At 43.3% G+C, this 281,357-nt stretch overlaps 5 protein-coding genes and 1 long non-coding RNA gene across 18 annotated transcripts; 2 read left to right on the top strand and 4 right to left on the bottom strand.

The window, feature by feature from the left end:
- The first annotated feature begins 132,883 nt into the window (after nt 1–132,883).
- LOC110537849 (heart- and neural crest derivatives-expressed protein 1) lies at nt 132,884–134,591 on the top strand. The gene is made up of 2 exons (XM_021624274.2): nt 132,884–133,695; nt 134,307–134,591. Exons 1-2 carry the CDS (start codon nt 133,225–133,227, stop codon nt 134,400–134,402), a joined length of 567 nt encoding a protein of 188 aa, XP_021479949.1. The 5' UTR covers nt 132,884–133,224; the 3' UTR covers nt 134,403–134,591.
- Nucleotides 134,592–136,925: 2,334 nt separating this feature from the next.
- On the bottom strand, nt 136,926–149,536 carry LOC110537848 (histone deacetylase complex subunit SAP30L). The gene is made up of 4 exons (XM_021624273.2): nt 148,880–149,536; nt 147,434–147,556; nt 147,069–147,167; nt 136,926–138,831 (listed from the first exon to the last, which is right to left on the bottom strand). The coding sequence occupies exons 1-4, from the start codon at nt 149,063–149,065 to the stop codon at nt 138,703–138,705; spliced, it is 537 nt and encodes a 178-aa protein (XP_021479948.1). The 5' UTR covers nt 149,066–149,536; the 3' UTR covers nt 136,926–138,702.
- A 1,231-nt stretch (nt 149,537–150,767) lies between these two features.
- Nucleotides 150,768–197,767, bottom strand: LOC110537846 (gametogenetin-binding protein 2). 9 transcript variants are annotated; one of them, XM_036937887.1, is made up of 15 exons: nt 197,495–197,767; nt 196,483–196,612; nt 195,824–195,904; nt 188,366–188,619; nt 181,265–181,363; nt 179,229–179,345; nt 179,007–179,120; nt 178,683–178,892; nt 170,983–171,169; nt 166,871–167,047; nt 164,118–164,271; nt 152,445–152,567; nt 152,115–152,269; nt 151,670–151,781; nt 150,768–151,499 (listed from the first exon to the last, which is right to left on the bottom strand). In XM_036937887.1, coding segments are annotated over exons 1-15 (1,920 nt in total). In that variant the 5' UTR covers nt 197,497–197,767; the 3' UTR covers nt 150,768–151,494. The 9 variants fall into 9 exon arrangements, with proteins under 9 accessions (XP_036793782.1, XP_036793773.1, XP_036793778.1 ...); XM_036937878.1 differs by having other exon boundaries at nt 151,670–151,903; nt 197,495–197,723; XM_036937883.1 differs by having other exon boundaries at nt 150,871–151,499; nt 151,670–151,903; nt 197,504–197,722.
- Nucleotides 197,768–201,338: 3,571 nt separating this feature from the next.
- LOC118937686 lies at nt 201,339–207,412 on the bottom strand. 5 transcript variants are annotated; one of them, XR_005035046.1, is made up of 5 exons: nt 207,129–207,412; nt 203,661–203,795; nt 203,341–203,435; nt 202,623–202,731; nt 201,339–202,370 (listed from the first exon to the last, which is right to left on the bottom strand). It is a non-coding gene; the product is annotated as an uncharacterized LOC118937686 (long non-coding RNA). The 5 variants fall into 5 exon arrangements; XR_005035047.1 differs by lacking the exon at nt 207,129–207,412 and adding an exon at nt 205,553–205,688; XR_005035045.1 differs by lacking the exon at nt 207,129–207,412 and adding an exon at nt 205,389–205,534.
- On the top strand, nt 205,585–224,166 carry LOC110537845 (vitamin K epoxide reductase complex, subunit 1-like 1). The gene is made up of 3 exons (XM_021624271.2): nt 205,585–205,845; nt 213,424–213,533; nt 220,857–224,166. The coding sequence occupies exons 1-3, from the start codon at nt 205,655–205,657 to the stop codon at nt 221,081–221,083; spliced, it is 528 nt and encodes a 175-aa protein (XP_021479946.2). The 5' UTR covers nt 205,585–205,654; the 3' UTR covers nt 221,084–224,166.
- Nucleotides 224,167–239,104: 14,938 nt separating this feature from the next.
- LOC110537844 (beta-glucuronidase) lies at nt 239,105–263,596 on the bottom strand. The gene is made up of 12 exons (XM_021624270.2): nt 263,306–263,596; nt 254,756–254,938; nt 254,367–254,548; nt 253,882–254,024; nt 253,464–253,651; nt 251,466–251,618; nt 250,994–251,172; nt 250,482–250,628; nt 242,420–242,504; nt 241,571–241,747; nt 241,095–241,230; nt 239,105–239,748 (listed from the first exon to the last, which is right to left on the bottom strand). The coding sequence occupies exons 1-12, from the start codon at nt 263,516–263,518 to the stop codon at nt 239,606–239,608; spliced, it is 1,929 nt and encodes a 642-aa protein (XP_021479945.1). The 5' UTR covers nt 263,519–263,596; the 3' UTR covers nt 239,105–239,605.
- Between the last annotated feature and the right edge of the window lie 17,761 nt (nt 263,597–281,357).

The following is a 281,357-nucleotide window of genomic DNA, read 5'->3' as shown; positions in this document are numbered from 1 at the left end:
TCCTTGTACAGTAGCCCTATTATAAATAATAGAAACAGTCCTGACCAAATACTGAACAAAAATGGAAAAGAGTTAGTACATCTCTGTCGAGCCTTAGGCCTGTACATGCTTAATGGTAGAATCAGAGGGGACTCTTTAGGTCAGTTTACTTACTGCTCAGCTCTTGGGACAAGTGTAGTCGATTATGCCATCACTGACATTGACCCCTCCTCCATTAGTGCATTCACTGTCAGACCACAGACACCATTGTCAGATCACAGTCAGATCAACGTGTTTCTGAAGAAATTAACCGGCAATATTCATTCAAAAAAACAGCCCAATAAACTTTACAACATAAACCAATCGTTCAGATGGGCTCCAAACAGTGCAGAGACATTCATTGAAACATTGAACTCAAATGAAATGTTGAACTCTATACAGTTTTTCAATAACTCACAGTACCAAAACAATAAAGATGGTGTCAATTTGGCTACCCAAAACATCAACTGCATATTCCAAAAAGCAGCATCGAAAGCAAATTTGAGAAAACCAAAGCAATGCAACATCAGAAGCAAAAATCTAAATGTTTCTGACAAATGGTTTGATAATGAATGTAAAACAATTAGAAAACACCTAAGACAAATGTCAAACAAAAAACATAAGCAGCAAAACAACCCAGAGCTACGATATGAATACTTTGAAACTCTGAAACAGTATAAACAAACACTGAAATGCAAGAAATTGAATTATACCAACAAGACACTTGATGAAATTGAAAACGCAATTGACCAAAATCAGTTCTGGGACATGTGGAACAATTTAAGCACAACAAAGCCGCAAGAATTAGCCATACACGATGTAGGAATTTGGAAAACTTACTTTGATAATCTATACAAAAACATCCCACAAAAAGACTTACAACAGAACCAATTAGAAATTAAAGAAAAATTGAACATCCTTGAATCAGTCATTAAAAACAACCAAAATCCATTAGATTACCCAATAACCCAACAAGAACTAAATGAAAAGCTAAAATCTATTAAATCAAAAAAGGCTTGTGGTGTAGACAACATCAGAAATGAAATGCTGAAAAACAGCACACCTGAGTTGCAAAATGCTGTGCTTAAATTGTTCAACATGGTTTTAACTTCTGGGTGCTTCCCTGATGTCTGGAACCAGGGGCTTATCTCCCCTATCCACAAAAGTGGAGACAAATCAGACCCCAATAATTACAGGGGAATTTGCGTCAACAGTAACTTGGGAAAGATTTTCTGTAGCATTTTGAATTCAAGAATTCAAACCTTTCTTCAAGAAAAAAATGTAATAAGTAAATGTCAAATTGGCTTTCTCCCTAACCATCGCACTACTGACCATATATACACCTTACACACACTAATTAATAAACACGTCCACCAAAAAAAAGAGGGCAAAATCTTTGCTTGCTTTATTGACTTTAAAAAAGCATTTGATTCGATTTGGCACGAAGGGCTATTCTACAAAATTTTACAAAGTGGGCTTGGTGGTAAGGTGTATGACTTAATAAAATGTATGTACACAGAAAACAAGTGTGCAATAAAAATCAAAAACCAAAGAACAGAATTTTTTTCACAATGTCGAGGTGAGACAAGGCTGCAATTTGAGTCCAAATCTTTTCAACATTTATATCAATGAATTAGCAGACATGTTGGACCAATCTCCAGCCCCAGGACTCACACTATTTGACACAGAGGTGAAATACCTGCTATATGCTGATGACTTGGTACTTCTATCACCAACCAAAGAAGGTCTTCAACAAAACATTAATATTCTGGAGCAATATTGCCATAATTGGGCCCTGGCAGTACATTTCCAAAAAACTAAAATCATGATTTTCCAAAAACAAACCAGATGTCAGAAACACAAATGTAAATTCACCCTGAACAACACCTTAATTGAACACACAAAAAATTACACCTACCTTGGTCTGACCATATCTGCATCGGGAAACTTTAATATGGCAGTGAATGCACTCAAAGAAAAAGCCCGCAGAGCAATGTATGCAATAAAAATGAAATTATTCAAAATCAACATCCCAATTAGAATTTGGACTAAAATATTTGACAGTGTAATCCTACCAATAGCACTTTATGGAAGTGAGGTTTGGGGGCCACTCAATAAACTGGATTTTAAAATGTGGGACAAACATCCAATTGAAGCCCTACATGCAGAATTCTGTCGGAAAATTCTACAAGTCCAGAGAAATACACCAACTAATGCATGTAGGGCAGAATTGGGCCGTTTTCCAGTAATAATGAAAATACAGAAAAGATCATTAAAATTTTGGCTACATCTAAATTCAAGTCCAAATTCGAGTCTGCAATTTAAAGCACTTCAAGCCCAAGAGCTGAGCCCAGAAACGAGCCCTCTCAGTCAGCTGGTGTTGGACCTCACCAACCAAGCTGACACCAGCACTGCTTCAAAAGAAAGAATTCCAATAAGCAAAATCATGAACCAATCAAAGGAATCATATTTACAATACTGGAAAAACAAAACAAAATCCCAAAGCCGACTAAATTGCTATCTGACCCTAAACAGAGAATATGAATTGGCTGATTATCTCTACTCTGTCAGAGATACGAAGCAGAGACAGATCCTTACCAAGTACAGGCTGAGTGACCACCGATTGGCAATAGAAACCGGCTGACATAAAAAGACATGGCTACCCAAAGAGGAGCGTGTATGTGGTCACTGCATGACAGGGGAGGTAGAGACAGAGATGCACTTTCTCCTTTACTGTGATAAATATTCCTCACAAAGAGATTCATTATTCACAGAAATGACTACATATATTCCAAATTTTTACAAATTGAACCCAGAGGAAAAACTAAGAATACTCATGGGCGAAGGAGCAATGGCTCCTCTAGCAGCCAAATATGTATTTTCCTGCCATAGCCTGAGGGACACTGAATAATAACATCTGCATAGTAAACAGTAACTTACTTATTATTATTATTACTATTATTACTATAATTATTAATGTTTATCATCCCAAATATGGGTGGTAATGGTAGTGATAACAGTTTAGTGATGGTAGTAGTAGTCGTAGTAATGATGATTGTAGTTGTAGTACTGATATAAAGAAGAAAATGACCGTTATTTAGTTATAAGTTAGTTATAGTTTCATTTTCCATAATTTGATTTTATATTTATTACATTTCTACTATTGACTGTTACCATTTTATTGTATTTATTTTTGTATTTAATTTTGTATTATTATTTAGGGTAGAGAGAGAGAGAGTGTGAGGGTAGAGAGAGACAGAGAGTGAGGGTAGAGAGAGAGAGAGAGTGAGGGTAGAGAGAGAGAAAGAGAGAGGGTAGAGAGAAAGAGAGAGGGTAGAGAGAAAGAGAGAGGGTAGAGAGAAAGAGAGAGGGTAGAGAGAAAGAGAGAGGGTAGAGAGAAAGAGAGAGGGTAGAGAGAAAGAGAGAGGGTATAGCGAAAGAGAGAGGGTATAGCGAAAGAGAGAGGGTAGAGATAGAGAGAGAGGGTAGAGATAGAGGGTAGAGATAGAGAGAAAGAGAGAGGGTAGAGAGAAAGAGAGAGGGTAGAGAGAAAGAGAGAGGGTAGAGAGAAAGAGGGTAGGTAGAGAGAGAGAGAGGGTAGAGAGAGAGAGAGGGTAGAGAGAGAGATGGTAGAGGGAGAGGGTAGAGAGAGAGTAGAGAGAGAGTAGAGAGAGAGAGTGAGGGTAGAGAGTGAGGGTAGAGATAGAGAGAGAGGGTAGAGAGAGAGAGAGGGTAGAGAGAAAGAGAGGTTAGAGAGAAAGAGAGACGGTAGAGAGAAAGAGAGAGGGTAGAGAGAGAGAGTGAGGGTAGAGAGAGAGAGTGAGGGTAGAGAGAGAGAGTGAGGGTAGAAAGAGAGAGAGTGAGGGTAGAGGGAGAGAGAGTGAGAGTGAGGGTAGAGGGAGAGAGGGTAGAGAGAGAGAGGGTAGAGAGTGAGGGTATAGAGAGGGTAGAGGGAGAGAGGGTAGAGAGAGAGGGTAGAGAGAGAGGGTAGAGAGAGACAGTGGGGGTAGAGAGAGAGAGTGAGGGTAGAGAGAGAGAGTAGAGAGAGAGAGTGAGGGTAGAGAGAGAGAGTGAGGGTAGAGAGAGAGAGAGAGAGAGGGTAGAGATAGAAAGAGAGGGTAGAGAAAGAGAGGGTAGAGAGAGAGGGTAGAGAGAGAGAGAGGGTAGAGAGAGAGAGAGGGTATAGATAGAGAGTGAGGGTAGAGAGAGAAGAGAGAGAGAGAAAGGGGGTAGCGAGAGAGAGAGAGGGTAGAGAGAGCGTGAGGGTAGAGAGAGCGAGTGAGGGTAGAGAGAGAGAGTGAGGGTAGAGAGAGAGTGAGGGTAGAGAGAGAGAGTGAGGGTAGAGAGAGAGAGTGAGGGTAGAGAGAGAGAGAGTGAGGGTAGAGAGAGAGAGTGAGGGTAGAGAGAGAGAGAGAGTGAGGGTAGAGAGAGAGAGTGAGGGTAGAGAGAGAGAGAGAGAGGGTAGAGAGAAAGAGGGTAGAGAGAAAGAGAGAGGGTAGAGAGAAAGGTAGAGGGTAGAGAGAAAGAGAGAGGGTAGAGAGAAAGAGAGAGGGTAGAGAGAAAGAGAGAGGGTAGAGAGAAAGAGAGACGGTAGAGAGAAAGAGAGAGGGTAGAGATAGAGAGTGAGGGTAGAGAGAAGAGAGAGAGAGGGGGTAGCGAGAGAGAGGGGGGGGGGTAGCGACAGAGAGAGAGAGAGTAGAGAGAGCGTGAGGGTAGAGAGAGCGAGTGAGGGTAAAGAGAGAGAGTGAGGGTAGAGAGTGAGGGTAGAGATAGAGAGACAGGGTAGAGAGAGAGAGAGAGTGAGAGGCCGAGACTCAGGTGGAATCATCATTTGGCATAAGCAGGACTTAGCACTGAATGAAATGAAAAAAGGTACCACTCACATTTGGCTAAAACTTAACAAAGGTACAATCTATTGTGACAATGATGTATACATATGTGCAGCTTATGCTCCTCCTTCAGATTCATCATATTATGATGATCAGTTTTTTGACAATCTCCAGACAGAAATCATTACATTTCAGGCGCAGGGTAAAGTACTTCTTTGTGGAGATTTCAATGCAAGAACAGGTTCTGAGCCTGACTACACTGATGCGGGAGGTAACCACCACATATTTGGACACCCCTCCTTGTACAGTAGCCCTATTATAAATAATAGAAACAGTCCTGACCAAATACTGAACAAAAATGGAAAAGAGTTAGTACATCTCTGTCGAGCCTTAGGCCTGTACATGCTTAATGGTAGAATCAGAGGGGACTCTTTAGGTCAGTTTACTTACTGCTCAGCTCTTGGGACAAGTGTAGTCGATTATGCCATCACTGACATTGACCCCTCCTCCATTAGTGCATTCACTGTCAGACCACAGACACCATTGTCAGATCACAGTCAGATCAACGTGTTTCTGAAGAAATTAACCGGCAATATTCATTCAAAAAAACAGCCCAATAAACTTTACAACATAAACCAATCGTTCAGATGGGCTCCAAACAGTGCAGAGACATTCATTGAAACATTGAACTCAAATGAAATGTTGAACTCTATACAGTTTTTCAATAACTCACAGTACCAAAACAATAAAGATGGTGTCAATTTGGCTACCCAAAACATCAACTGCATATTCCAAAAAGCAGCATCGAAAGCAAATTTGAGAAAACCAAAGCAATGCAACATCAGAAGCAAAAATCTAAATGTTTCTGACAAATGGTTTGATAATGAATGTAAAACAATTAGAAAACACCTAAGACAAATGTCAAACAAAAAACATAAGCAGCAAAACAACCCAGAGCTACGATATGAATACTTTGAAACTCTGAAACAGTATAAACAAACACTGAAATGCAAGAAATTGAATTATACCAACAAGACACTTGATGAAATTGAAAACGCAATTGACCAAAATCAGTTCTGGGACATGTGGAACAATTTAAGCACAACAAAGCCGCAAGAATTAGCCATACACGATGTAGGAATTTGGAAAACTTACTTTGATAATCTATACAAAAACATCCCACAAAAAGACTTACAACAGAACCAATTAGAAATTAAAGAAAAATTGAACATCCTTGAATCAGTCATTAAAAACAACCAAAATCCATTAGATTACCCAATAACCCAACAAGAACTAAATGAAAAGCTAAAATCTATTAAATCAAAAAAGGCTTGTGGTGTAGACAACATCAGAAATGAAATGCTGAAAAACAGCACACCTGAGTTGCAAAATGCTGTGCTTAAATTGTTCAACATGGTTTTAACTTCTGGGTGCTTCCCTGATGTCTGGAACCAGGGGCTTATCTCCCCTATCCACAAAAGTGGAGACAAATCAGACCCCAATAATTACAGGGGAATTTGCGTCAACAGTAACTTGGGAAAGATTTTCTGTAGCATTTTGAATTCAAGAATTCAAACCTTTCTTCAAGAAAAAAATGTAATAAGTAAATGTCAAATTGGCTTTCTCCCTAACCATCGCACTACTGACCATATATACACCTTACACACACTAATTAATAAACACGTCCACCAAAAAAAAGAGGGCAAAATCTTTGCTTGCTTTATTGACTTTAAAAAAGCATTTGATTCGATTTGGCACGAAGGGCTATTCTACAAAATTTTACAAAGTGGGCTTGGTGGTAAGGTGTATGACTTAATAAAATGTATGTACACAGAAAACAAGTGTGCAATAAAAATCAAAAACCAAAGAACAGAATTTTTTTCACAATGTCGAGGTGAGACAAGGCTGCAATTTGAGTCCAAATCTTTTCAACATTTATATCAATGAATTAGCAGACATGTTGGACCAATCTCCAGCCCCAGGACTCACACTATTTGACACAGAGGTGAAATACCTGCTATATGCTGATGACTTGGTACTTCTATCACCAACCAAAGAAGGTCTTCAACAAAACATTAATATTCTGGAGCAATATTGCCATAATTGGGCCCTGGCAGTACATTTCCAAAAAACTAAAATCATGATTTTCCAAAAACAAACCAGATGTCAGAAACACAAATGTAAATTCACCCTGAACAACACCTTAATTGAACACACAAAAAATTACACCTACCTTGGTCTGACCATATCTGCATCGGGAAACTTTAATATGGCAGTGAATGCACTCAAAGAAAAAGCCCGCAGAGCAATGTATGCAATAAAAATGAAATTATTCAAAATCAACATCCCAATTAGAATTTGGACTAAAATATTTGACAGTGTAATCCTACCAATAGCACTTTATGGAAGTGAGGTTTGGGGGCCACTCAATAAACTGGATTTTAAAATGTGGGACAAACATCCAATTGAAGCCCTACATGCAGAATTCTGTCGGAAAATTCTACAAGTCCAGAGAAATACACCAACTAATGCATGTAGGGCAGAATTGGGCCGTTTTCCAGTAATAATGAAAATACAGAAAAGATCATTAAAATTTTGGCTACATCTAAATTCAAGTCCAAATTCGAGTCTGCAATTTAAAGCACTTCAAGCCCAAGAGCTGAGCCCAGAAACGAGCCCTCTCAGTCAGCTGGTGTTGGACCTCACCAACCAAGCTGACACCAGCACTGCTTCAAAAGAAAGAATTCCAATAAGCAAAATCATGAACCAATCAAAGGAATCATATTTACAATACTGGAAAAACAAAACAAAATCCCAAAGCCGACTAAATTGCTATCTGACCCTAAACAGAGAATATGAATTGGCTGATTATCTCTACTCTGTCAGAGATACGAAGCAGAGACAGATCCTTACCAAGTACAGGCTGAGTGACCACCGATTGGCAATAGAAACCGGCAGACATAAAAAGACATGGCTACCCAAAGAGGAGCGTGTATGTGGTCACTGCATGACAGGGGAGGTAGAGACAGAGATGCACTTTCTCCTTTACTGTGATAAATATTCCTCACAAAGAGATTCATTATTCACAGAAATGACTACATATATTCCAAATTTTTACAAATTGAACCCAGAGGAAAAACTAAGAATACTCATGGGCGAAGGAGCAATGGCTCCTCTAGCAGCCAAATATGTATTTTCCTGCCATAGCCTGAGGGACACTGAATAATAACATCTGCATAGTAAACAGTAACTTACTTATTATTATTATTACTATTATTACTATAATTATTAATGTTTATCATCCCAAATATGGGTGGTAATGGTAGTGATAACAGTTTAGTGATGGTAGTAGTAGTCGTAGTAATGATGATTGTAGTTGTAGTACTGATATAAAGAAGAAAATGACCGTTATTTAGTTATAAGTTAGTTATAGTTTCATTTTCCATAATTTGATTTTATATTTATTACATTTCTACTATTGACTGTTACCATTTTATTGTATTTATTTTTGTATTTAATTTTGTATTATTATTTAGGGTAGAGAGAGAGAGAGAGTGAGGGTAGAGAGAGACAGAGAGTGAGGGTAGAGAGAGAGAGAGAGTGAGGGTAGAGAGAGAGAAAGAGAGAGGGTAGAGAGAAAGAGAGAGGGTAGAGAGAAAGAGAGAGGGTAGAGAGAAAGAGAGAGGGTAGAGAGAAAGAGAGAGGGTAGAGAGAAAGAGAGAGGGTATAGCGAAAGAGAGAGGGTATAGCGAAAGAGAGAGGGTAGAGATAGAGAGAGAGGGTAGAGATAGAGGGTAGAGATAGAGAGAAAGAGAGAGGGTAGAGAGAAAGAGAGAGGGTAGAGAGAAAGAGAGAGGGTAGAGAGAAAGAGGGTAGGTAGAGAGAGAGAGGGTAGAGAGAGAGAGAGGGTAGAGAGAGAGATGGTAGAGGGAGAGGGTAGAGAGAGAGTAGAGAGAGAGTAGAGAGAGAGAGTGAGGGTAGAGAGTGAGGGTAGAGATAGAGAGAGAGGGTAGAGAGAGAGGGGGTAGAGAGAGAGTGAGGGTAGAGATCTGGCAGAGAGAGAGAGAGAGAGAGGGGATAGAGAAAGAGAGAGAGAGAGAGGGTAGATAGAGAGAGTGAGGGTAGAGAGTGAGGGTAGAGATAGAGAGAGAGGGTAGAGAGAGAGAGAGGGTAGAGAGAAAGAGAGGTTAGAGAGAAAGAGAGACGGTAGAGAGAAAGAGAGAGGGTAGAGAGAGAGAGTGAGGGTAGAGAGAGAGAGTGAGGGTAGAGAGAGAGAGAGAGTGAGGGTAGAGGGAGAGAGAGTGAGAGTGAGGGTAGAGGGAGAGAGGGTAGAGAGAGAGAGGGTAGAGAGTGAGGGTATAGAGAGGGTAGAGGGAGAGAGGGTAGAGAGAGAGGGTAGAGAGAGAGGGTAGAGAGAGACAGTGGGGGTAGAGAGAGAGAGAGAGAGACGGTAGAGAAAGAGGGGGGGTAGAGAAAGAGAGAGAGGGTAGAGAGAGAGGGGGTAGAGAGAGAGTGAGGGTAGAGATCTGGCAGAGAGAGAGAGAGAGAGAGGGGATAGAGAAAGAGAGAGAGAGAGAGGGTAGATAGAGAGAGTGAAGGTAGATAGAGAGAGAGGGTAGAGATAGAGAGAGAGGGTAGAGAGAGAGGGTAGAGATTGAGAGAGGGTAGAGATAGAGAGAGGGTAGAGATAGAGAGTGGGTATAGATAGAGAGTGGGTAGAGATAGAGAGTGAGGGTATAGATAGAGAGTGAGGGTAGAGAGAGAATAGAGAGAGAGAGAGGGGGTAGCGAGAGAGAGAGAGGGGGTAGCGAGAGAGAGAGGGGGTAGCGAGAGAGAGAGAGAGAGAGAGAGAAGAGAGAGCGTGAGGGTAGAGAGAGAGAGTGAGGGTAGAGAGAGAGAGTGAGGGTAGAGAGAGAGTAGAGAAAGAGAGAGGGTAGAGAGAGTTTGCAGAGAGAGAGTGAGGGGAGAGAGAGGGTAGAGAAAGAGAGATGGCAGAGAGAGAAAGAGAGAGGGGATAGAGAAAGAGAGAGAGAGTAGAGAGAGGGGATAGAGAAAGAGAGAGAGAGTAGAGAGCGGGTAGAGAGAGAGGGTAGAGAGAAAGAGAGAGCGTAGAAATAGAGAGAGAGGGTAGAGATAGAGAGAGGGTAGAGAGCAAGAGAGAGGGTAGCAAGAGAGAGAGAGGGTAGAGAGAGAGAGTGGGTAGAGAGAGAGAGTGTGTAGAGAGAGAGTGAGGGTAGAGAGAGAGAGTGAGGGTAGAGAGAGAGTAGAGAGAGAGATTGAGGGTAGAGAGTGAGGGTAGAGAGAGAGAGTACAGAGAGAGAGTGAGGGTAGAGAGAGAGTAGAGAGAGAGAGAGAGGGTAGAGAGAGAGAGAGGGTAGAGAGAGAGAGAAGGTAGAGAGAGAGAGAGAGAGAGAGGGGGTAGAGAGAGAGAGGGTAGAGAGAGAGAGGGTAGAGAGAGAGAGGGTAGAGAGAGAGGGTAGAGAGAGAGAGGGGGTAGAGATAGAGGGTAGAGATAGAGAGAGTGAGGGTAGAAAGAGAGTAGAGAGAGAGAGTGAGGGTAGAGAGTGAGGGTAGAGAGTGAGGGTAGAGAGTGAGGGTAGAGATAGAGAGAGTGAGGGTAGAGAGGGAGAGTAGAGAGAGAGTAGAGAGAGAGAGTGAGGGTAGAGAGAGAGTAGAGAGAGAGAGTGAGGGTAGAGAGAGAGTAGAGAGAGAGTGAGGGTAGAGAGAGAGAGTGAGGGTAGAGAGAGAGAGTAAAGAGAGAGAGTGTGGAGAGTGTAGAGAGAGCGAGTGAGGGTAGAGAGAGAGAGAGTGAGGGTAGAGAGAGAGAGAGAGAGGGTAGAGAGAGAAAGAGAGAGAGGGTAGAGAGAGAGAGAGAGGGTAGAGAGAGAGAGTGAGGGTAGAAAGAGAGTAGAGAGAGAGAGTGAGGGTAGAGAGTGAGGGTAGAGAGAGAGAGTAGAGAGAGAGAGTGAGGGTAGAGAGAGAGAGTAGAGAGAGAGAGAGAGTAGAGAGAGTGGGGGTAGAGAGAGAGAGAGGGTAGAGAGAGAGAGAGAGAGAGGGTAGAGAGAGAGAGAGAGAGAGGGTAGAGATAGAAAGAGAGGATAGAGAGAGAGGGTAGAGAGAGAGAGGGTAGAGAGAGAGAGAGGGTAGAGAGAGAGAGAAGGTAGAGAGAGTGGGGGTAGAGAGAGAGAGAGGGTAGAGAGAGAGAGAGAGAGAGGGTAGAGAGAGAGAGAGAGAGAGAGAGGGTAGAGATAGAAAGAGAGGGTAGAGAGAGAGGGTAGAGAGAGAGAGAGGGTAGAGAGAGAGAGAGGGTAGAGAGAGAGAGAGGGTATAGATAGAGAGTGAGGGTAGAGAGAGAGAGAGTGAGGGTAGAGAGAGAGAGTGAGGGTAGAGAGAGAGAGAGTGAGGGTATAGAGAGAAAGAGAGTGAGGGTAGAGAGAGAGAGAGAGTGAGGGTAGAGAGAGAGAGAGGGTAGAGAGAGAGAGTGAGGGTAGAGAGAAAGAGAGAGGTTAGAGAGAAAGAGAGAGGGTAGAGAGAAAGAGAGAGGGTAGAGAGAAAGAGAGAGGGTAGAGAGAAAGAGTGAGGGTAGAGAGAGAGAGAGGGTAGAGAGAGAGAGAGAGAGGGTAGAGAGAGAGAGAGGGTAGAGGGAGAGTGTAGAGAGAGAGTAGAGAGAGAGTAGAGAGAGAGAGTGAGGGTAGAGAGTGAGGGTAGAGATAGAGAGAAGGTAGAGATCGAGAGAGAGGGTAGAGATCGAGAGAGGGTAGAGATAGAGAGAGGGTAGAGATAGAGAGTGGGTATAGATAGAGAGGGTAGAGATAGAGAGAGGGTAGAGATAGAGAGTGAGGGTATAGATAGAGAGTGAGGGTAGAGAGAGAATAGAGAGAGAGGGGGTAGCGAGAGAGAGAGAGGGGGTAGCGAGAGAGAGAGAGGGGGTAGCGAGAGAGAGAGAGAGAAGAGAGAGCGTGAGGGTAGAGAGAGAGAGTGAGGGTAGAGAGAGAGAGTGAGGGTAGAGAGAGAGGGTAGAGAAAGAGAGAGGGTAGAGAGAGTTTGCAGAGAGAGAGTGAGGGGAGAGAGAGGGTAGAGAAAGAGAGATGGCAGAGAGAGAAAGAGAGAGGGGATAGAGAAAGAGAGAGAGTAGAGAGAGGGGATAGAGAAAGAGAGAGAGAGTAGAGAGCGGGTAGAGAGAGAGGGTAGAGAGAAAGAGGGAGGGTAGAAATAGAGAGAGAGGGTAGAGATAGAGAGAGGGTAGAGAGAAAGAGAGAGGGTAGCAAGAGAGAGAGAGGGTAGAGAGAGAAAGAGGGTAGAGAGAAAGAGTGGTTAGAGAGAGAGAGTGGGTAGAGAGAGAGAGTGGGTAGAGAGAGAGAGTGAGGGTAGAGAGAGAGAGTGAGGGTAGAGAGAGAGTAGAGAGAGAGATTGAGGGTAGAGAGTGAGGGTAGAGAGAGTAGAGAGATAGAGTGAGGGTAGAGAGAGTGAGTAGAGAGTGTGAGAGGGTAGAGAGAGAGAGAGAGGGTAGAGAGAGAGAGAAGGTAGAGAGAGAGAGAGAGAGGGTAGAGAGAGAGAGGGTAGAGATAGAGGATAGAGAGAGAGAGGGTAGAGATAGAGGGTAGAGATAGAGGGTAGAGATAGAGAGAGTGAGGGTAGAAAGAGAGTAGAGAGAGTGAGGGTAGAGAGTGAGGGTAGAGAGTGAGGGTAGAGAGAGAGTAGAGAGAGAGTGAGGGTAGAGAGAGAGTAGAGAGAGAGAGTGAGGGTAGAGAGAGTAGAGAGAGAGTGAGGGTAAAGAGAGAGAGTGAGGGTAGAGAGTGAGTGTAGAGAAAGAGAGAGGGTAAAGAGAGAGAGTGAGGGTAGGGAGTGAGGGTAGAGATAGAGAGAGTGAGGGTAGAGAGGGAGAGTAGAGAGAGAGTAGAGAGAGAGTGAGGGTAGAGAGAGAGTAGAGAGAGAGAGTGAGGGTAGAGAGAGTAGAGAGAGAGTGAGGGTAAAGAGAGAGAGTGAGGGTAGAGAGTGAGGGTAGAGAAAGAGAGAGGGTAAAGAGAGAGAGTGAGGGTAGGGAGTGAGGGTATAGAAAGAGAGAGGGTAGAGAAAGAGAGAAGGTAGAGAGAGTGAGGGTAGAGAGAGAGAGAGGGTAGAGAGAGAGAGGGTAGAGAGAGAGATAGAGAGAGAGGGTAGAGATAGAGAGAGGGTAGAGATAGAGAGAGAGGGAAGAGATAGAGAGAGAGGGTAGAGATAGAGAGAGAGGGTAGAGATAGAGAGAGGGTAGAGATAGAGAGAGGGTAGAGATAGAGAGAGAGGGTAGAGATAGAGAGAGGGTAGAGATAGAGAGAGGGTAGAGATAGAGAGAGAGGGTAGAGATAGAGAGAGAGGGTAGAGATAGAGAGTAGAGAGAGAGAGTGTGGAGAGTGTAGAGAGAGCGAGTGAGGGTAGAGAGAGAGAGCGTGAGGGTAGAGAGAGAGAGAGAGAGGGTAGAGAGAGAGAGAGAGAGAGGGTAGAGAGAGAGAGAGAGAGAGGGTAGAGAGAGAGAGTGAGGGTAGAAAGAGAGTAGAGAGAGAGAGTGAGGGTAGAGAGTGAGGGTAGAGATAGAGAGAGAGAGTAGAGAGAGAGAGTGAGGGTAGAGAGAGAGAGTAGAGAGAGAGAGTGAGGGTAGAGAGAGAGAGTGAGGGTAGAGGGAGAGGGTAGAGAAAGAGAGAAGGTAGAGAGAGTGGGGGTAGAGAGAGAGAGAGGGTAGAGAGAGAGAGAGAGAGGGTAGAGAGAGAGAGAGAGGGTATAGATAGAGAGTGAGGGTAGAGAGAGAAGAGAGAGAGAGAGAGGGGTAGCGAGAGAGAGAGAGGGGGTAGAGAGAGAGAGAGAGAGAGAGAGTAGAGAGAGCGTGAGGGTAGAGAGAGCGAGTGAGGGTAGAGAGAGAGGGTAGAGAGAGAGAGTGAGGGTAGAGAGAGAGAGTGAGGGTAGAGAGAGAGTGAGGGTAGAGAGAGAGAGAGTGAGGGTAGAGAGAGAGAGAGTTAGGGTAGAGAGAGAGAGTGAGGGTAGAGAGAGAGAGTGAGGGTAGAGAGAGAGAGTGAGGGTAGAGAGAGAGAGAATGAGGGTAGAGAGAGAGAGTGAGGGTAGAGAGAGAGAGAGAGAGTGAGGGTAGAGAGAGAGAGAGAGAGGGTAGAGAGAGAGAGGGTAGAGAGAAAGAGAGAGGGTAGAGAGAAAGAGAGAGGGTAGAGAGAAAGAGAGAGGGTAGAGAGAAAGAGAGAGGGTAGAGAGAAAGAGAGAGGGTAGAGATAGAGAGTGAGGGTAGAGAGAGAAGAGAGAGAGAGGGGGTAGCGAGAGAGAGAGAGGGGGTAGCGACAGAGAGAGAGGGGGTAGAGAGAGAGTGAGGGTAGAGAGAGCGATTGAGGGTAAAGAGAGAGAGTGAGGGTAGAGAGTGAGGGTAGAGATAGAGAGAGAGGGTAGAGAGAGAGAGAGAGAGAGTGAGGGTAGAGAGAGAGAGAGTGAGGGTAGAGAGAGAGAGAGTGAGGGTAGAGAGAGAGAGAGTGAGGGTAGAGAGAGAGAGTGAGGGTAGAGAGAGAGAGTGAGGGTAGAGAGAGAGAGTGAGGGTAGAGAGAGAGACTGAGGGTAGAGAGAGAGAGAGAGTGAGGGTAGAGAGAGAGAGAGAGTGAGGGTAGAGAGAGAGAGAGAAAGAGGGTAGAGAGAAAGAGAGAGGGTAGAGAGAAAGAGAGAGGGTAGAGAGAAAGAGAGAGGGTAGAGAGAAAGAGAGAGGGTAGAGAGAAAGAGAGAGGGTAGAGAGAAAGAGAGAGGGTATAGCGAAAGAGAGAGGGTAGAGATAGAGAGAGAGGGTAGAGATAGAGGGTAGAGATAGAGAGAAAGAGAGGGTAGAGACAAAGAGAGAGGGTAGAGAGAAAGAGAGAGGGTAGAGAGAAAGAGTGAGGGTAGAGAGAGAGAGAGGGTAGAGAGAGAGAGAGGGTAGAGAGAGAGAGAGGGTAGAGGGAGAGTGTAGAGAGAGAGTAGAGAGAGAGTAGAGAGAGAGAGTGAGGGTAGAGAGTGAGGGTAGAGATAGAAAGAAGGTAGAGATCGAGAGAGAGGTAAGAGATATAGAGAGGGTAGAGATAGAGAGAGGGTAGAGATAGAGAGTGGGTATAGATAGCGAGGGTAGAGATAGAGAGAGGGTAGAGATAGAGAGTGAGGGTATAGATAGAGAGTGAGGGTAGAGAGAGAATAGAGAGAGAGAGGGGGTAGCGAGAGAGAGAGAGGGGGTAGCGAGAGAGAGAGAGGGGGTAGCGAGAGAGAGAGAGAGAAGAGAGAGCGTGAGGGTAGAGAGAGAGAGTGAGGGTAGAGAGAGAGAGTGAGGGTAGAGAGAGAGGGTAGAGAAAGAGAGAGGGTAGAGAGAGTTTGCAGAGAGAGAGTGAGGGGAGAGAGAGGGTAGAGAAAGAGAGATGGCAGAGAGAGAAAGAGAGAGGGGATAGAGAAAGAGAGAGAGTAGAGAGAGGGGATAGAGAAAGAGAGAGAGAGTAGAGAGCGGGTAGAGAGAGAGGGTAGAGAGAAAGAGGGAGGGTAGAAATAGAGAGAGAGGGTAGAGATGTAGAGAGAAAGGGAGAGGGTAGCAAGAGAGAGAGAGGGTAGAGAGAGAAAGAGGGTAGAGAGAGAGAGTGGGTAGAGAGAGAGAGTGGGTAGAGAGAGAGAGTGGGTAGAGAGAGAGAGTGAGGGTAGATAGAGAGTGAGGGTAGAGAGAGAGTAGAGAGAGAGATTGAGGGTAGAGAGTGAGGGTAGAGAGAGAGTAGAGAGATAGAGTGAGGGTAGAGAGAGAGAGAGAGGGTAGACAGAGAGAGAAGGTAGAGAGAGAGAGAGAGAGGGTAGAGAGAGAGAGGGTAGAGATAGAGGGTAGAGAGAGAGAGGGTAGAGATAGAGGGTAGAGATAGAGGGTAGAGATAGAGAGAGTGAGGGTAGAAAGAGAGTAGAGAGAGTGAGGGTAGAGAGTGAGGGTAGAGAGTGAGGGTAGAGAGTGAGGGTAGAGAGTGAGGGTAGAGATAGAGAGAGTGAGGGTAGAGAGGGAGAGTAGAGAGAGAGTAGAGAGAGAGTGAGGGTAGAGAGAGAGTAGAGAGAGAGAGTGAGGGTAGAGAGAGTAGAGAGAGAGTGATGGTAAAGAGAGAGAGTGAGGGTAGAGAGTGAGGGTAGAGAAAGAGAGAGGGTAAAGAGAGAGAGTGAGGGTAGGGGGTGAGGGTATAGAAAGAGAGAGGGTAGAGAAAGAGAGAAGGTAGAGAGAGTGAGGGTAGAGAGAGAGAGAGAGAGAGAGGGTAGAGAGAGAGAGGGTAGAGAGAGAGATAGAGAGAGAGGGTAGAGATAGAGAGAGGGTAGAGATAGAGAGAGAGGGAAGAGATAGAGAGAGAGGGTAGAGATAGAGAGAGAGGGTAGAGATAGAGAGAGGGTAGAGATAGAGAGAGGGTAGAGATAGAGAGAGAGGGTAGAGATAGAGAGAGGGTAGAGATAGAGAGAGGGTAGAGATAGAGAGAGAGGGTAGAGATAGAGAGAGAGGGTAGAGATAGAGAGTAGAGAGAGAGAGTGTGGAGAGTGTAGAGAGAGCGAGTGAGGGTAGAGAGAGAGTGAGGGTAGAGAGAGAGAGAGTGAGGGTAGAGAGAGAGAGAGGGTAGAGAGAGAGAGAGAGAGAGGGTAGAGAGAGAGAGAGAGAGAGGGTAGAGAGAGAGAGTGAGGGTAGAAAGAGAGTAGAGAGAGAGAGTGAGGGTAGAGAGTGAGGGTAGAGATAGAGAGAGAGAGTAGAGAGAGAGAGTGAGGGTAGAGAGAGAGAGTAGAGAGAGAGAGTGAGGGCAGAGAGAGAGAGTAGAGAGAGAGAGTGAGGGTAGAGAGAGAGAGTGAGGGTAGAGGGAGAGGGTAGAGAAAGAGAGAAGGTAGAGAGAGTGGGGGTAGAGAGAGAGAGAGGGTAGAGAGAGAGAGAGAGAGGGTAGAGAGAGAGAGAGGGTATAGATAGAGAGTGAGGGTAGAGAGAGAAGAGAGAGAGAGAGAGGGGTAGCGAGAGAGAGAGAGGGGGTAGAGAGAGAGAGAGAGAGAGAGAGTAGAGAGAGCGTGAGGGTAGAGAGAGCGAGTGAGGGTAGAGAGAGAGGGTAGAGAGAGAGAGTGAGGGTAGAGAGAGAGAGAGAGGGTAGAGAGAAAGAGAGAGGGTAGAGAGAAAGAGAGAGGGTAGAGAGAAAGAGAGAGGGTAGAGAGAAAGAGAGAGGGTAGAGAGAAAGAGAGAGGGTAGAGAGAAAGAGACAGGGTAGAGAGAAAGAGAGAGGGTAGAGAGAAAGAGAGAGGTTAGAGAGAAAGAGAGAGGGTAGAGAGAAAGAGAGAGGGTAGAGAGAAAGAGAGAGGGTAGAGAGAAAGAGAGAGGGTAGAGAGAAAGAGAGAGGGTATAGCGAAAGAGAGAGGGTAGAGATAGAGAGAGAGGGTAGAGAGAGAGGGTAGAGATAGAGAGAAAGAGAGAGGGTAGAGAGAAAGAGAGAGGGTAGAGAGAAAGAGAGAGGGTAGAGAGAAAGAGTGAGGGTAGAGAGAGAGGGTAGAGAGAGAGAGAGGGTAGAGAGAGAGAGAGGGTAGAGAGAGAGAGATGGTAGAGGGAGAGGGTAGAGAGAGAGTAGAGAGAGAGTAGAGAGAGAGAGTGAGGGTAGAGAGTGAGGGTAGAGATAGAGAGTGAGAGTAGAGAGAGAGGGTAGAGAGAGAGAGAGGGTAGAGAGAAAGAGAGGGTAGAGAGAAAGAGAGACGTTAGAGAGAAAGAGTGAGGGTAGAGAGAGAGTGAGGGTAGAGAGAGAGAGTGAGGGTAGAGAGAGAGAGAGTGAGGGTAGAGGGAGAGAGGGTAGAGGGAGAGAGGGTAGAGAGAGAGGGCAGAGAGAGAGGGTAGAGAGAGACAGTGGGGGTAGAGAGAGAGAGAGAGAGAGAGAGACGGTAGAGAAAGAGGGGGGGTAGAGAAAGAGAGAGAGGGTAGAGAGAGAGGGGGTAGAGAGAGAGTGAGGGTAGAGATCTGGCAGAGAGAGAGAGAGAGAGGGGATAGAGAAAGAGAGAGAGAGAGAGGGTAGAGAGAGAGAGTGAAGGTAGAGAGAAAGAATATATAGAGAGAGTGAGGGTAGAGAGAGAGAGATGGCAGAGAGAGAGAGGGGGTAGAGAGATAGAGAGAGGGTAGAGATAGAGAGAGAGGGTAGAGAGAGAGGGTAGAGATAGAGAGAGAGGGTAGAGATAGAGAGAGAGTAGAGATAGAAAGAGAGGGTAGAGATAGAGAGAGAGGGTCGAGAGAAAGAGAGAGGGTAGCAAGAGAGAGAGGGTAGAGAGAGAGAGTGGGTAGAGAGAGTGAGGGTAGAGAGAGAGAGTGAGTGTAGACAGAGAGAGTGAGTGTAGAGAGAGAGTAGAGAGAGATTGAGGGTAGAGAGTGAGGGTAGAGAGAGAGAGTAGAGAGAGAGAGAGGGTAGAGAGAGAGAGTGAGGGTAGAGAGAGAGAGAGAAGGTAGAGAGAGAGAGAGAGAGAGAGGGTAGAGAGAGAGAATGAGGATAGAGAGAGAGTGAGGGTAGAGAGAGAGAGTGAGGGTAGAGAGAGAGAGAGAGTGAGGGTAGAGAGAGAGAGTGAGGGTAGAGAGAGAGAGCGAGGGTAGAGAGAGAGAGTAGAGAGAGAGAGTGAGGGTAGAAAGAGAGTAGAGAGAGAGAGTGAGGGTAGAGAGTGAGGGTAGAGATAGAGAGAGAGAGTAGAGAGAGAGTGAGGGTAGAGAGAGAGGGTAGAGAGAGAGGGTAGAGAGAGAGGGTAGAGAGAGAGGGTAGAGAAAGAGAGAAGGTAGAGAGAGAGAGAGGGTAGAGATAGAGAGAGAGAGGGTAGAGATAGAGAGAGAGAGGGAAGAGATAGAGAGAGGGTAGAGATAGAGAGAGAGGGTAGAGAGAGAGGGTAGAGATAGAGAGAGAGGGTAGAGATAGAGAGAGAGGGTAGAGATAGAGAGAGAGGGTATAGATAGAGAGTGAGGGTAGAGAGAGAATAGAGAGAGGGGGTAGCGAGAGAGAGAGAGGGGGTAGCGAGAGAGAGAGAGAGAGAGAGAGAGAGAGAGAGAGAGAGAGAGAGAGTAGAGAGAGCGTGAGGGTAGAGAGAGAGAGAGTGAGGGTAGAGAGAGAGAGTGAGGGTAGAGAGAGAGAGTGAGGGTAGAGAGAGAGAGAGTGAGGGTAGAGAGAGAAAGAGAGTGAGGGTAGAGAGAGAGAGAGAGTGAGGGTAGAGAGAGAGAGGGTAGAGAGAGAGAGAGAGAGAGGGTAGAGAGAAAGAGAGAGGTTAGAGAGAAAGAGAGAGGGTAGAGAGAAAGAGAGAGGGTAGAGAGAAAGAGAGAGGGTAGAGAGAAAGAGAGAGGGTAGAGATAGAGAGTGAGGGTAGAGAGAAAGAGAGAGTGAGGGTAGAGAGAGAGAGAGAGAGAGGGTAGAGAGAGAGAGTGAGGGTAGAGAGAGAGAGAGTGTGAGGGTAGAGAGAGAGAGAGAGTGAGGGTAGAGAGAGAGAGAGAGTGAGGGTAGAGAGAGAGAGAGTGAGGGTAGAGAGAGAGAGTGAGGGTAGAGAGCGAGACTGAGGGTAGAGAGAGAGAGAGAGTGAGGGTAGAGAGAGAGAGAGAGTGAGGGTAGAGAGAGAGAGAGAAAGAGGGTAGAGAGAAAGAGAGAGGGTAGAGAGAAAGAGAGAGGGTAGAGAGAAAGAGAGAGGGTAGAGAGAAAGAGAGAGGGTAGAGAGAAAGAGAGAGGGTAGAGAGAAAGAGAGAGGGTAGAGAGAAAGAGAGAGGGTATAGCGAAAGTGAGAGGGTATAGCGAAAGAGAGAGGGTATAGCGAAAGAGAGAGGGTAGAGATAGAGAGAGAGGGTAGAGATAGAGAGAGGGTAGAGATAGAGAGAGAGGGTAGAGATAGAGAGAGAGGGTAGAGAGAGAATAGAGAGAGAGAGGGGGTAGAGAGAGAGAGAGGGGGTAGCGAGAGAGAGAGAGAGAGAGAGAGAGTAGAAAGAGAGTGAGGGTAGAGAGAGAGTGAGGGTAGAGAGAGAGAGTGAGGGTAGAGAGAGAGAGTGAGGGTAGAGAGAGAGAGAGTGAGGGTAGAGAGAGAGCGTGAGGGTAGAGAGAGAGAGAGAGAGAGTGAGGGTAGAGAGAGAGAGAGAGAGGGTAGAGAGAGAGAGGGTAGAGAGAAAGAGAGAGGGTAGAGAGAAAGAGAGAGGGTAGAGAGAAAGAGAGAGGGTAGAGAGAAAGAGAGAGGGTAGAGAGAAAGAGAGAGGATAGAGAGAAAGAGAGAGGGTAGAGATAGAGAGTGAGGGTAGAGAGAGAAGAGAGAGAGAGGGGGTAGCGAGAGAGAGAGAGGGGGTAGCGACAGAGAGAGAGGGGGTAGAGAGAGCGTGAGGGTAGAGAGAGAGTGAGGGTAGAGAGAGAGAGTGAGGGTAGAGAGAGAGAGTGAGGGTAGAGAGAGAGAGAGTGAGGGTAGAGAGAGAGCGTGAGGGTAGAGAGAGAGAGAGAGAGAGTGAGGGTAGAGAGAGAGAGAGAGAGGGTAGAGAGAGAGAGGGTAGAGAGAAAGAGAGAGGGTAGAGAGAAAGAGAGAGGGTAGAGAGAAAGAGAGAGGGTAGAGAGAAAGAGAGAGGGTAGAGAGAAAGAGAGAGGGTAGAGAGAAAGAGAGAGGATAGAGAGAAAGAGAGGGTAGAGATAGAGAGTGAGGGTAGAGAGAGAAGAGAGAGAGAGGGGGTAGCGAGAGAGAGAGAGGGGGTAGCGACAGAGAGAGAGAGGGGGTAGAGAGAGCGTGAGGGTAGAGAGAGCGAGTGAGGGTAAAGAGATAGAGTGAGGGTAGAGAGTGAGGGTAGAGATAGAGAGAGAGGGTAGAGAGAGAGAGAGTGAGGGTAGAGAGAGAGAGAGTGAGGGTAGAGAGAGAGAGAGTGAGGGTAGAGAGAGAGAGAGTGAGGGTAGAGAGAGAGAGTGAGGGTAGAGAGAGAGAGTGAGGGTAGAGAGAGAGACTGAGGGTAGAGAGAGAGACTGAGGGTAGAGAGAGAGAGAGAGTGAGGGTAGAGAGAGAGAGAGAGTGAGGGTAGAGAGAGAGAGAGAAAGAGGGTAGAGAGAAAGAGAGAGGGTAGAGAGAAAGAGAGAGGGTAGAGAGAAAGAGAGAGGGTAGAGAGAAAGAGAGAGGGTAGAGAGAAAGAGAGAGGGTAGAGAGAAAGAGAGAGGGTATAGCGAAAGAGAGAGGGTAGAGATAGAGAGAGAGGGTAGAGATAGAGGGTAGAGATAGAGAGAAAGAGAGAGGGTAGAGAGAAAGAGAGAGGGTAGAGAGAAAGAGAGAGGGTAGAGAGAAAGAGTGAGGGTAGAGAGAAAGAGTGAGGGTAGAGAGAGAGAGAGGGTAGAGAGAGAGAGAGGGTAGAGGGAGAGTGTAGAGAGAGAGTAGAGAGAGAGTAGAGAGAGAGAGTGAGGGTAGAGAGTGAGGGTAGAGATAGAGAGTGAGGGTAGAGAGAGAGGGTAGAGAGAAAGAGAGGGTAGAGAGAAAGAGAGGGTAGAGAGAAAGAGAGACGGTAGAGAGAAAGAGAGAGGGTAGAGAGAGAGAGTGAGGGTAGAGAGAGAGAGTGAGGGTAGAGAGAGAGTGAGGGTAGAGGGAGAGAGGGTAGAGGGAGAGAGGGTAGAGAGAGAGGGTAGAGAGAGAGGGTAGAGAGAGAGGGTAGAGGGAGAGAGGGTAGAGAGAGAGGGTAGAGAGATAGGGTAGAGAGAGACAGTGGGGGTAGAGAGAGAGAGAGAGAGAGAGAGACGGTAGAGAAAGAGGGGGGGTAGAGAGAGAGTGAGGGTAGAGATCTGGCAGAGAGAGAGAGAGAGAGGGGATAGAGAAAGAGAGAGAGAGAGGGTAGAGAGAGAGAGAGTGAAGGTAGAGAGAGAGAGAATATATAGAGAGAGTGAGGGTAGAGAGAGAGAGATGGCAGAGAGAGAGAGAGGGTAGAGAAAGAGAGAGGGTAGAGAAAGGGTAGAGAGAGGGTAGAGAGGGTAGAAAGAGAGAGTGGAGAAAGAGTGAGGGTAGAGAAAGAGAGTGAGGGTAGAGAGATGGCAGAGTGAGAGAGTGGGGAAAGAGTGAGGGTAAGAGAGAGCGAGTGAGAGTAGAAAGAGAGAGAGAGGGTAGAGAGAGAGAGCGAGTGAGAGTAGAAAGAGAGAGAGAGTGAGGGTAGAGAGAGAGGTTAGAGAAAGAGAGAGGGTAGAAAGAGAAAGAGAGAGGGGATAGAGAAAGAGAGAGAGAGAGTAGAGAGAGAGAGTGAGGGTAGAGAGTGAGGGTAGAGATAGAGAGTGAGGGTAGAGAGAGAGGGTAGAGAGAAAGAGAGGGTAAAGAGAAAGAGAGGGTAGAGAGAAAGAGAGACGGTAGAGAGAAAGAGAGAGGGTAGAGAGAGAGAGTGAGGGTAGAGAGAGAGAGTGAGGGTAGAGAGAGAGTGAGGGTAGAGGGAGAGAGGGTAGAGGGAGAGAGGGTAGAGAGAGAGGGTAGAGAGAGAGGGTAGAGAGAGAGGGTAGAGGGAGAGAGGGTAGAGAGAGAGGGTAGAGAGAGAGGGTAGAGAGAGACAGTGGGGGTAGAGAGAGAGAGAGAGAGAGACGGTAGAGAAAGAGGGGGGGTAGAGAGAGAGTGAGGGTAGAGATCTGGCAGAGAGAGAGAGAGAGAGGGGATAGAGAAAGAGAGAGAGAGAGGGTAGAGAGAGAGAGAGTGAAGGTAGAGAGAGAGAGAATATATAGAGAGAGTGAGGGTAGAGAGAGAGAGATGGCAGAGAGAGAGAGAGGGTAGAGAAAGAGAGAGGGTAGAGAAAGGGTAGAGAGAGGGTAGAGAGGGTAGAAAGAGAGAGTGGAGAAAGAGTGAGGGTAGAGAAAGAGAGTGAGGGTAGAGAGATGGCAGAGTGAGAGAGTGGGGAAAGAGTGAGGGTAGAGAGAGAGAGCGAGTGAGAGTAGAAAGAGAGAGAGAGGGTAGAGAGAGAGAGCGAGTGAGAGTAGAAAGAGAGAGAGAGTGAGGGTAGAGAGAGAGGTTAGAGAAAGAGAGAGGGTAGAAAGAGAAAGAGAGAGGGGATAGAGAAAGAGAGAGAGAGAGTAGAGAGATGGGATAGAGAAAGAGAGAGAGGGTAGAGATAGAGAGAGAGGGTAGAGATAGAGAGAGGGTAGAGATAGAGAGAGGGGGTAGAGATAGAGAGAGAGGGTAGAGATAGAGAGAGAGGGTAGAGATAGAGAGAGAGGGTAGAGATAGAGAGAGAGGGTAGAGATAGAGAGAGGGTAGAGATAGAGAGAGGGTAGAGAGAAAGAGAGAGGGTAGAGAGAAAGAGAGAGGGTAGCAAGAGAGAGAGAGGGTAGCAAGAGAGAGAGAGGGTAGCAAGAGAGAGAGTGGGTAGAGAGAGAGAGTGAGGGTAGAGAGAGAGAGTGAGGGTAGAGAGTGAAGGTAGAGAGAGAGAGTGAGGGTAGAGAGAGAGTAGAGAGAGAGAGTGAGGGTAGAGAGTGAGGGTAGAGAGTGAGGGTAGAGAGAGAGTAGAGAGAGAGTAGAGAGAGAGAGTGAGGGTAGAAAGAGAGTAGAGAGAGAGAGTGAGGGTAGAGAGTGAGGGTAGAGAGAGAGAGAGGGTAGAGATAGAGAGTGAGGTTAGAGAGTGAGGGTAGAGATAGAGAGAGAGGGTAGAGAGAGAGAGTGAGGGTAGAGAGAGAGAGTGAGGGTAGAGAGAGAGAGTAGAGAGAGAGTGAGGGTAGAGATAGAGAGAGAGGGTAGAGAGAGAGAGTGAGGGTAGAGAGAGAGAGTGAGGGTAGAGAGAGGGAGTAGAGAGAGAGTGAGGGTAGAGAGAGTAGAGAGAGAGTGAGGGTAGAGAGAGAGTAGAGAGAGAGAGTGAGGGTAGAGAGAGAGTAGAGAGAGAGAGAGAGGGTAGACAGAGAGAGAGTGAGGGTAGAGAGAGAGGGTAGAGAAAGAGAGAGGGTAGAGAGAGTTTGCAGAGAGAGAGTGAGGGGAGAGAGAGAGAGGGTAGAGAAAGAGAGAGAGAGAGTTCCGGAGTTCCAAATTGATCAGCTGCTGAAAAATGAGCTCCTGTATATATTGAGATTTAAATGTTTTTTTAGAGTGAAGTACATCGAAAAAATCAAAAGAAAACTGCAAGACTCAATAGAAGACAAAACAAACAACAAACCAAAAAGACAGGCTTTTGAAAAAGTAACTATTTTTCATAAAATTGTACAGTTATCTTAGCTAGCTGAATTGCTAGCTGAATTGTTTACATGTTGCTAAGCAGTTGCTAGGGACTCTCCTGGAAGAAGCTAGCTAGCTTACAAAGAATAACAACAACAAAAAAGATCTAGTTAACAGAAGGAAGAAAGGAAGGCAAAATAAGGACAGAAGAAAAAAGGAAAAGAAAACAGGACAACAAAGTGAAACAGTCCTCTGAAGAAACAAGAGACCATAATACAAGAAACAGCACTTCTATTGCAACATTGTAGCCAACATCACCAGCGTTGCTATGGAAATTGTTTACCCACCAGACATCCAAACAGAGAAAGCTGAGAAAAGTTTCAAAGGTTTGTTGATGGGACAGAACCATGAATGCCTGTTTGCAGATCTTACCAGTTACAAAACAAGAGCAAATTTAATCTTTAATACCAATCGAGGGAACATATGGAAAAAGGTTATTTGCAACCATTTCCCTTTCTCAAAAAAGAGGGGCATCAGCCAAGGATGTCAGATCAGCATTTTTGAAGAAGATGACCAGAGCAACACATATCAAACAGTAAACTTATATAATAATGGAACTGTATTGATACAAGGCAATGATTCAAGCCTCCAGGCTTTTGAGAATAGGTTTGCTACCCTAAAAGCAGACGCTGACATCATCTCAGAAAATGAGGAAAAAGTCAAGGAGGGAGATGGAGAAAAGCAGAACCCAATAGTCTCTGTGACCCAGCAGGAAGCCCTCAATGTCCCTTTACCTACCTCACCTGCAGCAGACAGAGTCAAGGACATGTCAATTTCAATAAGAACACCTGCTATGCAACGTTTCCACAACACCCTCTCTCTAGTCGAAGCAGAGGTCATAGAACTCAGAGAGAACAAGCTTCAAGAGGAGGACACTGTCCAGAAACTCAAAGAAGAGATGAAACAGTTCAGGGAGGAGAGCAGAACATCTATAGCTAAATTAGAAAGCAGAATGGACAAGCTGAGTCAGACAAATGATGACCTCAGAGACCATCTGAGCACAACAAGAAAGGAGCTTGAACAAAAAGAGAGGTACATTGACACCCTCAACCGGCAGAGAGTCATTGTGTCCTCTGCATCTAGAGAACATGTCCACCAGCTTGGTACAACACAAGCAGAACCTGAGACCAGCATGGCCTCCACTACACAGCCGGATGACACTGCACCAGCCTACCAGTCTGCTCCAGCCCAGGTCAACCTACCAGCCTCTCAGTCTGCTCCAGCCCAGGTCAACCTACCAGCCTCCCAGTCTGCTCCAGCCCAGGTCAGAATACCAGCCTCCCAGTCTGCTCCAGCCCAGGTTAACCTACCAGCCTCCCAGTCTGCTCCAGCCCAGGTCAGAATACCAGCCTCCCAGTCTGCTCCACCCAGACAATCACCCACAACTGCAATCCTAATTGATTCAAATGGGAAGTTCTTAGTCCAGGAAAGATTATTCCCTAGACACCAGGTGTATAAGTTCTGGTGTCCTACAACTGAGAGTGCAATGCAGCTACTCAGTCAGACCAGGATAGACACCCCTGACAACATCATCATCCACACTGGCACAAACGACCTTCATGCCAAAGGTGAGTAGAGAGAGAGAGGGGGTAGAGAGCGAGAGAGTGAGGGTAGAGAGAGAGAGTGAGAGTAGAGAGAGAGTAAGGGAATACCCCCCTGAATTGGACAAAAATGAATGTCAACTTATTGGCATTGGACAAACCATCTACACAATGTCCAATACCACCCAATTTGGCATTGATTCATGCAAAGTATATTGCAAATGCCATATGGCAATTGCCAGTTGTAACACTTCAAAAATCCAACAGGGGGCGAGTGCGCTCCACCGGGGTTTTTCATATTGGAAATGCAACCCAAGTCAACATCCAAAAGCAAAATTTTGAAAAAATGATTTTTTTGTCAAAAACTTATCACCCCTTAAAAAAGTGCTTTCTGGACCGTTTTTCGAAATTCTTTCGATTTTTTTGTCAATTACACATGTGTAAGAACTGTATGAATATGCTTTTGTCCAATTTTGTTATCATAATTGTTTTTTTTTAATTACATGCGCATAAGGCATATGTTTTCTCCATTTGGAATATGATTTCATAGGAAGTCAAAAGTCAAAAGTCAAAAATGTCAAAATTTTGTAAAAAACTTCACACATCCTTAAAAAAGTGCTTTCTGGACCGTTTTTCAAAATTCTTTCGATTTTTGTGTCAATTACACATGTATAAGAACTTTATCAACATACTTTAGTCATACTTTATTATCATTTTTTTTTTTTTTTTACTTGTGCATAAGGCATATGTTTTCTCCATTTGGAATATGATTTCATAGGAAGTCAAAAGTCAAAGTCAAAAGTAATGATTTTCCTCCGTGCAACTGGTGATCTGAAATGTGCAACTGGTAACCCGAAAATTAAAATACTGTTTTAAATACATTTACCGGGACTCCTGTCATCCATGCCCGCTATGGGAGTAGCCTACTACTGCCCTCTATCCATGGGGGCCGTCGCAGATTGTGATTTTCCTCCGTGCAACTGGTGATCTGAAATGTGCAACTGGTGATCTGAAATGTGCAACTGGTAACCCCCCCCCCCAAAAAAATGATTTTTTTTGTTTATGTTTCCTTACTTTTTCAAAGTCACTGTGCATTTGCAATATGTTTTAATGGGCAGGTACCATCACGAATTTGTCATGCTCAAAATTCAAACTATACTTTGCTCAAACTATACCTTTGTCAACTTGTATTATCATAATTTATTTTTGTTTTACTTGTGCATAAGGCATATGTTTTGTCCATTTGCAATATGATGTCATAGGAAGTCAAAAGTCAAAGTCAAAAGTAACGATTTTCCTCCGTGCAACTGGTGATCTGAAATGTGCAACTGGTGATCTGAAATGTGCAACTGGTGATCTGAAATGTGCAACTGGTAACCCCCCCCCCCCAAAAATGATTTTTTTTGTTTATGTTTCCTTACTTTTTCAAAGTCACTGTGCATTTGCAATATGTTTTAATGGGCAGGTACCATCACGAATTTGTCATGCTCAAAATTCAAACTATACTTTGCTCAAACTATACCTTTGTCAACTTGTATTATCATAATTTTTTTTGTTTTACTTGTGCATAAGGCATATGTTTTGTCCATTTGCAATATGATGTCATAGGAAGTCAAAAGTCAAAGTCAAAAGTAATGATTTTCCTCCGTGCAACTGGTGATCTGAAATGTGCAACTGGTGATCTGAAATGTGCAACTGGTGATCTGAAATGTGCAACTGGTAACCCCCCCCCCCCAAAAAATGATTTTTTTGTTTATGTTTCCTTACTTTTTCAAAGTCACTGTGCATTTGCAATATGTTTTAATGGGCAGGTACCATCACGAATTTGTCATGCTATAAAAATCCTGCAGGAATGTGAAATTGACTGGCCCGATGAACTCGGGATGGCTTTGCAGTGATTCTGGTTCATCTCAATCGTTCGTTAGGGTTGATTTCAGAATGTGACTTTGGTGATGTTTTTTCACTATAGAATCATATTGCAAATGCACGTGCAACTGGTCACCCAAAAATAAAAAAATGTTGATTTCATTATGTCCATTTGTTTATGTTTCCTTACTTTTTCAAAGTCACTGTGCATTTGCAATATGTTTCAATGGGCAGGTACCATCACGAATTTGTCATGCTATAAAAATCCTGCAGGAATGTGAAATTGACTGGCCCGATGAACTTGGGATGGCTTTGCAGTGATTCTGGTTCATCTCAATCGCTCGTTAGGGTAGATTTCAGAATGTCACTTTTGGTGATGTTACCTCACTGTTTAAACATATTGCAAATGTACAAGAGTCAAGTGGACAAGAGTCCATCAGTCAATTAGATATCATTCTGACACCAAACTGATACAAACTGACACCAAACCCACTTTTTCCAACTCGTTTAGTAGCCAACTATTACATACTTCAGAGCTGGCCCAAAATTCACAATGCCTTCGGTTCAAACCATAAAAAAACCATAAAACACGTAGTTACGTTCTAGCTGCGGGTCCATTTCTTATGTTATGTGTTGGCCTAGCTGAGGCGACCCCGAATCCCAAGTTTCGGCTCGATAGGTAATTTGGTGTCCGAGAAAAACCCTAATTGGTGCTGAAAATCCACTATTTTCCATGACTTGCTACGGGGTCCTTGAATGAGCTATCGGACAGAAACGTTGGGGTCTGTCTATATGGGCCGAGATGTTCGCAATGCACCTAGTCTTGCGACTCTGGGACATTTCTAAATGTCGTCATTTTCGTGATGCAAAAATGAATTGAAAGTATTGCAAATGTACGAGAACCTTCTAGAGCCATGCACCATCGACGGGAGGTCTAGAACAGGTTTCTAAAGTTTCGGAACTCTAGGTCTGACGGTTCTTTTTTAGCTCGAACAAAGCTAACTATTGCAGCCACTGTCTGTCTCTATGCACCCCAATACGTCCCTCCTTCCAAGTTGTGTTTTAGTGTGATTTTTTTTCCCTTTGAATTTATTTGGGAAAAATGACTGATTTACAGTTCATGGGGGTTGCCTAATCACACATATGAAGTTTTGGAAAGATCAGACTTTTTTAACCCCTCGAAACAGCCCCTGAGACACCAATTATGGCACATCCGGTTGGCACAGGAAGCTATAAATCAACACATATCCTCATTGGGGTATGCTGTTACAGAATCCTGAGTTAAGTCCTTACGTTAAGAACTGACTGATTTACACAGGGTTGAATGCACTATGTCTATCAAACTGCAGGCAGGGTATGGGTAAACACTTTTAGGGTGATTTTAACCACTTCCGGTTGGTCCAGGAAGCTTAGAATCAACACAGGTAGACCTCATAGTGGCCTGATGGACTGGTACCGAAGACAGGTTAATACGGCATTCATAACCCATATAGACTTCAGGTTGAAATTAGGGGTGCAGGCAATGTATTCCTATGGGAAGAGAAGTCAATGCAAACTGTTTGATGTAAACACCTTCTTTAAACTATTAAGGGTTAATGCCACACGGTCAAGGTTAGGCTTGCACGGATCGGGAGGACCTCAGGAACATTCCTGTGGTGGAATTTTTCTTCTCACCCTAACGGTTCTCTCACTGTCACCCAAAATCAAATGACATTGTGGGGCAGGCTTCATTTTGGGCCTACTATTCTAATGGTCGCTGCGCCTAGACCGAGCGAGCTACGGTCAAGCGGGATATCTCGTTGAACTCGGCACGGCCTAGGGATTATGGTAATGCCATTGCCTGCTCTCTGTGTCTTTAAGCACCACGCTTTGTCACTCCATCCTTGCTGTGTGTGTGTGTGTGTGTGTGTCACGAACCGGCTCAAAGCCCGTAACAAAGGGAGACAACGTGGAGATAAGGAGTAACAAAATATATTTATTAACTAAAGCAACTAAGGAAAATATACAATGATGTGTGTAATCAGTAGCGTAAGTGAGTGTTTTGCATGCATGAATGTGATAATGCAGGGTGTTGAAAGGTGCCAAAGCAAACAAACAAAAAGTCAACAAGAACCACAACACAATCTACAAATGTCTGCATGGAGAGAGTCTCCTCCATGAATGGGGAAGGGGTGTATTTATCCTGGGAAACACCTGGGCCCAGGTGTTTCCCATGTAGCTGACGACCCTCTCAACTCCGCCCACCGGCATCCTAATAAGGAAGGAAACAAGAACAAAGACAAAATACGGCAGACAGAGTGGGAGGGTCATCACATTCCCCCCCATAAAACCGGGGACCAACAAGGACCCCGGAACAACCTACAAGCCCCTGCAGTCCCAAATTGGTGAGGGGTTATGTGTTCACACTTACAATTTGCCCCAGCCAACCTCCTCCCCAAACCTCAGCAACCTTCGCACAGGAAGCAACATTTAAGAGGAACGAAGAAAACAAGACCAGGAGGGAGCAGACAGGACAGAGAGAACATGACAATAGGAAGCAATGGTCAGTCCCGTAAACATTTAGGAGCAGGGTGCACGAGAGAGCGCATCAGCAATCACGTTTTCAGATCCCCTGATGTGCCGCACATCGAGATGGAATGATTGTAAAAATAAACACCATCGCATTATCCTCTGGTTTGGACACATCATGGACCTCAAAAAAGTGAGGGTGACAACGGTGTGAGAGCTTTTCTTTGACATCTGTCGGGAGAAATGACTGACTTACAGTTTATGGGGGTTGCCTAATTTTTGAAAAGATCTGACCTTTTTAACCCTTGGAAACAGCCACTATGACACCATTTAAGGCACTTCTGGTTGGCACAGGAAGCTATAAATAAACTCATATCCTGATTGGGGTACGCCTTTACATAATCCCGAGTTTTAAGTCTTTACGTTAAGAACTGAGTTATTGTGTTATTTCAGAAAATCATAGAAAATCACAGAAATGTCGCAGAGCTACGCAGCACACTTTAAAAATATTTGTATGAACACCCTGCAACTGGATCTGTAACCGTTGAAGAAAAAAACGCCTATTTGTGAACATCACCAATTTGTCATTGTTCCGTTTCTCTTAAATGACGATAGATAAATGGCTAGTTCTTTTTTTATTGACACCGGAGGCTCCTTGACTTTGACCTGAAGTGGAAAAATAATTTCTCTATTTCCATTTTGGACCTTTAATCCCAGAAAAATGGCCATAACTCAAAAACCTTTGAGGCCTAGACGCCATCCCGTTCGGGGCCAACTGCCCATTATGCCAAACCTACGCTCACCAAGTTTCGGCTTCAAAATATTTTCAGTTTTCGAGATAAGGCCCCGTCGTGATTCGTGATGTTTTGCCAAATTGCCATATGATTCCTTATGCCCTCTTGTGGGAATTTCCGGGATGGCGGAAAAATGGTCCAAAACTTGTTTATTTTATAAAACGGAAACCGAATGTCCGACAAAGTTCATTCGATGACTTCCCGGTAGGTCCGGCCCTACCGCACGGCCCGACGCCGACCGCGAATTTTACAAACGTTTTCGGACGTCTAGTAAGGGACCGTACATTTGCAATATGGAGGTACATTGACACCCTTTCTCACTAATCATACACGAAATGCCGAAATGTTCCCTTATGTATGTGAGGGTAGAGAGAGATAGAGGTTAGAGAAAGAGAAAGGGTAGAGAGAGGGTAGAGAGAGAGATGGCAGAGAGAGAGATAGTGAAGGTAGAGCGAGAGAGAGTATATAGAGAGAGTGAGGGTAGAGAGAGAGAGGGTAGAGAGAGAGTGAGGGTAGAGAGAGGGTAGAGAGAGAGTGAGGGTAGAGAGAGGGTAGAGAGAGGGATGGCAGAGAGAGAGGGGGTAGAGAAAGAGAGAGAGTGAGAGTAGAAAGAGAGAGAGAGAGAGAGAGAGTAGAAAGAGAGAGAGAGTGAGGGTAGAGAGAGAGAGAGTAGAGAAAGAGAGAGGGAAGAGAGAGTGAGGGTAGAGAGAGAGAGAGTGAGGGTAGAGAGAGATGGCACAGAGAGAGTGAGGGTAGAGAGAGAGAGTGAGGGTAGAGAGGGGGTAGAGAGAGAGATGGGAGAGAGAGAGAGTGAAGTTAGAGAGAGAGGGTAGAGAGAGTGAGGGTAGAGAGAGTGAGGGTAGAGAGAGAGAGGGTAGAGAGAGAGAGGGTAGAGAGATAGAGGGTAGAGAGAGAGAGGGTAGAGAGTGAGGGTAGAGAGAGAGAGGGTAGAGAGAGAGAGGGTATATAGAGTAAGGGTAGAGAGAGAGAGGGTAAAGAGGAGGTAAAGAGAGAGGGTGAAGTGAGAGAGAGAGGGTAGAGAAAGAGAGTGAGGGTAGAGAGAGAGAGAGAGATGGTAGAGAAAGAGAGTGAGGGAAGAAAGAGAGGGTAGAGTGAGAGAGAGAGGGTAGAGAAAGAGAGTGAGGGTAGATAGAGAGAGAGTGAGGGTAGAGAGGGAGAGAGAGAGAGAGGGTAGAGATAGAGAGAGGGTAGAGACAGAGAGTGAGGGTAGAGATAGAGAGAAGGTAGAGAGAGAGAGAGTGAGGGTAGAGAGGGAGAGAGAGAGACAGAGTGGGTAGAGAAAGAGAGAGGCTAGAGGGAGAGAGAGAGAGAAGATAGCGAGAGAGAATAGAGGGAGAGTTTATAGAGAGAGAGAGAGTTTAAAGAGAGAATAAAGAGACAGTTTAGAGAGAGAGAATAGAGAGACAGTTTAGAGAGAGAATACAGAGAGAGAATAGAGAGAGAGAATAGAGAGAGAGAGAGGGGGGGGTAGAGAGAGAGAATAGAGACAGAGAAAGTTTAGAGAGAGGGAGAGAGAGAGAGAGAGAGAGGGGGGGGGGAGAGAGAGAGCGAGAGAGAGAGGGTAGAGAGAGTGAGAGAGTGTAGAGAGAGTAAAAGAGAGATAAAGAGAAAGAGAAATAGAGAGAGAGAGAGATGGTAGAGAGAGAGTGTAGAGCGAGAAAGAGAGTGCAGAGAGAGAGAGGGTAGGGAGAGAGAGAGAGAGGGTAGAGAGAGTGAGGGTATAGAGAGAGGGTATATAGAGAGAGGGTAGAGAAAGAGGGTAGAGAGAGAGAGAGGAGGTAGAGAGAGGGTAGAGTGAGAGAGAGAGAGAGAGAGAGAGAGGAGGTAGAGAGAGGGTAGAGTGAGAGAGAGAGAGAGAGAGAGAGAGAGGAGGTAGAGAGAGTGTAGAGAGAGCGAGAGAGACGGTAGAGAAAGAGAGAGAGAGAGAGGGTAGAGAAAGAAGTGAGGGTAGATAGAGAGAAAGGAGATATAGAGAGGATAGAGTGAGAGAGAGAGAGAGAGTGGGTGGAGAAAGAGATTGCAGGTAGATAGAGAGAGAGGAGGTAGAGAGAATGGTAGAGTGAGAGAGAGAGGAGTGAGAAAGAGAGGGGGTAGAGAGAGAGAGGGTAGAGAAAGAGATTGCAGGTAGATAGAGAGAGGAAGTAGAGTGAGAGAGAGAGAGAGAGAGAGAGAGAGAGGAGAGAGAGGGTAGAGAGAGAGTGAGGGTAGAAAGAGAGGGTAGAGTGAGAGAGAGGGTAGAGAAAGAGAGTGAGGGTAGATAGAGAGAAGGTAGAGAGAGAGAGTGAGGGTAGAGAGGGAGAGAGAGAGAGAGAGAGAGGGGGTAGAGAAAGAGAGAGGGTAGAGAGAAAGTGAGGGTAGATAGAGAGAGGGTAGAGACAGAGAGTGAGGGTAGAGATAGAGAGAAGGTAGAGAGAGAGAGAGACAGAGTGGGTAGAGAAAGAGAGAGGCTAGAGGGAGAGAGAGAGAGGGGGGTAGAGAGATCGAGAGAGTGGGTATAGAGAGAGGGTAGAGAGAGAAAGGGGGGGTAGAGAGATCGAGAGAGTGGGTAGAGAGAGAGGGTAGAGAGAGAGAGAGTGAGAGAGGGTAGAGAGAGTGAGAGAGTGTAGAGAGAGTAAAAGAGAGAGAGAGAGTGAGAGAGAGAGAGAGAGAGAGAAAGCGAGAGAGAGAGAGAGAGAGAGAGAGAGAAGGTAGCGAGAGAGAATAGAGGGAGACTTTATAGAGAGAATTTAGAGAGAGAGTTTAGAGAGAGAGAATAGAGAGACAGTTTAGAGAGAATACAGAGAGAGAATAGAGAGAGAGAGAGGGGGGGTAGAGAGAGAGAATAGAGACAGAAAGTTTAGAGAGAGGGAGAGAGAGAGAGAGAGAGAGAGAGAGAGAGAGAGGGGGGGGGGGAGAGAGCGAGAGAGGGTAGAGAGAGTGAGAGAGAGTGTAGAGAGAGTAAAAGAGAGAGAAAGAGAAAGAGAAAGAGAGAGAGAGAGAAGGTAGCGAGAGAGAATAGAGGGAGAGTTTATAGAGAGAATTTAGAGAGAGAGTTTAAAGAGAGAGAATAAAGAGACAGTTTAGAGAGAGAGAATAGAGAGACAGTTTAGAGAGAGAATACAGAGAGAGAATAGAGAGAGAGAATAGAGAGAGAGAGAGGGGGGGTAGAGAGAGAGAATAGAGACAGAGAAAGTTTAGAGAGAGGGAGAGAGAGAGAGAGAGAGAGGGTAGAGCGAGAGTGTAGAGAGTGAGTGTAGAGAGAGAGAGTGTAGAGAGAGAGGGTGGAGAAGAAGATTGCAAGTAGATAGAGAGAGAGGAGGTAGAGAGAGAGGGTAGAGAGAGAGAGAGTGACAGAGGGTAGAGAGAGTGAGAGAGTGTAGAGAGAGAGTAAAAGAGAGAGAGAGAGAGAGAGAGAGAGAGAGAAGGTAGCGAGAGAGAATAGAGGGAGAGTTTATAGAGAGAATTTAGAGAGAGAGTTTAAAGAGAGAGAATAAAGAGACAGTTTAGAGAGAGAGAATAGAGAGACAGTTTAGAGAGAGAATACAGAGAGAGAATAGAGAGAGAGAATAGAGAGAGAGAGAGGGGGGGTAGAGAGAGAGAATAGAGACAGAGAAAGTTTAGAGAGAGGGAGAGAGAGAGAGAGAGAGGGGGGGGGGGGGGGAGAGAGAGAGCGAGAGAGGGTAGAGAGAGTGAGAGAGAGTGTAGAGAGAGTAAAAGAGAGAGAAAGAGAAAGAGAAAGAGAGAGAGAGAGAGAGATGGTAGAGAGAGAGGGTAGAGCGAGAGTGTAGAGCGAGAGTGTAGAGAGAGAGAGAGAGAGAGTTGCTAGGGACTCTCCTGGAAGAAGCTAGCTAGCTTACAAAGAATAACAAAAAAAAAGATCTAGTTAACAGAAGGAAGAAAGGAAGGCAAAATAAGGACAGAAGAAAAAAGGGAAAGAAAACAGGACAACAAAGTGAAACAGTCCTCTGAAGAAACAAGAGAGCATTATACAAGAAACAGCACTTCTATTGCAACATTGTAGCCAACATCACCAGCGTTGCTATGGAAATTGTTTACCCACCAGACATCCAAACAGAGAAAGCTAAGAAAAGTTTCAAAGGTTTGAAAGAGAGAGAGAGGGAGAGAGAGAGAGGAGGTAGAGAGAGGGTAGAGTGAGAGAGAGAGAGAGAGAGAGAGAGAGAGAGAGAGAGGAGGTAGAGAGAGTGTAGAGAGAGCGAGAGAGACGGTAGAGATAGAGAGAGAGAGGGTAGAGAAAGAAGTGAGGGTAGATAGAGAGAAAGGAGATATAGAGAGGGTAGAGTGAGAGAGAGAGAGAGGGTGGAGAAAGAGATTGCAGGTAGATAGAGAGAGAGGAGGTAGAGAGAGAGGGTAGAGTGAGAGAGAGAGGAGTGAGAAAGAGAGGGGGTAGAGAGAGAGAGGGTAGAGAAAGAGATTGCAGGTAGATAGAGAGAGGAGGTAGAGAGAGAGGGTAGAGTGAGAGAGAGAGAGAGAGGAGAGAGAGGGTAGAGAGAGAGTGAGGGTAGAAAGAGAGAAGGTAGAGAGAGAGAGAGAAAGGGTAGAGAAAGAGAGAGGCTAGAGAGAGATTGAGGGTAGAGAGAAAGTGAGGGTAGATAGAGAGAGGGTAGAGACAGAGAGTGAGGGTAGAGATAGAGAGAAGGTAGAGAGAGAGAGTGAGGGTAGAGAGGGAGAGAGAGACAGAGTGGGTAGAGAAAGAGAGAGGCTAGAGGGAGAGAGAGAGAGGGGGGTAGAGAGATCGAGAGAGTGGGTATAGAGAGAGGGTAGAGAGAGAGAAAGGGGGGGTAGAGAGATCGAGAGAGTGGGTAGAGAGAGAGGGTAGAGAGAGAGAGAGTGAGAGAGGGTAGAGAGAGTGAGAGAGTGTAGAGAGAGTAAAAGAGAGAGAGAGTGAGAGAGAGAAAGAGAGAGAGAGAGAGAGAGAGAGAGAAGGTAGCGAGAGAGAATAGAGGGAGAGTTTATAGAGAGAATTTAGAGAGAGAGTTTAGAGAGAGAGAATAGAGAGACAGTTTAGAGAGAGAATACAGAGAGAGAATAGAGAGAGAGAATAGAGAGAGAGAGAGGGGGGGTAGAGAGAGAGAATAGAGACAGAGAAAGTTTAGAGAGAGGGAGAGAGAGAGAGAGAGAGGAGAGGGGGGGGGGAGAGAGAGAGCGAGAGAGGGTAGAGAGAGAGAGAGAGTGTAGAGAGAGTAAAAGAGAGAGAAAGAGAAAGAGAGAGAGAGAGATGGTAGAGAGAGAGGGTAGAGCGAGATTGTAGAGAGAGAGTGTAGAGATAGAGAGAGAGAGTGTGTAGAGAGAGAGAGAGTGCAGAGAGAGAGAGAGAGTGCAGAGAGAGAGAGGTTAGAGAGGGTGTAGAGAGAGGGTAAAGGGAGAGAGGGTAGAGAGAGAAAGAGTGTAGAGAGAGGATGGAGAGAGGATAGAGAGAGAGAGGGTGTAGAGAGAGAGAGGGTAGAGAGAGAGAAAGAGAGGGTAGAGATAGAGGATAGAGAGAGAGGGTAGAGAGAGAAAGCGAGGGTAGAGAGAGAGGATAGAGAGAGAGGGTAGAGAGAGAAAGAGAGGGTAGAGAGAGAAAGAGAGTGTAGAGAGAGAGGATAGAGAGAGAGGGTAGAGAGAGAAAGAGAGTGTAGAGAGAGAGGATAGAGAGAGAGGGTAGATAGAGGGTGTAGATAGAGGGTAGAGAGAGAGGGAAGAGAGAGAGAGAGACAGAGAGAGGGTAGAGAGTAGCTTGAGAGAGAGTGTGTAGAGAGAGAGAAGGTAGAGCGAGAGAGAGAGTGTAGAGAGAGGATAGAGAGAGAGAGGATAGAGAGAGAGGGTAGAGCGAGAGAGAGCACACAAAAAACTATACATACCTTGGCCTAAACATCAGCGCCACAGGTAACTTCCACAAAGCTGTGAACGATCTGAGAGACAAGGCAAGAAGGGCATTCTATGCCATCAAAAGGAACATAAATTTCAACATACCAATTAGGATTTGTCTAAAAATACTTGTATCAGTCATAGAGCCCATTGCCCTTTATGTATGTGAGGTCTGGGGTCCGCTCACCAACCAAGACTTCACAAAATGGTACAAACACCAAATTGAGACTCTGCACGCAGAATTCTGCAAAAATATCCTCCGTGTACAACGTAGAACACCAAATAATGCATGCAGAGCAGAATTAGGCCGATACCCACTAATTATCAAAATCCAGAAAAGAGCCGTTAAATTCTATAACCACCTAAAAGGAAGCGATTCCCAAACCTTCCACAACAAAGCCATCACCTACAGAGAGATGAACCTGGAGAAGAGTCCCCTAAGCAAGCTGGTCCTGGGACTCTGTTCACAAACACAAACACGCCCCACAGAGCCCCAGGACAGCAGCACAATTAGACCCAACCAAATCATGAGAAAACAAAAAGAGAATTACTTGACACATTGGAAAGAATTAACAAAATAACAGAGCAAACTAGAATGCTATTTGGCCCTACACAGAGAGTACACAGCGGCAGAATACCTGACCACTGTGACTGACCCAAAATTAAGGAAAGCTTTGACTATGTACAGACTCAGTGAGCATAGCCTTGCTATTGAGAAAGGCCGCCGTAGGCAGACATGGCTCTCAAGAGAAGACAGGCTATGTGCACACTGCCCACAAAATGAGGTGGAAACTGAGCTGCACTTCCTAACCTCCTGCCCAATGTATGACCATATTAGAGAAACATATTTCCCTCAGATTACACAGATACACAAAGAATTCGAAAACAAATCACATTTTGAAAAACTCCCATATCTACTGGGTGAAATTCCACAGTGTGCCATCACAGCAGCAAGATTTGTGACCTGTTGCCACGAGAAAAGGGCAACCAGTGAAGAACACACACCATTGTAAATACAACCCATATTTATGCTTATTTATTTTATCTTGTGTCCTTCACCATTTGTACATTGTTAAAACACTGTATTTATAATATGACATTTGTAATGTCTTTATTGTTTTGAAACTTCTGTAAATTTACTGTTAATTTTTATTGTTTATTTCACTTTATATATTCACTTTATATTTTATCTACCTCACTTGCTTTGGCAAAAGATCGGTCACAAGGAAGAAAAGAATGACCAGAGACCATGAACTTCTGCTCAACTTGGGTAAAGTAACCCATAGAGACAAGCATCGACATCAGATTGAGCATCCGCCAGTTGTTATTCTGCCCACAGCATTTGTCACTGAAGATTATCAACTTGCGCACCTCTGGTTTGGTGAGTGGCGTGAATTTTGTCTTCACCCACTTCAATATGCAGCTTGCCACCTCAATGGACCCTCGGTGTGCAATCCCCTCATGCCAAACACACATGAATGCAGAATCATCTTTTCAAAGTTCCAGGATGCAAAGGTTCAAATGTGACAGCAGCTGCTGGTAGTAGACATTGGAGTGGGTCAGATTAGGGGTGTACATCATCCCCTGTAGATCCACAGAAATGACATGGCAGTCAGCATTGGCTTTAGCCCACTCAGTGTCACTTTGAAGCTGTGTGTAGGCCTTTTCAGCTTTTCGATGGTGCAGCTCACTTTCAACTGCAATCTTCCTCTTCTCCTCTTCAGATGTTGCTGCTGACATCTTAGTGAAGAATGCGTCACATTTGCCACAGGTGTCACTCCTGGTTTGGCCGAAATTGAGAATCTGCTGTTTGAAAATCTCCCTATAAACCCTGAATTTTGCAGATGATGTGGTATTCTTCTCTTTGGAGAGTCGGCACATTCGCAACAAATTCAGATCAGGGCTGAGGTATTCTCTGTGTACATCCCCCTTCATCCGAGAGTAGTGGTTCTGGGTTCTTGGGAAAGATAGAATGTGCTCCTTGATGCCCTCTTTCACTGTAGCATGTATCCGATGTGGCCTGTAAGGAGACAACAAGATGTTAAACTTGTATTCTCTCAATGGTCTAGGGACCTGCCTCAGAGTGCAACTGTGTCGCTATAACCGGGGTACAAATCCCGGTCACGCCATTTCCGTTTGTGGCCGGGGGGTCCTGTAGGGCAGCGAGAATTAGGCCAGTGCCGTCCAGTGGGAGGAGGAAGGTAATCGGCACTCAGTCCTCAGTGCTCAGGTTGTAGTTGGACAGCTTAGTTACCATCCTTTTGTTTAAAAGTAATAAACCTTTTTATATTTTTGTTTCAGAATTCGCTATTCATCCATTCGATGAAGATTGTTTAGAGTACTGCTATAGTGAAATAATCCAGGCTGGAATCCATAGCGCATTACCTATTGCTATGCTTCCCTCTTCCATCTTCTAAAGGAGACCTAGCCTCAGTAGCCTGATCTGGATCCTCACCTGCCTCAGCTTGAACTCCTAACTGTTCCTGAACAACCTTACCAAAACAATTACATTTCAATTAGCAGGTTTTTAAAAACTAGCACAGAGAATACAATATGTTTGTAATTGATATTCATATAGACATTAATTAATATTTTCACTTGCCTGAAGACAGCTGTTGGTTAGCTGGAACACAGACATGAAAGTGACCTTGCACACATTCAATCTCTGGCCTGCTTGCTGTACATGGTATTTGAAGGTTTGTTTCCGTCGTTTGTTCTCCTTTGTATCCTCAAGGTTTACGTCTCCGTTTCACCTCATGCTGCAATACAAATTGACAATGATAAATTCAGAATTGAATATACTGTAGCACATTCAGGGTATTGCTCGATCAGGACCTCCATCTTTCACACACTCCCAACCTATACACAGAATGAGTTTGCATTGCACCATTGTGTAACACTGCACTTTTAGAGTTAACGTTAATGTACGTATCATTACTGTCAAAGTTAAACTATGCACGTGTTCAATATAGCTATTATAATAATAGGCGTTTTGTGTTATTTCTAACCTGTTCTAAGCCGGAGAGAATCAACGCTTGTTGTTTCTCGTATGGGACAGTGTAGAAACTGTTGAACAGATGAAGTTTGCGCTCATCAGTCAACTTTCCACAATCCTGTCTGCACGTCGTGGAACACGCTCTTCCCTGCAGGATACAGTGTAACGTTACATATAACTATTTAGCATGTCGAATCATCCGGTGGATGAGACAAAGTAGCTAGCTATATTTCTTCTATAATCTAGCAATAACATTTTGTAACGATGATGTATAAGTTAGTAGCCAACGAACTTTAACTAATATGTTCTCTCTATAGTTACAAATTAGACAACCCAGAACATACGTGTTAGTTACTGTACTCTATAGCTAGCTAGCTTGATTGTTTGATATACGGTTCTTCCACATACCTCTTTTGGACAGCTTTTCCTAGTTTTTCTTGACCCTTACGATTTGTATAGGGTTTTCTTGATCCTTATGATTTGTATAGGGTTTTCCCGCATCCCGTAAGATCTTCCTTTGCCTGTCTTTCCATTCTTTTAGTTTTGTTTTACATTTCTTTCCCACTTTTTGGCGATTTTCATCAGCAACAGAAACGTTGTGCGCTTAAACGGTTATTCCACGAGAGCCTATCTTTAAGTTTGAAATTATTGTTAAAACCTGTTAAGGATATGGCAGACATATGCCCCCTTTGGAGAGATTGGGTACCCCTAGTAAACTGAAAAAAGAATCTGTCAAAAATTGGTAATATATGCATATAAAAATTATTATTGGATAGAAAACACTCTAAAGATTCTAAAACCGTTGGAATTATGTCTGTAAGTATAGCAGAACTCACAGGGCAGGCATTCTTCCAAACTAGTTTTTGTGGTCATGAAAGTTGGAGCAACTTTGACGTCATCGCCCCCACCCTTCCCAACCAGTTATGATTCTGGGGAGACTTTCTATCTCTTCCGCTAGATGTCCTCTTTCAGTAGAGCTTTGAATCGTTCAAATCCCGCGAGAATTGACCCTATGGGAGTGACATTAGTGCGTGCCACGAGAAAATAGGCTGTGCGTAGTGGCGCGAATTGGTCCCAGCCATTCCTTTGTTCCAGCACTCAAGAGAAGGGCAGACGATGGCCGATTGAATTGAAGTTTGTTTTGTGTGTCTAAAACATCATAAAGCTTGCTTCTGCACTTAGTTTGACCTGTTTAGTCGACATATAATATGTAATTTTAGGCTACCCCTGGGGCGGCAGGGTAGCCTAGTGGTTAGAGCGTTGGACTAGTAACCGAAAGGTTGCAAATTCAAACCCCCTGAGCTGACAAGGTACAAATCTGTCGTTCTGCCCTTGAACAGGCAGTTAACCCACTAGGCTGTAATTGAAAATAAGAATTTGTTCTTAACTGACTTGCCTAGTTAAATAAAGGTAAAAAAAAAAAGTTTTGATGCGCAACTTTTCCGGACCAGAGGACGTTTTGGGTGCATTTCAGCTGATGTTATTAGCAGTAGCTAATACAAAGACGCAAGACTTGAAACCAAACGATGTATTGGGTAAGTATGAAGCCTTCCAGAACATTCTGAACTAAGACCATCGAAGGTAAGGGAATATTTATGCTGAAATCTGTGTTTCTGTTGACTCCAACATTACGTAGAAATGTAGCTTGTATCTGAGCGCCGTCTCAGCATATTGAATAGTGTGCGATTTCTGTAACGTTAAAAATAAATCTAACAAAGCGGTTGCATAAAGAAGCAGTGTATCTTTCTAACTATATGTAGAACATGTATATTTAGTCAAAGTTTATGATGTCTATTTACGTTATCTTGCCGCGCTACCTAGATTTCCTGCGGGCATTTTTGAGTAATTTCTGAACGTGAACTCACTGTAAATGGACATTTATGGATATAAATGGCATATTATTGAAAAAAAAAGAATGTACTGTGTAACATGTCCTATTACTGTCATCTGATGAAGACTTTCAAAAAGTTAGTGAACGATTTATTTTTTAATCCTGCGTTTGTTGATTGCATGTTTTGGCTATTCAAATGAGCTGTGTCTGGTGGTGGTTTGACATATATATGTGCTATGTTTTCGCCGTAAAACATTTTAGAAATCTGACTTGCTGGCTAGATGAACAAGGTGTTTATCTTTCATTTGAGCTATTGGACTTGTTAATGTGTGGAGGTTAAATATTTTTAAGAATATTTTTGCGTTCCATGCGCCACCGTTTCAGCTGAACGTGGGAGGGTTGATTCCCAATTGGGAACCAATATCTTAGACAGGTTAATTAGCGTGTGGAAAGCTTGTGAGACCGGTTCACTATAGAAAAAGGGTGTCCAATAATGATTTTTCATGTATAGCTCTTCTTTTTTAAAATTTTAATCATAGGTACACTTCAACTGTGAGAGACGGAATCTAAAACAAAAATCCAGAAAATCACATGGTATGATTTTAAGTAATTAATTTGCATTTTATTGCGTGACATAAGTATTTGATCACCTACCAACCAGTAAGAATTCCGGCTCTCACAGACCTGTTAGTTTTTCTTTAAGAAGCCCGCCTGTTCTCCACTCATTATCTGTATTAACTGCACCTGTTTGAACTTATTACCTGTATAAAAGACACCTGTCCTACATTCAAATCAAACAACTCCAACCTCTCCACAATGGCCAAGACCAGACAGCTGTGTAAGGATATCAGGGGTAAAATTGTAGACCTGCACAAGGCTGGGATGGGCTACAGGGCAATAGGCAAGCAGCTTGGTGAGAAGGCAACAACTGTTGGCTCAATTATTAGAAAATGGAAGAAGTTCAAGATGACGGTCAATTACCCTCAGTCTGGGGCTCCATGCAAGATCTCACCTCATGGGGCGTCAATGATCATGAGGAATGTGACGGATCAGCCCAGAACTACACGGCAGGACCTGGTCAATGACCTGAAGAGAGCTGGGACCACAGTCTCAAAGAAAACCATTAGTAACACAATATGCCGTCATGGATTAAAATCCTACAGCGCACGCAAGGTCCCCCTGCTCAAGCCAGCGCATGTCCAGGCCCGTCTGAAGTTTGCCAATAACCATCTGGATGATCCAGAGGAGGAATGGGAGAAGATCGTGTGGTCTGATGAGACAAAAATAGAGCTTTTTGGTCTAAACTCCACTCGCTGTGTTTGGGGGAAGAAGAAGAATGAATACAACCCCAAGAACACCATCCCAACCGTGAAGCATGGAGGTGGAAACATCATTCTTTGGGGATGCTTTTCTGCAAAGGGGACAGGACGACTGCACCGTATTGAGGGGAGGATGGATGGGGCCATGTATCGCGAGATCTTGGCCAACAAACTCCTTCCCTCAGTAAGAGCATTGAAGATGGGTCGTGGCTGGGTCTTCCAGCATGACAACGACCCGAAACACACAGCCAGGGCAACTAAGAAGCATCTCAAGGTCCTGGAGTAGCCTAGCCAGTCTCCAGACCTGAACCCAATAGAAAATCTTTGGAGGGAGCTGAAAGTCCATATTGCCCAGCGACAGCCCCGAAACCTGATGGATCTGGAGAAGGTCTGTATGGAGGAGTGAGCCACAATCCCTGCTGCAGTGTGTGCAAACCTGGTCAAGAACTACAGGAAACGTATGATCTCTGTAATTGCAAACAAAGGTTTCTATACCAAATATTAAGTTCTGCTTTTCTGATGTATCAAATACAATAAAATGCAAATTAATTACTTACAAATCATACAATGTGATTTTCTGGATTTTTGTTTTAGATTCCGTCTCTCACAGTTAACGTGTACCTATGATAAAAAATTACAGACCTCTACATGCTTTGTAAGTAGGAAAACCTGCAAAATCAGCAGTGTATCAAATACTTGTTCTCCCCACTGTATATGGTTCTTCGTCTGTAGGATTCAATTATTTGTCCCGTTTTCGAGAAGAGCCTCTCAGAGGGAACGGACGCTCCTCCACTGCTGGTGCTTCTGCTCCATCTGATCCCTCTTCTTCCTGTTGCCCTGGTGCCTGAGCCAGCTGACTGCTGGGGTTATTCTTTGAAGAGTCTCATCAATCGCTCTGGCATCACCGAAGGCTAACTTCTTATACCTGGGGTCAAGTGCAGCGGTTTCTGATAGCACGTGACTATATTCCATTCTGTGGAACTTTCAGTCCATTGATGAACATAGGGTGTCCATCCACTCTGTCACATGTCCTGTGGTTACATTTGCTTCTCTGGCGGCTGGCTGTGATTCGCTGCAGACCCTTACACAGGAGTATCATTATTGAGGCTGAAAAGAGAGAACAGTAGTTCAGGTTCATGTTTTGTCTACTGATACTACATTCTCATCTACATCCTGTCTCAGCCTCCAGTATTTATGCTGCAGTAGTTTATGTGTTGGGGGGCTAGGGCCAGTCTGTTATATCTGGAGTACTTCTCCTGTCTTATCCGGTGTCCTGTGTGAATTTAAGTAGGCTCTCTCTAACTCTCTTTCTTTCCTTCTTTGTCTCTTTCTTTCTTCTCTCTCGGAGAACCTGAGCCCTAGAACCATGCCTCAGGACTACCTGGCCTGGTGACTCCTTGCTGTCCCCAGTCCACCTGGCCGTGCTGCTGCTCCAGTTTCAACTGTTCTGCCTGCGGCTATAGAACCCTGACCAGTTCACCGGACGTGCTACCTGTCCCAGACCTGCTGTTTTCAACTCTCTAGAGACAACAGGAGCAGTAAAGATACTCTGAATGATAGTCTATGAAAAGTAATCTGACATTTACTCCTGCTGACTTGTTGCACACTCGACAACCACTGTGATTACTATTATTTGACCATGCTGGTCATATATGAACATTTGAACATCTTGGCCATGTTCTTTTATAATCTCCACCCGGCACAGCCAGAGGAGGACTGGCCACCCTTTATAGCCTGGTTCCTCTCTAGGTTTCTTCCTAGGTTCTGGAAGTTTTTCCTAGCCACCGTGCTTCTACACCTGCATTGCTTGCTGTTGGGGTTTTAGGCTGGGTTTCTGTACAGCACTTTGAGATATCAGCTGATGTAAGAAAGGCTTTATAAATACATTTGATTTGATGATTTGATGTACTGCTCATCTACATATATAATACTGCATTAAATAATGATGTAGTAATAACTGCTTACTGTACCTCTCCACTGATCTCCACAGTGACCTGCTCAAAGGGTTCCAGGACTCCACACCTCCTCTGCCACCTCCCATTCCTCTTGGGTCAGAGCATCAATAGGTGCATTGACATTGGCCAAGATAGAGATGATGGCATCCTTTGACTCAAGAAACCACTTAAACATATATGTTGAATTCCACCTTGTAGTGCAGTCTTGTTTAAGCCTCAGCTCAGGCATCCCCATCTGGCGTTGTGTATACTTTAGTTTTTCTGCATCTACTGTGCTCCTGTGGAAGTATTCCACAGCTGCTTTCACTTTGTCCACAGTGGGCTTCATCCCCTTCAGAGCATCTCTTACAATCAGGTTGATTGTGTGGGCAAGACATGTATGATGGGTCCATTTAAAAAAAAAATCATGGCTTTGGTTATGTTCGCTGCATTGTTGCTAACACAACAGACCACTTTTCCATCTACTTGCCATTCTTTGGCCACTCTCAACAGTTCCTCTGCCAAGTTCTCTGAGGGGTCTGTCACTGAACTCAAAGCAGTCCAGAAGACATCTAGACATCGAAAAATCTTCAATGAAGTGACATGTAACCGATATGTAAGAAGTGGTTACCCATGATGTCCTGCAGTCAGTGGTAAGGCAAACTGCAGTAGCTTTTTGGACTCTTTCCCGCAATGAAGCCTGTGTGCTCTCGTACAGTTGTGGAATAAGTGATTTTGAAAGGGTTTTCCTGCTTCGAATGGTGTACATTGGCTTTAGACTATTGCTATAATTTCTAAAAACCTCTGTTCTCCACGATCGAAATTGTCTGGAAATCGGTGGCAATCGTTTTAGCCTTGTTTTGCTACAGACAGACGTTTGGCATAAACTAGTCCATAGAAGACTGCGTTGCTGTGGGTCGCGGAGTAGGCCTACTTGACTGAGTGGATACATCTCCACGTGTGGAGGTGCTGGCTCCACCACTATCACTAGCAGGCCCGCCAGTTTCTCGAAGCTCTGCTACAGCTAGCTTCACAGTTGGGGGCACAGTTCGCATCTAGGTTGTGCGTAGAACCGGCTTTTTATGAGATTTTGCTTTGGTAAATTCTACACTGTGCTCTGAAATTGTCTACATTATTAAAATGCTACTGTGCTTCTGACTCATATTCCAGCTGTCATTTTCACAGCTGTCCTTCCTCTCTCTCCTTGGCTGCTAAGTGTGTGACTGTGTGATTTGGCTCGAACCTCCCTCATGCATCTTTGGTTCATTGGTTGACACTGCGTGTCTGATTGACAGGAACAACAGGTGAGGCTGTTAGTCTGACCAGACAGTCAGAAGGAATGTGTTCGCTTGAGCATTCAGGCCTATATTGTTTTTGTTTTTTTCCGTTCTTTGAATTAGATCATTCTATTCATTTAAATCTTTTGATTATTCATATCTTAATTTTTTTTTTTTAAATAGATACAGCTCTTCTGATATGTGAGCCGGCTTCTAACGTTCACCTACGAGAGCCGGCTCTTAGAGCTCTTAGAGCCATTTGATTAATTGTTCAGCAGTCTTATGGCTTGGGGGCAGAAGCTGTTGAGGAGCCTTTTGGTCCTAGACTTGGTGCTCTGGTACTGCATGCCGTGCGGTAGCAGAGAAAAAAGTATATAACTTGGGTGACTGGAATCTCTGACAATTTTATGGGCTTTCCTCTGACACCGCCTATTATATAGGTCCTGGATGGCAGGAAGCTTGGCCCCAGTGATGTACTGGGCTGTACACACAACCCTATGTAGCGCCTCACGGTGCAGCTGTAGAACTTTATGAGGATCTGGGAACCTATGCTAAATCTTTTCCGTCTCCTGAGGGGGAAAAGGTTGTCGTACCCTCTTCACAACCGTCTTGGTGTGTTTGGACCATGATAGTTTGTTGGTGATGTGGACACCAAGGAACTTGAAATTCTTGACCCGCTCCACTACAGCCCCGTCGATGTTAATGGGGGCTGTTCGGCCCGCCTTATCCTGTAGTCAACGATCAGCTCCATTGTCTTGCTCACATTGAGGGAGAGGTTATTACCCTGGCACCACACTGCCACTTTTCTGACCTCCTCCATATAGGCGATCTCATCATTGTTGGTGATAAGGGCGACCACTGTTGTGTCGTCAGCAAACTTAATGATGGTGTTGGAGTCGTGTTTGGCCATGCAGTTGTGGTTGAACAGGGAGTACAGGAGGGGATTAAGTACACACCCCTGAGGGGCCCCCGTGTTGAGGATCAGTGTGGCAGATGTGTTGTTGCCTACCCTTACCACCTGGGGGCAGCCCGCCAGGAAGTCCAGCATCCAGTTGCAGAGGGGGGTGTTTAGTCCCAGTGTCCTTAACTTAGTGATTAGCTTCGTGGGCACTATGTGAGAATTCTGTCAATGAACAGCATTCTCACATGTGTTCATTTTGTCCAATTGGGAAAGGGCAGTGTGGAGATGTGAGCGATGACCAGCCTTTCAAAGCACTTCAAGGCTACCGACGTGAGTGCCATGGGGCACTTGAAACATGTAGGTATTACAGACTCGGTCAGGGAGAGGTTGAAAATGTCAGTGAAGACACTTGCCAGTTGGTCCACACGTGCTTTGAGTACACCTCCTGGTAATCCGTCTGGCCCTGCAGCTTTGTGAATGCTAACCTGTTTAAAGGTCTTGCTCACATCGGCTACCGAGAGCGTTATCACACAGTCATCCAGAACAGCTGGTGCTCTCCTGCATGCTTCAGTGTTGCTTGCCTCGAAGCGAGCATAGAAGGCATTTTGGATTAGCGTCCCGCTCCTTGAAAGCGGCAGCTCTAGCCTTTAGCTCGATGCAGATGTTACCTGTAATCCATGGCTTCTGGTTGGGATATGCATGTACATTCACTGTGGGGACGAAGTCGTCGATGCACTTATCGATGAAGCCGATGACTGAGGTGGTGTATTCCTCAATGCCGTTGGATGAATCCCGGAGCATATTCCAGTCTGTGCTAAAAAAACAGTCCAGAGGCGTAGCATCCATGTCATCTGACCACTATATACTCTATATATAATTAAACGTCTCATTAAAGTTAGTGTCAGCATAGGTGTGGACATGAGCGGCTGTAGCCAATACACATAGGCTATCACCTACACTTTGACATGTAGGCTAATTATATATGTACATTTACAAACACATGTTTTTCTTCACAGGATTACATTTTGGGGTTTTTCAAATAAATGTAATTGGCTATTTTGGTTAATGGCATTGGTCCCATAGCAGATAGCCTTGTGCCCTGGCAGATTTGGGCACCTCTTCAAGGCCAAACGGCCTTGCCCCTGAAATGACAAAAACGCGACACTAACATTCATCATAAATATTCATTGTTGATATTTACAACTATTGTATCTGTGTGTTTACAGGTCTATATTTCCAACATGCACTAATATACCCTAATGTTGTTTGTCTGTGTATGTAGGGCAGACAGTTGACTACTTGTATTCCAAATTTGAGCAAAATCAGAGCCAGCCAGGCATTATTCTGCACCGTTTGATTTAAGCAGGTGTGTCACAATGTCTATCAATTTAACCACTTTTGCAGTAAACTATTTTTATACAACCATCCATTTTATGTATGGGAGACAAAGCACGACCATGTTTTTCCCTATCTCTAAAGATAGGGAAAAACATGTTCGTGCTTTGTTATACCTTGGGTAGGGTTATGTCAAAAACAAAAGCACTTTTTGAGGATTGGCCACGACCTAAAATGACAAGATCTCTCCCATTCAGTTAAGTTGTGTAAATACAATCAATGACCAAAAGGTGTCACTATTCAGCTAAATTTTGCACTTAACCTTGGCTTGAGAAACCCTTGATGATACTGAATGATTTTATAAATGTGTCTTATGCTGTCTACTTTAATTGCTCTGTACATTTTGTAGAAATAATATTTGTTTTAAACTATTTCATCTGTCTTGTGTCTTTACTTTTAGAAATTAGGGGTTAAGCCACATCTATGTTCAGTGTTTCGTATCAAATGGCACCCAATTCACATATTGCACTGCTTTTGAGCTGGTCAAAAGTAGTGGACTATAAAGAGAATAGGGTGCCATTTGGGACACAGCCTGTGTTCAGTGGTAGCACGCTGCATATGAGACCTAGCTGTAATTAGCTGATACAGGGTAAGGAAGGTGATGAAACTGGTTTCACGCTGAGCGGGTCACCCTGGATTTATGAGAAAGGGGTGTTACTCTTGAGTCTGCTGAGGTATCACAGTCACCCAGCCTGCATGCCCCCTCAACACACACACAATCACAAGTACACACACATACACGCTTGGCCCCAACTAACCCACCCGCTCTGCAATCCCCCCAGGATGACGTGTAGGATATGATTAAGTTCCCTCAGAAGGAGTTGACCTCAGTAGACTTCTGACATGTTGGTGTGCATCTCTGCTCTAATAGGACCCTAATTCCCTTTATAGGGCCCTGGTCAATGTAGTGGGAGGTGAACTTGGTCTCTTTATAGGCATATAGGATGACATGCGTAGCTGTATTACGCTGTAGCTGTATAAAATGTACACCTCTCAAGGGAAGCATTATGCAGTAGACAAAATGTTATTCTATGAATTTAAGCGCTAAATATGCATTTTGTTTTCCTGCATGGCCTTTGCATTAAGTCCTGCTGTTGATTAGTTGGGCCACAGTATATCCACTGCTTTATGTCACTTTCTCTGGGAGACACCCTGGTGTGTAGGCTACTCCAGTACAACCTTTGGCTGACAGTGTTTCTTGATGCCAGCTGCCTTGCCCTTTGGTCAATCTTCAATGTTGTAAATCCCTGAATGTGAGCTCAAGCCAGGCCAACAGGTTGAACCAATCACAGAGGGATTTGATGGCTTAATAATGATGCTGTTGGAGCGATGGCCATTTCAGAAATGGTGTGTGTTTCATTAAAGGACAACCTGCTCTCTCAGACCTGTCCTGAATTTCAGGAAAATACTGGTCTGCATCTCAAATGGGACCCTATTCCCTACATAGTGTACTACTATTGACCAGAGCCCTATGGGAGCAATTTTGACCACACAGCCTTGGAGAACCCAGGTACAAAGAAAGAACCAGGGGATCAAAGCAGGAGTGGTGTCATATTAGCCGAATTACTCACAATATACTTCCTTATTTGTTTTTTTTTTAACAGCCTGGCAGGTTTGGCCCGGTGTACACTGTACATTTCTCGGTGGGTTGTTTTTAATGAGATTATAATGACTTTTATGGTTACAAGAATTGATGTTTGTGACTTTTATGAGGTGCGAGTGAAGGGGTGGGCCGAGCCCAGGTCATAAAGGCAGGAGGAATGTTCATTGGGGGAGAGGCTGGCTCCCTGTAGTCCTCTTTGTTCTGGAACCTCAGTCCTCAGAACACTCACACTGAGCCGATGTTGTGGCCGTTAAAGGCCAGGGAACTGATTTAAAATCTGTGACTTTCTTTACACCCCCCCCCTCCCCCCTTATGTGCAAAGAGTCATTGCTCATGTGCAAAGAGTCATTTCCCCTCATTAACAAATCCCCCAAAGTATGTTTGTTCATTTTCAACCATTGAGTTTTAGTTCCAGGATATCCAAAAGGTGATGCCCAAAGCTCAGTGTAAAGCTGAAAACTCAAAATAAGATGAAAAAGAGAATATGAGGATAGGATTGAATAGTCCTAGAAGAGAACAGCTGTTTTATTTAAAGTAGAAGAAAATCAGCCATCAATCAACCATTTATATGACAGAGCAACATCACATGGGCCTCACAAGGCCTCAGTCTTACAAATAACTCAAAGGCCAATACACCCCCAAACATTACAAGCAAGAAACAATGTCCATTTATTGAGAACGTCGGCCGGATCCCAAACGGCACCCTATTCCCTCTATAGTACCCATGGACCCTGGTCAAAGTTGTGTCATTTGGAATGCGGCCAGGGTTAGATGCTGATTGAAAGCTGTCAGGTGTCTCTGATGACTATTAATAGGCGTGTGTGGGACAGAGAGCCAGACGGGTATGGGGTTAGGCCTGCTGATTAAGATGAGATGGAAATGACGTCTGACAAACCCTGGCATTTTTTTTATCTCCCATACTACCTCCTGTCAGTCTGCTAATCTTCAAATCCTGATCACTTTGCCTTGACCTTCAATCAGTGTCTAGAGAAGCTATTTCATTCTCCACCATTTACCAAATGGCCCTCATGCCAACCTAACATCCCCGTGTCCCCTGTACCCATTCCTGGCTCCATTCCAGCCCCCCTCTGCCCCCTGCTCCATTGTCAACCCCACCTGGAAGAATGGCGCTGGAGGGGATGGCTGCTGTTTTACGGGATCTTAACCAATTGTGCGAAAAAACACAAAATAGCATTGTTTGTAACTTATTTTGTACAAAATGTTGATGCTACCGTCTCTTATGACCGAAAAGAGCTCCTGGATATCAGAACGGCGATTACTCACCTTGAACTAGCCAAAGATTTTTTCTTTAATGAGTCTGACATGAAGGATATAATGTTGCTCCCGGACAAGGCCCAAATCCCCGTCATTCGCATGAAGAAGGAAATACAGGGGTCGCAGATCAGTGTGCCTTGTGAGAATTCGTCGGTGAATGGGTAACCTGCCTCTACCATCCGTTCTATTGGCCAACGTGCAATAACTGGAGAATAAACTGGATGAGCTCAGTTCGAGACTATCCTACCAACGGGACAGTAAAAACTGTAATATTATGTTTTCCATGCATCGGCAGGACAGAACAGCTATGTCCAGTAAGACGAGGGGTGGGGGTGTCTATTGGAGGAGAGGAGAGATGGAGGAGGGCAGAGGAGGAGAGGGAGGGCAGAGGAGGAGAGATGGAGGAGGGCAGAGGAGGAGAGGGAGTGACACGGGGAGAGATGGAGGAGGGCAGAGGAGGAGAGGGAGTGACACGGGGAGAGATGGAGGAGGGCAGAGGAGGAGAGGGAGTGACACGGGGAGAGATGGAGGAGGGCAGAGGAGGAGAGGGAGTGACACGGGGAGAGATGGAGGAGGGCAGAGGAGGAGAGGGAGTGACACGGGGAGAGATGGAGGAGGGCAGAGGAGGAGAGGGAGTGACACGGGGAGAGATGGAGGAGGGCAGAGGAGGAGAGGGAGTGACACGGGGAGAGATGGAGGAGGGCAGAGGAGGAGAGGGAGTGACACGGGGAGAGATGGAGGAGGGCAGAGGAGGAGAGGGAGTGACACGGGGAGAGATGGAGGAGGGCAGAGGAGGAGAGGGAGTGACACGGGGAGAGATGGAGGAGGGCAGAGGAGGAGAGGGAGTGACACGGGGAGAGATGGAGGAGGGCAGAGGAGGAGAGGGAGTGACACGGGGAGAGATGGAGGGCAGAGGAGGGGAGGGAGTGACACGGAGAGAGATGGAGGAGGGCAGAGGAGGAGAGATGGAGGAGGGCAGAGGAGGAGAGATGGACGAGGGCAGAGGAGGAGATGGAGTGACACGGGGAGAGATGGAGGAGGGCAGAGGGGAGGGAGTACACGGGGGAGGGAATGGTGATTACTTACAAAAACTTCCCAACAATGCAGAGTTAAAAATAAGAAATTAAAATAATAACGAGGAATAAAATACCCCAAAATGCAGCTACAGTGCCTTCAGAAAGTATTCACAGTATTGACACCCCTTGACTTTTTCAAAATGTTGTCGTGTTACAGGTTAAATTTATAATTGATTAAATTGAGATTTTGTGTCACTAATCTACCATTTGTAAAAGTGGAATATAATATTTTAAGAAATGTATACAGATTCATTAAAAATTAAAGGCTGAAATGTCTTGAATCAATAAGTATTTAACCCCTTTGTTATGGTAAGCCTAAATAAGTTCAGGAGTAACAATGTGCTTAACAAGTCACACAATAAGTTGCATGGACTCTGAATGACTACCCCATTTCTGTACCTCTCACATACTGTCAGGTCCCTCAGTCGAGTAGTGCATTTCAAGTACAGATTCAACCACAAAGACCAGGGAGGTTTTCCAATGCCTTGCATATGGGTAAAAAATAAATGTAAAATGTTTTTAAAAATTATAAAGTAGACACTGAATATCCCTTTGAGCATGGAGAAGTTATTAATTACACTTTGGATGGTGTATCAATACACCCAGTCACTTTAAAGATACAGGCGTCCTTCCTAACTCAGTTGCCAGAGAGGAACGGAAACTGCTCATGGCAAGGAGTTTAGGGAGTTTTAGGATAAAAATAAATGGAATGGAGCGAAGCACAGGAAAAATCCTACAGGAAAACCTGGTTCAGTCTGCTTTCCACCAGACACAGAGATGAATTCACCTTTCAGTAGGACAATAAACCTAAAACACAATGCGTTGCTTATCAAGATGACAGTGAATGTTCCTGAGTGGCCGTGTTACACTTTTGAGTTAAATCTGCTGAGAAATCCATGGCAAGACCTGAAATGGTTGTCAAGCAATGATCAATAACCAATTTGAGAGAGCTAGAATCATTTTGAAAAGAATAATGGGAAAATATTGCACAATCCAGGTGTGGAAAGCTCTTAGAGACTTACCCAGAAAGACATGTACTGACTCAGGGGGTTGAATACTTATCTAATCAAGATACACTGAGTATACATAACATTAAGAACACCTGCTCTTTCCATGACATAGACTGACCAGGTGAATCCAGCTTAAAGATATGATCCCTTATTGATGTCACTAGTTAAATTATCTTTAATCTGTGTAGATGAAGGGGAGGAGGCAGGTTAAAGAATGATTTTTAAGGCTTGAAACAACTGAGGTATGGATTGTGTATGCGTGCCATTCAGAGGGTGAATGGGCAATGTAAGTGTCTTTGAACGGGGTATGGTAGTATTTATATATTTATTATGTAAGATAAAAAATTAATTTAAAAGATTTAAAAGAATAGAAATAAAAGTTGTCCAGTAGGCATCTCCAGAGGAGCTAAGAGCTGTGTTGTCAGTCATTTCCCAGCAACTTCAGTTTCTGAGCCTGGACTTGAACCCGATCGATCTGTGGAGAGACCTGAAAATAGCTGTGCAGCGACACCCTCAAACCAACCTGACAGAATTTGAGAGGATCTGTGGAGAAGAATGGGAGAAACTCCCCAAATACAGTTGTGCCAAGCTTGTAGCGTCAAACCCAAAAGAAGACTCGAGGCTGTAATCGCTTCCAAAGGTGCTTCAACAAAGTACTGAGTAAAGGGTCTGAATACTTATGTAAAGGTGATATTTCAGTTTTTTAATTTGTATAAATGTGCAAAAATTTCTAAACCTGATTTTGCTTTGTCATTACGGGGTATTGTGTTTAGATTGACGAGGGGAAAAAAACAATTGAATCCATTTTAGAATAAGGCTGTACCACAACAAAACAAAAGGCTGTACCACAAAAGGGGTCTAAATACTTTCCGAATGCACTGTACTTAATAAAAATGAATGCTAAAAATTTGTTAATTTCATTTGACCAAAAAAAGTTAAGAATAAATCCAACACAATATGACGCTGCTTAAACATTTTTGTATTTTTTTATGAGGATAAGCAAATCGAGAGAACATGTATTTCATTTACTCTTTTTTATTTTATGTTCTTGCAACAACTTGCCACGTGGCTCTATTTTTAGAGGATTGTGGATAATTCAACATTTGTAGACTTCATGATTATTTTGATTTCTCCCACCGAAGCGGCATCTGTTGTCAAACTGGGAAAGATGTTCTGACTTGTTGCTGTACTGAGCAGAGGAAGGCTGTGTATGTTTTGATTCTACAAAGCTATGTCCATCGATAACGTTCAATAATCAATTGATTGTGTTCATTCTAGCACCATGCAATCATTTATCAGTTCTAAACATGTATTTTCCTTCACTATACTACTTTGAATATTATCTAAACGATCCACCTGGAAAGATAAGTTAGAAACTTTTAACTTCTTAAAATTAATTAAATTGAATGAGACCGATATCCAATTAGTGTAGATCAGTGTAGATTGGCTGGATATCAGAAGAGTAACCACTTGTTAGCACTGTGGGACAACGATGGACCTCAATGGAATATATCTATATTTTTTTGTTGATTCTGTACCACCAGATTATGATGGAAAAGTTGAAATTGTCTCATTTGTAGAAAACCAATCAATTTGGATATTATTTAAAAGATCCACCTGGAAAAAGTAAGTCTGGCAAGTTTAACTTGAGTTAAAATTGAATGAGACCGATATCCAATCAGTTTAAATTGGTTAGTTAAGATACAGTGTACCCCTTTTCAATAGACGTGAGCATATGGCCGATGTCACATAATAATTAGTTCTATTTTTTAAATATTACTGGAGATTCTTCACCACCAGGGGTCACTGACCGCAGAAAGCCGAACTCAAACTAGAGTCCAAAGGAGGCGGGCATAGGGTGTCGACCTATGAACAAAGGACAAAATGGCTGCTTTCTCTGTTAGCTTAGCATCTAGCTTAGCATAAGCTAAGATGTTAGTTTAGCATCTTAGCATCTCAATTCTCTATGTGTAATTATTATTACGTGATTAAACTAATAATGTAAACTTTCATTAACTAGGAAGTCAGGGCACAACGGGGAAATGTTTGTAGAGTTCCCATTTCCCGAATCGACTCTTGCGATATTTTCATATCTTATTGAGTACAGTCTTGTATTGAGGTATTATTATTACCGCATCAGTTCTCATTACTGAATGTCGCAAACCCTTGGATATAGTTTCCATAACGAATCAGCGATATTCAAATTGAATTAATTATTTATTTACTAACTAACTAAACAAATCACAGAAATGCATAAACAAACAAATATAGTTATTGGTTACTAACACATTGCATCGATAAGTCCCTAAAGGGCTAAACTGGTATGACAGCTTGGTAGACAAGGAAAGGGTTGGGGACAGAGTAAAAGCGGGAAAGACAAAATGGATTCACTACACACAGTTCATAATTACATTAATTTATATACTGATCCTTTGCACATGAACGGCCGCTCAATCGAAAATAATTGCAATGTATATATTTACCCCCATATGTCGTTGTTGTCTTCTCTGTTGGAAACGCTGGTCCGTCTGCTGCAGAGTCAGTTCATCAGAGAGTCTCTGGTTAACTTCCCCAGAAGTCACAATGTCTTTCGTAGTTCTCCCCTTTTCAGGCGGCTCTGGATAGTGTCTGTTGTTATGGATACGTCAGGCGTACAGAGGATCGTTGCATAGAATAGATGCTTCCGCGGTTGTCGGAAGTCTCGTACTAGATTTACGTCATTTCCAGCTGCAGACTAGGAAGTATACGTCTAGGACTTTCTCTTATTCTGTAGTGATGGATAGTCTCAGAGTTGAACCATTTCCAGCCGTGTAGCCAACACTACATGGTCTCCTGGGCCTATAGAGTTGTAGTTCTTAACCATTTCAACATGAAGCGTCGGCTCCAGATTTTCTGGTCTAATGTAAATTTGGTCAGGAGCGGATTTTATACACTTCTTAGGAAAGGGGGGGGGGGGGGGGGGGGGGGGTTCCATGACACCGACATAATGTCTATTGTCACGTGGGCGTGGCCACTGATTTGGTTAACGTTATGAAAACCCATATTTTCTCAATTTGAAGATATTCACAAATAGTTTCATGTTTAATCACATACGCTTCACAATATTTAGATGTCAACCCCATAATTAAGAAGTGTACACAACCAAAGACACAGCAATGAGTGTTTCCTGTTCTTCATGAGATCACCAAATGAAACACACTCGTCATGACTGTCCCTTAAGTGTCCACGGACCACTCCCACAGTCTCAAAAATATGAATATTGTTTAATTATTCAAACTTCTGTTGTCCAAGGGTCTCTCTGTGTTCCAGTTTACATTCCATTCTCGAACTCCACAGAGCATAGAGGCAGCGTATTTTATAACCGCCATGAAACAGCCGACTTCCCGCCCCCCCCTCTACGAGAGAGAGCACGCTGTAGAGCGGTCCCACCTGATCATTCAGATCGTCACAGGAGAGTTGAGCCTAATTATAGCCTAATTTTCTAGACATTGATGTACAGCAACCTTTTTAGACAACATTGCAGAACACCCGCCATATGCATATGCACACATACAACACTCTGAAAAAGGAGAAAAAACGAACTCAAGACATTAAAGAAGCTCTCCCTGAGCAACAAACTAACACAGAACATACCAAATCTCTTAGAAACAACCAACATGATATAACCACCAGCCTCCTCTCTCTCCGCAATCATCTCTCACCAAAAACCTCTCTCCGTGAACAACAGAACGCTGGCTTTTATAACTAGAGAAGGAGTGTAATGGGATTCAGCTGTAACTTGACGAGGGGGCGGGGTCAGCTCCAATTAGCCGTGGAGTCGACCAATCAGCTGCTTTGGGGATTTCAGGAAGCCATCTCCTGAAACACACACTCAAATATCAAATCAAATCAAATGTATTTATATAGCCCTTCGTACATCAGCTGATATCTCAAAGTGCTGTACAGAAACTCAGCCTAAAACCCCAAACAGCAAGAAATGCAGGTGTAGAAGCACAGTGGCTAGGAAAAACTTCATAGAAAGGCCAAAACTTAGGAGGAAACCTAGAGAGGAACCAGGATATGAGGGGTGGCCAGTCGTCCTCTGGCTGTGCCAGGTGGAGATTATAAAAGAACATGGCCAAGATGTTCAAATGTTCATAAATGACCAGCATGGTCAAATAATAATAATCACATTAGTTGTCGAGGGTGCAGCAAGTCAGCACCTCAGGAGTAAATGTCAGTTGGCTTTTCATAGCCGATCATTAGGAGTATCTCTACCACCCCTGCTGTCTCTAGAGAGTTGAAAACAGCATGTCTGGGACAGGTAGCACGTCCGGTGAACAGGTCAGGATTCCATAGCCGCAGGCAGAACAGTTGAAACTGGAGCAGCAGCACGGCCAGTTGGACTGGGGACAGCAAGGAGTCCTCGTGCCAGGTAGTCCTGAGGCATGGTCCTAGGGCTCAGGTCCTCCGAGAGAGAGAAAGAAAGCGAGAAAGAGAGAATTAGAGAGAGCACACTTAAATTCACACAGGACACCGGATAAGACAGGATAAATACTCCAGATTTAATCAACTGACCCTAGTCCCCCGACACATAAACTACTGCAGCATAAATACTGGAGGCTGAGACAGGAGGTGTCAGGAGACACTGTGGCCCCCTCCGATGATACCCCCGGACAGGGCCAAACAGGAAGGATATAACCCCACCCACTTTTCCAAAGCACAGCCCCCACACCACTAGAGGGATATCTTCAACCACCAACTTACCATCCTGAGACAAGGCCGAGTATAGCCCACAAAGATCTCTGCCACGGCACAACCCAAGGGGGGGCGCCAACCCATACAGGAAGATCACATCAGTGACTCAACCCACTCAAGTGACGCACCCCTCCTAGGGACCACATGAAAGAGCACCAGTAAGCCAGTGACTCAGCCCCTGTAATAGGGTTAGAGGCAGAGAATCCCAGTGGAAAGAGGGGAACCGGCCAGGCAGAGACAGCAAGAGCGGTTCGTTGCTCCAGAGCCTTTTCGTTCACCTTCACACTCCTGGGCCAGACTACACTCAATCATATGACCCACTGAAGAGATGAGTATTCAGTAAAGACTTGAAGGTTGAGACTGAGTTTGCGTCTCTCACATGGGTAGGCAGACCATTCCATAAAAATGGAGCTCTATAGGAGAAAGCCCTGCCTCCTGTTTGCTGTTTGCTTAGCAATTCTAGGGACAATTAGGAGGCCTGCGTATTGTACGTGTAGGTATGTACGGCAGGACCAAATCAGAGAGATAGGTAGGAGTAAGCCCATGTAATGCTTTGTAGGTTAGCAGTAAAACCTTGAAATCAGCCCTTGCCTTAACAGGAAGCCAGTGTAGGGAGGCTAGCACTGGAGTAATATGATCACATTTTTTGGTTCTAGTCAGGATTCTAGCAGCCGTATTTAACACTAACTGAAGTTTATTTAGTGGGGATGAATTGGAACGCTGACTGCGAGCAGGCCTAATTGCCTGACCTCACTAATGCTCTTGTGGTGGAATGCAGCAATGTTCCAACATCTAGTTGACAGCCTTCCCAGAAGAGAGAAGGCTGTTATAGCAGCAAAGGGGGACCAACTCCATATTAATGCCCATGATTTTGGAATGAGATGTTCGATGAGCAGGTGTCCACATACTTTTGGTCATGTAGTGTATCTGCTATTTGTATTTATATCCAAGTCCCCTCCTGTTCCCTGATTAACAGGTGATGACCACTTCACTACCAGTGTCAACTCTCTCCTGACATGAATTGAAGCTATGTCTCTCGTCCACTGGTGCGTTGAATTATTTCCTCTCCGAGAACTGTGTGTAGCCCTGTCAATTTTCTCTCATTACTGTATCACATAAACGAACACATTATCACACATCAGTGAGACTTTTAATCCTTGCTTGGACTAACTTATTCTTAGTTATTTTGTCTAACTGTGTCGTGTTCTTGGTTTTTGTCTTCCTCGTCAAATTCTGTCTTGTGGAAGATTTGAGAGGTTCACCAACGCCATCCATCCATGATGAGCATGTTCTGCACTGAAGCCTCGGAACACTTCAATCCCTGTCCTGCACTGAAGTCATATTGTTTTTATTAAATGTCCTCTCCAAAACTCTTAGGAAAAAGGGGTTCCAAAAGTGCTACAAACGCGATATCAATCCGCTAATACAGGACTAGTAAAGACCCAGTTCACTACTTTTGGGAAAAAATACTTTTTCACCCCTACTTTCTGCTGCTATGGCCATAGCCGCTCATGCCTATTCTCTAATAGTTATGACTGACCCAAGAAACAGTCCTGGTTTCCCTGGCTTGGAATTTCATGTCACTTCCTGAATTAGCTGAATTTAAATGGAATTGACCCCAACCTTGGTAAGAGGAGAATTTAAGGCCCATCTCATAGCTGAATGGCACAGGTCCAGTGTGTATGACAGTTTCTCTCTCCTTATGCCCTGACAGGAATGTTGCTGGTTAGGTGTCTGAGAACACCCCTCCCTCCCTGCTCTCCCTCTCCTGGCACTGCTGGGTCTTTGCACTCACTCCACCAGGGAGATAAGGCCAAGCTGGGCCATCAGCGTGTCGCAGCTGACACCATGCCTGTCACTGTTCACAGCTCCCCTCTGAGATGTCACCACAGAGATCAGCACCCAGCATTACACACACACACCTACGTACAGTGCCTTGCGAAAGTATTCGGCCCCCTTGAACTTTGCGACCTTTTGCCACATTTCAGGCTTCAAACATAAAGATATAAAACTGTATTTTTTTGCGAAGAATCAACAACAAGTGGGACACAATCATGAAGTGGAACGACATTTATTGGATATTTCAAACTTTTTTAACAAATCAAAAACTGAAAAATTGGGCGTGCAAAATTATTCAGCCCCTTTACTTTCAGTGCAGCAAACTCTCTCCAGAAGTTCAGTGAGGATCTCTGAATGATCCAATGTTGACCTAAATGACTAATGATGATAAATACAATCCACCTGTGTGTAATCAAGTCTCCGTATAAATGCACCTGCACTGTGATAGTCTCAGAGGTCCGTTAAAAGCGCAGAGAGCATCATGAAGAACAAGGAACACACCAGGCAGGTCCGAGATACTGTTGTGAAGAAGTTTAAAGCCGGATTTGGATACAAAAAGATTTACCAAGCTTTAAACATCCCAAGGAGCACTGTGCAAGCGATAATGTTGAAATGGAAGGAGTATCAGACCACTGCAAATCTACCAAGACCTGGCCGTCCCTCTAAACTTTCAGCTCATACAAGGAGAAGACTGATCAGAGATGCAGCCAAGAGGCCCATGATCACTCTGGATGAACTGCAGAGATCTACAGCTGAGGTGGGAGACTCTGTCCATAGGACAACAATCAGTCGTATATTGCACAAATCTGGCCTTTATGGAAGAGTGGCAAGAAGAAAGCCATTTCTTAAAGATATCCATAAAAAGTGTTGTTTAAAGTTTGCCACAAGCCACCTGGGAGACACACCAAACATGTGGAAGAAGGTGCTCTGGTCAGATGAAACCAAAATTGAACTGTTTGGCAACAATGCAAAACGTTATGTTTGGCGTAAAAGCAACACAGCTCATCACCCTGAACACACCATCCCCACTGTCAAACATGGTGGTGGCAGCATCATGGCTTGGGCCTGCTTTTCTTCAGCAGGGACAGGGAAGATGGTTAAAATTGATGGGAAGATGGATGGAGCCAAATACAGGACCATTCTGGAAGAAAACCTGATGGAGTCTGCAAAAGACCTGAGACTGGGACGGAGATTTGTCTTCCAACAAGACAATATTCCAAAACATAAAGCAAAATCTACAATGGAATGGTTCAAAAATAAACATATCCAGGTGTTAGAATGGCCAAGTCAAAGTCCAGACCTGAATCCAATTGAGAATCTGTGGAAAGAACTGAAAACTGCTATTCACAAATGCTCTCCATCCAACCTCACTGAGCTCGAGCTGTTTTGCAAGGAGGAATGGGAAAAAAAATCAGTCTCTCGATGTGCAAAACTGATAGAGACATACCCCAAGCGACTTACAGCTGTAATCGCAGCAAAAGGTGGCGCTACAAAGTATTAACTTAAGGGGGCTGAATAATTTTGAAATATCCAATAAATGTTGTTCCACTTCATGATTGTGTCCCACTTGTTGTTGATTCTTCACAAAAAAATACAGTTTTATATCTTCATGTTTGAAGCCTGAAATGTGACAAAAGGTCGCAAAGTTCAAGGGGGCCGAATACTTTCGCAAGGCACTGTATGTAACACACACACACACACACACCTACATATATAACACACTCTCTCACACACACACCTAGCTTGCAGGACCTAAAATAGAGTCAACATTAACCTGTTAAACTCTGAGCGGTTATTTTGGGAAGATCCCCCCCCCCAAAAAAGTAATCAGAAAATAGAAAGTGACATATAATTTGAAAGCTACAGGCCTTTCTGGAATTTTAACTCAAATCTTACTGCTGGCAATGTCATAATAAATTCTCAAGTTTCCTGACCTGTTTGTCTTATAAATCTTCTTGTGACTCCCAAACCCGCATGCGGTAGCGCAATCATCGCCTGACAATAATTAGCATAACACAACGGACATAAATATCCCTAGAAAATATTCCAGTCATGAAAAACACAAATGAAATATATTGAGACACAGCTTAGCCTTTTGTTAATCACCCTGTCATCTCAGATTTTCAAAATATGCTTTACAGCCAGCGCTAGACAAGCATTTGTGTAAGTTTATAATAGCCTAGCATAGCATTATGCCTTGCTAGCAGCAGGCAACCTTGTCACGGAAATCAGAAAAGCAATCAAATTAAATTGTTTACCTTTGATGAACTTCGGATGTTTTCACTCACGAGACTCCCAGGTAGATAGCCAAAGTTCATTTTTTCCCAAAATATTATTTTTGTTGGCGAAACAGCTCCGTTTGTTCTTCACGTTTGGCTGAGAAATCGCCCGGAAATTGCGGTCACCACAACGCCGAAAAATATTCCAAATTAGCTCCATAATATCAACAGAAACATGACAAACGTTGTTTAGAATCCATCCTCAAGGTGTTTTTCTAATATCTTTTCGATAATATATCCGTTGGGACAATTCGTTTTTCTCTAGGACCGATTGGAGTAATGGCTACCTCTGTACTCTACGCGAGAATCTCTCTCGGAGCCACCATGTGACCACTTACGCAATGTGCTCGCCTACAGCTATTCTTCAACAGAAATGCGTAAAACTACGTCACAATGCTGTAGACACCTTGGGGAATACGTAGCTCGTTGATGGTACATTCACAGCCAAATAGGTAGTCATTGGAACGCAGCGCTTTCAAAACCTGGGGCACTTCCGGATTGGATTTTTCTCAGGCTTTCGCTTGCAACATCAGTTCTGTTATACTCACAGACAATATTTTTACAGTTTTGGAAACGTTAGAGTTTTTCTATCGAAAGCTGTCAATTATATGCATATTCTAGCATCTTTTCCTGACAAAATATCCCGTTTAAAATGGGAACGTTTTTTTTTCTCCAAAAATGAAAATACTGCCCCCTAGCACCAACAGGATAAAACCATTTTTTACTTGAAAGACCTGATTGCTAAGTTCATTTTAAGATGTCAGGGTTGAAAATCCGTTTAGCTATTTTGGCACAGTGACTCACTACAAAAACCAGACGCAACTGGTTTCAAGTGGCCAGGAGACGTCATGTGATCACCTACTGGAATCTAGTGCAACGCTTCTCAACTGATGTTGGGTCGCAGGAGGTTTTGAATGGATTTTAAAAATAACATTTATCAGATTTTAATCCTTTAAAATGAATGAATGAAAAATACAGTCTGAATTTAAACCAGGTAGAAAGTGTGTAGAAATTATGAATTTACATTTTTTTAAATTAATCTTTATTTTTTTAAATTAATCATTTTTTTTAGACCAATCTTCTTGTTCCCATGTCATGTAATTTCTACATTTAATATCAATATAGCATTTAAAATATAATGAAAATAACATGGTCCCATTTTTCATGAGCTGAGATTGAAGATCCTAGAAATGTTCCACAAAAAAATGTGGGAAAAAAATGTGTGCACAATTTTGTTTACATCCCAGTTACCAAGCTAATTCATCCACCTGACAGGTGTGGCATGTCAATAAGCTGATTAAACAACATGATCATTACACAGGTGCACCTTTTGCTGGGGACAATAAAAGGCCACTCTAAAATGTGCAGTTTTGAAGAAGCATGCAATTGGCATGCTGACTGCAGGAATATCCACCAGAGCAGTTGCCAGAGAATTGAATGTTAATTTCTCTACCATAAGCCGTCTCCAACTTAATTTTAGAGAATTTGGCAGTACGTCCAACTGGCATCAAAACCTCACACCACGCCACAACCTCACTTCCACATTCATCTTCTTCACCTACGGGATCATCTGAGGGGGTGCTGAGGAGTGTCTCTGTCTATAATAAAGCCATTTAGTAGAGAAAAACTAATTCTTATTGGCTGGGCCTGGGTCCCCAGTGGGTGGGCCTATGCCCTCCCAAGCTGACCCATGGCTGCATCCCTGCCCAGTCATGTGAAATCCATAGATTAGGGCCTAATGAATTTAAGTCAAATGACTGATTTCCTTATATGAACTGTAACTGTCAATTTTTTTGTTCATTATATTTTTCCAGATTATATTTTGGCGATTATTTTTGTGATGCAAATATTGGGTCGCAAGGCAAAACCAGTTGAGAACCATTGATCTAGTGGACGAAATGGGAATCAGACAGAGGATATACATCAATGGATAGGTAGAGAATTCAGATTTCTCTTATATACAGTGCCATTGGAAAGTATTAAGACCCCTTGACTTTTTCCTCATTTTTTTTACGTTACTGCCTTATTCTAAAATTGATTACATTTTTAAAATCCTCAGAAATCCCCACAAAACATCCCCACAAAAATCCCCACAAAACAAAACAAAAAAAATTAAGTTTTGCAAATTGCACTGTATATCATTCCTGTAAGACGACAATTATACTGTACATTGCACAAGTCCTGCACATTTAAAATGGTTGTGTTCCAATGGGAATTTGTGCATGTTTAGAGGTAAAAGATCAGAGATTTATTTTTCTGAATAAAAATAAAATAATTTTGGAACAGTATTTGGTGACATACAGTTTTTATATCAAACCTAGACTTTCAAATATTATATTATTTCATTCTTTATGAGGATCGGATACAATATTATGCGTTGTTTAGAAAATGCCACCAGAGGTGGTCAGTTAGGGGAGTCACTAATCATGCTCTACCGTTTTCTTCCACAGGTCTTAATGGGCCCCGGCAAAATCCACACACACACACACACACTCTATCACCCATCCCCCTAGTTCTAAACAGAGTTGGGGAGAGAGACTGCAACCCAGGACTCTGCCCTTACTTCCATCCCTCTCTACTAATTATCTTTAACTGCACCTCTTAAAGCTCAATGTGTTGCATATTATCAAGGCTTAACAGTGGAAGTGTGGTGAGGAACTTTTAAAGAGAAGTGATCTATTTAGCTAGAACCTGTGGCTTGGCAAGAGCGAGTGAAGTAACTCCAAAACTGAATTAAATTCCAAGCACGTTGGCAAATATCCAAGTATTTACATTCCATCTGAAGCATTAACAGATAATTAGTCACCCCGTCCAAGCGTTTTGCAGTAATGGATTAAGAATCAGACAAAATGTGTGTGTGTGTGTGTGTGTGTGTGTGTGTGTGTGTGTGTGTGTTTGTGTGTAGTTGAGAAGGTGGAGCAGTGATCACAAAGTTCCTCCAACCACATCAAGCCTCTGCTGCCTAGTAAATGTCAGGTAGACTCAGGGGGAGATGTCACCCAGCAGGGAACTGAGGCTCAGTCCCAAATGGGACCCTATATTCCCTTTATAATGCACTACTTTTGACCAGGGCCCATAGGGTTCTCGTCCAAAGTAGTGCACTAAAAATTGATTAGTGTGGCATTTGGGAGTAACTTGAGACACCCAAACCCCATGTTAAACCTCCAGGTGTCAAAGCTCAACCACAGAACAAGACTTTAAAAAAGTGACTCTCAGTTTCACCTTGTGCACAAATGTAAATGTTTAAGTGAGCAGTGGTAAAGATATCTAAATAATTTCCGGGTCCCCAGTGTTCGTACACGCACCTTAGGGGAGCATGGAAGAATTATGAGTACCGAAGCTGTCTCTGTGTTTGTATTTGAAGTGTGACAGAGGAACGGTTTGGGTGATTTACTCTCACACACAGAGAGGAAAGCCAAGCAGCTGCCAGGAACAGATTTGGTTGAAATCTGCGGCTGTTGCCAGCTCTCGTCACAGCTTTTTCCATCCCTGCCAAGATCTATGATTAAACGAGATACTGTAGCACTTAGGAGAACATGGCTTTCTTTCCTTCCGTCGTCCACACAGATAATACCGTGGAAAAACTTTAAACATGATTTTGCCTAAACATAGCTAGCTATAGGTTACATTTGCTGCAAATAAGCACTTTTCTGTGCTGAATATATACTCACAATTGGGAATATTTTTTTCCCCAGTTAGGATTAAAGAAAACCGCTGTTGAATAAAATACATAAAATATGAAATCATAAAAAATATTGTATGATTAAAACTCATGTCTGAAGGAAATCATAAATATATAAATATAAATATCATAATGTAACAAGGTTGTGGTGTCCTTTCCTTTCCTTCAAAAAGGAAAGGGGCGGCAGGGTAGCCTAGTGGTTAGAGTGTTGGACTAGCAACCGGAAGGTTGCAAGTTTTTTTTTTTTTACTCCCGAGCTGGCAAGTCTGTTGTTCTGCCCCTGAACAGGCAGTTAACCCACTGTTCCTAGGCCGTCATTGAAAATAAGAATTTGTTCTTAACTGACTTGCCTAGTTAAATAAAGGTAAAAAAAAATAAAAAGGTAAAATAAAATAAATAAATAAATAAATGAATCCAAATAGACCACAAATTTAGTTTCTTGATTATTTTGAGAACCAAACAAATAATTAATGGGAATGCGAATAGAGCCTAGTGATGGGAGTGTGGGGTTAACTCCAAAATAAAGTTGTTGTGCCCCATGCCACGGTGGATCTGCCGGGCTTTGGTGGAGCCAGAGTTCTGCCCATCCATCATCCTTATCAGGGGGAGTCTGGCGGAACTGGAGTCCCAGACTGCAGCAGGGCCTGTTCCAGAGGAGAGCAGAGGGCCGGCCCAGCATGTGCTGTTGGGGCCCAGGACCCGCCGACCGGCCAGACAGCAGACAGACAGGCGGGGGGGGGGGGTGGAGAACTGCATTACTGCAGTGACAAGCCCTGATACAAACAAAAACAACAGGCCCCGTTCACTAACATCAAAGACCCCCATTTAGATTTGGAACGTGGGGCTGAGGGAGGGCCGAGGGGTGTTTATCAAAGCCTGTACCAGAGACTGACCTGCGCTGGGAGTCCGAAAATATATTTTATAACGCAATGTTAAATAAACAAAACACTGTAAAAAAGCACAGGAGAGAAGCGGTTGGAATGTCAAAATGAGCTGTTTTGTCTTAGTAATGTCTTTCTGGTATTAAAGGAGGTTAAGAAAGCTGGATATCAGGGGGATTAAAAGCAGTGACACTTTTCTGAATGTGAAGGATGAGAAGTGAACTGAATGAAGAGATGTGCTGGGATCAGACATTGTATGGGGATGGTTGAATGTCCCTGTAAACACGGCCAGCCAGTCCACCCCACCATGGCAATAGGACAAATACCAATGATCAGAAATGGCCCGGCTGCACTTACAACATCCAAACAACTTCATCGTCAAAGAAGACTACATTGATCGTAACAAGAAAGCTGAAATGCATAGTGTTTGCATTTGATAAAAGTCAAGCTGATTATATCGGTGTCTTCTCAGCCATAGCCATTGGTTTTCAACATGAGATACACCAGCACACATGCAACAACATCCTGACGGCATCGGAGAACTGGCGCCGTTTATCTTGATGAATGTCAAAAACAACAAGCCATCCGTCTCACTGAAGATGAAGGTTTTCTCTGGTTGGAAACTTAATAAAAACAATTTGTAATGGCTCGTAGTTGTATTAAGGCCGGTTATAAAAGCCATACGGCCCCTGTCAGGCAGAGAGGGGAATACAGAATCATTACTGTCACAACAGACATTCCTTTCTGATAACATTAAAGGAAAGCTTCCTTTGTGCCGCTGCAATCTGTTCAGCTCCATTCTGATTCTCTCTGGCGTGAACCAGACAGAGGACACTTTGAAGCCACACTATTTAGCCAGGTCTACTTGTCTGATGTTGTTGGAGCAAAATATTGAAGGACAACCGTAGCTGGGGGCTTTTTAATTAGAGTCACCAGTATAGGATAGTTAGGATAGGATATAGGATAGCAAGTCAGCGTTAATGTAGTTTTCAAACGTAGGTCAGACGAAACAACTAAATGCAGCACTTTGACACTAGTGATTTGAATGCAGTACTACACAATGTACATTACACAAGGTTTTTACTGAAAGGCAATGTGCTTCGTAGGTTGATTATTCAACTCTGCAAAACTGAACTTTGAACTACTCTAAACTTGATCAAACAAGAGTAGGCCAAACATAACATTTGTTACAGACCAATTATGAATTATTCACAATTCATGTGGGTAAAAACATTGTTATAAATAGGGAGTTTTTCCTAGCCACCGTGCTTCTTCATCTGCATTGCTTGCTGTTTGGGGTTTTAGGTTGGGTTTCGGTGTAGCACTTGGGCTGATGTAAAGTCGCTATTTAGTCGCTATTTAAAGGCGCTATTAAAGGCGCTATCGCCTATATAAAGGCGCTATTTAGTCTTCAAATAGGAATGAATGATGTCACGTGATAAATGGCTTTGTCCATTCATATACAGTCATTTGTACAGAGAGACAATTCTACAGTCAAACGACATAGCCCATATGGAAAAAAAATACATTTAAAATATACAGTAACTGTCAAAAGTTTGGACACCTACTCATTAAAGGGTTTTTCTTTATTTTCACTATTTTCTACATTGTATAATAATAGTGAAGACATCAGAACTATGAAATAACACATAGGGAATCATGTAGTAACCAAAAAAAGTGTTCATCAAATCAAAATATATTTTATATTTGAGATTCTTCAACCCTTTGCTTTGCCTTGATTACAGTTTTGCACACTCTTGGCATTCTCTCAACCAGCTTCATGAGGCAGTCACCTGCAATGTATTTCAATTAACAGGTGTAGCTTGTTAAAAGTTAATTTGTGGAATTTCTTTCCTGCTTAATGCGTTTGAGCCAATCAGTTGTGTTACGACAAGGTATGGGGGCTGCAGCAGAGGAGGTAGGGGTGCTGGTAGGGCTGCTGCAGCAACAAGGTAGGGGTGCTGCAGCAGAGGAGGTAGAGGTGCTGGTAGGGGTGCTGCAGCAACAAGGTAGGGGTGCTGGTGGGGGGGCTGCAGCAACAAGGTAGGGGTGCTGCAGCAACAAGGTAGGGGTGCTGAAGCAACAAGGTAGGGATGCTGCAGCAAAGTTCATTGGAGTTATCTGCACCTCAGATTGCAGCACAAAAAATGCTTCACGGAGTTCAAGTAAGTCTCATCTCAACATCAACTGTTCAGAGGAGACTGTGTAAATCAGGCCTTCATGGTAGAATTGCTGCAAAGAAATTACTACTAAAGGACACCAATAAGAAGAAGAGACTTTCTTGGGCCAAGAATCACGAGCAAAGGACAGTAGGTCTGTCCTTCGGTCTGATGAGTCCAAATTTGAGATATTTGGTTCCAACCGCCGTGTCTTTGTGACATGCAAATTATTTATTTATTTTATTTTTATTTCACCTTTATTTAACCAGGTAGGCTAGTTGAGAACAAGTTCTCATTTGCAACTGCGACCTGGCCAAGATAAAGCGTAGCAATTTGACACATACAACAACAGAGTTACACATGGAATAAACAAAACATACAGTCAATAATACAGTAGAACAAAAGAAAACAAAAAGTCTATATACAGTGAGTGCAAATGAGGTAAATTAATCTTGATACTCCCCATCCTGGATCCAGTAGCGTAATCATCGACTGACACTAATTTGCATAACGCAACGGACATAAATATTACTAGAAAATATTCCTATTCATGAAAATCACAAGTGAAATATACTGAGACACAGTTTAGCCTTTTGGTAATCACTTTGTCATCTCAAGATTTTCAAAATATGCTTTACAGCAAAAGCAAGACAAGCATTTGTGTAAGTTTATCGATAGCCTAGCATAGCATTATGTCCAGCTAGCAGCAGGTAACTTGGTCACGAAAATCAGAAAAGCAATCAAATTAAATCGTTTACCTTTGATGAGCTTCGGATGTTTTCACTCACGAGACTCCCAGTTAGATAGCCAATGTTCATTTTTTCCCAAAATATTATTTTTGTAGGCGAAATAGCTCCGTTTGTTCTTCACGTTTGGCTGAGATATCGACCGGAAATTACGAAAAATATTCTAAATTAGCTCCCTAATATCGACAGAAACATGGCAAACGTTGTTTAGAATCAATCCTCAAGGTGTTTTTCAAATATCTATTCGATAATATATCCACAATATATCCACCGGGACAATTAGTTTTTCAGTAGGACCGATTGGAATAATGGCTACCTCTTTATTTTACTCGAGAATCACTCTGGGAGCATCAGGTGACCACTTGCGCAATGTAGCCGCTTACGGGTATTCTTCAACATAAATGCGTAAAACTACGTCACAACACCTTGGGGAATACGTAGAAAAAGTGGAAAAATAAGCCTCACAAACTAAAAAAAAAGATGTCCTTTCTAACAAAAGAAAGGCGGTCTAGAAGTGTTGGACTTTGTTGACATAAATAACACTTTCAAGATAAACTGGTTGAAAAAATGTTTGCTCGATACTGATTCAACATGGTATTTCATTCCAAATAATGTGTTTAATAAATTGGGAGGTCTTCAATTTTTACTGAAATGTAATTATATTCCTGAAAGATTACCTGGCCTGGAAAATTTCCTGCACAATTTTTCCCCTCTGTTAGAGGAATTCTAAATTCCTATATGTTTTGTAGCCAAAACCAAATTAACACTCTCTCTATTTTGTGATAAGTTGTAAGTTTATCATCTTATGCATGAAATAGATCGAGACCAATCTTAAAAGTCAGGTAATAGCGTTTAATTCAAGAGAGTACTGGGTACATACACATTTTACCACAGGTTATAAACTGAAAATGATGTCAGCGTTTTCTAAATGTTCTATCTCTTTCATGACACCGGTAGAGAGGCCCTATAGTTCTCGAGCCTTCCCTCCTCTCCTAAAGCCAAGGTCAGTCACTGTAAATCAGCATTCTAGACAGTCTGGAGATAGTCCGTCCCTGCCATCTGGAGATAGTTCATTCATTTGTACAAAGGAACAGACCGTCATTGTTACTAAACTCCTGACGATATTATATACAATTGGGAATGGGAGCAAGAGAGAAAATTCATATATGTACAGTACATAATAACATTTGGACTAGTCAGTCCTTATTGAAATGTATACATAATTAGTCATCATTGATAAAAATTCCCTTAACACCCTCATAAAGCTCTTTTGTGGAATAATTCAGACATAACTGTAAGGAATAAGTCATTGTTCTACCCCAGCTGGCATGAGAGGAATATTGACTTTGTCCTTGATATTTTTGACAACAAGGTTAATATTCTCACATATGAACAATTTATAACATTGAAAGAGTTTCCAATACCTTTCAGAGAGTTTATTTCTGTGATCAAAGCTGTTCCCAGTGGTCTAACTACACTTATGAAAGTCATCTTAATTTTGGGAATGATCACAAAGTTTATCCAGAACTCAGATTGGAAGGCGTGGGCTTACTTGAGAAATATTGTTGTAATAAATATATAAGACAAATTCTTCATTCACAAAACCAACTTACACAGAGAGGAAAGTTTTTCTGGAACATGCTTATTCCTGACATTGTCTGGAAAAATGCATGGTTAAGACCTTACAAATACTGTACACCAAACAAAGTTAAGGAAGTGCACTTCAACATTTTGCATAAGATATATCCATGTAATTCTATGATGTCCACATTTGTGGCTATTGATGATATCTGCGTTTTCTGTGAAAAAGAAGGTGAGGTGTCTCACTTGTTCTTTGAATGTAAATTTGTGTCCAAATTTTGGGGAAACCTTGCAAAGTACTTATTTACCATTATGAACACTGCCTATAATTGTAACATAAAATATATAATATGTTACTATTGCAATGATAACAAAACCACTGAAATGTTCGTTAATTTTTTATTCTTGTTGCCAAATTCTTTATACACAAACAAAAATTCAAAAATTCTATACCAAAATTACCAATTTTTCTGATTAAATTTAATTATCTTATTAAAACACTAACCCTAGTAACAAAAATAATAACATCTTCATGAATCATTATAATAAGATATTTTCAGAGTGAATATAATTGCACTTAAATTGTTTATTTTTTGTATTTTTTTATTTTTTTTTGTATGTTTGAGCATTGTTAATACCTGTGTTTGGTTTGCTAGACATGTTTGATGTAGCAATGTAAGTTGATTTTGTATTATGAATAATAAAAAATATATTATAATAATACAAATAAAAAAAGTCAAAAAAATTAAAAATTTAATTAAAAAACGTAATCTGGTTGATAGCCCATTCACTGCTCAATAGGTACGCATTGGAACGCAGAGCTTTCAAAACACGAGGCACTTCCGGATTGGATTTTTCTCAGGCTTTTGCCTGCAATATCAGTTCTGTTATACTCACAGACAATATTTTTACAGTTTTGGAAACTTTAGAGTGTTTTCTATCCTAAGCTGTCAATTATATGCATATTCTAGCATCTTGTCCTGACAAAATATCCCGTTTACTTTGGGTACGTTATTTTTCCAAAAATGAAAATACTGCCCCCTACTCACAACAGGTTTTAAGGAAATAAATAGGCCATGGTGGCGAAGTAATTACAATATAGCAATTAAACACTGGAATAAACACCAGATACTGGGGTGCAAAGGAGCAAAATAAATAAATAAATACCAGTATGGGGATGAGGTAGGTAGATAGATGGTAGGTAGATAGAGGTAGGTAGATAGATGGGCTGTTTACAGATAGGCTATGTGCAGTGATCTGTAAGCTGCTCTGACAGCTGGTGCTTAAAGCTAGTGAGGGAGATGTGAGTCTCCAGCTTCAGAGATTTTTGCAATTCGTTCCAGTCATGGGTAACAGAGAACTGGAAGGAAAGACGACCAAAGGAGGAATTGGCTTTGGGGGTGACCAGTGAGATATATCTGCTGAAGCGCGTGCTACGAGTGGGTGCTGCTATGGTGACCAGTGAGCTGAGATAAGGCGGGGCTTTACCTAGCAGAGACTTATAGATAACCTGTAGCCAGTGGATTTGGCGACGAGTATGAAGCGAGGGCCAACCAACGAGAGCATTGCAATGGTGGGTAGGTTATGGGGCTTTGGTGACAAAACGGATGGCACTGTGATAGACTGCATCCAGTTTGTTGAGTAGAGTGTTGGAGGCTATTTTATAGATGTCATCACCGAAGTCGAGGATCGGTAGGATGGTCAGTTTTATGAGGGTATGTTTGGCAGCATGAGTGAAGGATGCTTTGTGATATAGGAAGCCGATTCTACATTTCATTTTGGATTGGAGATGCTTAATGTGAGTCTGGAAGGAGAGTTTACAGTCTAACCAGGCACCCAGGTATTTGTAGTTGTCCACGTATTCTAAGTCAGAGCCATCCAGAGTAGTGATGCTGGACAGGCGGGCAGGTGCAGGCAGCGATCGGTCGAAGCGCATGCATTTAGTTTTATTTGCGTTTAAGAGCAGTTGGAGGCCACGGAAGGAAAGTTGTATGGCATTGAAGCTCGTCTGGATGTTAGTTAACACAGTGTCCAAGGAGGGTCCAGAAGTATACAGAATGGTGTCGTCTGCGTAGAGGTGGATCAGAGAATCACCAGCAGCAAGAGCAACATCATTGATGTATACAGAGAAGAAAGTTGACCTGAGAATTGAACCCTGTGGCACACCCATAGAGACTGCCAGAGGACCGGACAACAGTCCCTCCGATTTGACACACTGAACTCTATCAGAGAAGTAGTTGGTAAACCAGGTGGGGCAATCATTTGAGAAACCAAGGCTGTCGAGTCTGCCAATAAGAATGTTGTGATTGACAGAGTCGAAAGCCTTGGCCAGGTCGATGAATACGGCTGCACAGTAATGTCTCTTATCGATGGCATTTATGATGTCGTTTAGAACCTTGAGCATGGCTGAGGTGCACCCATGACCAGCTCTGAAACCAGATTGCATAGCAGAGAAGGTATGGTGGGATTCGAAATGATCAGTAATCTGTTTGTTAACTTGGCTTTCGAAGACCTTAGAAAGACAGGTTAGAATAGATATAGGTCTGTAGCAGTTTGGGTCTAGAGTGTGATTAGGTGAAGAGATGATTTCTGCATGTGTGGTTCCCACCGTGAAGCATGGAGGAGGAGGTGTGATGTGTGGGGTGCTTTGGTGGTGACATTGTCAGGGACTTATTTAGAATTCAAGGCACAATTAAGCAGCATGGCGACCACAGCATTCTGCAGCAATATGCCATGCCATCTGGTTTGTGCTTAGTGGGACTATCATTTGTTTTTCAACAGGACAATGACCTAACACACCTCCAGGCTGTGTAAGGGCTATTTGACCAAGAGGGAGAGTGATGGAGTGCTGCATCAGATGACCTGGCCTCCACAATCACCTGATCTCAACCCAATTGAGATAGTTTGGGATGAGTTGGACCGCGGAGTGAAGGAAAAGCAGCCAACAAGTGCTCAGCATATGTAGGAACTCCTTCAAGACTGTTGGAAAAGCATTCCAGGTGAAGCTGGTTGAGAGAATGCCAAGAGTGTGCAAAGCTGTCATCAAGGCAAAGGGGGGCTACTTTGAAGAATCTCAAATATAAAATATATTTAGATTTGTTTTTGGTTACTGCATGATTGTGTTATGTGTTATGTGTTATGTGTTATTTCATAGTTTTATTCTACAATGTAGAAAATAGTAAAAATAAAGAAAAACCCTTGAATTAGTAGGTGTGTCCAAAGTTTTGACTGGTACTGTATTTTTAGATGTGAAATATTACAATTGGCCAAATAATGGATATAAAAAATAAAAAAGAGTATTTAATACATTTGAAATAGATTCCTAACATATATTATGGAATGTATTTAAAATGTACAGTATATATAAAGTTATGTAAAATGTATATCACAATATGATAAATGCATCGGAAAATGTATTTGATGTATTTCAAAATCCATTCTTAAAATAAATGTATTTTAGAACATATTTTCACATGTAATTATCAATGTACACTGGGTGTACAAAAGATTAGGAACACTTTCTCCCACAATTGTGTCAGGTTGGCTGGATGTCCTTTAGGTGGTAGGCCATTCCTGAGACACAACAAAAACCTGTTGAGTGTGAAAACCCAGCAGCGTTGCAGTTCTTGACACACTAAAAATGGTGTGCCTGGCACCTTCTACCATACCCCATTCAAAGACAGTTAAATATTTTGTCTTGCCCATTCACCCTCTGAATGGCACACATACACAATCCATGTCTCAATTGTCTCAAGGCTTAAACATCCTTCTTTAACCTGTACCCCCCCCCCCCCCCCCCCCCTCTTAATCTACACTGATTGAAGTGAATGTCATGGACCTGGTTAGTCTATGACATCGAAAAAGCAGGTTTTGTACACTCAGTATATTTTAAAATGTACTTGGAAATATTGTGTCAAACATATTGCAACATACATTTAAATGTATTCATTGAAATAATTTTGCATGTCTAGTATAAAAATTTGCCAAATCATATTGTAACAAAATGGTGACTGTCTTAAAAATGAAGCTTTAGTAGGCTCTTTGGTATCACATGCACTTAATGCCAGTCTGATTTCTACAAACATGACACATTATTGGTCATGTAGTGACTCCATGTCTTTCAAGTGCATATGACAAATAAACAAAGAAACTTGAAGAGCATTTACAACCTGTCATGTACTGTCATGTTGTGTCTTGTCTCTGTCCTTTCCCTTCACCCTGTCTCCCTCTGCTGGTCGTTGTTAGGTTACCTTTCCACCCCCTCTTTCCCCCAGCTGTGCCTTGTCTCCTCCTAACCACCTCGTCACCCCTTTTCCCACCTGTTCCCTTTTTCCCTCTGATTAGTCCCCTATATCTCTCTCTGTTTTTGTTCCTGTCCTTGTCGGATTCTTGTTTGTTGTGTTTCATGCCTGAACCAGACTGTCGTCATGTTTGCTGTAACCTTGTCTTGTCCTGTCGGAATCTGCCGGTCCGTCTGAGCCTACCTATGTTTGGTAATTAAAGAAGCTCTGTTTAAGTTAATTCGCTTTTGGGTCCTCATTCACGCACCGTAACAGAAGAATCCGACCAAGAATGGACCCAGCGACTTCGGATCCTCTCCACTCAGCCGTCGGGATCCAGGGAGCGATGCTAGGCAGACACGAGCAGGAAGTGTCTGCTGCTCGACATGCCGTTGAGACCCTGGCCACCCAAGTCTCCAACCTCACAGAACAGGTTCACCATCTCCGCCTCGATCCACCGGCCACTTCCAGGGCTTTCGAATCTCCGGAGCCCAGAATCAATAACCCGCCGTGTTACTCTGGGGAGCCCACTGAATGCCGCTCGTTCCTCACCCAGTGTGATATTGTGTTTTCTCTCCAGCCCAACACTTACTCCAGGAGCACTGCTCGTGTCGCCTACGTCATATCTCTCCTTATTGGACGGGCTCGTGAGTGGGGCACGGCAATCTGGGAGGCAAGGGCTGAGTGTACTAACCAGTATCAGGACTTTAAGGAGGAGATGATACGGGTTTTTGATCGATCTGTTTTTGGGGAGGAGGCTTCCAGGGCCCTGTCTTCCCTATGTCAAGGCAATCGATCCATAACAGACTACTCTATTGAGTTTCGCACTCTTGCTGTCTCCAGTGGCTGGAACGAGCCGGCCTTGCTCGCTCGTCTTCTGGAGGGTCTCCGCGCAGAGGTAAAGGATGAGATTCTCTCCCGGGAGGTTCCTTCCAGCGTGGATTCCTTGATTGAACTCGCTATTCGCATTGAGCGACGGGTTGATCTTCGTCACCGAGCTCGTGGAAAGGAGCTCGCGCTCTCCGTCGCCCCCCTCTCCGCATCACTACCATCTTCCTCTGCCGGCTCGGGTGCTGAGCCCATGCAGCTGGGAGGTATCCGCATCTCGACTAAGGAGAGGGAACGGAGAATCACCAACCGCCTCTGTCTCTATTGCGGTTCCGCTGGTCATTTTGTCACTTCATGTCCAGTAAAAGGCCAGAGCTCGTCAGTAAGCGGAGGGCTACTGGTGAGCGCTACTACTCCTGTCTCTCCTTCAAGATCCTGCACTACCTTGTCGGTCCATCTACGCTGGACCGGTTCGTCAGCTTCCTGCAGTGCCTTAATAGACTCTGGGGCGGAGGGCTGTTTTATGGACGAGACCTGGGCTCGGGAACATGACATTCCTCTCAGACAGTTAAAGGAGCCCACGGCCTTGTTCGCCCTGGATGGTAGTCCTCTCCCCAGGATTCAGCGTGAGACGCTACCTTTAACCCTCACTGTTTCTGGTAATCATAGTGAAACCATTTCTTTTTTAATTTTTCGTTCACCTTTTACACCTGTTGTTTTGGGCCATCCCTGGCTAGTTTGTCATAATCCTTCCATTAATTGGTCTAGTAATTCTATCCTCTCCTGGAACGTCTCTTGTCATGTGAAATGTTTAATGTCTGCTATCCCTCCTGTTTCCTCTGTCTCTTCTTCACAGGAGGAGCCTGGTGATTTGACAGGGGTGCCGGAGGAATATCACGATCTGCGCACGGTGTTCAGTCGGTCCAGGGCCACCTCTCTTCCTCCACACCGGTCGTATGATTGTAGTATTGATCTCCTTCCGGGAACCACCCCCCCCCGGGGTAGACTATACTCTCTGTCGGCTCCCGAACGTAAGGCTCTCGAAGATTATTTGTCTGTAGCTCTTGACGCCGGTACTATAGTCCCCTCCTCCTCTCCCGCCGGAGCGGGGTTTTTTTTTGTCAAGAAGAAGGACGGGTCTCTGCGCCCCTGCATAGATTATCGAGGGCTGAATGACATAACAGTGAAGAATCGTTATCCGCTTCCTCTTATGTCTTCAGCCTTCGAGATCCTGCAGGGAGCCAGGTTTTTCACTAAGTTGGACCTTCGTAACGCTTACCATCTCGTGCGCATCAGGGAGGGGGACGAGTGGAAGACGGCGTTTAACACTCCGTTAGGGCACTTTGAATACCGGGTTCTTCCTTTCGGCCTCGCTAACGCTCCAGCTGTCTTTCAGGCATTAGTCAATGATGTCCTGAGAGACATGCTGAACATCTTTGTTTTCGTTTACCTTGACGATATCCTGATTTTTTCACCGTCACTCCAGATTCATGTTCAGCACGTTCGACGTGTCCTCCAGCGCCTTTTAGAGAATTGTCTTTTTGTGAAGGCTGAGAAGTGCACTTTTCATGCCTCCTCCGTCACATTTCTCGGTTCTGTTATTTCCGCTGAAGGCATTAAGATGGATCCCGCTAAGGTCCTAGCTGTCATTGATTGGCCCGTCCCTAAGTCACGCGTCGAGCTGCAGCGCTTTCTCGGCTTCGCGAACTTCTATCGTCGTTTCATCCGTAATTTCGGTCAGGTGGCAGCTCCTCTCACAGCCCTTACTTCTGTCAAGACGTGCTTTAAGTGGTCCGTTTCCGCCCAGGGAGCTTTTGATCTCCTCAAGAATCGTTTTACATCCGCTCCTATCCTTGTTACACCTGACGTCTCTAGACAGTTCGTTGTCGAGGTTGACGCGTCAGAGGTGGGCGTGGGAGCCATTCTTTCTCAGCGCTCCCTCTCTGACGACAAGGTCCACCCATGCGCGTATTTTTCTCATCGCCTGTCGCCGTCGGAACGTAACTATGATGTGGGTAACCGCGAACTGCTCGCCATCCGGTTAGCCCTAGGCGAATGGCGACAGTGGTTGGAGGGGGCGACCGTTCCTTTTGTCGTTTGGACTGACCATAGGAACCTTGAGTACATCCGTTCTGCCAAACGACTTAATGCGCGTCAGGCGCGTTGGGCGCTGTTTTTCGCTCGTTTCGAGTTCGTGATTTCTTATCGTCCGGGCTCTAAGAACACCAAGCCTGATGCTTTGTCTCGTCTCTTCAGTTCTTCAGTAGCCTCCACTGACCCCGAGGGGATTCTCCCTGAGGGGCGTGTTGTCGGGTTGACTGTCTGGGGAATTGAGAGGCAGGTAAAACAAGCGCTCACTCACACTCCGTCGCCGCGCGCTTGTCCTAGGAACCTTCTTTTCGTTCCCGTTCCTACTCGTCTGGCCGTTCTTCAGTGGGCTCACTCTGCCAAGTTAGCCGGCCACCCTGGCGTTCGGGGTACGCTTGCTTCCATTCGCCAGCGTTTTTGGTGGCCCACCCGGGAGCATGACACGCGTCGTTTCGTGGCTGCTTGTTCGGTCTGCGCGCAGACTAAGTCCGGTAACTCTCCTCCTGCCGGCCGTCTCAGGCCGCTTCCTATTCCTTCTCGACCGTGGTCTCACATCGCCTTAGATTTTGTCACCGGACTGCCTTCGTCAGCGGGGAAGACTGTTATTCTTACGGTTGTCGATAGGTTCTCTAAGGCGGCTCATTTCATTCCCCTTGCTAAGCTTCCTTCTGCTAAAGAGACGGCACAAATCATCATCGAGAATGTTTTCAGAATTCATGGCCTTCCGTCAGACGTCGTTTCGGACAGAGGTCCGCAATTCACGTCTCAATTTTGGAGGGAGTTTTGCCGTTTGATTGGGGCTTCCGTCAGTCTCTCTTCCGGCTTTCACCCCCAGTCTAACGGTCAAGCAGAACGGGCCAATCAGACTATTGGTCGCATCTTACGCAGTCTTTCTTTTCGTAACCCTGCGTCTTGGTCAGAACAGCTCCCCTGGGCAGAATACGCCCACAACTCGCTTCCTTCGTCTGCGACCGGGCTATTTCCTTTTCAGAGTAGCCTCGGGTACCAGCCTCCGCTGTTCTCATCTCAGTTCGCCGAGTCCAGCGTCCCCTCCGCTCAGGCTTTTGTCCAACGTTGCGAGCGCACCTGGAAGAGGGTCAGGTCTGCACTTTGCCGTTATAGGACGCAGACTGTGAGGGCTGCTAATAAGCGTAGAACTAAGAGTCCTAGATATTGTCGCGGTCAGAGAGTTTGGCTCTCCACTCAGAACCTTCCCCTTAAGACGGCTTCTCGCAAGTTGACCCCGCGGTTCATTGGTCCGTTCCGTATTTCTCGGGTCATTAATCCTGTCGCAGTTCGACTTCTTCTTCCGCGATACCTTCGTCGCGTCCACCCGGTCTTCCATGTCTCCTGCATCAAGCCCGTCCTTCGCGCCCCCGCTCGTCTCCCCCCCCCCCCCCCCCCCCATCCTTGTCGAGGGCGCACCCATCTATAGGGTCCGTAGAATTTTGGACATGCGTCCTCGGGGCCGTGGTCACCAGTACCTCGTAGATTGGGAGGGGTACGGTCCTGAGGAGAGGAGTTGGGTTCCCTCTCGGGACGTGCTGGACCGTGCGCTGATCGAGGATTTCCTCCGTTGCCGCCAGGTTTCCTCCTCGAGTGCGCCAGGAGGCGCTCGGTGAGTGGGGGGGTACTGTCATGTACTGTCATGTTGTGTCTTGTCTCTGTCCTTTCCCTTCACCCTGTCTCCCTCTGCTGGTCGTTGTTAGGTTACCTTTCCACCCCCTCTTTCCCCCAGCTGTGCCTTGTCTCCTCCTAACCACCTCGTCACCCCTTTTCCCACCTGTTCCCTTTTTCCCTCTGATTAGTCCCCTATATCTCTCTCTGTTTTTGTTCCTGTCCTTGTCGGATTCTTGTTTGTTGTGTTTCATGCCTGAACCAGACTGTCGTCATGTTTGCTGTAACCTTGTCTTGTCCTGTCGGAATCTGCCGGTCCGTCTGAGCCTACCTATGTTTGGTAATTAAAGAAGCTCTGTTTAAGTTAATTCGCTTTTGGGTCCTCATTCACGCACCGTAACACAACCAACCTCCAATAGGCAGAACTTAACATGTCTGGGTAGTTCCACAAAATCACTGTCTTTTGTACCAGCATTACATTTTAAAAGCCTGTTATATGAAACGAAGGACACTTTCAAATAGACCACATGAAAAATGTTATAAATCTAATATTCAGAATGAAAAAAGACTTGCTAAAGTAAATTATGGATTTTGACATGTCCCTCTGTGACTTCTAGGAAGATTTTAACCCACTAACCTCCCAAAAATACTCCAAGTTTTCACCACCTTTGTAAAGCCCAAGATATTTTGTTGCTTTGACAAAGTTATTTCTGAAGATTATTATTTATTTCATGTGATTAATTTAAGTCTGTCCATTTAAGGTCAACCCTGTTATGTGAACTGAACTCTCATTTTAATATGGTGAAACTATTCAAGGAAACATTGAACATCTAATAGTCCAATCAAATTTTCTGGTGTTTTGTGTTGAAAACTGAGCGGGTCAAGCATAACACAGCAACCATGTTATCAATACATAGACAGGGAAGAAATGTTTCAACAATTTAAACATTTTTGTGAATCTTGCATTCAATTGCACACAACAAGCTTCCATTCTTTCTGTCACAATGGGATTCATGGCGGATTTAATGCTGGCACGGGGGATCAAACTGAGGAACAGACAGATATAGAGGGGGCAATCAACAAAGTTAAGGAGTCCAGGTGAGTCCAAATAATTATTTTATTTATTTAACTAGGTAAGTCAGTTAAGAACCCATTCTTATTTACAATGACGGCCTTTGGAACAGTGGGTTAACTGCCTTGTTTAGGGGCAGATCAACAGATTTTTACCTTGTCAGCTCGGGGATTCGATCTAGCAACCTTTCGGTTACTGGCCCACCGCTCTAACCACTAACCACACCTGCCACCCCAAAGATCACTGACACCAACCCCCGCATCCCCCCTCCCATCTTTGACCACTCCTGGTTCTACTTACTGTATGAGTACCTGAGGATTCAGCAGACGCCCTTTGTGAGATGCCAGGTCAGGAAGCTGCTCCTGTTCATCTATGGTTCTAAGGAGAATTACCGTCAGCTCCGGGACCTGAACACGCTGGACTCTCACGTCCAATGAAGCACTGATGTGCGTAATGATGGTGACAGGTGTGAGAGAGAGGGAGCAGGTGTGACAGTACCCCCTCCCCTCTAGGGACGCCACCCGAGGCCGGCCGAGGCAAGGAGCTCAACGAGCCGGCTGAGGAGTGGGAGACCGACGAGCCGGCTGAGGCGTGGGACACTCTGGTCACAATGTTGACATCAGCAAACCACTCGCCCACACTACGCCATACACGCTGTCTGGCATGTGCCCGGTGCAGTTGAAACTGGGATTCATCCGTGAATTGCACACTTCACAAGCGTGCCAGTGGCCATCGAAGGTGAGCATTTGCCCACTGAAGCCGGTTACGACGCCGAACTGCTTTCAGTTCAAGACCCTGATGAGGACAACGAGCAGTTTGTGCAGAAATGATTTGGTTGTTCAAACCCGCAGTTTCATCAGCTGTCCGGGTGGCTGCTCTCAGATGATCCCGCAGATGAAGAAGCCGGATGTGGAGGAACTGGGCTGGCATGGTTACAAGTGGTCTGCAGTTGTGAGGCCGGTTGCACATCCTGGCAAATTCTCTAAAACGACGTTGGCAACATAACATTCTCTGGCAACAGCTCTGGTGGACATTCCTGCAGTCAGCATGCCAATTGCACATTCCCTCAAAAAAATCTGTGGCGTTGTGTTGTGTGACAAAACTGCAGATTTTAGAGTGACCTTTGATTGTCCTCAGAACAGGATGCACCTGTGTAATGATCATGCTGTTTAATCCGCTTCTTAAATGATCTTTACAAAGAAGAAATGCAGGGACAAGCAGGGATGTAAACACATTTCTGCACCTAATTTGAGAGGAATAAGCTTTTTGTGCTTATGAAACATTTCTGGGATCTTTTATTTCAGCTCATGAAACCTGGGACCAACACATTTACATGTTGTGTTTATATTTTTATTCAGTGTAGTAATGACCAGTTGGGTTGCTGTTAAGGAGGACTTTTCCCAGATGTGGTAAATGCCCACTTCCCACTTGGTTACGAACGCATCATAAAACCGCTAACTATCCACAGCGGAGCAGTATGAGCACAACACATAGACCTACACATTGACATATTGTGGAGCGCTGTATGATGTATAGTTTATGTTTAAATCGATAACAAATTAAACAAAAAAAAATGATAGAAACAGCCTAGTGTCAGATCTTTGGGAAAACATCTGTTTTTTTAATGAAGTTGAACATGTGCTCTTTATGACAGAATGTTAAAGTATGGTGAAATCACAGTTTAAATCATATCACTGCCTAAGTTTTGGCTTGGTTGCCAAAAACATGATCACCGTTGATCAATAAATAAAGAGTCATTTAAGAATCCGAATTAGGACCACCCTGTCGACTAGATGTCATAGCCAGGTGTTTGTAAAATATTGTCAGGTCTTACATCCATTTGAGCAAAGATGCAAATGTATCTCCATGCATTTGAAATAAATAATATTACGTGACCTTATTAACTATACTGAAATAAAATTAAAAATCTGTATGGGAAAGAAGAGAGAAGATATTGCATGAATTTACAGGACTTCTCATTCACCCCAGGGACAAAATGGTTCCGCCTCTCTGACATAAATAGAGAACTAGCCTCATCGACTAATACAACGGATGCATCTCAAATGGCACTCTATTCCCTATATATATCGCAATACTTTTGACCCGAGCCTTATGAGCCATCTGTGGCCCTGTTCAGTAGTTGCACACTATATAGTGAATAGAGTGCCATTTGGGATGCAAACAATGTCTGTATTTAGTCTCCCTACTTGGTTTCAAGTGCTTTCGAGCCATACGCCCATATACAGTCCCTAACGCATCTGTCATTGTTACATCACACACATACTGTACATGATGTCTTGGAAAAAGTCCCATATGCAATCGGACCAACAAAACATGACACCGTGGACAGTGAAGGGACTCAATGGAGGCTAAACAATATGTGTCGTCAATGGCATCTGTAAATCGGGTGGGAAGCTCAGTGGCTCATTGAGTATGAGGAACAATGAGTGGCTAGAGTGAGCGAGCGGAGCGGGCCAGATGTGGCGTGGTGAGGCTGAGTGGGGAGACAGATTTACGGCCCTTTCTTTAATGAGGTAACATCCTTTTCACTCATAAAGACTTTTAAGAAACATTTTCTCCCACATGTGAGGAAGTAGTTCTCTTCCAAGGCGAAGGGAGAAAAAAACATTAAGAGGTATTGTCACATTTTCTACATCAACAAACAAAATGAAAGTAACCCGTAAAGGGAGTGTCTGGCTGTTCATGGGAAGTCGGATTACTCTAATAGCAGGGACCATTCAACCGCTCATGACCTCCACATACCTCTTATCACCTCTACTGCTGTACATATAATTCGTATTATATATTTTGGTGTATATATGTATGCATAGATTGCATTTGGATTACTGACAGTGTTATTTGGGTTGTTTCTAGTTTTGTATTATTATTTATTATTTGTCTACTTGTTTAACATTTTACTGCGCCATTAGCAGCTGGTAACACAAGCATTTCGTTGCACCCGCGATAAACATCTGCTAAACTGTGTGCGCTACTTGATTTGATGATTTGATTTATCAAGCCAAATGGATTTACTAAAGAAAGCCAAAATGTAATTATGGCCCACATTATAGTGTGCGGTATAAATCTGAAGGCTGGAGATTGTTTTTGCAGAGGCAGTGGGCGGCCTTTTATGAGCAGCTAACATGAATGGAACAAGGTTTTACAACAGAGTAGGCAACAGAGGATGTGTGTGGTTGCAATCTGGGGCCTCCTGAACGCTGGACGAGATTGTTGCCCCATCCTGAATGGTCAAGTCAGCCCCCTCTAACTTCTCAAGACTGCTAAGCTCCGTCCCAAATGGCACCCTATTCCCTACATAGTGCACCACTTCTGACCAGGGCCCTATGGATGCACCCCTTTACTACAGTTTCTCCACCTTCACTCAACAGTGTTTGAACAGTGTTGAAGGATCCTCGGATGAAGAAAAGAACAACATATCATTCATGAATGGGTGTTGCTTTCTTGCTTTTCATAAAGAAGGAGGGATAAAATGTCACAAAGGAGTCCCACTGACAGGGAACGACAAGTCTAAATTGATTTTCTGTTAAAGTGATGTAATCCGGTGCTACAGGTCAGGCGGAGATGTTATCTTGATTTGGGGTTCATTGATCCTGTGAGAAGCGATCCGATGACAGAGTTTCCACCTTGTCCCAGCTGCCTGGCCCTGCCAGGTGATTTAGGAGGGCTCCCTGCTTTAGTATGCAAACCATTTGCAGCAGGAATGTATAAGCAAGCAATAAAAATAGGATTTGGTCTGAGACACACGAGACAGACAGAGCCATAAAACAATGCAACCCATCTCCAGTGCGGCAGGCCAACGGTGGTTCTCAGCAGCAGATGGGAGCCCGCAGGTTCAGAGTTTGCCAAATTACAGACTATAGATTGGAGGGGGGAGTGTGTTTAAACCTTAGAATTGATTATTTGGCCAGACCATTGTTATCCTCCTCACAAATAAACAACATATTATGTACGACTCTCATGAGGAGTACTTAAGAAGATGACACATGCACAGAAGTAGAAAAAAACATCTCGGAAAAGCTTGAAAAACAGAGGTCTTGAGCTTGGGGCCCCTGCAATAAATTCAGCCAGTCAAAAACATGGCTCTGTGGCCAATTATGAGCTTTACTGAAATAAGGCACAACATCGTACATGACGGCATGCACAGAAATACTTGATGGGCTCCCATCCCATGAGATGAGTTCACAGGAGATCTGTGCCCACTGCCCTCTCCATTCATCCATGTGTCTCCATCCTGACTTGCTGTTCTTCGAGTCAAGGCAAGTGGATAATGAAGTATTTTATCTGAAATCTGAATGACAGTGAAATGAACTCATTATTATTTTTTATTATTTTATTTGACAGGGGACAATGTACAACAATCATTGTGCCAAATGTTAGATTTCTAGTCCCTGTGTTCATTATCACTTGTGACTCAATATTGAATCAATTAAGATCAATGAGGTTTAGTACATTTCTCTCCTTCAGAAAGGATTCCATTCAACATCGTCTCGACATCTGATCCAGGACCAGGTCCAACAGTGCTGCTCTCAACACCAGACCATTTCCTGCACCAATAGAAACAGACTCCATTACACAGAGATACAGGGGAAGAAAACACACAAGCCTTTAACACAAAAGGTTCATTGTTAAGCGGCAAAGGTTTTCCTCTCCAGCAAAACTCAACTGAAATTGAGCTGTTAAAAATAAATAAATAGACAAAAGTATATTAAACAAATTTTGCTGGCAGGCATTTTGGTGGCAGGCAGAACAAATAGTCGTCATGCAAATGAGTGTAATGTATACACAGAATTACAACATGTCGTACTGCATAAGCCAATAGCCAAGCAGAGAGTCCACAGAAACCTGCCATTAGGCAGGTAGACAGGTAAAAAAAAAGACATTTGCCCCAATGACTTCTACACCACACAGAGATGATCTCTTACCTTCCTAAATTGCCAAGCGAACTGAAAATCCAAGTGAATGTAGTTTGAATGGATTATAGTATATATGTTTTAGGGAGGAATTAATCAACAATGTTATCGCTGCAGACAACTGGCATGGACAGAGATTGGAAAGTAGTGCTTCCTATTAAATAGCTCTATGGACATGACTATATAATCACATGCTAGTATTTCTGCCGTTGTACGATAGTGTACACGCTGTCTAATGCATGGCAGAGGTCATATGTCAAAGGACCTGCCATAAAAAAAAGCCTGAGAGGAAAAGGGAAAGAGAAGAAAGCTGGGAGAGGGAGGAAGAGGAAGGGAGGAGGGGAGGAGGGGCAGTATGGCGGTGGTGGAGGTGTCTGCTTTTTCTCAGGAGCGAGGCTGTGAGCAAGGCCGACGTGGAAAAGCCAGGGAATGGGAAAGTGGTGTGAGCGGGGAAGAATCTCCAGCCCTATGCAAGGCTCCAAACCCACCCCACGCCTACGATCCGGGACAGGGACAGGGACAGGGACAGGGACAGGGACAGGGACAGGGACAGGGACAGGGACAGGGACAGGGACAGGGACAGGGGCAGGGACAGGGGCAGGGACGAGGACAGGGACAGGGACAGGGACAGCACGCAGCCCTAGTCCCAGAGGCAGTGTGGGTCCAGATAAGACCCAGGGCCATGGCCAGGCTGTGTTGGTCTATCCTGGGTTCAGATGACAAGGTGGTCCACTGGCACCACTGGAGCTTAGCCCAGATTGACCCTGTGTTTTCTCTTCCAAGAGAATTCCCGACAAGACAAGGTTCAAACAATATGAACAGATTTGTGTTGTTGCCACAGAATTGCCCTCTTTGCATTACGTTATACTGTGCTAACACTGCTCATGATGCTATTTAGTTGCTTTGCCACACACATTTTCCCTCTATATTATAATACACATACTGTACAAGTTTCATTGAAATGACGTGGATTCAACCAGTATGTGCCCAGTGGGAGGCTACCTCACCCAGGCAAGGCATCCATGGCTCATAATCAGGATGCTTCCCAAATGGCACCCTATTCCCTATATAGTGCACCACTATTGACCTGGGCCCATAGGGCCACCACTCAAAAAGACAGCCAACATTTCAAATTGGTTATTACTATGCTTCCAACCATCTAAATGCACAACCAAATTCCAATGGAAATACAACGTCTAGTTTTTGGTTTAGTTGTCACCCAAATGTCTGCCACTGCACTTTCAACTATTTATAAGCACAGCAAAGTTCAAATGGGAACACAATGTCAGGTAATTTTGTTAATTCATACAAGAGATGAATTTATTATCACTGTGCTTCATCTAATTAGCAGAACCAAAAGATCTGGATTGCAGCTGAGATTACATTAAAGGTACATGGTGCAAGTGATCAATGCCGTTTGAAATTATTCACAGATTATTACAGCAATTGTGAAGCTCTGCCCTGCGACGACCTATGCATGATATCTTAATACGATTACATAAAAATAAATGTTTAGTCACAGTAACCTCAAATGTGCCCATGGATGTGTTCATTATTTTAAGGATGAATGTTACATTATTTTGTAAGATATCCTTAACTGTAGGCAATTTACTCTATTACAAAGTAATATTGAATTGTGTTTGGTTGACAGCGCAACCTTATATCAACATTTAAAGGAGATGTATTTACTGCTTGGATAGTTCCATCTGAGCCCCTGGCTTAATCCCATTCTTCAGCTCTCATTTTTGGTTGAGTTGGAGACGTGAATGCAACATATTATTTGTTAACAAATTATGCTATTTATTGTATTTGAAAAGTGATATTGAATTGTGTTTGGTTGTCAACACAAACAAATATCAACATTTGAAGGAAGGAGATTTATCTTCTACAGTTCCATCTGTGCCACTGACTTAGTCTGGCTGCAATTCCAGTTTTATCACGACTCACGATAAGAACCAGACGGAGGCACAGGAGGCGGATAGTTCGATTCTCAGAATATTTATTATAACAAAAGGGGCCGGCAAAAGGCAGGTCGAGGACAGGCAGAGGTTCGTAAACGAGGTCAGAGTCAGACAGGTACAGGACGGCAGGCAGGCAGAGGTTCGTAAACGAGGTCAGAGTCATACAGGTACAGGACCGCAGGCAGGCAGAGGTTCATAAACGAGGTCAGAGTCAGACAGGTACAGGATGGCAGGCAGGCAGAGGTTCGTAAACCAGGTCAGAGTCAGACATGTACAGGACGGCAGGCAGCCAGAGGTTCGTAAACCAGGTCAGAGTCAGACAGGTACAGGACGGCAGGCAGGCAGAGGTTCGTAAACGAGGTCAGAGTCAGACAGGTACAGGACGGCAGGCAGGCAGAGGTTCGTAAACCAGGTCAGAGTCAGACAGTTACAGGACGGCAGGCAGGCAGAGGTTCGTAAACGAGGTCAGAGTCAGACAGGTACAGGACGGCAGGCAGGCTCAGGGTCAGTACAGGCAGAAAGGTCAGAACCGGGAAGACTAGAAAACAAAAACTTGAGAACAGGATAAACGGGAAACATGCTGGTAAGGCCTGACAAAACAAGATGGACTGGCAACGACAAACAGAAAATGCAGGTATAAAAACACAGGAGATAATGGGGGCAAACAGGAGACACCAGGTGGGGGGTGGAGACAAGCACAAGACATGTGAAACAGATCAGGATGTGACAAGTTTGTCCACAAATGAATAACTGATATGTTGGATTCATGTCTAGGGCTGTGGGGTCACAAAATTTCATCAGCCGGTGATTGTCAAGCATATAACTGTCGATCTCATGGTAATTGACGTTATTGAACATAAACACTTTTAGCATCTTCTGGCTTCCACACATAACTTACAAGCCACTGATGCAGACCTTTGGAACATCTACACTTTAAAAAGTATAATAAATCCATGTAATACAGCCTACAACTTCACAATAAATAAATTATTTATTTTAGACAGGTCTAAAGAAGCATGACATGAAGAAAATGTAGTCTATTTCAGAAGAACAGAATAGCATACTGAGTTGTCTTGATCTGGCTATGCCAAATGGCTGTGGGCTACACTAGGTCATTTAGCAGACACTATTTGCGTAGAATTCCCTGGCATTATTATATATTATTTTATAGAATGAAGAATACAATTGAACAAAGCTGAATAAAATAGAAAGGATATTTCCTCCAAATGATTTGAGGGAGCGCATATTCCGTGTTGAGTGGTTAACAAAGAAATAGGTACAACTATATGCTTCATTTAGAGTTATTAATGTGACTTTAGCTGTTCAACAAACGTTGGGCTATATGTTTAGAATTTGAATACATTGTAAGGCTGCATGATGCAACTCCAATGATGATTTGAAAAAAGTAGCTTGAAAGGCATGAGCTCTGCTTTGTTTTTTGAGTAGGCTGTACACACTTTATCAGTCTCACATTCACAATTTGACAAGCACTTGATAATGCCTCGAATTTCACGGCGGCATCCCATTTGTGTGGCCATAATACAACCTAAAACAAATCCATGCCTTTTGCGGCCAGTGGCCGTTGTGCCCTTCTCCCTGAGTGCTGAGTGCTCTGAAGCACTCTCACTCACATGGCTCTCCATCATGTGATCGGGTCTTTCTCACAGGCTACAAGTGAAGACCAGCACACCCACGACGCAACTGCGCGCCTGCCTATCCGATTCTGAGGTGCATATTGAAGATATTGGAAGAACAGATCAGAACGTTTAGCTTTAAATGTTGATAAACTATTAGGCTATTTCTTCATATTATAAGCTCAGCAATGCACACAGGACAGTAGGCTATAAGCACAAATGTTCCATTAGCAGGAAAACACCATTATCAAAAGCGACTACAAATGCGATTATACATGTAATGCTATAAAGGTGCATTTCTATGGTGAAAATTATCTTCCCCAAACTAGAAACTCACGCGCTGCTTATGAATGCCAGTTAGGCTCTACACCCCTTGTAAAGCAGATTTACAGTGCCTTGCGAAAGTATTCGGCCCCCTTGAACTTTGCGACCTTTTGCCACATTTCAGGCTTCAAACATAAAGATATAAAACTGTATTTTTTTGTGAAGAATCAACAACAAGTGGGACACAATCATGAAGTGGAACGACATTTATTGGATATTTCAAACTTTTTTAACAAATCAAAAACTGAAAACTTGGGCGTGCAAAATTATTCAGCCCCCTTAAGTTAATACTTTGTAGCGCCACCTTTTGCTGTGATTACAGCTGTACGTCGCTTGGGGTATGTCTCTATCAGTTTTGCACATCGAGAGACTGAATTTTTTTCCCATTCCTCCTTGCAAAACAGCTCGAGCTCAGTGAGGTTGGATGGAGAGCATTTGTGAACAGCAGTTTTCAGTTCTTTCCACAGATTCTCGATTGGATTCAGGTCTGGACTTTGACTTGACCATTCTAACACCTGGATATGTTTATTTTTGAACCATTCCATTGTAGATTTTGCTTTATGTTTTGGATCATTGTCTTGTTGGAAGACAAATCTCCGTCCCAGTCTCAGGTCTTTTGCAGACTCCATCAGGTTTTCTTCCAGAATGGTCCTGTATTTGGCTCCATCAATCTTCCCATCAATTTTAACCATCTTCCCTGTCCCTGCTGAAGAAAAGCAGGCCCAAACCATGATGCTGCCACCACCATGTTTGACAGTGGGGATGGTGTGTTCAGCTGTGTTGCTTTTACGCCAAACATAACGTTTTGCATTGTTGCCAAAAAGTTCAATTTTGGTTTCATCTGACCAGAGCACCTTCTTCCACATGTTTGGTGTGTCTCCCAGGTGGCTTGTGGCAAACTTTAAACTACACTTTTTATGGATATCTTTAAGAAATGGCTTTCTTCTTGCCACTCTTCCATAAAGGCCAGATTTGTGCAATATACGACTGATTGTTGTCCTATGGACAGAGTCTCCCACCTCAGCTGTAGATCTCTGCAGTTCATCCAGAGTGATCATGGGCCTCTTGGCTGCATCTCTGATCAGTCTTCTCCTTGTATGAGCTGAAAGTTTAGAGGGACGGCCAGGTCTTGGTAGATTTGCAGTGGTCTGATACTCCTTCCATTTCAATATTATCGCTTGCACAGTGCTCCTTGGGATGTTTAAAGCTTGGGAAATCTTTTTGTATCCAAATCCGGCTTTAAACTTCTTCACAACAGTATCTCGGACCTGCCTGGTGTGTTCCTTGTTCTTCATGATGCTCTCTGCGCTTTTAACGGACCTCTGAGACTATCACAGTGCAGGTGCATTTATACGGAGACTTGATTACACACAGGTGGATTGTATTTATCATCATTCGTCATTTAGGTCAACATTGGATCATTCAGAGATCCTCACTGAACTTCTGGAGAGAGTTTGCTGCACTGAAAGTAAAGGGGCTGATTAATTTTGCACGCCCAATTTTTCAGTTTTTGATTTGTTAAAAAAGTTTGAATTATCCAATAAATGTCGTTCCACTTCATGATTGTGTCCCACTTGTTGTTGATTCTTCACAAAAAAATAAAGTTTTATATCTTTATGTTTGAAGCCTGAAATGTGGCAAAAGGTCGCAAAGTTCAAGGGGGCCGAATACTTTCGCAAGGCACTGTATGTGCTTAAATTTAAGAAGTGACAGTGTTTTGTACCATCATCTTTGAAATGCAAGAGAAAGGCCATAATGTATTATTCCAGCCCAGGTGAAATTTAGATTTTGGCCACTAGATGGCATCAGTGTATGGGCAACGTTTTAGACTGATCCGATGAATCATTGCATTTATGTTAAACATTTTGTATCACGACTGCCCAAATGTGCCTAATTTGTTTATTAATAACTTTTCATGTTCAAAATTGTGCACTCTCCTCAAACAATAGCATGGTATTGTTTCACTGTAATAACCACTGTAAATTGGACAGTGTAGTTAGATTAACAAGAATGTAAGCGTTCTGCCAATATCACATATGTCTATGTCCTAGGAAATTTTGCGTTACTTACAACCTCATGCTATTTGCATTAGCCTACATTAGCTCAACAGTCCCGTGGAAGGGACACCAATCCCGAAGAAGTTTTAAACCTGTCTAAAAATAAATATTGGATTTATTGTGATGGATTTATTAGATTTTTTAAAATGTAGATGTTCCAAAGGTCTTTATCAGTGGCTTGTAGTCTATGAGTGGAAGCCAGGAGATGCTAAATGTGTTTATGTTCATTAACAGTCAATTACCGTGAGACCGGCAGTTAATTGCTTGACAATCACCGGCTGACAAAATTCCATGACCGTCACAGCCCTAGGTGGGACAGAACAACAGGATATGGAGCAGAGTGCTGGGTAGGCATGGTGTTGGCCAGGTCAATGACAATGGCATGAGACTGATAACTCTATGTGCTGAGCATGATTTCATCATCACTAACACCTTGTCCAGCAGAAGAGCAAAAATAATACATGGATGCACCCAAGCTCCAAACACTGGCATCTGATTGAGCTTGAGAAAGCTGGGCACAGTTCTGTTGCTCTCTCGCTGAAAGGCTGAAGGAGATTGAGCCTCTTCTGATCTCAGAGGACCCCATGGACCAGAAGGGGGCATCTATCAGCTAACAGGCAACGGCCCACTCCATTGGCTGGCTACAGAGGTAGGAAACATCATGACTGGTTCGTCATGACTGGTTCGATGAGAACTCGGACACCATCACAACCACATTTGCTACTCTCCGCCAACAATGACGAGCATCCCACAAGGGAGTGCAAACAACATTGCTTGCTCTGCAGAACGAATGATGGACGGATAAGGCAAAGGAAATCCAAATTTATGTTGACAAAAATGACATGCACAATTTCTACAGTCATGGCCAAAAGTTTTGAGAATGACACAAGTATTAATTTTCACAAAGTCTGCTGCCTCAGTTTGTATGATGGCAATTTGCATATACTCCCGAATGCTATGAAGAGTGATCAGATGAATTGCAATTAATTGCAAAGTCCCTCTTTCCCATGCAAATGAACTGAATCCCCAAAAAACATTTCCACTGCATTTCAGCCCTGCCACAAAAGGACCAGCTGACATCATGTCAGTGATTCTCTCGTTAACACAGGTGTGAGTGTTGACGAGAACAAGGCTGGAGATCACTCTGTCATGCTGATTGAGTTCGAATAACACACTGGAAGCTTCAAAGGGAGGGTGGTGCTTGGAATCATTGTCCTTTCACCGTTAACCCAGGTTAACAGTGGAACATGTGCCATCAATCATTGCTTTGCACAAAAAGGGCTTCACAGGCAAGGATATTGCTGCCAGTAAGATTGCACCTCAATCAAACATTTATTGGATCATCAAGAACTTCAAGGAGAGCGGTTCAAATGATGTGAAGAAGGCAAACGGGCACCCAAGAAAGTCCAGCAAGCGCCAGGACCGTCTCCTAAAGTTGATTCAGCTGCGGGATCGGGGCACCACCAGTACAGAGCTTGCTCAGGACTGGCAGCAGGCAGGTGTGAGTGCATCTGCATGTACAGTGAGGCGAAGACTTTTGGAGGATGGCCTGGTGTCAAGAAGGGAAGCAAAGAAGCCAGTTCTCTCCAGGAAAAACATCAGGGACAGACTGATATTCTGCAAAATGTACAGGGATTGGACTGCTGAGGACTGGGGTAAAGTCATTTTCTCTGATGAATCCCCTTTCCGATTGTTTGGGGCATCCAGGAAAAAGCTTGTCCGGAGAAGACAAGGTGAGCGCTACCACCAGTCCTGTGTCATGCCAACAGTAAAGCATCCTGAGACCATTCATGTGTGGGGTTGCTTCTCAGCCAAGGGAGTGGGCTCACTCACAATTTTGCCTAAGAACACAGCCATGAATAAAGAATGGTACCAACAAATCCTCTGAGAGCAACTTCTTCCAACCATCCAGGAACAGTTTGGTGATGAACAATTCCAGCATGATGGAGCACCTTGCCATAAGGCAAAAGTGATAACTAAGTGGCTCGGGAACAAAACATCAACATTTTGGGTCCATGGCCAGGAAACTCCCCAGACCTTAATCCCAGTGAGAACTTGTGGTCAATCCTCAAGAAGCGGGTGGACAAACAAAACCCCCAAAATTCTGACAAACTCCAAGCATTGATTATGCAAAATGGCCCAGAAGTTAATTGACAGCATGCCAGGGCAGATTGCAGAGGTCTTGAAAAAGAAGGGTTGACACTGCAAATATTGACTCTTTGCATCAACTTCATGTAATTGTCAATAAAAGCCTTTGACACTTGTGAAATATTTGTAATTATACTTCAGCATTCCATAGCATTCCATCTGACAAAAATATCTAAAGACTCTGAAGCAGCAAACTTTGTGGAAACTAATATTTGTGTCATTCTCAAAACTTTTGGCCATGACTGTACAGCTAAACTCAGTTAAAGCTAGAAGATGCTCCATCACCCCCCTGAAAACAGCTGATGGTCTGACTCTCTTGAAGGACCAAATACTGTTGAGGTGGGCTGGCCACTTTGAAGCACTACTAACCAGCGCTCTCCAACCGCCCACTCCATCCTGGAAAAGCTGCCTGTCTGTCCCCCTATTCAAGACCTCAACCATTCGCCAACCTTCCAAGAGGTGTTATCAAGACTCCTGGCGCTGACAGCATTCCGGCAGAGCTACTTAAGAATGGAGGTTACTTTTTTTTATTATTATTTTTATTTTTTACCTTTAGGCAAGCCAGTTAAGAACAAATTCTTATTTTCAATGACGGCCTAGGAACAGTGGGTTAACTGCCTGTTCAGGGGCAGAACGACAGAATGGAGGTTACTTTTTTTAAATTGTTTTTTTTATTATTATAATTTTTTTTTTTAACCTTTATCAGCTCGGGGATTTGAACTTGCAACCTTTCGGTTACTAGTCCAATGCTCTAACCACTAGGCTACCCTGCCGCCCTGCTGCACCAGAATGCTCAACCAGTACATCCCTGAGTCACAATGCGGCTTCAGAATGAATAGGAGCCCAGTCGACATGATATTCACGGCACGGCAACTCCAGGAGCGGTGCCATGAACAACATCAGGACCTTTTCATGGCCTTTTGTCGACCTCTCCAAGGCCTTCGACACTGTGAGCAGGGAACTACTATGGGGCATTATACTCAGATTTGGCTGTCCAGACAAATTTGTTAACATCCTTTGCCAGTTCCATGATGGGATGATGGCTCGGGTGGCCATAGGAGGGCAGGAGTCAGTGCCCTTTGGAGTACACATTGGTGTAAGGGAGCGGTGCATGCTGGCACCTGTACTCTTTAACATCTTCCTCCTATGTGTCACCCAGCTTCTCTACATGGAGCTTGAGGACAGCAGCGGGATTGCGGTGGACTTCAGGCTGGATGGAAATCAGAAGGCTCCAAGCACCAAGGTTGCGATAGAGCGGGTTCTTGAGCTGCAGTATGCTGATGACTGTGCTCTTGTGGCTCACACTCCAGAAGGCCTTCAGTCCATCCTTGTAATGGCTGTGAGGGTCTGTAGCAGGATTGGACTGTCTATCAACCCCACCAAGACAGAGGTGGTCTGCCAATGGAGATCCAGCCCTCCACTCACCATTGAACACAAATCATTGACAATAGTCACGTTATTAGTATACCTGGGCAACATCCTCTCGGAGGACTGCAGCATGGACCCGAGCACAAAGAGCACAAAGAGACAACAAAAACAGTTCATGAGACATACAACCATGCCAGCCCCCTGCCAACTGTACATGCCCCACCTGCAATAAAGTGTGTGGATTGGACTCTACAGCCACCAAAGAATTCACTGTCAACTCAGAAGTGTAAGTCCTCATCGGATACGATATACTACCATAACTAAGTAAGTAAGTAAGTAAGTGTGTGTGTGTGTGTGTGTGTGTGTGTGTGTGTGTGTGTGTGTGTGTGTGTGTGTGTGTGTGTGTGTGTGTGTGTGTGTGTGTGTGTGTGTGTGTGTGTGTGTGTGTGTGTGGAAAAAGTACTTCTACTCACCATACTTGTAGAGAAACGCCTTTCATGTTGTCTCTCTTTCATGTTGCCGAAACAATCTATGACTCTGTCCTGTCATACAGTAAGTCTACACGCTTTTAGTTATTTGTTTTTCTTGGCTACCTGGCTAAAATGATCGCTCGCTAGCCTAACTTCCTTTCATGGGCAACGATGAGCCAGCTAGTTAACATTAGCCTTCTACATCTAGCTAGATATTGAACTTCAATCCTCTCAGGCCAGGACACAGTGTGTGAATTTAATGGTTGGATCAAAATCTCAGTTATAATCATTTGCCAGTACGGAGAATTAAGTAAAACCACGAGTCCAAATCTCCAGCCATAGCTAATTTAGGAAAGAGACAATTTAGTTATCGAGCCACCGGAGAACAACAGAACGAGATGCAACAATTCACGTTTTCTCTGTCAATGACGTTTGGCTTTTGATGTGATGTGATTGGTGTGAAGCCAAATCCAAACTGGCTTCCCTTGACACCAGGACCATTCACAGTTGAGGTCACTCAGTTTAGCTCAACACTGATTGGCTATTATTTTATAGTTTCTTTATCAACGGAGGCCAAATTATTGTTAGCTTCTATTGCATTCAATGCTACAGGTGGCAACAATATTTTTTTATATCTTTTTTGACCAGACAGCAAATTCCATCTCCAAGATGGCGTAGCAGTGAAGACGTGTTTGTTTTGTCCTCTCGTGTACTTTTGTATTTTTCATATTTTTTGTATATATATTTCAATTTATTTTCAATCTCCTTTCGATTTTTTATTCGATTATACCTTCCGGTAACCTGCCTCACCCAATGTGATACGGAATCGCTATTATTTTCAATTTTAGAACACATTCAAGAATCTCCAGAAGCTAACCAGCTAATTAGTTACAAGCTATATAGTCATTGTTAGCCACTGCTAGCGGCTTTTACCTTCTGCACAGATACCAGCCCTGTTTTTAGCCTGGATAATTATCGCTAGTCTACCAATATCGGACTGTCTCTCCACAACAACTCTCCACAACTCCCCTGTTCCATCTACTGCTGCCCCCTGAACACTATGATCACTTGGCTACATAGCTGATGCCTGCTGGACTGTCCATTAATCATGGTACTCCATTCTGTTTTTGTTTTTTTTATCGGTCGGCCCCAGCCGCGAACTCAGGCACTGTGTGTAGTTAATCCGACCCTCTCTGCCTAGTCATCGCCATTTTACCTGCTGTTGTTTTGTTAGCTGATTAGCTGTTGTTGTGTTAGCTGATTAGCTGTTGTTGTGTTAGCTGATTAGCTGTTGTTGTGTTAGCTGATTAGCTGTTGTTTTAGCTAGCTCTCCCATTCAACACCTGCGATTACTTTATGCCTCGCTGTATGTCTCTCTCAAATGTCAATATGCCCTGTATACTGTTGTTCAGGTTAGTTATCATTGTTTTAGTTTACAATGGACCCCCTAGTTCCACTCTTCATACCTCTGATACCTCCTTTGTCCCACCTCCCACACATGCGGTGACCTCACCCATTACAACCAGCATGTCCAGAGACACAACCCAGTGCCTGGGCTTACCTCCGCTGTACCCGCACCCCACCATACCACTGTCTGCGCATTATGCCCTGAATATATTCTACCACGCCCAGAAATCTGATCATTTTATTCTTTGTCCCCAACGCTCTAGGCGACCAGTTTTGATAGCCTTTAGCCGCACCCTCATCCTACTCCTCCTCGGTTCCGCGGGTGATGTGGAGGTAAACCCAGGCCCTGCATGTCCCCAGGCACCCTCATTTGTTGACTTCTGTGATCGAAAAAGCCTTGGTTTCATGCATGTCAACATCAGAAGCCTCCTCCCTAAGTTTGTTTTACTCACTGCTTTAGCACACTCTGCCAACCCTGATGTCCTTGCTGTGTCTGAATCCTGGCTTAGGAAGGCCACCAAAAATTCTGAGATTTCCATACCCAACTATAATATTTTCCGTCAAGATAGAACTGCCAAAGGGGGAGGAGTTGCAGTCTACTGCAGAGATAGCCTGCAAAGTAATGTCATACTTTCCAGGTCCATACCCAAACAGTTCGAACTTCTAATTTTAAAAATGAATCTCTATAGAAATAACTCTCTCACTGTTGCCGCCTGCTACCGACCCCCCTCAGCTCCCAGCTGTGCCCTGGACACCATTTGTGAATTGATCGCCCCCATCTAGCTTCAGAGTTTGTTCTGTTAGGTGACCTAAACTGGGATATGCTTAACACCCCGGCAGTCCTACAATCTAAGCTAGATACCCTCAATCTCACACAAATCATCAAGGAACCCACCAGGTACAACCCTAAATCTGTAAACAAGGGCACCCTCATATACGTTATCCTGACCAACTGGCCCTCCAAATACACCTCCGCTGTCTTCAATCAGGATCTCAGTGATCACTGCCTCATTGCCTGTATCCGCTACGGGTCCGCAGTCAAACGACCACCCCTAATCACTGTCAAACGCTCCCTAAAACACTTCTGCGAGCAGGCCTTTCTAATCGACCTGGCCTGGGTATCCTGGAAGGATATTGACCTCATCCCGTCAGTTGAGGATGCCTGGTCATTCTTTAAAAGTAACAGATATAGCCCCTGGTTCACTCCAGACCTGACTGCCCTCAACCAGCACAAAAACATTCCGTGGCGGACTGCAATAGCATCGAATAGTCCCTGCGATATGCAACTGTTCAGGGAAGTCAGGAACCAATACACGCAGTCAGCAAAGGCCATCTTTTTCAAGCAGAAATTTGCATCCTGTAGTTCTAACTCCAAAAAAGTTCTGGGACACTGTAAAGTCCATGGAGAACAAGAGCACCTCCTCCCAGCTGCCCACTGCACTGAGGCTAGGTAACACGGTCACCACTGATAAATTCATGATAATCATAATCAACATTTTGGGTCCATGGCCAGGAAACTCCCCAGACCTTAATCCCAGTGAGAACTTGTGGTCAATCCTCAAGAAGCGGGTGGACAAACAAAACCCCCAAAATTCTGACAAACTCCAAGCATTGATTATGCAAAATGGCCCAGAAGTTAATTGACAGCATGCCAGGGCAGATTGCAGAGGTCTTGAAAAAGAAGGGTTGACACTGCAAATATTGACTCTTTGCATCAACTTCATGTAATTGTCAATAAAAGCCTTTGACACTTGTGAAATATTTGTAATTATACTTCAGCATTCCATAGCATTCCATCTGACAAAAATATCTAAAGACTCTGAAGCAGCAAACTTTGTGGAAACTAATATTTGTGTCATTCTCAAAACTTTTGGCCATGACTGTACAGCTAAACTCAGTTAAAGCTAGAAGATGCTCCATCACCCCCCTGAAAACAGCTGATGGTCTGACTCTCTTGAAGGACCAAATACTGTTGAGGTGGGCTGGCCACTTTGAAGCACTACTAACCAGCGCTCTCCAACCGCCCACTCCATCCTGGAAAAGCTGCCTGTCTGTCCCCCTATTCAAGACCTCAACCATTCGCCAACCTTCCAAGAGGTGTTATCAAGACTCCTGGCGCTGACAGCATTCCAGCAGAGCTACTTAAGAATGGAGGTTACTTTTTTTTATTATTATTTTTTACCTTTAGGCAAGCCAGTTAAGAACAAATTCTTATTTTCAATGACGGCCTAGGAACAGTGGGTTAACTGCCTGTTCAGGGGCAGAACGACAGAATGGAGGTTACTTTTTTTAAATTGGTTTTTTTATTATTATAAATTTTTATTTTAACCTTTATCAGCTCGGGGATTTGAACTTGCAACCTTTCGGTTACTAGTCCAATGCTCTAACCACTAGGCTACCCTGCCGCCCTGCTGCACCAGAATGCTCAACCAGTACATCCCTGAGTCACAATGCGGCTTCAGAATGAATAGGAGCCCAGTCGACATGATATTCACGGCACGGCAACTCCAGGAGCGGTGCCATGAACAACATCAGGACCTTTTCATGGCCTTTTGTCGATCTCTCCAAGGCCTTCGACACTGTGAGCAGGGAACTACTATGGGGCATTATACTCAGATTTGGCTGTCCAGACAAATTTGTTAACATCCTTTGCCAGTTCCATGATGGGATGATGGCTCGGGTGGCCATAGGAGGGCAGGAGTCAGTGCCCTTTGGAGTACACATTGGTGTAAGGGAGCGGTGCATGCTGGCACCTGTACTCTTTAACATCTTCCTCCTATGTGTCACCCAGCTTCTCTACATGGAGCTTGAGGACAGCAGCGGGATTGCGGTGGACTTCAGGCTGGATGGAAATCAGAAGGCTCCAAGCACCAAGGTTGCGATAGAGCGGGTTCTTGAGCTGCAGTATGCTGATGACTGTGCTCTTGTGGCTCACACTCCAGAAGGCCTTCAGTCCATCCTTGTAATGGCTGTGAGGGTCTGTAGCAGGATTGGACTGTCTATCAACCCCACCAAGACAGAGGTGGTCTGCCAATGGAGATCCAGCCCTCCACTCACCATTGAACACAAATCATTGACAATAGTCACGTTATTAGTATACCTGGGCAACATCCTCTCGGAGGACTGCAGCATGGACCCGAGCACAAAGAGCACAAAGAGACAACAAAAACAGTTCATGAGACATACAACCATGCCAGCCCCCTGCCAACTGTACATGCCCCACCTGCAATAAAGTGTGTGGATTGGACTCTACAGCCACCAAAGAATTCACTGTCAACTCAGAAGTGTAAGTCCTCATCGGATACGATATACTACCATAACTAAGTAAGTAAGTAAGTAAGTGTGTGTGTGTGTGTGTGTGTGTGTGTGTGTGTGTGTGTGTGTGTGTGTGTGTGTGTGTGTGTGTGTGTGTGTGTGTGTGTGTGTGTGCGTGTGTGTGTGGAAAAAGTACTTCTACTCACCATACTTGTAGAGAAACGCCTTTCATGTTGTCTCTCTTTCATGTTGCCGAAACAATCTATGACTCTGTCCTGTCATACAGTAAGTCTACACGCTTTTAGTTATTTGTTTTTCTTGGCTACCTGGCTAAAATGATCGCTCGCTAGCCTAACTTCCTTTCATGGGCAACGATGAGCCAGCTAGTTAACATTAGCCTTCTACATCTAGCTAGATATTGAACTTCAATCCTCTCAGGCCAGGACACAGTGTGTGAATTTAATGGTTGGATCAAAATCTCAGTTATAATCATTTGCCAGTACGGAGAATTAAGTAAAACCACGAGTCCAAATCTCCAGCCATAGCTAATTTAGGAAAGAGACAATTTAGTTATCGAGCCACCGGAGAACAACAGAACGAGATGCAACAATTCACGTTTTCTCTGTCAATGACGTTTGGCTTTTGATGTGATGTGATTGGTGTGAAGCCAAATCCAAACTGGCTTCCCTTGACACCAGGACCATTCACAGTTGAGGTCACTCAGTTTAGCTCAACACTGATTGGCTATTATTTTATAGTTTCTTTATCAACGGAGGCCAAATTATTGTTAGCTTCTATTGCATTCAATGCTACAGGTGGCAACAATATTTTTTTATATCTTTTTTGACCAGACAGCAAATTCCATCTCCAAGATGGCGTAGCAGTGAAGACGTGTTTGTTTTGTCCTCTCGTGTACTTTTGTATTTTTCATATTTTTTGTATATATATTTCAATTTATTTTCAATCTCCTTTCGATTTTTTATTCGATTATACCTTCCGGTAACCTGCCTCACCCAATGTGATAAGGAATCGCTATTATTTTCAATTATAGAACACATTCAAGAATCTCCAGAAGCTAACCAGCTAATTAGTTACAAGCTATATAGTCATTGTTAGCCACTGCTAGCGGCTTTTACCTTCTGCACAGATACCAGCCCTGTTTTTAGCCTGGATAATTATCGCTAGTCTACCAATATCGGACTGTCTCTCCACAACAACTCTCCACAACTCCCCTGTTCCATCTACTGCTGCCCCCTGAACACTATGATCACTTGGCTACATAGCTGATGCCTGCTGGACTGTCCATTAATCATGGTACTCCATTCTGTTTTTGTTTTTTTTATCGGTCGGCCCCAGCCGCGAACTCAGGCACTGTGTGTAGTTAATCCGACCCTCTCTGCCTAGTCATCGCCATTTTACCTGCTGTTGTTTTGTTAGCTGATTAGCTGTTGTTGTGTTAGCTGATTAGCTGTTGTTGTGTTAGCTGATTAGCTGTTGTTGTGTTAGCTGATTAGCTGTTGTTTTAGCTAGCTCTCCCATTCAACACCTGCGATTACTTTATGCCTCGCTGTATGTCTCTCTCAAATGTCAATATGCCCTGTATACTGTTGTTCAGGTTAGTTATCATTGTTTTAGTTTACAATGGACCCCCTAGTTCCACTCTTCATACCTCTGATACCTCCTTTGTCCCACCTCCCACACATGCGGTGACCTCACCCATTACAACCAGCATGTCCAGAGACACAACCCAGTGCCTGGGCTTACCTCCGCTGTACCCGCACCCCACCATACCACTGTCTGCGCATTATGCCCTGAATATATTCTACCACGCCCAGAAATCTGATCATTTTATTCTTTGTCCCCAACGCTCTAGGCGACCAGTTTTGATAGCCTTTAGCCGCACCCTCATCCTACTCCTCCTCGGTTCCGCGGGTGATGTGGAGGTAAACCCAGGCCCTGCATGTCCCCAGGCACCCTCATTTGTTGACTTCTGTGATCGAAAAAGCCTTGGTTTCATGCATGTCAACATCAGAAGCCTCCTCCCTAAGTTTGTTTTACTCACTGCTTTAGCACACTCTGCCAACCCTGATGTCCTTGCTGTGTCTGAATCCTGGCTTAGGAAGGCCACCAAAAATTCTGAGATTTCCATACCCAACTATAATATTTTCCGTCAAGATAGAACTGCCAAAGGGGGAGGAGTTGCAGTCTACTGCAGAGATAGCCTGCAAAGTAATGTCATACTTTCCAGGTCCATACCCAAACAGTTCGAACTTCTAATTTTAAAAATGAATCTCTATAGAAATAACTCTCTCACTGTTGCCGCCTGCTACCGACCCCCCTCAGCTCCCAGCTGTGCCCTGGACACCATTTGTGAATTGATCGCCCCCATCTAGCTTCAGAGTTTGTTCTGTTAGGTGACCTAAACTGGGATATGCTTAACACCCCGGCAGTCCTACAATCTAAGCTAGATACCCTCAATCTCACACAAATCATCAAGGAACCCACCAGGTACAACCCTAAATCTGTAAACAAGGGCACCCTCATATACGTTATCCTGACCAACTGGCCCTCCAAATACACCTCCGCTGTCTTCAATCAGGATCTCAGTGATCACTGCCTCATTGCCTGTATCCGCTACGGGTCCGCAGTCAAACGACCACCCCTAATCACTGTCAAACGCTCCCTAAAACACTTCTGCGAGCAGGCCTTTCTAATCGACCTGGCCTGGGTATCCTGGAAGGATATTGACCTCATCCCGTCAGTTGAGGATGCCTGGTCATTCTTTAAAAGTAACAGATATAGCCCCTGGTTCACTCCAGACCTGACTGCCCTCAACCAGCACAAAAACATTCCGTGGCGGACTGCAATAGCATCGAATAGTCCCTGCGATATGCAACTGTTCAGGGAAGTCAGGAACCAATACACGCAGTCAGCAAAGGCCATCTTTTTCAAGCAGAAATTTGCATCCTGTAGTTCTAACTCCAAAAAAGTTCTGGGACACTGTAAAGTCCATGGAGAACAAGAGCACCTCCTCCCAGCTGCCCACTGCACTGAGGCTAGGTAACACGGTCACCACTGATAAATTCATGATAATCATAATCAACATTTTGGGTCCATGGCCAGGAAACTCCCCAGACCTTAATCCCAGTGAGAACTTGTGGTCAATCCTCAAGAAGCGGGTGGACAAACAAAAACCCCAAAATTCTGACAAACTCCAAGCATTGATTATGCAAAATGGCCCAGAAGTTAATTGACAGCATGCCAGGGCAGATTGCAGAGGTCTTGAAAAAGAAGGGTTGACACTGCAAATATTGACTCTTTGCATCAACTTCATGTAATTGTCAATAAAAGCCTTTGACACTTGTGAAATATTTGTAATTATACTTCAGCATTCCATAGCATTCCATCTGACAAAAATATCTAAAGACTCTGAAGCAGCAAACTTTGTGGAAACTAATATTTGTGTCATTCTCAAAACTTTTGGCCATGACTGTACAGCTAAACTCAGTTAAAGCTAGAAGATGCTCCATCACCCCCCTGAAAACAGCTGATGGTCTGACTCTCTTGAAGGACCAAATACTGTTGAGGTGGGCTGGCCACTTTGAAGCACTACTAACCAGCGCTCTCCAACCGCCCACTCCATCCTGGAAAAGCTGCCTGTCTGTCCCCCTATTCAAGACCTCAACCATTCGCCAACCTTCCAAGAGGTGTTATCAAGACTCCTGGCGCTGACAGCATTCCGGCAGAGCTACTTAAGAATGGAGGTTACTTTTTTTTATTATTATTTTTATTTTGTACCTTTAGGCAAGCCAGTTAAGAACAAATTCTTATTTTCAATGACGGCCTAGGAACAGTGGGTTAACTGCCTGTTCAGGGGCAGAACGACAGAATGGAGGTTACTTTTTTTAAATTGGTTTTTTTATTATTATAATTTTTTTTTTTTACCTTTATCAGCTCTGGGATTTGAACTTGCAACCTTTCGGTTACTAGTCCAATGCTCTAACCACTAGGCTACCCTGCCGCCCTGCTGCACCAGAATGCTCAACCAGTACATCCCTGAGTCACAATGCGGCTTCAGAATGAATAGGAGCCCAGTCGACATGATATTCACGGCACGGCAACTCCAGGAGCGGTGCCATGAACAACATCAGGACCTTTTCATGGCCTTTTGTCGACCTCTCCAAGGCCTTCGACACTGTGAGCAGGGAACTACTATGGGGCATTATACTCAGATTTGGCTGTCCAGACAAATTTGTTAACATCCTTTGCCAGTTCCATGATGGGATGATGGCTCGGGTGGCCATAGGAGGGCAGGAGTCAGTGCCCTTTGGAGTACACATTGGTGTAAGGGAGCGGTGCATGCTGGCACCTGTACTCTTTAACATCTTCCTCCTATGTGTCACCCAGCTTCTCTACATGGAGCTTGAGGACAGCAGCGGGATTGCGGTGGACTTCAGGCTGGATGGAAATCAGAAGGCTCCAAGCACCAAGGTTGCGATAGAGCGGGTTCTTGAGCTGCAGTATGCTGATGACTGTGCTCTTGTGGCTCACACTCCAGAAGGCCTTCAGTCCATCCTTGTAATGGCTGTGAGGGTCTGTAGCAGGATTGGACTGTCTATCAACCCCACCAAGACAGAGGTGGTCTGCCAATGGAGATCCAGCCCTCCACTCACCATTGAACACAAATCATTGACAATAGTCACGTTATTAGTATACCTGGGCAACATCCTCTCGGAGGACTGCAGCATGGACCCGAGCACAAAGAGCACAAAGAGACAACAAAAACAGTTCATGAGACATACAACCATGCCAGCCCCCTGCCAACTGTACATGCCCCACCTGCAATAAAGTGTGTGGATTGGACTCTACAGCCACCAAAGAATTCACTGTCAACTCAGAAGTGTAAGTCCTCATCGGATACGATATACTACCATAACTAAGTAAGTAAGTAAGTAAGTGTGTGTGTGTGTGTGTGTGTGTGTGTGTGTGTGTGTGTGTGTGTGTGGAAAAAGTACTTCTACTCACCATACTTGTAGAGAAACGCCTTTCATGTTGTCTCTCTTTCATGTTGCCGAAACAATCTATGACTCTGTCCTGTCATACAGTAAGTCTACACGCTTTTAGTTATTTGTTTTTCTTGGCTACCTGGCTAAAATGATCGCTCGCTAGCCTAACTTCCTTTCATGGGCAACGATGAGCCAGCTAGTTAACATTAGCCTTCTACATCTAGCTAGATATTGAACTTCAATCCTCTCAGGCCAGGACACAGTGTGTGAATTTAATGGTTGGATCAAAATCTCAGTTATAATCATTTGCCAGTACGGAGAATTAAGTAAAACCACGAGTCCAAATCTCCAGCCATAGCTAATTTAGGAAAGAGACAATTTAGTTATCGAGCCACCGGAGAACAACAGAACGAGATGCAACAATTCACGTTTTCTCTGTCAATGACGTTTGGCTTTTGATGTGATGTGATTGGTGTGAAGCCAAATCCAAACTGGCTTCCCTTGACACCAGGACCATTCACAGTTGAGGTCACTCAGTTTAGCTCAACACTGATTGGCTATTATTTTATAGTTTCTTTATCAACGGAGGCCAAATTATTGTTAGCTTCTATTGCATTCAATGCTACAGGTGGCAACAATATTTTTTTATATCTTTTTTGACCAGACAGCAAATTCCATCTCCAAGATGGCGTAGCAGTGAAGACGTGTTTGTTTTGTCCTCTCGTGTACTTTTGTATTTTTCATATTTTTTGTATATATATTTCAATTTATTTTCAATCTCCTTTCGATTTTTTATTCGATTATACCTTCCGGTAACCTGCCTCACCCAATGTGATACGGAATCGCTATTATTTTCAATTATAGAACACATTCAAGAATCTCCAGAAGCTAACCAGCTAATTAGTTACAAGCTATATAGTCATTGTTAGCCACTGCTAGCGGCTTTTACCTTCTGCACAGATACCAGCCCTGTTTTTAGCCTGGATAATTATCGCTAGTCTACCAATATCGGACTGTCTCTCCACAACAACTCTCCACAACTCCCCTGTTCCATCTACTGCTGCCCCCTGAACACTATGATCACTTGGCTACATAGCTGATGCCTGCTGGACTGTCCATTAATCATGGTACTCCATTCTGTTTTTGTTTTTTTTATCTGTCGGCCCCAGCCGCGAACTCAGGCACTGTGTGTAGTTAATCCGACCCTCTCTGCCTAGTCATCGCCATTTTACCTGCTGTTGTTTTGTTAGCTGATTAGCTGTTGTTGTGTTAGCTGATTAGCTGTTGTTGTGTTAGCTGATTAGCTGTTGTTGTGTTAGCTGATTAGCTGTTGTTTTAGCTAGCTCTCCCATTCAACACCTGCGATTACTTTATGCCTCGCTGTATGTCTCTCTCAAATGTCAATATGCCCTGTATACTGTTGTTCAGGTTAGTTATCATTGTTTTAGTTTACAATGGACCCCCTAGTTCCACTCTTCATACCTCTGATACCTCCTTTGTCCCACCTCCCACACATGCGGTGACCTCACCCATTACAACCAGCATGTCCAGAGACACAACCCAGTGCCTGGGCTTACCTCCGCTGTACCCGCACCCCACCATACCACTGTCTGCGCATTATGCCCTGAATATATTCTACCACGCCCAGAAATCTGATCATTTTATTCTTTGTCCCCAACGCTCTAGGCGACCAGTTTTGATAGCCTTTAGCCGCACCCTCATCCTACTCCTCCTCGGTTCCGCGGGTGATGTGGAGGTAAACCCAGGCCCTGCATGTCCCCAGGCACCCTCATTTGTTGACTTCTGTGATCGAAAAAGCCTTGGTTTCATGCATGTCAACATCAGAAGCCTCCTCCCTAAGTTTGTTTTACTCACTGCTTTAGCACACTCTGCCAACCCTGATGTCCTTGCTGTGTCTGAATCCTGGCTTAGGAAGGCCACCAAAAATTCTGAGATTTCCATACCCAACTATAATATTTTCCGTCAAGATAGAACTGCCAAAGGGGGAGGAGTTGCAGTCTACTGCAGAGATAGCCTGCAAAGTAATGTCATACTTTCCAGGTCCATACCCAAACAGTTCGAACTTCTAATTTTAAAAATGAATCTCTATAGAAATAACTCTCTCACTGTTGCCGCCTGCTACCGACCCCCCTCAGCTCCCAGCTGTGCCCTGGACACCATTTGTGAATTGATCGCCCCCATCTAGCTTCAGAGTTTGTTCTGTTAGGTGACCTAAACTGGGATATGCTTAACACCCCGGCAGTCCTACAATCTAAGCTAGATACCCTCAATCTCACACAAATCATCAAGGAACCCACCAGGTACAACCCTAAATCTGTAAACAAGGGCACCCTCATATACGTTATCCTGACCAACTGGCCCTCCAAATACACCTCCGCTGTCTTCAATCAGGATCTCAGTGATCACTGCCTCATTGCCTGTATCCGCTACGGGTCCGCAGTCAAACGACCACCCCTAATCACTGTCAAACGCTCCCTAAAACACTTCTGCGAGCAGGCCTTTCTAATCGACCTGGCCTGGGTATCCTGGAAGGATATTGACCTCATCCCGTCAGTTGAGGATGCCTGGTCATTCTTTAAAAGTAACAGATATAGCCCCTGGTTCACTCCAGACCTGACTGCCCTCAACCAGCACAAAAACATTCCGTGGCGGACTGCAATAGCATCGAATAGTCCCTGCGATATGCAACTGTTCAGGGAAGTCAGGAACCAATACACGCAGTCAGCAAAGGCCATCTTTTTCAAGCAGAAATTTGCATCCTGTAGTTCTAACTCCAAAAAAGTTCTGGGACACTGTAAAGTCCATGGAGAACAAGAGCACCTCCTCCCAGCTGCCCACTGCACTGAGGCTAGGTAACACGGTCACCACTGATAAATTCATGATAATCATAATCAACATTTTGGGTCCATGGCCAGGAAACTCCCCAGACCTTAATCCCAGTGAGAACTTGTGGTCAATCCTCAAGAAGCGGGTGGACAAACAAAACCCCCAAAATTCTGACAAACTCCAAGCATTGATTATGCAAAATGGCCCAGAAGTTAATTGACAGCATGCCAGGGCAGATTGCAGAGGTCTTGAAAAAGAAGGGTTGACACTGCAAATATTGACTCTTTGCATCAACTTCATGTAATTGTCAATAAAAGCCTTTGACACTTGTGAAATATTTGTAATTATACTTCAGCATTCCATAGCATTCCATCTGACAAAAATATCTAAAGACTCTGAAGCAGCAAACTTTGTGGAAACTAATATTTGTGTCATTCTCAAAACTTTTGGCCATGACTGTACAGCTAAACTCAGTTAAAGCTAGAAGATGCTCCATCACCCCCCTGAAAACAGCTGATGGTCTGACTCTCTTGAAGGACCAAATACTGTTGAGGTGGGCTGGCCACTTTGAAGCACTACTAACCAGCGCTCTCCAACCGCCCACTCCATCCTGGAAAAGCTGCCTGTCTGTCCCCCTATTCAAGACCTCAACCATTCGCCAACCTTCCAAGAGGTGTTATCAAGACTCCTGGCGCTGACAGCATTCCGGCAGAGAATGGAGGTTACTTTTTTTTATTATTATTTTTATTTTTTACCTTTAGGCAAGCCAGTTAAGAACAAATTCTTATTTTCAATGACGGCCTAGGAACAGTGGGTTAACTGCCTGTTCAGGGGCAGAACGACAGAATGGAGGTTACTTTTTTTAAATTGTTTTTTTTATTATTATAATTTTTTTTTTTAACCTTTATCAGCTCGGGGATTTGAACTTGCAACCTTTCGGTTACTAGTCCAATGCTCTAACCACTAGGCTACCCTGCCGCCCTGCTGCACCAGAATGCTCAACCAGTACATCCCTGAGTCACAATGCGGCTTCAGAATGAATAGGAGCCCAGTCGACATGATATTCACGGCACGGCAACTCCAGGAGCGGTGCCATGAACAACATCAGGACCTTTTCATGGCCTTTTGTCGACCTCTCCAAGGCCTTCGACACTGTGAGCAGGGAACTACTATGGGGCATTATACTCAGATTTGGCTGTCCAGACAAATTTGTTAACATCCTTTGCCAGTTCCATGATGGGATGATGGCTCGGGTGGCCATAGGAGGGCAGGAGTCAGTGCTCTTTGGAGTACACATTGGTGTAAGGGAGCGGTGCATGCTGGCACCTGTACTCTTTAACATCTTCCTCCTATGTGTCACCCAGCTTCTCTACATGGAGCTTGAGGACAGCAGCGGGATTGCGGTGGACTTCAGGCTGGATGGAAATCAGAAGGCTCCAAGCACCAAGGTTGCGATAGAGCGGGTTCTTGAGCTGCAGTATGCTGATGACTGTGCTCTTGTGGCTCACACTCCAGAAGGCCTTCAGTCCATCCTTGTAATGGCTGTGAGGGTCTGTAGCAGGATTGGACTGTCTATCAACCCCACCAAGACAGAGGTGGTCTGCCAATGGAGATCCAGCCCTCCACTCACCATTGAACACAAATCATTGACAATAGTCACGTTATTAGTATACCTGGGCAACATCCTCTCGGAGGACTGCAGCATGGACCCGAGCACAAAGAGCACAAAGAGACAACAAAAACAGTTCATGAGACATACAACCATGCCAGCCCCCTGCCAACTGTACATGCCCCACCTGCAATAAAGTGTGTGGATTGGACTCTACAGCCACCAAAGAATTCACTGTCAACTCAGAAGTGTAAGTCCTCATCGGATACGATATACTACCATAACTAAGTAAGTAAGTAAGTAAGTGTGTGTGTGTGTGTGTGTGTGTGTGTGTGTGTGTGTGTGTGTGTGTGTGTGTGTGTGTGTGTGTGTGTGTGTGTGTGTGTGTGTGTGTGTGTGTGTGTGTGTGTGTGTGTGTGTGTGTGTGGAAAAAGTACTTCTACTCACCATACTTGTAGAGAAACGCCTTTCATGTTGTCTCTCTTTCATGTTGCCGAAACAATCTATGACTCTGTCCTGTCATACAGTAAGTCTACACGCTTTTAGTTATTTGTTTTTCTTGGCTACCTGGCTAAAATGATCGCTCGCTAGCCTAACTTCCTTTCATGGGCAACGATGAGCCAGCTAGTTAACATTAGCCTTCTACATCTAGCTAGATATTGAACTTCAATCCTCTCAGGCCAGGACACAGTGTGTGAATTTAATGGTTGGATCAAAATCTCAGTTATAATCATTTGCCAGTACGGAGAATTAAGTAAAACCACGAGTCCAAATCTCCAGCCATAGCTAATTTAGGAAAGAGACAATTTAGTTATCGAGCCACCGGAGAACAACAGAACGAGATGCAACAATTCACGTTTTCTCTGTCAATGACGTTTGGCTTTTGATGTGATGTGATTGGTGTGAAGCCAAATCCAAACTGGCTTCCCTTGACACCAGGACCATTCACAGTTGAGGTCACTCAGTTTAGCTCAACACTGATTGGCTATTATTTTATAGTTTCTTTATCAACGGAGGCCAAATTATTGTTAGCTTCTATTGCATTCAATGCTACAGGTGGCAACAATATTTTTTTATATCTTTTTTGACCAGACAGCAAATTCCATCTCCAAGATGGCGTAGCAGTGAAGACGTGTTTGTTTTGTCCTCTCGTGTACTTTTGTATTTTTCATATTTTTTGTATATATATTTCAATTTATTTTCAATCTCCTTTCGATTTTTTATTCGATTATACCTTCCGGTAACCTGCCTCACCCAATGTGATACGGAATCGCTATTATTTTCAATTTTAGAACACATTCAAGAATCTCCAGAAGCTAACCAGCTAATTAGTTACAAGCTATATAGTCATTGTTAGCCACTGCTAGCGGCTTTTACCTTCTGCACAGATACCAGCCCTGTTTTTAGCCTGGATAATTATCGCTAGTCTACCAATATCGGACTGTCTCTCCACAACAACTCTCCACAACTCCCCTGTTCCATCTACTGCTGCCCCCTGAACACTATGATCACTTGGCTACATAGCTGATGCCTGCTGGACTGTCCATTAATCATGGTACTCCATTCTGTTTTTGTTTTTTTTATCGGTCGGCCCCAGCCGCGAACTCAGGCACTGTGTGTAGTTAATCCGACCCTCTCTGCCTAGTCATCGCCATTTTACCTGCTGTTGTTTTGTTAGCTGATTAGCTGTTGTTGTGTTAGCTGATTAGCTGTTGTTGTGTTAGCTGATTAGCTGTTGTTGTGTTAGCTGATTAGCTGTTGTTTTAGCTAGCTCTCCCATTCAACACCTGCGATTACTTTATGCCTCGCTGTATGTCTCTCTCAAATGTCAATATGCCCTGTATACTGTTGTTCAGGTTAGTTATCATTGTTTTAGTTTACAATGGACCCCCTAGTTCCACTCTTCATACCTCTGATACCTCCTTTGTCCCACCTCCCACACATGCGGTGACCTCACCCATTACAACCAGCATGTCCAGAGACACAACCCAGTGCCTGGGCTTACCTCCGCTGTACCCGCACCCCACCATACCACTGTCTGCGCATTATGCCCTGAATATATTCTACCACGCCCAGAAATCTGATCATTTTATTCTTTGTCCCCAACGCTCTAGGCGACCAGTTTTGATAGCCTTTAGCCGCACCCTCATCCTACTCCTCCTCGGTTCCGCGGGTGATGTGGAGGTAAACCCAGGCCCTGCATGTCCCCAGGCACCCTCATTTGTTGACTTCTGTGATCGAAAAAGCCTTGGTTTCATGCATGTCAACATCAGAAGCCTCCTCCCTAAGTTTGTTTTACTCACTGCTTTAGCACACTCTGCCAACCCTGATGTCCTTGCTGTGTCTGAATCCTGGCTTAGGAAGGCCACCAAAAATTCTGAGATTTCCATACCCAACTATAATATTTTCCGTCAAGATAGAACTGCCAAAGGGGGAGGAGTTGCAGTCTACTGCAGAGATAGCCTGCAAAGTAATGTCATACTTTCCAGGTCCATACCCAAACAGTTCGAACTTCTAATTTTAAAAATGAATCTCTATAGAAATAACTCTCTCACTGTTGCCGCCTGCTACCGACCCCCCTCAGCTCCCAGCTGTGCCCTGGACACCATTTGTGAATTGATCGCCCCCATCTAGCTTCAGAGTTTGTTCTGTTAGGTGACCTAAACTGGGATATGCTTAACACCCCGGCAGTCCTACAATCTAAGCTAGATACCCTCAATCTCACACAAATCATCAAGGAACCCACCAGGTACAACCCTAAATCTGTAAACAAGGGCACCCTCATATACGTTATCCTGACCAACTGGCCCTCCAAATACACCTCCGCTGTCTTCAATCAGGATCTCAGTGATCACTGCCTCATTGCCTGTATCCGCTACGGGTCCGCAGTCAAACGACCACCCCTAATCACTGTCAAACGCTCCCTAAAACACTTCTGCGAGCAGGCCTTTCTAATCGACCTGGCCTGGGTATCCTGGAAGGATATTGACCTCATCCCGTCAGTTGAGGATGCCTGGTCATTCTTTAAAAGTAACAGATATAGCCCCTGGTTCACTCCAGACCTGACTGCCCTCAACCAGCACAAAAACATTCCGTGGCGGACTGCAATAGCATCGAATAGTCCCTGCGATATGCAACTGTTCAGGGAAGTCAGGAACCAATACACGCAGTCAGCAAAGGCCATCTTTTTCAAGCAGAAATTTGCATCCTGTAGTTCTAACTCCAAAAAAGTTCTGGGACACTGTAAAGTCCATGGAGAACAAGAGCACCTCCTCCCAGCTGCCCACTGCACTGAGGCTAGGTAACACGGTCACCACTGATAAATTCATGATAATCATAATCAACATTTTGGGTCCATGGCCAGGAAACTCCCCAGACCTTAATCCCAGTGAGAACTTGTGGTCAATCCTCAAGAAGCGGGTGGACAAACAAAACCCCCAAAATTCTGACAAACTCCAAGCATTGATTATGCAAAATGGCCCAGAAGTTAATTGACAGCATGCCAGGGCAGATTGCAGAGGTCTTGAAAAAGAAGGGTTGACACTGCAAATATTGACTCTTTGCATCAACTTCATGTAATTGTCAATAAAAGCCTTTGACACTTGTGAAATATTTGTAATTATACTTCAGCATTCCATAGCATTCCATCTGACAAAAATATCTAAAGACTCTGAAGCAGCAAACTTTGTGGAAACTAATATTTGTGTCATTCTCAAAACTTTTGGCCATGACTGTACAGCTAAACTCAGTTAAAGCTAGAAGATGCTCCATCACCCCCCTGAAAACAGCTGATGGTCTGACTCTCTTGAAGGACCAAATACTGTTGAGGTGGGCTGGCCACTTTGAAGCACTACTAACCAACCGCCCACTCCATCCTGGAAAAGCTGCCTGTCTGTCCCCCTATTCAAGACCTCAACCATTCGCCAACCTTCCAAGAGGTGTTATCAAGACTCCTGGCGCTGACAGCATTCCGGCAGAGCTACTTAAGAATGGAGGTTACTTTTTTTTATTATTATTTTTATTTTTTACCTTTAGGCAAGCCAGTTAAGAACAAATTCTTATTTTCAATGACGGCCTAGGAACAGTGGGTTAACTGCCTGTTCAGGGGCAGAACGACAGAATGGAGGTTACTTTTTTTAAATTGGTTTTTTTATTATTATATATTTTTTCTTTTACCTTTATCAGCTCGGGGATTTGAACTTGCAACCTTTCGGTTACTAGTCCAATGCTCTAACCACTAGGCTACCCTGCCGCCCTGCTGCACCAGAATGCTCAACCAGTACATCCCTGAGTCACAATGCGGCTTCAGAATGAATAGGAGCCCAGTCGACATGATATTCACGGCACGGCAACTCCAGGAGCGGTGCCATGAACAACATCAGGACCTTTTCATGGCCTTTTGTCGACCTCTCCAAGGCCTTCGACACTGTGAGCAGGGAACTACTATGGGGCATTATACTCAGATTTGGCTGTCCAGACAAATTTGTTAACATCCTTTGCCAGTTCCATGATGGGATGATGGCTCGGATGGCCATAGGAGGGCAGGAGTCAGTGCCCTTTGGAGTACACATTGGTGTAAGGGAGCGGTGCATGCTGGCACCTGTACTCTTTAACATCTTCCTCCTATGTGTCACCCAGCTTCTCTACATGGAGCTTGAGGACAGCAGCGGGATTGTGGTGGACTTCAGGCTGGATGGAAATCAGAAGGCTCCAAGCACCAAGGTTGCGATAGAGCGGGTTCTTGAGCTGCAGTATGCTGATGACTGTGCTCTTGTGGCTCACACTCCAGAAGGCCTTCAGTCCATCCTTGTAATGGCTGTGAGGGTCTGTAGCAGGATTGGACTGTCTATCAACCCCACCAAGACAGAGGTGGTCTGCCAATGGAGATCCAGCCCTCCACTCACCATTGAACACAAATCATTGACAATAGTCACGTTATTAGTATACCTGGGCAACATCCTCTCGGAGGACTGCAGCATGGACCCGAGCACAAAGAGCACAAAGAGACAACAAAAACAGTTCATGAGACATACAACCATGCCAGCCCCCTGCCAACTGTACATGCCCCACCTGCAATAAAGTGTGTGGATTGGACTCTACAGCCACCAAAGAATTCACTGTCAACTCAGAAGTGTAAGTCCTCATCGGATACGATATACTACCATAACTAAGTAAGTAAGTAAGTAAGTGTGTGTGTGTGTGTGTGTGTGTGTGTGTGTGTGTGTGTGTGTGTGTGTGTGTGTGTGTGTGTGTGTGTGTGTGGAAAAAGTACTTCTACTCACCATACTTGTAGAGAAACGCCTTTCATGTTGTCTCTCTTTCATGTTGCCGAAACAATCTATGACTCTGTCCTGTCATACAGTAAGTCTACACGCTTTTAGTTATTTGTTTTTCTTGGCTACCTGGCTAAAATGATCGCTCGCTAGCCTAACTTCCTTTCATGGGCAACGATGAGCCAGCTAGTTAACATTAGCCTTCTACATCTAGCTAGATATTGAACTTCAATCCTCTCAGGCCAGGACACAGTGTGTGAATTTAATGGTTGGATCAAAATCTCAGTTATAATCATTTGCCAGTACGGAGAATTAAGTAAAACCACGAGTCCAAATCTCCAGCCATAGCTAATTTAGGAAAGAGACAATTTAGTTATCGAGCCACCGGAGAACAACAGAACGAGATGCAACAATTCACGTTTTCTCTGTCAATGACGTTTGGCTTTTGATGTGATGTGATTGGTGTGAAGCCAAATCCAAACTGGCTTCCCTTGACACCAGGACCATTCACAGTTGAGGTCACTCAGTTTAGCTCAACACTGATTGGCTATTATTTTATAGTTTCTTTATCAACGGAGGCCAAATTATTGTTAGCTTCTATTGCATTCAATGCTACAGGTGGCAACAATATTTTTTTATATCTTTTTTGACCAGACAGCAAATTCCATCTCCAAGATGGCGTAGCAGTGAAGACGTGTTTGTTTTGTCCTCTCGTGTACTTTTGTATTTTTCATATTTTTTGTATATATATTTCAATTTATTTTCAATCTCCTTTCAATTTTTTATTCGATTATACCTTCCGGTAACCTGCCTCACCCAATGTGATACGGAATCGCTATTATTTTCAATTTTAGAACACATTCAAGAATCTCCAGAAGCTAACCAGCTAATTAGTTACAAGCTATATAGTCATTGTTAGCCACTGCTAGCGGCTTTTACCTTCTGCACAGATACCAGCCCTGTTTTTAGCCTGGATAATTATCGCTAGTCTACCAATATCGGACTGTCTCTCCACAACAACTCTCCACAACTCCCCTGTTCCATCTACTGCTGCCCCCTGAACACTATGATCACTTGGCTACATAGCTGATGCCTGCTGGACTGTCCATTAATCATGGTACTCCATTCTGTTTTTGTTTTTTTATCTGTCGGCCCCAGCCGCGAACTCAGGCACTGTGTGTAGTTAATCCGACCCTCTCTGCCTAGTCATCGCCATTTTACCTGCTGTTGTTTTGTTAGCTGATTAGCTGTTGTTGTGTTAGCTGATTAGCTGTTGTTGTGTTAGCTGATTAGCTGTTGTTGTGTTAGCTGATTAGCTGTTGTTTTAGCTAGCTCTCCCATTCAACACCTGCGATTACTTTATGCCTCGCTGTATGTCTCTCTCAAATGTCAATATGCCCTGTATACTGTTGTTCAGGTTAGTTATCATTGTTTTAGTTTACAATGGACCCCCTAGTTCCACTCTTCATACCTCTGATACCTCCTTTGTCCCACCTCCCACACATGCGGTGACCTCACCCATTACAACCAGCATGTCCAGAGACACAACCCAGTGCCTGGGCTTACCTCCGCTGTACCCGCACCCCACCATACCACTGTCTGCGCATTATGCCCTGAATATATTCTACCACGCCCAGAAATCTGATCATTTTATTCTTTGTCCCCAACGCTCTAGGCGACCAGTTTTGATAGCCTTTAGCCGCACCCTCATCCTACTCCTCCTCGGTTCCGCGGGTGATGTGGAGGTAAACCCAGGCCCTGCATGTCCCCAGGCACCCTCATTTGTTGACTTCTGTGATCGAAAAAGCCTTGGTTTCATGCATGTCAACATCAGAAGCCTCCTCCCTAAGTTTGTTTTACTCACTGCTTTAGCACACTCTGCCAACCCTGATGTCCTTGCTGTGTCTGAATCCTGGCTTAGGAAGGCCACCAAAAATTCTGAGATTTCCATACCCAACTATAATATTTTCCGTCAAGATAGAACTGCCAAAGGGGGAGGAGTTGCAGTCTACTGCAGAGATAGCCTGCAAAGTAATGTCATACTTTCCAGGTCCATACCCAAACAGTTCGAACTTCTAATTTTAAAAATGAATCTCTATAGAAATAACTCTCTCACTGTTGCCGCCTGCTACCGACCCCCCTCAGCTCCCAGCTGTGCCCTGGACACCATTTGTGAATTGATCGCCCCCATCTAGCTTCAGAGTTTGTTCTGTTAGGTGACCTAAACTGGGATATGCTTAACACCCCGGCAGTCCTACAATCTAAGCTAGATACCCTCAATCTCACACAAATCATCAAGGAACCCACCAGGTACAACCCTAAATCTGTAAACAAGGGCACCCTCATATACGTTATCCTGACCAACTGGCCCTCCAAATACACCTCCGCTGTCTTCAATCAGGATCTCAGTGATCACTGCCTCATTGCCTGTATCCGCTACGGGTCCGCAGTCAAACGACCACCCCTAATCACTGTCAAACGCTCCCTAAAACACTTCTGCGAGCAGGCCTTTCTAATCGACCTGGCCTGGGTATCCTGGAAGGATATTGACCTCATCCCGTCAGTTGAGGATGCCTGGTCATTCTTTAAAAGTAACAGATATAGCCCCTGGTTCACTCCAGACCTGACTGCCCTCAACCAGCACAAAAACATTCCGTGGCGGACTGCAATAGCATCGAATAGTCCCTGCGATATGCAACTGTTCAGGGAAGTCAGGAACCAATACACGCAGTCAGCAAAGGCCATCTTTTTCAAGCAGAAATTTGCATCCTGTAGTTCTAACTCCAAAAAAGTTCTGGGACACTGTAAAGTCCATGGAGAACAAGAGCACCTCCTCCCAGCTGCCCACTGCACTGAGGCTAGGTAACACGGTCACCACTGATAAATTCATGATAATCATAATCAACATTTTGGGTCCATGGCCAGGAAACTCCCCAGACCTTAATCCCAGTGAGAACTTGTGGTCAATCCTCAAGAAGCGGGTGGACAAACAAAACCCCCAAAATTCTGACAAACTCCAAGCATTGATTATGCAAAATGGCCCAGAAGTTAATTGACAGCATGCCAGGGCAGATTGCAGAGGTCTTGAAAAAGAAGGGTTGACACTGCAAATATTGACTCTTTGCATCAACTTCATGTAATTGTCAATAAAAGCCTTTGACACTTGTGAAATATTTGTAATTATACTTCAGCATTCCATAGCATTCCATCTGACAAAAATATCTAAAGACTCTGAAGCAGCAAACTTTGTGGAAACTAATATTTGTGTCATTCTCAAAACTTTTGGCCATGACTGTACAGCTAAACTCAGTTAAAGCTAGAAGATGCTCCATCACCCCCCTGAAAACAGCTGATGGTCTGACTCTCTTGAAGGACCAAATACTGTTGAGGTGGGCTGGCCACTTTGAAGCACTCTCCAACCGCCCACTCCATCCTGGAAAAGCTGCCTGTCTGTCCCCCTATTCAAGACCTCAACCATTCGCCAACCTTCCAAGAGGTGTTATCAAGACTCCTGGCGCTGACAGCATTCCGGCAGAGCTACTTAAGAATGGAGGTTACTTTTTTTTATTATTATTTTTATTTTTTACCTTTAGGCAAGCCAGTTAAGAACAAATTCTTATTTTCAATGACGGCCTAGGAACAGTGGGTTAACTGCCTGTTCAGGGGCAGAACGACAGAATGGAGGTTACTTTTTTTAAATTGGTTTTTTTATTATTATATTATTTTTTTTTTACCTTTATCAGCTCGGGGATTTGAACTTGCAACCTTTCGGTTACTAGTCCAATGCTCTAACCACTAGGCTACCCTGCCGCCCTGCTGCACCAGAATGCTCAACCAGTACATCCCTGAGTCACAATGCGGCTTCAGAATGAATAGGAGCCCAGTCGACATGATATTCACGGCACGGCAACTCCAGGAGCGGTGCCATGAACAACATCAGGACCTTTTCATGGCCTTTTGTCGACCTCTCCAAGGCCTTCGACACTGTGAGCAGGGAACTACTATGGGGCATTATACTCAGATTTGGCTGTCCAGACAAATTTGTTAACATCCTTTGCCAGTTCCATGATGGGATGATGGCTCGGGTGGCCATAGGAGGGCAGGAGTCAGTGCCCTTTGGAGTACACATTGGTGTAAGGGAGCGGTGCATGCTGGCACCTGTACTCTTTAACATCTTCCTCCTATGTGTCACCCAGCTTCTCTACATGGAGCTTGAGGACAGCAGCGGGATTGCGGTGGACTTCAGGCTGGATGGAAATCAGAAGGCTCCAAGCACCAAGGTTGCGATAGAGCGGGTTCTTGAGCTGCAGTATGCTGATGACTGTGCTCTTGTGGCTCACACTCCAGAAGGCCTTCAGTCCATCCTTGTAATGGCTGTGAGGGTCTGTAGCAGGATTGGACTGTCTATCAACCCCACCAAGACAGAGGTGGTCTGCCAATGGAGATCCAGTCCTCCACTCACCATTGAACACAAATCATTGACAATAGTCACGTTATTAGTATACCTGGGCAACATCCTCTCGGAGGACTGCAGCATGGACCCGAGCACAAAGAGCACAAAGAGACAACAAAAACAGTTCATGAGACATACAACCATGCCAGCCCCCTGCCAACTGTACATGCCCCACCTGCAATAAAGTGTGTGGATTGGACTCTACAGCCACCAAAGAATTCACTGTCAACTCAGAAGTGTAAGTCCTCATCGGATACGATATACTACCATAACTAAGTAAGTAAGTAAGTGTGTGTGTGTGTGTGTGTGTGTGTGTGTGTGTGTGTGTGTGTGTGTGTGTGTGTGTGTGTGTGTGTGTGTGTGTGTGTGTGTGGAAAAAGTACTTCTACTCACCATACTTGTAGAGAAACGCCTTTCATGTTGTCTCTCTTTCATGTTGCCGAAACAATCTATGACTCTGTCCTGTCATACAGTAAGTCTACACGCTTTTAGTTATTTGTTTTTCTTGGCTACCTGGCTAAAATGATCGCTCGCTAGCCTAACTTCCTTTCATGGGCAACGATGAGCCAGCTAGTTAACATTAGCCTTCTACATCTAGCTAGATATTGAACTTCAATCCTCTCAGGCCAGGACACAGTGTGTGAATTTAATGGTTGGATCAAAATCTCAGTTATAATCATTTGCCAGTACGGAGAATTAAGTAAAACCACGAGTCCAAATCTCCAGCCATAGCTAATTTAGGAAAGAGACAATTTAGTTATCGAGCCACCGGAGAACAACAGAACGAGATGCAACAATTCACGTTTTCTCTGTCAATGACGTTTGGCTTTTGATGTGATGTGATTGGTGTGAAGCCAAATCCAAACTGGCTTCCCTTGACACCAGGACCATTCACAGTTGAGGTCACTCAGTTTAGCTCAACACTGATTGGCTATTATTTTATAGTTTCTTTATCAACGGAGGCCAAATTATTGTTAGCTTCTATTGCATTCAATGCTACAGGTGGCAACAATATTTTTTTATATCTTTTTTGACCAGACAGCAAATTCCATCTCCAAGATGGCGTAGCAGTGAAGACGTGTTTGTTTTGTCCTCTCGTGTACTTTTGTATTTTTCATATTTTTTGTATATATATTTCAATTTATTTTCAATCTCCTTTCGATTTTTTATTCGATTATACCTTCCGGTAACCTGCCTCACCCAATGTGATACGGAATCGCTATTATTTTCAATTATAGAACACATTCAAGAATCTCCAGAAGCTAACCAGCTAATTAGTTACAAGCTATATAGTCATTGTTAGCCACTGCTAGCGGCTTTTACCTTCTGCACAGATACCAGCCCTGTTTTTAGCCTGGATAATTATCGCTAGTCTACCAATATCGGACTGTCTCTCCACAACAACTCTCCACAACTCCCCTGTTCCATCTACTGCTGCCCCCTGAACACTATGATCACTTGGCTACATAGCTGATGCCTGCTGGACTGTCCATTAATCATGGTACTCCATTCTGTTTTTGTTTTTTTTATCTGTCGGCCCCAGCCGCGAACTCAGGCACTGTGTGTAGTTAATCCGACCCTCTCTGCCTAGTCATCGCCATTTTACCTGCTGTTGTTTTGTTAGCTGATTAGCTGTTGTTGTGTTAGCTGATTAGCTGTTGTTGTGTTAGCTGATTAGCTGTTGTTGTGTTAGCTGATTAGCTGTTGTTTTAGCTAGCTCTCCCATTCAACACCTGCGATTACTTTATGCCTCGCTGTATGTCTCTCTCAAATGTCAATATGCCCTGTATACTGTTGTTCAGGTTAGTTATCATTGTTTTAGTTTACAATGGACCCCCTAGTTCCACTCTTCATACCTCTGATACCTCCTTTGTCCCACCTCCCACACATGCGGTGACCTCACCCATTACAACCAGCATGTCCAGAGACACAACCCAGTGCCTGGGCTTACCTCCGCTGTACCCGCACCCCACCATACCACTGTCTGCGCATTATGCCCTGAATATATTCTACCACGCCCAGAAATCTGATCATTTTATTCTTTGTCCCCAACGCTCTAGGCGACCAGTTTTGATAGCCTTTAGCCGCACCCTCATCCTACTCCTCCTCGGTTCCGCGGGTGATGTGGAGGTAAACCCAGGCCCTGCATGTCCCCAGGCACCCTCATTTGTTGACTTCTGTGATCGAAAAAGCCTTGGTTTCATGCATGTCAACATCAGAAGCCTCCTCCCTAAGTTTGTTTTACTCACTGCTTTAGCACACTCTGCCAACCCTGATGTCCTTGCTGTGTCTGAATCCTGGCTTAGGAAGGCCACCAAAAATTCTGAGATTTCCATACCCAACTATAATATTTTCCGTCAAGATAGAACTGCCAAAGGGGGAGGAGTTGCAGTCTACTGCAGAGATAGCCTGCAAAGTAATGTCATACTTTCCAGGTCCATACCCAAACAGTTCGAACTTCTAATTTTAAAAATGAATCTCTATAGAAATAACTCTCTCACTGTTGCCGCCTGCTACCGACCCCCCTCAGCTCCCAGCTGTGCCCTGGACACCATTTGTGAATTGATCGCCCCCATCTAGCTTCAGAGTTTGTTCTGTTAGGTGACCTAAACTGGGATATGCTTAACACCCCGGCAGTCCTACAATCTAAGCTAGATACCCTCAATCTCACACAAATCATCAAGGAACCCACCAGGTACAACCCTAAATCTGTAAACAAGGGCACCCTCATATACGTTATCCTGACCAACTGGCCCTCCAAATACACCTCCGCTGTCTTCAATCAGGATCTCAGTGATCACTGCCTCATTGCCTGTATCCGCTACGGGTCCGCAGTCAAACGACCACCCCTAATCACTGTCAAACGCTCCCTAAAACACTTCTGCGAGCAGGCCTTTCTAATCGACCTGGCCTGGGTATCCTGGAAGGATATTGACCTCATCCCGTCAGTTGAGGATGCCTGGTCATTCTTTAAAAGTAACAGATATAGCCCCTGGTTCACTCCAGACCTGACTGCCCTCAACCAGCACAAAAACATTCCGTGGCGGACTGCAATAGCATCGAATAGTCCCTGCGATATGCAACTGTTCAGGGAAGTCAGGAACCAATACACGCAGTCAGCAAAGGCCATCTTTTTCAAGCAGAAATTTGCATCCTGTAGTTCTAACTCCAAAAAAGTTCTGGGACACTGTAAAGTCCATGGAGAACAAGAGCACCTCCTCCCAGCTGCCCACTGCACTGAGGCTAGGTAACACGGTCACCACTGATAAATTCATGATAATCATAATCAACATTTTGGGTCCATGGCCAGGAAACTCCCCAGACCTTAATCCCAGTGAGAACTTGTGGTCAATCCTCAAGAAGCGGGTGGACAAACAAAACCCCCAAAATTCTGACAAACTCCAAGCATTGATTATGCAAAATGGCCCAGAAGTTAATTGACAGCATGCCAGGGCAGATTGCAGAGGTCTTGAAAAAGAAGGGTTGACACTGCAAATATTGACTCTTTGCATCAACTTCATGTAATTGTCAATAAAAGCCTTTGACACTTGTGAAATATTTGTAATTATACTTCAGCATTCCATAGCATTCCATCTGACAAAAATATCTAAAGACTCTGAAGCAGCAAACTTTGTGGAAACTAATATTTGTGTCATTCTCAAAACTTTTGGCCATGACTGTACAGCTAAACTCAGTTAAAGCTAGAAGATGCTCCATCACCCCCCTGAAAACAGCTGATGGTCTGACTCTCTTGAAGGACCAAATACTGTTGAGGTGGGCTGGCCACTTTGAAGCACTACTAACCAGCGCTCTCCAACCGCCCACTCCATCCTGGAAAAGCTGCCTGTCTGTCCCCCTATTCAAGACCTCAACCATTCGCCAACCTTCCAAGAGGTGTTATCAAGACTCCTGGCGCTGACAGCATTCCGGCAGAGCTACTTAAGAATGGAGGTTACTTTTTTTTATTTTTAACCTTTAGGCAAGCCAGTTAAGAACAAATTCTTATTTTCAATGACGGCCTAGGAACAGTGGGTTAACTGCCTGTTCAGGGGCAGAACGACAGAATGGAGGTTACTTTTTTTAAATTGGTTTTTTTATTATTATAATTTTTTTTTTTACCTTTATCAGCTCGGGGATTTGAACTTGCAACCTTTCGGTTACTAGTCCAATGCTCTAACCACTAGGCTACCCTGCCGCCCTGCTGCACCAGAATGCTCAACCAGTACATCCCTGAGTCACAATGCGGCTTCAGAATGAATAGGAGCCCAGTCGACATGATATTCACGGCACGGCAACTCCAGGAGCGGTGCCATGAACAACATCAGGACCTTTTCATGGCCTTTTGTCGATCTCTCCAAGGCCTTCGACACTGTGAGCAGGGAACTACTATGGGGCATTATACTCAGATTTGGCTGTCCAGACAAATTTGTTAACATCCTTTGCCAGTTCCATGATGGGATGATGGCTCGGGTGGCCATAGGAGGGCAGGAGTCAGTGCCCTTTGGAGTACACATTGGTGTAAGGGAGCGGTGCATGCTGGCACCTGTACTCTTTAACATCTTCCTCCTATGTGTCACCCAGCTTCTCTACATGGAGCTTGAGGACAGCAGCGGGATTGCGGTGGACTTCAGGCTGGATGGAAATCAGAAGGCTCCAAGCACCAAGGTTGCGATAGAGCGGGTTCTTGAGCTGCAGTATGCTGATGACTGTGCTCTTGTGGCTCACACTCCAGAAGGCCTTCAGTCCATCCTTGTAATGGCTGTGAGGGTCTGTAGCAGGATTGGACTGTCTATCAACCCCACCAAGACAGAGGTGGTCTGCCAATGGAGATCCAGCCCTCCACTCACCATTGAACACAAATCATTGACAATAGTCACGTTATTAGTATACCTGGGCAACATCCTCTCGGAGGACTGCAGCATGGACCCGAGCACAAAGAGCACAAAGAGACAACAAAAACAGTTCATGAGACATACAACCATGCCAGCCCCCTGCCAACTGTACATGCCCCACCTGCAATAAAGTGTGTGGATTGGACTCTACAGCCACCAAAGAATTCACTGTCAACTCAGAAGTGTAAGTCCTCATCGGATACGATATACTACCATAACTAAGTAAGTAAGTAAGTAAGTGTGTGTGTGTGTGTGTGTGTGTGTGTGTGTGTGTGTGTGTGTGTGTGTGTGTGTGTGTGTGTGTGTGTGTGTGTGTGTGTGTGTGTGTGTGTGTGTGTGTGTGGAAAAAGTACTTCTACTCACCATACTTGTAGAGAAACGCCTTTCATGTTGTCTCTCTTTCATGTTGCCGAAACAATCTATGACTCTGTCCTGTCATACAGTAAGTCTACACGCTTTTAGTTATTTGTTTTTCTTGGCTACCTGGCTAAAATGATCGCTCGCTAGCCTAACTTCCTTTCATGGGCAACGATGAGCCAGCTAGTTAACATTAGCCTTCTACATCTAGCTAGATATTGAACTTCAATCCTCTCAGGCCAGGACACAGTGTGTGAATTTAATGGTTGGATCAAAATCTCAGTTATAATCATTTGCCAGTACGGAGAATTAAGTAAAACCACGAGTCCAAATCTCCAGCCATAGCTAATTTAGGAAAGAGACAATTTAGTTATCGAGCCACCGGAGAACAACAGAACGAGATGCAACAATTCACGTTTTCTCTGTCAATGACGTTTGGCTTTTGATGTGATGTGATTGGTGTGAAGCCAAATCCAAACTGGCTTCCCTTGACACCAGGACCATTCACAGTTGAGGTCACTCAGTTTAGCTCAACACTGATTGGCTATTATTTTATAGTTTCTTTATCAACGGAGGCCAAATTATTGTTAGCTTCTATTGCATTCAATGCTACAGGTGGCAACAATATTTTTTTATATCTTTTTTGACCAGACAGCAAATTCCATCTCCAAGATGGCGTAGCAGTGAAGACGTGTTTGTTTTGTCCTCTCGTGTACTTTTGTATTTTTCATATTTTTTGTATATATATTTCAATTTATTTTCAATCTCCTTTCGATTTTTTATTCGATTATACCTTCCGGTAACCTGCCTCACCCAATGTGATACGGAATCGCTATTATTTTCAATTATAGAACACATTCAAGAATCTCCAGAAGCTAACCAGCTAATTAGTTACAAGCTATATAGTCATTGTTAGCCACTGCTAGCGGCTTTTACCTTCTGCACAGATACCAGCCCTGTTTTTAGCCTGGATAATTATCGCTAGTCTACCAATATCGGACTGTCTCTCCACAACAACTCTCCACAACTCCCCTGTTCCATCTACTGCTGCCCCCTGAACACTATGATCACTTGGCTACATAGCTGATGCCTGCTGGACTGTCCATTAATCATGGTACTCCATTCTGTTTTTGTTTTTTTTATCTGTCGGCCCCAGCCGCGAACTCAGGCACTGTGTGTAGTTAATCCGACCCTCTCTGCCTAGTCATCGCCATTTTACCTGCTGTTGTTTTGTTAGCTGATTAGCTGTTGTTGTGTTAGCTGATTAGCTGTTGTTGTGTTAGCTGATTAGCTGTTGTTGTGTTAGCTGATTAGCTGTTGTTTTAGCTAGCTCTCCCATTCAACACCTGCGATTACTTTATGCCTCGCTGTATGTCTCTCTCAAATGTCAATATGCCCTGTATACTGTTGTTCAGGTTAGTTATCATTGTTTTAGTTTACAATGGACCCCCTAGTTCCACTCTTCATACCTCTGATACCTCCTTTGTCCCACCTCCCACACATGCGGTGACCTCACCCATTACAACCAGCATGTCCAGAGACACAACCCAGTGCCTGGGCTTACCTCCGCTGTACCCGCACCCCACCATACCACTGTCTGCGCATTATGCCCTGAATATATTCTACCACGCCCAGAAATCTGATCATTTTATTCTTTGTCCCCAACGCTCTAGGCGACCAGTTTTGATAGCCTTTAGCCGCACCCTCATCCTACTCCTCCTCGGTTCCGCGGGTGATGTGGAGGTAAACCCAGGCCCTGCATGTCCCCAGGCACCCTCATTTGTTGACTTCTGTGATCGAAAAAGCCTTGGTTTCATGCATGTCAACATCAGAAGCCTCCTCCCTAAGTTTGTTTTACTCACTGCTTTAGCACACTCTGCCAACCCTGATGTCCTTGCTGTGTCTGAATCCTGGCTTAGGAAGGCCACCAAAAATTCTGAGATTTCCATACCCAACTATAATATTTTCCGTCAAGATAGAACTGCCAAAGGGGGAGGAGTTGCAGTCTACTGCAGAGATAGCCTGCAAAGTAATGTCATACTTTCCAGGTCCATACCCAAACAGTTCGAACTTCTAATTTTAAAAATGAATCTCTATAGAAATAACTCTCTCACTGTTGCCGCCTGCTACCGACCCCCCTCAGCTCCCAGCTGTGCCCTGGACACCATTTGTGAATTGATCGCCCCCATCTAGCTTCAGAGTTTGTTCTGTTAGGTGACCTAAACTGGGATATGCTTAACACCCCGGCAGTCCTACAATCTAAGCTAGATACCCTCAATCTCACACAAATCATCAAGGAACCCACCAGGTACAACCCTAAATCTGTAAACAAGGGCACCCTCATATACGTTATCCTGACCAACTGGCCCTCCAAATACACCTCCGCTGTCTTCAATCAGGATCTCAGTGATCACTGCCTCATTGCCTGTATCCGCTACGGGTCCGCAGTCAAACGACCACCCCTAATCACTGTCAAACGCTCCCTAAAACACTTCTGCGAGCAGGCCTTTCTAATCGACCTGGCCTGGGTATCCTGGAAGGATATTGACCTCATCCCGTCAGTTGAGGATGCCTGGTCATTCTTTAAAAGTAACAGATATAGCCCCTGGTTCACTCCAGACCTGACTGCCCTCAACCAGCACAAAAACATTCCGTGGCGGACTGCAATAGCATCGAATAGTCCCTGCGATATGCAACTGTTCAGGGAAGTCAGGAACCAATACACGCAGTCAGCAAAGGCCATCTTTTTCAAGCAGAAATTTGCATCCTGTAGTTCTAACTCCAAAAAAGTTCTGGGACACTGTAAAGTCCATGGAGAACAAGAGCACCTCCTCCCAGCTGCCCACTGCACTGAGGCTAGGTAACACGGTCACCACTGATAAATTCATGATAATCAAAAACTTCAACAAGCATTTCTCAATGGCTGGCCATACCTTCCTCCTGGCTACTCCAACCTCGGCCAACAGCTCCACCCCCCCCCCCCCCCCCCCCCCCCCGCAGCTACTCGCCCAAGCCTCCCCAGCTTCTCCTTTACCCAAATCCAGATAGCAGGTTCTGAAAGAGCTGCAAAGTCTGGACCCGTACAAATCAGCTGGACCCTCTATTTCTGAAACTATCCGTCGCCATTGTCGCAACCCCTATAACCAGCCTGTTCAACCTCTCTTTCATATAGTCTGAGATCCCCAAGGACTGGAAAGCTGTCGCAGTCATCCCCCTCTTCAAAGGGGAGACACCCTGGACCCAAACTGTTACATACCTATATCCATCCTGCCCTGCCTATCTAAGGTTTTCGAAAGCCAAGTCAACAAACAGATCACTGACCATCTCGAATCCCACCGTACCTTCTCCGCTGTGCAATCTGGTTTCCGAGCCGGTCACGGGTGCACCTCAGCCACGCTTAACTTCTTCGATATAGGGGGCGCTCTTTTAATTTTTTGATTAAAAAAACGTTCCCGTTTTAAACAAGATATTTTGTCACGAAAAGATGCTCGACTATGCATATAATTGACAGCTTTGGAAAGAAAACACTCTGACATTTCCAAAACTGCAAAGATATTATCTGTGAGTGCCACAGAACTGATGCTACAGGCCAAGATGAAATTTCAAACAGGAAATGCCCCAGATTTTGAATGCGCTGTGTTCCAATGTCTCCTTATATGGCTGTGAATGCGCAAGGAATGAGCCTACACTTTCTGTCGCTTACGTTTTCCCCAAGGTGTCTGCAGCATTGTGACGTATTTGTAGGCATATCATTGGAAGATTGACCATAAGAGACTACATTTACCAGGTGCCCGCTTGGTGTCCTCCGTCGCAATTATTGCGTAATCTCCAGCTGCGTGCATTTTTCCATTTGGTTCAGAGGAGAAACCAAACTGCCACGAATGATTTATCATCGAATAGATATGTGAAAAACACCTTGAGGATTGATTCTAAACAACTTTCTGTCGATATTATGGAGTTAATTTGGAAAAAAGTTTGGCGTTGTAATGACTGAATTTTCTGGGTTTTTTCTTAGCCAAACGTGATGAACAAAACGGAGCGATTTCTCCTACACAAATAATATTTTTGGAAAAACTGAACATTTGCTATCTAACTGAGAGTCTCCTCATTGAAAACATCCGAAGTTCTTCAAAGGTAAATTATTTTATTTGAATGCTTTTCTTGTTTTTGTGAAAATGTTGCCTGCTGAATGCTAGGCTTAATGCTATGCTAGCTATCAATACTCTTACACAAATGCTTGTGTAGCTATGGTTGAAAAGCATATTTTGAAAATCTGAGATGACAGTGTTAACAAAAGGCTAAGCTTGTGAGCCAATATATTTATTTCATTTCATTTGCGATTTTCATGAATAGTTAACGTTGCGTTATGCTAATGAGCTTGAGGCTATGATTACGCTCCCGGATACGGGATTACTCGACGCTAGAGGTTAAGGTACTAAACGATATCATAACCGCCATCGATAAAAGACAGTACTATGCAGCCGTCTTCATTGACCTGGCCAAGACTTTCGACTCCGTCAATCACCATATTCTTATCGGCAGACTCAGTTGCCTCGGTTTTTCTAATGACTGCTTTGCCTGGTTCACCAACTACTTTGCAGACAGAGTTCAGTGTGTCAAATCGGAGGGCATGTTGTCCGGTCCTCTGGCAGTCTCTATGGGGGTGCCACAGGGTTCAATTCTCGGGCCGACTCTTTTCTCTGTATATATCAATGATGTTGCTCTTGCTGCGGGCGATTCCCTGATCCACCTCTACGCAGACGACACCATTCTGTATACTTCTGGCCCTTCCTTGGACACTGTGCTATCTAACCTCCAAACAAGGTTCAACGCCATACAACACTCCTTCCGTGGCTCTTAAACACTAGTAAAACCAAATGCATGCTTTTCAACCATTCGCTGCCTGCACCCGACTAGCATCACCACCCTGGATGTTTCCGACCTAGAATATGTGGACATCTCTAAGTACCTAAGTGTCTGGCTAGACTGTAAACTCTCCTTCCAGACTCATATCAAACATCTCCAATCCAAAATCAAATCAAATCTAGAATTGGCTTTCTATTTCGCAACAAAGCCTCCTTCACTCACGCCGCCAAACTTACCCTAGTAAAACTGACTATCCTACCGATCCTCGACTTCGGCCATGTCATCTACAAAATGGCTTCCAATACTCTACTTAGCAAACTGGATGCAGTTTATCACAGTGCCATCCGCTTTGTTACTAAAGCACCGTATACCACAACCACTGCGACCTGTATGCTCTAGTTGGCTGGCCCTCGCTACATATTCGTCGCCAGACCCACTGGCTCCAGGTCATCTACAAGTCCATGCTAGGTAAAGCTCCGCCTTATCTCAGTTCACTGGTCACGATGGCAACACCCACCCGTAACACGCGCTCCAGCAGGTGTGTCTCACTGATCATCCCTAAAGCCAACACCTCATTTGGCTGCCTTTCCTTCCAGTTCTCTGCTGCCTGTGACTGGAACGAATTGCAAAAATCGTTGAAGTTGGAGACTTTTATCTCCCTCACCAACTTTAAACATCTGCTATCTGAGCAGCTAACCGATTGCTGCAGCTGTACACAGTCCATCGGTAAATAGCCCATCCAATTTACCTACCTCATCCCCATACTGTTTTTATTTATTTACTTTTCTGCTCTTTTGCACACCAGTATCTCTAACTGCACATGACCATCTGATCATTTATCACTCCCGTGTTAATCTGCTAAAATTGTAATTATTCGCCTACTTCCTCATGCCTTTTGCACACAATGTATATAGACTCTTTTTTTTCTTTTTTTCTACTGTGTTATTGACTTGTTTATTGTTTACTCCATGTGTAACTCTGTGTTGCTGTCTGTTCACACTGCTATGCTTTATCTTGGCCAGGTCGCAGTTGTAAATGAGAACTTGTTCTCAAATAGCCTACCTGGTTAAATAAAGGTGAAATGAAAAAAATTATAATAATCTTAAAACTAATATAAATAAAAACACAAAAATATAATAACCTTGATACTCACACACTGAACCATCATTAATTTCAACCTCAAGACCATAAGCATTCATTCAAACTGTGAGTCACCCATTTGAATTATAAACAACAACAAAAAATGATTATTGATATGAATGTTTCTATAGCATACCAATGCTTAGACTGGTATTATTACTTTCCATGAATTACATTACTGGAACAGTGAATAAAAACTATATAGGATACAACATAAGCCTCTCCAATTAAGGGAATAGATAGACTAATTAATGATTGATATTTTGTTGGTCATGTTAACTGCATAGACACTATTTATAATTATAATCTACATGTGTGATAGCCTGTGTAAACACGTATGCCTGCTTGATGAAATGGGCAGCTTTTACATTTTTATAATTTCCCAACTAGGAGTAATATTCAAAAAGATACACTGTTGAGTTTAATAAAAAAAGTCCCTTGCTAGATTTACAAAATTATGTTCGAATTTCATTATTCAGAAGACACACAAATATTACCCTACATGTAAGTCAGATAAGCTTGTCAACTATGAGGCCATAATTTAAAGGATCTTTATAAATACATTTTCTATGGTATTATATGATTATGCATTTATACAATTATAATAAAGGTTGATTCTACAGTTCTGGCAAAGCAACAATTATTCTGGGAAGATTTAAATCCCGGGAGTGAAAACAGAACTGATTGACCCTCATTTGAAAGGTTAATTTTTTTTTTTTAAGTGTTTCCTTGGGTTATATGCCAAAATTGTTTCTAAATTGTCTCGGCCACACATCTTACAAATGATAATACACAGGTTTCACATTAAACGACTGACCCACGTACCAACAATTTTGCAAAGTAATAGATATAAAATACATCCCTGCATGTTTTTTTTTCAAATGTAGACGTCAGACAATATTAGCCTGCACCTTTATTTTGCGTTTCTTTCTCTCGCCTACATTATATTGAATGAACCATTTCACATCTAGGCAGCGGCCTAATTGTATCATAACATATACTAGGCTATACTCACAAAGAAATACAACATGCATAGAATAACTTATTTTTTCCACATATGTATGCAAAATGGGACCAACGTAAGCATGCTGAACGACAACACAACATTTTACTAACTGAAGCAAAATATAAATATCAAAATTGCGTAAAATCCGTGTGCAAAGGTTGTCAGAGAGCTCATTGTGGAATCCGCAGGAGCCCTTTCTACTGCAAATATTCTAATTAAACACATGAAAATGATGGCATTATGCCCTTTTTAAATGGGGAAAGACGTCTAAATGATGTCTTGATTTGCTTTCTATGTATGCTCCCGTATCCAGTTACTGCGGTTTTGTAGTGGGACCATGGCGCATGTTTTTGTAGGCTTAGGTCGCGTCCCCTGCTCAGACATTGCATGCATCATCCAATGGTCGCGTGGCACGTCATCGACTGTACCGTCGGGCACCATATTGCTATAACATATGATGTGGTTAGCTGATCCGTAAAATACCTATCCAGGCGTGGTAAGATCTGACATACGTTGGCAAAGCCTTGGCAGAGGAACGGGCCCTTAACCTCGCGGACTTCTCTGCTCTCATGGTGCTTTCAAGACAACTGGGAACTCGGAAAAACGTAAAGTCAGTGATCTATAATGCGGAAAGACGAAGCTCGAGAAAGATACCAGAGTTTCCGACTTGCACTTCCGAGTTGGAAGATCATTCAAAACGATTTTTCCAAGTCGGAGCTCGTTTTTTTTTCAAGTTTACAGCTGGACACACAGAAGTCGGAAGTTGGAGATTTCTGAGTTCCGAGGTCCCAGTTGTTTGAACGTGGCATAAAACACTCTCCACCCAAACCTCCAGCATTCGCACGCTATTGGCTGACTGTTCGTTCTGTCACGTCCGAAACCATATAAACCTATGGGCCCGCACCTTCATTGCCGTCAAATGTATTGAGCAAAAGAGCGCAATCCCAAGAAAAAATTGTGCACTAGGCCTACCTCACTTTAAACGTATTAGAATGTCAACGACAGATCTCAACAAACTTGACACTCTTTTTTGATGATAAACGTTTAAAACGTGTGCTGGTTGTCTTATGTGTTTGTGGGCCTATTTGTAATAGTGAAGGTCTTCATATGTCGATTGGAACATCATTCGCGAATGTCACTTTCACACCCCTGTTCACTATAGCATAGGTCACTGACTAGTGTCACCAACCGCAAGACTCCAAAAGACCTGCAGACCGGTGGCGATTTTTATTTATTGTAAAAATGAACCTTATTGGGAGCTACCAGCATCATCATCTGATGCACGAGACGTTTCCATTCGTCCAGAGGTGTCATCAAGATTATCCCTACTTCCAAAACTGGGTGGTGAACCATGGCGAAGTCAACTCTGACTTCCAGATCCAGATGCCTTACTCAACGGAGTTCGGGGCCCTGGGTCCGGCGCAAGAAAGCCAGCTGGACGCTCTCTCCGCGTGCATGGGGAAGAGGAGAGCATCAGGGCCGAAGAAGGAGCGGAGAAGGACGGAGAGCATCAACACCGCGTTCACCGAACTGAGAGAATGTATACCAAATGTACCGGTAGATACGAAACTGTCCAAAATTAAAACGTTACGACTAGCAACAAGTTACATTTCCTACCTAATGGACGTGCTGGCTAAAGACACTGGGGAGACGGAGGGATTCAAGGCCGAAATCAAGAAATATGATAGAGATTTGAAACGGAAACGGGAAACGGTAGGCTGTGAACTATTTTAATAAGCAGCTTATTATTTTTGCATAGGCCTAAGATATATGGTGAAAATATTTTCCTGTTACAAAAATCTAAATTCATATTCTGCAAACTATAGCAGCATTGTAAAAATTATTTATTGGAATTAGGGTCACGTAGTCTATGTTCTGCCATCAATCTCAATTATTGTCTTAATTATTGAGTGTATTATGTGTCTTATATTACGGAATATGATGTAATATGCACCTTCGTGATTGTGGTTTTATGTTGAAACAACGTTGAGGCCATAATGTTGTAATTACTGTGTAGGCCTATTGCATTTGTTAAAATAAATTGTGTTTGTTGGCTCTGTAAGCGAAAACATTTCACAGTTTAGAGCAATCCCATGTCAGAGAAATTATACTTTGAGCTCAATTGAACAAGCCTGAAAAGGCCTATAAAGATAAACAATATAACATTATCCGACCTCTGGTTGTTAATGTGAACATGGAATAGGCCTGAGATTTTTTTTATTTAATTCAGGCCAGGTAATTTTACATTGAGTTTAAAATCAGTCTATTACAATTGCAGAGTGCTTATATCAATATTGACTACATTTTTTTATTTTATTTCACAGAACGATGGCCTGCAAGAGTCATTAGGAAACGAGAAAAAGTTCAAAGGACGGACAGGTTGGCCTCAGCAAGTCTGGGCTTTGGAACTGAATCAGTGAATGTTTTGACCTCTGAACATGCAACCCACTCAAAGACTCCGTATTCAAGCACGTCGCTGCAAGGAATACAACCACTTGTTCTCATCTACTGTATATACGTGCAAGGTTTAAATTCAAACAAGGTGGACTTGGTAAAATGCAATATTATGCAAATATTTCAACGACTGCCTATTAAACGTTTCTTTGTCATTTGTCGTCTGAGAGAACATAAATGAAAGTTGTATAGCTTAGAATAAATATTTTGGTTGTGGATAGGCCACAACGACGAACGGAGAGACTGGGATATTTGAGGTGTTTCTTTATGCCTCACGGTTATGGGGCAATGGTGTTCAGCATTATTTTTCCCGCTTTGCATTGGTCTTGTTGTAGTAGTCGACTTACTGTCGTGCTTTGTCTTGTAAAGAATTATGTTGAATCTACCTCAAATTAATGTAACCGTTCGTTTGAAATAGAAAACTAATACATTCAGCAATAACCTATCTGTTAAAAAACAATGGAACGCACAGGTTTATATTACTTCGAAATGATACCGGTAAAGGCCAACTATTGGACTATTGGTATTTGGTTTTGATAGTTTTCTTCTTATGAATTCAATGTGAAATTATATTCATAATGACTTAATTTATCACACAATCTTTAAAACGGCAATGAAATCAGTCAGTTGTTCAACACAATGATTAGGTAGGCTATACAAATCTTGATATGCATAGCTCCAGGCAATTATTAATTTGCTTTATGAGGACACATTCTTATTTTATTTATTAAAACGTTTGTTTTATGGTGATGTAGGCTTACTATATAATTTAAGGGTTTGAGGTGCAGTAGTATAAAATATGAAAATACATGCTCAAGTGTGCTGTGTCCGGAGGACAATTAACAGTGGTGGTAGGACTAAGGTTCGATCTGTATTTTTGTCCAAATTGAGTTATAGACATAGAACATGGAACAGAACAAGGCTAACTTATAGTCTACTCTAAATACCCCAATTCACGTGGTTAAGTTCAAAAGAGTACAATATTAAAATTTGCTGACATTTATACCAATGAGTGTTCGGGAACTTTTAAAGCCAACTATTTCAGAATCTAATTTTTTTTAAAGATAGAACCTTATCAAGCTCTCGATATTTCTAGCCATAATGCCATTTGTGATTTTATAGGCTATTTTCTTTCAGGGTACCCGCATTCGATGGTGTGAGCTAAAACATTTGATTGGCTCTACACGATATTTACCAAATTGAGAAATTAATTATTGATCAGTATGTCTACAGCAATCAAATGATATTATCCAAATGTAGACGAAACAAATATTTTTCAATTCACGTTTGTATTCCTTTCTGGGGCTGGGACAGATGCAGGCTATTTCGCCTGAACTAAGAGAGCGGTCTTTCGATTGAACAGTCCACAAGAAAGTAGTCCCATCAATCGATCAATCAATCAATCAATTTCAAAGTGTATCCTATGGGATATAATAATCGAATTAAGAGATGTAGGCTATTATTTCAATGGTAAACATAGTGTATATAGCCTATGAACAAAGATTTGCTTATAGGTCAGAATAATATTGGTTTGGAATAGGCTATTTGCAGAAGCCTAATCATACATGACACGTTTCACATCAGAGAGGAAAAACAATCAAATTGGCCAGAATAAATCATTATTAGGCTAAATAAAGAGGGAGAGCCACAATCTAAATCCTTATATTGTATGACTTATAACCTATGTGGTCTAACTTAGTTCTCCACAAGAAAGGGGTTCCTCGAGCAACGGTGTGCATCTGTGCGAGTTCAAGTTCAAGTTCATTGCTCATCAACCAATCATGCACAGGCAATATTTATTTGAAAAACAAACGTGTCATTCTCCAACCTACATGCCCAACATCAATGCAAACGATATAAATTCGCCTATGCGGAAACCCACTGAAAAGGTGTTGTAGGCTATTACAGTAATTAGTAGCATGCAGGAAACCTTGTATTCCACAGCCTGTGTAGGGAAATGCAAAATATATAGCCTGAGCAATGTTCTTATTTCCTGATATTGGCGCCGCAATTTTGGACATAGCCCTACTCGTGCATGGACTAAATTATTGCAGGGAGAAAGGGCTAGGCAGGCTAGACATTATTAATTGTCCTTACAAAGTCATACAACTGAATTTATTTATATATACGTGTGTTTTTAGAAACATAAAATAGACAGTATCATAAAAGTATAGAGGTTTAAGTCCTGTGACCTGCATAGAGCGGTAGGTAGGTAGGCAGGTCTAGTCTCGTTTCTGCTCGACCACTAGATGCTGCTGGACACCTGGTGGTGGATCTAGTAACACAGAGCAGCCTGGCCTCCGGGCAATTCATATGATTTGGGGCATTTAAAAAAATATATCCCTCCATTTAGTAAAACTACTTAAGTCCGCTACTCCATCTATGGTTGAAAAAGCATGAAAGGAGAGAAGTTTTATCCAGTCTAATTCCATCCACCCACTAATCAGAAAATGTAATGACTGCCCCACAATAAACAAAAAGACAAGCCATTATGTACAATACATTTATTAAAAGCAATAAGCAGCCATATTTAAATAAATGTGTCTTATATAATACAACAATTGGGTTACGCAGCACAGCCAATATTCTAAAACATAGGAGGGAAACAAGAGGGAAATCTGGCACTACAAAGCTACAAGCAAAAACAAAGCCATCCATAGTTCAGCAAATTACATAGACATGACTAATTGATGGTGTAAGATGGAAAACAGTAGACATAACTTATTACTTAAATAAGGTCTGGGACAGAGAACCTAATCAATACTAAGGCATAGCATCATCTGTGAAGAGACCACTGACAAACAAAACAGCGAGCACACAGCAGTGTTGAAGTGAACAAAACCCCAAATAGTGACTAAGGGAAAGCAAAAACATATTATATATTTATTACAACTCCCATCTTCAACCAGCGACTAGAAGCGGTACGTAGTGTTATCGTGTGGTTGTGTGCCCACGAGACACATCATTTCAACACTGTGCCAGGAGAGGAAATAGACTTGACAGCTGAGGGTGACATGATTCCACAGAAATACATTGCAATGGAATAGAACAAATGTATTGTGAACACGAAGGCAAAGTCCAGCCAGTGCTTTGGGTGCTGCCCTGAAAACTATTTAGGTGGTTCAAATATGGTTCATTGAGCTCAAGTTGAGACGTTCTACGTGTTTGTGTTAGTACAGCAACAATTCTTCTGAAATAATATAAGAGTAGAAGTAATAATAATGCATTTTAAACCCCTAATGAACAAGTTCAATTAATTGCTTTAAATTAGTCTCAAAAGCTGAAACCATGAAAATGAATACAGACTGAAAGTTACTTTCCACCAGAGACAACTTCACAGAGACCTGACAATCAAAGATGAACTAAAGTACTGACATCTCACAAAAAAGTAGAAAATGTAGTAAAGAAGAGTCAGACGTAATATTTCCACCAATACTTGAAAAGAGCTTGGTGTTCACTGAGACGCCATTTCACTCTGCAGTATGTGTGTGTTTCAGTGTATTAGACGGGAAAGAGCAGGTCAAGTCAATGTAAAAAAGGGTCAGGGCCAAAATGCTGCATCATTCAACTTCAGTCTTCCCATGTATATCATACCACTGGATGAGTATTATAAAACTGGGTTGTTCGAGCCCGGAATGTTGATTGGCCAACAGCTGTGGTATATCAGACGTACACCACGGGTATGACAAAACATGTATTTTTACTGCTCTAATTACGTTGATAACCAGTTTATAATAGCAATAAGGCACCTCTAGGGTTTGTGTGATATGGCCAATATACCACGGCTAAGGGCTGTGTCCAGGCACTCCGCTTTGCGTCATGTATAAGAACAGCCCTTAGCCGTGGTATATTGGCCATAGACCACACCCCCTCGGGCCTTAATTGATTAATTCTAGTTGGACACCAGAAAATGTGCAACGCTTCCCAAAACCTTATCCACCATCTTTTCATTCACAAAATGCTCCATGACCAGTTTATTGAAATATTATGTTTGCACACACTCTGGTTGGACACAAGCCTTTCTTCAAGTTCTTAACGGTCCATGCAAAATACAAACAAATCTTTAAGGCAGTTCTCAGAAATTGCATTCTATCGTGTTGCTGATATCTTCATACTTGTCGTGTTTTGTACATATCGGCATATTCACATTACAGAATTACATCACCCTGCGGAGAGTCTTGACAACAGTCTGAAATCAGATTAGCCCGCCTGGCGGAAACACCTCATCAAACACACGTGTTCATGTCCAAGACTTATTGGTGGCCTTTATTCCAGCTGTTTGCTGCCCTCTGATTTCTGGTCCAGTCGGCTTTTGCTGCTCTTCACCATATAAATAAAGTATGTGAGAGTCTCCTTCTCGTTCACGGGGATATTCCGGAAGTGGCGACTGACAGTCTGAAAACAAATAACATTGCATTGAGGCCAAAATCATTTAGTTATCACAGAGAAGAACTACATTCTATCCAAAGTGGTATGCAAGACAATAGAGATGTAGAGGTCAGTTTAATCAGTCTATTGATTGAACTTCCAGTTGTTTTCTCCCCAATTTTAATAAGAACATTGTGGTGAGGATTAGTGGCATGGTTAGGGGCACAACTTTCACTGGGGACACCCCCCCCCTCTGAATGTAAATGTTTCCCCCTTCCCAGTTCTTTCATTGGAATGTAATACAAAAAAACAAAGGCACAGGTGTGCTTTAGGACCATGCGGATGCCTCCGAGCGGTCGGGTAGGCTGTTGGGAGCGTTTATCCTACAGGATAAATGAAATAAAAAACTTTCACTTCTAAAACCAAGCAAGACCAACAAAGACCAAGTGTGATCATCGGTCTGGTTAAAGGGATACTTTGAGATTTTGGCCCTTGATCTACTTCCCCAGAGACAGATGAACTCCTGGATACCATTTTTATGTCTCTGCGTGCAGTTTAAAGCATCCTTTTAACTCCCAACCAAATCAATGACCAGAACTCCATGTATAAATTCATGTATAAACCCAAACAGATTATTTGATTGAAAATAATAAACGTGAAGGGAAATAAACATCCTCTATGTAGTCACGAGTTATGAAGGCAGTCAAATTCCATGTGACCGTTTAGTCACAATAATTCAGCTTCTCCAAGCTCTGATGCTGCTGATGGTCATAAGTAGCCTACCAAAAACTGCCTTGTACTCAGCACTCTATATTCCCTCTAATCACTCTGACATCAATACAAGTCTAATCAAAAATCTAATCCAACACTTCATGAGAGCCCATTAGCTTATGTTGCACAACATAGGCTATGCAATTGGGCTATAAAATAGAATGATGGACTCTATTAAAAATAGGAGGATCCTATAGGCTAAGCCTACTATATTTATTTCTCAACTTTCTTAATATTAAGCACATTGCTTGTCTTTACAACAGGAGTATAGGCTATCTGACCGGCATGATAATGAACCACGGGAAAAGTGTCCTCCATTTGCTATTTAAGTGCATAGATGACATGGATTTATTGTGATGGTGTAGGCTATATGACATGGATTTATTGTGATGGTGTAGGCTATATGACATGGATTTATTGTGATGGTGTAGGCTATATGACATGGATTTATTGTGATGGTGTAGGCTATATGACATGGATTTATTGTGAAGTTGTAGGCTTTATTACATGGATTTATTACTGTATGTAGATGTTCCAAAGGTCTGCATCAGTGGCTTGTAAGTTGTGTGGAAGCCAGGAGATGCTAAATTTGTTTATGTTCATTAACGTCAATTACCATGAGACCGACAATTATTTGATTTGCTTGACAATCACCGGCTGACTAAATTGTGACTGCCACAGCCCTAGTCTCACCCAGCTCCATTCAGGGCTGACAGTTCCACTCAATGGGGGCAGCACGTAGAGAGCAATAATTGTTTGGACCTGTTGACTTGTGCTTCATTAATGACATGACAGGCTCATTAACTTCTTTGGGACTGGGGGGCAGTATTGAGTAGCTTGGATGAATAAGGTGCCCAGAGTAAACTGCCTGCTACTCACACCCAGTTGCTAATATATGCATATTATTAGTAGATTTGGATAGAAAACACTGTTTCTAAAACTGTTTGAATGATGTCTGAGTATAACAGAACTCATACGGCAGGCAAAAACCTGAGAAAAAAATCCAACCAGGAAGTGGGAAATCTGAGGTTTGTAGGTTATCGAAGATAGTGGGATATTGGTCAAATGGCACTTCCTAAGGCTTCCACTAGATGTCAACAGTCTTTAGAACCTTGTTTGAGGCTTCTACTGTGAAGTGGGGGTGAATAAGGGCTGTTTGAGCCAGGTGTCTGGCAGAGTGCCATGAGTTTGTGAAGCGCGTTCACGTGAGAGTTAGCTCGCGTTCCATTGCTTTTCTACAGACAATGGAATTCTCCGGTTGGAACATTATTGAACATTTAGGATAAAAACATCCTAAAGATTGATTCTATATTTCGTTTGACATGTTTCTACGAACTGTAATATAACTTTGTCTGAACTTTCGCATGGACTTGCCGGCACGTCGTGATTTTGGATTGTGTACTAAACGCGCAAACAACAAGGAGGTATTTGGACATAAATTAGGGACTTTATCGAATAACTCAAACATTTGTGGAACTGGGATTCCTGGGAGTGCATTCTGATGAAGATCAAAGGTAAGTGAATATTTATAATGCTATTTCTGACTTCTGTTGACTACACAACATGGCGGATATCCGTTTGGCTGTTTTGTTGTCTGAGCGCTCTACTCAGATTATTGCATGGTGTGCTTTTTCGGTAAAGCTTTTTTGAAATCTGACATAGCGGTTGCATTAAGGAGAAGTTTATCTAAAGTTCCATGCATAACACTTGTATTTTCATCAACACTTGATGAGTATTTCTGTAAATTGATGTGGCTCTCTGCAAAATCACCGGATGTTTTGGAACTACTGAACGTAACGCACCAATGTAAACTCAGATTTATTTGATATAAATATGAACTTTATCAAACAAAACATACATGTATTGTGTAACATGAAGTCCTATGATTGTCATCTGATGAAGATCAAAGGTTAGTGAATAATTCTCGCTATTTGTGCTTTTTGTGACTCCTCTCTTTGGCTGGAAAAATGGCTGGGTTTTTCTGTGACTTGGCTCTGACCTAACATAATCGTTTGTGGTGCTTTCGCCGTAAACATTTTGAAATCGGACACTGTGGCTGGATTAACGAGAAGTTCACCTTTAATATGGTGTAAAATACTTGTATGCTTGAGGAATTTTAATTATGAGATTTCTGTTGTTTTGAATTTGGCGCCCTGCACTTTCACTGGCTGTTGTTGAGGTGGGACGCTACCGTCCCGAATATCCCAGAGAGGTTAATGGAGGTCTAGGCCTCTACCGCCTGGGGAAACATTTCATTTATTGCACACTCGTAACTGTCATAGCCATCTTGCTAGCTAACTTAGCTAGCTCAATCAATCAGTATTTTTCTGTGCTATGACACTTATTAAAGCCTTGAATCTCATAGGGGCCCCTGTCACCACTGGTCATCTAGCTAGCCACATAACCAGCAGGGTTGCATCGGTTTCCATTGGACTAGAGCTAATGCTAGTTGGCTAATGCGAGCTGATAATCACGTTGCAGCCTATGCTGACTAGCATTGCTAATATACTAGCTAGCTAATGCTGGGTCCGCAAAAATCAAGTAAATGCTACTGAACTCAGGACAAAAATCACATTTCCACATTGTAGTGGCTATTGATGTTCTGGTTGTTTGTTTTTTTGCTTAGTGACATTGCGAATATCATATTTTTGTAATTTAACTATAAATTTAACTACCGGTATGTACAGTGCATTCCGAAAGTATTCAGACAGTTTCCCTTTTTACACATTTTATTACGTTACAGCCTTATTCTACAATGGATAAAATAATTTCTTACCCTCAATCTACACACAATACCACATAATGACAAAGTGAAAACAGGTATAGATTGTTGCAATTTTATAAAAAAAATAAAATAGAAATACCTTATTTACGTAAGTATTCAGACCCTTTGCTATGAGACTTGAAATTGAGCTCAGGTGCATCCGGTTTCTATTGATCATCCTTGAGCTGTTTCTACAAAATGATTGGAGTCCACCTGTGGCAACTTCCTTTGGATTGGACATGATCTGGAAAGGCACACACCTGTCTATATAAGGTCCCACAGTTGACAGTGCATGTCAGAGCAAAAACCAAGCCATGTGGCCGAAGGAATTGTCCATAGAGCTCCGAGACATGGTTGAGGCACAGATCTGGGGAAGGGTAACAAAACATTTCTGCAGCATGGAAGGGCCAAGAACACAGTGGCCTCCATTGTTTTTAAGAACGGAAGAAGTTTGGAACCACCAAGACTCTTCCTATAGCTGGCCGCCCAGCCAAATTGAGCAATTGGGAGAAAAATTGGGAGAGAAGGGCCTTGCTCAGGGAGGTGACCAAGAACCCAATGGTCACTTTGACAGAGCTCCAGAGTTCTTCTGTGGAGATGGGAGAACCTTCCAGAAGGACAACCATCTCTGCAGCACTCCACCAATCAGGAATTTATGATAGTGGCCAGACGGAAGCCATTGCTCAGGGGAAAAAAGGCACATGACAGCCTGCTTGGAGTTTACAAAAAGGCACCTAAATGACTCAGACCATGAGAAACAAGAGTCTCTGGTCTGATGAAACCAAGATTGAACTCTTTGGCCTGAAAGCCAAGAGTCACGTCTGGAGGAAACCTGGCACCATCCCTACAGTGAAGCATAGTGTTGGTTGGCAGCCTCATGCTGTGGGGATGTTTTTCAGCGGCAGGGACTGAGAGCCTAGTCAGGATTGAGGGAAAGATAAACAGAGATCCTTGATGAAAACCTGCTCCAGAGCGCACAGGACCACAGACTGGGACGAAGGTTCACCTTTCAACAGAACAACAACCCTAAGCACACAGCCAAGACAATGCAGGAGTGGCTTTAGGACATGTCTCTGAATGTCCTTGAGTTACCCAGCCAGAGCCCGGACTTGAACATCTCTGGAGAGACCTGAAAATAGCTGCGCAGCGACGCTCACCATCCAACCTGACAGAGCTTGAGAGGATCTGCAGAGAAGAATGGAAGAAACTCCCCAAATACAGGCATGACAAGCTTGTGGCATCATACCCAAGAAGACTCAAAACTGTAATCGCTGCCAAAGGTGCTTCAACAAAGTACTGAGTAAAGGGTCTGAATACCTGTGTAAGTGTTATTTTTTTTGTATTTTATAAATTTACTAAAATGTCTAAAAGACTTTGAATTGTCATTATGGTGCATTGTGTTTAGATTGATGGGGAAAAAACTATTTAATCCATTTTAGAATAAGGCTGTAGGGTAACAAAATGTGGAAAAAGTCAAGGGGTCTGAATACTTTCCGAAAGCACTGTATCTAATCCGGTTTTCGCATGAGAAAATGAGCGAAGTCCCAAATTCCCGGCGAGATACTGCGACACACACTTACGGATACGAAGTCTCAGAAATAAAAGATCCGGTCACGGATTAGGAGCCACTCCCTTTGAGGATACTGGAGTTATTAGGAGAGGAGAATGACTTTGGATAATTGCCCTAATGAAATCCCAAGACAGAAGTTGACTCTTTTAGAGCTGAGTCCTTCTGAGACAGTTTACCAAGTTCTTTAGATGGGCTACTAACTAATGAACAAAAATATAAATGCTACATGTGTTGCTCACCATTTTTCATGAGCTGAAATAAAAGATTCCAGAATGTTCCATATGCCTCAAAAGCTTATTTATCTACAATTTTGTGCACAAATCTGTTTACATCCTTGTTAGTGAACATTTTCCTTTGCCAAGAAAATCCAGCCACCTGACAGGTGTCATATCAAGAAGCTGATTAAACAACATGATCCTTACACAGGTGCACCTTGTGCTGTGGACACTAAAGGCCACAGGTGTCTCAAGTTGAGGGAGAGTGCAATTGGCATGATGACTGTAGGAATGTCCACCAGCGCTGTTAACGTTAATTTCTCTATCATAAGCCACCTCCAACGTCATATTTGAGAATTTGGCAATACATCGAACTGGCCTAACAACCGCAGACCACGTGTAACCACACCAGCCCAGGACCTCCACATCTGGCTTCTTCGACGGCGGAATCGTCTGAGACCAGCCACCCGGACAACAGATGAAACAGATGAGCATTGGTGTTTGTAATAAAGCCCTTTGTGGGGAAAAACGATTTGGCTGGGCCTTGCTCCCAAGCGGGCCCATGCCCTCCCATGTTTGTGCCCCTGCCCAGTCATGTGAAATCCATAGATTAGGTCCTAGTGAATTCATTTCAATTGACTGAGTTCCTTATATGAATTCTAACTCAGTAAAATGGTTGAAATTGTCACGTTTATATTTTTGTTATATATATATATATTTTTTAAACTAACAGGATAGCACTGCTGTATAAAATCAGTAATGTAAGATTTTTTAAAGCCTGCCTACTATCACTGTGGCAATAAACAAATGAACTGTTTGTCATTTGGATATGTTGACACGAAGCAGTACAAGCCATAATTAGGTTATAATAATAAGCTTATTTAGACAAGGAATGAGATTGCAAGAGGGACGCGAGTAGTTTCTCCTGCCTGTGGGTCTGGCGCTTTCTACTCTACTAGCCAGCTCCCCTTTGGGCAAGATGTCAGGCGAAACTGGTTTCGCAAGTTGCAGTTTGTTTTGGATAGCCGCTGGGAGACTTGGCATCAAAACGGACCATTGTATTTATTAGTCCAGTATTATGAAGTACATCAGATTACAAAATGCGAAAACTCCATATAGGACAACAATATATGAATACATTCATCAAAGTAAAATATTGTGCCTGGTGCTTGTCTTTAGCTGGAATAGATACCCCACTGCAGTGTACACTGTTAGCGGTCTATGACATACTACAAACATATTACTGCTGTAGGCCCTGTGGTTAAAAATACATTTAAAAATCCCATGACAAACTTAAGTTGATCTCAGATAGATTGTCTAGGGGCAAGTGACCCTCCCCTTTCATGTAAGAAAGTCATGACCATCATACTTTTAGAGAAAGGATCATTTTGTACATGTGTTTAACAGAGTTAGACAAACTCCAGTTCCCTTGCCTTGGAGGACCGGGGTCCTCCCCGGGATCATTTTTATGCAGAAGGGCTGAGAAGCTCTTAAAAAAAAAGAAAAAAAGAGGACATTCTAGCCATTAATGAACTATTAGATAGCCATAAAAAAAGTATATTTTAATTCTGTGGGCCAGAATAAGGCTCTCCTCACTTTTCAGTTCGCTGCAGCTAGCGACTGGAGCGAGCTGCAACACACACTGAAACTGGACAGTTTTATCTCAATCTCTTTATTCAAAGACTCAATCATGGACACTTACTGACAGTTGTGGCTGCTTTGCGTGATGTATTGTTGTCTCTACCTTCTTGCCCTCTGTGCTGTCTGTTCCCAATAATGTTAGTACCATGTTGTGTTGCTACCATCATGTGTTGTCATGTGTTGCTGCCTTGCTATGTTGTTGTCTTTAGGTCTCTCTTTATGTAGTGTTGTGTTGTCTCTAGTCGTGATGGGTTTTTGTCTTATATTGATATTTGATTTTTAATCCCTGTCCCCGCAGGCCTTTTGGTAGGCCGTCATTGTAAATACGAATTTGTTCTTAACTGACTTGCCTAGTTAAATAAAGGTTAAATAAAATAAAAAATAAATAAAATATTGTTTCTGCAATGAGAAATTACCATCTTCAGCGAAGGTACTACGAATTTCATGGACTATCACAATAATTTTTTGGAGATTGTAGAGAAAACCGCTATACGAACGCCTCTTTTTGGTGAACGTCAGGAATCGAACATGTGAAAGGGCCATTCATTTGGCTCCCTGATTCGCATACTACTAGTATCTTCTCTGAAGATGGTCATTTCTCATTGTGCAGAAACAATATAGTGAGGAGAGAGCCTTATTCTGGTCCACACTTTTTCAGTGTATTAAAATATATACTTTAAGGCGATCTAATAGTTCATTAATGGCTTGAGCAGTCAGCGTCAGGAGGAAGGATAGAGAAGAGGTGTGGCTCCTGCAACTTGAATGCGCCTCAAAAGGAATATATGTATCTCGCATAGAACACAAGTTGACTTGGTAAATAGGTAAACTATTCTACTATGGGGTTGTGTGAGTATGTTTAAATATGTTTTAAAAGTTGCACACAGCGTAACAGAAAATAACATATTTGAGAACACACTTATTTGGGAATATATTTCATAGAACAGACATGCTTCTGTAGTAGGCTACATCATATCCAGAGATGTTTATTGCGGATCTACACTGACCTCAAAAACAAAAATCCGTCGCAGTAAAGGAGAACTTCAACCCCTGTGTAGAAATACTTGTCTTTCTTGCACTTGTAGAAAGATGCCACTCAAGGAGTAGAGAAATAAGTGCGGTAGCAATGGAAACCAGGGACCCCTCAAAATTGCTGCATTTCTTACTGGCACTTGTTTCACTAACATTTGTTTTGCTTGCAGTGACTGTGATATGTGGTTGTCTAAACCCATCTTAGTTGAATACACACTAAGTCGCTCTGGATAAGATTGAATGCTAAATGACTCGAGTGTAAATATTGGCCTACCTCAGCCAGTTGGGCCTTGTTCAAGCCAGGTCTGGTCTGGAGCTTGTAGTGTCTCTTGTAGCGTCTCAGCGTGTTCACCTGAAGCTGGAACAGATCCACCTAACATCACAGAGACACGCATTGTGAGGACAGAGTGGTGTGCCATCCATTAAGCGTTGAATATCTTACTGCTCTCTATCAATTGTTTCACACAAAAGAATGCATAGAACTGTCATGCTATTGGGCCTTTTCATCAACAGTCATCTTATGTTCTTTTTCATATCTATTCAACTTGATGTTTTTTCTTTTTCAATGAGAATCAGTGACATTCTTCAGAGACAGATGATTTAAAGGGAGGACAATGGGCTCGTTTCCCCTGCTTTTACCTCTGGCACCTCCACATCATGATCAGGAGACTCCCCTCCGTCGTCACTCGTCTTCCTCTTCCGTTTGTTACGGACACTCTGGATGAAGTTTTTGTGGAAGTCGCATATGTAGAGGTGTCGGACCTAAAATAAGAGGAATAAGAGTGTACAAAACATTTCCCATTACATAGAATTTAGAAGAAAAAGAAACGCACACCTATTTGGGCGAGGTGCTGGCTAGCGGAGTAGAATACTTGAAAATAAAAGAGAGCCGCCCACTCTAGGAGCTCAGATGCAAAAATGTAATTACCAACGTTTCGACAGCCAAGCTGTCTTCATCAGGGTATAAAAAAAGGTGAAAGCTATGATCCCTTATTGATGTCACTTTCTAAATTGCTTCAAATCCATTTAGATGATGGGGGACAGAATCATCCTCTGGAATAACGCACATGCTTGGATAATAATTACAAAATCAGCGTCTCATGATACCCGTCCAAATAGGGCCACAAACATAGCAAAGAATAAGCTTATCAGCATAGAGTGCACCACATCATCCCATGGGATCAGTCAAGGCTGCACACTGCAGAAACATCACTGAACTATTATAGTTCCTACACATCACCTCCTATACTCAAACAAAGTAGGCCTTTTATAGGCAAATGGGCAGCATCATGTTCATGTCAGTCCTCCAGAACGCAAATGTTGTCTTCCTAGTAGGTCTCCGCAACAGTATAGTGAGGTTGTGAGTATGTGTGCACCGTGTTTTGGGAGGCCAGCAAGAGTCGACTCTTTTCGACTCCAAACATACTCGTGCACCACTAGCTATGCAGGGTGAACCCAAATAGTCTATCCGCAGACTGCGGTTCTAAACATGCCGCGCCCACTGCCATTGGGTTGTTAAGCGCCGTCTCTGACACACCAGAACAGTTCTGTGGCCGTAATGCACCAACGTTGGAAACCCCCACAGAAGAAGAAGGCTGCTTGGTTAGCTAGGACACCCCCGTAGACAGTGTTCTTCGCCACCGCCTAACCGAGCACTCTTTTACCGCAATTCTATTAATGTTACAGCGAGGGAAGTAGCTAGTTTGTGAGCCAACCCGAAACTCGCTAAACGTTAAAATCTGCGGAGAGGAGGCGAAGGACACTGCCGGTCGCCTGGCTAGCTAGCAGCATAAATGGCAGTGGGCGCGGGATGTTGGTGGACCTTCTCGATGAAACAGCCAAGGATTGGAGGTCCTCCTTGTTTGATGTTCCACAAACTAATCCAAATGAAGCCATTAGCAATCAGAGAAATCCAATGTTCCGTGATTAGGACATAATAGATAAGTGTGGCTGAATTTGCCAACAAGCTGAACGCGTGCGCGATTAGCACATTATTGCCTAGCAAACTGTCAGTGGGAATGTCTACGGGGCTAGCTGGCTACCTCGTCTCATAGTTGGAACAACTAGTTAGAAATACACACTTACACTTTTGTCGATGTCCAGCTTTAGTTTTTTCTGCGATATGCTTTTCTGGATCCGCTTGCTGAAGGAAGCGTTTCCAGCTGATCGTCCGCAGCGCTCACCGTCCTCAATCAAACAACAAGTCTGGCCGTAAAACGGTGGAGCCGGAGGTCCATCGTGACTGTCTTCTTCTGTGCTGAACCCGTTCATGATAGTTGGGTTGGGGATCTTCTTGTAAAGCCACTGAGAACGTTCTGTCGTCCTTGAATGGCCACTTTCTTCTACAGACAATCGTTATCGTCGTAACTGATTTTATATTAAACCAATGCGAAAAGGTAATGAAAGGACACTGTACTGAGTTTCGTCGTCAAGCTAGGAACCCATACCACAATACAGGCTAGAATGTCAAGAAAGAGACAGGACCTCAAGGTGGCTTGCTAGCTAAGTAGCTACTGCTAGCGAACGAAATTCCTAAACTGATAACACGCAACCGTTACTTTTCTATCATTCGTACATATAGCGCTAAAACGGTGCACATATCACACGAAATCGGAACACTTCAATCGTCTTTCACTGATTAAACAATTTTGAAGACATCACGTATTTCATAGACTTCACCTCAACAGCCGCGGTAATTCTTTCAGAATAGCTTGTACAATGAACACGTCCTGCTACTGCAGCGGAAGGGATCACTATTGGTCATTTTCTAATAGAGGCGGGATTAGTATGTTTGTATTGCTCTTCGGTTGGTTAAAATGTATGTACATCGTCCAAATGTTGCTTCCTGGATCACGATGCGTTTTTGTTTTGTATGAAAAGATGAGTCTGAAACGGCCTCTGTGCTCAACTGTGTAATCTTCATACTGACAAACATAGACATACATTTCTTTATGTGCATTATATACGGATAGTATAACAATACAAAATATGTAGTAGCGTAATAATGTTATGACGTACTGTAAGTGCCTTAATATGTTTGCAGCCCAGGGAGAGTAGCTGCTAATGGAGATCCTTAATACAAATACTGTACAATGATAGTCTAGTCAGTATGTTAGAGTAAAACAAGGGGTAATATATGTATGTGTTGTAGTTGAAAGGCCTGTAAATTTAAAAATGGATCATTAAATATAGTTAAATTACATTTTTTCACATTTCCCAAAATCTGGTCACATTACTTCAAATTCACATGCATGTTGCATTCTTTTGCAACCAACAGGAGCCAAAGTGCAAACTTGAGGGAATTTTTGCAAAACTTTCCATGTGTAAAAACGGAAAACTCAATAACAAGTTATTGGTATGGAATAATTAGTCTAACAAAGTACCGTGCTTTCGGTCAGCTCCCAATGACAGGCCTGTGAGGCTAAACTTGTCATATTACGCCATCTACTGGTTATTCAAAAACATAGCACATGGTAGGTAGCCAGGTCAGAAGCACAAACTACTATCAAAACAGCCTCCCGGGTGGCGCAGTGGTTAAGGGTGCTGTACTGCAGCGCCAGCTGTGCCATCAGAGTTCCTGGGTTCGCGCCCAGGCTCTGTCGTAACCGGGAGGTCCGTGGGGCGACGCACAATTGGCCTAGCGTCGCCCGGGTTAGGGAGGGCTTGTCTCATCGCGCACGGACTCCTGTGGCGGGCTGGGCGCAGTGTGCGCTAACCAGGTGTTTCCTCCGGCGCATTGGTGCGGCTGGCTTCCGGGTTGGATGCGTGCTGTGTTAAGAAGCAGTGCGGCTTGGTTGGGTTGTGTATCGGAGGACGCATGACTTTCAACCTTAGGCTCTCCCGAGCCCGTACGGGAGTTGTAGCGATGAGACAAGATAGTAGTAGCTACTACAATTGGATACCACGAAATTGGGGAGATAAAGGGGGAAAATGCAAAAAAAAAAAAAAAAAACTACTACTACTAAATCTTACACATTGTCTTACTGTAAAATCTTTATATTCAGATCATTTAATTGATGTACACATTTATTGGTGCAACTTATTCCACTAAAATGAAGTGTCAGAGACATACAAAAAGGAATATGCGAGAAAAAAAACTAGACAGGACGACACTGACTACCAACATTTAAATCCTAATGTCACAGCTTGCAAGCTTGTGTTCAGATCTACTGAGCCCTACAAAATGAGACCAGAAAGAAACTGGTCAGGCTGGGAGGGAGGAGAACAAAGATGGGGCGACAAGGTGAATGAGGAGAGGTGACAAGATAGGTGAACAGTAGGGACAGAGATAGGTGAACAGTAGGGACAGAGATAGGTGGAGAGAAGATAAACAAATGGTGGAAATTAAGATTCACATTTACTTCAACCACAGAGTGGGGGACAAAATAAACCCCAGACCAAAATGTACTTAGATTTTTTTCTATTTGTTTTAAAGGCGGTACGCGCAGAGCAGTGGTAATAATCATGTGTTAAAAAGACTTAACAACAGTAGAGTCGTGCAACAGCAGCGAATTCATTAATTGACGCTGGTGGTGGCAGCAGCGAACCACTCTCCACCGCCGCGGCAGTACTTGGTAAATTTATCCTTCAGGTGCTGTCTGTACTGGTGGCGGTTGTTGAAGAAGGACTTGTTGCTATCCACAAACAACTGGATCTCGTCCTGCGTGAGGCAGTTCTCTTCGTCTGAAGTCACTTCAGAGTCATCCTGTTTTCAGTAGAAAATACAGTTAAAATGGACCTTACACACACACACTGAATAAATGTTTTACATCCTACAGCAACACTTATAGGGAACTCAAAACGAGTACAGATAGTCACTTCAGTGCTGGATGTCATTATCACAGCTTTTACATTTTAAATTTTTTTTTAACTGACCAGTAGTTCCATGAGACTGTTGGCGCTGGTGTTCCCCTGACCACACATGTTTGCCTCCAGATAATGGCTCATGTTCTTTTGATGTCCTGCCCATGGTAACTGCAGTGCAATGCTAGAAAAGGTGTCACAGCACAACTTGGCACACGTCTCTTTGGTTCTGCACACAGGTGACGTTGTAGAAGTGTTTTTCCCTCTCCTGTACCCTTCCATCACACAACCCTCTGTTTTTCCACCCTTTGGAGAAAATACATGTTTTAAAGTTTTGTTTAAATGTGCCACCTTATTAGCAATGAATTGGGTCCTAATCATAGCTCTGACTAGACTAACATAACACAAGGAAAAACTGTCAAGGGGAAAGGTCCATTTAAATTAGACTATACAAATGGAAAGATCTGGAAAAATCACATCCCTACTATGGTGAAATCAAACTAAATTCTCATCTCACCTGATCGTTACATAACGAGCCATTGTTCTTTCTTTTATTATTTTTCTTGCCCTTCGTGTTTTCTTCAGAGTTAGCCCAGCACTCCACACAGCTGTATACCCCGTCCTCCTCGTCTTCATCACAGTGATTATGATGGTGACCACACAAGTAGTCTCCTTCAGATGACAACAAGACACACAGCAGCAGTGAGAAAGGAGATCGACAGGCATCCTATCCAGATACACCACATTCTGTCTTACAAAAAAAAGAAGACAAATGACAGCAACACCAGGCTTGGAAAAACGCATCACTATTTGGACCACACACAACAACAACAAAAAAAGGACCAACCTGCTTCATGGTTGCAGATTCCGTCAGTGCAGGCGACGTCAGAGCCCTCCCGTGAGCCAGTCTCGCTGCCTTCCATGCTAGAAGAGTAGCCACAGTCACTCCCATTGCTGTGGGGTGACAAACCTGGGGAAAGGACAAGGAGAAAAATCACTTAAATGAGCTCAACAAGTGCCTGAGGCTGGTCTAGCGGGCAATGCCGCCTGCCCATATACAGATTAGAGGTCGACCGATTAATCAGAATGGTCGATTAATTAGGGCCAATTTCAAGTTTTCATAATCGTATTTTTTTTTTTACACCTTTATTTAACTAGGCAAGTCAGTTAAGAACACATTCTTATTTTCAATGACGGCTTAGGAACGTTAACTACCTTGTTCAGGGGCAGAACGACCGATTTTTACCATGTCAGCTTGGGGATTAGTTTTTGCAACCTTCCGGTTCCTAGTCCAACGCTCTGACCACCTGCCTTACATTGCACTCCACGAGGAGCCTGCGTGGCATTAAACGTATCTTATAAAACAATCTTAACATAAATCACTAGTTAACTACACATGGTTTATCTAGCTTGTCCTGCGTTGCATATACAGTGGGGCAAAAAAGTATTTAGTCACCCACCAATTGTACAAGTTCTCCCAATTAAAAAGAAGAGGCCTGTAATTTTCATCATAGGTACACTTCAACTATGACAGACAAAATGAGAAAAAACATCCAGAAAATCACATTCTTGGATTTTTTATGAATTTATTTGCAAATTATGGTGGAAAATAAGTATTTGGTCAATAACAAAAGTTTCTCAATACTTTGTTATATACCCTTTGTTGGCAATGACAGAGGTCAAATGTTTTCTGTAAGTCTTCACAAGGTTTTCACACACTGTTGCTGGTATTTTGGCCCATTCCTCCATGCAGATCTCCTCTAGAGCAGTGATGTTTTGGGGTTGTTGCTGGGCAACACTGACTTTCAACTCCCTCCAAAGATTTTCTATGGGGTTGAGATCTGGAGACTGGCTAGGCCACTCCAGGACCTTGAAATGCTTCTTACAAAGCCACTCCTTCGTTGCCCGGGCAGTGTGTTTGGAATCATTGTCATGCTGAAAGACCCAGCCACATTTCATCTTCAATGCCCTTGCTGATGGAAGGAGGTTTTCACTCAAAATCTCACGATACATGGCCCCATTCATTCTTTCCTTTACACGAATCAGTTGTCCTGGTCCCTTTGCAGAAAAACAGCCCCAAAGCATGATGTTTCCACCCCCAAGCTTCAAAGTAGGTATGGTGTTCTTTGGATGCAACTCAGCATTCTTTGTCCTCCAAACACAACGAGTTGAGTTTTTACCAAAAAGTTATATTTTGGTTTCATCTGACCATATGACATTCTCCCAATCTTCTTCTGGATCATCCAAATGCTCTCTAGCAAACTTCAGACGGGCCTGGACATGTACTGGCTTAAGCAGGGGGACACGTCTGGCACTGCAGGATTTGAGTCCCTAGCGGCATTGTGTGTTACTGATGGTAGGCTTTGTTACTTTGGTTCCAGCTCTCTGCAGGTCATTCACTAGGTCCCCCAGTGTGGTTCTGGGATTTTTGCTCACCGTTCTTGTGATCATTTTGACCCCACGGGGTGAGATCTTGCAGGGAGCTCCAGATCGAGGGAGATTATCAGTGTTCTTGTATGTCTTTTATTTCCTAATAATTGCTCCCACAGTTGATTTCTTCTAACCAAGCTGCTTACCAGTCTTCCCAGCCTGGTGCAGGTCTACAATTTTGATTCTGGTGTCCTTTGACAGCTCTTTGGTCTTGGCCATAGTAGAGTTTGGAGTGTGACTGTTTGAGGTTGTGGACAGGTGTCTTTTATACTGATAACAAGTTCAAACAGGTGCCATTAAAACACGTAACGAGTGGACAGACAGAGGAGCCTCTTAAAGAAGAAGTTACAGGCCTGTGAGAGCCAGAAATCTTGCTTGTTTGTAGGTGACCACATACTTATTTTCCACCATAATTTGCAACTAAATTCATAAAAAATCCTACAAATGTGATTTTCTGGATTTTTTTTCTAATTTTGTCTGTCATAGTTGAAGTGTACCTATGATGAAAATTACAGGCCTCTCATCTTTTTAAGTGGGAGAACTTGCACAATTGGTGGCTGACTAAATATTTTTTGCCCCACTGTAATCGATGCGGTGCCTGTTAATTTCTCACCGAATCACAGCCTACTTCGACAAACAGGTGATGATTTAACAAGCGCATTTGAGAAAAAAGCACTGTCATTGCACCAACCATAAACATCAATGCCTTTCTTTAAAATCAATACACAAGTATATATTTTTAAACCTGCATATTTAGTTAATATTGCCTGCTAACATGAATTTATTTTAACTAGGGAAATTGTGTCACCTCTCTTGCGTTCTGTGCAAGCAGAGTCAGGGTATATGCAGCAGTTTGGGCCGCCTGGCTCGTTGCAAACTGTGTGAAGTCCATTTATTCCTAACAAAGGCCGTAATTAATTTGCCAGAATTGTACATAATAACAACATAATATTGAAGGTTGTGCAATGTAACAGCAATATTTAGACTTAGGGATGCCACCTGTATTTCACTGAAAGAATAAACGTTTTGTTTTCGAAATGATAGTTTTCTGATTCGAACATATTAATGACCAAAGGCTCATATTTCTGTGTGTTATTATGTTATAATTAAGTCTATGATTTGATAGAGCAGTCTGACTGAGTGGGGGTAGGCAGCAGCAGGCTCATAAGCATTCATTCAAACAGAACTTTAGTGCGTTTGCCAGCAGCTCTTCACAATTCTTCAAGCATTGCGCTGTTTATGACTTCAAGCCTATCAACTCCCGAGATCAGGCTGGTGTAACCGATGTGAAATGGCTAGCTAGCTAGCGGGGTGCGCGTTTCAAACGTCACTCGATCTGAGACTTGGAGTGGTTGTTCCCCTTGCTCTGCATGGGTAACGCTGCCTAGAGGGTGGCTGTTGTCGATGTGTTTCTGGTTCGAGCCCAGGGAGGAGCGAGGAGAGGGACAAAAGCTATACTGTTACACTGGCAATACTAAAGTGCCTATAAGAACATCCAATAGTCAAAGGTATATGAAATACAAATCGTAGAGAGAGAAATAGTCCTATAATAACTACAACCTAAAACTTCTTACCTGGGAATATTGAAGACTCATGTTAAAAGGAACCACCAGCTTTCATATGTTCTCATGTTCTGAGCAAGGAACTTAAACTTTAGCTTTCTTACATGGCACATATTGCACTTTTACTTTCTTTGTTTTTGCATTATTTAAACCAAATTGAACATGTTTCATTATTTATGTGAGGCTAAATTGATATATTATATTAAGTTACAATAAGTGTTAATTCAGTATTGTTGTAATTGCCATTATAACAAAAAAAAACAAAAAAAAAACACCTGTCCGATTAATCGGTATCGGCTTTTTTTGGTCCTCCAATAATAGGTATCGGTATCGGCGTTGAAAAATCATAAAGAAACACCAATATATAGTGTCTTAATAGGGTGTTGGGCCACCAGGAGCCAGAACAACTTCAATTACACCTCAGGACATTATCCACACGTGTTACGAGAAATTCCATAATTTGGTGTTTTGTTGATGGTGGTGGAAAATGCCATCACAGGTGCCACTCCAGAATCTCCCATAAACGTTCAATTGGGTAGATCGAGTAGAATACTACGAAGCAAGCTACAGTAGATCAACTTAGACTTTTATAAAGCTAGCCAGCTTCAGTTTCAGATTCCACGTCATGCTTTAGCTGTACTACGACAGTGGATGTTGCTTGTCCGCCTGCCGTGAACTCAAGCAGGCTTGAAACTGCGAGTGCATGTTGCACATGGCTAGTCCCACACTAAACTCTTCATTGAGACTAGGCTGGTGTTAATAGGGCTGTTACGGTGACCATATTATCTCCACACTGGCAGTCACGAGTCATGACCGCAGTCAAATTCCACGTGACTTGATTCACGGAAAGTAGGTTTCTCCAAAACTGCACTCCGATGCTGCTGATGGTCATTAGTAGCCTACCAAACTTGCCAAAGGCCAGTCGCTAATAGCCTGGTTCTCAGAATACTATAGCCCCTCTAATCACACTGACATAAATGTGATTGAAAATCAAATTTAACACTTCACGAGAGCCCTGGCATTCAGAATTTGAGTGGAATAGAATCACCTGTTGCTCAGCGAAAGCCAGTTCCTGATCGCTGGTTGATGCATAGAATTATATACGTTTCCTATAAGGCCATGTAGCGCAACATTTCTATAGGCTATGCAAGTGCATACTGATGACGTCTTTTCCCCCGTTCCGACAGGTGCATGATAATGCCCCATTCTAAATCAAAACTTAATTTAACATATACTAAATAATATATATGTCAAGACAAGATAAAACTGAGAATAGTCTGTGTGAGAATATTATCACTTGTGAATGATAACCCAGCGTTTGCAATTTAGGTCAAGAAACAGCATAGGATTATTTTTTCCCCCACAGACGTTTTCTAATTATAGTCACATGCATCATGTAGCCTATATGTTTTGATTAGGTTTAGTTGTGATACAAAGTGGCCGATAGTGCTAAGCAATTAACCAAAATATCGGCTATTTTTAGTTTTTTTTAAAGTAATTGACCGACGTCAGTGCAATTATTTGAATTCCATAATCGTTGCGTATTTTTTCCTGTGAGCTCGATGTGTCGTTTCTGTAGAGATAAATCAGATCAAGTCTGAAGTGTGCAATGTGGTAGGGAGGTGTAGTTTCCAACAGGCCAATATTCAACATGGTTAATTACCATGTTTTCTGCACTAAAACTACAGTTGAGTGATGGGTCGTCCGCGAACGAATTGGAAGGTGAACCTTGGGAGCCGGTTCGCATATCAGAAGAGCCGAATCAATTTATAAAAAAATATACAAAAAATTAAGATATGAATAATCAAAAGATTGAAATGAATAGAATTAACTTATTCAAAGATCGAAAAAAGAAATAAAACAATATAGGCCTAAATGCTCAAGCGCACACACACTCATTCTGACTGTCTGGTCAGACTAACAGCCTCACCTGTTGTTCCTGTCAATCAGACACGCAGTGTCAACCAATGAACCAAAGATGCGTGAGGGAGGGCCGAGCCAACTCACTCACAGTCAAATCAAATCAAAATGTATTTGTCACGTGCACCGAATACAACCGGTGTAAACCTTAGTGAAATGCTTACTTACAGGCTCTAACCAATGGTGTGAAAGAAGAAAAAAAATGGTGTGTGTGTGTAAGTAAAGAAATAAAACAGTAAAAATTAATTTAAAAATAACAGTAGCAAGGCTATATACAACCAGCTGTTAGTCAGGCTTATTGAGGTAGTATGCACATGTAGGTATCGTTAAAGTGACTATGCATATATGATGAACAGAGAGTAGCAGAAGAGTAAAAAGAGGGTTTGGCGGGTGGTGGGACACAATGCAGATAGTCCGGTTAGCCAATGTGTGGGAGCACTGGTTGGTCGGGCCAATTTAGGTAGTATGTACATGAATGTATAGTTAAAGTGACTATGCATATAAGATAAACAGAGAGTAGCAGCAGCGTAGAAGAGGGCTTGGGAGGGGGCACACAATGCAAATAGTCTGGGTAACCATTTGGTTACCCGTTCAGGTGTCTTATGGCTTGGGGGTAAAAACTGTTGAGAAGCCTTTTGTCTTAGACTTGGCACTCCGGTACCGTTTGCCATGCGGTAGTAGAGAGAAAAGTCTATGCCTGGGGTGGCTGGGGTCTTTAGCAATTTTTAGGGCCTTCCTCTGACACCGCCTGGTGTAGAGGTCCTGGATGGCAGGCAGCTTTGCCCCAATGCTGTACTACTACGCTCTGAAGTGCCTTGCACTTCGGAGGCCGAGCAATTGCCGTTCCAGGCAGTGACGCAACCAGTCAGGATGGTCTCAATGTTGCAGCTGTAAAACCTTTTGAGGATCTCAGGACCCATGCCAAATCTTTTTAGTTTCCTGAGGGGGAATAGGCTTCGTCGTGCCCTCTTCACGACTGTCTTGGTGTGTTTGGACCATTCTAGTTTGTTGTTGACGTGGACACCAAGGAATTTGAAGCTCTAAACCTGCTCCACTACAGCCCCGTCGATGAGAATGGGGACGTGCTCGGTGCTCCTTTTCCTGTAGTCCTTAGTCTTGGTTACGTTGAGGTTGTTATTCTGGCACCACCCGGCCAGGTCTCTGACCTCCTCCCTATAGGCTGTCTCGTCGTTGTCGGTGATCAGGCCTACCACTGTTGTGTCGTCAGCAAACTTAACGACGGTGTTGGAGTCGTGCCTGGCCATGCAGTCGTGGGTGAACAGGGAGTACAGGAGGGGACTGAACATGCACCCCTGGGGGGCTCCAGTGTTGAGGATCAGCGTGGCAGATGTGTTGCTACCTACCCTCACTACCTGGGGACGGCCTGTCATGAAGTCCAGGATCCAGTTGCAGAGGGAGGTGTTTAGTCCCAGGATCCTTAGCTTGGTGATGAGCTTTGAGGGTAATATGGTGTTGAACGCTGAGCTGTAGTCAATGAACAGCATTCTCACATAGGTGTTCCTTTTGTCCAGGTGGGAAAGGGCAGTGTGGAGTGCAATAGAGATTGCATCATCTGTGGATCTGTTTGGGCGGTATGCAAATTGTAGTGGGTCTAGGGTTTCTGGGATAATGGTGTTGATGTGAGCCATTGCCAGCCTTTCAAAGCACTTCATGGCTACGGACGTGAGTGCTCTGGGTCTGTAGTCATTTAGGCAGGTTGCCTTTGTGTTCTTGGGCACAGGGACTATGGTGGTCTGCTTGAAACATGTAGGTATTACACATGGTCAGGTTGAAAATGTCAGTGAAGACACTTGCCAGTTTGTCCGGGCATGCTCTGAGTACACATCCAGGTAATCCATCTGGCCCCGCGGCCTTGTGAATGTTGACCTGTTTAAAGGTCTTGCTTACTTACATTGGCTATGGAGAGCGTGATCACAGTCGTCCAGAACAGCTGGTGCTCTCATGCATACTTCAGTGTTGCTTGCCTCGAAGCGAGCATAAAAAAAGGCATTTAGCTCGTCTGGTAGGCTCGCGACACTGTGCAGCTCTAAATAGTTTGCAAGCCCTGCCACATCCAACAAGCGTCAGAGCCGGTGCACTAGCATTCAATCTTAGTCCTGTATTGATGTTTGTCTGAGGGCATAGCGGGATTTATTGTAAGCGTCCGGATAAGTGTCCCGCTCCTTGAAAGCAGCAGCTCTAGCCTTTAGCTCGGTGCAATGTTGCCTGTAATGCATGGTTGGGATATGTACATACGGTCACTGTGGGGACAACGTCGTCGATACACTTATTTATGAAGCCGGTGACTGAGGTGGTATACTCCTCAATTTATCCAACGCGATTTCAGATAATTCCAGGTATTCTCCTGCAATTGACAGCCCAAATTCCTACAGCAGGGTCCTGTCACTGGACAGGTCCAAGAGGGAGTCCTGTAGCTCCGATGACAGGTAGCTGGCAGCGGTGATGGCAATGAATGGTTGTCGGATCCAGTCGTTTTTGTGCGTCTCCTCTTGAAAGTACCTCCAGAAATGTCCAATAAGTCCTCGGAGGTGATGAGCGATCCTTGCCTTTGTGGCATCATCCAGGTGCAGTTAATTTTCCTCAAGCTCATGGAGTCCAGTGAACGATCTCCACACTCCCCTCTGGAGGAACTTTCCAGTGCGTCAGCTTCTTCACAAACCCCTCAACTTTGTCGGGGCTTATGACAATGTTGGTATTTGGGCCTTGTAGTGTCATGTTAAGTCCATTAATTCTATCAATTAATTCTGCAAAGTAGGCTAGGTTTGACAGTCATTTAGGATCCGTCAGGCATTCTGCATATCCAGTAGGAATAGGCGTACTTCATCTCATTTCAAATAGACGCAGCAGCACTTTACCTTGCGAGACCCACCTGATCTCAGAACGCAGCAGTAATCATTTGTGCTCAGATCCCATTTCTTGGCACAGGACAGCAAATAGTCTGGTATTCATGGGGCTTGCCTTTATGAAGTTCACTATTTTTATTACCGTTTGAAGCACGCTACTAAGCCCATTATCAAGGGCCTTGGAAGAAAGATCTTCCCTGTGTATAACATAATGAGTGAATACTACGTGTGGTGCAATGGCTTGTACCTTTGCCTTCAGGCCCTTATGTTAAACCATCATAGAACCAGCCCTATCATTGCACACATCTCCTAACATACCCCCTCCTCAAGCATTTTTTCATCAAGCCAGTTGAATATATCCTGTCCAGTGCATGTCCCCTCAAGTGCACTGCAAATTAACACATCTTCATGTAGTTGCCCGTCACAGCAGTATCTGATGATACGAGAAGCTGAGCTGCATGCAATATACAGTATCAGTCAAAAGTTTGTACACCTAATTTTGTTTTATTTTTTACTATTTTTCTACACTGAAATAACATATGGAATCATGTAGTAACCACAAGTATTAACTTTTTCGATATAGGGGGCACTTTTTAAATTTTTGGATGAAAAACGTTCCCGTTTTAAACAAGATATTTTGTCACGAAAAGATGCTCGACTATGCATATAATTGACAACTTTGGAAAGAAAACACTGACGTTTCCAAAACTGCAAAGATATGGTCTGTGAGTGCCACAGAACTGATGTTACAGAAAAAAAAACAGATAAAAATACAATCAGGAAGTGCCGCATTTTTTGAAACCGCCTCATGGCAATGACTCCTTATATGGCTGTGGAGGAGCTAGGAGTCAGCTTACCTTTTCCACGTTTTCCCCAAGTTGTCTGCAGCATTGTGACGTATTTGTAGGCATATCATTGGAAGATTGACCATAAGAGACTACATTTACCAGGTGGTCGCTTGGTGTCCTCCGTCGCAATTATTGTGTAATCTCCAGCTGCAGTATTTTTCCATTTGCCTCTGATGAGAAACCGACTGCCAGGAATGATTTTTCATCGAATAGAATTGTGAAAAACACCTTGAGGATTGATTCTAAACAACGTATGCCATGTTTCTGTCGATATTATGGAGCTAATTTGGAAAAAAAGATCGGCGATGTAAGTGACTGCATTTTTATTTATTTTTCTTAGCCAAACGTGATGAACAAAAACAGAGCTATTTCTCTTACACAAATAATATTTTTGGAAAAAATTAACATTTGCTATCTAACTGAGAGTCTCGTCATTGAAAACATCCGAAGTTCTTCAAAGGTAAATTATTTTATTTGAATGCTTTTCTTGTTTTTGTGAAAATGTTGCCTGCTGAATGCTAGGCTTAATGCTATGCTAGGCTATCAATACTCTTACACAAATGCTTGTGTAGCTTTGGTTATAGCATATTTTGAAAATCTGAGATGACAGTGTTAAAAAGCTAAGCTTGTGTTTCAATATATTTATTTCATTTAATTTGCGATTTTCATGAATAGGAAACGTTGCGTTATGGTAACGAGCTTGAGGCTATGATTACGATCCCGGATACGGGATTGCTCGACGCTAGAGGTTAAACATATCAAATATATTTTGATATGAGATTCTTCCAAGTAGCCAACCTTTGCCTTGATGACAGCTTTGCACACTCTCTGCGTTCTTTCAACCAGCTTCATGAGGTAGTCACCTGGAATGCATTTCAATTAACAGGTGTGCCTTATTAAAAGTTAATTTGGCTCAAATGCATTATGAAAGAAATGACACAATCAGTTGTGTTGTGACAAGGTATGGGTGGTATACAGAAAAGCCCTATTTGGTAAAAGACCAAGTCCATATTATGGCAATAACAGCTCAAATAAGCAAAGAGAAACAACAGTCCATAATTTCTTAAAGACATTTAGGTCAGTCAATCATGAAAATTTCAAGAAGTTTTAAAGTTTCTTCAAGAGCAGTCGCAAAAATCATCCACGCTATGATGAAACTGGCTCTCATGAGGACCGCCACAGGAAATGAAGACCCAGAGTTAACTCTGCTGCAGGGGATAAGTTCATTAGAGTTAACAGCACCTCAGATAGCAGCCCAAATAAATCCTTCAGAGTTCAAGTAAAAGATATCTCAAAATCAACTGTTCAGAGGAGACTGTGAATCAGGTCTTCATGGTCAAATTGCTGCAAAGAAACCAATTCTAAAGGACACCAATAATAAGAAGAGACTTGCTTGTACCAAGAAACACGAGCAACAGACATTAGACCGGTGGAAATCTGTCCTTTGTCTGATGAGTCTAAATTTGAGATTTTTGGTTCCAACTGCTGAGTCTTTGTGACACGCAGAGTAGATGAACAGATGATATCCGCATGTGTGGTTCCCACCATGAAGCATGGAGGTGGTGGTGTGATTGCTGGTGACACAGTCAGTGATTTATTTAGAATTCAAGACGCACTTAACCAGCATGGTTACCACAGCATTCTTCAGCGATACGCCATCCCATCTGGTTTGCGCTTAGTGGGACTATCATTTGTTTTTCGATTGTACAATGACCCAACCACCTCCAGGCTGTGTAAGGGTTATTTGACCAAGGAGGAGAGTAATGGAGTTCTGCATCAGATGACAAGGCCTCCACAATCATCTGACTTCAACCCAATGGAGATGGTTTGGGATGAGTTGGACGGCAGAGTGGAAAGAAAAGCAGCCAACATGAAACTGGTTGAGAGAATGCCAAGCTGTCATCAAGGCAAAGGGTGGCTACTTTGAATAATCTAAAATGAATTTGTATTTGTTTAACACTTTGTTGCTACATGATCCCATATGTATTATTTCATAGTTTAGATGTCTTCACTATTATTGTACAATGTAGAAAATAGTAAAAACAAAGAAAAACCCTTGAATGAGTAGGTGTCCACACTTTTGACTGGTACTGTTATAAATCACTGTGTGTTTAGTACCTGCTTTTGGCCAAGAAAATCTTGGTCTTTGTGAAGGAAAAAAATCCACAGGTTTATCGGTGTGCGTTGTGTGTTTGGTGTGTGTATCACACCCACACACACACACTGTAAATGCCTCTTCAGTTTCACTGGCTTCAAACTGTAGTTTGCTAGCACATCCACAGCACATTGTGGATGTGGATCCCCATCGACCATGACACGTGAAACCATACTGAATGTAATCATCTTGATAATTCTGTAGCTTTGCTGAATTTGAGGGTCAGCTTATCCTTGCGCTTCTTTCCCACTGGCATTAGGGTCTCTCCCACCAGCCTCTCCCACCAGCGTCATTATCAGATGGCGGTTCATCAGTTGTAGATTCACCCTCATTATTGGTTGGATTGTCTTTATTTTTGTTAATCAAATTGTGTCGGAGACTCTGAGAACAGGGTAGCTAGTTCGAAAATTTGCGCCAATTTGGGGAGGTGGTCGACGAGTTCAAAAAATATTGACTGCCCCCACTATTAAATCAGCTTTTAAACTACGCCCATAGACGCAAAAAAGGAAAATGACTAGTTTTTGTGATTTTTTGTTGTGGTTGCATTTGTTAATCTCTTTACCCCACAGTTCAGGAACCACTGGTGTGTGTCATGGAAAAAGCAGGTGTTCTTAATGTTTTGTATACTCGGTAAAAATAAAACCAATACATTTCAGTATTAGCCATCATAGGTAAGATTGATCTTAACCAGGGTCAGATATCTGGTCTTAGGTGATGGTTGGATATTGGTGGCAGCTTTACCTTTCTTGACTTTGGGAACGGTGCCGTCTGGACAGCTGCAGGAAGTAGTGCTCTCGTTGCTGGTGACGACCACCTCCACACAGCCGACATGACCCTCCACCTCTGGGCTTCCACAGGCCTTGCAGCCTCTTCTCTCCACAGACTCTAATGAAGCCTGTATGGGAGCATAGTATATGTCAGAACAGTATTATATTATTGTTAATGGGATGACCACAGGAAGGGGTGGCAGTAGGGCTGTCCCAGACAAAAACAATCTTGGTCGACCGAGTCATCTGTTCTTTCGACTAATTGATTGGTCTATATTTTGTAACATGTATTTTTCCATATATAGACACACCCCACGTTTTAATAAAATCAACTATATGCAGGCTACTGAGCTTGTCTGATCATTTTTAATCACAGTGCTTAAAGGCAAATTAGAGGGAGCCAGAGATTAATATCGCCTAATCAGAAGAAAAATACCTGTGCCCAGATTCACAAAACCTTCTTAAAAGCAATTTCTTCTTTACTGTAGACTTAAGTTATGCAAAGTTGCTATTCCTCAAAAAGGTTCTTAGACATTCTCTTGCGCTATTTCTTATGTTTCTCCTTAAGCAAAAAGTTAAGAAATTTGATTCTTGAAAATAAACTTATTGGAAATGTTGTTAATTCCAAGATAGCTAAACCCTTTGTCTTAAATACAGGGCAGTGAGAAAAAAAGTTCTTTAAGGCAATTGAACATGTTTAATTCACTCAAACTTCTTCTGAAAGTTTCAGTATTGATTATTTTAAATCCAAGAACATGTTTTAGAACAGTAATCTCAGTAAGAAATATGCTAACATGATTGCCATTGCTAGCTACCTAAAACAGTTGCCTAGCAACAAACATCTTAACATTTATAAGATGATATTTGAGAAGTTCGTAAGAAAATCATTCAATCTTAAAATATTGTTGGGGAATTGAACTGACTATGTTATGAACTTCCTATTTTTTTTCTTCTTAACAACCGTACGTTTTTGCGCAAGAAGTGTTTTGTGAATTAGTGCCCTGTTCCCGACCTTCTGCCTTTATGCTCCAGAAGTGTCTGGTAATTCGGCGACACCAGAGGCCTTTTCCATTTGGACTGCCAATTCATCGTACCATTTCTACTGATTTGCAGGCCAGTTATGTTTTTCATATGCACATTTTCGTGGAACAGTTTAATTTAACATGTACAATCAAGTCATCATATCTCACAAGTCAATGTCATGTGCAGGTAGAAAATATAAAGTATAAAAATCACATTGGCTATGCATGGCCTGTCTGTAAGGAACTTGAACATTTTTATCAACTGTAAACTTGGTCCTGCAAACTTACAACATAGTATAAAATATTCTGGGCCCTCAGTTTCCAGTGAGCTCCTGACAGACACAGCTAGAGGCTATTTGCGCAAGGGATAAGAAGTAATTAGGTAGGACTATTTTATGACGTTTCCGCCAGATTAGAGCACCACTTCCCCCCCCCCCTTTCATAATGAGTGATTATGAAAAGGAGAGAGCTGGAAAGATTTTTCAAATAGGTACGTTGAGGGACTATTGTCATTCTCAACGGATGTAAAAAGACTTTGTTTACTTGCCGTTAAATTGTTAAGACAAATCAGAAAACACCATCAGATCCCCAGACAGGCACATTTAAAGGCTTATATTTACACGCAGGCCAGGTTGCTTAGGCCTATTTTATGGGTAATCAGGTGCGTTTCTCACAAGTGTAGCATAGGTTGTGCACTCCGCAAACAACGTGTCCACTCCAATAATGACAACGATAAGACTAATAGTAATTTTAACGTATTAACAGAAAAGACAGTAACCAAACAAACGTAAATGAGAAATGATTGGAATTAACGGTAAATGTAGGCCTACTACTGATGTGGCATCCCGGGGCCTCCGCAATGGTTTAGTCCACTCAGACAGGCGTCAAGTGCCATAACAAAAATAATACGTGACTGCTCGGACAATTAAAAAAAAATATTTGTTGATTAAAAGCATATCGATAATATATATATATATATTTTTTTAATTGTCCGAGCAGTCACATGTATTCTTCTTGTTATGGCACTTGACGCCTGTCTGAGTGGACTAAACCAAAGTAAAAAATAAAAATTTACTTAAAAAAAAAATAATATTTAACTAGGCAAGTCAGTTAAGTCAGTTTAGAACAAATTATTTACAATGACGGCCTACCACGGCCAAACCTGGACGTCGCTGGGCCAATTGTGCGCCACCCTATGGGACTCCCAATCACAGACAGATGTGATACAGCCAGGATTTGAACCAGTGACTGTAGTGGCACCAGTTGCACTGAGATGCAGTGCCTTAGACCGCTGCGCCACTTAGGAGCAAATAAATAAATAAAAATATACAAAATCGACCAGTCGACTAAATCTGTTCAGCCCTAAGTGGCAGCGTTATGGGCAGGGAGAGTTATGGACTTACAAACACTGTATGACCATTTGAAAGCCATTAGTTGCTATTTAAACCTATGGATGCCAAACACTATGGATGCCAAACACTGAGTGTGTGAATAATAAAAAGGTCACAAATAGAATGCTTTAGTAATCTGGTAATAACATGGTTAGCTTGATAATGAAGAACCTGGATAAAGGTTCACCACAGAATGCGGAACAAGTATGCCAGACAAGGGCATGTGGGGACAGTTTCCTAAACAGACTCACTGGTATTTCCCTGTTGTCATACTGCCTTATAGTACTCCTGTCGTGAGTGGAGAAAAACATTACCTCATCCAGACTCTTCTCCTTGCCGTCGGACATGTTGAAGCCACACTTGTTTTTTCGTCTGTTCTTCTTCTTCTGCCTCTTCTTCTCCTGCTTCAGCTCCTTGGCCCTCTCCTCCTCCGACAGCTCTTCACACAGCTGCTCCAGACGACTGATGCCTTGCACCTTCTCCACCGCCATCTGGGGAAATGGGTGTTAACAGGTTGTTATAGTGAAAATTTGTGAAAATAGTGAAAATTAATTAAAAAAAAAGGTTGAATGTTGACTCAATACACATAGTGAGGAAAAAAGTATTTGATCCCCTGCTGATTTTGTAAATTTGCCCACTGACAAAGAAATATAATTTTAATGGTAGGTTTACTTGAACAGTGAGACAGAATAACAAAAAAAATCCAGAAAAACATGTCAAAAATGTTATACATTTATTTGCATTTTAAATGAGGGAAATAAGTATTTAATAAGTATTTGACGTGCTCAATGCGATTGAGATCTGGGTTCTTCGCTGGCCATGCAAGTTCACTGAACACTGACATTCCTGTCTTGCAGGAAATCACACACAGAACGGGCAGTATGGGTCATGTCAGGATGAACCAGCAGGAACGGTACCACATGAGGGAGGTCTTCCATGTAACGCACAACGTTGAGATTGCCTGCAATGACAACAAGCTCAGTTCGATGATGCTGTGACACACCACCCCAGATCATGACGGACCCTCCACCTCCAAATCGATCCCGCTCCAGAGTACAGGCCTCGGTGTAACGCTCATTCCTTCTACGATAAACGCAAATCCGACCATCACCCCTGGAGAGACGAAACCGCGACTCATCAGTGAAGAGCACTTTTTGCCAGTCCTGTCTGGTCCAGCGAATGTGGTTTTTTTTCCCCATAGGCGACGTTGTTGCCGGTGATGTCTGGTGAGGACCTGCCTTACAACAGGCCTACAAGCCCTCCGTCCAGCCTCTTTCAGCCTATTGCGGACAGCCTGAGCACTGATGGAGGGATTGTGTGTTCCTGGTGTAACTCGGGCAGTTGTTGTTGCCATCCTGTACCTGTCCCACAGGTGTGATGTTCGGATGTACCGATCCTGTGCAGGTGTTACACGTGGTCTGCCACTGCGAGGACGATCAGCTGTCTGTCCTGTCTCCCTGTAGCGCTGTCTTAGGCGTCTCACAGTACGGACATTGCAATTTATTGCCCTGGCCACATCTGCAGTCCTCATGCATCCTTGCAGCATGCCTAAGGCACGTTCACGCAGATGAGCAGGGACCATGGGCATCTTTATTTTGGTGTTTTTCAGAGTCTGTAGAAAGGCCTCTTTAGTTAGTGTCCTAAGTTTTCATAACTGTGACCTTAATTGCCTACCGTCTGTAAGCTGTTAGTGTCTTAACGACCAGTCCACAGCTGCATTTTCATAAATTGTTTATGGTTCATTGAACAAGCATGGGAAACAGTGTTTAAACCCTTACAATGAAGATCTGTGAAGTTATTTGGATTTTTACAAATTATCTTTGAAAGACAGGGTCCTGAAAAAGGGGACGTTACTTTTTTTGCTGAGTTTACAATGTTGAGCCATCCTCATTTCTCCTATCACAGCCATTAAATTCTAACTGGTTTTAAAAATCACCATTGGCCTCAGATAATCTTTACCATCGTGTCACCGAGTTGTTGTAATTCTGCAGCATATGTACATTATCCCAGGGTTGTTGGCAGTCACAATGTAAGTAACCTTATTTATGTCCCTCTAACTCCCTTGGGTGCCTCTGTCGATCATGCCTGGGAGGAATTCTCACTATCAGTATAAGCAATTTGGCAGTACGCCCAGAAAATTGTTTTGAGAACCGAAAAGGGTGTCTCAGTTTCAAGGTCTCAGCTTGGAGAGAAGAAGCCTCGTGAGGTATTGGCCTGTCACATGCATGAACCAAACGTTAATGATGAATTAAAAAGCTAAATCATGTAAATATAATCTAATCTGTCAGGAGCTCTGCTGCTTACACAGACGTGAATTACTTGGTGCATTAAGTTTGTTGGAACCTCTCCAGCATGCTGATAATAAAGAATGACTCATTTAAGATTGACTTCTGGTGTCCCTGGTGGTCATTTCCATGACAAAAAGGCAAACTCCACTCCATCATTCATTGAATCAGATGGCTCATTCATCACAAAGCCCACTGATATTGCAAACTACTTTACTGATTTTTTCATTGGCAAGATAAGCAAACTTAGGGATGACATGCCAGCAACAAACGGTGACACTACACATCCAAGTCTATCTGACCAAATTATAAAAGAAGCATTGTACTTTTGAATTTCTTAAAGTAAGTGTGGAAGAGGTGAAGAAATGATTGTGGTCTATCAACAATGACAAGCCACAAGGGTCTGACAATCTAGATAGAAAATTACTGATGTTAATTGCAGATGATATTGCCACATCTTCAATTTAAGCCTGCTAGAAAGTGTGTGCCCTCAGGCCTGGAGGGAAGCTAAAGTCATTCCTCTACCCAAGAATAGTAAAGCCCACTTTACTGGCTCAAATAGCCGACCAATCAGCCTGATACCAACCCATAGTAAACTTCTGGAAAAAATTGTTGGACCAGATACAATGCTATTTCACAGAAAACAAATTGACAGACTTTCAGCATACTTATAGGGAAGGACATTCAACATGCACAGCACTTACACAAATGGCTTTGATTGGCTGAGAGAAATAGATGATTGTGGGGGCTGTCTTGTTAGACTTCAGTGCGGCTTTTGACATTATCGATCAGTCCGTTATGACTTTACACCCCTTGCTATATTGTGGATAAAGAGTTAACTGTCTAACAGAACAGAGGATGTTCTTTTATGAAAGCCTCTCCAACATAATCTAGGTAGAAGCAGGAATTTCACAGGGCAGCTGTCTAGGCCCCTTACTTTTTTCAATCTTTATTAATGACATGGCTGAGTAAAGCCAGCATATATACACATATGTAGGTGAATGACAACACTTCAGATACAACAGCGAGTGAAATTACTGCAACATTTAATAAAGAGCTGCAGTCAGTTTCAGAATGGGTGGCACGGAATAAATCTGTCCTGATAAATAAAAAAAAATGGGGGGGGGGGGGGGGGGGGACAAATCCTTCACTAAACCGCAACTAAATCTGGTAATGAATAATGTGGAAATTGAGCAAGTTGAGGTGACTAAACTGCTTAGAGTAACCCTGGATTGTAAACTGTCATGGTCAAAACATGTTGCTGCAACAGTAGCTAAGATGGGGAGAAGTCTGTCCATAATGAAGTGCTGCTCTGCCTTAACATTATCAACAAGACAGGTCCTACAGGCCCTAGTTTTGTTGCACCTGGACTACTTTTCAGTCGTGTAGTCAGGTGCCACAAAGATGGAGTTAGGAAAATAACAATTGGCTCAGAACAGGGCAGCACGGCTGGCCCTTAAATGTACATGGAGAGCCAACATTAATATGCATGTCAATCTCTCATGGCTCAAATTAGAGGACAGATTGACTTCATCAATACTTGTTTTTGTAAGTATTGACATGTTGAAGGCAGTAGCTGTCTGTTTAAACTACTATCACACAACTCGGACACCCACGCATATCCCCCAGTCCAGAGCAGACTTTGAGAGGCACACATTACTACATAGAGCAATGACTACATGGAACTCTATATTCCACATCAGGTCACTGATACAAGCAGTAGAATCAGATTTTTTTTTGACTGATAAAAATACACCTTATGGAACAGCGGGACCTGTGAAGAGATATACACAACACATGCACACTACACACATGGATTTTGTATTGTAGATATGTGGTAGTAGAGTAGCCTGAGGGCACACACTTCATGTTGTGAAAAGTTATGAAATGTAATTTTTATTGTATAGAACTGCCTTAATGTTTCTGGACCCCAGGAAGAGAAGCTGCTAATGGGGATCCTTAAAAAATACATCACTTCCATCAACAAATGTCTGATACATGTCACTTCAACTTGTTATCATGTCATGCAGCTGGCAGTGTATAACAAACCTCAGCTCGTTTGTTGGTGTTCTTTTTAGTATGTTATTGGGTGGAAAAAATATATAATTTGATCATAAAAAAACTAAAATAAATAAACAAACCTCAAAGCTTTTGCGTAGAGTGTTAATGCCAAGGTAGAAGAGCATCTGCCAGGTTTGCTCCTCTGCCCTCAGCTTCAGCCAGATTCTGTGCAGCCGCTCGTACAGGTGGATGCCCAGGCAGGTCAGCACTTCCTCTTGAGCAATGTCAATGGTCTTAGCGTGCCGCTCTCTACGTCTAAGAACAGATCTTCATTGTAAAGGGTTTAAACACTGTTTCCCATGCTTGTTCAATGAACCATAAACAATTAATGAACATGCAGCAGTGGAACGGTCATTAAAACCTCTGGGATATGGTCAAGTTTCCTGAATTTCCACCTAACTGACATGCCCAAAGTAAACTGCCTGTTACTCAGGCCCAGAAGCCAGGATATGCATATAACTGGTAGCATTGGACAGAAAACACTTTGAAGTTTCTAAAACTGTTCAAATAAATGTCTGAGACTAACAGAATTGATATGGCAGGCGAAAATCCAAATCGGATTTGTTTTTGAGCTCCCAGGCTCTTATAATGGGAACCTATTGTTTCTATGTAAATCCATCTCCCAGATAGCAATTCCTATTGGCTTCCACAAGATGTCAGTCTCTATTCAAGGTTTCAGGCTCGTTTTTTGAAAAACTAACAAGTATTTGGAGTTTTGGTGAGAAGAACAGATCAGTCTTTCTGTGCGTGAGGGAGAGGGCGCCCGCATACTAATTGTCTTTTCCTATTGAACATACTACTTTCCGTATGAAATATTACAGCTCATTTACATTTGAGTACCTGAGGATTAAATAGAAACGTTGTTTGACTTATTTGGACGAAGTCTAGCAATAGCTTTTTGGACTCCTTGGATTACTGAAATCGATGGCACCAATTAAACTGACTTTTTGGGATATAAAGAAGGATTTTATCTAACAAAACGACCAGTCATGTTGTAGCTGGGACCCTTGTGATTGCAAACAGAGGAAGACCTTCAAAAAAGTAAGTGATTTATTTAAAATTGCTATTTGTTACGGTGCGTGAATGAGGACCCAAAAGCGAATCAACTTAAACAGAGCTTCTTTAATTACCAAACATAGGTAGGCTCAGATGGACCGGCAGATTCCGACAGGACAGGACAAGGTTACAGCAAACATGACGACAGTCTGGTTCAGGCATGAATGACACAAACAAACAAGAATCCGACAAGGACAGGAGCAGAAACAGAGAGAGATATAGGGACCTAATCAGAGGGAAAAAGGGAACAGGTGGGGAACGGGGTGAATGGGTAGTTAGAGGAGACAAGGGACAGCTGGGGGAAAGCGGGGGAGAAAAGGTAACCTAACACGACCAGCAGAGGGAGACAGGGTGAAGGGAAAGGACAGAGACAAGACAACATGACAGTACATGACAGTACCCCCCCACTCACCGAGCGCCTCCTGGCGCACTCGAGGAGGAAACCTGGCGGCAACGGAGGAAATCATCAATCAGCGCACCGTAACAGCACGTCCCGAGAGGGAACCCAACTCCTCTCCTCAGGACCGTACCCCTCCCAGTCAACTAGGTACTGATGACCACGGCCCCGAGGACGCATGTCCAAGATTTTACGGACCCTGTAGATAGGTGCGCCCTCGACAAGGATGGGGGGGGGGGGGGGGAAGACGAGCGGGGGCGCGAAGAACGGGCTTAACACAGGAGACATGGAAGACCGGGTGGACGCGACGAAGATATCGCGGAAGAAGAAGTCGCACTGCGACAGGATTAATGACCTGAGAGATACGGAATGGACCAATGAACCGCGGGGTCAACTTGCGAGAAGCCGTCTTAAGGGGAAGGTTCTGAGTGGAGAGCCAAACTCTCTGACCGCGACAATATCTAGGGCTCTTAGTTCTACGCTTATTAGCAGCTCTCACAGTCTGCGCCCTATAACGGCAAAGTGCAGACCTGACCCTCTTCCAGGTGCGCTCGCAACGTTGGACAAAAGCCTGAGCGGAGGGGACGCTGGACTCGGCGAACTGAGATGAGAACAACGGAGGCTGGTACCCGAGGCTACTCTGAAAAGGAGATAGCCCGGTCGCAGACGAAGGAAGCGAGTTGTGGGCGTATTCTGCCCAGGGGAGCTGTTCTGACCAAGACGCAGGGTTGCGAAAAGAAAGACTGCGTAAGATGCGACCAATAGTCTGATTGGCCCGTTCTGCTTGACCGTTAGACTGGGGGTGAAAGCCGGAAGAGAGACTGACGGAAGCCCCAATCAAACGGCAAAACTCCCTCCAAAATTGAGACGTGAATTGCGGACCTCTGTCCGAAACGACGTCTGACGGAAGGCCATGAATTCTGAAAACATTCTCGATGATGATTTGTGCCGTCTCTTTAGCAGAAGGAAGCTTAGCAAGGGGAATGAAATGAGCCGCCTTAGAGAACCTATCGACAACCGTAAGAATAACAGTCTTCCCCGCTGACGAAGGCAGTCCGGTGACAAAATCTAAGGCGATGTGAGACCACGGTCGAGAGGGAATAGGAAGCGGCCTGAGACGGCCGGCAGGAGGAGAGTTACCGGACTTAGTCTGCGCGCAGACCGAACAAGCAGCCACGAAACGACGCGTGTCATGCTCCCGGGTGGGCCACCAGAAACGCTGGCGAATGGAAGCAAGCGTACCCCGAACGCCAGGGTGGCCGGCTAACTTGGCAGAGTGAGCCCACTGAAGAACGGCCAGACGAGTAGGAACGGGAACGAACAGAAGGTTCCTAGGACAAGCGCGCGGCGACGGAGTTTGAGTGAGTGCTTGCTTTACCTGCCTCTCAATTCCCCAGACAGTCAACCCGACAACACGCCCCTCAGGGAGAATCCCCTCGGGGTCAGTGGAGGCTACTGAAGAACTGAAGAGACGAGACAAAGCATCAGGCTTGGTGTTCTTAGAGCCCGGACGATAAGAAATCACGAACTCGAAACGAGCGAAAAACAGCGCCCAACGCGCCTGACGCGCATTAAGTCGTTTGGCAGAACGGATGTACTCAAGGTTCCTATGGTCAGTCCAAACGACAAAAGGAACGGTCGCCCCCTCCAACCACTGTCGCCATTCGCCTAGGGCTAACCGGATGGCGAGCAGTTCGCGGTTACCCACATCATAGTTACGTTCCGACGGCGACAGGCGATGAGAAAAATACGCGCATGGGTGGACCTTGTCGTCAGAGAGGGAGCGCTGAGAAAGGATGGCTCCCACTCCCACCTCTGACGCGTCAACCTCGACAACGAACTGTCTAGAGACGTCAGGTGTAACAAGGATAGGAGCGGATGTAAAACGATTCTTGAGGAGATCAAAAGCTCCCTGGGCGGAAACGGACCACTTAAAGCACGTCTTGACAGAAGTAAGGGCTGTGAGAGGAGCTGCCACCTGACCGAAATTACGGATGAAACGACGATAGAAGTTCGCGAAGCCGAGAAAGCGCTGCAGCTCGACGCGTGACTTAGGGACGGGCCAATCAATGACAGCTTGGACCTTAGCGGGATCCATCTTAATGCCTTCAGCGGAAATAACAGAACCGAGAAATGTGACGGAGGAGGCATGAAAAGTGCACTTCTCAGCCTTCACAAAAAGACAATTCTCTAAAAGGCGCTGGAGGACACGTCGAACGTGCTGAACATGAATCTGGAGTGACGGTGAAAAAATCAGGATATCGTCAAGGTAAACGAAAACAAAGATGTTCAGCATGTCTCTCAGGACATCATTGACTAATGCCTGAAAGACAGCTGGAGCGTTAGCGAGGCCGAAAGGAAGAACCCGGTATTCAAAGTGCCCTAACGGAGTGTTAAACGCCGTCTTCCACTCGTCCCCCTCCCTGATGCGCACGAGATGGTAAGCGTTACGAAGGTCCAACTTAGTGAAAAACCTGGCTCCCTGCAGGATCTCGAAGGCTGAAGACATAAGAGGAAGCGGATAACGATTCTTCACTGTTATGTCATTCAGCCCTCGATAATCTATGCAGGGGCGCAGAGACCCGTCCTTCTTCTTGACAAAAAAAAACCCCGCTCCAGCGGGAGAGGAGGAGGGGACTATGGTACCGGCGTCAAGAGCTACAGACAAATAATCTTCGAGAGCCTTACGTTCGGGAGCCGACAGAGAGTATAGTCTACCCCGGGGGGGGGTGGTTCCCGGAAGGAGATCAATACTACAATCATACGACCGGTGTGGAGGAAGAGAGGTGGCCCTGGACCGACTGAACACCGTGCGCAGATCGTGATATTCCTCCGGCACCCCTGTCAAATCACCAGGCTCCTCCTGTGAAGAAGAGACAGAGGAAACAGGAGGGATAGCAGACATTAAACATTTCACATGACAAGAGACGTTCCAGGAGAGGATAGAATTACTAGACCAATTAATGGAAGGATTATGACAAACTAGCCAGGGATGGCCCAAAACAACAGGTGTAAAAGGTGAACGAAAAATTAAAAAAGAAATGGTTTCACTATGATTACCAGAAACAGTGAGGGTTAAAGGTAGCGTCTCACGCTGAATCCTGGGGAGAGGACTACCATCCAGGGCGAACAAGGCCGTGGGCTCCTTTAACTGTCTGAGAGGAATGTCATGTTCCCGAGCCCAGGTCTCGTCCATAAAACAGCCCTCCGCCCCAGAGTCTATTAAGGCACTGCAGGAAGCTGACGAACCGGTCCAGCGTAGATGGACCGACAAGGTAGTGCAGGATCTTGAAGGAGAGACAGGAGTAGTAGCGCTCACCAGTAGCCCTCCGCTTACTGACGAGCTCTGGCCTTTTACTGGACATGAAGTGACAAAATGACCAGCGGAACCGCAATAGAGACAGAGGCGGTTGGTGATTCTCCGTTCCCTCTCCTCAGTCGAGATGCGGATACCTCCCAGCTGCATGGACTCAGCACCCGAGCCGGCAGAGGAAGATGGTAGTGATGCGGAGAGGGAGGCGACGGAGAGCGCGAGCTCCTTTCCACGAGCTCGGTGACGAAGATCAACCCGTCGCTCAATGCGAATAGCGAGTTCAATCAAGGAATCCACGCTGGAAGGAACCTCCCGGGAGAGAATCTCATCCTTTACCTCTGCGCGGAAACCCTCCAGAAGACGAGCGAGCAAGGCCGGCTCGTTCCAGCCACTGGAGACAGCAAGAGTGCGAAACTCAATAGAGTAGTCTGTTATGGATCGATTGCCTTGACATAGGGAAGACAGGGCCCTGGAAGCCTCCTCCCCAAAAACAGATCGATCAAAAACCCGTATCATCTCCTCCTTAAAGTCTTGATACTGGTTAGTACACTCAGCCCTTGCCTCCCAGATTGCCGTGCCCCACTCACGAGCCCGTCCAATAAGGAGAGATATGACGTAGGCGACACGAGCAGTGCTCCTGGAGTAAGTGTTGGGCTGGAGAGAAAACACAATATCACACTGGGTGAGGAACGAGCGGCATTCAGTGGGCTCCCCAGAGTAACACGGCGGGTTATTGATTCTGGGCTCCGGAGATTCGAAAGCCCTGGAAGTGGCCGGTGGATCGAGGCGGAGATGGTGAACCTGTTCTGTGAGGTTGGAGACTTGGGTGGCCAGGGTCTCAACGGCATGTCGAGCAGCAGACAATTCCTGCTTGTGTCTGCCTAGCATCGCTCCCTGGATCTCGACGGCTGAGTGGAGAGGATCCGAAGTCGCTGGGTCCATTCTTGGTCGGATTCTTCTGTTACGGTGCGTGAATGAGGACCCAAAAGCGAATCAACTTAAACAGAGCTTCTTTAATTACCAAACATAGGTAGGCTCAGATGGACCGGCAGATTCCGACAGGACAGGACAAGGTTACAGCAAACATGACGACAGTCTGGTTCAGGCATGAATGACACAAACAAACAAGAATCCGACAAGGACAGGAGCAGAAACAGAGAGAGATATAGGGACCTAATCAGAGGGAAAAAGGGAACAGGTGGGGAACGGGGTGAATGGGTAGTTAGAGGAGACAAGGGACAGCTGGGGGAAAGCGGGGGAGAAAAGGTAACCTAACACGACCAGCAGAGGGAGACAGGGTGAAGGGAAAGGACAGAGACAAGACAACATGACAGTACATGACACTATTTGTGATTTTATGAAGCCTGTGCTGGTTGAAAAATATGTTGTGGGGTGCCGTCCTCAGACAATGGTATGCTTTCGCCGTAAAGCCTTTTTAAAATCAGACAACGCAGTTAGACTAACAATAATTTAAGCTTTTACATGATATAAGATACTGTATGTTCATGAATGTTTAATACTACGATTTTTTATTTGAATTGCGCGCCCTCCAATTTCACCGGATGTTGTTGACTGGTGTCCCGCTATCCCTATTAGGAAACTAACAGCTTACAGACGGTAGGCAATTAAGGTCACAGTTATGAAAACTTAGGAAACTAAAGAGGCCTTTCTACAGACTCTGAAAAACACCAAAAGAAAGATGCCACGGGTCCCTGCTCCTGTGTGAACGTGTCTTAGGCATGCTGCAAGGAGGCATGAGGACTGCAGATGCGCTGTGAGACGCCTAAGATAGAGCTACAAGGAGACAGGACGGAGAGCTGATCGTCCTCGCAGTGGCAGACCACGTGTAACACCTGCACAGGATCGGTACACACCCGAACATCACACCTGCGGGACAGGTACAGGATGGCAACAACTGCACGAGTCACACCAGGAACGCACAATCCCTCCATCGGTGGAACGCACAATCCCTCCATCAAACTGTCCGCAATAAGCTGAGAGAGGCTGGACTGACGGCATGTAGGCCTGTTGTAAAAGGCAGGTCCTCACCAGACATCACCGGCAACGTCGTTGCCTACGGACACAAACCCACCGTTGCTGGACCAGACAAGTGCTCTTCACTGACGAGTTGCGGTATCGTCTCACCAGGGGTGATGGTCGTATTCGCGTTTATCGTAGAAGGAATGAGCGTTACACCGGGGCCTGTACTCTGGAGTGGGATCGATTTGAAGGTGGAGGGTCCGTCATGGTCCGGGGCAGTGTGTCACAGCATCATCGGACTGAGCTTGTTGTCATTCATTGAAGGCAATCTCCACACTGTGCGTTACAGGGAAGACATCCTCTTCCCTCATGTGGTACCCTTCCTGCAGGCTCATCCTGACAATGCCACCTGCCATACTGCTCGTTCTGTGCATGATTTCCTGCAAGACAGGAATGTCAGTGTTCTGCCATGGCCAGTGAAGAGCCCGGATCTCAATCCCATTGAGCATGTCTGGGACCTGTTGGATCGGAGGGTGAGGGCTAGGGCCATTCCCCCCCAGAAATGTCCGGGAACTTGCAGCTTCGTTGGTGGAAGAATGGGGTAACATCTCACAGCAAGAACTGGCAAATCTGGTGCAGTCCATGAGGAGGAGATGCACTGCAGTACTTAATGCAGCTGGTGGCCACACCAGATACTGACGGTTACTTTTGATTTTAACCCCATCCCCCTTTGTTCAGGGACACATTATTCAATTTCTGTTAGTCACATGTCTATGGAATTTGGTCAGTTTATGTCTCAGTTGTTGAATCTTATGTTCATACAGATATTTACACGTTAAGTCTGCAGAAAATAAAACGCAGATGACAGTGAGAGGACGTTTCTTTTTTTGCTGAGTTTATATGGTCTTTAACAAGCAAACAAAAAGGTAATGGAAAAACTACAACTAAGCTAGTATATCAGAAGGATACGGGCATATTTTATCATACTTTACTACATGTTTATAGAACATAAGAAAAAGTAGCAGTTTACATACTCATAACCTCTGGTGAACTCGGGCTCGGCCCGGCCCAGGAGGTGGGCGATGAAGTCCGTCTCGCAGCAGACATGGACGTGGCGCTCGTTGGGGCAGCAGCGGATACCCTCGTACAAGGCAGCGCAGTAGCCCTTCTCTTTAGTGCAGTCCAGCTCCCCTACCAGGATGTTGTATGCTCTCAATACCTTGTTCTTGCAGTCAGTACAGAACCTGAAAGGAAGAGGGAAGGAACAAAAGGAAAACACGGTAGCAGTAGTAAAATATATTTTCACAGTCTAAGTTACATTAAGGTGTTATTACATAAGTAACATTACTCTAACTAACCTGTGTTTGCGCAAGTATGTGTCCAGGGTTTCCAGGAGGCAGGCACCGTCAATCAGAACGACCTCATCCCTGCACTCCTGAGACATGAGCTCCCACACCTCCATCCAGCTTCCCCTGTGAGCAGCAAACCACCCATAACTACTTCAGACTGGCGCTAACTAGCTAGCATTCAGAAATGTCACTTAAACTCTTAAAGAACAAGCTGTTTGCTTTGCTACATACCTGCTGGGGGACTGAAAAGGGCCAAAGTGAAACGCGACGTTACATCTGCGGTCTCTCTTGGCTCCTCCATCTTTGTCTTTCTCTAAACCTAGCCCTTTGTCTACGCTCCCTTCTCCTCTAAAGATTCAGAGACATCTCAAAGACACTTCAATACATCACAAAATACTCTTCTACAGCTTCAAATGGCCTAGTCTGACCAATAGGTGGACATACAGCTTACATTTAAATTTACCAGAAATGAGAGAACAGGCTTCACAACTTATTCCTCTAGAATTGTATCGTCATAAACATTATTGCAATTAAGTCCAATACAGCAGTTACAGTGCATTCAGAAAGTATTCAGACCCCTTCAGTTTCTTTGCTAATGTATATAAAAACTGAAATATCACATTTACACAAGTATTCAGACCCTTTACTCAGTACTTTGTTGAAGCACCTTTGGTAACGATTACAGCCTCTCTAAAGATTCAGAGACATCTCAAAGACACTTCAATACATCACAAAATACTCTTCTACAGCTTCAAATGGCCTAGTCTGACCAATAGGTGGACATACAGCTTACATTTAAATTTACCAGAAATGAGAGAACAGGCTTCACAACTTATTCCTCTAGAATTGTATCGTCATAAACATTATTGCAATTAAGTCCAATACAGCAGTTACAGTGCATTCAGAAAGTATTCAGACCCCTTCAGTTTCTTTGCTAATGTATATAAAAACTGAAATATCACATTTACACAAGTATTCAGACCCTTTACTCAGTACTTTGTTGAAGCACCTTTGGTAACGATTACAGCCTCTCGTCTTCTTGGGTTGAAGTCCGGCCACTCAAGGACATTCAGAGACTTGTCCCGAAGCCAATCCTTGGCTGTGTGCTTAAGGTCGTTGTCCTGTTGGAAGGTGAACCTTCGCCCCCAGTCTGAGCTCTCTGGAGCAGGTTTTCATCAAGGATCTCTATGTAATTGACTCAGTTCATCTTTGCCTCAATCCTGACTAGGTTCCCAGTCCCTCCCGCTGAAAAACATCCCCACAGCATGATGCTGCCACCACCATGCTTCACCGTAGGGATGGTACCAGGTTTCCTATTGATGTGGCGCCTTTTGGCAAACTCAAAGCAGGCTGTTATGTGCCTTTTACTGAGGAGTGCCTTCCGTCTAGCCACTCAACCATAAAGGCCTGATGGGAGGAACTTCCAGCACTCCACAGAGAAACTCTGGAGCTCTGCCAAAGTGACCACCAAGTTCTTGGTGCCCTGACCAAGGCCCCTGGTTGCTCAGTTTGACCGGGCGGTCAGCTCTAGGAAGAGGCTTGGTGGTTCCATATTTCCTCCATTTAAGAATGAAGGCCACTGTGTCCTTGGGGACATTCAATGCTGTAGAAATGTTTTGTTACCCGTCCCCAGATCTGTGTGCCTCTACACAGTCCTGTCTCAGAGCTCTACGGACAATTCCTTCGACCCCATTTCTTGTTTTTTGCTCTGACATGTACTGTCAACTGTGGGACCTTATATAGACAGGTGTGTGTGCGCCTTTCCAAATCATGTCCAATCAATTGTGTTTACCACAGGTGGACTCCAATCAAGTTGCAGAAACATCTCAAGGATGATCAATGGAAACAGGATGCATCAGAGCTAATTTTCGAGTCTGATAGCAAAGGGTTTGAATACTTATGTAAATAAGTTGTTCTTTTTCTAATAAATTTAAAAAAAAATATATATATATATATTTTTTTTTTAAATGGGAGAAGGTCATGTGGTCTGATGACAAAATAGAGCTTTTTGGTCTTAACTCCACTCGCCGTGTTTGGAGGAAGAATATATATATATATATATATATATATATATATATATATATATATTTTTTTTTTTTCCTTTTTTCGCATCAATATTGTGTGTAGATTGATGAAGATTTTTATTTATTTAATCCATTTTAGAATAAGTCTGTAACCTAACAAAATGTGGAAAAAGTGAAGGGGTCTGAATAATTTCCAAATGCACTGTAGATAGATGATAAATAGTGTCAGTTAATGTGACTCACCCCAGTGGCTTAGGTTTGTGTGTGTCTAAGGAGTGCAACTGGCAGCGTTTATTCTTTTTGCTTTTTGGAATGGCGTCGATCATGTCATTCAACTTTGACCTACAAAAAAATAAAAAATAAAACATTTATTTCTGGCACATTTACTAATACTGTAGTAGTTGTAAGAATATTTTGAAGATAACTACACAATGCAGAGAACTAAAAGTCAATAGAATATTAATGATGAATGGAAAGTGGTTTCTGTAACAGGGGATTAATTATCAATGGGTTAGAGACATGGGAGGAATTTGTCTACACAGTGGGGAGAACAAGTATTTGATACACTGCCGATTTTACAGGTTTTCCTACTAAAACAAAAATCCAGAAAATCACATTGTATGATTTTTAAGTAATTATTTTGCATTTTATTGCTTGACATAAGTATTTGATCACCTACCAACCAGTAAGAATCCCGGCTCTCACAGTTTTTCTTTAAGAAGCCCTCCTGTTCTCCACTCATTACCTGTATAAAAGACACCTGTCCACACACTCAAACAGACTCCAACCTCTCCACAATGGCCAAGACCAGACAGCTGTGTAAGGGCATCAGGGATCAAATTGTAGACCTGCACAATAGGCAAGCAGCTTGGTGAGAAGTCAACAACTGTTGGCGCAATGATTAGAAAATGGAAGAAGTTCAAGATGACGGTCAATCACCCTCAGTCTGGGGCTCCATGCAAGATCTCACCTCGTGGGGCATCAATGATCATGAGGAAGGTAAGGGATCAGCCCAGAACTACACGGCAGGACCTGGTCAATGACCAGGGACCACAGTCTCAAAGAAAACCATTAGTAACACACTACGCCGTCATGGATTAAAATCCTACAGCGCACGCCAGGTCCCCCTGCTCAAGCCAGCGCATGTCCAGGCCCGTCTGAAGTTTGCCAATGACCATCTGGATGATCCAGAGGAGGAATGGGAGAAGGTCATGTGGTCTGATGACAAAAAATAGAGCTTTTTGGTCTTAACTCCACTCGCCGTGTTTGGAGGAAGAAGAAGGATGAGTACAACCCCAAGAACACCATCCCAACCGTGAAGCATGGAGGTGGAAACATCATTCTTTGGGGGATGCTTTTCTGCAAAGGGGACAGGACGACTGCACCGTATTGAGGGGAGGATGGATGGGGCCATGGATCGCGAGATCTTGGCCAACAACCTCCTTCCCTCAGTAAGAGCATTGAAGAGGGGTCGTGGCTGGGTCTTCCAGTATGACAACGACCCGAAACACACAGCCAGGGCAACTAAGAAGTGGCTCCGTAAGAAGCATCTCAAGGTCCTGGAGTGGCCTAGCCAGTCTCTAGACCTGAACCCAATAGAAAATCTTTGGAGGGAGCTGAAAGTCCGTATTGCCCAGCGAAAGCCCCAAAACCTGAAGGATCTGGAGAAGGTCTGTATGGAGGAGTGGGCCAAAATCCCTGCTGCAGTGTGTGCAAACCTGGTCAAGAACTACAGGAAACGTATCATCTCTGTAATTGCAAACAAAGGTTTCTGTACCAAATATTAAGTTCTGCTTTTCTGATGTATCAAGTACAATAAAATGCAAATTAATTACTTAAAAAAATCATACTATGTGATTTTCTGGATTTTTGTTTTAGATTCCGTCTCTCACAGTTAACGTGTACCTATGATAAAAAAAATTGACCTCTACATGCTTTGTAAGTAGGAAAACTTGCAAAATCGGCAGTGTATCAAATACTTGTTCTCCCCACTGTACATTGAGCCTGAAATAGGATACTTGTTATTTGGCCATTGGTCCAGTTTTAATTTAAGGAATTCTAATTGGTCAACCACATACTAGGGCTGGATTATAAAACTACATCCTGTCCCTTTGTTCTGTGGAGAGAATCACTGAGGACAAGGGAGAATGAACATCTACCTCTCAGCATAACGTCTATGATTTGTCTTCTTTGAATAAACCTATTCTCCCCCCCCCAATTTGCTTTGGGGTCTGTGTTATTGAAGAGTAACAACTGCTAACACGGTGTCGTGACCAACAAGAAAAGAAAAACTCAACTGTGTTGATCCAGGGAAAAGAAATAGGGCTGAGCGCAACCCACGGGATTCAAATCTTAATCTTCTGATTGACTGCTAACAGATTGTTGAGTGAGTCTAGACCAATATCATTTAAAAAGAACCAAAATCAGTGCATGCAATGAATGATACCCATCTGTTATGTATTAGGTTTGAGTCCTTTGTTTGCTCTGTTACGGGTTTGTTATCTCTCTATTATAGGGGTTCAATTCCATTTTGGGAAACCTTGTTGCATAGGAGTTGCTCATTTTTACACGTGTGGGTAATGTAAGCCTTGAACAAGCTTTTGAAGATAACAGGTTTTATGGGTAAGCAGGCCCTACAGAGACAATATGTGTTCTATAGAAAGGAGGTTTTAGTCCTCAAGGTTTTTTCATTTCAAATATAGATATATTATACAACTTTTGAAGTTAATGGCATTACATTAAGTGAGAAAACCACTCTGGAAAAGGGCTGAACAGCTCCTCCGGATGTGAGCATGATAAATATTTTAAAATCACTGTCTAGCGATATGAAGAACCATTTCAAAGCAGAGAAGTGTAGGCAAGAGATAAATAAATATTCTGTCATTGTTGACAAAGATGGAATCTGTCTGATGGACAAAAAACGTGGATGAAAAAATACAGAGAATGTCTAACTCGTTGACAAAAACAAGATGGTCTTTATCTGTATTAAAAGTAGTAAGGAAGAGGGATGAGAAATTCGGACATTGCAGAAAGATAAAGATAGTTTGAGAGCTCTTAGTGAACTGACAAAAACCTTTAAAAAGGACAAATTCAACAACTACAGGAAAGGGTTGTAAAAACAGACTTGGCCCCAACATGTGGACCCTTTGTTCCCTCCATCTATCCTCACACTGAGTTGCGCAAGGCAGATAAGGTTTCAACCATCTGGTCAGCACTACCTGGCTTTGAGTCAACAGATACTGACAGCGGTGATGAACGATGTCTTAGGCCAACCAGAACACAGGCTGCAAAAAGGTAGTAAAGACAAACCTCCAGTGACAGTAATCACATAAATCATCTCCAAAACAGTTGGATGAATGGTCAAAAACTTTGAAACATCAACAAGACGTGGGTATGAAGACATGGTACCATTTGAAGCGTTATAAGAAACTCTACAATCAACATCCTTATGATGGTGTACACATGGTGTACTTGAAGAAAAGGTTTATAGAGCTGTGGGTGGTGAAGAGCAAGATGTGGCCGATGGATGGAGAGCCATACATGTTTTCCTTAAGGGCCTTACCAATGCAACCACCAACTGGGGAGAGAGAACCAAACGTGTTCAAAAACCGAAAATAACCATTTGTTGAATATGAAGAAAGGTTTAGAGCAGAAGTGGTTAGACGTGGGTGACCCGACATAGAAGAAGCACTCAATTCCTCTAAAAATGGGGCAAATCACTCATCAGCTGATGCAATCCAAACATGATGATTTGCGAAATCACACATGATGATTTACAACTACGGACTGGGAGAGAAAATTACGGCGACATCGTCGACAGGCTGTCAGGTTCCGAGTGAAACCAAAAACTACACTCATTCAGCAGAAGAGAAACCTGGTGTGCCATTATTGTGGGATTTCTGGTCACTGGCAACAAGACGGTCGGAACAGAAAACGTGTTCTTATGAGGAATGACCAGGGTAAGCAGGGTCCATCTCAGGGGAAACAGGAGTAAAACAGTTAGAGAGGCAGGTCCTCACCAGACATCACCAGCAACAACGTCGCCTATGGGCACAAACCCACCGTCGCTGGACCGGACAAGACTGGCAAAAAGTGCTCTTCACTCTTTTTTTCTCACCATGGGTGATGGTCGGATTCACGTTTATCGTCGAAGGAATGAGCGTTACACCGAGGACTGTACTCTGGAGCGGGATCGATTTGGAGGTGGAGGGTCCGTCATGGTCTGGGGTGGTGTGTCACAGCATCATCGGACTCAGCCTCTTTGTTCAGGGACACATTATTCCATTTCTGTTAGTCTGTGGAACATGTTCAGTTTATGTCTCAGTTGTTGAATCTTATGTTCATACAAATATTTACACGTTAAGTTTGCTGAAAATAAACACAGTTGACAGTGAGGACATGGCTTTTTTTTGCTGAGTTTATATGTCCAGATATGAAACAGACAACCATTATCAATTCATATTGGTCCAATGAAGATTGATGCAAGGGTGTGGATAGGCTCATTTGAACAACCTATTTTAGGCCTTGATGTTATTATGCAATTTGACCCTACACTGAACATTTCTGAAGGGAAGGTGACGGGGCACTACAGTTCAGAACCGTCCCATTTGGACTACAAATAAACATGTGGAACTTTGGATATGGAACCAGTGTGGTTGACAGGTGTTGGCCCGCATTGCACAAAACGATATCCAAATTAGCAAGAAAACTACAGATGCTACTATAGTAGTGAATGTAGATTCTGCAGAACAGTGGTTTATACTCTTGACAATCAATCGAGCTGCACAGGTCACAGCTGCTCATTGGAACAAATGGTTGACGGTGTTGGAGGCTCCGCACATGATACAACGTGGCACACCATGTAATCCAGCGACTCTGATGCTTCCTCCAGATACATTACTTGAACACGACTGCTGCGAGTTTGTTTTGGATCAGCTCTCTGATGGGTTTATTAAGAGTCATCCATGGGAAAAGCCTGAGTTTATCTTACACACAGATGGTTCAAGTATTGTGGAGGGGGGTGTGAGGAAGGCAGGCTGGGCAGTTACTACAACGGACAATGTGATAGTGACAGGCACATTACCTGTAGGAGCATCAGCACAGGTGGTGGAATTGGAGGCTTTGACAGAAACATGCAAACAGGCTGAAGGAAAACTAATATCTACACAGACTCAAGGTATGCTTCTGGTGTTTTCCATATTTAAAAAAAATCATGACATCACTGGGAGCTCCTGCGAAGAATGGACCACAGGTGATGGCTCTACTGAATGCTCTCCAGTTACCGGTAACAGTTACAATTTTGAAAATGAAAGCACACGGGAAAAATCGATGATTTTTCCTCTTTGATTAAACCTATTCTCCCCAATTTGCTTTGGGGTCTGTGTTATTGAAGAGGAACATCAACTGCTAACACAGTGTTGCACAGTATACTGAAACTTCTGTACTTTCTTTCAATACCAGAATCTGATAAATGGTTCGGTACTCAAAATGTATCGGCTACTGATCGAGAGTCTGTCTGTCAGAGCAGCCTATGTCCCCTTATAGCGCGAGAGCACCGTGCCTGCTCCATTTACTCATTGTTAGCTCTAGCCTGTCCTGAGGAACCATTTCACTCACTAGGAGTCTGGGCTGTATCACAATTTATGCTGCAAAGTTAACACACTTGAATAATGCAAAACACCTCAAGTCTCCCCAATCATGCCTCAAACTGGGTGTTTGTGAATGACGTGATGGTTCTTAAAAGAGACAGCAAACACTTATCAAAGAAGAGATTGCGTTTTACATGCAAATTGTGACCAGAACACAAAAAATAAATCCCAAATGCAAGGGAAACAGACGGTTTTCATCTGTAGCCCCTTGAAATCAGCCAAAACAAGCACACACACACACCTATTGAATATGCATTCATCTGTATTATAAATAGGCCTTGGCTACATCGTGATTTACCCAGTTCATCGATAGACCAGAGATTTACAGAGCAAAGTATTCAGACCCCTTCACTTTTCCCACATTTTGTTACATTACAGCCATATTCTAAAATTGATTAAATTGTTTTTGTCCATCAATCTTTTCACAATACCTCAAAATGACAAAGCAAATACTTTCTATAAATATTTTGCTAATTTATTAAAAATAACATTATCACATTTACTTTAGTATTCAGACCCTTTACTCAGTACTTTGTTGAAGTACCTTTGGCAACGATTAAAGCATTGAGTATTCTTGGGTATGACACAACAAGCTTGTCATACCTGTATTTGGGGAGTTTCCCATTCTTCTCTGCAGATCCTTTCAAGCTCTGTCAGGTTGGATGGGGAGCGTCGCTGCACAGCTATTTTCAGGGCTCTCCAGAGATGTTCGATCGGGTTCAGGTCCAGGCTCTGGCTGGGCCACTCAAGGACATTCAGAGACTTGTCCTGAAGCCACTACTACGTTGTCTTGGCTGTGTGTATAGGGTCGTTGTCCTGTTCGAATGTGAACCTTCACCCCAGTCTGAGGTCCTCATAGCAAAGGGTCTGAATACTTATGTAAATAAGGTTTGTCTTTTATTTGTAATTCATTAGCATACATTTCTAAAAACCTGTTTTCGCTTTGTCAAAAATGTATATAAGCCATTTTAGAATAAGGTTGTAACTAATAAAATGTGGAAGAAGTGAAGGTATCTGAACACTTTCCAAATGCACTTCAAGTCTCTAGTCTGATAAACTGGGTAAATCAAGATGTAGCCAAGGCCTATGTAGTTAGAGCTTTTTCTTTTTACCAAAGTCAAATTGATTCTATGTTAAAATTGAATCATGAGTGCATACATTCAAAATTAAAATAAAAAATAAAATGTAATGATATTGAACTCAAAAGATCTGTCTGGATCAAGTGTCATTCTGTAACTTTGGTTAATACGCCTTATTTTTTTCCCCTTGGTATAATTTTGGCATGTAGTTTCGTGATGGTATAAAGTATTGTGATGCTAAACCTGGTATCAAACAAAAAATTCTGCTATCGTGACAACACTAACTAATAGCTTACCATAAAAACATAAGTGGTCAGATTTGATCAGTACTTATTATATAAGTTAAACAAAAAAACATTCCAACACACAAATACAGATGATTCTTACTGGGCCTCGAGAAATGGGAAGTCATATTTTTGCTGTCCATCAAGGGGACAGTTTACCGATTCGTTCTAAGGCAAATTGGCCAATAAAGTACAGATACAAGATGGACCACAGCAATAGTATGAGTCCGTCTTATGACCGGTCAATAAAGTATTAATAAAAAGATACACAAGATTCAGTCTGACATGCCAATAAAGTATGAATAGAGAGATAAGACTACAGGTCTCACCCACCCGTGGACGTAGAAGAGGGTGTAGAGCTTCTTTGCGTTGACCACGCAGGCCTTGGTGACAGAGAGCACGCCGATGGGCTTCACAGTGAGGGGCTCCAGAGCCAAGTTCCCAGACTCCACCAGCTGGGAGAAGAGGCGCTCCACACTCCGCCTGCAGCCCACGCACGGCACCAGCTGGGACAGGGCGCTGAACATCTCCCTGGACGACACAATCATGGCGTTGTTCAGGTCCTGCTGCTTCAGCATGCTGTGATGCTGAGGGGGGAGGAGGCAGGTAGAGACACACACACACACACACACACACACACACACAGTGTTTGTAGCACAATGTTGAAGAAATAAAGGCATGATCCTTGAGCAAAGTATGACAACCAGTCTTAAGGTCAATATCATCAAGCCATGTTTGAAAGGCACACACTAGGGATGCAAATTTGGGTCAATTTTGCTGCTGAATAACCGACCCTCATTAACATGTCAAACGTTTAAGCGGTTATAATCCAACCCCAGAAATAAAAATCATGAAACTCCTGTCAACTCAGTGAAAGCCTGTGTTCTATCAGTGGGTAAAATAACTTAACTTCTCTAAGTGTTCAATCTGAAATCAGGAAACCGTGTAGGAACGCGTCACAGCTACATGGTTCTCGTCACTGGGCCTCGACATTATACATTTTGAAGCGGAGCCATTTGCTCTTGCACTGCTACACAATACAGTCATATCTGACTCAGATCCTAACATGGTGTCAGAAGTGCTTCAAACTCGTTAAGTATAAGGAGCGATATTTCACAGAAAATAATGTTCCTTGAGTTTAGAGTGATGAAAAGTAGCTAACTACTCGCATGTCTCCACATTGAGCAGAGCAACCCAAGCGGAGCCGTTGCTATGGTTACTCACAGAGCAACCATGAGCAGAGAACATGCAGAGTGAGCTGCACACAGAGAGCGAGTGACAGACAGAGGAGCCACTAATAGATTTACTAACAGAGGAAGTTATTTCTGATTTCGGGAAGGTCCTTCAGAAACAAATCCGCCAATAGATCAGCTGTAGGCAGCCCTGGTCCTGGAGCAGGCCTCACATTTCCCATCAGCATCGACAACCGTCGACACCTAAAACACCGACACCTAAAACAAATCCATGCCAAAGTGGACGTTGTGCCGTTGGGCTGAATATAATATTTTAAATAATTGTTATTATAATTCCCTTCTCCCTCACAGAGCGAGGGATTTTCCCGAATGCTGGAAGTGGGGCCCCCTGAGTGAAAAAGTTTGGGAACCCCTGGTGTAAAGCATCCTTGTGCCGTCTAAACCCCCAAAATATATTTTCAATAACCAAAAACATTATTTTCAGCTGTTTGATGCTGGAGTACAAAACCGACAGTGGAAAGATGCAAAATGACTTAAGAACTGGAAGCATAGAAGTAGTGCACATAGAACAGATCTACCGCTTCATATACTTGCTTTCAGGTAAAATTATAGATCAATAACTAGCATTTCTATGCGAATTTGGTCAGGTCGCCCAAAAAGTTACATATTGCCACTAATATAATTAGGATTGTGTCTTTGGCTGCTGGACAATGAAAGAAAGTTGAGAACATGAGTGAAATATTGGTTTTAAAAGGCATATGAGGAAGGGTTCATAAAATAATCCCCTTAACATTGCTATGGTTGGAACATGCTAAGAAATGCCTCAAAATAAAACATCTAGGTTAAACAATTACATTTAAAGTTAAATAGTTTCAAAAATGGGCCTCCTGAGTGGCTCAGAGGTCTAAGGCACTGCAGTGCTTGAGGCGTCACTACAGAACCGGGTTCGATCCCGGGACGCCACCAGGAGACCCATGCGGTGACGCACAATTGGCCCAGCGTCGTCTGGGTTAGGGGAGGGTTTGGCCGGCCGGGATGTCCTTGACCTATCACGATCTAGCGACTCCTGTGGTGGGACGGGCACATGCACGCTGACACGGTCGCCAGTTGTACGGTGTTTCCTCCGACACATTGGTGCGGCTGGCTTCCAGGTTAAGCGAGTAGTGTGTCAAGAAGCAGTGCGGTGTGGCACGGTCGTGTTTCGGGGGACGCATGGCTCTCGACCTTCGCCTCTCTTGAGTCTTTACGGGAGTTGCAGCCATGGGACAAGACTAACTACCAACTGGATATCACGAAATTGGGAGAAAAAAAAAATGGGTAAAAAGGTTTCAATGTTTTTCCAAAAAGTTGATCCTTCACGTCAAGGTAGGTGATATGACAAGATGGCGTTTTACATTCTCCCAACCAATTGTGCTATTTTTTGGGGTTTTTTTGTAATAAAAAATATAAAAAAACGTATTGTGTACATAATGTTGCCGAAAAGAACTTCTGGGCATCAGGAAAGCAAAATGGAATATACTCATTGCGGACTGGAACAAACGTTTTCCTGTAACAAGTCAGACGAGAAGGATATCCTGCTTTCACTGGAACGGGCCCAGATCCATGCCTTTTGCGTAAAGAACAGGCTGCAGAAAAGAGGACGCAGATCAGGAATCCTTCTGAGAATCTGGAGGCGAATGAGTAAACTCCCACTACCTTTCATTCTTCTCACTAACGTGCAATCATTGGACAATAAAATTTATGACATACAATTAAGATTAACCTAACAACGGGACATTAAAAACGGTTACATCTTATGTTTCCCCGAGACGTGGCTGAACGAAGATACGGAAAATATAGAGCTAGCCGGATTTTCCATGCACCGGCAGAACAGAGACACTACCTCTGGTAAGACAAGGGGTGGGGTATGTGTCTATCAATAACAACTGGTGCGTGATGTCTAATATTAAAGAAGTCTCGAGGTATTGCTCGCTTGTGATAAGCTGTAGACCACATTATCTACCAAGAGAGTTCTCATCTGTATTATTTGTAGCCGTCTATTTACCACCACAAAAAGAAGCTGGCACTAAGACCGCTCTCAACCAACTCTAAGGCCATAAGCAAAGAAGAAAATGCGAAGAAGAAACGGCACTCCCTAGTGACTTTAATGCAGGAAAACTTCAATCTGTTTTACCAAATTTACACCAGCATGTCACATGTGCAACCAGGGGGAAAATAATCCTAAACCACCTTTACACCACACACAGAGATGCATACAAAGCTCTCCCCGCCCTTCATTTGGAAAATCTGACCATTAGTCTATCCTCCTGATTCCTGCTTACAAGCAAAAACTAAAGCAGGAAGTACCAGTGTCTCACTCAATATGGAAGTGGTCAGATGATATGGATGCTACACTACAGGACTGTTTTGCTAGCACAGACTGGAATATGTTCTGGGATTCATCCAATGACACTGATGGAATACACCACCTCAGTCATTGGCTTCATCAGTAAGTGCATCGATGACGTCGTCCCCACAGTGACTGTACGTACATATCCCAACCAGAAGCCATGGATTACAGGCAACATCCGCATCGAGCTAAAGGCTAGAGCTGCCGCTTTCAAGGAGTGGGAGACTAACCCGGAGCACTTATAAGAAATCCCGCTATGCCCTCAGATGAACCATCAAACAAGCAAAGCGTCAATACAGGATTAAGATTGAATCCTACTACACCGGCTCTGACACTCGTCAGATGTGGCAGTGCTTGAAAACTATTATGGAATACGAAGGGAAATCCAGACGCGAGCATGCGTGGACCAACTGGCAAGTGCCTGGACTACCTGACGGGCCGTCCCCAGGTGGCAAGGGTAGGCAACAACACGTCTGCCACACTGATCCTTAGTCCCTGCCTGTATTCCCTGTTCACCCACGACTGCCTGTATTCCCTGTTCACCCACGACTGCGTGGCCAAACACGACTCCAACACCATCATTAAGTTTGCTGACGACATAACAGTGGTAGGCCTGATCACCGACAACGATGAGACGGCCTTTACGGAGGAGGTCAGAGAACTGGCAGTGTGGTGCCAGTGACAACAATCTCTCCCTCAATGTGAGCAAGACAAAGGAGCTGATCGTGGACTACAGGATAAGGCGGGCCGACCAGCCCCCAATAACATCAACAGGGCTGTAGTGGAGCAGGTCGAGAGTTAACCAGTTGCATCTCTAGGGGCGCTATTTCATTTTTGGATAAAAAACGTTCCCGTTTTAAGCGCAATATTTTGTCACGAAAAGATGCTCGACTATGCATATTCTTTTTACAGATTTTGTCTGTAAGTGCCCCAGAACTCATTCTACAGGCGAAACCAAGATGATACGTCAAACAGGAAATGAGCAGAATTTCTGAAGCTCTGTTTTCTAATGTCTCCTTATATGGCTGTGAATGCGACAGGAATAAGCTTAGACCTTCTGCCGTTTCCCCAAGATGTCGGCAGCATTGTGACGTATTTGTAGGCATATCATTGGAAGATTGGCCATAAGAGACTACATTTTCCAGGGGTCCGCCCGGTGTCCTTTGTCTAAATTTGTGCGTAATCTTCAGGTGCGGGCATTTTCTCCTGGGATTCAGGAGAGAAAGCACACTTCCACGAACGATATATCATCGAAGAGATATGTGAAAAACACCTTGAGGATTGATTCTAAACAACGTTTGCCATGTTTTCAGTCGATATTATGGAGTTAATTTGGAAAAAAGTTCGCGTTTTGAGGACTGAATTTTCGGGGTTTTTTGGTAGCCAAATGCAATGTACAAAACGGAGCTATTTCTAATACACAAAGAATCTTTTTGGAAGAACTGAGCATCCGCTATCTAACTGAGAGTCTCCTCATTGAAAACATCAGAAGTTCTTCAAAGGTAAATGATTTTATTTGAAGGCTTTTATGTTTTTGTTGAAATGTTGCGTGCTGGATGCTAACGCTAATGCTAACGCTAAATGCTACGCTAGCTAGCTACTTTTACACAAATGATTGTTTTCCTATGGTTGAGAAGCATATTTTGAAAATCTGAGATGACAGTGTTGTTTACAAAAGGCTAAGCTTGAGAGATGGCATATTTATTTCATTTGCGATTTTCATGAATAGTTAACGTTGCGTTATGGTAATGAGCTTGAGTCTGTATTCACGATCCCGGATCCGGGATGGGGAGATCAGAAAGGTTAAGTTCCTTGGTCTCCACATCACCAACGAACTATCATGGTACAAACACACCAAGACAATTGTGAAGAGGGCACGTCAAAACCTTTTCCCCCTCACGAGACTGAAAAGATTTAGCATAGGTTCCCAGATCCTCAAAGTTCTACAGCTGCACCATCGAGAGCATCCTGACCGGTTGCATCACCGCCTGGTATGGCAACTGCTCAGCATCTGAGAGTAAGGTGCTACAGAGGGTAGTGCGAACGGCCCAGGTTATGCTTATCAACCTATAGGTTAATTTGCATAATTTAGAGGAATTCAATTGGCTTGTGTACAGTATATTCCTTATGCATCTTATTTATCACACGAGTACAGCATATAGATACAGAGCCTTTGTGTGGGAAATGTGTTAGAGATCGCAAGAGCTGCTGTTAGAGCAGCATCTTGTGGCACTATCAAGACAACTGGGAACTCATGACGTCAGAGATCATCCGATCGGAAAATATGAGCTCTAGAAAGAGGCCTGAGTTGGAATTCCGTGTTGGATGACAGTTCAAAATGATTTTTTCCCCAGTTGGAGCTCGTTTTTGTCCCACCGAAGTCGATGATTTCCGAGTTCCCAGCTGTCTTGAATGCAGCATCAAACAGCAAATGAAGGCAGGCTTCATCAGCGCATCACACACCGCTTTGCAATGAGCTGGAGCCAGTAATCACTTTGAAAACATACTTTATTGTTTTAAACATGAACGTTTTAATACACATTATTAGGCATGTCTTACTTTGTGTCAAAGTAGCCTATTAGATCTCCTCTTTCTAAATTTCTAACTGATATTGTCATTGGTCACATGAAACCACTCACATATGCAGTGCCCTTTTGACAATGGTGTTTTTAACTAACTGCAGTATGGAACAAACATTTGCACGTAGACTACTGCCTTGTGCGCTTATAATGTAAATAAATTATAGTTCAACATTTTAAGATAAACGTTGCATCAGACTCCTTGCTTTTACACATGTTTTACGTAGACTAGGCCTACTGGTTGTATGAATTTGGAATCGATCGTCCCACAACTGTCCCGGAGTATGTTTGAAATAGGCCATTTCTTTAAACAATCTGACCAATAGAATAGGTAGCCTAAACTGACTATAGCAGATTGACATAGGCTAGTGATTTTGCTGTTCGTTACTCATCTTGCTGGCTGAGGAAAAGTCAAATGTGAACATGTTCAAAGTGCACATCAAAAAATGGTTAAGGACCGCACACCGCACCTCCTCAACTTGCATGTTCTATTAATATGAATATTTGAAATGTGATGTAATTCTGAGCCCTAATTAGGTTAGGTATAACAGTTTTGCTTCCATCCCTCTCCTCACCCCTACCTGGACTCGAACCAGGGACCCTCTGCACACATCAACAACAGTCAACCACGAAGCATCGTTACCCATCACACCACAAACGCCGCGGCCCTTGCAGAGCAAGGGGAACAACTACTTCAGATCTCAGTGAGTGACATCACCGATTGAAACGCTATTAGCGTGCACCCCGCCAGCTAGCTAGTCATTTCACATCAGTTACACACACACACAGTAAATGTTCATGGTCAAATTCCGACTATCAATCACTTAGATTGTGTATTTTCAGATAGAGATACATGGCAAAGCAAAAACTGCTTTCGAGATACCCTCACAATCACGCATTCTTCTGTCTCTTCTGTAGCAGGAAAGAAACACAGACCCGATAAGTAGATGCGCAATGGATTATGGTCATTCTAGTTAATAACCACGTTTTAAGCGCTAACCCATGTAGAATATTGGCCTTTTGGAAACTCCTTAGTGCATCACACAGTTCAGGCTGGACCTGATTTATCTCTATAGAAACTGTATCAATGAGCGCATTGAGTACACAGAAGAAAAAAACGAACCAAATGGAATTCAAATAATTTAACTGACATCTGTCAATTAGTGGTTTAAAAAAAACTTTTAAAAATGTACATTTTGGTTAATAAGATGCATGACGACTAACGAAAACACACTGCAATTTAATTCTACCTAACTATGCTAATTATTATATATTTATAACCTTTATTTAACTACGGAAGTCAGTTAAGAAAAAATATTATTTACAATGACGGCCTACCCCGGCCAAACACTAACTCGGACGACGCTGGGCCAATTGTGCGCTGCCCTATGGCACTCCCTATCACAAGCGGTTGTGATAAAGCCTGGAATCGAACCAGGGCCTGTAGTGTCACCTCTAGCACTGAGATGCAGTGCCTTAGACCGCTGCGCCACTCTGGAGATACATTAAATTAAGAATGACCGGTCAAATGTGTTTTCAGTGGCTAACCGACTAAAGGTTAATGGGTAACGTCCCTAATACACACAAATCTTCCTTCCTCATGACTAGGATGTTGACAGTACTCACTCACCTCAACAAACTGCTTCATCTCAGAGCTGTTGATCTGGTGACTGTCAAGGTTCATGGCATCGTCAGTAAACTCCATCACCATCTGTAATAACAAGAGGACATATATTGAAAGTGTCATCAGCACAAGTATTCCACAACACAACTGGGATATTCTACACTATGTGAAGTAGAGGAAGTAAAGCTGTTCCAACATAAACCTGTCCATACAGTGTCTGCATCGCCAACCTAGGTCCAAGCCCAGTATCTAATATGCTACCACTGCTCATTCTAACCATTTAGGCTAGCCACCCAGCAGCCGCATCCAGTTTGCAGTCATCATTAGCTTGCCGGTTAGTTAACTTGTCCATTAGGCTAGCCTAACAGCTCAGAAATGTAATGGAAAAATGCATTGCTTCACCTACATCAAGGTGTCATTGGCAATACGTGACAGCTAGAACATACCTAGCTAGCTAGAAAGCCGGTTGGTGGATCCAGCTGGCTAACGTTAGCTTGCTGGCGCTAGTTGTTGGAGAGGCCTAACTAGTACTCTCGGTCTCTCGCTCGCAACCGTGTTTCATTGTCGACATAGGTAGCTAGCTAGGTTCAGAAGAGTGGCTGATTGTAAAAGCCTTCAAACAACTTGAGGACCATATGGGAGACGGAAACACTGCACTTTCTTACTGTGAGAGTGTCATCGATGTACAGGGGAATCTGTCTTGCGAGGAAAGGGAAGTCCTCTTCCCCGTCCCTGCAAACCGCAACCAAACACGCCATGTCTAACAGCTCCTGTCGCGGTGGTATCACGTATTGCCTGTAGACAGTGGGGACAGATTGAGCAAATCCAACAGAGTTTCACCAATAGCTAGGGCTAAGTGCACACCGCACGTCATTTCAATTTCTATGCCTTGCATTCACGCAGTGAATGATAATTTTGAAAAAAATACATTGTAATGTACTGTAAAATGAAATGATCCCAACCATTTTAAACGCTTATGTGGTTGATAAATGCCATTGTAGCAAGTCAATTATCTATTAGTCATGGATAACTGGCTGACTCTCTGGCTGGCTGCTGCTGCTAGTTACCGTTAGCGCGCTGGACTTCGGTCTAGAAGGTCGAGGGTTCGAGACCTGCTCCCTGCTGTTTTATTACACTGGTGTCAGAAGTGATCGGACCTTGCATCCACAACAGTGCATGTGCTTGGCCGGTGAGCGCGTTCCTCACCGTAAGACGCAAGCTAGCGCGAGGACGTGCTATTTGAAAGGAGGGAGTAAGTAGTGTAACGACCCTGGGTTTATAAACGCAGATATCGACTCTGCCGCTCGAGCATGCTTTTGCGATAGTTAGCTAACCCGAGTGTTTTAAACTGACTAGCAGTCGTTATGAAATACAAAAACAACAATCAGAACGTGTTAGATTACGGCACAGTTTACATTTACTGTGGTTAACTTGCTTATTTGGTTAACTAGCAGCTACCTCCACTGTCACCAGGGTCTGAAGAAATTCGAATCAAATTGAAGCGTCAGAAAGAAACAGATTAATTTAGCTAGCTAACGTTAGCTACTTTTCCTGTGAAGAGTTATATCAACCAATCTGTAAGTTACTGATCTTGTTTCATGTTCTTGACGACAAACTTCTATCCGAATTTACAAATGTATAATTACATTATTTTGTAAACACAAGCAATCATCGTACATTAATTACCAGGCTTTTTGAAAGTTGCCTTTTTATACAAAAACAAACAAGCGCGTAATAGGCGGAGGAATCTTCATGTGTGACCTTTGCCCTCAAGACGTAGCATCAAAAATAAGTTCCAGCTGTACGCTCGAGATGGTAAGAACAGATAGAACAATGATAGATATTTCACCGAATGTATAAATGTGCAACCGCTTGGCGTATCCACTCACTTCCAAATATACCTCCACTAGTGGCCGGTGTCATGTTAAAATCTTCCCAGCGTGAAATAGTTCCCAATCGTAGGAAAACTGTTGTAGTGAACACTTATGAGTATGGTGGGCTGAATTTTCTGGACTTTACTACCTTAAATAATACTTTAAAGATCAATTGGATAAAACAATTCCCAAGAAGACCCACTTCTACGTGGAATTGTATTCCTCATCATGTCTTCTCTACTTTTGGTGGCCTTAATTTCATGTTGGTTTGCAATTATAATATTGAAGTTCCAGTGAAACTCTGCTTTTCATCGGGCAGGTTTTCTTGTCATGGTCCTTCATTTCTAAGCATAATTTCTCCACACAGATATTATATGTGGAATAATCAGGATATATGGTATAAAAATACGTTGTTTTTAAAATACTGGTTCCGAAATAATATCCTGTTGGTGAGCCAACTTGTAAATGCAGAGTTTAAAAAAAAACTTAGTTAAGGAATTCTTATCACTTTACAATATCCCTGTAAACACCTAAATATGTCGCAATTGTTTTAAGATGCCATTCTCTCAGGTGTTGATTTATTATTCAGGAACGTGTCAAGACGCCAGGGTAGCCTAGTGGTTGGAGTGTTGGATTAGTAACCAGAAGGTTTTAAGTTTAAACCCCTGAGCTGACAAGGTACAAATCTGTCGTTCTGTCCCTGAACAGGCAGTTAACCCACTAGGCCGTCATTGAAAATAAGAATTTGTTCTTAACTGACTTACCTAGTTAAATAAAGGTTTTAAAAAAATACCTGACCCTCAGAACCTACCTTCCCTGTTCACTCATCAGTATGAAAGATTTGTTTCTCTTTTGGTCCATTCAACAACAGAGTGATACGAACCTTGTTTCAGCAGGATGTTGTATCTATACAACATCCTGGAACGGTTTTATTTATAATATCTGTTGGAAAAATGGTTGGATGTTGTTGAAGTTTTAGAAAAGCTAACTCAAACTGTAGCTTTTGTAATGACCACATAGAAACGGTGTTGCATCTTTTTTGGCATTATATTCATGTAAGGAAACTGTGGCAAGACATCAGTAGATTTATAATTGAACACATTTATGAAGATTTTACAGTATTGTGGAGAGATGTACTGCTTGGATTCTTTACCTATGATAGAACAAGTTGCAACAATTGTATAATTATTTTCATTCTTTAATTTGTAAAAACCCAAATAACTTCACAGATCTTTATTGTAAAGGGTTCAAACGCTGTTTCCCATGCTTGTTCAAGAACCATAAACAATTAATAAGCAGATGTGGCCAGGGCAAAACATTGCAATGTCCGTACTGTGAGATGCCTAATACAGCGCTACAGGGAGACAGGACAGGTGCCTTGGTGGAAAAAGGGGTTAACATCTCGTAGCAAGAACTGGCAAATCTGATGCAGTCCATGAGGAGGAGATGTACTGCAGTATTTAATGCAGCTGGCCACACCAGATACCAACTGTTACTTTTGATTTTAACCCCCCCCCCCCCCCCTGTCAGTCACATGTCTGTGGAACTTGTTCAGTTTGTCTCAGTTGTTGAATTTTGTTATGTTCATACAAATATTTACACATGTTAAGTTTGCTGAAAATAAACACAGTTGCTTAGTGAGGACTTTTTTGTTGTTGCTGAGTTTAGCTAGCTCTCACGTGGCTGCTAGCACTGTCAAGAAAAGGGGCATGAAGGAAGCCCAACATGACGTTATTTTACGTAGTGAGAACGCTCGAGAGCAGTCAATGTTGAAAAGTTATCTTTAGACATGTACTTCTCTTAAATTAAGTTTTGTAATTGACTAAAACAAGCAGACAAGAAAATTGCATTTGGAAAAAGTAAAACCTTTTGCTGTTAAGAGTGCAGTATGCTACAAATATTGCATCCAATATATCACAGTTGACTGCAGTTACTGCATGAAAACTGCAATATTTTTTGTGAGGGAAGTTTTTGCTGTAAGCCAATGGGTTAACCTAGGTAATCACAGGTTGTCTTCCCCCACACACAGGTGTGCGGGCCGCAATGTTTTAAATAGTCCGCCACAGTGGGTGTCATAATACCCATAAAACCTAGCGGTAAAACATGGAAATGGTTCTCCTCCCTTTTCCACCCTTCATATTTCAGTGAATTTTACAAACCCTTAAAATTAAGTGTGTGTTTGGTGTAGGCTTATCTTGGTGTGACGTTTTTGATAACCATGTAATTCTTTCTTTGGTCCCCTTTCTCTGTCATAGCTTGCATAACAGTAGACCAAAAAAGTATTTATTATTTAGCCTAGATAATTCTTTGTACGGTATGTCAACCTTGGTGTCTATTTCAGACCTTATGACATTTTAAGGATGAGCATTAAAATGGGAGAAGTCTAGAAGTCTGGTCATGTGGAGAAGTGCAGCTACAGTTAAGGCAATTTACAGGTTTGGTCAGAGCCGGCATGAGGGTTAAAGTTTATCCTGTGTCGGTGAGTGCAGTTAAGTTTGAGCATCTTAGCAATACAATGTGTTTTACACAGCTGTCAGCATTCTACACGAAAATAGCCACTTAATCAACTATATAATCTTTAACCAGATTACCCTGGATAACAGACTTGGATGAATGACAACTCACTTCGATACTGAACAAAAATATAAATGCAACAATTTCAAAGATTTTATAAATGTACAGTTCCCTGGGTCGCCCGTCTTTTCAATTCGCTGCAGCTAGTTGCAGCAAACACTCAAACTGGACAATTTTATCTCAAGCTCTCACTCAATCATGGACACTTACTGACAGTTGTGGCTGCTTTCTTGCCTTTGTGCTGTTGTCCGTGCCAAATAATGTTTGTACAATGCTGCTGCCATGCTGTTGGTGTCGTACGTCTCTCGTCATGATGTGTGTGTGTGTTCTATATTTTGAATCCCCGTCCCCGCAGGCCTTTTTGTAGGCCGTCATTGTAAATAAGAATTGTCTTAACTGACTTGCCTGGTTAAATAAAATCAGCCAATTGAAATTAATGATGCCCTAATCTATGGATTTCACATGACTGGGCAAGGGTGCAGCCATAGGTCCACACACTCAGAATTAGTTCTCAGACAGAAACACTCCTCAGCACCCCCTCAGACAACCCCGCCGGTGAATAAGCCAGATGTGTAGGTCCTGGGCTGGTGTGGTGTGCGATTGTGAGACCGGCTGGAAGTACTGCCAAATTCTTTAAAACGACGTTGGAGGTGGTGTTAGAGAAATTAACATTAGATTCTCCTGCAACAGTTCTGGTGGACATTCCTGCAGTCAGCATGCTAATTTCACACTCCCTGAACTTGAGACATCTGGTGTTGTGACAAAACTGAGCATTTTAGTGGCCTTTTGTCCCCAGCACAAGATGCACCTGTGGAATGACTCTTTAATCAGTTTCTTGATATGCCACACCTGTTAGGTGAATGGATTATCTTGGCAAAGGAGTTAAGCTCACTAACAGGAATGGGCACAAAATGAGAAATATGTTTATGAAGAATTTCAGGGCTCTTATTCCAGTTCTTGGGACAAACCTTAGATGTTGCATTTATTTTTGTTCAGTATAGAATGTCATTGAGAATGAATCAGAATTGACTTTTAGACATTCTGCTTGTATTTTAGTTTAATGACCAGAGACAAAGCTTCAAAAACAATTTATTTATTCACAGTCTTGATTATGGGATCCTTTGCACTGACTGATATGTAAAGTGAAAATCAAATTATCAATTAAAAGTTTATGGAAAAACTGCACTTGTCCTTGTGAAAATTACAGTTGAAATATTCTGTCAAACTTCTTATTAGCACTCTTACAACAAATGCATTTCAGGGTGTTCAAAGTCAAGCACAAAGGCATGTGGCACTTAACATCCTTCCGCTTGTCAGGTCTCTATAATAAGTGACCAGGTAATTCTCTCTATCACAAGCAAATGCCTCCATGGAGCTCATAAGTGTAGCCATGCAGCCTATTTTGGCAGATCACAATATCAGCTGTATGGATGTGGAGTGTGAGGAGGAAGCCAGCCGGGCCCAACCAGGTGCAGTCAGTGGAGGACCTGTACCTGGCCGAAGACTACAAATCCTCTCTGTCCCGGGAGCCCACAGAGGAGGATCTTCCGTGGTAAGGAACCGTCCCCAGGGAAGGTTCAGTGGAATGGCATGTCTCCTTGAACCTGAGCTAGAACAACTGCAACTCTCCCTGTACCAGACATTGTTCAAAAACAAGGGCACCTGGGGCATGCAGGCAACCAGGCTGGCATGGTGCTGTCGGTGGAGCAGGGTCCTCAGATCACACTCATTGGATGGGGTGTTGCCTGTAAAGTGGGGCACATAAAGAGGAGGGCATCAGGCATTCAAAATGGCTACAGGGATAGATGTGTGAGAGTCAGGGCTTTCGGTCCTGGGAGCCTCACTTGGATGGTCTGGTGAGCACCACTGCAGTGGTTAGAGGTCAAGTGTCCTTATGGTGCAGGGGCATTACCATTGAAGTTGATTTCTATATCAAGGAGGGAGGGTCTTACAGCCTCTGAAGACCATCCTCACTGGAACCAGGTCCAAGGTCTGTGCCACATCATTCGAAGGAACACCTGATTCTGTGTTGTTTTGACCACCAAGCCTCCATCACGACGACCTCTGACAGTCTCGTAATTGCTCCTCCTGTCAGTACCCGTTTTCTGGGAAGCCAATGGTCCAAAAATATTCCACATGGTTCATACACACACACACACTAGGCTCCTAGAATAGGTTATATTACATTAAAGTTTTGCTCAAAGCAGCCAACTAAAGTAATTTAGTTCAATCACAAAGTCTGGTCTGAGTGAAGCTCCTCAGTTTTGTTAAGTAGTCCAACACAATACACATTGCATAGTATCATGGTCAGTGGGAATTTATATCTGTTTAATATATATGTTTAAACTATGTCTTACCCCCAGAGTGAGAGTACATCACTTCCAGCAGATCTCCTTGCTGAGGATGGCGTTGATCATGTACTGCTTCTCGTGGGGTGAGACTGATGTTTCGCATGTCACGCCTCATCTAAAACATGGGGAAAAGGGGACATCAAGTGACAATTTCGATGCATTTACAAATTCAATGTTTTACACTATTGTATCACTACTTAAGTAATATCTGTACTTTACTATTTATATTTGACAACTTTTACTTCACCACATTCCTAAAGAAAATCATGTACCTTTTACTCCATACATTTTCCCTGACACCCAAAAGTACTTGTTACATTTTGAATGCTTAGCAGGACAGGAAAATCATCTAATTCACACACACACTTATCAAGAGAACATTCCTTGTCAACCCTACGCCTCTGATCTGGCGGACTCACTAAACACATGCTTTGTTTGTAAATTATGTCTGAGTGTTGGAGCGTGCCCAATAGCTATCCGTAAATTAAAATAAGAAAATGTTGCCGTCTTGTTTGCTTAATATGGAATTTTAAATGATTTAGACTTACTTTTGATACTTATATTTGAGCAATTACATTTACTTTTGATACTTTAAGTATATTTAAAACCAAATAATTTTAGACTTTCACTCAAGTAGATTTAAATGGGTGACTTTCACTTGAGTCATTTTCTATTAAGGTATATTTACTTTTACTCAAGTATGACAATTGAGTACTTTTCCCACCAATGGTAGCCTCCATAACTGGACGCTCATGCTCGGATCACACTGGCGCAGGATGTCTATGCACCGGATGGTCTGAAGGATACACTCCTGTTGGACTGGAAAACAAAAGAGACATCTGGTCAGTTGTAGGTCTTTTTCAATGCAGTATCACCATCTTTATCTGGACAGAAAACACATTGTTTTTCAGAACACAAAACTCACCTTGGACAATGTGACAAGGGGTCCCTCATCACCCAATCTTAACTCATGGGAACCATACACAAACATACTGTGCAGATATATCTACAAATTCATTGTATCACATTTGATGAGTTACTGACCTCTCCGTCCACAGGCTCGATCTGCTGTAGTCTACAACTGGACGGTTGCGCTCGGATCACACTGGCACAGGATATCCTACCACTGGCACAGGATGTCCATGCACCGGATGGTCTGAGGGGTGCACTCCTGTTGGCCTGGAAAACAAAGACATTTGGTCAGTGGTAGTTTTTATCTCCCCCCAATAGGTTGATTACTAAAATGGTAACATTATATTTAAATACCATAACCCAGACTTGACTATAGTAACCGTAAAATAGACTGGACTTTGGTCTATCTGCACATCTAAAATTCTACTATGTGGATGGGACATTTCTGCTGGGATGGAGAAATTACCTGGAATGCTCAACTAGATGATCAAGACAGTCTAGGATACTATTTGCCCGAAGAGGAAGTACTGCGATGAGCTATATGGCTGTACTTATTATTCTAATTCTCAAGAGTAAAGTTAAAACCCTGAGGTCCCTGAGGAGGACCTACAGTGATAGTGGAATTGTCTGAAGGGGACTGACATGCAGGGGTAGAACATAAGGATTTCAACTAGCCCGGGGAACATTCAGGTCCCAAATCTGTGGCATGCAATTTTTGTAAAGGCAAAATTTCACTGCTGTGTCAGGCTAGTTTGGCACATTGTCTACTAGCCCAGTCTGAAAAGTACTAGACTCGGGCAAGCTTAATTTCCATCCCTGTTGACATTTCCAACTGACTTCACAGGTCATTTGACTAGTCATGTACAACAGGTGCACTTGTGGAACAAAACCGTTTCAGTGTACTGTATGGGGAAAACATTGAGGCCACAAGTCCCTTGTGAGCTAGTTAGCCAACTTTAGCTAATGTAGTTAACTAGCCAACCAAGGTGCCTAACTAGCTAGCCAACATTTGGCTAGCTAACTAGTGAACATTAGTTCACCGTTCGTGTAGTCAGACTTTTCTAAGTGGTGACATGCTAGCCAACCAACTATCCTTGCCGTGGTGCCGTCCTAATGTTAGCTACTGTAGCAAGTCTGACTACACAAATGGTGATTTAACGTTAACTAGCCAACGTTAGCTAAATATCCTGGTGGGCTAATGCTAGCTAGCATGTCACCACGTGGGGAAAAAAAGTATGACTACACAAACCGTGAGTTACCTAGCTGAATCTCTCACTCAACACAAGTCATTCTAGTATATGCTGGTTCTCTTTTTTTACTTCTAAGGTGCATTGTACACGCACGTTACCTACGGTCGGTGATTATCTAGCTAACCACAGAGCTTTGACCTAACCAAAATAGCTTGTTAGTAGCTAGCAAACCTTATCACACTGCTACAGCGACGTCTCTCGGGGTCGGAAAACAAAATGTGTGTGTGCTTTTTGGAGTAGTGGTTACAATCCGGTACATAGCACAGAACCATCCTTGCTTCTGATCGACGGAGACCTAAGGTTAGCTAGTTCGCTACAAAAGGCTACAAAAAACTTATATAAAGACGAAAAAATGAATGGTTAAAAAAACGATTGCAAACATTTCTGGGTTTTACCGCTAGGTTCTATGGGTATGACTTATACTTAAGCAATAAGGCATGATGGGGTGTGGTATAGGGCTGTTCTTAGCACGATGCAACGTGAAACGCCTGAATACAGCCCCTAGCCGTGGTATATTGGCCATATACCACAAACCCCAGATGTGCCGTATTGCTATTACAAACTGGTTACCAACAGAATTACAGCAGTAAAAATACATGTTTTGTCATACCCATGGTATACGTTCTGATACCACGTCTGTCTGAACTATTCGCAACTAGGAAACTCGGACATTTCCGACGTACTAACAGTAGTTATACAGGTGCCACATCGAATCAGCAAGTCGGACATTTGAGTTTCCTAGTTCCGACTAGTATTTGAATGCGGCATCAATACCGACTGCCTCTGCCCTGGTCGTGTGGCACGTTGACGTTTTTTCCACGTCGCAGTTCTCGTCATCGGTTGCGTTGCGTGTACGACTCGAGCGAGGCCGGAAAGATGGCGGCGCCCGTCCTGAGAGTGTCCACCCCTCGATGGGAAAGAATAGCCAGGCTCCTTGTTTGCGTATTGGGCATATTGTTGTCTTTATACGCCTATCATGTGGAAACGGAAAAGGCCAGAGACTCGAATTATCGGGCCATGTGTGACGTGAGCAATTCTATCAGCTGTTCAAAAGTCTTCACCTCCAGGTAATTTTAATTCAACAGCGGCGCCGAGTACTAGCAGCGCTCTGGATGAGACTGTTTTTTTGGCATCATTGTGCTAAACTGTCAATGTTTTAGCATGCGCTCTTTAGTACGTTAAACATTTCAACTCTATTGATAATAAACTTAGCCTGTTTAGTGTGTAGAAGCTATCGTAGCCACATTGCTAACACTACGGTAAGTTACTTAGCTATTCACCAGGAAACAGCTAAGTTAGCTACTAGCTGGCTGTTCGATGCTATGAAATTGTATTTTACTTTGCATGGATGCACACTTGTCCTCCAACCGTAACACTGATATTTAGTTTTAATTAGACTGCTAAATTAGCTAGTTAACTTAATAAGGGGTGTCGCCCATTCGCTAACATTGGCTAGCTAGCTAGACGAGAGGCGTAGCCATTCAGCCAGTTTTGGGTAGCATTTTCTTAGCTATGTGAATCGGCGGTCTACTCTATACATTGGAGAATACCTCAAACAAGTTTACCAAGATCTTAAACTGATATCATTTTAATACGTCTGACTACAATTCTAGAAACTATGCTGCATTTGTATAATTCCATAGCGATCTCAAATATGGGCCTTGCATTTCTGCACTCGATGCCATTAGTTGAATTGTGGGCAGTAAAATGACAAGATAAACAACCTAATCATTAGATTGGAAAATACAGAATTGTATATTAACAAAGTTGAATTCACATAAGGGCATCTGTTGTCTGAAACGGTTGAATAGTCTGTTGAATTAAACTAGAGTCCTTAAAGTGAAACCGTGTCATTCGAGTTCAGTTTATGATTGTTGGTCATACATAGTTCATGTGCCCGAGTGATCTTAGGTAATTTATTGGTAAGTAGTTATCTGGGTTGTAGGACATACACACTCCTGTTTGTACAAATGCTGACATCCAAGCAATGCCAGGTCTCTGGGGGAAATGCAGGGAATAGTTTTTCCGACAGTCATGAGAACAACACTGCTGAGAACTTAAGTTAATCAACCACAATCTGCCTGCCAAACGCAATCATGAGCAGCCTTGAATAACACCAAAGCAAATAACCAACCTCAACCTGCCCTGTGAAGTGTCATTGTGTAGGACTACAGTATTTTGTCTCAACAAGGGGAGTTTTTTAATGGTAGAGAGTAGTGACTGGATGCTCTTTGTCTGTGTGGCATGTCTGTGAACTAACTGCTAGGAAGTACACTAACTTGAAATGAAAATGACTTTCTGACAAAATTAGAAATGTGTAATATCTGAAAATGCACCTAGACTGACTTACCGGGTCCGTATACATGAATGGATGCTTCTCCCTTTTTGTCACGGATGCCATGGTTGCCCTTAGTTTGGTCGTGTAATCCGGAGCCTTCTGTGTGTTTTCAACTCCGTCTTCATATTGGCAATCAAACGGCAGAATTTTCTCCATCTCCTTAGCTATCATACTCTAATTCCACCGGGCCTTCCACTGATTTCAAAACTCGGTCCTCCAGAAAGTGGAGAGCGCCACTTAAGCAGTTATTCTGTGTGATATCTTTCAAAACAGACATGTTAGAAAGGATAAACTACACATACTAACCAGCTCATATTATAAACAGAAGTGTGCTACATGGCAGACCAATCCGAATTCACCTCTCGGCATGTCCAGCCCACTCACTATCTCAGCCAATCATGGCTAGTGGGAAGGTTGCAGGCTTTTTCCATGGCTAAAGCAACTAGGCTCGTTATTTAACAATTGTATTTGTATTTACAGAAGTGCCTTAATAACAAGTTGTATGACATGAAATTTCACATTCCAGAAAGCATTTCTGCCCCAAAAAACGTTTTGATAAATAAATAAAAACAAGTTTACATTCAAATGGCGCTCCTGTTACGTAGTGACACGCAACATACACCTAGTTTTCTGAAACGAGTCATATATAGCCTAAGCATACCTGATATGGACCATGCAATTAGCAATTAACATTATCACCTTTAGCCCAACTGATGCAGCAAAGTACAAATAAATAGGCTGAAGCATGGGGTTTCTTTTTTGCATTTACCCTAGTAGGCTAATCATTAGCCAGATCTCAAATGTGATCTTTTAACTAGTTATTAACATAGATTAATTTTATGTCCCAAAAACTTGCATAAACACTGAATATAATGTTAGGGTAACTTGGTAACTCGCCACCTGGGGTAAAAAGCCCCTGCCTGTACTTCTCACAGAAACCACTTCATGTAACAATTTTTCCCCCAACACTTTCCCTGGTTTCCACTACTCTTGCGCAACAAAAAATATGATCTGTCTCATCACAATTTGAGTAGTTCTAAATGTATTATTTTGAGGTAGAGAGGCATTGTACCCCAGTCAGCCTACAATTTTCCAATGTTACATTTAGCCTGACTCTCCCCTGTGCACTCACTGCCAGTTGCGGAGCGGTAATGTGCTTAACCATGCCTCTGCTAAAAACCCTGGGTTTAAAATGGTGCAGTTCACACATATTTAAGAGTTGAGAAATAAAGTAGGAATGGAAAGTTGTGACTCCCCTCTTTTTAACAAAAGCCATTAACTAGAGGTCGACCGATTTTTAATCAGCATGGCTGATTTAATTAGGGACGATTTTCAAGTTTTCATAACAATCGGTAATCGACATTTTTGGATGCCGATTATGGCCGATCACTTTGCAATCCACGAGGAGCCTGCGTGGCAGGCTTGACCACCTGTTACACGAGTGCAGCAAGGTAAGTTGCTGGCTAGTATTAAACTTATCTTATAAAAAACAATCAATCTTAACTTAATCACTAGTTAACTACACATGGTTGATGGTATAACTAGCTTGTCCTGCGTTGCATATAATCAATGCGGTGCCTGTTAATTTATCATCGAATCACAGCCTACTTCGCCAAACGGGTGAGGATTTAACAGTTTATTCTCCTTCCATTTGCTCTGGAAGATGCTGCTTTGAAAATAGGCTCGTCAGCCGTGTTGATGGATCCAAGTGGGGTAATGAGAGTAGCATACTACAGTGGATTGAGCCAAATAGTAGAATGATCCCACTTCAATTAGCTTTTTACTTAGGACAGCTAATCAGCCTTACCAGTGATTGTCCGGGACGGGACTTTATCGTCTCTACCCTGTGTTGAGATTGAGTTCAAACCACCTTAAGTGTGAGCTGTTGCTCAACGTCTCTGGTCTGATATGTTCATTCTTAACCCATCATTTTAGACAGTTCATTCAAAAGGGGCGGTTCCGTCAGGCTGACACTCTCTCTGACCTCTCAAGGGCGTGCCTTGTCAAAAAAAAAATGGCTCTTAAAATCATGTCCCTCTCTTAACAAAAACACTAATTCTTCATCTTTCATGCACAATGCATCGACTGGACACCACACATAATTGATCAACAAGTTACAGTATTTCCTTTATGGCATTTTTAATAACACCCAAAACATCACCAGTGTTCTCCAGATCGCCCCTGACCATTCCCCACATCCTATGTTAGCAATATTGTTCCAGTATTCGCCTTAGAACGTGTTAGTTTCGGCGGGAAAAGGTCTGTTGAAACATAAGCACATTCCTTAGGTGAATTTGGAGAGGGATTTGCTGAATGTTCTCTCCTTGATTTACAACTGGGTGTGAGCTGTCAACCCCCACCAGTTTTCTTCTCCCCCCTCTGCGAGTGAGAATGGGTCTGGTTGAAGTTATTTATTACAAAGCTGATCTGACCTATTTGGATCCTCACAGGACAGTCATGACAAGCGAAATGCTTGTGTTCCTAGCTCCAACAGTGCAGTAATATCAAACAATACACACATCTAAAAGTAAAATAATGGAATTAAGTAATGTATAAATATTAGGACGAGCAAAGTCTGAGTGGCATTGAATAGAATTCAGTATACATGTATGAAATGAGTAAAGCAGTATGTAAACATTATAGTAACTAGTGTTCCATTATTAAAGTGACCAGTGATTCCATGTCTATGTCTAAGTCAGAAGTTTACATACACCTTAGCCAAATACATTTAAACTCAGTTTTTCACAATTCCTGACATTTAATCCCAGTGAAAATTCCCTGTTTTAGGTTAGTTATTTTAAGAATGTGAAATGTCAGAATAATAGTTAGAGGGATTTCTTTCTTTCATCACATTCCCAGTGGGTCAGAAGTTTACATACATTCAATTGGTATTTGGTAGCATTGCCTTTAAGTTGTTTACCTTGGGTCAAACGTTGGGTGAAATTTGGCCCATTCCTCCTGACAGCTGGTGTAACGGAGTCAGTTTTGTAGGCCTCCTTGCTCGCACACGCCTTTTCAGTTCTGCCCACACATTTTCTATGGGATTGAGGTCAGGGCTTCGTGATGGCCACTCCAATATCTTGACTTCGTTGTTCTTAAGACATTTTGCCACAACTTTGGAAGTATGCTTGGGGTCGTTGTCCATTTGGAAGATCCATTTGCGACCAAGCTTTAACTTCTTGACTGATGTCTTGAGACGTTGCTTCAATATATCTATATAATTTTCCTCCCTCATGATGCAGCAAAGCACCCCCACAACATGATGCTGCCACCCCCGTGCTTCACGGTTGGGTTGGTGTTCTTCGGCTTGTAAGCCTCCCCCTTTTCCTGCAAACGTCTGCAAACGTCTGATGAAACAAAAATAGAATCGTTTGGCCATAATGACCACCGTTATGGTCTTTCATCAGACCACAGGACATTTCTCGAAAAAGTAAGATCTTTGTCCCCATGTGCAGTTGCAAACCATAGTCTGGCTTTTTTATGGCGGTTTTGGATCAGTGGCTTCTTCCTTGCTGAGCGGCCTTTCAGGTTATGTCGATATAGGACTCGTTTTACTGTGGATATAAATACTTTTGTACCTGTTTCCCCCAGCATCTTTTCACACCAAAGTACGTTCATCTCTAGGAGACAGAACGTGTCTTCTTCCTGAGCGGTATGACGGCTGCGTGGTCCCATGGTGTTCATACTTTATACTGTACTATTGTTTGTACAGATTAACATGGTACCTTCAGGCGTTTGGAAATTGCTCCCAAGGATTAACTAGACTTATGGAGGCCTACAATTATTTTCTGAGGTCTTGGCTGAATTCTTTTAATTTTCCCATGATGTCAAGAAAAGGGCCACTGAGTTTGAAAGTAGGCCTTGAAATGCATCCATACGTACACCTCCAATTGACTCAAATTATGCCAATTAGCCTGTCAGACACTTCTAAAGCCATGACATTTTCTGGAACTTTCCAAGCTGTTTTAAGGCACAGTCAACTTAGTGTATGTAAACTTCTGACCAACTGGAATTGTGAAACAGTGAAATACTCTGTCTGTAAACAATTGTTGGAAAAATGACTTGTGTAAAAGTAGATGTCCTAACCGACTTGCCAAAACTATAGTTTGTTAACTAGAAATGTGTGGAGTGGTTGAAAAATGAGTTTTAATGACTCCAACCTAAGTGGATGTAAACTTCTGACTTCAACTGTCATTTTTTCTACCCCTTTTTCTGCCCAATTGGTAGTTAGTCTTGTCTCATCGCTGCAACTCTCGTACGGACTCGGGAGAGGCGAAACACGACCCGGCCAAGCCGCACTGCTTCTTGACACAATGTCCGCTTAACCCGGAAGCCAGCTGCACCAATGTGTCAGAGGAAACACCATACACCTGGCGACCTTGTCAGCATGCATGCGCCTGGCCCGCCACAGGAGTCGCTAGAGTATGATGGGACAAGGACATCCCAGCCGGCCAAACCCTCCCCTAACCTGGACGATGCTAGGCCAATTGTGCGCCGCCCCGTGGGTCTACCGGTCACAGCTTGGACAGAGCCTGGACTGGAACCAGGATCTCTAGTGGCACAGCTAGCACTGCGATGCAGTGTGTTAGACCACTGTGCCTCTGGGGATGCCGTGTGTGAATCATTTCAGATCGTCAGTGACTTGTATGTCGGGGAACTTGACGCTTTCCACCTTCTCCACTGCAGTCCTGTCAATGTAGACGGGGCCGTGCTCCCTATGCTGTCATGAAGTCCTCGATCAGCTCCTTCGTTTTGTTGACGTTGAGGTTATTTTCCTGTCACCACTCCACCAGGGCCCTCACCACCTCCCTATAGGCTGTCTCGTCATTGTTGGTAATCAGGTCTACTATGGATGTATGTTCTGCAAATGCTTACAGTACGAAGAACAGTTTATAAAGCTGCATATCTAAATCTCTGGTAAACGGAAGGCATGTTATCTGCTATCCACTTCGTTTACATTTTTATTTTGCTAAAGGGGAAGGTCACTTTTTGCTGAAGGGAGGGCCATCCATTTTCATTTCTGAGGTCAGATTCTCTCCAGGTGACTCTTATTATAAATAACGTATACACCCTAACGGCCCGTCCCTTAAAGGGGCAGCTGAACATTTTTGTCTCACCTAATGATTGTGGTTGATTGAGCATGGATCCCTCCTAAGGACTTTTATTCATAAACTTTTTGTAATTTCTTATCAAAACTTGAATCTTTAGATCTCCTAGATTTGTGTGCTTCTACATTTCTAATTGGGAGCACATGTACTCCTTGTAAAATGTTTTTATTATTTTTTATATCAGCGTAGCACCCTGAAGTATAATAAATGAGCCACATCACTCAGCCTTTTGTGGTATTGTAGATGCTTTTGTTGATTCTTCATGAAACAGTTCTACAACTGAACAGCTGTTTTTATTATTGTATCTATAAAAAAAAATGTATACCATGTATTTGTTAAGACGCAGTTCATGAAATTCAGCAATATGCCCCATTACTCCTTACTAGTAATACATTTCTTGTCTTATCAAAAAATGGGTTTTCTGTAATTATAGCGTAAAACACATTTTGGCTGGTAAATGATCTGAGTGACTAGTATATTCTTTAAATCTACATGCCATAGTGGCTGGTGGGCCAAAAAGTTAATTTCCCTAGCTGGCCAGCATCCCTGTGGTATGATTTCGACACCTTTTAGAGTCCATGCCCCCCGACGAATTGAGGCAAAAGGGGGTGCAACTCAATATTTAGAACGGTGTTCCTAATGTTTTGTACACTCTGTGTAGGTCCTAAATGCATTACTTAAGTGCTGCTGTGAACAACACAGTGGTGTGATCCCGTGGAGGCAGTGCAGGGAGGGGAGACGACAAAACCAGGACCAGTGGTTGTTGCGCCACTCAGGTTTCCAGGGTACTTTGTTATCTTGCTTCTGAGGCCGTTAGTCAGCCTCAGGAATTTCCGTTTGTTCCCTTTGTAATGGTTTGACGAAATTCTGCTTTTACTTTTATGGTTATAGCTTGTATATGACACCTGTTAAGCCTTCCTATTGAGATACTGTATCAACATGGTTATATAATTTAGGATTGTAGACGTCACCCGTCATATCTTTATGATTATAACTTGTAAATTACACCATTTAGGCGATCACCTTATCAGAATCTCACCCAATAATAGCTTGACCTTCTCAGACATTTTCCTTGGCGTACATTGCTATTTTTCTTTTTCAGGTTGAATACATGTATTTGTGAATTTGTCCCTGCAATTCATCATCACGATTACTAACACATTTCCATTTGTTTTTTCCTAATTTCTCCCCCTGTGTAGGTGGGGCCGAGGATTTGGACTGCTGGGCTCAATCTTCGGAATCGACAGTGCAATGAACCAGCCAAACAGTGTCTATGGAATTTTCTTTTATATCTTTCAACTGTTACTAGGTAAGACTTTCGATTCCACAGCCACCGGCTCATGCTATGCGAAGTATGGAGAGAATGTAGGTGACAAGCCTCCTTGAAAAGTCACTTTGGGCTATTTGTGCTGACACACCACTCTGTCAGGCCCTCACTTCCTCTTTACTATATTTGACTGCACCCTGGCTCAGATAAGTCCTGAGTCAGGACTGTGGAATATATTAAAGGTAGCGTTGTCACTATACCAGAATGTTTTACTTCAATGCCAGGTTTAGTATCACGATACTCCATATCATCAAGATACTCTACCGCAGCAAAAAAGGCGCATTAGCCAGTCACAGAATGGCACTTGACCCAGACAGAGAAAATCAGCTAATGCTAAATCTCTAAATAAAACAGGTAAATCAAGATGTAGGCCAGTGGTCACCAACTTTTTATCTTTTCTTTTTTTACCGCTCAGATTAAAAAGAAGACTTACAAAATGTAAGCATATACAACATTAATAAACGTTCTGTAGGACTTAGATTTGTGCAGTGGGCCTAATACATTATCACATTCAGGTATTGGCTATATGCCTGTCCTGCCAATATTGTTCTTCTCAGACCAGGTATTCCCAAACCAGGGGTATGCGCAATGCCTTCGGGGGTACACCAAAAAGTGAATCATAATTATTTTTATTTTTAAGTAACATTTTCAAACAGTCAATTTATATGTTCCAACGGGCATTTGGGTAAGATTTTTTTCTTGCCTGAGTAGCCTCGTTTCACTGCCAAAAATAACATTTAAACGATCTAGTGTTGAGAAAAATAACAACACAATGTCAAATACAGGTAGCCTAGTCAAATAATTAACATCCAATCACATTAACCATTACTCTCTTTGTGGGAATTCCACTAACCTTCCTGCTCATTCCGTTTGCTCAAAAATGGATAAAAGTTTTAATTTTTTTTATTTTTATTTTTTTAACTAAGGCCCATAGAGAGACAAACCAGCAGCACTGCACCTGTCGACGACACAAGTTGTTCTGCTTCCACGAGCAGATCCAATGCTAGCATCAGTAGTTCTACATTTGTTGTTAGTCCAGCTAGCATGGACACTGAGTCTGATGCAGCCAAAGAGCTACTGCCCCCTTACCCGGGAAAGCACCGAACAACAGACAGGGACGTTGGACCATCGTGCAAATATGATGAGAACTACATTGGTTTGGGCTTCACTTATATTGGGAGTAGTGTCTTTCCTCAGCCACAGTGTGTTATAAGTACAACTTGATGAAAACTTCACTCTTGCGCAGACATTTAGAAACAAAACATGCCAATTTGAAAAATAAGCCACAGGAGTTTTTTGAGCGAGAATTAAGACTACTTTCGAGTAGTAAGACGTGTAAATATAAGCAACAGATACCATTAATAAGAAGGGGGTAGAAGCGTCTTATATTGTGAGCTACTGAGTGGCTAGGACAGGCAAGCCCCATGCTATTCTGGAGGACTTAATTCTTCCTGCTGCCGTGGATATGGCTGGGACAATGCTGGGGGAAAAGGCCAAAAAAAACAATGCCATCATCAAACAACACTGGTTCACGACGCATCAGTGATATGGCAGGAGATGTTTTGAAACAATTACTGCTTCCCATACAAGCTAGTGAATTATATGCGTTACAGCTGGATGAGTCAACAGACGTGGCGGGCTTGGCACAGCTCCTGGTATATGTCCGTTACATTTATGGGGGGGTCAATTAAGGAAGACATCCTCTTCTGCAAACCACTGGAAACCAGGACAACACGAGAGGATATTTTTAAAGTACAGGACAGCTTTGTGACATCAAATGGACTTTGGTGGTCAAGATGTGTTGGTATCTGTACTGATGGAGCAAAAGCCATGACAGTGAGACATAGTGGAGTGGTAACGCGCGTGCAAGCAGTTGCTCCCGACGCCACTTGGGTACACTGCAGGATCCACCGAGAGGCTCCTGCGGCCAAGGGAATGCCTGACAGCTTGAAAGACGTTTTGGACACTACAGTGAAAATGTTTAACTTTGTTAAAGCAAGGCCCCTGAACTCATATTTTTTCTGCACTTTGCAATGACATGGGCAGCGACCATGTAACGATTTTACAACATATAGAAGTGCGCCGGTTATCAAGGGGCAAAGTATCGACAAGTAAAACAAAAAAAAATTTGAGACAAGCTTAGTTATTTTTACTGACCATAATTTTCACTTGTCTGACCACTTGCATGATACGTTTCTCACACTACTGGCCTATCTGGGTGATGTTTTTTTCTCGACAGAATGATCTGAATCTAGGATTACAGGGACTCTCCGCAACTATATTCAATGTGTGGGACAAAATTGAGGCTATGATTAAGAAGTTGGAGCTCTTCTCTGACTGCATTAACAAGGACCACACACAGGTCTTTCCATCGTTGTTTGATTTTATGTGCAAATGAACTCAAGTTTACGGGACAATGTCAATGTGATATAGCGAAGCACCGGAGTGAGTTGGTTGCGCAATTACACAGGTACTTTCCCGAAACAGATGACACAAACTAGATTCGTTATCCCTTTCCATGCCCTGCCTCCAGTCAACTTACTGATATCTGAACAAGAGCCTCATCAAAATTGCAACAAGAGGTTCTGTGAAAATGTATTATAATCAGAAGCCACTGACATATTTCTGATTTGGGCTGCACTCAGAGTATCCTGCCTTGAAAAAATTGCGCTGTTAAGACACTGATGCCCTTTGCAACCACTTACCTATGTGAGAGTGGATTCTCGGCCCCCACTAGCATGAAAACTAAATACAGGCACAGACTGTGTGGAAAATGACTTAAGACTGAGACTCTCCAATACAACCCAACATTGCAGAGTTATGTGCATCGTTTCAAGCACACCCTTCTCATTAAACTGTGGTGAGTTATTCACAATTTTCAATTAACAAATAAGGTCTTGTATGTAAGATGGTTAAATAAAGCGTAAAATGATTGGTTATTATAATATTATTATTTGTGCCTTGGTCCTATAAGAGCTCTTTGTCACTTCCCACGAGCGGGGTGTGACAACACACGCTTATGTTTAATAAACCTAACGTGTCCTTTCAGTGTCCTCCATAGAATTAGGAACACTTGACTATGTCTTTCACCACTGTGTGTATATTTTTACTGGTCAAAGCCACTTACATTTGGATGCATAAATAATATATGCTTGTCAACAAACCTATTATAGGGATCAACAAATAGATTCAGCCGTGGGCCTATTTTGTATTTATTTATTACGCGATGGTCGGGGCTGGAACATAATTGTACATCATTTGGGGACTCTGCAAATTGACCGCAAGAAGCTCAAACAGATAGCATTTCTATTTTCAAACCTTCAGTACATTTGTATACGATCACATATCTCTATTTTATACGTGGGAATAATTTGGAACAGATCTCCAAAAGTAAAATCACTTGGAGCTGATTTGACTGTGTTTTTAAATCACCCACGGGAAGCCAGTTGTGGGGAATTCTGCTCTATTATATACCTGACATGTTGGTGTCCTTAAGGTAGTAGACCTAGATCAGTGTAATGCTTCTTGCTGAGCCAGTGTAATGCTTCTTGCAGGGCCCCTTCCCTGTGTGAAGTCATAATATACACTCCCGCCTGACTGTCTGATGTCCTGGTGGGAGGTTGGTGGTTTTCCTGACTCAGTCCTGCTGGTTGAGCCAACTGGTCCTGACTCAGATCTGTTCCCCTGCTGACTGGCCTAAGGGCCCTGCGTTCTGCTCAGCCAACTGGTCCTGACTCAGGTCTGTTCCCCTGCTGACTGGCCTAAGGGTTCTGCTCAGCCAACTGGTCCTGACTGAGATCTGTTCCCCTGCTGACTGGCCTAAGGGCCCTGCGTTCTGCTCAGCCAACTGGTCCTGACTCAGATCTGTTCCCCTGCTGACTGGCCTAAGGGTTCTGCTCAGCCAACTGGTCCTGACTCAGATCTGTTCCCCTGCTGACTGGCCTAAGGGTTCTGCTCAGCCAACTGGTCCTGACTCAGATCTGTTCCCCTGCTGACTGACCTAAGGGCCCTGTGTTCTGCTTAGCCAACTGGTCCTGCCTCAGAACTAGAGCCCCTTTTACCCATATCCATTTACTACACAGCTGGATTTGACTAACACAACAGTGGTACAGTGGGTGAAACTTACTGTCCAGGCATTGTGGTTAGGTTAGTGAGGATATAAGTTATTTAAAAAAATGAATCATTTAGACGTAGGTTGAAGGGACCATGGATTAGGTGGTGTCTCAGAATGGGAATTCTCCTAAAAAGAGCTTGAGCAAGAGGGCCTTTTCTTCTGTGGCCACTGGACATTGTTTCATTTTTTTATTCTCATGATCAAGTCAGCTAAGAAGACTTAGGCTAAACGAAATGGCCTACGGCTTACTGTACAGTTGGTTTCTGTTGCCCCATTCTTGCTGCTTTTTTCACACTGTATTTACACAGTTCCCCCTGTTAACTAAAAACCGGTAGCTTTAACCTTATCCTGTAGCACTCTCGCCCTTGTACACAATGTGTTTGTCTCTTTGTCCCTTTCCCCTCTAATGTCATTTCATCACTATGAATAGAAAGAAGCCTGTGCCAGAACCAGTCTGTTTAGAATGTCCTCTACAACATCTGCTCTTCCTCCTTTAACCAGAGGGTCCTGTGTCCTGTCATGCATCTGGCTCAGTGGTTTACTTTCTTAAGCAGACCTGGGTTCAAACACCTATTTGAAGTCATCAGAAAGAAAGGAGGACCAAGATAAAATGCCTTTTATGGCATGTTCAATTGAAACAAAGTTTAAAAACGCCAGTGCGTTTTGTGTGCGTGGCTTTCGTCAGGGAGCGCAAAGATATAATCTTTGATTTGATCAACCCTGACTTTGAAGAGGGAGTGGTTACAGAAATAATTTGTAACACTAGTAAGCAATACTATACATGTTAAAGTGAAATACTGTAGATATGTTAACAGATGCATCTCAAGGCTAGAAGCATCAGAACCCCCAGAAAGGCAGTTTCAACCCTGAATATGACTGGTCACAGTGTTAAGAATAAGATAACCATTTATTTTATAGTACACTGTTACACAGCTAACATGGACCACAACAGTCTAAACATAGCTGAGGGAAATAGAGCAAAAATGTCCACTAGATGACAGTAAATGGACCCATCACAACCCTACAGGAAGGGTGAGAAATCCATATCTTCATTTAAACCAGGGTACTTAGTGGCCTGTTGTTTGTAAATCCATATCTTCATTTAAACCAGGGTACTTAGTGGCCTGTCGTTTGTAAATCCATATCTTCATTTAAACCAGGGTACTTAGTGGCCTGTCGTTTGTAAATCCATATCTTCATTTAAACCAGGGTACTTAGTGGCCTGTCGTTTGTAAATCCATATCTTCATTTAAACCAGGGTACTTAGTGGCCTGTCGTTTGTAAATCCATATCTTCATTTAAACCAGGGTACTTAGTGGCCTGTAGTTTGTAAATCCAAAAACGTTCCCTTTGGTTTAACTGTTTAAGACGGTCCCCTTTTCTAATAGAGGCCGGAATATGCATTAAAAAAACAGAATACTGCACAGTTTCCTAAGGACTAGAAGCGAAGCTGCCATCTCTATCTGCGCCATCTTGCCTTCAAGATGGTGCCGATAAATCTGTAACCACATGAGTGGTTTTGCAGTTAATGAAATGCTTGACTTGATACTCCATTTTAGAAGCTGTCAACAAAATACTTGCATTTAAATGAGCCCCTGGGTTTGTGGTCTAGCAAAGTGTTTTGAGAGTCACCTGGAAGAGAGCTGTAGACTAGTTTGTCATTTAGGGTAGGACACCGCTTAAAGCTTATAACTAACTGGTGGCTCTGGGAAGACTTGGCGTAGTGACGTATCACTTTGGAAGATTCCCCAAGTCTTTTTCATGATTCTTGTAATGTTCTCTGCATCAGTCCTGTATTTTGTAACAAATTACACTCGGATGTATCACGAGGCTCTCCCCTTCGAAACAAGTTCTCTCTGTCAAGTAATCCAGCCCTATTACCTGTATTATCAGGACCTGAGTGCTGTGGCCCCGATTCAAGAAGCCATTCTCCAATTCAGCAGATTTGACACTAGTCTGTTTCCTGATTGCAAATTCTGCGGATTCTTTGGAATTGGAATGTTCTCTTTTGGCCTTTTTGGTTGGAAGCTGTCTGCTCTCAGAATGGTATTCCAATCTGTAGGCTTCCAAATGATTGATGTGCAAACAACCTCTGTCATTTTTACTGATGTCAAGGTCCAACAAATGTTATCCTTGCTGTACTCCATAGTTTGATGTGAGGGTTAATGCTGTTAAGGTATTGGTGGAAGGAAATAAGTTCATCTTCTGAGCCGGACCAGAACAGGTAAACATCATCATTTTAGCATCCCCACCATATAATCCGGTCAAATAACTGTTTTTTTAGAAGGATCTAAACTGAAGTATTTTTCCCATTTTACATAAGTACAAACCAGCATAGCAAGCTAACATGGTACATCCTTTAACTTGTTCTGAAAGACAGATGTTATTATTAAGAGTCCAGTCAGTGAGACCATGAATTCGTTGGAGGCATCGGTCTCTGGCCGGGTACTCGAGAAATGGTGCATAGAGACTCCACATCCATGTTGACTAAGTAATTTCAAAAACTTCCTGGGTTTGATTGAGCTTGCCCGGCTTATTGGACCAAGACAAGTCCTAAAACTGCAAACCCACCCATCTGGCACTGTAGAAGATTTCAAATAGTATTTTGAACCCAGGTCTGGTCTTAAGCACTCCACTTTCAGTTGAAGGGTGCAGCCAGAGTTTTGTGGTGGTCACTCACCAGTGCATGTTACAAATGAGGGGCCTAAGGGCTGCATAACACAGAAGCCACCGCTAATGTGATGGGTCACTGACTGAGTCCAAAATGGCACCCTTTTCCCTATATAGTGCACAACTTTTGACCAGATTCCTATGGGCGCTGTTCAAAAGTAGTGCACTATATGGGAAATGGGGTGCCATTAAACAGCCAAGTATCTGATCTGTATTTATGTACATCAACGTCAACCATGAGTAAGCAAATAAGTAAGACTTAAAGCTGACTGGCTCTCATTCAAAGTCACCTGACAAAGGCATTCCCCCCTGATTCAAGTGTACAAAGGTCCAGGCATTTCGTGACCAGCGTTTTTATCCAAAACTCTTGCTTTTGTCTGTTCCATGTAGTAGTGTTTGTCAAAGGGATTTATATTTCTTCACTGCCACCTTTGCACAGCATGTCTTACTGTATTTGTTTGTGCAGGGCACGTCATGTCCGTAGCCTAAGCCCCTGCTCTCTCTCATCTGGTTGGTTCCAGGAATCACAGTGAGTGCGATGGCTGCCCTGATCGTCATGACGACATCCATCCTATCGGTGATGGGCTCGCTCTACCTGGGCTACATCCTCTACTTCGTCCTCAAGGACTTCTGCATCATCTGCATCACCACATACGCACTGAACTTCATTCTCTTTATGCTCAACTACAAGCGACTGGTTTACTTGAATGAGGCCTGGAAGCAGCAGGTTCCAGCCAAACAGGACTAAGATGGGTTGTAAAAAAGAACAGTAGGCAAGTGAAAAATAGAACAAACAAAAAATGAAATGTGACCTCTTGAACAGAACATTTTGACTTGCCACCAGGAGACCTTACTTCCAAAACCAATGTTTATTCTGCTGTGTGTTATAAAAAAGAAACCAGAAGATTACCTTAGAATTTTTTGGGGGGGCCAGACATCTCTCAAGTTCATTGTTGCATATGTGATGGAAGGATAAAATAAAAAGAAGAGGGAGAATTTGTTTCTTAAAAAAAAAATAGGGTAGTGATGAATAGGGTTATGGGGCTGAAAACACATTCAATCCAAGCAAGCAGGGAAGCAACGGCAGAATGCCAGTCTTCACTATGGAAGATGGGAGGACAGGACAGGACACCCTTCTCCTGAACCAGAAGGACCAGAACATGGAAGAAAACTGGGACTTATAGGAAGGTGTTTACTTGAAATAAATGGGAAGGTCCTGTTCCTGCACAGCTGACCGGGTCCGGAAGCTAGCTGTAAACATTACTACAACCTGAGCGGAACTGAAAAATGGGTCAGAATACAAAATGCATGGTCATGGGGCGAACAATCATACAGTTCACAGCAGCAGCTTTGATTCCATGAGGAGAGAGAAACAGATGAACAACAAACACCACACAAGAGTTGTTTTATGTTTACACTTTACAGCAATTTTGTTTTGTCTTTTGAAAAGGACCACTAATATGAAACATTTGAGATTGTGTGTAATTCAGTCAGATTGTGTTTTTGTTTTCTTTTAGAGATTCTGTAAATAGGTGCTGAGCAGTATTCCAGGCTAGATTGTGATTTAGTGTTAATGTAGACTTTTAAGTAAAAAAAAAAATCAAATAATTGAATCACAAGATGAGGAACAAAAAAGTAACCGAAATCAAGTCGTGGGTGAATTGAGTCTGCATGAAGATCTGTTTTGCAGTCAGTCAGTGTGGGACACCTTAAGTTCCTACAATCCCAAGCGAGACATGCTGCTCTAGGTTGCGTGGTGAGTCAAGTCAAGTGCTCACTGATCAGTTTCTTTCATCTCTTTCTCAGTCGCTCTCACCGAGGTCCCAAGGCATCTGATAAGCCCTTCCTCAGTGTTCCACTATTTACACTGGAAAACAAGGTCCGGGTAGTCCCAGCTGTTTCATTTAGATTTCTTACGTTTGGTGCCTAATGAACATGGCCCTAGTTAATTTCTCCTCTGCCCAGACTACTTACTCTCCATAATGGCACCTTCACTGTCTTGTCTTTATTACGTGTGATAAGCATTCCTGACACCACACGCTACTGTAGGAGTGGGATCCATGAAGACTTATGTGCCTAAAAGAGGTGTGAAGTGAATGACCTTTATTTTGTTGGGAGGAGGGATATGTAATGTATCACTACTTTTTGCTCATTCTCACAATTGTTACATTTTATTTTATCAATAACTGAATTGTGTACTTAAATGCTTTGTTAGTGTCTCACCCCTCTCCTGTATATTCTAATGGTAATGTAGCACAGGCGGCTAAACACGCAATGATTGTCTGTCCGCTCAATGGTGTTGATAGTAGTAGGCAGTTTTGTTCATAAAAAAAAGCTCTTAAGCCATTTTTGTAGGTTACTGTTGTTGGTTGAGAAATAAGGTTCATTGTCTCTCAATGGTACAACAGCACTGTTTGTGGGGAAGGAAACCACACAGTACTCAGTGTCCTTGCCTCTACCTCTCAGTATTTCCCACGGTGTGTGGAACAACCCAAGCCAGTTGGAACGTCCAGAACCAGCGCCAAGGGAAGCAGACGAGCTGATGGATCAGCTTAAAGCCATTCAACCCCAAATAATATTGTACTTGTTTTGTGAGGTTGCTTTCAAATGCAACATCCCCTGGCTCACATTGAACAACCTCATTGATACGGTTTTAGATGGGCCCTTATCTTCGCTACGTGTTATATGGCAGATTGTTACACAAGTCGGTTACTCACTGTGTCTGTTGGCACTGTCAGCCATCAACAAACTACAATAGCAATCGTTGCTACAGTAGTTCAGTGCTGTTGGGACATAAACCCATGTTACTATGGAATTATTTGTGAGACTTGATTAATAGTCCCACAATTCAAGAGAGGTGGGTGGAATATGTTTAGCTTATTAAATCACAAGTCAAAGTCCCTAAAAGAAGCTTACAAACAGTGTTCCTAACCTGTTAGATAAGGAGTCACCACATTTGACGTATGTTTTTGTCAAATTAAAATAATTGAATAAAGTCAATAGAAACAGCTAAATGCATAATATTCCCTCAGCTAATCCTGATCAGTGTCCTGTTTCATAAAGTGTTGAGTGAATTCTAAAAGGTCCCAAGATTTAGAGTGAAGACGGTCATGTTCGCTGCATCAACAAAAGCCATCAAAAGTGCCTTCTGTTGGCTAGTTGGCAAGAGCACAAGCAGATCTGAGACCAGGCTACTCCATAGACCTTGTGGGTAGAAATGACCCACCAAAAAGCCCGTCTTGTATCTAAACGGTCATTGTTTTTTTTGTTTTTTTTACCCAATTCTCTTAACTATATTTTCAGTACATGAATCTTTAAAAAATGTTATCTTTAATTTCTCTGTTATTGGAGATGGGCACTTTTTTTTGTTTCTGAAAAAAATATATTCATTGTCCGAATTACAATATTGTAAAGTTCTTATTTCTTTCTCTGACTGTGACTTAGTGAAATAATAGTTATTTCTTCCCTAATGTTGTATAAATGGACTCCATTAGTAACTACACCCTTTAGCTGTAGAGTTAACATTATGGGTTATTTTAGTAGGAAAAAAGGATTGGAGGTCTAGGAATCCATGTCATCACATTTCTTTGTGGGAGAAAGACTAGGTTTGCTTTTGTATTTGCCAAATATTAAGTTGAAAAAAATGCTGTATTTTCTTACATGGAACAAGTGTTACGTGAATGGTTGATGAGATGGGTGCAAAGAAACAATCGGATGAAATTCTGTATTTGCTTCCCTTGTGAGAAACTGTTGCGGAAGTTGACACGAGTGAACATTTTAATTGTGTCATTGTTGTGTGGAAATGTCTACCATTAAAACATTCCTTCTGAAGTGTGTTTTCTGTGCCTCTTCCTATGACATCTCACTCTTGAATTAATATTTCACTGAAAATATGTAACTGAAAATCTTGTCAACTAGCAAAATGTTTAATTGGCAACAGCTATTCAACGTTTATGCTGTCTCAACAGTGTTGGGTGTTGACATTATCAACCCAATGGATTTAAGTTATTTTCAAGGTTTCACAGTATAAAGCTGTGGTCGTTCTCTTCTAGGGAACGGACTTACTAGTAAGGAAGGAACAATATTTAAGAATCTCTAGTTCATCACTAAGGGCTAGATTCAATCTGGATGTTATTTAGCTTGATTTAAATTTAAACCTAATTTTCGATTGTGCCAACGTACCTAGTGAAAGTCTACACACCTCTTTAGGTTGTTTTTTTTGCAGGGGGGGGGGGATTGTTTTAAAATGGATCATTATACCATGGATCATTTAGCTATTTAATTTTGAATTTTAGGACCCCTGTGGGTATCACTTTTTATTTATTATTACTAAACATTGAATTTGGCTTTATTATCAATATAGAAACTCACTGAATAACATTCATACATGGCAAAACAGTCCAAAAATACATCTAAAGGAAGTATGAAGTCTGTCTCCTATCTGAGAGACGTAAGTAGCTCAGAAAAATAAAGAATTTACAGTGGAATTACCCGTATACATTTGAAATGGAAATGCCTTATTCACATCCATACATTTTTTGACCCACCGTGCTTGACCGTTGGTATGATGTTCTTACTGTGGAATTCAGTGTTTGGTTTCACCAGGCATAGTGGATTTGGGTAATGTCATCCAAAAGTTATACTTTTGAATCATCTGTCCATAAAACATTCTTCCAAGAGTCTTGATGATCATCCATTTGCTTTTTGGCAAACTTGAAATCAACTTTTTGGACAACATGTGTTCCCATTATGCCTGGAGAAAACCAAAAACTGGATTCCACAGTAAGACCATAACAGCGGTCAAGCATGGGGATGGCAGTGTGATCGTTTGGTGATGCTTTGCTACCTCAGGACCTGGACAACTTGCCTTAATAGAAGGAACCATGAATGCTGCTCCGTATCAGAGAATTATACAGGAGAATGTCAGTCTTGTCTGTAAGCTGAAGCACAGCTGGGTCATGCAGCAAGATGATACAAAACACACAATCAAGTCTACATGAAAATGGCTAAGAAGCAAGACGTTTTGGAACGGCCTAGTCAAAGTCCAAACCTAATCCCAATTGAGATGTTGTGCCAGTACTTGAAACGGGCAGTGCATGCTTAAACCCACAAATGTCGCTGAGTTACAGCAGTTCTGCATGGAAGACAGGACCACATTTCCTCCACAGCGACGTGGGAGACTGATCAACAACTACAGGAAGTGTTTGGTTGGAGTCATTATAGCTAAAGGTGGACTGATCAACAACTACAGGAAGCGTTTGGTTGGAGTCATTGCAGCTGAAGGTGGCACAACCAGTTATTGAGTGTAAGGGAGAAATATATTTTTCACACAGGGGATTTGGGTGTTACAAAACTTTGTTAAATTTAATAAATAAAATAAGTATACATTTTTTTTTAAATTTGTTAACTCAGGTTCCCTTTATCTAATATTTGGTTTTGGTTGAAGATCTGATAATTCAGATCCTGTGTCAGAATAGAGTGCTCGGGTTGGGGTGTAGGGTTTGAGCATAGCCTGAATGTAGGGAGGGGCAGTTCCTCTTGCTGTTCCGTAGGTAAGCACCATGGTATTGTAGTGGATGCGGGCTTCGATCGGAGTGGGCGGAGGAGCGGGGTGACATGAGAGAACTTGGAAAGGCTGAGTGAATGAGTAGCGGATGTCGTCAACCTTTTTTTCAAAGTGCTTGACAAAGTCGTCCACAGAGAGGGAGGTGGAGGATTAAGGAGGGAGGAGAAGTTGGAAAAAAGTTTCCTAGGGTTAGAGGTAGACGCTTGAAATTTAGAGTGGTAGAAAGTGTCTTTAGCAGCAGATACAGAGAAAGAGAAGGTAGAGAGGAGGGAGTGAAAGGATGTTAGGTCCTCCGGATGTTTAGTTTTCACTCAGCTGTCCGCAGCCCTGTTCTGTAAGCTCGCAATGAATCACTCAGCCACGGAGCAGGACAGGAGGGCCGAGCCGGCCGGGAGGAATGGGGACGAGTCATAGGATGCGGAAAGGAGAGGAAGGTCGAAGAGGCAGAATCAGGAGGGAGAAGGATTTAGCAAAAAGGAGAGATGATAGAATAGAAGAGAGTAGAGGGAGAGAGAGAGACGATTGCGACAACACAGGACCATCTGGGTAGGGGCTGAGTGGTTAGGGAAGGAGGAAAGGGAGACAGAAAAGGAAACAAAGTAGTGATCAGAGACCTGGAGGGAAGTTGCAGTGACATTAGTAGGCGAGCAGCCTCTAGTAAAGAGGAGGTCAAGCGTATTGCCTGCATTGTGAGTTGGAGGGGATTGGGAAGGGGTGAGGTCAGAAGAGGAAAGGAGGGGAAAGGGAGAGTTAGAAAGAAATTCATCAAAGGCAGATGTCGGGAGATTGAAGTCGCCAAGTGAAGTGATCCATCGTCAGGAAATTAGCTTATAAAAGGTGTCAAGCTCATTGAGGAACTCTAAGGGCACCTGGTGGGTGATAGATGACAATAATAAGCTTGAATGGACATGTGACAGTGACAGCATGGAATTCAAATGAGGAGATGTACAGTTGAGAGAGGGAGAGAACATCTACACTTAGGAGAAATGAGTGGACCTACGCCACCACCACAACTTCCAAATGCTCTCGGACTATGAGAGGAAACATAGTCAGATGAAGAAAGAGCAGCTGGAGTAGCAGTGTTCTCTGAGATGATCCATGTCTCCGTCGGGGCCAAAAGGTCAAGGGCCGGAAGGGCAGCAAACGCTGAGATAAACTCTGCAATCTTGACTGCAGATTGGCAGTTCCAAACGCTACCAGAGACCCGGTAATTCCACATGGGTTGTGCTCGCAGGGCACACTAAATTAAAAGGGTTGCAGCCAAAAGGGTTGCAGTCTGTAAAGCCTACAGCGAGAGGTCCAAACAGGTATAGAAAACACACATAGCTACCTACATGTACAAATTACCTCGACTAACCTGTACCCCCGCATATTGACTCGGCACCGGTACCCCCTGTAAATTATTTTTACTTTAGTTTATTTAGTAAATATTTTCTTAACTCCATTTCTTGAACTGCATTGTTGGTTAAGGGCTTGTAAGTAAGCATTTCACGGTGAGGTCTACACCTGTTGTATTTGGCGCTATTTTCAGGTCTCTCCAGAGATGTTCCATCGGGTTCAAGTCCAGGCACTGGACTTTTCATCAAGGATCTCTCTGTACTTTGCTCCGTTTATCTTTCCCTAAATCCTGACTAGACTCCCAGTCCCTGCTGCTGAAAAACATCCCCACAGCATGATGCTGCCACCACCATGCTTCACCATAGGGATGGTGCCAGGTTTCCTCCAGACGTGAAGCTTGGCATTCAGTCCAAAGAGTTCAATCTTGGTTTCATCAGACCAGATAATCTTCTTTCTCATGTTCTGAGAGTCCTTTAGATGCCTTTTGGCTCCAAGTGGGCTGTCATGTGCCTTTTACTGAGGAGTTCCACCTGGCAACTCTATCATAAAGGCTTGATTGGTGGAGTGCTGCAGAGATGGTTGTCCTTCTGGAAGTTTCTTCCATCTCCACAGAGGAACCCTGGAGCTCTGTCAGAGTGACCATTAGGTTATTGGTCACCTCCCTGACCAACACCCTCCCCTGATTGCTCAGTTTGGTTGTTCCAAACTTCTTCCATTTAAGAATGATGGGGGCCACTGTGTTCTTGGAGACCTTCCATGCTGCAGACATTGTTTTGGTGACCTTCCCCAGATCTGTGCCTGGACACAATCCTGTCTCGGAGATCTACGGAAAATTCCTTTGACCTCATGGCTTGGTTTTTGCTCTGACATTCACTGTCAACTGTGGGACCTTATATAGACAGCTGTGTCCAAGTCCAGTCAATTGAATTTACCACAGGTGGACTCCAATCAAGTTGTAGAAACATCTCAAGGATGATAAATGGAAACAGGATGCACCTGAGCTCAATGTCGAGTCTCATAGCAAAGGGTCTGAATACTTGTAAATGTAAATAAGGTATGTTTTTTTATTACATTAAAAATGTCTTAAAACCTGTTTTCACTTTGCCATTATGGGTTATTGTGTGCAGATTGATGAGGATTTAAAAAAAAAAAAGTTATTTATTTTAGAATAAGGCTGTAACGTAACAAAATGTGGAAAAGGGGAAGGGGTCTGAATACTTTCCAAATGCACTGTATCTGGTTTAGAAATCAATTATTGTACAAATGTTTTGGTAGATGATTGTATTGCAAGGTATGCTATATGTGTAGGCTATGCCATATGTACTGGCTAATATGCATATGCAGCTGTCATTTTTAAACCTCCATTCTAGCATACATGACACACACATCTTTGTATCTACATGCTTTCATTTGGGTTTCTATGCAAAGTATATGATTGAATGTTTCTTTAAGCCTGCAGCGAATTACTTGAAATGAGACATAATCATGCCAAAACATGATTCAAAAATGTAATTCACTGACAGAGATAGCTAATGAAACACAACTTTACATTTATAGTAGCTGGCTCGGCTAGTCAAACTGTAACATTGGCTAGCTTTTAATAAATTGGCTAAATGGCCAATGGAGTTACCTCTTCATACGATCAAGACAATTCGTACTGCATTGTGCATATTTGAAGTGCACTCCAAAACAGTTATTTATCTTTTTTCAGTCTTTGAGAGCTATCTATAGCCCTTCCTCTTCATCAGACATCAACTTGCGTTTTCACAAGAGACTGTGTTTACATTGTAGATAGAAGCAGGCCATTGGCTGCCTTCATCATGAGGGGTTTGTAAGGGAGTTCTGATTTAGCAGTTCGGCAAATTTGCCTGAGCAGACAGTCTTGAAATATACTTTTTATGAGAAAATGTGCAGGAATTGAAGGTGCCAACAAATGTTATAGTTTCATAAGAATGTTTTACGGTCATATACAAAAAATCTGCTCCTACCTCGACGGGGGATCTAACAACTTAATATTTTCAGGCTTTGGCCCACCACCTAGTAAATTAAATTGTTCCCGGTCACGTTGTCCAGCGCCACATTTTCCTAATGTAAACCCTGATTGCAACATAAGCATAGACCAACGCGAGCGAGGTTCAATATGGCTAGCAAGCATCACAAATAATCAATAATGTCATTATGATACACGCACGCACGCCCCCCCCCCCCCCCCCCTCCCCCTCAGAGAGACACAGCTTAACTTCTTCGATATAGGGGGCGCCCTTTTAATTTTTGGATGAAAAACGTTCCCGTTTTAAACAAGATATTTTGTCACGAAAAGATGCTCGAATATGCATATCATTGACAGCTTTGGAAAGAAAACACTCTGACGTTTCCAAAACTGCAAAGATATTGTCTGTGAGTGCCACAGAACTGATGTTACAGGCGAAACCCAGTTTAAAAAATCTATCAGGAAGTGCCGCATTTTTTGAAACCGCCTCATTTCAATGACTCCTTATATGGCTGTGGAGGAGCTAGGAGTCAGCTTACGTTTTCCCCAAGGTGTCTGCAGCATTGTGACGTATTTGTAGGCATATCATTGGAAGATTGACCATAAGAGACTACATTTACCAGGTGGTCGCTTGGTGTCCTCCGTCGCAATCATTGCGTAATCTCCAGCTGCAGTATTTTTCCGTTTGCCTTTGATGAGAAACCGACTCCCAGGAATGATTTTTCATCGAATAGAATTGTGAAAAACACCTTGAGGATTGATTCTAAACAACGTTTGCCATGTTTCTGTCGATATTATGGAGCTAATTTTGAAAAAAGTTGACTGCATTTTCTCTATTTTTTTCTTAGCCAAATGTGATGAACAAAACGGAGCTATTTCTCTTACACAAATATTATTTTTGGAAAAAATGAACATTTGCTATCTAACTGAGAGTCTCGTCATTGAAAACATCCGAAGTTCTTCAAAGGTAAATTATTTTATTTGAATGCTTTTCTTGTTTTTGTGAAAATGTTGCCTGCTGAATGCTAGGCTTAATGCTATGCTAGGCTATCAATACTCTTACACAAATGCTTGTGTAGCTTTGGTTAAAGCATATTTTGAAAATCTGAGATGACAGCTCCAATCCAGATGTGTTGGTCATTACTGAGATGTGGTTAAGAAAGAGTGTTTTGAATACCGACGTTAACCTCTCTGGTTATAACCTTTTTCGGCAAGACAGATCTTCCCAAGGTCGGGGAGAGGCAGTCTTCACCAAGGATCACCTTCAGTGCTTGGTTGTCTCCACCAAGTCTGTCCCCAAACAATTTGATTTGCTGGTTTTAAGCATTAAACTTTCAAATACCTCTTTGTTGACTGTTGCTGGGTGCTATCGTCCTCCATCAGCACCTGCTTGTACCCTACCTGCCCGTAGCTCTCTCCTGGTCCCTTACACTAAGTCTGAATTTGTCCTGCTAGGTAACCTAAACTGGGACATGCTTAAACCACCTGACCAAGTCCTAAAGGAATGGGAATCTTTCTCAGAGTATCACCAATCCCCCAAGGTATGACTCCAAACACCCAGAAAAGGATACTCTTATTGATGTTATCCTCACAAATAACAGCCTGTGGTTCGTAATGGCTGCTCAGTGAAACGACCTGTCCTGATTTGTCATAGACGCTTGCTAAAAAACTTATGAGCAAGCCTTCCTTCATGAACTGGCCTCTGTAAAATGTTATAGAATCAGCTCGATCCCCTCTGTCGAGGACGCTTGGACCTTCTTTTTTGATATTTTCAGTGGTATTGTTAACAAACACACCCCCCTGTAAAGAAAATGAGAATTAAAAACAGGTTCAGCCCCTGGTTCGATCGTGATCTTGCAGAGTTACTCCACTTCAAGAATTGCATTTGGCGAAAGACTCGGCACACGCATACTCAAGCTGACTGGCTATTGTTCAGGCAAATGAGAAGAAAGTGAGAGAAGAAAGTGCACTCAGGCTATCCGGAAAGCTAAAGGTAGTTACTTTAAGGAGCAGTTCTCTCTGTGGCTCTAACCCCAAGAAGTTCTGGAAAATAAATAAACCCTCCTTCTCACAACCGCCCATATTCCTTAATGTTGATGATGTGGTTGTTACTGACAAGAAGCACATGGCTGAGCTCTAATCACCACTTCATTAAGTCAGGATTCCTATTTGACTCAGCCATGCCTCCTTGCCCGTCCAACATTTCCTCATCTCCCACCCCTTCTAATGCGACTATCCCCGATGCGTCTCCGTCTTTTTCCCCTGACCTGCTACAAAGTTTATCCCTGCAGGCAGTCACTGAGTCGGAGGTGCTAAAAGAGCTCCTGAAACTTGACCCCGAAAAAAAACATCTGGGTCAGATGGTTTAGACAATTTCTTCTTTAAGGTTGCTGTCCCTGTCATCGCCAAGCCTGTCTCTCCTTTCTGGGGATGTTCCCACTGCTTGGAAGGCAGCCACAGTTTGTCCTTTATTTAAAGGGGGAGATGCTGATACTAACTGTTACCGACCTATTTCTATTTTTCCCTGCTTATCAAAAGTGTTGAAAAACTTGTCAATAATCAACTGACTGGCTTTCTTGATATCTATAGTATTATCTCAGGTATGCAATCTGGTTTCCGCTCAGGCTATGAATGTGTCACTGGTTTTCTAAGTACCTCTCTCAAAGAGTGCAGTGTATAAAGTCAGAAAATCTGCTGTCTCAGCCACTGCCTGTCACCAAGGGAGTACCCCAAGGCTCAATCCTAGGCCCCACGCTCTCGTCAATTTACATCAACAACATAGCTCAGGCAGTAGGAAGCCCTCTCATCCATTTATAGTTTTATACTCAGCTGGCCCCTCCCCAGATTTTGTGTTAAATGCTCTACAACAATGCTTTCTTAGTGTCCAACAAGCTTTCTCTACCCTTAACCTTATTCTGAACACCTCCAAAACAAAGGTCATGTGGTTTGGTAAGAATAATGCCCCTCTTCCCACAGGTGAGATTACTACCTCTGAGGGTTTAGAGTTTGAGGTTGTCACTTCATACAAGTACTTGGGAGTATGGCTAGACGGTACACTGTCCTTCTCTCAGCACATATCAAAGCTGCAGGCTAAAGTTAAATCAAGACTTGTTTTTTTCTGTCATAATCGCTCCTTTCACCCCAGCTGCCAAACTAACCTTGATTCAGATGATCCTCCTACCAATACTAGATTACGGAGACATAATTTATAGATCGTCAGGTAAGGGTGCTCTCGAGCGGCTAGATGTTCTTTACCATTAGGCCATCAGATTTGCCACCAATGCTCCTGATAGGACACATCACTACACTCTATACTCCTCTGTAAACTGGTCATCTCTGTATACCCGTTGCAAGATCCACTGGGTGTTTATTTTTAAAACCCTCTTAGGCCTCACTCCCCCTATCTGAGATATCTACTGCAGCCCTCATTCTCCACATACAACACCCGTTCTGCCAGTCACAATATGTTAAAGTTCCCCAAAGTACACGTCCCTGGGTCGCTCCTCTTTTCAGTTCGCTGTAGCTAGCGACTGGAACGAGCTGCAACAAACACGCAAACTAGACAGTTTTATCTCAATCTCTTCATTCAAAGACTCTATCATGGACACTCTTACTGACAGTTGTGGCTGCTTTGTGTGATGTATTGTTGTCTCTACCTTCCTGTCCTTTGTGCTGTTGACTGTGCCCAATAATGCTTGTACCAAGTTTTGTGCTGCTACCATGTTGTTGTTATGTGTTGCTGCTTTGCTATGTTGTCTTAGGTCTCTTTATGTAGCGTTGTGATGTGTGTTTTGTCCTATACTTATATTGTATTTTTTCATTTATTTATATTCCAGCCCCCGCAGGAGGCCTTTGGCCTTTCGGTAGGCCGTCATTGTAAATAAGAATTTGTTCTTAATTGACTTGCCTAGTTAAAGGTTAAATTAAAAAAATAGCAATAATAATGGTCCACCACCCAAAGGACATTCATTCCATTACACAGGAGTCTATTTGTAAACAGTATGTTTATGTTGAACATTTTCTGAAACTGACCATATTAAAATCAGACATCTATCTACCCCATCTATCTACCTCTACCCCTGGATGAAGCAGATGCATTACTTTCACTGAAAAATATAGATAAGACCAGAAATCAGAATACAGTATGCTACAATGCAGTGACACTGCCAAAGAAATCTGAAAACTTCATACCAAATATATTATGCCAATAGCAAAATTATGACAAAACGCATCACTGTTTAGATAAACATGTTATCTGTAGATAACATTTTTTTTAAAGTGTATAAAATGTTAACCTGAAAACAGGATGAATAAGGAGACACGAACAATCTACATTTTTCTGCGTCTTTCTTTTTCCCAACGCAGTTAAGCAAAAAAGCACGCCCCGTTATTCCGAGGGGCGTTCTACTACACTCCTATTGGCTAGCTAGCATTGTCTCACTCACAGGCGATCAGCGCAGAGACAGTGACCTTCCAAGGTAAGGATGGAAAAATTTATATAACAATTAGCTGCCTACCGTAATGCAGGCCTATTATTATCATCATATTTGGTAACATAAAAAAAAAAAATATGATATATATATATATTTCACCTTTATTTAACCAGGTAGGCCAGTTGAGAACAAGTTCTCATTTACAACTGCAACCTGGCCAAGATAAAGCAAAGCAGTGCGACAGAAACATAAAGTTCCACATAAACAAACGTACAGTCAATAACACAAAAGAAAAGAAAAATAGAAAAATCTATGTACAGTGCGCACAAATGTAGAAGATTAGGGAAGTAGGCAATAAATAGGCCCTAGAGGCAAAAAGTATTGCAATTTAGCATTAAAACTGGAGTGATAGATGTGCAAGTAGAGATACTGGGGTGCAAAAGAGCAAGAGGGTAAGTAATACTATGGGGATGAGGTACAGGTACAGTGATCGGTAAGCTGCGCAGACAGCTGATGCTTAAAAAGTTAGAGGGGGAGATAAGACTCCAGCTTCAGAGATTTTTGCAATTCGTTCCAGTCATTTGGCAGCAGAGAACTGGAAGGAAAGGCGGCCAAAGTAAGTGTTGGCTTTGGGGATGACCAGGGCAATATACCTGCAGGAGCGTGTCCTACGGGTGGGTGTTGCTATGGTGACCAGTGAGCTGAGATAAGGCAGGGCTTATCAAAGACTTGTAGATGATCTGAAGCCATTTGGCGGCATAAGTGAAGGAGGCTTTTTAGCGAAATAGGAAGCCGATTCTAGATTTAATTTTGGATTGGAGCTGCTTAATGTGAGTCTGGATGGAGAGTTTACAGTCTAACCAGACACCTAGGTATTTGTAGTTGTCCACATATTCTAGGTCAGAACCATCCAGAGTAGTGATGCTAGTTGGGAGGGAGGGTGTGGGCAGCAATCGGTTGAAGAGCATGCACTTAGTTTTACTAGAATTTAGAAGCAGTTGGAGGCCACGGAAGGAGTGTTGAATGGCGTTGAAGCTCATTTGGAGGTTTGTTAGCAGTGTCCAAATAAGGGCCAGATGTATACAAAATGGATTTCATCTGCGTAGAGGTGGATCAGAGAATCAGCAGCAGCAAGAGCGACATCCTTTATATATACGGAGAAGAGTCGGCCCGAGAATTGAACCCTGTGGCACCCCCATAGAGACTGCCAGAGGTCAGGACAACAGGCCCTCCAATGTCCCACTGAACTCTGATAAGTAGTTGGGGAACAAGGCGAGGCAGTAATTTGAGAAGCCAAGGCAATTGAGTCTGCAAGATAACAATGCGATGATTGACAGAGTCAAAAGCCTTGGCCAGGTCGATGAAGATGGCTAGGTCGATGAAGATGGCTGCACGGTACTGTCTTTTATCGATGCCGGTTATGATATCTGATATGACCAGCTCGGAAACCAGATTGCATAGTGGAGAAGGTACGGTGGGATTCGAAATGGTCGGCAATCTGTTTATTAACTTGGCTTTCGAACAAAGACTTTAGAAAAGGCATGGCAGGATGGATATAGGTCTATAACAGTTTGGGTCTAGTGTCTCCCCCTTTGAAGAGGGGGATGACTGCGGCAGTTTTCCAATCTTTGGGGATCTCAGACGAAAAGAAAGAGGTTGAATAGGCTAGTAATAAGGGGTTTCAACAATTTCGGCTGATAATTTTAGAAAGTGAGGGTCCAGATTGTCTTGCCCATGTATTTATTTTCAGATTTTCAACAACAAAAAGTCTCAGAAATCTGCTGAATTTCCTCAACTGAAGGTCAGCTAAGTTAACCTAGGCTACTTAACGTTACTAGCTCGGTATTTGAAGTTATCATTAGTACTCTATTATCAAGTAAAAGCATATGCTTATTATTCATAATTTCTCAAACATTTATTAGCTAATTATTCAGTCGAATACGCTATGCTACAGCCATTGAATCGGTCTTTGAGCGTTAAGGGACATTAATGACTAGCTCGGTCCACGACATTGTTATATTTAAAAAATAAATAAATACAAGGACAAATGTTTTTAATCAGTGACTGAAATTTCGCAATGTGATATTCACTTCCGGACTTGGAAAGAGCTCAAAGAGTTGTAGAACGCCCCTCTGAATAACGGGGCGTGGTTTTGGCTTAACTGCGTTGGGAAAAAGAAAGCAATTTTTCCACTGGGCTTCTCTTCTTCTAACGTAGGTGCGCAGCTAACAGTTCAACTGTCTGCCCCTAGTTGTAGAGCTACATAAATGTCAACAAACAACCTTTGATTTCAAAATATGGAAATGTATAGAATCAATCACAGTACATGTTTTGAAGTTATAAGAGTAATAATAAGCCAGATCGGCCTATCACGTACATGACCATATGTCAGTCATAAGTCCCAAAGAGGGCGTTTTGTCCTGCTCCTGCATTCATCAGAGACAAACCATTGGGCTCAGCCCATATCTCACATCAATGTGTTTACAATTACATCGGTAATAAAATTGCCAATTTTAGGAAATGTTATAACATACTATTTACAAGTAGAATGGAATGGTTTGCCTTGTGTATGATTTGTCTTTGACACTCATAACCAGCCAGAAAATATTTGAATATATAAAATCACAATGCGTCTAAAATGGGTCATGACAGTGTTGTGACTGTTATATATATATATTATGGCATGGTTATGACCGTTATGCTAGGGGTCAAATAAAGTGAGACCGAAAGTTCATATCAGAAACAGTGAGCATAGCGAGTAACAGCTAGTTACATCAGCATGAGTCACCAGCGCAATGCCTGACATCCGGCATTGATGAAGCGTGTGTCGAACTGGTAAACTTAAATAGACCGAATGTAATTAGTGTGTGAATCCAAATTGGTGCAATATCTGCTGATGCAATCAGCTGATGCCACCACACTCGGGTTTCCCTTCTGAACTGGCTACACACCAGAAGCGTTGCTGATAATGAGCCTCTGTACGCCTAATGTAGATATTCCATTTAAAAAAAAAAGGTTTTTAATTCTGCTGTTTCCAGCTACAATAGTCATTTACAACATTAACAATGTCTACACCTTAGATCAATGATGTTCTTTTAATGGTAAAAAAAATTTTTTTTTTTAAAAAACAAAAAAGTTTTTCTTTCAAAAACAAGGACATTTCTAAGTGACCCCCAACCTTTAAACAGCAGTGTGTCATTTTTTATTTTGAAAGGTTGGAGTAGGTGGTATAGATCAGTGGGGGTAAATCCCAATTGAATACATTGTTGGATCTTAATTAAAAGCAGCATAATGTGACAGCTGTGCAAAGGGTGTGTAGACGTTCACTAGGCACTGTATAGAGCGTTTACCGAGAATGCAGTCTTCAAACATTGACATTCAATTGTGCTATAGCGTGGATCCACGGTGCGGATTGAATATAGGCCTAAATTAGGAACTGAATGACACCAGGCGGAATATTTGGGATTATTGAATGCTCCGAAAACAAAGACTGACTTGAACTGGTTGCTAACAAAGGATAACAGTACCTTACATGGTGAACTCCAAAACTTGTCATTCACTTCAAATATACTGATGAGAATTAGGAAGTTTTATTAGACAGTGCATAGATTGCCAAGTCAGTGCGCAGTATATGATTGTTAGTTTCTATATAAAATCATGGTTATAAATATACTGCATAAGTGAGATTCAAATGGATGTCATTTTTTTGTCAATTTAATTTTTTTATTTTACCTTTATTTTACTAGGCAAGTCAGTTAAGAACAAATTCTTATTTTCAATGACGGCCTAGGAACAGTGGGTTAACTGCCTGTTCAGGGACAGAACGACAGATTTGTACCTTGTCAGCTCGGGGATTCGAACGTGCAACCTTTCGGTTACCACTAGGCTACCCTGCCGCTACCCTGTGATCTACACAATATACTTGTCAAAGCAAAAGAAAAATTCAAACATTAAAAAAAATATATATATACACACACACACACTCCCTGAGTCAATACATGTTAGAATCAACTTTGGCATCGATTACAGCTGTGAGTCTTTCTGGGTCTCTAAGATCTTTCCACACCTGGATTGTGCAACATTTTCCAGTTATTTTCAAAATTCAAATGGTTTGTTAATTAATCATTGCTGGATAACCATTTTCAGGACTTGCCATAGACTTTCAAGCATATTTAAGTCAAAACTAACTTGGCCACTCGGGAACATTCACAGCCTTCTTTGTAAGCAACCCCAGTGTAGATGTGGGTTTGTGTTTAAGGTTATTGTCCTGCTGAAAGGTGAATTCATCAGTGTCTGGTGGAAAGCAGACTGAACCAGGTTTTCATGTTGCCTGCGATAATTTTTTATCCTAGATAAACTCCCGTGTCCTTAATTACAAGCATACCGAAACTTAGCAAAAAAATAAACGTCCCTTGTCAGGACCCTGTCTTTCAAAGATATTTGGATTTTTACAAATTAACTTAATTGTGAAAGGTTTAAACACCGTTTCCCATGCTTGTTCAATGAATCCTAAACAATTAATGAAAATGGTACAGGATGGCAACAACAACTGCCAGAGTTACACCAGGAACGCACAATCCCTCCATCAGTGTTCAGACTGTCTACAATAGGCTGTGAGAGGCTGGACTGAGGGTTTGTAGGCCTGTTGTAAAGGCAGGTCCTCACAAGACATCACCGGCAACAAAGTCGCCTATGGGCACAAACCCACCGTCGCTGGACCGGACAGGACTGGCAAAACGTGCTCTTCACTGACGAGGCGCGTTTTCGTCTCACCAGGGGTGATGGTCGGATTCGCGTTTATCGTCGAAGGAATGAGCGTTACACTGTACTCTGGAGAGGGATCGATTTGGAGGTGGAGGGTCTGTCATGGTCTGGGGTGGTGTGTTACAGCATCATCGGACTGAGCCGGTTGTCATTGCAGGCAATCTCAACGCTGTGTGTTACAGGGAAGACATCCTCCTCCCTCATGTGGTACCCTTGACCCTCCAGCATGACAATGCCACCAGCCATACTGCTCGTTCTGTGCGTGATTTCCTGCAAGACAGGAATGCCAGTGTTCTGCCATGGCCAGCAAAGAGCCCGGATCTCAATCCCATTGAGCACATCTGGGCCCTGTTGGATCGGAGGGTGGAAGAGTGGGGTAACATATTGTAGTAAGAACGGGCAAATTTGGTGCAGTCCATGAGGAGATGCACTGCAGTACTTAATGCAGCTGGTGGCCACACCAGATACCGACTTCACTGCTTGACTGAGGGACCTTACAGATAATTGCATGTGTTGGGTACAGAGATGCAGCCGTCATTCAAAAATCATGTTAAACACATTTTTACTCCTGAACTTATGTAGGCTTGCCATAACAAAAGGGGCTGAATACTTGACTCAAGCCATTTTAGCTTTTCATTTGTAACAATTTCTAAAAACATAATTCCACTTTGACATTATGGGTTATTGTGTCAAGGCCAGTGACAAAAACTCAATTTAATCCATTTTAAATTCAGGCTGTAACAACAATCTGGAAAAAGTCAAATGGGTGAAGTCTTAACATTGAGCCAGCAAGCATTCTAAGAACAATACACATACATTTTTCATACAACACATTCATCTGACACAGATCATCATCATGATTTACATTCATGCACAAAATGGGGTTGATTCCTGAATTAAAAACAGAGGAATACAAATACTCAGCCAAAAGATCCAGTGAGGTTGGTTCTGGTAATAATCTGATGTGGTCTTTGAGCATTGTAGTTGTCATAAGACACGGTTCTGAGTCGTGGGTTTGTCCCCCATACAGGGTTGTGTTCATTAGGTACCAAACGGAACAAAACAGATAAACAGAAGGACTACCTGGACTTGTCCAATAGCTAAATGTTTTGTTACGAAGTGAGGGTATTTGCTCTAATGAATACGACCCAGGTGCTGTGTGTCCCCCATCCAGGTGTATCAGGGGTACTTAGCTCCGACGGGCAGCAGGCCCGTCTCATTGGCCAGCCTCCAGTACCTCTCCCTCAGGAGGAAGGCGCCAGCTTTGGGGTGTCTCTGCCGACTGAAGATGCCCTTCTTGTTGCCCACCACACGGGTCACCGCTGCAGAGATGGGAAGAGAAAAGGTTAATTTCCTGAACAAAATGTGTATGTTTGTTTCAGCCGTCTAAAAGTATAAAGCCTATAGATCTGTACAATAATTTCTTACAATCGCCAAATTCAACAAAATTGTTGTATTAGGTGGAAAAGGAACAGACAGCATCTGCTTTCTCTTGGAGATTGTCTACACAGGATAAGGTCTTGCTTCAAACAGTACATTATGTTCACTCCCCTGTATACACATGGGGCCAGACCAGCATGTAAAGTGAGGATTGGGTGGGTAATCTGTTTAAGACCAGCAGTGTCAACATGGTATTCTGGAGTGCTGGTCTAACTTGGCACTGGGGTAGTGGCATGTTGATGGTCATGATTCTTGCTCTGGAACCAAAACTGATTGTAGTTGGCCCATCAGTGGAAACCAACATCAATGACTATACAGTAAAAATTCATGAAAACAAAATAGCTTTTCGGTCCTCATTTAAGGTTAGGGATAGGCATTAGGGTTAGCCGTGTTCTTAAAGTTAGGTTTAAAAATCAGATTTTATGACTTTGTGGCTGTGCCAGCTAGTGACCCCTCTGCAGAGCTGCCTCCAGTACATGAGTCACCCCAACAATTTTATTTTCACCTTCATTTAACCAGGTAGGCAAGTTGAGAACAAGTTCTCATTTACAACTGCGACCTGGCCAAGATAAAGCAAAGCAGTTTGACACGTACAACTGTTACCTCGAAATGACAAAACGACGATGTTCCAGTTTAACAAAGTTGACTATACTATATGAACACACTGTAAGGTAGCCATTCCACTCAAGGCTAGGTCCATCAACAACAAGACTCACTGCGCAGGCACACTCTTGACTGAGTGATAGCCCCGTAATAACAGAAATATAGGGATACTTAAAACATGAACTTAACACAACACAGTTACACATGGAACAAACAAAACACAGTCAATAACACAGTTGAAGAACATCTATATACAGTGTGGGGGGGGAGTGGCCTGTCTAAAAGTAAGAATGAACCCTCCTGATGTGCCACACCCACTCCTGCTGGCTGTACTTACAACACTGGGAGCTTTAAATACATTTCACATAAATACTGGCACCTTTTCAAGCACTGGCCTACTTTCAGCATTCTATTACCCCACCATCACATTACTAACCGTTGGTGCTACTGCTCCCTTTTTCCTTACCTGGGCATGACGGAGTTTCAGTCATTTCTGTTCAATATACACACAACTAAAACAAGCAAAGGTATGACAACCAGCTTCAATTGTATATTTAACAAGAATGGTTGTTCTGACAATTTCAATGAACTCCAGTCCTATAGATTTGTATTGATTCCTCCTTACTTTGTGCTGTCATGAAGTCAGCAAAGTTCCAGATGAGCTCTCCAATGACATACTCCTTCCTCTTTCGGTCAAACACATCATGGTAGTTCTGTAAGACCATCTTCTGGTACTCCTCAGTAAACATCATGGGAGGGTCCTGTGGGGAACATAAAAATGTGGCTTTCCATTTAACTTCGGTTTCTACGGGTTCTCATTGAGACAAACGTCTATTTCACTAAAGAGATGTGGGTTGATCATTCAAGCTCAAACCACTTAGGTTTCAACTTGTGTTCTAGCCTGGGTAGGTGTTTGACAAATTGTTCAAGCATATTTGAAAAACTGGTATCCAGACCATTGTTCGCCTCAGAGGCCATGAAATCACAGCAAATACACGTGTGTTTACCTTATACCTTACGTCCTTTTCAGTCTGTTTCTGTCCTGTGAGGACACAACATGGAAGAGGTTCTGCAAGAACAAAGAAGTTCTGGAACACTCACCGTGTGTAGCCCCGGAACCACGTCGGCTCCATATTCACTCTGGATGATGGGTTTCTGGTACTTCCCGTACCAGTTCTCAAACTGGGTGTTGAGCTGGAAGGGGATGACCTCCAGGTGACCTGGGTCGTGGTACCAGGAGAAGTAACTGTTCACACAGATCACATCCACATAGGGAGCCTGGGGAAAGACCGGGTTCAATGTGAGAAGAGCAGAAATACCGGGTAAACAGTGGTCAATACATTTCCATTGTAATGTATGACATTCAAAATGCCATAGTTGATGGAGCCTGGGTATGAAAATCAGAACTATAGATACAATGGTGTTACAAAATACATTTTGATTGAATTCCCATTGTAATGAATGGAATTTAAATGATAGTGACTAAGCTAAGCACATCAGTTAAGTGGCACCACTGATCAACTACTGTCTGGATAGTTGGAGTAGAACTTCCCGTGAAATTCTGTTAAATTTATCTTACAGACTTTGCCGCAGGGAGTCACTGTGGCTAGAGTCAGACCTCGGGTAAGCAGTAAGACAATATTGAATCAGGGCATAGGTATGCCTTCAAAATGGCCCTACATATATTCCAACAAGGGCTTTAGAATCAAGCACAGTCAAAAAGGGAGACTAAAGACGGCTGACTTTTTTTCAGTTGGTCTTTAATCAATTCCTTGCATCCTCTTCTCAAAGCGCATTGGAGGATAAGGTCCAAAATTCTCCCTCTGACCTCCTCGAATGTGTTTTGGGAAGGAAGTGAGAGAGGATGCGAGGAAAAATGAATTGAGAGAGCCATAGTTCTATGAAGAAAGAATCCATCATAAGCATAACAGAGAAACAGTGAAGTCTCACCCCTTTGTCCCTGGCAAAGTTACTGTCTGTGATAAAGGTGACAGGTCGAGTTGGGTCCAGAGATTTGGTATGCGCCATCAGTGTCCTGAAGAGACACAAAAACAGAGAGCAATTGTTTACTGTTCCAAGATGGGGTAAGGGATCACAGGGTTGAGGTCAGGATACAGAGACTGATGAGTACAGGAGAAAGGACCAGGAAGAAGGAAAGTATTTTAAACAAGTATAAAGAATGACTCTGTCTCATCGTATCAGGCTCTTTGTTGACTATGACCACAACACTATTAACTATTGTAAATTAACTGTATGAGGAAATCCCTGCTGTGTGCCTGTCCACTTCTGCCAGTCACTCCCTGGCCTGAGCCACACCTGTTAATGCTCTGTTAAGTACGACTCTTACGCATTCCACAGGCCAGTATGGCATTATACCAAGACATGCTCAGACTCATAAAAATCCATCTCTACCATCTAATGAACAAGCATGCATAATGCACACACACACAGACTAGATGTAAAGCAAATACCAATGCTGCTTGAAATACTTGGAATTGTAGCCTTCATTCTAAAAGCTGCTCCACAATAACAACACAAAATATACATTATGCTCCTTTTCCCTTCCCCTTTACACTCAAACATATTCAAAACCATGGTAGCAATTGGAACACTTTGGAGATTATGGGTAAAGTTTTAGACCAATGGTGAGGACAACAGTTCACCTGACAAGACTGAATCCAAACAGTACGGTTGATTTTATGTGCATTTTACATTCACTGCACTTTGGTTTCATTTTGTTATCGACAAACGCTGCAAAAATTCAGTAGAATAATAATTATTGGAAAATTTGGGGGTAGGTGCAACATAAGATAAAAAAAATGACAAGGGTTTGAGTAACAAGTTTAACTGGTGTCTCCAAGTGGCCACACACACACACCTCTCCAAAGTGTGCACAGTTTAAGTCATTTTAATGCAAGAAAGAGCCCGAAACAGTTGTAAGCTCTCCTAGCTGTGCTGTTGAGGAACTGAAGCAAGAACACTGTTTGGAACCCAGCCCTGCATCCCACAATTACTGTTGTTCACGCCATCCAAAAACAGTCATGTAAATCACAATCTGGGTCAGGAGGGCATCATTTGATAGAATAGGCTATAGCCAGTATGGAATATGAAAGTTATGAAATCTTATCTTACACGGTTTTCACAAGGCACTTCAGAGAATAAGATTGTAATTCTGGTGCACATAAAATGGAGTTGAGTGTATTCAGGTGCGTGTTCCACCGCAAACTTTCTTCAGAATGGAGGAAGACAGGTTTGTGTCAATGACGTGAGGCCCATTGTTTAGTGGGCTCACAAGTGGCACAGCATTCTAAGGCACTGCATCTTAGTGCAAGAGGCGTCACAGCCTGGATACGAAAAAGGGACTGTAGTATCACATCCGGTAGGGATTGGGAATCCTATAGGGCGGCGCACAGTTGGCTCAGTGTCGTCCGGGTTTGGCCATCATTGTAAATAAGAATTTGTTCTTAACTGACTTACCTAGTTAAATAAAAGGTAACATTTTAAAAATTAAAATAAAAAAAGTTTAGCTCAGCAATGACCATGAAGGGTAGAGAAAGCTTCAGAATGTTGGAAAACCCATTCACTTACATGTGTTTATTCTTGAAATTAACATGCTATATTTTTAGGTTTAAAATCATATTCATGCCACTTTAACTGGCTGTATAAATAGATCCTTTACTGCAGCACTACTAAAATCCAACTTCAACTTGAAGAATGTATTTTCTGTACTAGAAATAGCTACCTAGCTGATTAGATGGGCAGCTAGGCAGGTTGGTACTGCATAGTTAACTAGCAGTAGAGCTCAAACGACAAGGCAAAAAGTATAATGCAGGCTAGATAAAGCGAACTTGCAAACTTAGCTAGATGGGTTATGAAAGAAATGCACAATTCAAAAATAGTTAGCTAGCTTTCAAGTTCTCACGTTCAAAATGCTCAATAGCTAGATCACTCACTTTCGGCTGTGCAATCCACCCCGACCGTAAAACACGTTTATGTTACGCAAACCTGACCGGTCAACGACGACAACTAGCTGGCTCGGGTCTTTGAATTGCACAAAGTGGTGCTGTTGTTTTCACATTTTTTTTGATTGATGCTGATGAAGAGAAACACTGCTTCTGCCTTGACTCAAGCTGAATAGTAGGGTGCCCAATCAAAAACACATTTTTGACCAATGTGTAAAAATGTTAAGTGTAGATAATCCTATAAGAAAACCAATGGTACAAATGTCTATCATAATCCATTCCAAATGTATTTTAGTTTTTACCCTTTAAAATAAGGGGGACTAAATCAATGGATTCCAGATGAGAGAAAAAAAATATATATAGTGGGGTCTTTCCCCCAAAACAGTGTTATATTTGAGATTTTTCAAATAGCCACCTTGACAGCTTTGCACTCTTGGCATTCTCTCAACCAGCTTCATGGGGTAGTCACCTGGAAAGCATTTCAATGAACAGGTGTGCCTTGTTAAAAGTAAACTTGTGGAATTTCTTTCCTTCTTAAATGGGTTTGAGCCAATCAGTTGTGTTGTGACAAGGTAGGAGTGGTATACAGAAGATAGCCCTATTTGGTAAAAGACCAAGTCCATATTATGGCAAGAACAGCTCAAATAATCAAAGAGAAATGACAGTTCATTATTACTTTAAAAACCTCTTCAGGATTGGTGTCCGGGACGGCTGAGCTAACGTAGGCTAATGTGATTAGCATGAGGTTGTAAGTATCAAGGAAATGTCACAGGACATAGACATATCTGATATCGACAGTGTGCACAGATAAGAACTCTAAAATGTATTAAACCAATTAGGCACATTTGGGCAGTCTTGATACAACATTTTGATAGTAAATGGAATAGTTCATTGAATCAGTCAAAAAAAAAAATGTGCACATACACTGCTGTCACCTAGAGGCCAAAATCTAAATTGCATCTAACCTTTTTCTTTGTATTATCTTATATCTGATCTAATGTGTTATATTCTCCTACATTCATTTCACATTTCCACAAACTTCAAAGTGTTTCCTTTCAAATGGTGTCAAGAATATGCATATCCTTGCGTCAGGTCCTGAGCTACAGGCAGTTAGATTTGGGTCTGTCATTTTAGGCTATTTTTTTAATTTATTTAGACACGAAGTTAAGTCAATACGGAATATTAAGATTTTTGAAAGTTGCTTCAAGTGAAGTCGCAATAACCATCAAGCGCTATAATGAAACTGGCTCTCATGAGGACAGCCACAGGAATGGAAGACTCTGCTCTGCTGCAGAGAAGTTCATTAGCTACCAGCCTCAGAAATTGCAGCCCAAATAAATGCGTCAAGAGTTCAAGTAACAGACAACTGTTCAGAGGACTGTGTGAATAATGCCTTCATGGTCGATTTGCTGAAAAGAAACCATTAAAAGAACACCAATAAGAAGACGAGAAGAAACACGAGCAATGGCCATTAGACCGGTGGAAATTTGTCCTTTGGCCTGGAGCCCAAATTGGAGATTTTTGGTTCCAACCGCCGGGTCTTTGTGAGATGTTGTGTGGGTGACCGGATGATCTCCACATGTGTATTTCCCACTGTCAAGCATGGAGGAGGTGGTGTTATGGTGTACTTTGCTGGTGACACTGATTTATTTAGAATTCAAGGCACACTTAACCAGCATGGCTACCGCTGTCATCCCATCTGGTTTGGGCTTAGTGGGACTATCATTTGTTTTTCCAACAGGCGGTGTAAGGGCTATTTGACCAAGAATGAGAGTGATGAAGTGCTGCTTCAGATGACCTGGCCTCCACAATCCCTTGACCTTGACCCAATTGAGCTGGTTTGGAATGAGTTGGACCGCAGAGTGAAAGAAAAGTAGCAAGTGCTCAGCGTATGTGGGAACTCCTTCAAGACTGTTATAAAAGCATTCCAGGTGAAGCTGGTTGAGAGAATGCCAAGAGTGTGCAGAGCTGTCATCAAAGCAAAGGGTATCTATTTGAAGAATCTTAAGTATATTTTGATTTGTTTAACACTTTTTGGTTACGACATGATTCCATATGTTTTATTTCATAGTTGATATCTTCACTATGTAGAAAATAGTAAAATAAAAATAAACCCTTGAATGAGTAGGTGTTCTAAAACTTTTGACTGGTAGTGTGTGGCTTAAACACAACTAGGCAATGTTTTTAAAATCTGATTAGGCTACTTCAAGTCTCCAGTAGGCATCTGCATGTTGATCCAAAATATAACTCCAATGTCTTGACGTTAACCAGGTTTCCATCCCACCTTTTTATGAGAGTTAAGTAGCCCACATGTCGGATATTTATTTTTAAAAAATTAAATTCACGGCATTATGGTAAAGCATGTAGTTTATTACGCTACAGATGAAATAAATCATGAACTTCACAGGGTGGTGAAAGTGCACAGTGATGAGGTTGATACTCCTTTCAATAAATAAGTGTCTTATTCTGGTGAATGATGATCGATGATTGGCTGCCATTTGACAAATAAAAATAATCTTGCACTTGAGTCCATAATAATCTTATCATGTAGTAGTGTATCTGCAAACTGTGTGCCAAAAGCAGTGGGCACATTCGCTATCCCAACGCAACATTTATTTGTGACAAAAACCATCAGAGTTGAAAATGCGATGAAAACCCATTTGACTTTAAAAAAAAAATATATATAGCATTTTATTTGGAATTGGTGCACAATTATGCTGGAGGGGGTGGCTTCCGTTTTAAGGGTTCCTAAACAACTGTGCTATTTTGTGAGTTTTTTCACATTGTAACTTATTTTGTAAATAATGTTGCTGCTCCCGTCTCGTATGACCGAAAACAGCTTCTGGATATCAGAACAGCAATTACTCACCTCGATCTGGATGAAGACTTTTGTCATTCTTTTGAAGTAAAGACGGAAATACAGAGGGCGGAAATCGGAGTGCCTCGTGAGGATTCGTCGGCGAGTGGGTAACCCACCTCAGCGGGACATTAAAAACGAACATCTTATGTTTCACCAAGTCGTGGCTGAATGACGACATGGATAATTTACAGTTGGCTGTGTTTCCGTGCATCGGCAGGACAGAACAGCTACATCTGGCAAGACAAGGGGAGGCAGTGTGTGTCTATTTGTCAATAACAAGCTGGTGCACAATGTCTAATATTAAGGAGGTCTTGAGGTATTGCTCGCATGAAGTAGAGTACCTCATGATAAAGTGTAGACCACACTACCTATATTTTACATAGCCGTCTATAAGCAAAAAAGAAAATGCTCATCCAGAAGCGGCGCTCCTACTGGTCAGGGACTTTAATCTGGCAAACTTGAAATCTGTTTTACTACATTTCTACCAGCATGTCAAAAGCGAGAGGAGAATAAAATACTTTTTTTTTTTAAATAGACCAGCTTTACTCCACACAGAGACACGTAAAAAGCTCTCCCTCTATTTGGCAAATCTGACCATAATTATTTCCTCCCGGCTCCTGCTTACCAGCAGGTAATACCAGCTCAATACGGAAGTGGTCAGATGATGCGGACGCTACAGGACTGTTTTGCTAGCACAGACTGGAAAAACCATGGTACATATTCCAAAGGCATTGAGGAGTATACCACCTCAGCCACCGGTTTCATCAATAAGTGCATCGACGACGTATCCAGTTACCACACACACATATCCCAAACAGAAGCCAACATCCACACCGAGCTAAAGGATAGAGCTGCCACTTTCAAGGAGCAGGACACTAATCTGGACACTTATAAGAAATCCTGCTATGCCCTCAGACGAACCATCAAACATCAAAAGCGTCAATACAGGACTAAGATTGAATCCTACTACACTGGCTCTGACACTCGGATGTGGAGGGCTTGCGAACTATTACGGACTACAAAGGGAAACCCAGCCGCAAACTGCCCAGTGACGCGAGCCTACCAGATGAGCTAAGTGCCTTTTATGCTCGCATTGAGGCAAGCAACACTGAAGCATGCAAGAGAGCACCAGCTGTTCCGGACGACTGTGTGATCACGTTCCCGTAGCCGATGTGAGCAAGACCTTTAAAACAGATCAACATTCACGGATAACCAGGACGTGTACTCAGGAGCATGCGCGAACCAACTGGCAAGTGTCTTCACTGACATTTTCAACCTCTCCCTGACCAAGTCTGTATTATCTACATGTTTCAAGCAGACCACCACAGTCCCTGTGCCCAAGAAAGCGAAGGTAACCTGCCTAAATGACCAACTGTAGCCATGAAGTGCTTTTAAAAAGGCTGGTCATGGCTCACAACACAATCATCCCGGAAACCCTAGACCCACTCCAATTCACATACCGCCCCTACAGATTCACAGATGACGCAATCTCAGTCGCACTCCACACTGCCCTTTCCCACCTGGACGAAAAGGAACACCTATGTAAGAATGCTGTTCATTGACTACAGCTCAGAGATCCACACCATAGTGCTCACAAAGCTCACCAATAACCTAAGGACCCTGGGACTAAACACCTCCCTCTGCAACTAGATGCTGGACTTCCTGACAGGCCACCCCCAGGTGGTAAGGGTAGGCAACAACACATCTGCCAACCTGATCCTCAATATGGGGGTCCCTCAGGGGTGTGTGTACCTTTCTGTACTCCCAGTTCACCCACGACTGAGTGGCAAAGCACGACTCCCACACCATCATTAACTTTGCCGACGACAAACGACGAGACCGCCTATAGGGAGAAGGGTCAGAAACCTGGCAGCGTGGTGCCAACAAAACAACCCCACTCGCAACGTGATCAAGACTCAGGATCTGATAGTGGACTACAGGAAAAGGAAGGCCGAGCACGCCCCCATTGACGTCGACAGGGCTGTAGTGGAGCACCAAGTTCCTTGGTGTCCACATCAACAAACTACCATGGTCCAAACACCTATTCCCCCTCAGGAGACTTAGATTTGGTATGGGTCCTCAGATCCTCCAAAGGTTCTACAGCGGCACCATCAAGGGCATAGTCGCCTGGTATGGCAGCTGCTCGGCGTACGGCCCAGTACATCACTTGGGCCAAGCTTCCTGCCATCCAGGACCTCTATGCCAGGCGGTGTCAGAGGAAGGCTTGCTTGGGCATTACTGACTCGAACGGAGGAATCGAAAGATGTATTGTCACTGAATGAGAAGAGCAGGACCAGTAAAAATATATTAAATTCATCATAATGTTCACTCACACTAGACACAGACAAGTTTGCTGCGTACGTTTTTACAGAGTGCATGCAGTTATTGCCAATGAATTAACATTTTACCACCTGGGCTTTGTTACTTAAAATAAGTTGTAAAAGTATATATTTATTGCTGGCTAAATGCATAAACTCTTATAAACATATGAAGTAATTTAGCGCAGTACTAAAATAAATGTATTTCAATTAGAGATTATTATTTTTTTGACCCTTTGTGGGCAGGGCTGAATCTGTTGCTAGGGACTTGTGGCATTCTGTTCAGAACAACCCAGGCTATGACACCATGTCATCCTTGTGACTGTACATGTAGCACAACGACTATAAAACTTTGATACGGTAAATGACACAAGTTTTATCATATGGAAATGTGAAGAGCACACATTTGGACTCACGGATGTGTGATGAAAGCGGTGTTTATTATAATCCGACGTCTAATCTTTCAGAACACCGTCTTCCTGATTTACAGCACTCCTCACTCAGAATTGTTTTCCAAAAGTAACCCAATTAACAGGCGGGATGGGGCATCTTTCTGGTTGTGTGGTGCACACATTTAAAATGTATGTTAAATGTGCTGTAAAGCTGACACTGACATTTATAATATATGTTACTGTACATCCACTGTGTTCCAATTTAGGTCCTTATTATTGACCAAATATGCCATTTTCATACTGTAAACGGGCTGCAAGCGTTAAAGGGCTACCTCGTTTGGAAATGTGAGAACTAAGAAGAGTTTCAGAGTAACTAACAGTCCTTGTTTACTACAATGTCACTCTTGCATGACGTTAATGTTCATTAAGTAACAAGGACGCACATTTATGGAGCGTGAATGAATGCTAACATTCTCTTACTTGAAATAGAATCCAGCAGGAGGCATCTCAGCGGCCGGCTCATTGGCTACAGACCACATGACCACGGAGGCGTGGTTCTTGTCCCTCCTCACCAGTTCATCCATGACCGCCAGGTGATGTGACAGGGAGGCGTTCCCAAAACTACGGCTGGGGGGACAAGAGACAGGATAGGGGGTTAGTGGATGTCCCGGAGACACAGAAGCCCTGACGCCAGACTTTATTGATGATGTATTGGCAGAGCATTGATAATATTTTAAAAGTTCAATTCTGTATATAAACTTGCCAATAATGGTCCATTAAACAGAGTAGTTAATGGTTTAGACATGCAAGCAAAAAAAAGGACAGGCTTAAATAAAAGTATCTTTAAAAAAAATTACTGGCACACTCATTGTGCGAAAGAACACCTTGGAGGTTCTCGTCAAATGTTTCTGACACCTGGTGACCGTGTAACCTTTAACTGACCCTTCAGAGAGGTCACAGGAACCGCAACGGTCACTATGACAATGACTTACATATCTTTGATGCCCACCCCGGGACACTCGTCGATGACCACGATGCCATGGCGGTCTGCCATCTGCATTATCTCCTCAGCGTAGGGGTAGTGGCTGGTCCTGAACGAGTTGGCCCCCAGCCACTTCAACAGGTTGAAATCCTTCACCATCAGAGGCCAGTCCAGGCCTTTGCCTCGGATCTGACACACACACAGCAAGCAATGAGGACAGTTGACACAGACCAATTTCTATTGAATTACAGAGTCACATACACATAAAACCAGATAAAAAAAGTGTTTATTCTAAACACTGAGAACCTAATCAGATGATAAGAACTTATATGCCACTTCAACCTTCTTTATTGCTTAAATTCCTTGGCAGATATGACAGAACACCTGCTGGAAGTCAGTTGCATACACAATACAAAACTGACACTGCCCACTTTTCTGGTTCAGAGTTTTGCTGCCCTCTAACGGTACTACTCAGTACTCACATCAGCATCCTCATGTTTGTTGACTCCATGGAAATAGAAGGGTTTGTTGTTGAGGAGGAATTGTGTGTTGGTGACCTGCACAGTGCGGATGCCCACAGGCAGAGCATACACATCCTCATAGACAGAACCCTCACCACTTGTCGTCATGTGAACCTGGCGATGAGGGATGTACAGTGCATTTGGAAAATATTCAGACCTCGACTTTCCCCACATTTTTGTTACGTTACAGCCTTATTTTAAAATGGACCCCCCCCCCATCAATCTACACACAATACCCCATAGTGAAAGCAAAAACACATTTAGAAATTTTGGCAAATGTATTAAAAATAAAACTGAAATATCACATTTAAATAAGTATTCAGACCCTTTACTCCGTACTTTGTTGAAGCACCTTTGGCAACAATTACACCCGAGTCTTCTTGGGTAGGAGCGACAAGCTTGGCACACTTGTGTTTGGGTGGTTCTTCCCATTCTTCTGTGCAGAATCTCTCAAGCTCTGTCCGGTTGGATGGGGAACGTCGCTGCACAGCTCTTTTCAGGTCTCTCCAGAGATGTTCGATCGGGATCAAGTCCGGGCTCTTGTCCTGAAGCCACTCCTGCGTTGTCTTGGCTGTGTGTTTAGGATCGTTTTCCTGTTGGAAGGTGAACCTTCGCCCCAGTCTGAGGTCCTGAGAGGTCTGGAGCAGGTTTTCATCAAGGATCTCTGTACATCTTTCCCTCGATCCTGACTAGTCTCCCGGTCCCTAAAATATATATCTCCACCGCACGATGCTGCCATCATCATGCTTCATCGTGGATGGTGCCAGGTTTCCTCAAGACGTGACGCTTGGCATTCAGGCCAAAGGGTTCAAGCTTGGTTTCATCAGACCAAAGAATCTTGTTTCTCATGGTGTAATTGTTGCCAAAGGTGCTTCAACAAAGTACTGAGTAAAGGGTCCTTTAGGTAGCTTTTGGAAAACTCCAAGTGGGCTGTCATGTGCCTTTTAATGAGGACCGACTTCCACTACCATAAAGGTGGTGGAGTGCTCCAGAGATGGTTGTCCTTCTGGAAGGTTCTCCCATCTCCACAGAGTAACTCTGGAGCTTGTCAGAGTGACAAATCGGGTTCTTGGTCACCTCCCTGACCAAGGCCCTTCTCCCCCGATTGCTCTTGGAAGAGTCTTGTTAGAGACTTCTTCCATTTAAGAATGATGGAGGCCACGGTTTTCCTGATAATTTTTTGGTACCCTTCCACAGATCTGTGGCTCGACACAATCCTGTCTCGGAGCTCTACGGACTATTCCGTCACCCTAATAATGGCTCTGTTTTTGTCCTGCCATAACTGTCAACTGTGGGACCTTTATATAGACAGGTGTGTGCCTTTCCAAATCATGTCCAATCAATAGAATTTACCACAGGTGGAGTCCAATCATGTTGTAGAAACATCAAGGAATGATCCATGGAAACAGGATGCACCTGAACTCAATTTCAAGTCTCATAGCAAAGCGGGGGAAAACAATGTAATCAATTTGAGAATAAGGCTGTACTTAACAAAATGTGGAAAAAGTCAAAGGGTCTGAATACACTAATTAGGTGAAACGTTCAGATTCAGGCTTACACAACTCCAACTTCTATGGGTCAGATTTATTTTACCAATCAGGTCAATTAAGAACAAATTCTTATTTACAATGACAGGCAGATAATTATATCTGCTGTACAAGACATTTCGAACGTTCTGTAATTTTGCAACTTTCTGAAAAGGCTACAAAATAATTTTTTTGTTACATAAACACAGGAAGTGGATGTGTGGGTGGTGTGATTGAGTTGTCAAACTGATGCTATGTTCATGCGAGCTGTGAGTCATCCATCACACGGATAGGGTGATACATGAGTAAAAACTGCAAATTATTTTATTTCTGCATATAATAATTTGATGTAGTTTGCATTGATAAAAGGTTTGACAAAAAAGACCGTAAAGGAACAGTAGACTAATACAACTATGAATGCAGCCCAACTCACCCCCATAGAATACAGATAACCTGGATTCTCATGCATTAGATACGGCCACCACAGGTTGGCGTCCGTTACTTTGAGGACCCCAGAGGGTCCAGTGGAAGAGGCCACACAACGGCCACCTTTGTCTGAGAGAGTCACCGTCACCGTGGGGTTGGGACTGCCCAGCACCGACACCTGGTAGGAAAGCAGACCTAGGCCACATAACAGAAGAAACCAACACCTCAGTACACTAGTGCCATTTTCACACTATTCCATAGTTGATGGAATCATGCAGAAAAGGACCATGTGAAAAGGAAATATCCGAGTCAGTACAGTTTTGGTCGGCAAGATAGTGTGAAAAGGGTATGGATGTACAGGCCTAAATAATTGAATGAGTGATCAAGTGAATGAGAATCTTGTTGTTTTCTTTTTTTGCACTCACCAATGTTGTCGGCAAAGGTTGTCAGCACTGTGATGTCATCCACATACGCCTTAGGAGTGGTATACAACATTACAGGCCGATGTAAACCAGCATAGTTGAAGAAGTCAAAGTTTGTGTTTTGCACAACATAGTCAGCAGGATACCTGTAGACAATAGACATAGATTTTCCTCCATTTATAATCCAAAACATGATTTCCGCTCCTAACACCAGAAAAGGAATCAAAAGTTAGTTAGCCTCGACCTGTCATTTTAGGTTTGGTCTGTAGAAAATCTTAAAATGTGTGTCTGGCAATGTGAGATTAGTCCCAACTTAAAAATGATAACATAGCGCAGTGTTTCCCAGACTCTGTCCTGGGACTAGTGACGACTCATCCTGAATTTAATCCTGCTGCTCTATCGATCTCTCCATACATTGATTGTATGGACACAATCAATTGTATTGTACATCAATTGTATGGACACAATCAATCTCTTCATCATGTCACCTGGTGGGGTCGTCTATATGTTGGATAGTCCCTGGGGGAAGGGTTTGGAGAGTCAGGGTGTTGTTGACAGCTATGGTGATCCTGCAGGCCCCACCTGGGTTGTTACGGAGGACCTCCACTATCTCAGCCTCAAAGGGAAGATGGCCGCCCTCGTGCTCCATCACTTTGATCCCATTCACCCACTGGCAGGGAAGGAAAAGAGAGAAGAAATACTGTTATTCCCATGTAGCCAGAGTGACAGTCTTTACACAATATCATACCTTTTTCAATGAGGGATGTGCACGAACATTGCAGATTAACTCATGTGAGAGGAGGTTGAGGAGTTATCCTACGAGCGAAACAGAATGGCAACTTAAGCAGAAGTGTTTGAAAATTTGTGAGATACTCACGACCACTGAGTAGTAGTGTGCACTCCCAACTCGCAGTACAACTCTGGTTCCCTCAGACACCCATCCAGAGGGTACCAACACCTCTCTCTCGTACCACACCCAGCCAATGAAATCCCTCAGCCGTGGGTCCTGGGTGATGTCATTGTAGCTGGCGGGCACAGGCATGTCAATCACTGGACCACTCTACATAAACAAATACAGGTAAAGAGCGAGAGAGAAAAAAAGAGGGAGGAATTAAAAGTTATTTGAAACAGGCTATCGCTTTAAAATCATGTTGAATTATTGAGAGTTTACAAAGCATTAGCTAAAATACTAGCTATATATTAAGCGGCGATATGTGAATTTTTCCATAGTAGCCATTAAACTTTGGTTTGCAGAAAGGGTCGGTTTTTGCCGATACACTTCTGACTCGAGAACAAAAAAAGTATCTTAAAAATGTCTGTTCAGTTGCAGGTGGTTCTCCAAAAACCAGAGAATATTCAGAAAAACAGTTCCCTTGCCATTTTAGCTACCAGACATCTTGCATTTCTAGTCATTTCTATGCGACGCGGACACGTGTAGAAGTAAATGACAGCCATAGAGATTAGTGATGCACCGATATTTTCCATGCCAAAAAATAACCGATATTTAAAATTTTTGTGGCCTTAAGCATTCCAGTACAGTTAAATAGTTAACACACACAGCGGTCTAATGCACTGCAACAGTCCCTGTTTCGAATCCAGGTTGTATCACATCCGGCCGTGATTGGGAATTCAATAGGGCGGGGCACAATTGGCCCAGCGTCGTCCGGGTATGGCCGGACGACGCTGGGTAGGCTGTCATTGTAAATAAGAATTTGTTCTTAACGGACTTGCCTAGTTAAATAAAAAAAGGTTGCGCACACACGTTATTTTGTTGGCATTTACGTATGTCCCCATTACCAGTAAAACAATCCCAACTTATTTCTTTCACTTATTTGCTGTGCTGTTTCGTTGTTCAGTCATTGCATTCTTAACTCAGATTTCATCATACGTGCCAAGCAGTGAAGTTTCAGCTCTGTCTGTCCGTGGCCTCTCTTCCTCTGTGAGCACTGTCACCGTGTCTAACATTTCATGTAAACCCTGTTTGTCTGCATCGAGGTAGAGGTCCTTGTATGGTGGCGACACATTAGAGAATTCCACCGAATCCCTTGTTCACAGCCTGTGTCGGCAGTTTTGACGACCAGGCGTATCAATGCCATGACAGAGGGTATCACGTCTGCTGCAGACGCAGTTGATGAGCTTATTTCTCCAGTCAGTTGCTCGAATGGAGCTGGGAGTGTGTTTATGTCTCCAAGTTTCAAACATGTTCTCAAATGCCATTGAAATGGCAGCAGCGGTATGAGAACCAGCACATTCATGAGCATGCAATACAGCTTTCCTCAGTAGGAAATCCTTGACGACCCACTGTGCCGTCAGACTCCGCATGCTGATATTGCTGGTCCAAATGTCAGTGGTGAAGCTAATAGCAGTGATGCTATTACTGTGCAACTCTGGTAGTGCAAGATCTGAAAAATAGCGCACTAGGTAGTGCGTACCAGTGCTCCACCAGTCGGCGAAAGCCAACATTACCCACGACAGAACGGGTAATGAATTCCATCATCTTGGCGTTAATGGATTTTGCCTTTGAGTTGTCTCGCTCACATTTTCTTACTCTTTCAAATTAATGCTCGATCCTCACAGCAGACATTGTGGGTTAGGATTGCGGTGTTGCACATGCAACGCAAAATTTTACTTGGCGTCATATAGGTATGCACGTCAGCTTTGACATCAGTTCTGCACATCGGCATTAAACTAGACATCGGGCCGATGTCAGCATTTTTAACTAATATTGGCCAATTCCGATACGTTCACCAATATATTGTGCATCCCTAATAGAGATAATTACAGGACCCAACAGTATATGTCCCATTATGGCATCCGAGAGCGTGGGCAGCACCATTGAGGCCATCTCCATTTTGAAGTAGGCCTGGTCAATTTTCTTCTACAAGTTTATACACAAACTGAAATGTTTCATACTGCCACCTATAATGTGTTGTTTCAACAGGTATAGGTTTCAACAGGTTGCCAATTTACTGCCACCTGCAATTACGGAATGTTTTATCACGAGTATAATTCATTGGCTGATCCCTCCTGATGACCTGGATGGAATTGTGATCCTTCCTTAACCCATAGGAAATCCCACCCTGTTGACTACTGCAAATGGTGAAAGTCCAATGGCGCTGCCCATGCTAAAATGGGCTTTTGGGCCCTAGAGTCATCTCTGATAACAGCGCATCAGTGTGACCACAGAACTACACACATGCAAGAGGCATTTCTCACGTGATACAAAACATGGATTTTTACCATCTTTCTGAATATTCTCTGGTTTTTGGCGAACCGCCTGCAGCTGAACACGGAGATTTACAAAATACCTTCTTTGTTCTCGATTCGGTATAAAAGGTGTATCTGCAAGTACCAGGTTAGTTGAAAAATTGCCTGCACGACGGACGCCCGCGGAACTGCAGGAATTGTTAGCCCCTTATAGGAGATGGAGAATTTTTTATATTTGTGGTCAATCTTCATGTAAATATTTTTTTTTCGGGGGGGGGGGGGGGGGGGGGGGGACAATCATGGTACTAGCAACGTGCATGCCCCGACAACCTGAGGATCTGTCTTTTTCCAGCCACCCATTTCCCGAGTCTGAGGTATGCAAAATTCACTTAAATCGCTCTGGATTGATTGCTTTAATTTGACTTTCATACTCTTTCTGGTGCCTTTCATTTCTCGTTTTAATATTACGACTGTGGAAATGTTTATAATGACCTGTCTAACATACCCCTGTAATGGATGAAACGTTTTCAATGGAATACTTTGGCTTTCTGTTGAATCTATAAGAACGCTAATTAAAGCTCCAGTGGTGATTTAACGCAACGTCTTGACACTTGCATCACAAGAAAGAGAAAATACCTTTATTTTGATGGTGTTCATTTGTGGAAGAAAAAAAGTAATAATATAGAGCCAAGCGTGTTGATTTTTATCCGAAGGTATCCTGCTATTGACACACACTTGTTGAATTAGGCAACAGAACTTGACAAGACAGTGCAGGTGATTGCAGGTAGGCCTAGACGAGTACGTGTTTGGTGGTTACAGCCCTGTTCCACCCCTTTAAGTTAATATACTCATATATGCAAATAGGCGCAGTTTATTTATGCAAATGTCCTTATTTTAAACAAAATCTCATACAATAAGAAAATGTGATCGATAAATATCCCTCTACATACATACATAGTTTCTCTGGCATGGCTTGCAAACTATTACGGACTACAAAGGGAAACCCAACCGCGAGCTACCAGACGGGCTAAATGCCTTCTATGCTCGCGTCGAGGCAAGCAACACTGAAGCATACATGAGAGGACCAGCTGTTCCGGACAACTGTGTGATAACTCTCTCCGTAGCCGATGTGAGCAAGACCTTTAAAACAGGTCAACATTTACAAGGCCGCGGGGCTAGACAGATTACCAGGACGTGTACTCGGTGCACACGTGGACCAACTGGCAAGTGTCTACACTGACATTTTCAACCTCTCCCTGATCGAATCTGTAATACCTACATGTTTCAAGCAGACCACCATAGTCCCTGCGCCAGAGAAAGCAAAAGGTAACCTGCCTAAATGACAACCACCCCATAGCACTCATGGCGGTAGCCATATAGATAGCACTCGTGGCGGTAGCCATATAGATAGCACTCGTGGCGGTAGCCATATAGATAGCACTCGTGGCGGTAGCCATATAGATAGCACTCGTGGCGGTAGCCATATAGATAGCACTCGTGGCGGTAGCCATATAGATAGCACTCGTGGCGGTAGCCATATAGATAGCACTCGTGGCGGTAGCCATATAGATAGCACTCGTGGCGGTAGCCATATAGATAGCACTCATGGCGGTAGCCAGCCTTTCAAGTGCTTTGAAAGGCTGGTCATGGCTCACATCAACACCATCATCCCGGAAACCTTAGACCCACTCCAATTCGCATACCGCCCCAACAGATCCACAGATGATGCAATCTCAAATCACACTCCACGCTGCCCTTTCCCACCTGGACAAAAGGAACATCTATGTGAGAATGCTGTTCATTGACTACAGCTCGGCGTTCAACACCATAGTGCCCACAAAGCTCATCATTAAGCTAAGAACCCTGGGACTAAATACCTTCCTCTGCAACTGGATCCTGGACTTCCAGACAGGCCACCCCCAGGTGGTGAGGGTAGGTAGCAACACATCTGCCACGCTGATCCTCAACACTGGAGCCCCCCAGGGGTGCATGTTCAGTCCCCTCCTGTACTCCCTTTTCGACCCACGACTGCGTGGGGAAGCACAACTCCAACTCAATCATTAAGTTTGCTGACGACAACTGTGGTAGGCCTGATCACAGACAATGATGAGACCGCCTATATGGAGGTCAGAGACCTGGCAGTGTGGTGCCAGGACAACAAGTCAAAGGAGCCAATCGTGGACTACAGGAAAAGGAGGGCCGAATGCCCCATTCACATTGACAGGGCTGTAGTGGAGCCGATTGAGAGCTTCAAGTTCCTTGATCACCAAACTGTCATGGTTCAAACACACCGAGACAGTTGTGAAGAGGGCACGACAACACCTTTCCCCCCTCAGGAGACTGAAAAGATTTGGCATGGGTCCCCAGATCCTCAAAAAGTTCTACAGCTGCACCATCGAGAGCATCCTGACCGGTTACATCACCGCCCGGTATGGCAACTGCTCGGTATCCGACCGTAAGGCGCTAGAGGGTAGTCCGGTCCATCACTGGGGCCAAGCTTCCTGCCATCCAGGACATACATACAGCGGTGTCAGAGGAAGGCCCCCCCCCCAAAAAATTGTCAAAGACCCCAGGCAACAAAGTCATACTGTTCTCTCTGCTACAGCATGGCAAGCGGTACCAGAGTGCCAAGTCTAGATCCAAAAGGCTAATTAACAGCTTCTACCACCAAGCCATAAGACTTCTGAACGATTAATCCCGTCCCTGTTTTTACAGGGTGCATCCGATGCATCAACAATAATGCAATGCTTAGCTCTGGCCACTACGCAGAGCCTCATAAAGATCAAGACATTTGTGTGCAAAATGGAAAAGTCTAAACCGGGATCGTTGTGAAGGCAAACGTCACCCACGTTGGAATTTAAAACGGTTAAAGAATGTCTGCCCCTAAAAACTAACAAATCCCTTTGAAAACGGCCTATGTGACATCGATATGAGTCAAACATTTATTCCAAATTTACTAGGAAGTGTAAATTGGATCATTTTGGTCATCAAGTCAGTCTCGTCTTAAACAGAGTTTGGATCCTGAGTGTATCAGGATGTAAATGAAGGTTGGGTTTTGATAACTCCAGATGCAAAGAAATCGCCCCTCCGCTACCCTTCATTGAATGTTGTTTTGTTGTTTTATCGCCCCCAACGCATTCAAAGGATCACAGCCGTTTGAGACTGAAAAGCCCTATGCCTTTGGCACTGGTTCGACAATGCATGCTTCCAGGTATTTTATTTTAAACTTTATTTAACTAGGCAAGTCGGTTAAGGACACATTCTTATTTCAATGACGGCATAGGAATACTGTGTTAACTGCCTTGTTCAGGGACAGAACGGCATTATTATAATTTATAATATTTGTTTAACCTTGCCAGCGCGGGGATTCGATCTTGCAACCTTTCGGTTACAAGTCCGCCCCTGTAAACACAGCCAACTATGGTATGCATGCCCTGCTGAAGGACCCTTCCTTACAGAATAGGTGGTTGGAGATCGTTGCTCCCAGTGGTGGTGAGTATACCGGTAGCTAGACCGCAGACTGCTGGTTATGTATATTTAGAAAATCATTATCACTATCATTGCTAGCATAGCTAATGTTAGCTAGCTATAGTACCTAACTAGGTAGCTGGATGACTTTAGCCTACCTCAATACAACTAGGATTTGGCTTGGAAATATGTTAACATTTCAAAAGAATGCAAATAATTAGTAGGAAAACCTTTTTTGGGGATTGTGATGTCGCCATACTTTAGATGTAGTCTAACTTTGGCCAGCTAACGAAGATTGAGAGGACCACCCACTTTATTTTAGCTAGCTAACATTAGCAATGCTAGCTATTTTTTTAAATGAACGTTAGTAACAGTAATGGCACCATTGCCATCTCCAAAGTAAATAATATGGCAAAGTTGTTTCATACCAATTAATTGCCTACTTTAGCAATGTCTTCGTATTTCTATGACACTATAAATTTGTGTAATCTAGACGAAACAGTCACACTGCTTCCATTAGCTGTTTATCATCTATGCATTGTCACTTTACCCCTACCTACATGTAGAAATTACCTTGACTAACCTGTACCCCTGCACATTGACTCGGTACTGGTACCTACTGTATATTGCCTCATTGTTATTTTATTGTGTTACGTTAGTTTAAAGTTTAAAAACTAGAAAAGTAAATATTTTCTTAACTCTTATTTTCTCAAAACTGCATTGTTGGTTAAGGGCTTGTGAGTAAGCATTTCACAGTAAGGTCTGTTGTGATACCTGTTGTATTCAGCGCATGTGACATAACATTGATTTAATCACTCACACTCACACCACACACTAAGAAAAATGTTACATTTGACAAATTGGATAGCTGAATTTCCACCAAAATCCTTGAATTCATTATTTATCCATGCCAGTAAAATGTGCTATAATTAAGTCAATATTGGATGGATTATAAAAATTCAAAGTTTGGAGTCTTCATCCATTATCCAAACAATTGTTTTTAAAACTGAAAAATGTTGATGAACGCTGCTAACGGTACCAATAATTGCTTCTAATAGACCAGATGCATGTCCTTGAACTGATTATTTTAAAATCGTACACAGAATGATAATTTAGGTGCTAATGGCAGCCTATAACTAAACCAAGAGAACTAAACCAACCTGTCGTTTCTAATTGGAACAAGTTTGTCATAGTGGGCAAAACAAGCAAGTAGGGGTGTGTTCTTCAATTTCAGAGCACTCTCGTCAGAGTGTAAATTCATCAGTTATTCTGCACTCCGGTACAAACGCTTAACGCCTGTGTCCAGTGTCAGTAAACGTCGGCAAAAAAAGCGTAAGTTACAGTCACCAACACTCTGGATAACCAGCTCTGCTAGGGTGAGTAAAATGGTCAGAGTGAGGCGTTCTCTCATTTGTGTCTGGAAATAGCTAGCAAGCCAGCCAACGTTAGCCAACACACCCCTATGTTCAGAGCGCACACTGGATGCTCTGGCCGAGAAGTAGGGTTGATCCAAGCATTCTGACCACTTCCAGTGTGCGCTCTGAACGCTCAGATAGCGAAACGCTGAAATTAAGAACGCCCAGAGCACACTACAGATTGAATTTACGAACACACCATAGGTGGGCAGAGCCAAGCATGAGCTAGCAAGATTCTATTGGCCCGTTCTCACATCTGCATATGTCCGTTAGGGACCCTGAATTTCACGTGTGCAAAATTTCTATTCACTTTCATACTCATGAACACTTTTTTTTTTTTTTTACTTTTGTAAAGTCTACTAAAGTTAGTCCACCATGTTCGTAACATATTCTAGTTTTGGGAACAGAAATTGTATTGAGAGCAAATGTTTTATTGATGAGAATTTGCAGAATCTTCTCCCACTGGGCTTCCTCTCACTGCCATATTTGGTAGTGTGTGGAAACGCCAAGCGAATGCTCCACATTTATACATCCGGTGAAATATCTGTCTCATTGTCCTGTGATTGAGTCTTCACATAAGAAGTGTCACGTGATTGAGGGCTTAGTCCTAATGACGTGTTTGAGATTTTAAAATAGGCTCATGGACATCTGGTGTATTAAAAGTAATTATTGATTACACATGATTGTTTTGAAATGTGTATTTATTACACTAAGATTGACCACAAATATCTCCATTTTGGATTCAATTAGAAGGGGCAGTCAGTTCTCCTCGGCTTTGTCCATCCACCTTTATTTAACTAGTCAAATCAGTTAATAAGAACAAATTCTCATTTACAATGACGGTCTAGGAACAGTGGGTTAACTGCTTGCAGAATGACAGACCTTGTCGGCTCGGGGATTCGTTTCAGTTACTGGCCCAACACACTAACCACTAGGCTACCTGACAATTACAGTCATTGCTTTTGACCCTTTCAAACTAGCCATGGTATATCACCGTTGTAATGTATAACTACTCAAATACATGCAACTACTTGGCTAAACAAATAGTTCTAGTTGTGAATGTCAACTTATTTATTGGACTAAAATGTATTTACTCTATGTAGTTGCAACAGACTACTAAACTGTTTTTTTGCTGACTAAAGATAGAGCATTCTGCAAATAAAAGTTTAATTCAAATTTCCCAAACACAGCACACTCATTGAATGGAATTTATAGCGACCCATAACTAATTATGCACAAGCAAGACCCGTAGTCCACCTGCACATACGATTAACGACAATATCCATGTTACATAGTTATGGTCTCTTTAGACAATGCCAATGGATGTTTTTACATACCTCTGCGAGGCGACTTTTGTACCATGCTTGTTCAAAGCCCAAGTTCCTGTTGAGCGAGTGGTCGGCCCTGAAGTTCCATAGTCCATTCAGCTCTTTGATCTCTCGCGACGACGACTCTCGAGGAAAGAGCATTCCACTGTCCTTGAAATGACCGACATTCCACACTGAAGATAGGGATAAAAAATACTTTACTAACCGTCTAAACCCCTCCATTTTTTTAGAGCTCCCACATTAGCTAACAACAAAGCAGAAGAGACGTCACGCGACCAGCCATAAGTCACGTGATCATAATCTTTGATTCATTCAAATGTTCCCAAAACATGCTGACATTCTCAAAATATTTACCATTGTATTTTTCTAAGCATTATTCCACAAATATTTGTTTTTGTTGATTTTTGTTGTTGTAACATTCCCGATGCATCAACAATAATGCAATGCTTAGCTATGGCCACTACGCAGAGCCTCATAAAGATCAAGACATTTGTGTGCAAAATGGAAAAGTCTAAACCGGGATCGTTGTGAAGGCAAACGTCACCCACGTTGGAATTTAAAACGGTTAAAGAATGTCTGCCCCTAAAAACTAACAAATCCCTTTGAAAACGGCCTATGTGACATCGATATGAGTCAAACATTTATTCCAAATTTACTAGGAAGTGTAAATTGGATCATTTTGGTCATCAAGTCAGTCTCGTCTTAAACAGAGTTTGGATCCTGAGTGTATCAGGATGTAAATGAAGGTTGGGTTTTGATAACTCCAGATGCAAAGAAATCGCCCCTCCGCTACCCTTCATTGAATGTTGTTTTGTTGTTTTATCGCCCCCAACGCATTCAAAGGATCACAGCCGTTTGAGACTGAAAAGCCCTATGCCTTTGGCACTGGTTCGACAATGCATGCTTCCAGGTATTTTATTTTAAACTTTATTTAACTAGGCAAGTCGGTTAAGGACACATTCTTATTTCAATGACGGCATAGGAATACTGTGTTAACTGCCTTGTTCAGGGACAGAACGGCATTATTATTGCGGGGATTCGATCTTGCAACCTTTCGGTTACAAGTCCGCCCCTGTAAGCACAGCCAACTATGGTATGCATGCCCTGCTGAAGGACCCTTCCTTACATAATAGGTGGTTGGAGATCGTTGCTCCTTAATTTTCTTAAATCGAATAGTTTGCGAATTTTTGCCTTTTTTAACTGATAGTTTATGGCACTATCTGCCAAATAACTGGAGACAATTTGGGGATGCATGCAGTCCTTGGTTTCAGAGTCCTTCAGTGCTCATTACCTTTGCCGGTTCTATTCGATAGAAAAGTCTAACATGGAACCCAAACCGGCTGCGCGCGTGCGCTATCGTGCATAAATTTATCCCCCCAAATTTGCCCTGGGATATAAACATTGAGTTGTTATTTTACCTGAAATGCACAAGGACCTCTACTCCGACAATTAATCCACACATAAAACGGCCAACCGAACTTTAGCTCAAACACAACCTCATTCAAACTGTTTTAGATTAATCAAAACATGGGTTTTCAAACCATACATTGCACATATTGTTACAAAATATATGCCAAATTATCCCTTAAACGGACACCATTTTCACTAGTGAAGCCCATATGGACATATTATTTTGACAGGTATAAGCATTCTGGGTATAATTTCACCTTGTTTCCTTAGGTAAAGTTACATCCAGATTATTTGTCAAGTGCAAGCTATCTCAAATATCCACTAGTGCATATGGAGTAAGTTTTAAACCAAAGCTGTTTTTTTAAACAGGAATTGACCATGTCTTTTATGACTTCACCTGACAAAGAGCATAATGTGAACTGTAGCTCCTATACCACCTATCAACTAGCTTTTCAACTTATTGAGTAGGGGTTGGACCACAGTTTGTGAGTGGCCCTTTGAGAGTTCTCATAGATATCTTTAGATATCTCTAAATAACAAGTAACTTCATCTTTAGAGCTTGGACCCGTGGGTGGGGAGGTCCTGAGATCATCAAGTTCCAATAATTATTTTTGGAACACCTCAAAGGTATATTTCAGTTCTTTGGGGTACCTTAGATTTAAGCCATATATGAGGTCCATAAGCAACGTACATGACTGTGTAACACTGGGAATACCAGCCAGGACCTCTGCTCCTTCAATGCAGATCCCATGCGCTATATTCTGGTGCAGATCCTTCACAGTGAACACTTTCATCACATGCTGAAAGAGGTCCTCTCGAATCATGGTATTGTCAGCATCCTGAGTGAAAAAAATGTAGAAATAACAGACTAGGTTACTAGATTAACTGTGCAACTAGATTAACTGTGTGAGGGGGGAGAGAGGGAAACAAAGGAATATACTTAATTTAGAGATAAATAAAGATACACAAATAAAACCCTTTACCTTGTATTCTGTGATCAGGTCTTCAACCCTCTCGCCGAGGTATATGATCAGGCCACGGATCACACTGTCTCTTCTTTCCTGGATGATGTTGCACTGTAATATGATGTTATACAAATAATTGCATTTAATACCGGGAAATAAATACACAGTATAACCTATATACTATTGTGAAGGTGGTACTGTGCATACCCCGTACAGAACTTCAAGGATGTTCTGCATGTCCGCCTTGACAGCACCTCCTTTTGGCTTAAACAAGTCCAATAGTTTTAGTGTAAATTCGTACAGCTTCTGCATAAAGGTGGACTCGAGCAACAGTTGTAATTCTTCTGAACTCTTCCTTAATCTGAGAGAGAGAATTCTGAACCAATAAGGACAGAAGATGATCTGAGAGTCATAATGCTATTGGGAAACCCCTCCCAAAGCATATGCAGAGTGAGATCTAATCTTTAATGCCTATTTAATTGTAGATTAGAATATTAGGTCAAAACAACACAAAATCATATACATTTTTGACCTACATTGACTATTCTTATTCAGCTGCATTTTGTACCTGAGTGGGCTCAAATAGGGCTGGCCATCTTTCTTTGAAGTCCTTCACAGGAAGGGCCTGAACGACATCTTGTCTTCGATATGAGACGGTCATTGCCATTTTGGCACTCACAATGTTTTGGTTGTCACATATTTGTACTTCTCCCAGTAGCTCCGCAGAGGACAGTTTCGTGTTCCTTTAGATGACTAGGTTTTCCAAAAATATTTTTCTGTTGAGAAACTGCAAGCTCTGCAAATTTCACATTTAAAAGAAAAGACCTCTCCTGGCCTTACTGACTTTTCAGTTGTGTGTTGCCTCGACAAATGTACCTCAAATCAAATAAATTTTTATTTGTCACATACACATGGTTAGCAGATGTTAATGCGAGTGTAGCAAAATGCTTGTGCTTCTAGTTCTGACAATGCAGTAATAACCAACAAGTAATCTAGCTAACAATTCCAAAACTACTACCTTATAGACACAAGTGAAAGGGGATAAAGAATATGTACATAAAGATATATGAATGAGTGATGGTACAGAGCGGCATAGGCAAGATACAGTAGATGGTATTGAGTGCAGTATATACATATGAGATGAGTATGTAAACAAAGTGGCATAGTTAAAGTGGCTAGTGATACATGTATTACATAGATGCAGTAGATGATATAGAGTACAGTATATACATATACATATGAGATGAATAAGGTAGGGTATGTAACGTTATATTAGGTAGTATTGTTTAAAGTGGCTAGTGATATATTTTACATCATTTCCCATCAATTCCCATTATTAAAGTGACTGGAGTTGAGTCAGTGTGTTGGCAACAGCCACTCAATGTTAGTGGTGGCTGTTTAACAGTCTGATGGCCTTGAGATAGAAGCTGTTTTTCAGTCTCTCGGTCCCAGCTTTGATGCACCTGTACTGACCTCGCCTTCTGGATGATAGCGGGGTGAACAGGCAGTGGCTCGGGTGGTTGTTGTCCTTGATGATCTTTATGGCCTTCCTGTGACATCGGGTGGTGTAGGTGTCCTGGAGGCCAGGTAGTTTGCCCCCGGTGATGCGTTGTGCAGACCTCACTACCCTCTGGAGAGCCTTACGGTTGTGGGCGGAGCAGTTGCCGTACCAGGCGGTGATACAGCCCGACAGGATGCTCTCGCATTGTGCATCTGTAGAAGTTTGTGTGCTTTAGGTGACAAGCCAAATTTCTTCAGCCTCCTGAGGTTGAAGAGGCGCTGCTGCGCCTTCTTCACGATGCTGTCTGTGTGGGTGGACCAATTCAGTTTGTCTGTGATGTGTACGCCGAGGAACTTAAAACTTACTACACTACTGTTCCATCGATGTGGATAGGGGGGTGTTCCCTCTGCTGTTTCCTGAAGTCCACAATCATCTCCTTAGTTTTGTTGACGTTGAGTGTGAGGTTACAGGAACAGGAACAATGGTGGCCCTCTTGAAGCATGTGGGAACAACAGACTGGGATAGGGATTGATTGAATATGTCCGTAAACACACCAGCCAGCTGGTCTGCGCATGCTCTGAGGGCGCAGCTGGGGATGCCGTCTGGGCCTGCAGCCTTGCGAGGGTTGACACGTTTAAATGTTTTCCTCGAGTCGGCTGCAGTGAAGGAGAGTCCGCATGTTTTAGTTGCGGGCCGTGTCAGTGGCACTGTATTGTCCTCAAAGCGGGCAAAAAAGTTATTTAGTCTGCCTGGGAGCAAGACATCCTGGTCCGTGACTGGGCTGGTTTTCTTTTTGTAATCCGTGATTGACTGTAGACCCTGCCACATACCTCTTGTGTCTGAGCCGTTGAATTGAGATTCTACTTTGTCTCTATACTGACGCTTAGCTTGTTTGATTGCCTTGCGGAGGGAATAGTTACACTGTTTGTATTCGGTCATGTTTCCGGTCACCTTGCCCTGATTAAAAGCAGTGGTTCGGGCTTTCAGTTTCACGCGAATGCTGCCATCAATCCACGGTTTCTGGTTTGGGAATGTTTTAATCGTTGCTTTGGGAACGACATATTCAACGCACGTTCTAATAAACTCGCTCACCGAATCAGCGTATTCGTCAATGTTGTCTGACGCAATACGAAACATATCCCAGTCCACGTGATGGAAGCAGTCTTGGAGTGTGGAATCAGATTGGTCGGACCAGCGTTGAACAGACCTCAGCGCGGGAGCTTCTTGTTTTAGTTTCTGTCTGTAGGCAGGGATCAACAAAATGGAGTCGTGGTCAGCTTTTCCGAAAGGAGGGCGGGGCAGGGCCTTATATGCGTTGCGGAAGTTAGAATAGCAGTGATCCAAGGTTTTTCCAGCCCTGGTTGCGCAATCGATATGCTGATAAAATTTAGGGAGTCTTGTTTTCAGATTAGCCTTGTTAAAATCCCCAGCTACAATGAATGCAGCCTCCGGATAAATGGATTCCAGTTTGCAAAGAGTCAAATAAAGTTTGTTCAGAGCCATCGATGTGTCTGCTTGGGGGGGGATATATACGGCTGTGACTATAATCAAAGAGAATTCCCTTGGTAGATAATGCGGTCGACATTTGATTGTAAGGAATTCTAAATCAGGTGAACAGAAGGACTTGAGTTCCTGTATGTTGTTATGATCACACCACGTCACGTTAACCATGAAGCATACGCCCCCGCCCCTCTTCTTACCAGAAAGATGTTTGTTTCTGTCTGCGCGATGCGTGGAGAAACCAGCTGGCTGCACCGATTCCGATATCGTCTCTCCAGCGAGCCATGTTTCCGTGAAGCAAAGAACGTTACAGTCTCTGATGTCCCTCTGGAATGCTACCCTTGCTCGGATTTCATCAACCTTGTTGTCAAGAGACTGGACATTGGCGAGAAGAATGCTAGGGAGTGGTGCACGATGTGCCCGTCTCCGGAGTCTGACCAGAAGACCGCTCCGTTTCCCCCTTTTACGAAGTCGTTTTTTTGGGTCGCCGGCTGGGATCCATTCCGTTGTCCTGGGTGAAAGGCAGAACCCCATGTTTTGAAGAAACAGATGCAATCTGGGGGAGGCAGGGCAGTGGTTGATTATGTCCATGCCTTATGTCCATGCTATAGCGCTTCAAAAGTTATGTTTGTTTGAATGCAGCAAAACTGCAGATCTTACATTGCATATGCCACCTGATCCCTACAGAATTTAGATGAATCTATTATTTCTGTGTGTATATAAGCTTAAAACATTATTACTAACATCCCCTATGCTATCTCATTCTAAAATAAGGAAGACACACATTGTTAATACCTACCTGGGCGACAAAGCATTGTCTAAAACACGAATCGAGCTCGTGTTAACTTTTTGTTGCCTAACTTGTTCAATCCATTTGGTTGATTTTAAAAATACAGTATATACTGTATCTAATACCTATTATTCACACTAATGTTGGGTTACTGTAATAAAAATATCCTGCGTATCCTGTTCGTATTCCGTTTAAATTTCTGGATTCCGTCTTGAGTTTTCCGCATTGCGGAAATCATAGGGCCCTATAAGCCCTAATGGGAGCTACAATCAAAACACACAGACATTTGAATATATTTACAAACCTTGTCTTTGTATTCTGGAAAAAATGGTCTGTCCAGTACTCAGGAACGTCTGAATAAGTGAATACCTATAACGTTACCTAAAGAAGAGGAGTTATATTTTAATACATGACAATGTTAGGAAAATAAAACTCTACTTCAGCTTTAGATAGCTAGCAGAAACTTCGCAATCCTTGCTGACTTCGAAGATCTGCTTGTTATCTTACTAGCCAGCCCAGTTATTTCATTTAGCAAGTTTGGCTGTTAGATTATTGACTAGATACACAAGGTCAATGTAAAGGTCAACGTTTGCAGTGCTGCCTTGAACATGTTGTGAATACATGAACAACAAGGTTTCTGCAAGGACAGGTGTCGCTGGATAGCTAGGTGTAGCTAGATAGCTAGCTACGTTTTGTTCATTCCTGTCTCTGCCTGGCTAGCTTGCCTAGCAGGAAAACATTAAATTGCAGGGGCACCATGTTTTCAGTTCTACTGTAATGTTTACTGACTATGCATTTTTTGTAATCTAGGTAGATAATATGTTACATAGCTATTTCGGGTTAATATAAAACGTACACAAAAATGACAAAGGTTAGAAACAGTGTGAAGGCAGCGTGCACTGCTAACTTACTAGCTAGTACCATGCCCACCACTAGCTAACTGTACAGACAGTTAGCTTATCAACGTGCAAATATAACATGCTCTGGCAATATAGCTAAAGTACTTGAAGAATATTATCTAACGTTTTCCACAAATCATTTTGCCGTGAAGAGAGATCCAACTACATTCCAAGTTATAATTTGGTCCTTACCTGCCGCATAGCCATTCCAGAGGAGAAAGATCAAGACAAAGTTTGAAATGTTCCAAGCACAATTGACATTCAGAACTAGATTTCGCATGTCAGTCCAACATAACAATTACACTTTGAATATCATATTTTTAAGTTGTTGGTTGTTACTTAGAAATATTCGTTCTAATTTAGCAGCATATTACCTTAGATTTTTATTTGCAAATGGCAGTCTTTTTCAACCCATATAAATTAAGTATTATATTCCAGTAAAACCATAAACCTATTATTTTAAGTAAAAATCATTGATTTTCTTTTGCAATATTTACTAAGCCCGTGGGTCATTTTTTACAGTGTATGATCATTGTGGTTCACAATATTGTATACCTATTGCTGGACAAGTTGCATACTGATAAGTTCAGTGAACATTAACATGCATTCATTGTGTTTGATAATGTTGATGACAAAGTTGTTGTAAAAGTTGAGGATCTGACATTTTAAAAAGCCTTTTGTCCTTCAAAGTGCTTATGGTTCTAATGAGAGCCTTTATGTTGTTCATTTGTTTGACATGATTGAATTACTAGTCAGATTATTGGCAACTTTGTCAAGAAAACAGCATACGTAGTTTTAGGAGTTGTTAAATAAAAACTCTGCAAATACTATAGTTCTCGTATGTATTGAGGCACCTGTTTTCATTCTGAGGAGCCTGTGATGCACTGTTTTCATTCTGAGGAGCCTGTGATGCACTGTTTTCATTCTGAGGAGCCTGTGATGCACTGTTTTCATTATGATGCACTGTTTTTTACTTTGGCCTAAATAAATTAAACAAAGCAGAGTCACTACTCTTGTACGGAATCCTTTATTTATCCTGTTTAACTCACCTACAACTTGCAGGCATGATTTATGAGTGGGAAAGAACCATACAAAAAATTGTTATTTCCTAGTGTGAATATTTAGCACTTCCTGGTGTCAATTCAGATACAGGATGCATTCTCTAGAGTTGATCCTCAACACTGAAATGTGTTGCTGCTTAATACTGAGGGTGTTGAAAAAACACTCCCATGGGACATTTGAACAACATCAGACAGTGTTTCAATATTAACACTACAAAAATGGTTAAATTAACACTGATGAGAGTGGACCTATATAAACACTGCACAAGTGTTAAAATGAACACGCCGGGTGTTAAATTGACACTTTCAAATTTGCTGTGTACCCAAGAATACTCAAAGCTGTAATCGCTGCCAAAGGTGCTTCAACAAATTATTGAGTAAATGGTCTGAATACTTATGTAAATGTGATATTTCAGTTTTATTTTTAATACATTTGCCAAAATAAAATAAAACTGTTTTTACCCTGTTATTATGGGGTATTGTGTGTAGATTGATCAGGGGAAAAAAAGATTTAATGCATTTTAAAATAAAGCTGTAACATAACATTTGGAAATAGTCAAGGGGTGGGTAGCACCAATAGGGTTTAAATTAATCTAGGATTAGAGTTAATCTAGGTTTTGTATATCTAGGTTTATAATTAATCAGAGATGTGTTGCACCACTTAATTTTAAATCTGGATCAGTAAATCTATGATTAACGGTTTTAAACTATGATTAGTGACATTTTACAACATGGGTGTCAAACTCTAATTTGGCCCACGGGGTAATTATATTTGGCCCGCGAGACAATACCAAATTACTACTAGAGCTGGCCCGCCGGTATTATACAGCGCATTCACCACTAATACTACGAATCCCATAATGCTCTGCTGTTTTCGTGCGCCAATCAGGACAGGACCCAGAAACGCTCTCTCCTCTGTGACAGTAGTCATAGCAACATAGACGCTACAACTGTCAGCGAGCTAACCCTTCCCAAAAATGGCGAAAAGAAAGGCAGAAAACAGGAGCTTTCTGGACAAGTGGGAGGCAGAATATCTGTTTACATATGTAAAAGACAAACCTGTTTGTCTTGTTTGTGGAGTCAACGTGGCTGTAAGTAAGGAGTACAACATTAGACGACACTATGAAACGAAACACCATGACAAATACAAGGACCTGGACATGACTCAAAGGAGCCAGAAAGTAGAGGAGATGAAAATAAGTTTGGTTTCACAACAGAATATGATTAAAAAAGCCACATCACAAAGCGAGGCTGCTGTACAGGCTAGTTATATAGTGGCAGCAGAGATCGCAAAATCAGCCCGGCCCTTTAATGAGGGAGAGTTCATGAAAAAGTGCATGATGAAGGTTTGTGACCTCGTATGCCCAGAGAAAAAACAAGCATTTTCAAACGTGAGCCTGAGCGGGAACACAGTAGCTGATCGCACATGTGATCTTGCCACCAATCTGTATGACCAGCTGATGGAAAAGGGAAAAGATTTTGTTGCGTTCTCCCTCGCTGTGGATGAGAGCTGCGACGCATCTGATACTGCTCAGCTGTCAGTCTTCATCCGTGGAGTGGACTCAAATCTGTGTGTTACGGAGGAGCTATTAGGATTCAAATCAATGCATGGCACAACCACAGGAAAGGAAATCTTTGAGGAGGTTTCCAAATGTGTAACTGAAATAAAGCTGCCGTGGGATAAACTCGTTGGATTAACGACAGATGGTGCGCCAGCGATGTGCGGTAAAAAGAGTGGACTGATGGGCATGGTTCGGGAGAAGATGCGGGAAGAGAACTGTGCAGGTGAGCTAACTGTTTACCACTGCATCATACATCAGGAAGCACTGTGTGCCAAAGCCCTAAAGATGGAACATGTTATGACCACAGTAACACAGGTAGTTAACTTTATAAGAGCCAAAGGTCTAAATCACCGGCAGTTTAAATCTTTTCTGGAGGAGTGTGGTTCGGAATACGCAGACGTGCCGTATCACACAGAGGTGAGATGGCTAAGCAGAGGAAAAGTACTGAACAGATGTTTCGAGCTGCGTGAGGAAATATGTCAATTCCTGGAAACCAAAGGGAAGGATACAGCAGAGCTCCGGGAGCAAAAGTTCCTGTGTGAGCTGACCTTTCTCTGTGACATCTCGAGCCATCTCGATGCGCTGAACCTGCAGCTTCAGGGGCGGGGGCGCATCATCACAGACATGTACGCTGCAGTGAGGGCCTTCAAAACTAAACTCTGCCTGTGGGAGAATCAGATGCTGCAAGGAAACCCTTGCCATTTTCCCTGCTGCCAATCCATAAAAGCGCAGATCTCTACCGCCGTGTTCCCATGCGCACAGTTTGCTGAAAAACTCGCCGCTGAGTTTAGCCGGCGATTTGCCGACTTCGATGCCCAGAAATGCAAGTTTGAACTGCTTAGTAATCCCTTCGCAGTTGATGTGGAAAATGCACCAACCAACATCCAAATGGAGCTGATTGAACTCCAGTGCAACAACACGCTGAAGTCAAAGTATGATGCTGTGGGCGCCGCACAGTTTCCACGGTTCATCCCTGACACAATGCCTCAGCTCCGCACCCAAGCTGCTCAGATGCTCTCCATGTTCGGCAGCACTTATCTATGCGAGCAACTTTTCTCCTCGATGAAGATGACCAAAACAACTCACAGGAGACGTCTGACTGATGAACATCTTCACTCGATACTGAGGATTTCTTCAGCTCAGAACTTGAGCCCAGACATTGATGAACTAGCATCCAAGAAGAGATGCCAGGTATCTGGCTTGGGCACATCAGATTAGACCAGTGTGCAATAATTAACGTTTTCTTTATGCACTTTTTCTTGCTACAAGGCATGGGCTTGAATGGTTGATTGATTTATTATCATTTTATTTGTAAAATTATTAGCCAGTGGAAAAAGTTTATTTTGGTATTTAAATCAGAAGGCTGCAAATAGAAAAGAGGCATACAATTTTTATTTAAATTTTATTTATTTAATAAATGAATGCCATTGATGTGTTTTTTCATTTGAAATTCTATTTTGCATGTCTCCACTATTAAATTATATATTGTATGGTAATAAGCGATGCTTGTTCCATATTCAATGTTAAAGCAAAACTTGTTTGGGTCCATATTAAAAGGTTAATTTGTTCAATGATGGCCCGTGACTTTGTTCAGGTTTTACATTTTGGCCCACTGGGTATTTGAGTTTGACACCCCTGTTTTACACCAATATATGAGGTGTTTCGTGAGTTGAAACGAAGTAGCTAGCCTACTTCATAAATGAGGCCACAAAGTTGCTGTTCCTTGATACATTGTTATTATTTTAACGTTAGAACTACTGCAACTCCATCGTGAAAGGTTCTCATGGGTTGGCTGATTTGAAATAAAATCTGTTATTTGACAGTACTAGACAGAAAACGAATTTGTTAGCTACTGTAGCTAGCTAGTTTATAAACCAAGCTAGCTAGCATACAATATTATTTATTGTCATTACTTAATGTTATTTAGCCATTAATTATTTGTCCGTGCCACCTGATCACGGCACGTCAAAGAAGTTCAGATTTCTCTGTTTATGAAAAAATACTCTTGTCGGAGCTGATGGAGGAATGTTGTAACGTACTGAAGGATAAATAGACAGACATCATGACTGTCAAAAAGAAGCAAGACACCTGGGCCATTTTATGCGACAAATGTAATGGATTGACACAGATTAAAGAGAAGAGGGACCCAAATCGGATGAAAGCGTGCTGGAAAAAAATTTAAAGCCAAAGCCTCCATCCAAGGGAATTGATCCTATATCACCCAGAAGATATACGAGATGATTCCCCAGCAGTTTGCCGCTTTCCACAACCCCTATGATGACGACGGACAACTTGACCCACCAATATTTAGTAAGCATAAATATCAATGCCTGTAATGCACGTTAAAACTAACGTTAATGCTACTTCACAACAACGTTACTGTTATCAGGGGCGGCAGGTAGCCAAGTAGTTAGAGCTTTGGGCCCCTAGCTGAAAGGTTGCTGGATCGAATCCCCGAGCTGACAAGGTAAAAATCTGTCGTTCTTCCCCTGAACAATGCAGTTAACCCACTGTTCCCTGGTAGGCTGTCATTGTAAATAAGAATTTGTTCTTAACTTCTTGTGGGTGGCAGTATTCGGTATTTGGGATGACTGACGTGCCCAAAGTAAATGGCCTGTTACTCAGGCCCAGAAGCTAGGTAGTATTGGATAGAAAACACTAAAGTTTCTAAAACTGTTAAAATAATGTCTGTGATTATAACAGAACTGATATAGCAGGCGAAAACCGAGGAGAATCCATCCAGGAATGTTTTTGATGTTGAGCTCACCACTCATTATAATGGCTGTCTATGGGAATATCAAATGAAATCCTCCCAGGTTGTAGTTCCTAGGGCTTCCAGTAGATGTCAACAGTCCTTAGAAAGAGTTTCAGGCTTGTTTTTTGACAAATGAGCTAGAATTTGTAGCTTTTCTAAGTGGCTCCCATTTTGGCTGTAGTGTTGTGGCGCAAGTCGGTGAGGGCGCGCACTTCGTTATTTATCTCCGGTAATGAACATACTATTCTCTGTCTTAAATTTGATCGTTTAGGGTACCTGAGGAATGATTAGAAACGTTGTTTGACTTGTTTGAATGAAGTTTATTGGTAACCTTTGGGATTCCTTTGTATGCATTTTGAACGAGGAAAATGTTTGTAATGTTTTTGTACGCGGGGCACTGTCCTCAGATAATCTCATGGTATGCTTTTGCCGTAAAGCCTTTTTGAAATCTGACAAAGCGGCTGGATTAACAAGTTAAGCTCTTTTTTTTTTTTGAATTTGACCCCTTTTTCTCCCCAATTTCGTAGTATCCAATTGTGTAGTAGCTACTATCTTGTCTCATCGCTACAACTCCCGTACGGGCTCGGGAGAGACGAAGGTTGAAAGTCATGCGTCCTCCGATACACAACCAACCAAGCCGCTGCTTCTTTAACACAGCGCACATCCAACCCGGAAGCCAGCCGCACCAATGCGCCGGAGGAAACACCGTGCACCTGGCCACCTTGGCTAGCGTACACTGCGCCCAGCCCGCCACAGGAGTCGCTGGTGCGCGATGAGACAAGGACACCCCTACCGACCAAGCCCTCCCTAACCCGGGCGACGCTAGGCCAATTGTGCGTCGCCCCACGGACCTCCCGGTCGCGGCCGGTTACGACAGAGCCTGGGCGCGAACCCAGGACTCTGATGGCACAGCTGGCGCTGCAGTACAGCGCCCTTAACCACTGCGCCACCCGGGAGGCAGAAAGTTAAGCTTTTAAACAAATGTTTAATATGACTATTTTGAATTTGGCGTGCTCCGATTTCACCGGATGTTGTCGAATTTGATTCCGGTAACGGGATTTCCGCTCTAAGAGGTTTTTAACTGACTTGCCTAGTTAAATAAAGTTATATACTGTGGTGAGAAGAAGTATTTGATACACTGCCGATTTTGCAGGTTTTTCTACTTACAAAGCATGTAGAGGTCTGTCATTTTTATCATAGGTACACTTCAACTGTGAGAGACGGAATCTAAAACAAAAATCCAGAAAATTACATTGTATTATTTTTAAGTAATTAGTCTGCTCTGAGTAGCAGGGGTTCAGATTTGAGGCTGGTAACATACACAGGGTGAACTAGTGATCCATCCTGGAAGTGTAGTTTCAGCATGACTCTCAATGTGAGAGGTGAGGTAGTCTGAGTGAAACCTCGAAGTGTAGTGTTGCATCATTCCACTTTTAACCAACGTTTATTTTGCTTCAAAGCCCTTTTGAGATCATTGAACAATGTTTGAGAGATGAGCGCTATTGTTGCACCCGAACGTAGTGAACAGGTCGATTGTAGCGGTAGTCGTTTTGATGACAACGTACTTTACAGTGATTTCATCCGCAGAGGTTATTGGATTTGTGGTTTTGTGGTAGAAGCTGCTGTTGTGCGTCATCTCTCAACGCTCCAATACCTGATAATGCACCCTCTAACTGGAGTGAGTGCTTCTGGTCAAACTTCAAAACCGGTGGTCAGGGCTTTTAGTGTTGCGAGCTTTGGATGCCTCAAAAGCTGTGCTTGCAAGCTCTCTGAGTTGTAAGATAGCCAAACCAACGTGGGTTGTAGGGCCCAAGTAGGTAATGAAGGTGGGATACATGTTTGACAGAAAGATTTGTTTGAATGGTAACAGCTCTTCCATTCCTGTTTCAGTGAGTAGGCCAAAGTAAGCTGAACAAAGCCTATGATAGTAAGCTTGTGGGTGTTCATTCCGAGCTTGTTTGACAATGTTAGCCAGTGAGCTATCGTGTTTGCGAGTCGCAGAGCAACTGAACTCTAATTTCAAAGCTGTGGCAAGTTTTGCGTAGTCTATTGGCACTTGTTGCTGTTGTAGACAATTGGAGGCCATGGAAGGAGAGTTGTATGGCATTGCAGCTCGTCTGGAGGTTAGTTAACACAGTGTCCAAAGAAGGACCAGAAGTATGCACAATGGTGTCGTCTGCGTAGAGATGGATCAGAGAATCACCAGTAGCAAGAGTGACATCATTGATGTATACAGAGAAAAGAGTTGGCCCGAGAATTGAACCCTGTGGCACCCCTGTAGAGACTGCCAGAGGTCCGGACAACATGCCCTCCGATTTGACACACTGAACTCTGTCTGAGAAGTAGTTGGTGAACCAGGCGAGGCAGTCATTTGAGAAACCAAGGCTGTTCTGTTACGGTGCGTGAATGAGGACCCAAAAGCGAATTAACGTAAACAGAGCTTCTTTAATAACAAAACATAGGTAGGCTCAGATGGACCGTCAGATTCCGACAGGACAGGACAAGGTTGCAGCAAACATGACGATAGTCTGGTTCAGGCATGAATAACACAAACAAGAATCCGACAAAGACAGAAACAAAAACAGAGAGAGATATAGAGGACTAATCAGAGGGAAAAAGGGAACAGGTGGGAAAAAGGGGTGACGAGGTAGTTAGGAGGAGACAAGGAACAGCTGGGGGAAAGAGGGGGAGAAAAGGTAACCTAAAACGACCAGCAGAGGGAGACAGGGTGAAGAGAAAGGACAGAAACAAGACACAACATGACAATACATGACAGTACCCCCCCACTCACCGAGCGCCTCCTGGCGCACTCGAGGAGGAAACCTGGCGGCAACGGAGGAAATCATCGATCAGCGCACGGTCTAGCACGTCCCGAGAGGGAACCCAACTCCTCTCCTCAGGACCGTACCCCTCCCAATCTACTAGGTACTGACGACCACGGCCCCGAGGACGCATGTCCAAAATCCTACGGACCCTGTAGATGGGTGCGCCCTCGACAAGGATGGGGGGGGGGGGGAGACGAGCGGGGGCGCGAAGAACGGGCTTGACACAGGAGACATGGAAGACCGGGTGGACGCGACGAAGATATCGCGGAAGAAGAAGTCGCACTGCGACAGGATTAATGATCTGAGAAATACGGAAAGGACCAATGAACCGCGGGGTCAACTTGCGAGAAGCGGTCTTGAGGGGAAGGTTCTGAGTGGAGAGCCAAACTCTCTGACCGCGACAATATCTAGGACTCTTAGTTCTACGCTTATTAGCAGCTCTAACAGTCTGCGCCCTATAACGGCAAAGTGCAGACCTGACCCTCTTCCAGGTGCGCTCGCAACGTTGGACAAAAGCCTGAGCGGAGGGGACGCTGGACTCGGCGAACTGAGATGAGAACAGCGGAGGCTGGTACCCGAGGCTACTCTGAAAAGGAGATAGCCCGGTCGCAGACGAAGGAAGCGAGTTGTGGGCGTATTCTGCCCAGGGGAGCTGTTCTGACCAAGACGCAGGGTTGCGAAAAGAAAGACTGCGTAAGATGCGACCAATAGTCTGATTGGCCCGTTCTGCTTGACCGTTAGACTGGGGGTGAAAGCCGGAAGAGAGACTGACGGAAGCCCCAATCAAACGGCAAAACTCCCTCCAAAATTGAGACGTGAATTGCGGACCTCTGTCCGAAACGACGTCTGACGGAAGGCCATGAATTCTGAAAACATTCTCGATGATGATTTGTGCCGTCTCTTTAGCAGAAGGAAGCTTAGCAAGGGGAATAAAATGAGCCGCCTTAGAGAACCTGTCGACAACCGTAAGAATAACAGTCTTCCCCGCTGACGAAGGCAGTCCGGTGACAAAATCTAAGGCGATGTGAGACCACGGTCGAGAGGGAATGGGAAGCGGCCTGAGACGGCCGGCAGGAGGGGAGTTACCGGACTTAGTCTGCGCGCAGACCGAACAAGCAGCCACGAAGCGACGCGTGTCATGCTCCCGGGTGGGCCACCAAAAACGCTGGCGAATGGAAGCAAGCGTACCCCGAACGCCAGGGTGGCCGGCTAACTTGGCAGAGTGAGCCCACTGAAGAACGGCCAGACGAGTAGGAACGGGAACGAAAAGAAGGTTCCTAGGACAAGCGCGCGGCGACGGAGTTTGAGTGAGCTTGCTTTACCTGCCTCTCAATTCCCCAGACAGTCAACCCGACAACACGCCCCTCAGGGAGAATCCCCTCGGGGTCAGTGGAGGCTACTGAAGAACTGAAGAGACGAGATAAAGCATCAGGCTTGGTGTTCTTAGAGCCCGGACGATAAGAAATCACGAACTCGAAACGAGCGAAAAACAGCGCCCAGCGCGCCTGACGCGCATTAAGTCGTTTGGCAGAACGGATGTACTCAAGGTTCCTATGGTCAGTCCAAACGACAAAAGGATCGTTCGCCCCCTCCAACCACTGTCGCCATTCGCCTAGGGCTAAGCGGATGGCGAGCAGTTCGCGGTTTCCCACATCATAGTTACGTTCCAACGGCGACAGGCGATGAGAAAAATACGCGCAAGGGTGGACCTTGTCGTCAGAGAGGGAGCGCTGAGAAAGAATGGCTCCCACGCCCACCTCTGACGCGTCAACCTCGACAACGAACTGTCTAGTGACGTCAGGTGTAACAAGGATAGGTGCGGATGTAAAACGATTCTTGAGGAGATCAAAAGCTCCCTGGGCGGAAACGGACCACTTAAAGCACGTCTTGACAGAAGTAAGGGCTGTGAGAGGAGCTGCCACCTGACCGAAATTACGGATGAAACGACGATAGAAGTTCGCGAAGCCGAGAAAGCGCTGCAGCTCGACGCGTGACTTAGGGACGGGCCAATCAATGACAGCTTGGACCTTAGCGGGATCCATCTTAATGCCTTCAGCGGAAATAACAGAACCGAGAAATGTGACGGAGGAGGCGTGAAAAGAGCACTTCTCAGCCTTCACAAAAAGACAATTCTCTAAAAGGCGCTGGAGGACACGTGGAGGACACGAACGTGCTGAACATGAATCTGGAGTGACGGTGAAAAAATCAGGATATCGTCAAGGTAAACGAAAACAAAGATGTTCAGCATGTCTCTCAGGACATCATTGACTAATGCCTGAAAGACAGCTGGAGCGTTAGCGAGGCCGAAAGGAAGAACCCGGTATTCAAAGTGCCCTAACGGAGTGTTAAACGCCGTCTTCCACTCGTCCCCCTCCCTGATGCGCACGAGATGGTAAGCGTTACGAAGGTCCAACTTAGTGAAAAACCTGGCTCCCTGCAGGATCTCGAAGGCTGAAGACATAAGAGGAAGCGGATAACGATTCTTCACTGTTATGTCATTCAGCCCTCGATAATCTATGCAGGGGCGCAGGGACCCGTCCTTCTTCTTAACAAAAAAAACCCCCGCTCCGGCGGGAGAGGAGGATGGGACTATGGTACCGGCGGCAAGAGCTACAGACAAATAATCTTCGAGAGCCTTACGTTCGGGAGCCGACAGAGAGTATAGTCTACCCCGGGGGGGAGTGGTTCCCGGAAGGAGATCAATACTACAATCATACGACCGGTGTGGAGGAAGAGAGGTGGCCCTGGACCGACTGAACACCGTGCGCAGATCGTGATATTCCTCCGGCACCC

Source organism: Oncorhynchus mykiss, chromosome 12 (genome assembly GCF_013265735.2).
Source record: "Oncorhynchus mykiss isolate Arlee chromosome 12, USDA_OmykA_1.1, whole genome shotgun sequence".
In the NCBI taxonomy this organism is placed as follows: Eukaryota; Metazoa; Chordata; class Actinopteri; order Salmoniformes; family Salmonidae; genus Oncorhynchus; species Oncorhynchus mykiss.
The sequence above is the reverse complement of the archived record's forward strand: the minus strand, read 5'-3'. Positions and strand labels throughout refer to the sequence as shown.

Coding starts and splice junctions, on each gene's coding strand:
- LOC110537846 (XM_036937878.1), bottom strand. Junction 179,346..181,264: donor CACAAACCTAAGCCACTGGG/GTGAGTCACATT, acceptor CTGAATCTTTAG/AGGAGAAGGGAGCGTAGACA. Junction 152,568..164,117: donor CGTTCCCAAAGTCAAGAAAG/GTAAAGCTGCCA, acceptor TCCTTTCCCCAG/GTTTGTCACCCCACAGCAAT.
- LOC110537844 (XM_021624270.2), bottom strand. CDS start 263,518: ATGGAGGGGTTTAGACGGTTAGTAAAGTATTTTTTATCCCTATCTTCA. Junction 254,939..263,305: donor ACAAAAGTCGCCTCGCAGAG/GTATGTAAAAAC, acceptor TTGTTTATGTAG/AGTGGTCCAGTGATTGACAT. Junction 251,619..253,463: donor GTTATCTGTATTCTATGGGG/GTGAGTTGGGCT, acceptor CCTCATCGCCAG/GTTCACATGACGACAAGTGG.
- LOC110537848 (XM_021624273.2), bottom strand. CDS start 149,065: ATGAACGGGTTCAGCACAGAAGAAGACAGTCACGATGGACCTCCGGCT. Junction 147,557..148,879: donor AGCTGGACATCGACAAAAGT/GTAAGTGTGTAT, acceptor CTCTTATTTTAG/GTCCGACACCTCTACATATG. Junction 147,168..147,433: donor ATGATGTGGAGGTGCCAGAG/GTAAAAGCAGGG, acceptor CTGTGATGTTAG/GTGGATCTGTTCCAGCTTCA.
- LOC110537849 (XM_021624274.2), top strand. CDS start 133,225: ATGAACCTTATTGGGAGCTACCAGCATCATCATCTGATGCACGAGACG. Junction 133,696..134,306: donor TGAAACGGAAACGGGAAACG/GTAGGCTGTGAA, acceptor TTTATTTCACAG/AACGATGGCCTGCAAGAGTC.
- LOC110537845 (XM_021624271.2), top strand. CDS start 205,655: ATGGCGGCGCCCGTCCTGAGAGTGTCCACCCCTCGATGGGAAAGAATA. Junction 205,846..213,423: donor TCAAAAGTCTTCACCTCCAG/GTAATTTTAATT, acceptor CCCCCTGTGTAG/GTGGGGCCGAGGATTTGGAC. Junction 213,534..220,856: donor TATCTTTCAACTGTTACTAG/GTAAGACTTTCG, acceptor GGTTGGTTCCAG/GAATCACAGTGAGTGCGATG.